Genomic DNA, 288,358 nt, shown 5'->3' on the forward strand with positions numbered 1-288,358 from the left:
GCGTACTCTACATGTACTGCCACCTTGTGGTCATTTATCAGAAGTGATCCATAATAACATAATCCACACACCTCCACTCAGTGTACTCTACATGTACTGCCACCTTGTGGTCATTTCTCAGAAGTGCCCCATAATAACACTTGTTCCGCACACCTCCACTCAGCGTACTCTACATGTACTGCCACCTTGTGGCCATTTATCAGAAGTGCTCCATTAACATAATCCACACACCTCCACTCAGTGTACTCTACATGTACTGCCACCTTGTGGTCATTTATTAAAATTGCACCATAATAACATAATCCGCACACCTCCACTCAGCGTACTCTACATGTACTGCCACCTTGTGGTCATTTATCAGAAGCGCCCCTTCATAACATAATCCACACTCCTCCACTCAGTGTACTTAACATGTACTGCCACCTTGTGGTCATTTATCAGAAGTGCTCCATAATAACATTATCCATACACCTCCACTCAGCGTACTCTACATGTACTGCCACCTTGTGGTCATTTATCAGAAGTGCCACATAATACCACATAATCCACACACCTCCACTCAGTGTACTTTACATGAACTGCCAACTTGTGGTCATTTATCACACGTGCTCCATAATAACACATAATCCACGCACCTATACTCAGTTTACTCTACATGTACTGCCACCTTGTGGTCATTTATCAGAAGTGCCCCATAATAACACTGAATCCACACACCTCGACTCAGCGTACTCTACACCTACTGCCACCTTGTGGTCATTTATCAGAAGTGCCCCATAATACCAGATAATCCACACACCTCCACTCAGCGTACTCTACATGTACTGCCACCTTGTGGTCATTTATCAGAAGTAGGGATGAGCCGAACACCCCCCGGTTCGGTTCGCACCAGAACTTTTGAACGGACCCCAAATTCGAACGAACGTTAGAACCCCATTGAAGTCTATGGGACTCGAACGTTCGAAATGAAAAGTGCTAATTTTAACGGCTAATATGCAAGATACTGTCCTAAAAAAGTTTTGGGGACCTGGCTCCTGCCCCAGGGGACATGGGTCAATGCAAAAAAAGTTTTAAAAACGGCCGTTTTGGCGGAAGCACTGATTTTAATGACGATTAAAGTGGAAAAAAAGTGAAATATTCCTTTAAATATGGTGCCTGGGCGTTGTCTGTAGTATGCCTGTGAAGTGCCACGTGTTTCCCGTGTTTAGAACAGTCCCTGCACAAAATGACATTAAACGGAAATAACACCATTTAAAACTGCTTGCGGTTTTAATGTTATATCTGGTTCCTGCAATATGGTTGAAAATCATTGAGAAAAATGGCATGGGTAGCCCTCCCTGCCCATTACCAGCCCCTTTAGGTCTTGTACGCATATTAAGGGGAACCCCGTACCCATATTAAAAAAAGGAAATGCGTGTGGCCCCCAGGCCCTATATACTCAGAACAGCAGTATACAGGCGGTGCAAACAAGACAGGGACTGTGTAGGTTTGTTGTGTTAAGTTGAATCTGTTTGTAATTTTCAACTGGTACATTTTTAAAGTGTAGCTCCAGTCAAAAAAACTATTTTTAAGCTTTTTGGAAAACATAGGGAAGGGTTATCACCCCTGTATAATTTGGTTTGGCGTCCATCTTTTTTCATCTCACTTGCTGTTATCTCCTGCCGTTTGCAAGTAGGAGATGTTTGTAAATTGGATGTTTGAAAGTAGGGGCCTGCCCTATATGCTCTGCAGAAATGGCGGAACAAGGTGTTGGTTTTGCCACAACATTGTAAGCCCTCAAAGTGACTCTGGAGCGCCCTGCTGTGAATGATTATATCAAGAATTGTAATTACATGCCATTGTTGAACAGTGGTAGAAAAATTGACATTTGGTGGTTGTGGTGCTGGTGCCACAACACTATAAGTCCTCACCGTTACTCTGGGTGGGCACAGGAAGGGGCCCTCCTGTGAAATATTATATCAAGAATTGTAATTACATGTCCCTGTTAAACAGGGGCAGAAAAATTTGGCATTAGGCACTGCTGCTGGTGCCACCACACTGCAACCTCTGCCATATACTCTAGTTTTATTGCAGGAATTAGCCCTGCCGCAAAGCATTGCATCAAAAATTGTAATTAAACGCCCCTGTTAAACAGGGGCAGAAAAATTGGGCCTTAGGCACTGGTGCTGGAGCCACCACACTGCAACCTCTCCCATATACTCTTGTTTGATTGCAGGAATTAGCCCTGCTGCAAAGCATTGCATCAAAAATTGTACTTAAACGCCCCTGTTAAATAGGGGCAGAAAAATTGGGCTGATGGCATCACCCAGAACCAGAAATGTTCTTCCAACATATCAGCGGAGGAGGAAGAGGATAGACAATCAACATAACAGGACAGTCACTCAGCATCAGCATAGGCAGTCTTGAAGGGATGTGATATTTACCAAAAAATTATTCTGTTACATCCGCTTCAAGTGCTTGGTAGCTGTGGGTGACAATCAACATAACAGGACAGTCACTCAGCATCAGCATAGGCAGTTTTGAAGGGATGTGATATTTCCAAAAAAATTATTCTGTTACATCCGCTTCAAGTGCTTAGTAGCTGTGGGTGATCCAAAACTGATTCATCTTGATGAAGGTCAGTCGATCAACTGATTCGGTGGACAGACGCACCCTGTGATCGGTAACAAAGCCACCAGCAGCACTGAAGGTGCGTTCCGAAAGAACGCTGGATGCAGGACAGGCCAGTAGCTCAATTGCATACTGTGCAAGCTCTGGCCAGTGATCCATCCTCAAGACCCAGTAAGCCAGAGGATTTTCGGTGGGAAAGGTGTCCAAGTCTGACCTTGCCCCTAGGTATTCCTGCACCATGTAAATCAGATGCTGGCGATGGGTGCTGGAACCGATCATACCTTGGGGCTGCGGACTAAAAAAATTGTCTGAAAGCATCAGTCAGACGGCCACCTTCTCCACCGCTCCTTCTGACCGATGCCTCAGCAACACGTTGTCCAGGACCAGGAGTTTGTAACCTCCCAGTCTCTGGGAACGCGTTGCACAGATCTTTCTGCAAGGCCTCCCGGAGATGTCTCATCCTCTGCTCCCTCTGCGATGGCAAGATAAGGCAACCTTACCCTTGTACCGTGGATCAAGGAGAGTGGCCAGCCAGTAATGGTCCCTCTCCTTGATCCGAAGAATACGAGGATCCTTCCGCAGGCTTTGCAGGATCAGGGAGGCCATGCAGCGTAGGTTAGCTGAGGCATTCGGTCCGGAGTCCTCTGGGTCACTAAGGACAACATGATCCGCAGCTACCTCCTCCCAGCCACGTACAAGTCCACGTGTTTCTTGGGACTGTAAATCATCCCTACAAGACTGCTGCTGCTGATGCTGAGTGCCAGCCTCCACCTCCATGCTGACACAATCATCCTCCTTCTCCTCTTTCTCCTCCTCATCCTCCTCCTGTGTGATGGGTGGCACAGCAGGAACACTGTCTGGATAAAGGGGGCCTTGAGAGGCAAGGAAGTCCTCCTCTTCCTGACTCTGTTCTGCCTCAAGTGCCCTGTCCATTATTCCAGGCAGCGTATGCTCCAAGAGGTGGACAAGAGGTACAGTGTCACTGATGCATGCACTGTCACTGCTCACCATCCTTGTGGCCTCCTCAAATGGTGACAGGACAGTGCATGCATCCCTGATCATGCCCCACTGGCGTGGTGAGAAAAAACTGAGCTCCCCTGACCCTGTCCTGGTGCCGTAGTCGCACAGGTACTCATTGATGGCCCTCTGCTGCGTGTGCAGCCGCTGCAGCATGGCCAACATTGAGTTCCACCTGGTGGGCATGTCACATATAAGGCGGTTCTTGGGCAGGTTCAACTCCTTTTGGAGCTCAGTCAGCCGAGCACAGGCATTAAATGATCGGTGGAAATGCACACAGACTTTCCTGGCCTGCTTCAGGACATCCTGTAAGCCGGGGTACCTGCCCAAGAACCGCTGCACCACCAGGTTAAGGACGTGAGCTACACGGGACACATGGGTCAGTTGTCCCTGTCGGAGGGCGGAGAGGAGGTTGTTTGCCATTGTCCCAAACCACCATTCCTGGCTTAAGCTGGCGTGGCGTCAACCACCTCTCGGCCTGCCCCTGCAGAGCTGACAAAACATCCGCCCCAGTGTGGCTCCTGTCCCCCAAACAAACCAGCGCAAGCACGGCATGGCATCGTTTTGCCTCCGTACTTGCGTAGCCCCTGGAACGCCTACGAATCACCGTTGGTTCTGAGGACAGAGCACTGGAAGAGGCCATAGAGGAAGAAGAAGAGGAGGGGGTGGAGGAGAGAGATGTGTCACAACCAATAGTAGCATTTTGGAGGCGTGGTGGCGGAACAACCTCCAACACTACTGCACCTTGTCCTGCATCCTTCCCAGCTGCCAGAAGAGTGACCCAATGGGCCGTGAAAGACAGGTAACGTCTCTGTCCATGCCTGCTGGACCATGAGTCAGCGGTAATGTGCACCTTACCGCTGACCGCCCTGTCCAGCGAGGCAAGGACATTGCCTTCCACATGCCGGTAGAGAGCCGGAATCGCCTTCCATGAAAAAAAGTGGCGTTTGGGGATCTGCCACTGAGGAACTGCACATTGTACAAACTCACGGAAGGGGGCCGAGTCTACCAACTGAAAAGGCAGCAGTTGAAGTGCTAGCAATTTAACCAAGCTAGCATTCAACCGCTGGGCATGTGGATGGCTGGGAGTGAACTTCTTTCGCCGGTCCAGCAGCTGGGGCAGGGACATTTGCCTGCTATAATCGGACGTGGGTGTACCGCTAGCAGAGTTCCCAGAAGCACTTGGCTGTGACACACCTAATTCTACACCTTCATTCCTCTCAGAGCAGGTTTCAGAGAGGACTGAAGGTCTAGTGGGGTTGGAGATGCCAGCTGATGAGGAGCAAGGAGAGGTCCGCTTTGTTCTTTGGTGTGGGTCTTTGAGGTACACTTGCCAACGAGCTGCATGGCAAGTCAACATATGTCTGGTCAAGCATGTGGTGCCCAAGCGGCTGATGTTTTGGCCATGCGAGATACGCTTGAGACATATGTTACAAATAGCAGCGGTGCGATCTGATGCACTCATCTCAAAAAAGGCCCACACCAAAGAACTTTTAGAATAACGCGCAGAGGCAGCGCCCTGAATAACGCGCAGAGGCAGGGAGCTCTGTGGTGTAATTCAGTCGGTGTGCTGCCCCTAAGGTGGCCCCCGGAGGGCATCCTGCCTCGTTGGACATGTGCCTCCTCCTCCTCTCTCCTTCCAGGCACCCACGTGGAGTCAGTGCCCTCATCATCCCCTCCCTCTTCATCGCTGTAGCAAACCTGGCAGTATGCTGCAGCTTGTGGAACATGACTGCCAGATTGCTGTCCTTCTTGAGCATCCCCTCTCTCTGCGCTCACTCTACTGCCTTCCTCTAGCTGAGTGTCATCATCAGAGCCCACAAAACACTGGGCATCCTCCTGGAGCATGTACCCAACACTGTGCTCAAAGAGTTCAGGAGACTCCTCAGGAGGACGTGGTGGGTCTAGGGAAGGAGTCACCGATGATGACATTGAGAGGAGGGAAGACGATGCGTTGGCAGCTGCTTTGCTAGTACCCTGAGACTGGGTGAGAGAGGATGAGGAGGATGAAGAGGGCTTGGTCATCCACTCTACCAAGTCGTTGGCATGTTGCGGTTCAACATGTCCAGCTGCCGAAAAGAAGGACAAACGTGTCCCATGGCCACGTGCTGATGACAATGCACCGCGTCCACGACCAGCACTGTTGTCTCTAGACACAGAGCCTGCTTGCCCTCTTTTATCGGCTCGCGCCTGTCTGCCTCTCCTTGCTGGCTTTCCAGACATGGTAATGGCCTGAAGGGAGTAAAACAGCAGTGTAATGGAGTCACACAACACCCACTAAGCCCTGCAGATGGCTCTATTAGGGAACAGCAATAAACGGTAGATACAGGTGTATATTGTGCTGGAGTCACACAACACCCACTAACTCCAGCAGATGCCTTTTTTATAGAACACCAGAGATAAAGGGGTATATACAGATGTATACTGTGCTGTGCTGGAGGCACACACAACTTCCAATAACTCCTGCAGATGGCAAGTGGGCTCAAATAGAGAAGAGCTACAGTGGTGTGAAAAAGTGTTTGCCCCCTTCCTCATTTCCTGTTCCTTTGCATGTTTGTCACACTTAAGTGTTTCGGAACATCAAACCAATTTAAACAATAGTCAAGGACAACACAAGTAAACACAAAATGCAATTTGTAAATGAAGGTGTTTATTATTAAAGGTGAAAAAAAATCCAAACTATCATGGCCCTGTGTGAAAAAGTGATTGCCCCCCTTGTTAAAACATACTATAACTGTGGTTGTCCACACCTGAGTTCAATTTCTCTAGCCACACCCAGGCCTGATTATTGCCACACCTGTTCACAATCAAGGCATCACTTAAATAGGAGCTGCTTGACACAGTAAGGTCCACCAGAAGATCCTTAAAAGCTACACATCATGCCGAGACCCAAAGAAATTCAGGAACAATTGAGAAAGAAAGTAATTGAGATCTATCAGTCTGGAAAGGGTTATAAAGCCATTTCCAAAGCTTTGGGAATCCAGCGAACCACAGTGAGAGCCATTATCCACAAATGGCGAAGACATGGAACAGTGGTGAACCTTCCCAGGAGTGGCCGGCCACCCAAAATTACCCCAAGAGCGCAGCGACGTCTCATCCAAGAGGTCACAAAAGACCCCACAACAACGTCCAAGGAACTGCAGGCCTCACTTGCCTCAGTTAAGGTCAGCGTTCATGCCTCCACCATCAGGAAAAGACTGGGCAAAAATGGCCTGCATGGCAGAGTTCCAAGGAGAAAACCACTGCTGAGCAAAAAGAACATCAAAGCTCGTCTCAATTTCTCCACAACACATCTTGATGATCCCCAAGACTTTTGGGACAACATTCTGTGGACCGATGAGACAAAAGTGGAACTCTTTGGAAGGTGTGTGTCCAAGTATATCTGGCGTAGAAGGAACACTGCATTTCATAAAAAGAACATTATACCAACAGTAAAATATGGTGGTGGTAGTGTGATGGTCTGGGGCTGTTTTGCTGCTTCAGGACCTGGAAGACTTGCCGTGATAAAAGGAACTATGAATTCTGCTGTCTACCAAGAGATCCTGAAGGAGAATGTCCGACCATCTGTTCGTGTACTCAAGCTGAAACGAACTTGGATTCTGCAGCAGGACAATGATCCTAAACACACCAGCAAGTCCACCACCGAATGGCTGAAGAAAAACAAAATGAAGACTTTGGAGTGGCCTAGCCAAAGTCCTGACCTGAATCCTATTGAGATGTTGTGGTATGACCTTAAAAAGGCCGTTCATGCTCGAAAACCCTCTAATGTAACTGAATTAGGACAATTCTGCAAAGATGAGTGGGCCAAAATTCCTCCAGGACGCTGTAAAAGCCTCATTGCACGTTATCGCAAACGCTTGGTTGCAGTTGTTGCTGCTAAGGGTGGCCCAACCAGTTATTAGGTTTAGGGGGCAATCACTTTTTCACACAGGGCCATGATGGTTTGGATTTTTTTTCACCTTTAAAAATAAACACCTTCATTTACAAATTGCATTTTGTGTTTACTTGTGTTGTCCTTGACTATTGTTTAAATTGGTTTGATGTTCCGAAACACTTAAGTGTGACAAACATGCAAAGGAACAGGAAATGAGGAAGGGGGCAAACACCTTTTCACACCACTGTATGTAGGTGGATATAGCGGTGTGTACTGGGTACAGAGCACACAGACAGCACACACAAGCTCCTAACACTACTGACTGCAAGCTCTATTATAAAAGATAGATCACTAGCTATATAGGTGAGGTGAATAAAGCGGTGTATACTGCGGCCAGGGCACAGACAACAACCACTACACAACAGCAAGATCGAAAATCAGCCGAAAACGACCGGTGTGTACTGTGTTGAAGGTACACAGAACACCCACTAACTGCTTCAGACGCCAACACACTACACTAGGCCACCGCGCTGGCGGCCTTATATAGTGTGGGGCGTGTACTACACAGCCTGAGCTATGATTGGCCACAGGCATCCTGCCTGCGGCCAATCATGGCTCTCCTCGCTGCTGGCGCTGTGATTGGCCAAGCATGCGGGGTCACAGTGCATGCTTGGCCAATCATGAGCCAGCAATGCACTGCGATGACGCAGTGCATTGTGGGCCGTGAGCGCCACACGAATTTGGCGCGAACGCCCCATAACGTTCGGAATTCGCCGAAAGGGCGAACAGCCGATGTTCGAGTCGAACGTACGTTCGACTCGAACACAAAGCTCGTCCCTAATACCCAGCTAGAGGAAGGCAGTAGTGTGAGCGCAGAGAGAGGGGATGCCCAAGAAGGACAGCAATCTGGCAGTCATGTTCCACCAGCTGCAGCATACTGCCAGGTTTGCTCCAGTGATGAAGAGGGAGGGGATGATGAGGTCACTGACTCCATGTAGCTGCCTGATAGGAGAGAGGAGGAGGCACATCTCCAATGAGGCAGGATGCCGTCCGGGGCCAGCTTAAGGGCATCACACTGACTAAATTACACCACAGAGCTCCCTGCCTCTGCGCGTTATTCCAAAAGTTCTTTGGTGTGGGCCTTTTTTGAGGCGAGTGCATCAGATCGCACTGCTGCTATTTGCAACATATGTCTCAAGTGTATCTCACGTGGACAATTGGGCACCACATGCTTGACCAGACATATGTTTACCTGCCATGCAGCTCGTTGGCAAGCTTACCTCAAAGACCCACACCAAAGAACAAAGCAGACCTCTCCTTGCTCCTCATCAGCTGGGATCTCCAACTCCACTAGACCTTCAGTCCTCTCTGAAACCTGCACTGAGAGGAATGGATGTGTAAAATTAGGTGTGTCACAGCCAAGTACTTGTGGGCATTCTGCTAGCAGTACACTGACGTCCGATTGTACCAGGCAAATTTCCCTGCCCCAGCTGCTGGACCATCAAAAGAAGTTCACTCCCAGCCATCCACATGCTCAGCAGTTGAATGCTAGCTTGAATAAATTGCTAGCACTTCAGCTGCTGCCTTTTCAGTTGGTAGACTTGGCCCCCTTCCGTGAGTTTGTACAATGTGCGGTTCCTCAGTGGCAGGTCCCCAAACGCCATTCTCATGGAAGGCGATTTCGGCTCTCTACCAGCATGTGAAAGGTAATGTCCATACCTCGCTGGACAGCGGTAAGGTGCATATTACCGCTGACTCATGGTCCAGCAGGCATGCACTTGGACGTTACTTATCTTTCACGGCACATTTGATCACTCTTCTGGCAGTTGGGAAGGATGCAGGACAAGGTGCAGTAGTGTTGGAGGTTGTTCCGCCACCATGCCTCAAAAATGCTACTACTGGTTGTGACACACCTCTCTCCTCTACCCCCTCCTCTTCTTCTTCCTCCATGGCCTCTTCCTGTGCTTTGTCTTTGGAACCAGCGGTGCTCCGTAGGCGTTCAAGGGGCTACGCAAGTAAGCAGGCAAAGAGATGCCATGCCGTGCTTGAGCTGGTGTGTTTGGTGGACATAAGCCACACTGGGGCAGATATTTTGTCAGCTCTGCAGGGGCAGGCCAGGAGGTAGTTGATCCCATGACAGCTTAAGCCAGGAATGGTGGTTTGCGACATTGACACCAACCTCCTCTCTACCCTCCAACAGGGACAACTGACCAATGTGCCCTGTGTGGCTCATGTCCTTAATCTGGTGGTGTAGTGGTTTTTGGGCAGGTACCCATGCTTACAGAATGTCCTGAGGCAGGCCAGGAAATTCTGTGTGCATTTCCACTGATCATATAATGCCAGTGCTCAGCTGGCTGAACTCCAAAAGGAGTTGAACCTGCCCAAGAACCGCCTTATATGTGACATGCCCACCAGGTGGAACTCAACGTTGGCCATGCTGCAGCGGCTGCACATGCAGCAGAGGGCTATCAATGAGTACCTGTGCGATTACGGCACCAGGACAGGGTCAGGGGAGATCGTTTTTTTTTCACCATGCCAGTGGTTCATGATAAGGGATGCATGCACTGTCCTGTCACCATTTGAGGAGGCCACGAGGATGGTGAGCAGTGACCGTGCATGCATCAGTGACACTGTACCCCTTGTCCACCTGTTGGAGCATACGCTGCGTGGAGTAATGGACAGGGCACTTGAGGCAGAACAGAGGCAGGAAGAGGAAGACTTCCTTGCCTCTCAAGACCCCCTTTATCCAGACAATGTCCCTGCTGTCCCACCCATCACACAGGAAGAGGAGGAGGGATAGGAGGAGGATTGTGTCAGCATGGAGTTGGAGCCTGGCACTCAGCATCAGCAGTCTTTTAGGGATGATTTACAGTCCCAAGAAACCCCTGGACTTCTACGTGGCTGGGAGGAGGTGGCTGCGGATCATGTCATCCTTGGTGACCCAGAGGACTCCGGACCAAATGCTTCAGCTAACCTACGCTGCATGGCCTCCCTGATCCTGCAAAGCCTGCAGAAGGATCTTTGTATTCTTCGGATCAAGGAGTGGAATCATTAATGGCTGCCAGCTCTCCTTGATCCACGGTAGGTAAGGGTAAGGGTAAGGTTGTGGACCTTATCTTGCCGTTGCAGAGGATGAGACATCTCTGGGAGGCCTTGCAGAAAGGTCTGTGCAACGCGTTCCCAGACACTGTGAAGTTAAAAACTCCTGGTCCTGAACAACGTGTTGCTGAGGCTTCGGTCAGTCACAGAAAGAGTGGTGGAGAAGGTGGCCATCTGACCGATGCATTCAGACAATTTTTTAGTCCGTAGCCCCAAGGTATGATCGGTTCCAGCAACCATCACCAGCGTCTGATTTACATGGTGCAGTAATACCTAGGTGCAAAGTCAGACTTGGACACCTGTCCCACCGAAAATCCTCTGGCTTACTGGCTCTTGAGAATGGATCACTGGCCAGAGCTTGCACAGTATGCAATTGAGCTACTGGCCTGTCCTGCATCCAGTATTCTTTCGAAACGCACATTCAGTGCTGCTGGAGGCTTTGGAACCAATCACAAGGTGCACCTGTCCAACGACGATTTATCGACTGACCTTCATAAAGATGAATCGGTCTTGGATCATTACCAGCTACCAAGCACCTGAAGCTGATGTAACCAAATAATTGTTTTGAAATGTCACATCCCTTCAAGACTGCCTATTCTGATGCTGAGTGACTATGCTGTTATGTTGACTGACTATCCTCTTCCTCCTCAATTATCCTGCTGATAGCTTGGAAGAACATTTTTGGTTCTGGGGTCGCCACCAGTGGCTAAGGCCCAATTTTTCAGCCCCTGTTTAACAAGGGCATGTAATTACAATTTTTGATGCAATGCTTTGCAGCAGGGCTCGTTCCTGCTCTTCAACTAGAGTTTCTGTGAGGTGTTGCAGTGTTGTGGCACCAGCACCAGTGCCTAAGGCCCAATTTTTCAGCCCCTGTTTAACAGGTGCATGTAATTACAATTTATGATATATTTCACAGCAGGGCCCATTCCTGCGCCCACCAAGAGTAACTGTGAGGACTTGCAGTATTATGGCACAAGCACCACAACCACCATAGGCCCAATTTTTCTACCACTGTTCCACAATGGCATGTAATTACAATTCTTGATATAATAGTTCACAGCAGGGCGCTCCAGCGCCCACTAAGATTCACTTTGAGGGCTTACAGTGTTAACTTGTGGCAACACCAACACCTTAGGGCAGTGTTTCTCAAATCCAGTCCTCAGGCCCCCCCAACAGGTCATGTTTTCAGGTTTTCCATTATTTTTCACAGGTGATTTGATCAGTTTCACTGCCTTAGCAATTACCACAGCCGTTTCATCTGAGGGAAATCCTGAAAACATGACCTGTTGGGGGGGCCTGAGGACTGGATTTGAGAAACACTGCCTTAGGGCCACATTTCTGCAAGCATATAGGGCAGGCCCCTACTTACAAAGGTCTCCTACTTGCAAACAGAAGGAGACAACAGGAAGTGAGATTAAAAAAAGATGGACCGCCCAAAAAATTATAAAGGGGCGATAACCCTTCCCTATGTTTTCAAAAAAGCTAAAAAATGTACCAGTTCAAAATTACAAACAGATTCTACTTAACACAACAAACCTACACAATCCCTGTCTTGTTTGCACCGCCTGTATACTGCTGTTCTGAGTTTCTAGGGCCTCGGGGCCCCACGCCTTTCCTTTTTTTAATTTGGGTACGGGGTTCCCCTTAATATCCGTACAAGACCCAAAGGGGCTGGTAATGGGTGGGGGGGCTACCCATGCCATTTTTCCTCAATGATTTTCATCCGTATTGCCGGAACCAGATATTACATTAAAAACACAAGCAGTTTTAAATTACTTTTTTCCGTTAAATGTCATTTTGTGCAGGGACTGTTCTAAACACGGGAAACACGTGCCACTTCACAGGCATACACTAGACACCCCCCAGACACAATATTTAAGGGAATATTTATTTTTTTTTCACTTTAAGTGTCATTAAAATCAGTGCTCCTAAAAAAATGTCAGTTTAAAAAAAAAATTGCATTCATGTCCCCTGGGGCAGGACTCAGGTCCCCAAACCTTTTTAGGACAATAACTTGCATATTAGCCTTTAAAATTAGCACTTTTGATTTTGAATGTTTGCGTCCCATAGACTTTAATGGGGTTCTAAAGTTTGTACGAATTTTCGGTCCGTTCAAAGCATCTGGTGCGAACCGAACTGGAAGTATTCAGCTCATCCCTAGTTCTGACATTGTGTACAGGTAGAAATCTCAGGAGGACCGGCAATGAGGAATAGAAAAGGGTCTTCAGCAACCACAAGATTGGAGGAGCACAACTGTCTACAGTGTCTTTGCATTATGGCAGATTAGCACTGGGAACACCTGAGCTCATTTGGGGGGGCAGCACATACTTTTGCCTCCAACTGAGGAGATCACACCCCACCCCACCCATTCCTTACATGTGTAAGCCCTTGTACACTCGGTCGGAGAATCCATCGGTCGGATAATCCGACTGTGTGTGGTATGCATCGGACTGATTCCGTCGGAATATCCATCGGACCCAATTTTCCAACTTGTTGGAAATATTTTCCGACCAACTGGTTCGATCGGACATACTCCGATCATGTTTAGAGAATTTTGATCGGACCGAGTGCCACGCATGCTCAGATTAAATTCCTACATCAAAGCTATTGGCTACTAGCCTCAACGTAGTCCCATCGTAACGAAATTACGTCATCACGTTCTGAATGATCGGATTTTTCGACAACTTAGTCCGACCGTGTGTATGCAACAGTTTCGGACAAAATCCGACGGATTTGGTTGTCGAAATCTCCGACCGTGTGTACAGGGGCTTAAAGATCCCACCTCACCTAATATCGCTCCCTCAACCTGAGGAGATTCCCACCTCATCTAAAGCTGTTCCCTCAACCTGATTAGACCCCCTCATCTAATGCCATCCCCCCTGCCTGAGGAGACCTCGCATCACCTGAGGAGAACTCACCTCACCCAATACTGTCCCCTCCACCCGAGAAGACCCCACGTCACCCAATGCCATTCCCTTCACCTGAGGAGACCCCACTTCATCTGAAATACCACCCCCTCCACCTGAGGAGACCCCACCTCACCCGATACTGTCCTTCCTGCATGAGGAGACCTCACCTCACCCAATACCATCCCCTCCACCTGAGGAGACCCCACCTCACCAAATACTATCCCCACCACCTGAGGAGACTCCACCTCACCTAATATCATACACAAGGTGGAGGGGACCACAAGAAAAACAGAAATGGAAGGCACGCACACATAGCTCTGAGGAAGGGAGTGCACCCTCAAAACATGTTAGCTGTACCCCTTGTTCTGTGCATGTCCATGACCATTGAATTTTGTGAGTACCCACTTTTATATAAAACTTTTTTTATTAAATTATCTTTAGTAATGCACTAGGTGTGCGCACCTTCTATTTCTGTTTTTCTTGTAGTTGCTTTCAAATTACGCATCTGAGGAAGGTGTATCCACCCAGTTCTGGATACCATATATACCTTTCACACCACCTCATATTTCCATAGAAGGGGAAGGTGCTTCACCAGAGACCTCAGGAGATTCCTGCTTCTCCTGCCTGCACCTACCTTCTTACTACCAATAGCAAGGTGTGATTGGACTGTAATTTCTTCACCCACCACTAGTTGTCCTCAATGCTCCATCTGCAAACCCTGAATTCTGTGCATCTAACTTAAGGGTAATATATAGGAAACACTAATGTATTTCATGGTACAAATTTCATGTCATATTTACAAACCGTATATGGAAGGAACATATTATGTGGTAAATATAGAGCGAGGGCAGGGAGAATGCAAGGAAAGGACATAATGCAGAGAGGGGGAGGGAGAGGCGAGGGGGAAAGGGAGCGGAAAGAGAGGGGAAAGGGAGAGGTGAGAGGGGGAAAGGGAGAGGTGAGAGGGGGGAAGGGAGAGCTGAGAGGAAGGGGAAGGGAGAGGGGGGAAGTGAGAGGAGAGAGGGGGAAAGGGAGAGGAGAGAGGGGGAAAGGGAGAGGAGAGAGGGGGAAAGGGAGAGGTAAGAGGGGGAAGAGAGTGGTGAGAGGGGGAAGGGAGAGTTGAGAGGGTATCAGCTGTGGAGAACAAGATTAGAATTTGGAAAAAAAATCACAGAATCACAGAATACAATTAATAAAATATACAAAACTTTATTGATGAGTAAAAAACCTCAATGGGGTAAATCTATAGAGAATAACACCTTCCAATAACCAGGTAATAATATTGGTAGCCCAATAATCAATAGGGATAATCGCGTCCCTTTGGGTAATGATCCATGACATGAAATCCTCCGGGAATAATACATGATCCTCATATACAATATATCAGACATGAAATGTAATCAGAACAATCGGTGGATAAATCCATTTAGATGATATAATAAAAATTGCAGAAAGTTGTCAGTGAACGGCGAAGCGACTGAACGGACTCTGTTCTTATACAAGATAATGTCAGCAACACGGAGAAAGCAATTGCAGAGAGACACTGGGAGCCGGGAATGCCGTATATGTTAGATAGAACCGCATCACTTTATTACACCCAAGGAGAGGAGAGAGAGGAGTGTGGAGGACGGAGAGGAGTGTGGAGGACGGAGAGGAGTGTGGAGGAGGGAGAGGAGTGTGGAGAGGAGTGTGGAGAGGAGTGTGGAGAGGAGGATGGAGAGGAGTAGGACAGCAGTAAGAGGAAGATGTGGTCTCTTTCTCTGTATTAGTGATTGCTCCAGTCAGCTTTTATTAATGAGAAACTTTAGAAAATGTCTTTTTCCCGCCATGAACGAGTCCTAATAATGAGTCGAATCCTCATCACCATCATAGTAAGTATTGATAATATTGGAAAGTGCGGAATCCTACAGAAGGGAGAAGAGGGAATTCACAATGGGAGGCGACCATTATATCCATGAAGAGTAGAAGACTTTCCTTTAGAGGGTTGCAGAGAAGTCCGTGGTGTCGGTGAGGAGATCCTCTATACATGGAAGAGGTCCAGCAGACCCAACACCGGGACACAATCACCAGATAAATCTCCGGCCGTCTACAAGAGATAATTGTACAATTACACGGAGATATTACATTGTATACATTCCTTGAAATGTGTCATCAATACATATATATGTGAATGTGATGTGAATATCATTCCATGTTACACAGGGACTCGTCATATCAGTAATTTGGCTACTTTCCATCCACAGAAGAATTGGGATCATGTGACCTGAGGAAGATCTGCAGATCCCAATATCAGCAGCAGAGCCGACTGAGGAGGCGATTGTATTCAGAATATTGAAGGTCGGCCCCATTCCCATCCCTGGAACAGCCAGGACGGGTTTTATTATTTTCTGTTAGGAAGTGATCCAGATTTATAGAGAGGAGAAGCCGGAATCCAGGAACTGGACTGATCAGCACTAGAGATGGGCCAACAGTTCTATCCGAGCAAAAGTTCCCCCCGAACATCACCTGCTCACCCGCTCGGCAAACACCCAAATTAGCGGTTAGCTCGGCGGGATATTCACCCGCTGAGCACCCCACAATGCACTGTGTGCTTCGCAGTGCATTCTAGAGGACCTAATTGGATGAAGCCAGTGGTCAGGTGCAAGGCTTCACCAATTACCTGGACAAGACTGATAAACAGTAAGTGATGCCAGTCTGCCCGTCTGATTATGATTTACACCTGCATTTACACACAGCATGATGAGAGCGCCCAGGTAGTTCAGCATCACTCTTCAGTCTGTAAGAGACCACTGACCAGACCAAAGCACGCTCTCACCATGCCGTGTGTAAGACATTGTGTGAGAGAGGGGCAGTTCTTGGGCCCAAAAGGTGTCTTGAATTTAAAGCAGTGGTGGTGCGTCCATAAAGGAATTTGCCTTGCTAACACTGACCCACCTCTCAGCCAATCAGGTGCACCGGGTCTGTGTTACCTGTCACTTGATTGGCTAAAACAACAGGTGCAGTGATTGGATGCCTAACAGGTGTCCAATCACAGGAGAGGAGGAGTGGACGGGAGAACAGAAGAGATTGAGGAAGGAATGGAGGACACCGCTCACCGCCTGCCACGTCCCCTGCTGCCCACCCAAGACAAGATAAGGGCCGGGCAGACGGTGGGCTGGAGCACAGTGGCAGCACTTGGGGCACAATGGCAGCACTTGGGGCATAGTGGCAGCATTTCATGGGCACAGTGGCAGCATTTGGGGTACAGTGGCAGCGTTTGATGGGCATAGTGAGGCTACAATTAATGGGGGGCTTTCCAGAATTTTTTAGTTCGTTTGCGCCCCCCAAAAATGTTGAGTCACCACTGATTTAACCCCTTCCCGCCGAGCGTTTGCAGATATGTGGCCTTGGCTTTTGGGGGTTATACCAGGATGATGCCCGCAGCCTCAGGCATCATCCCAGTACAGTTTTTTAGAGCGGGTGATCAGTTTTCCAGGGATAACAACTGATGCAGCTAAATGCCGCTCGATTGTTATCCCCCCTCCCGCCGCCTCCCGACACTCTGACTGGTCCTCCCGTCTCCCCGGAAGACCTGATCCTCGATCCGCCACTTGCGGCGGCTAGAGAGAGATGGGCACAAAGCCGTAAATGGCTTAGTTCCAGTCTTCTGAATGTAAACACGGAAGCAACGTCACTTCCTGTTTACTTGGCTGCCAATGGTGCCGGATTTGAAAAAATATACAGTATTCAGAATCACAGTTTTTGGTGATCTGAATACTTTGAAGTGCAAAGGAGGTATTGGAGGTCTTTTAGACCCCCCGATCCCTCCATAAAGAGTACCTGTCACCACCTATCATTGTCACAAGGGATGTTTACATAAACACAATTGAATAATATAAAAATAAACAAAATAAATAAGAAAAACATTTTTAAAAGCCCCGTCGCCGCAAGCTCGCGCAGCAAAAAAAACGCATACGTAAGTCGCTCCCGCATATGTAAACGATGTTCAAATCACACATGTGAGGTATCACCGTGATTGTCAGAACGAGAGCGATAATTCTAGCACTAGACCTCCTCTGTAACTCTAACTTGGTAACCTTAAAAAAAATGAAAGCTTCGCCTATGGAGATTTTTAGGTACCGTAGTTTGTCGCCATTCCACGAGTGTGTGCAATTATAAATTGCGACATGTTTGGTATCTATTTACTCGGCGTAACATCATCTTTCACATTATACAAAAAAATTGGGCTAACTTTACTGTTTAATTTTTTTTAAATTCATGAAAATGTCCCTTTTCCCAAAAAGTTGAAATTAAAACACCGCTGCGCAAATACCGTGTGACATAAAATATTGCAACAATCACCATTTTATTCTCTGCTAATTATATATATATATATATATATATATATATATATATATATATATATTATATAATTTTTGGGGGTTCTAAGTAATTTTCTAGCAAAAAATATGGATTTTAACTTGTAAACACCAAATGTCAGAAATAGGCTTAGTCATGAAAGGGTTAAAGTGTATATATGATTTTCTTTTGTGTTTGTAATTGTGGTATATTTAGTACTGGCTGGCGAGAAGTGCAGTGTTAACAAAAAAAAAAAAAAAAAAAATATATATATATATATATATATATTAAATGCAGGACACCTTTTGGATTATATTATATATAATTGGGGGGAATATATTTTTAATGTGCCCTAAAATGAACTGTTATCTCTTTCCTGGGTTCACACTAGATGTGGTGCAAATTCACAGCAAATTTGCTGCGGTTTCAGCACTGCATCCAAATCGCAACCCGTCCATGTGAACCAATTGCAGAGTGTATGTTAAGGTAACGACTCCCCCCCCCCCCGCAATCAATTTGAAAAATGCAGCACAGTTTGCCAAATCGGATCGCATGGGTAAGATCACCTATGTAATCTGATTCTGGTGTGGACAATAAAGGGTCCTGCACCAGTTTGGTGTGAATACAGTGCGATTTTAGCCATACAAATCCATGGCTCAAATCGCATCCCAGAGACACCACATGTAATTCACACAGGAATGTGCTGCGATTGCTGTGCGTATTACACGTGGTGTCTCATGCTGAGGCATTAAAGCCAGCATTCCCCTTGGCAGAGGGGAGCTCAGGTGTGTTTGGATCCTAGTCTGAACTATCCTGAGCTTTCCCACAGCTGCACATACATACATATAATGTGTGTGTGTGTGTGTGTGTGTATATATGTATGTATATGTATATATATATATATATATATATATATATATATATATATATATATATATACTCCTCTTGTATATGTGCAATGGCAGACCATGAAATGACTCGGCTGATTCTGATTGGCAGCGAACTGTGACAGGAGGGGGCCCGAGGGGGCTTAAATAACAAATATGTCATGCTTCCCTGATCTGTATAAAAAGAAAATGGGCTGCTCAGCCTAAAATGCCCAGGCCTATTTTTTGTCCCAGTCCGGGCCTGAGTGTAAGGCCGCATACACACGGGCGGACTGTTCGCCCAACTTTGTCCGCTGAACAGTGTTTGGGCGGACAGTCCGCTCGTGTGTGGGCTTTCAGCGGACAGTTTCAGCGGACAGTTGGACGGACAAGGTTTTTCGGAATTTCCGAAAAACTGTCCGCTGAAACCTTGTTTCAGCGAACAGCCCGCTCGTGTGTAGGCTTGTTCGTCAAACAAAGTTGCGCGCATGCTCAGAAAGGATTTTCACGCCGAAAGCTATAATGCAGTGTATAGGACGTCATATTTTTCGTCCCGTCGTACGTGCCGTTCACGTCATCGCGCACGGTTTCAGCAAACTGTTCGTCCGTCGTGTGTGGCCATGTCCGTCCATGCTAAGTTTGAGCGGACTGTTTGCCGAAACTGTTGGACGGACAAAGTTGGGCGAACAGTCCGCGCGTGTGTACGCGGCCTGAGTATAGTGTAGTGTGTGTGTAGAGTGTTAGTATACTGTTAGTATAGTGTGTGAGTATAGTGTAGTGTCAGTGTAGAGTGTGAGTATAGTGTAGTGTGTGTGTGTAGAGTTTTAGTATACTGTTAGTATGGTGTGTGAGTATAGTGTAGTGTCTGTGTAGAGTGTGAGTGTAGTGTAGTGTCAGTGTAGAATGTGAGTATAGTGTAGTGTCAGTGTACAGTGTCAGTGTATTGCTAGTATAGTGTGTGAGTATTTTGTGTCAGTATAGTGTAGTGTGATTGTACAGTGTTAGTATACTGTTAGTATAATGTGTGAGTGTAGTGTAGTGTTAGTGTATTATTAGTAGAGTGTGTGAGTATTTTGTGTCAGTATAGTGTAGTATGAGTGTAGAGTGTTAGTATACTGTTAGTATAGTATGTGATTATAGTGTAGTGGGTGTGTGTAGAATATTAGTATACTGTTAGTAGAGTGTAGTGTGTATGTGTGTGTAGAATATTAGTATACTGTTAGTATAGTGTGTGAGTATAGTGTAGTGTGTGTGTGTAGAATATTAGTATACTGTTAGTAGAGTGTAGTGTGTGTGTGTGTGTGTAGAGTGTTAGTATAGTGTAGTGTGTGTAGAATATCAGTATACTGTTAGTATAGTGTGTGAGTATAGTGTAGTGTATGTGTGTAGAGTGTCAGTGTAGAGTGTTAGTGTATTATTAGTAGAGTGTGTGAGTATTTTGTGTAAGTATAGTGTAGTGTGTGTGTAGAATCTTAGTATACTGTTAGTAGAGTGTGTGAGTGTAGTGTGTGTGTGTGTGTGTAGAATATTAGTATACTGTTAGTATAGTGTGTGAGTATAGTGTAGTGTGTGTGTGTGGAATATTCGTATACTGTTAGTAGAGTGTAGTGTGTGTGTAGAGTGTTAGTATAGTGTAGTGTCAGTGTAGAGTGTTAGTGTATTATTAGTATAGTGTGTGAGTATTTTGTGTCAGTATAGTGTAGTGTGAGTGTAGAGTGTTAGCATAGTGTGTGAGTACAATGTAGTATGTGTGTGTGTAGAGTGTTAGTATACTGTTAGTATAGTGTGTGGGTATAGTGTAGTGCCAGTGTAGAGTGTGAGTATAGTGTAGTGTCAGTGTAGTGTGTGAGTATAGTGTAGTGTGTGTGTGTGTAGAATATTAGTATACTGTTAGTATAGTGTGTGAGTATAGTGTAGTGTGTCTGTGTGTAGAATATTAGTATACTGTAAGGCCGCGTACACACGGGCGGATTGTCTGCCCAACTTAGTCCGCTGAACCGTGTTTCAGCGGACAATCCGCTCGTGTGTGGGCTTCAGCGGACTTTTTCAGCGGACAGTCTGACGGACTAAGTCTTTCGGAATTTCCGTAATTTTGTCCGTCCAAACTTGGTTTTGTCCGTCCAAACTTGGTTTCAGTGGACAGTCCGCTCGTGTGTAGGCAAGTTGGATGGACTAAGTATGGCGCATGCTCAGAAAGGATTTACACGGCCGAAGGTTGCATTGCTGTGTATTGGACGTCGTTTTTCTAGTCCCGTCGTACGTGCTGTACACGTCATCGCGCAAGCTTTCAGCGGACTGTCTGTTCATCGTGTGTGGTCAAGTCCGTTCATTCAAATGTTGGACGGACTGTCTGTCGGATTGTCTGACGAACTTAGTTGGGCAGACAATCCATCCGCCCGTGTGTACGCGGCCTTAGTGTAGTGTGTGTGTGTGTGTGTAGAATATTAGTATACTGTTAGTATAGTGTGTGAGTATAGCGTAGTGCCAGTGTAGTGTGTGAGTATAGTGTAGTGTGTGTGTGTGGAATATTAGTATACTGTTAGTATAGTGTGTGTGTGTGTGTGTGTGTGTGTGTGTGTGTGGAATATGAGTATACTGTTAGTATAGTGTAGTGTGTGTGTGTGTGTGTGTGTGTGTGTAGAATATTAGTATACTGTTAGTATAGTGTGTGTGTGTGTGTGTGTGTGTGTGTGTAGAGTGTTAGTATACTGTGTGAGTATAGTGTAGTGTGTGTGTAGAGTGTTAGTATACTGTCAGTGTAGTGTAGTGTGTGTGTAGAGTCCCGTCGTACGTGCTGTACACGTCATCGCGCAAGCTTTCAGCGGACTGTCTGTTCATCGTGTGTGGTCAAGTCCGTTCATTCAAATGTTGGATGGACTGTCTGTCAGATTGTCTGAAGAACTTAGTTGGGCAGACAATCCGCCCGTGTGTACGCGGCCTTAGTGTAGTGTGTGTGCGTGTGTGTGTGTGTAGAATATTAGTATACTGTTAGTATAGTGTGTGAGTATAGCGTAGTGCCAGTGTAGTGTGTGAGTATAGTGTAGTGTGTGTGTGTGTGTGTGGAATATTAGTATACTGTTAGTATAGTGTGTGTGTGTGTAGAATATGAGTATACTGTTAGTATAGTGTAGTGTGTGTGTGTGTGTGTGTGTGTGTGTGTGTAGAATATTAGTATACTGTTAGTATAGTGTGTGTGTATGTAGAGTGTTAGTATACTGTGTGAGTACAGTGTAGTGTGTGTGTAGAGTGTTAGTATACTGTCAGTGTAGTGTGTGTGTAGAGTGTTAGTATACTATTAGTATAGTGTGTCAGTATAATGTAGTGTTAGTATACTATTAGTGTAGTGTGTGTGTAGAGTGTTAGTATACTATTAGTATAGTGTGTGAGCATAGTGTAGTGTGTGTGTGTAGAATATTAGTATACTGTTAGTATAGTGTGTGAGTATAGTGTAGTGTGTGTGTGTAGAATATTAGTATACTGTTAGTATAGTGTGTGTGTGTGTGTGTAGAGTGTTAGTATACTGTGTGAGTATAGTGTAGTGTGTGTGTAGAGTGTTAGTATACTGTCAGTGTAGTGTGTGTGTAGAGTGTTAGTATACTATTAGTATAGTGTGTCAGTATAATGTAGAGTGTTAGTATACTATTAGTGTAGTGTGTGTGTGTAGAGTGTTAGTATACTATTAGTATAGTGTGTGAGCATAGTGTAGTGTGTGTGTGTGTGTAGAATATTAGTATACTGTTAGTATAGTGTGTGAGTATAGTGTAGTGTGTGTGTGTAGAATATTAGTATACTGTTAGTATACTGTGTGAGTATAGTGTAGTGTGTGTGTGTGTGTGTGTGTGTAGAGTGTTAGTATACTGTGTGAGTATAGTGTAGTGTGTGTGTGTGTGTGTGTGTGTGTGTAGAGTGTTAGTATACTGTGTGAGTATAGTGTAGTGTGTGTGTGTAGAGTGTTAGTATACTATTAGTATAGTGTGTGAGCATAGTGTAGTGTGTGTGTAGAATATTAGTATACTGTTAGTATAGTGTGTGAGTGTAGTGTGTGTGTAGAGTGTTAGTATACTATTAGTATAGTGTGTGAGCATAGTGTAGTGTGTGTGTAGAATATTAGTATACTGTTAGTATAGTGTGTGAGTATAGTGTAGTGTGTGTGTAGAGTGTTAGTATACTATTAGTATAGTGTGTGAGCATAGTGTAGTGTGTGTGTAGAATATTAGTATACTGTTAGTATAGTGTGTGAGTAGAATATTAGTATACTGTTAGTATACTGTGTGAGTATAGAGTAGTGTGTGTGTGTGTGTGTGTGTAGAGTGTTAGTATATTGTGTGAGTATAGTGTAGTGTGTGTGTGTAGAGTGTTAGTATACTGTCAGTATAGTGTAGTGTGTGTGTAGAGTGTTGGTATACTATTAGTATAGTGTGTGAGTATAGTGTAGTGTGTGTAGAGTGTTAGTATACTATTAGTATAGTGTGTGTGTGTATAGTGTAGTGTGTGTGTGTAGAGTGTTAGTATAGAGTGTGAGTATAGTGTAGTGTGTGTGTGTAGAATATTAGTATACTGTTAGTATACTGTTAATATACTGTGTGAGTATAGTGTAGTGTGTGTGTAGAGTGTTAGTATACTATTAGTAGAGTGTGTGAGTATTGTGTAGTGTGTGTGTAGAGTGTTAGTATACTGTTAGTATAGTGTAGTGTGTGTGTAGAGTGTTAGTATACTATTAGTATAGTGTGTGAGTATAGTGTGTGTGTAGAGTGTTAGTATACTATTAGTATAGTGTGTGAGTATAGTGTGTGTGTAGAGTGTTAGTATACTATTAGTATAGTGTGTGAGTATAGTGTAGTGTGTGTGTAGAGTATTAGTATAGTGTGTGAGTATAGTGTGTGTGTAGAGTGTTAGTATACTATTAGTATAGTGTGTGAGTATAGTGTAGTGTGTGTGTAGAGTATTAGTATAGTGTGTGAGTATAGTGTAGTGTGTGTAGAGTGTTAGTATACTATTAGTATAGTGTGTGAGTATAGTGTAGTGTGTGTGTGTGTGTGTGTGTGTGTGTGTGTGTGTAGAATATTAGTATACTGTTAGTATAGTGTGTGAGTATAGTGTAGTGTGTGTGTAGAGTGTTAGTATAGTATTAGTATAGTGTAGTGTGTGTGTGTAGAGTGTTAGTATACTATTAGTATAGTGTGTGAGTAGAGTGTAGTGTGTGTAGAGTGTTAGTATACTATTAGTATAGTGTAGTGTGTGTAGAGTGTTAGTATACTATTAGTATAGTGAGTAGAGTGTAGTGTGTAGGTGTAGTGACGTGCTGTATATCCTTTTTCTTGGTTACTGTGTGTTTGGGGTTTTTTTTGTTTTTTTTCTGTCCACTTTTTTTAAATTGTCAGCTGCAGTTTTTTCTGAATGTGACATCGGTGTTCCCCTTTTTTTATTTTGATTTTTTCTTACATTTCTGTGAGCGTCAATCCTCAATTTAACCGCTTGTCACCTGCCCTCCATCAGATGGCGGCGAGGCGGTGCAGCTCTCGTTCTGGGGTGACGTCATATGGCGGCGTCCCACAAGGCCGCTCTCTGGCGCGCAGCAATTACCACCGCAACGTGTCACTAACAGAGAGTGAGGAGAGGAGAGTGCCAAACATCGCCCACCAATGTCAGCTATCAGTGCCCATAACTGCCCACAAGTGCCACCAATTAGTGCCCATTAGCCATGCTATTCAGTGCTGCCAATCAGCGCCACCTATCAGTGCTGCCCATGAATGCCCATCACTGCTGTCGATCAATGCCCATCAATGATGCCCATCCATGCGACCCGTCTGTGCCCACCAGTGCTGCCTATTAGTGCCCATCAGTGCCACATATCAGTGCCCATCAGTGCTGCTTATCAGTGCTCATCTCAGCTGTAAAAGTGTGGGGGCCGTTGTCACTCATAGAGAGGAGGCGGGGCAGAGGCGGGGCTCCAATCAGATGACAATGGAGGCGGAGCTGTATCGGTGATATGATGGGCGGTGCAGCCAGTGTGTCACCGCAGGCTTGTAGTACAATAGATGGGAGCGCGCATGCGCGGGTGCCCCTATCAGATCAGTGGTGTGAAGGGGGCACCGGTCACACAACAACACAGGAAGTGGGCAATACTGAGCAGAAATGACGCCATTTAGAAGAGGAAAAGAAGAGAAAGATTACTATTAGTGGAATTCTATATTTAAGGATCAGAAAGAGAAAATAAAAGCTGAGAGTTGATGTGACTTTACTCTGATATCATCCATTCCGGACATTCTCTTCATATCCGGATCCGTGTATTACCTGAGAGGGGGAGGGGCTCCCACACACCATCTTCTTATCTTCACCTCTTTATAGATACATCCCAGCCTCCTCCTCCATACCTTCATAGAAGAATAAAATGAGAGTGTTAGAGGAGGAAATGTTGCTGTGATGATGGAAGGGGGAGGGGCTCATACTGAGCTCTGTAAGAAATGATAGAAAAGTGAGGGGCCCTCACCATGGCAGGGGCCACACACTCATCTCCATCCAACCATTGGGATAGCAGACTGTGTGCCGGGTGTGCTGGGCTGTCATGTGTACAGGCTGAGAACACACATCTGATTGGCTCAGTTATACTGACACATTGGATGGACCTCGGGGGATGGGGGTATTTTTCTGTAAAGGTAAAACCTTGTGGAAGATTGTAGGACCTGACTAAGATTATTATTGGTGGATCTGATTCTCCCCATCCCCCATCTGTAATGATAAAACTTGGGATGAGCAATAAATTCTCCATCATCTGGGAAATCTGTGACTGGCACAGGAAATCTCAATCATCTCTCTCATTATCTGTATAACTACAGAGACCTCCAATGGGCTCTACAGAAATTGTATAGAATGTTTGTCACCCGTCCTTCCATCTTCATTACAGAGCAGCCCGGGTGTCAGAAGACCTCCCAACAACGTCCCACCTCCATCATCTCATCTCCCCATCATCTCATCTCCATCATCTCACCCCCATCATCTCACCTCCATCATCTCACCTCCATCATCTCATCCCCATCATCTCATCCCCATCATTTCATCTCCATCATCTCACCTCCATCATCTCATCTCCATCATCTCACCTCCATCATCTCATCACCATCATCTCATCACCATCATCTCATCCCCATCATCTCACCTCCGTCATCTCACCCCCGTCATCTCACCCCCGTCATCTCACCCCCGTCATCTCACCCCCGTCATCTCACCTCCGTCATCTCACCCCCGTCATCTCACCTCCATCATCTCACCTCCATCATCTCACCCCCATCATCTCACCCCCATCATCTCACCTCCATCATCTCACCTCCATCATCTCACCCCCATCATCTCACCCCCATCATCTCACCTCATCTCCATCCAATGTTGTCTACATTTTACTATTCACATTCTAAGACTTAGTATGTGTGTTACCTCCAATATAACAGATATTGCCGTCTATCCACAGAGAAGCCGGCATTCCGGAGGACCTCACAACGTCGTCTCACTTCTGACTCCGACATCATGTCATCACCATCATCTCATCCCCATCATCTCATCTCCGTCATCTCACCTCCGTCATCTCACCCCCGTCATCTCACCCCCGTCATCTCACCCCCGTCATCTCACCCCCGTCATCTCACCCCCGCCATCTCACCTTCGTCATCTCACCCCCGTCATCTCACCTCCATCATCTCACCCCCATCATCTCACCCCCATCATCTCACCCCCATCATCTCACCCCCATCATCTCACCTCATCTCCATCCAATGTTGTCTACATTTTACTATTCACATTCTAAGACTTAGTATGTGTGTTACCTCCAATATAACAGATATTGCCGTCTATCCACAGAGAAGCCGGCATTCCGGAGGACCTCACAACGTCGTCTCACTTCTGACTCCGACATCATGTCATCACCATCATCTCATCACCATCATCTCATCCCCATCATCTCATCTCCGTCATCTCACCTCCGTCATCTCACCCCCGTCATCTCACCCCGTCATCTCACCCCCGTCATCTCACCTCCGTCATCTCACCCCCGTCATCTCACCCCCGTCATCTCACCCCCGTCATCTCACCTTCGTCATCTCACCCCCGTCATCTCACCTCCATCATCTCACCTCCATCATCTCACCCCCATCATCTCACCCCCATCATCTCACCTCCATCATCTCACCTCCATCATCTCACCCCCATCATCTCACCCCCATCATCTCACCTCATCTCCATCCAATGTTGTCTACATTTTACTATTCACATTCTAAGACTTAGTATGTGTGTTACCTCCAATATAACAGATATTGCCGTCTATCCACAGAGAAGCCGGCATTCCGGAGGACCTCACAACGTCGTCTCACTTCTGACTCCGACATCATGTCATCACCATCATCTCATCACCATCATCTCATCCCCGTCATCTCATCTCCGTCATCTCACCTCCGTCATCTCACCCCCGTCATCTCACCCCCGTCATCTCACCCCCGTCATCTCACCCCCGTCATCTCACCTTCGTAATCTCAGGCCGCGTACACACGGGCGGACTGTTCGTCCAACTTTGTCCGCTGAACAGTGTTTGGGCGGACAGTCCGCTCGTGTGTGGGCTTTCAGCGGACAGTTTCAGCGGACAGTTGGACGGACAAGGTTTTTCGGAAATTCCGTAAAACTGTCCGCTGAAACCTTGTTTCAGCGAACAGTCCGCTCGTGTGTAGGCTTGTTCGTCAAACAAAGTTGTGTGCATGCTCAGAAAGGATTTTCACGCCGAAAGCTATAATGCAGTGTATAGGACGTCGTATTTTTCGTCCCGTCGTACGTGCCGTTCACGTCATCGCGCACGGTTTCAGCAAACTGTTCGTCCGTTGTGTGTGGCCATGTCCGTCCATGCTAAGTTTGAGCGGACTGTTTGCCGAAACTGTTGGATGGACAAAGTTGGGCGAACAGTCCGCGCGTGTGTACGCGGCCTCACCCCCGTCATCTCACCCCCATCATCTCACCTCCATCATCTCACCCCCATCATCTCACCCCCATCATCTCACCCCCATCATCTCACCCCTATCATCTCACCTCATCTCCATCCAATGTTGTCTACATTTTACTATTCACATTCTAAGACTTAGTATGTGTGTTACCTCCAATATAACAGATATTGCCGTCTATCCACAGAGAAGCCGGCATTCCGGAGGACCTCACAACGTCGTCTCACTTCTGACTCCGACATCATGTCATCACCATCATGTCATCACCATCATCTCATCCCCATCATCTCATCTCCGTCATCTCACCTCCGTCATCTCACCCCCGTCATCTCACCCCCGTCATCTCACCCCCGTCATCTCACCTCCGTCATCTCACCCCCGTCATCTCACCCCCGTCATCTCACCCCCGTCATCTCACCTTCGTCATCTCACCCCCGTCATCTCACCTCCATCATCTCACCTCCATCATCTCACCCCCATCATCTCACCCCCATCATCTCACCTCCATCATCTCACCTCCATCATCTCACCCCCATCATCTCACCCCCATCATCTCACCTCATCTCCATCCAATGTTGTCTACATTTTACTATTCACATTCTAAGACTTAGTATGTGTGTTACCTCCAATATAACAGATATTGCCGTCTATCCACAGAGAAGCCGGCATTCCGGAGGACCTCACAACGTCGTCTCACTTCTGACTCCGACATCTTCTCATCATCATCCAATGTTATAGACAGATCGGTCAGAGTTCGGTTTGTGGAGATAACGGAGCAAAGATCATCACAGCTCCATAATGTCCCTTTACATTTATAGACACTGGAGGGAGAATTAGGAAAGAGGTGAAATGTTCTTCCAGGGAGGGGCAGAAGTAGACACATCCAATGAATAATCAGTGGGCGGGGTCTTAGAGAATGAAATGTTGGGACATTTGGATGGAATATTGGTGGGACCTCCCCTGTGAAATGGAGGTAAGTTGTCACCCACCTGAAAACTCTTAGTGTGGAGTTACACTGTTGTGGGTACATTGTAGTGACGTGGTAACGCACACATTGGAGGTGTGAATGGCTCCATATAGATTCCCTTTCACACTAAACTGCGGCACATCGATGGGAACCGACCACATAGGAAATAATGGGATTTCTACTTCACATGCGTCTCTGTGCAGCAAAATCCATGAGGATCACTAAACACACTGACAAGTGATGATAATATGTCAGTAGATCAACCAATCATTGGACAGTCGGCCCTCGGGTGGAGCCAGGTGATGTCATTTTCTGCCTGGACCTGAAACAGGAAGTGGTGCTGGTGAGTGATATTATCTATTGCCCAATTGGTTGCTGGATATGTTGACATATTATTGGTTGTCAGTGCATTTATTGTAAATAAAGAGACAATTGTTTTGAAGGACGTACTTCACTATTGGTGGTATTTTTATTTTATTTGGAGTTCTATATCCAGCCAATCAGGAGGGACCAGATCACTTAAAGGGATCCCAAACTTGTGAAAGCTGATCTTGTGGGAAGTCCCCTGGGCCCATTGAGCCCCCCAGAGGGGGGACAAGCACATGACACCTATATTGTATATGGGGCCAATACCTGAGGGGGCATTTCATCAGCACGGAGGTGGAGGACTCTGAACACACTTCATTTTGTAGTGACACACTGGAGGGGGTGCCATCATTGAGGAAGATTGATCACAGATATATGGACTTTCCTCTTATATATCCAACTAGATACATTCATTTTACAGCACTGGAGTTGTGGTATCAATTACTTGTAACTAGTTATTGTTTTATTACATTCATCATTTCCATTAGTAATGTATTAGTTTTTAATATGTATTCACAGCACTGGGGTTGTGGTATCACCAGCCAATCACAGCACTGGGGTTGTGGTATCACCAGCCAATCACTGCACTGGGGTTGTGGTATCACCAGCCAATCACAGCACTGGGGTTGTGGTATCACCAGCCAATCACAGCACTGGGGTTGTGGTATCACCAGCCAATCACAGCACTGGGGTTGTGGTATCATCAGCCAATCACAGCATTGGGGTTGTGGTATCACCAGCCAATCACTGCACTGGGGTTGTGGTATCACCAGCCAATCACAGCACTGGGGTTGTGGTATCACCAGCCAATCACAGCACTGGGGTTGTGGTATCACCAGCCAATCACAGCACTGGGGTTGTGGTATCATCAGCCAATCACAGCATTGGGGTTATGGTATTACCAGCCAATCACAGCACTGGGGTTGTGGTATCACCAGCAGATCACAGCACTGGGGTTGTGGTATCACCAGCCAATCACAGCCCTGGGGTTGTGGTATCACCAGACAATCACAGCACTGGGGTTGTGGTATCACCAGCCAATCACAGCACTGGGGTTGTGGTATCACCAGCCAATCACTGCACTGGGGTTGTGGTATCACCAGCCAATCACAGCACTGGGGTTGTGGTATCACCAGCCAATCACAGCACTGGGGTTGTGGTATCATCAGCCAATCACAGCATTGGGGTTATGGTATCACCAGCCAATCATAGCACTGGGGTTGTGGTATCACCAGCCAATCACAGCACTGGTACTTTGGTATCTCTTAGGCCCCTTTCACACGGGACGGATCAGTAATGAGCTGCCCCGTGATGATCCGCTTGCTCAGTAGGGATCGCTCCGTTGTCCCCGCTGAGCAGGCGGTGGACAGGGCGGTCACACTGTGCAGGGACTGCCCTGTCAGCTCTCCGCTCTCCTCTATGGGGATTGGATGAGGACGGACCGTCTGTCCGTGTTCATCCGATCCGCTCTGCAGACGGATAGAAAATAGGATTTTCCTCCGTCTGCAGAATCAAACAATTGCGGGGCAATTTTTATTGAGTCAATTTCATGGGGAAATGTGATGGGGCAATTTTGATGGGGGGAATTTGATTTGGCAGTATAATGGGGCAATTTTGATGGGGGCAATAGGATGGGGCAGTTTTGATGGGAGCAGTACAATGGGGCAATTTAGATGGTGGCAGTATAATGGGGTAGTTTTGATGGTGGCAATAGGAGGGGGCAGTTTTGATGGGGCAATATGATGGGACAATTTTGATAGGGGCAATTTTATGGAGCAATAGGGTGAGGCAGTTTTGATGAGGCAATTTTGGTGGTGGCAGTATAATGGGGCAATTTTGATGGGGACAATAGGGTGGCACAATTTTTATGGGGGCAATTTGATGGGACAGTTTTGATGGGGGTAGTATAATGGGGCAATTGTGATGGGGCAATTGTGATGGGGCAATTGTGATGGGGCAATTTTGGTGGGGACAGTTTTGACTGGGCAATAGGATGTGTCAATTTTGATGGTGGCAGTATGATGGGACAGTTTTGATGGGGGCATTAGGATGGGGCAATTTTGATAGTGACAGTATGATGGGGCAGTTTTGATGGGGCAATATGATGAGGTAGTTTTGATGGGGCAATTTTGATGGGGACAATTTGATGGTGGTGGTATAATGGGGCAATTTTGATGGGGCAATTTCATGGGGAAATTTGATAGGGCAGTTTTGATGGGGCATTTTTGATGGGACAATTTTGATGGTGGCAGTATTATGGGGCAATTAAGATTGGGACAACAGGATGGTGCAGTTTTGATGGATGGTGGCAGTATGATGGGGAAATTTTGATGGGGCAGTATAATGGGGAAATTTTGATGGGGCAATAGGATGAGGAAGTTTTGATGGGGCAATTTTGATTGTGGCAATTTTGGTGGTGCCAGTATGATGGGGCAATACGATGGGGCAGTTTTGATTGTGGCTGTATGATGGGGCAATATTATGGGGTAATTTTGATGGTGGCAGTATGATGGGGCAGTTTTGATGGGGGTAATTTTGATGGGGCAATATGATGGGGCAGTTTTGATGGGGGTAATTTTGATGGGGCAATATGTTGGGGCAATTTTATAAAGGCAATATGATGGGGCAATTTTGATGGTGACAGTATGATGGGGCAATTTTGATGGTGGCATAATAATGGGGGAATTTTGATGGGACAATTTTGATGGTGGCAGCATTATGGGGCAATTTTAAAGGGGCAATAGGATGGGGCAGTTTTCATGGGGTAATGTGAGGCAATTTGGATGGGGGCAGTATAATGGGACAATATTGATGGGGCAGTTTTGATGAGGAAATTTTGATGGCGCCAGTATAAAGGGGCAATTTTGATAGGGGCAATATGATGGGGCAATTTTGATAGGGGCATTTTTGGTGGGGGGAATACGATGGGGCATTTTTGATGGGGGTAATATGATGGGGCAATTTTTATGGGGCAATAGGATGGGGCAATTTTGGTGGTGGCAGTATCATGGGGCAGCATCTGGAAAAGGTAATAACTTTTTTAAACAATGCTAAATGTAAATGATATCCCTCTTTCTGTGTAGATGTTATATATACACACACACATCTGCACATAAACAAGGGATATCATTTACAATTATCATCTTTTATGAAGTAATTTCCTTTTGCAGGAGATTTTTGTATTTCTAGATTTATAATCTTTGTAAATGTAGATAAACTTCCTGCTTCCTGGAGGGGGAGGGGAGGTTTCCATAGCTAAGGGGTGGGAACTTCCTCTAACACTGCTGTTGCTATGGAAACCTGACCTACAACCTATTACACGGCTCGTGCTGCTCTGAGCATGTGCGAGATCTGGAGGTGCATGCTGGGTAACCATGGAATACAGGAAGAGATACAGTCTGGCTTCAGATGCCCACACATGAGATGGCGGTGGCCTGCTGGGACTTCCAGAAGTAAGAAATCAATGCTGCAAAAATAGAAAGCGGCCCTTGGATTACAGCGTAACCTTTACTAGAATACATGAATCATGAGGATTATAGGGGGAGATTTATCTACAAAGTCACATTTCTCCGGAGCACCACTTTATATATACAAGTGCGATAAAAGCCCCCCTTAGGGGTATTTATTTTGCTTTTAACAAGTTTTTGGATGTGGCACTACTGAGAGGAAATCCTCACCGACTCCATTTCTACAATTACCGGGATAAAGTTGTTAGTTTTCTGTATAAAGTGTATTAATAGCAATTCATTATTGTGCAGCACATTGTTCCAGCACTGAGGTTGTGGTAGTAGCAGACATATATTCTATGTAGTATTTGCTTTGTATTATCATTTTTGTTGTGTAATTATTATTTGGAAGTATCAGGATCAGGTGGTTAGGTGGTTTGTTACATAGTTACACAGCCGTATAGTAACACTGGGGTTGTGGTAACACTTACCTCTGTCTGCAGGTAGGTTGTCTGTCTGTGTAATATAGAGCAGAGCTACACTAGTTTGTTATTTAGTATATAAAATATGTAGAAAGATAAAGAATGAGAGAAAATACAACAAAGACAAAAGGACAGACACATTCAGTGCTTGTCTGGTGTGATCAGACCCCATAGAACCATTCTGGGGGTTCTCCTGGATTCTATCCTCACTACACATACAATGTTATATGTACATGTACCCCAACATGTCTACAATCAGGGGCAATTATTTCCATCTCTCTGCAACTAATATTTTATTTTCTATGAGAGATAAAATAGATTCCTCTGATCTCTGATATAAATCAATGTCTGGCAGACAGTTCGGGGTCTTCTCCCTGTATCGGCCTCGTCCCCTGCTGGGCTTGTAGATGAAATGACTAGGACTTCTCTTTGAGGCTCAGTGAGGTGACAATTTTATATCTACAAGGATGGGGGATTTTATTGGCATCTAGGGGTCGCTTCTGGTCTAGAGACTCGCTCTGTCCTTCCAGATTCTAATTGAGGACCATCTGTCTATGATTGGTCACTGAATGAAGAGAATACGGAGTCCTGTGCGTCTTCTGGTCTGTTTCAGCTCCGAATTCTGCCCAAAATTCAGACAGAAATCGGACCTGAAATGGTGAATGGAGACGCACCGGACCCCCTGCTGTGACCCGCTGTGACCTCCAGTGTGACCCCAGCCAAAGTCTGATCTCTGATAGTCAGTGGAGGGGGAGGGGATGAAAGCCAATAATAGAGAGTGACCTGAAGGACTATGATGGAAACTCCCAGTGTAACCGGCCAAAGTCACACCACATTCATACAACCTGCAGAGACAAATCCAGACACATGATATTATATTATAAGATGAATATGAGGAATTATTCCCATTTAGTGAAAAGTAACATAACATCAGTAGAGCGGAATATCAGGATATACAGAATGTTATACAGAGGAAAGATCTTGTTATTAGGGAAGCTGATAAAGGTGAAGCTGTTGTAGTACTTATGTCTACACAGTATAAAGAGGGGGCGCTGTGACAGCTCAGTCACCCCCTTATGTACCCGGTTATTAAGCAGGACCTCACACAGTGTCTCAAAGGGGCTTCTGAAATTGATAGATAAAGGAAAGGATCTGGGGGGTTTATGAAATAAAACAGCAGAATTTCTGATGGTGTATACCCCAGTGACCCCAATATTCCATCACCTTCCTAAAGTCCACCAATCAGAAGTTTCCATTGAAGGTCACCGGATTGTGGCAGGAATAGGATCCCTTATAGAGAATGTAGAGGGGGAGGGGTGGATATACATTTCCAGCCTTTAGTGCTGAGACTTCTGGGATATATTAGAGATACAAGTACTATATTGGTGGATATTCCACATTTACAATGGGATTCTACATTCACATGGGGGACACTTCACATTAAAGCACTTTATTCTTCCATCCCCCATTCTTTAGTGTCTCCACCAATCAGATATCATCTCCATAGATATAGATCATATACTAGGATGTTACAGGAATTATTACAGAGAATGGAAAGGATGAAGGTTTTTTACCTTAACCACTTCAGCCCTGGAAGGTTTTACCCCCTTAATGACCAGATCACTTTTTACAATTTGGCACTGTGCTGCTTTATCTGGTAATTGTGCGGTCATGCAATGCTGTACACAAACAACATTTGTGTCCTTTTTTCCTACAAATAGAGATTTATTTTGGTGGTGTTTTATCAGCTCTGGGAATTACATTTTTTGCAATATAAATGAAAAAAAGACAAAGAAAATTGAAAAAAATATACATTCCAACTTTTTGTTATAAGAAAAATTCAATAAACTCAATTTTAGTCAATGTTGGAAAGTAAAGTAGATCACCTCCAGTCATATATCTGCCAAAATATGCTGATAGTATCACACTGACACTGAATGAGATAACAACTGATGCAGTGTCAGTGTGATACTATCAGCATAGAGACATAGTTGGTCAGGTTGAAAAAAGACACATGTCCATCCAGTTCAACTACAAAAAAATAATTATAATAATATCATACAATCCCATATACCCAATTCTATACCCACAGTTGATCCAGAGTAAGGCAAAAAACCCCAGCAGGGCATGATCCAATTTGCTAAAGCAGGGGAAAAAATTCCTTCCTGATCCCCCGGGAGGCAATCGGATTTTCCCTGGATCAACTTTATCTATAAATGTTAGTACCCCGTTATATTATGTACACTTAGGAAATAATCCAGGCCCTTCTTAAAGCAATCCACTGAGCTGGCCAAAACCACCTCTGCAGGGAGTCTATTCCACATTTTCACAGCTCTTACTGTGAAGAACCCTTTCCGTATTTGGAGATGAAATCTCTTTTCCTCTAGACGTAAAGAGTGTGTCAGGAAAGGTTCCCTCCGCTGGTAATATCAATCATTTGGCATGCAGTACTGTGATCCAGCAGCAGGTGTCTCCTGCTGGAATTATGTAATCTTTGGTCCGCAGTACTGGTGTCCATCAGCGGAGGGATCCTGGCAGTGTGAAGCAGGTATTGCCTTCTACAGTCAGGCGTCACATGACTGGCAGCAGCCATTATAAATACCCGGCAGGTGCACACACACCTCGCCTTGGTATTGTTCCTTGTGCCCTGACCTGCTGCTGGTGATCCTGATTCTGAACCTATTCCTGTGCCCTGAACCTGTGACCCGTGGTTCTGATCCTGTTTCCCTGTCCTGGTCCCTACCCTGTCCCACCTGTTACCATTATCCCTGTCCTGCAGTCTGATCCGTCCATCCTCTCCCTGTCCTGTGTTCCTTACCCCATTTGCTGATCTCCCCATGTATGACCTTGGCCTGGCTTGTGACTCTGATTCTGGACTGCCCTTGTTTATTTGCTGATCCTCTGTGTATGACCCTGGCCTGCCTACCGTTTACGGTCCTTGCATTTCCCATTTATTGTACATATCTGTTTGTTGTTGTTTGGGGGTCTTTGTTGGTTGGTTTATTGCACTGTGTGGTTGTATTTATATTATTCACTTTCTTTAATAAATCATATTTCACTTATACACGTTTGGGTTTCCTCTGTTGCAGTCCACACAGTTCTGGTCTTATCTGATACATGACAGAATACCAAGGCCATCCCTGACCAGAAGTGGCTACACAGAGGAACCATCTTGGTTCAGGTTACTTACTGAAATGAATTTAGAAGTGATTCGTTATTATGCTTTGTTGGCGTCTGAGAGTGGTGACTATCTCCGCCAGACACTGAAAGAATGGACCAGTGATCAGCTGTTGGAAACCATTCGTTTAGCTCACTCCTGGGTTGATCAGGGCTGTATGTTGTTTGGGGATGTTCAGCCGTTAATTCAAATCTGCACAGAGCTGGCCCTGCCCTGCATCCCAGGGGGCCAGGATGATTTTTCTCCCCCTTTCAGTATTAATCAAGTCACATCACTGGTACGGCTTCTGGAAGATGATTCCCCTTACTTTTTTGAGCATTACACAGCCTGTTCCCAACAGATGATAATAGAATGTGTTGATTCCGTACAATCCCTTGTTAGACAGGCAGTATGTAACCCGCAGTTTGTACAACCACAACTTTTAGCATGGTCTGGTATTTTGCAATCAGCCACAGCCAGCCCACAACAAACCATCTCTGCTTCCAGCCAGACGCCTTGCAGCCTGATGTCCCGGCCTTCCAGCCTGACGTCTTGCAGCCTGATGTCCCGGCCTTCCAGCCTGACATCTTGCAGCCTGATGTCCCGGCCTTCCAGTCTGACGTCCTGCAGTCTGATGTCCCGGCCTTCCAGTCTGATGTCTTGCAGTCTGATGTCCCGGCCTTTCAGTCTGATGCTTTCCAGTCTGATGCCCTGGCCTTCCAGTCTGATGCCCCGGCCTTCCAGTCTGATGCCCCAGCCTTCCAGTCTGATGCCTTCCAGTCTGATGTCCCGACCTTCCAGTCTGATGCCTTCCAGCCTGATGTCCCGGCCTTCCAGCCTGACGCCTTGCAGCCTGATGTCCCGGCCTTCCAGCCTGACGTCTTGCAGCCTGATGTCCCGGCCTTCCAGTCTGATGTCTTGCAGTCTGATGTCCCGGCCTTCCAGTCTGATGTCTTGCAGTCTGATGTCCCGGCCTTCCAGTCTGATGTCTTGCAGTCTGATGTCCCGGCCTTCCAGTCTGACGTCCTGCAGCCTGATGTCCCGGCCTTCCAGTCTGACGTCTTACAGTCTGATGTCCCGGCTTTTCAGTCTGACGTCTTGCAGTCTGATGTCCCGGCCTTTCAGTCTGATGCTTTCCAGTCTGATGCCCCGGCCTTCCAGTCTGATGCCCCGGCCTTTCAGTCTGATGCTTTCCAGTCTGATGCCCCGGCCTTCCAGTCTGATGCCCTGGCCTTCCAGTCTGATGCCTTCCAGTCTGATGTCCCGGCCTTCCAGTCTGATTCCTTCCAGTCTGATGCCTTCCAGTCTGATGCCCCAGCCTTCCAGTCTGATGCCTTCCAGTCTGATGCCCCAGCCTTGCAGCCCGATTCCTTCCAGTCTGATGTCCCGGCCTTGCAGTCCAACGCCTTCCAGTCTGATGTCCCGGCCTTGCAGTCCGACGCCTTCCAGTCTGATGTCCCGGCCTTGCAGTCCGACGCCTTCCAGTCTGATGTCCCGGCCTTGCAGTCCGATGCCTTCCAGTCTGATGTGCCTGCTGTCCAGCCTGATGTGCCTGACGTCCCAGTGCCTGCCTTCCAGCCTGACGTCCCAGTGCCTGCCTTCCAGCCTGACGTCCCAGTGCCTGCCTTCCAGCCTGACGTCCCAGTGCCTGCCTTCCAGCCTGACGTGCTGCTGCCCGCCTTCCAGCCTGACGTGCCGCAGCCCGCCTTCCAGGCTGACGTGCCGCTGCCCGCCTTCCAGCCCGTTGTGCCAGCTTCCCGGTCTGATGTGCTTCTGTCTGCTGCCCTGCTTGAAGTGCCCGTTACCCAACCTGATGTGACTTTGCTCATAGCCCAGCTTGACGCAATGGACTTTCCCCAGCAACTGCTAGTTGGAGCGTCCGGAGGTCGCTCCTTTGAGGGGGGGTACTGTCAGGAAAGGTTCCCTCCACTGGTAATATCAATCATTTGGCATGCAGTACTGTGATCCAGCAGCAGCTGTCTCCTGCTGGAATTATGTAATCTTTGGTCCGCAGTACTGGTGTCCACCAGCGGAGGGATCCTGGCAGTGTGGAGCAGGTATTGCCTTCTACAGTCAGGCGTCACATGACTGACAGCAGCCATTATAAATACCCGGCAGGTGCACACACACCTCGCCTTGGTATTGTTCCTTGTGCCCTGACCTGCTGCTGGTGATCCTGATTCTGAACCTATTCCTGTGCCCTGAACCTGTGACCCGTGGTTCTGATCCTGTTTCCCTGTCCTGGTCCCTACCCTGTCCCACCTGTTACCATTATCCCTGTCCTGCAGTCTGATCCGTCCATCCTCTCCCTGTCCTGTGTTCCTTACCCCATTTGCTGATCTCCCCGTGTATGACCTTGGCCTGGCTTGTGACTCTGATTCTGGACTGCCCTTGTTTATTTGCTGATCCTCTGTGTATGACCCTGGCCTGCCTACCGTTTACGGTCCTTGCATTTCCCATTTATTGTACATATCTGTTTGTTGTTGTTTGGGGGTCTTTGTTGGTTGGTTTATTGCACTGTGTGGTTGTATTTATATTATTCACTTTCTTTAATAAATCATATTTCACTTATACATGTTTGGGTTTCCTCTGTTGCAGTCCACACAGTTCTGGTCTTATCTGATATGTGACAGAGTGCCCCCTTGTTCTCTTTGTTGAATGTAAAGTGAATAACTCAACACCAAGTTCCCTATATGGACCCCTTATATATTTGTACATGTTGATCATATCCCCCTTAATCTCCTCTTCTCAAGAGTGAATAAATTCAGTTCCTCTAGTCTTTCCTCATAGCTGAGTTGCTCCATGCCTCATCAGTTTGGTTGTCCTTCTCTGCACTTTCTCCAGTTCCCTGATATCCTTTTTGAGAACTGGTGCCCAAAACTGATCAGCATATTCCAGATGAGGTCTTACTAATGAATTGAACAGGGGCAAAATGATATCTCTCTCTCTGGAGTCCATACCTCTCTTAATACAGGAAAGGACTTTGCTTGCTTTGGAAACCACAGCTTGGCATTGCATGCTATTATTGAGCCTATGATTTACCAAAACCCCCAGATCCTTCTCCACTATGGATTCCCCCAGTTGTACTCCCCCTAGCATGTATGATGCATATTCTTAGCCCCCAAGTGCATAACTTTACATTTCTCAACATTAAACCTCATCTGCCACATAGTCGCCCAATTAGACAGAGCATTGAGGTCGGCTTGTAAATTGGAGACATCCTGTAAGGACGTTATTCCACTGCATAGCTCAGTGTCATCTGCAAAGACGGAAATGTTACTTTTGATCCCAGACCCAATATCACTTATAAAGATATTAAAAAGTAAGGGTCCCAACACTGACCCTTGGGGTACACCACTGATAACCTTAGACCATTCAGAGTAAGAATCATTAACCATGACTCTCTGAATTCTGTCTTTTAGCCAGTTTTCTATCCATTTACAAGCTGATATTTCCAAACCTGTAGACTTTACCTTACACATGAGCCGTGTGTGCGGAACTGTATCCAACGCTTTTGCAAAACCCAAGTATACCACGTCCACCACCACCCCTTCTGTCCGAGTATACCACGTCCACCGCCAACCCTCTGTCCAACTATACCCCGTCCACCGCCACTGCTCTGTCCAAGGTTTTACTTACCTCTTCGTAAAAAGAAATCAGGTTTGTCTGACAACTTCTGTCTTTCATGAATCCATGCTGTCTGTTGCTTAAAATATTTTTTTCCTGCAAGAACTCGTCTATGTGGTCTTTTATTAATCTCTCCAGTATCTTCCCAACTATAGAAGTTAAGCTAACAGGTCTATAGTTACTTGGTAAAGACTTTGTTCCCTTTTTAAATATAGGCACCACATTGGCCTTGCACCAATCCAGTGGTACTATTCCTGTCATTAATGAGTCCCTAAAAATTAGATACAATGGCTTTGAAATTACAGAGCTCAATTCTTTTAGTATCCGTGGGTGGATGTCATCAGGTCCAGGTGCTTTATCCACCTTTATTCTGTCCAAATATTTCTGTACCATATCACTTTTGAGCCATTGTGGATTTGGGGCTGTGTCGCTACCACCCCCATTATGGACATGAGCTCCCCCATGCTCCTTTGTATACACAGAGCTGAAGAAAGTATTTAATAAGTTAGCCTTCTCTTTGTCCCCAGTCACCCACTCCAGATTATTTTGTAAAGGGGCTACATGCTCAGACTTGACCTTTTTACTATTAATATATTTGAAGAATTTTTGGGGGTTTGTCCTACTATCTTTGGCAGATATATGACTGGAGGCGATCTACTTTACTTTCCAACATACGGGATACCAGCTGAAAGGCAGCCAGGTGATTTACAGATGGATACTGCAGTGGATGCCGACACCATGATTCTTGGGTGACTGTGGTGCTGATATACATCTTAAAGCGGAGGCCTTCCGCTCATTGGAACCCCCCCTCTGGTGCCACAATTGGCACCTTTCAGGGTGGAGGGGGGTGCAGGTACCTGTACAGTACAGGTATCTGCACCCACTTCCGGCGTAGATTCTGCAGAAGGTATGCCCCTTTCCCCAGAATCTACGCCCCTTTCCGAAAGTCCCCCGCTGCCTGCTGGGAAACACACGGATCCCAGAGACAGCGGGGACTATCCTTTTTGTGCAGCGCGACTCGCGCAAGCGCAGTAGGGAACCGGAAAATGAAGCTGAAAGGCTCCACTTCCTGATTCCCATACCCAAGATGGCGGCGGCAGCACCCGTGAGACGATCGAGAGATCGGCTTCGGGTGCCAACATCGCGGGCGTGCTGGGCGGGTAAGTGTCACTATTTTAAAAGTCAGCAGCTGCAGTATTTGTAGCTGCTGGCTTTAAAAAAAAAAAAAATGCGGACTCCCGGCGGACTCCCGCTTTAACACTCGCTGACCAGCATCTGACTTGAGTTTCCTTTTGAAATAGCAGCTGATAATCTTATCTGTTTATTCACATCAGAGACTAGTAATGTCATTCTGCCTTGCTACTTTGTCTGCCTAAATAAACAAAAGAGATAACTTGTTGGCAGTTGTTGAAACATTATAAGTCTGCCAGCCGCTTTGGAATGTGCATTGGAATTGTGGTGAAGTGATTAAATAGAAGGCTGTTACAATTAAATGCCACGGATTGGACGGGATTTCCTACTGTGCATTGGCTTTTTCTATCGTTACACTATTGTACATTGTTTAACCTTTCCAGCACCAAGGGATGGAGACATGTGACTATCATAGCAATATTATTAGCACTAACTACAGATAGGATTTGTCTGAATTGAACACATAATTTTTCAGCTATCTACCTCATCCCCTCTCTCCCTTCCCCCACTCAATATTGATTTAGTTCATTGATTAACCGTTTAGTTATTGAAAGAAATAGGGAATTTTGTCCCTGTAATATTCATTAGGTAATCTAATACGTGGGTTGCAATGGACTAAAGCAATTTGTCCGGACCTGAGTAGTGTTTTGTGTTTTATGTATGTCCTGTTTGTCTTATCGTCTGTGGGTACACAATTAATTATATTAGATTGAGAACCATTACTTTTATGAACTGCACACGTTTTTTTCTATTTTTGATACTTTAATAAAATTGGTTGTTATTCAAACTGGAATCAATTCATTTAGATCTATTTATTGTTGCCATTAGGGATGAGCTGTTTGCCCGTTCCGCGAATTCCGAACGTTATGGGCCGTTCACGCCAAATTCCTGTTGCGCTCACGGCCACAATGCACTGCAATGGCGCAGTGCATTGCTGGCTCATGATTGGCCAAGCATGCACTGTGACCCCGCATGCTTGGCCAATCACAGCGCCGGCATCGAGGAGAGCCATGATTGGCCACAGGCAGCATGCCTGTGGCCAATCATAGCTCAGGCTGTGTAGTACACGCCCCACACTATATAAGGCTGCCAACGCGGCGGCCTTGTGTAGTGTGTTGGCGTCTGTAGGAGTTGGTGGGTGTTCTGTGTACCTTCAACACAGTATACACTGATCGTTATCGGCCGATTTTTCATTCTTGCTCTTCTGTAGTGGTTGTTGTCTGCGTGCCCTGACCGCAGTATACACCGCTATATTCACCTATATAGCTAGCGATATATCTATCTTTTATAATAGAGCTTGCAGTCAGTGTTAGGGGCTTGTGCGTGCTGTCTGCGTGCTCTGAACCCAGTATACACCGCTATATCCACCTATATAGCAAACTATCTTGCTTGTTTTAAATAGCTTGCAGTCAGCGGTAGGAGCTTGTGCGTGCTGTCTGCGTGCTCTGAACCCAGTACATACCGCTATATCCACCTATATAGCAAACTATCTTGCTCGTTTTAAATAGAGCTTGCAGTCAGCGGTAGGAGCTTGTGCGTGCTGTCTGCGTGCTCTGAACCCAGTACACACCACTATATCCACCTATATAGTAAACTATCTTGTTCGTTTTTAAATAGAGCTTTCAGTCAGCGGTAGGAGCTTGTGCGTGCTGTCTGCGTGCTCTGAACGCAGTACACACCTGGAGAGGCTTTCCAAGTGAGCAGACGTGCGTGGAGGAGCTCTGTGGAGAACCACGGCTGTCCTGGACATCCGGCCTCATGGCATCGGCCAGCCCAGGCCCGGGGCCTCTTTCCCGGCCTGGGTCTCAGACAACCCCCCCTGGGGTGAGGGACCTCTCCAGGGAGGAAAAGTTGTTCCTGGTCACACAGTCTGAGCTAATGGACTGGACCTGGGCCCAGCCGGGAGAGGGCCCAAGCAAGCTCCAGAAGAGGAGAGAGAGGGTAAAAACCCTAATACAGAAGGCCGCGGCAGCTTATGTACAGCGCTCGGGGCGACTGGCCGACCTACGAAATCGCAGGGACCGCTCAGCCAGCAGCAAGCGTGGTGAATATAGGGAGACCATAGATGGCCTGAAGCATGAATGCAGGGACCTCTGGCGGCTGCTGGGCAGTCTCTGCGAACGTGGAAAGGGAGAGAGAAGGTTTTTGACAGAGGTAAAGAAAGAACTTCTAAAGGCCAGCCAGGAAGGAACCCAGGCGGTGAGACGAGGAAATACCCCCCTGAAGTCCCCCCTGAAACTCTCACCTGATGCAACAGTGCCACAGACCCCAGTGGAAGCAGCGTTTTCCGGTGACAACCAATCCATGGCCTGTCAGGAAAGTATGACCCCCGGAGCTGTCAGTGCGGAGGGTCCCCGGATTCCTGTGTTAACACCTGCTATGCCTATGGCCGCAGTCCAGGAGGATCCGGGTAGGGTACCCGATGAAGCACGTAAAAGCTCTGGTGGAGATGCAAGTCACAGTCAGCGGAACAGGAAACTGTTGGTGGTCCTCACCAGAGAGCCGTCGGAGGGGCCAGTGAAGGCCAATAGTCAGAGGTCCCCAGCGGAGAGTGCAGTCCGACCCCCCTCCGGGGCCCCCCCGGTGACCCCGACGACTCCTGCCAGACCCATAGCGGTGCGGGGAAAACCGGCCATAATGGCGGCCCCCGCCGCGGCCGCATGGAGAGAGGGGGAGGTGCTGATGGGAACGGACACATGTGCAGTTTTGGATAGACATTGTGGACAAGCATCCTCTGCTGACACTGGGAGGAGTGGTGGGATGGGGGCGGGTGCATCACTTCCTGTTCCGGGTGACGAGACAGGAAGTGACCTCATCGACTTCCGGGAACCGGAAGTGATGTCAGTGGTGACCCCGGAAGTCCCAGGAGGGCCTAAAACGGAAGTGGGGACACCGGGAATTCAGCTAGGGGGGCCGTTGGTGTCGCTCGTTGGGGGAGAGGAGGCGTTGGTATCGGAGACCTCCCTGGAAAAAACAGCTTTAGCGTCCTCTGGGGATTTTCTTCCAGCAGGACAAGTATGCTGGGGTGAGTCCCCGATGGGGGATTTGAGGAGCGAGTGCTCGGCCCTGGATTTCATACGGAGTTTGGAGGGGTCACAGGAGCGGGGTCCTGAAGAAATGGAGGTGGCTCCCCCCAGGATCATATGGGTGTAGGGGGTACTGCTCCTTCCCCAGTGGTAAGGAGTGAGATGCCGGTTGGTGGGGATGCGGTGGGTAGAGGTACTGAGCCAGGGAGTCCGGTTCGTCAGGGGTCTGGCCCTTCCCCCACAGACCCAGTTTTCATCTTGGGCACACAGGAGGAGGCAAACCTCTTAGGTGCCCTGAAGGCTGGGCGCTCGTTTGCACAGGTGGCAGGTTCCTCTGTCCCCCTGGGTCCCCTGTACGGCCAGTTTGGCGCCCAGAATTTCCGGGCTCCCCCTGGGGATCAGCCCCAGGGTACGCAGGCCTGGACGAGGGGTACGGGGGGCCCTGAGAGGCGCAGACGGAATGTGGTGCAGCTCAGGTGGGAAGGGACGTCTGCATGTCCCAGCAGGGGTCAGGTCATTGACTATCTGCTGGGGCTGCGCTTTAAAGTTTCGGACTTATTTGCAGTCATACACCCCACAAACTCGAAGGAGTTTGATGTGAGTTTCGTCTCCTTGGTCTCCATGGAGCTTTTCCTGACACTGTACGAGCTCGTCAGGAAGTCAGATCCGTGGAAAAGTTTCCGGGTGATACCTCTTTCGAGGCAGGAGGAGATAAAGAATGTGACTGTACTGGTCAGGAACGAGTCCCTCCCACCTGAGGACATCGTGACCTGGCTGGCGCAGTACGGGCAGCTCCAGACAGGGCTGAGGAAAAGTTTGGATGAGCACGGGGTCTGGACAGGTGCGTGGTTGGTCAGGATCCGGCTCAAGCGCCACAATAATACCGTGGCGCATGTACCTGGCAGCGCCTTTATAGGTCGAGACCGGATCCTGGTCTTCTACCCTGGACAGCCCCGTCGCTGTTTCAAATGCGGCAGTCCCGCGCACCTCAGTGCGGACTGCACAATGCCCCGCTGTGTGAGGTGCAATGGTTTCGGCCATTCACCTGAGGGTTGCAGGCTTATTGTCTGCAACCTCTGTGGGGAAATGGGACACCCCTTTAGTCGGTGCCCCAAGGCGTTCAGGGGTGCCAGGCTGAGGGGGGTGCCCCAGGCCCGGAGGGTGAGGGGGTCCCTAGACGAAGTGGGGATCCCAACCCCTCAGGGTCACAGAGGGAGGGTTCCCCCCTCCCTCAAAGGGTCAGACCCCCCAGGCGCGGATCAAGGACAGGAACTGGCGTAGTGAGGGAGCCGGCGAGTTCTCCGGCCCCGTCTGACCCTGTGTCAGATGGGGCAACGGCAACAAAAACACCTGGGAAGCCGGCCAAGGCGAAAAAGCCCTCGCCCAAAAATCCCCCTCCCCTCCCCCTGTTTCCCCCCCGTCCTCCTCCCTTTCCCCTGCTCCCCCCCTTCCCCTCTCCCCCCCCTGGTCTCCCCCCTCCCAGCTTCCCCTTCTTCTCCTTTGCCCCCTTCCCCCCCCTCCCTTCAGTAATTAAATCTGCGGGTAAACCGCATCCACCCCTGGATCAGGCGGCTATACTAATGCCCCCTCCGGCCTCTTCGGTGGTCGTGAGTGGTCGGCAGGCTAGTGCAGGAGGGGTGACCCCGATGGACATCTCAGGGGCCGGTAAGGGGGTTAATAAGAGGATTAAGGAGATCTCCAGTGGGCGGTCCGATGAAGAGAGTGGGAGGGAACCTCCCAAAGTGGAATGGGAGAAGAAAACTAAAAAGAAGAGGAAGAGGAAGGTTTCGGGGAAGGAGTGTGGTGAGGACCCCCAGCCCAGTACGAGTTCAGGGGCAGGGGGGGGCTCCTCACTGGCCCTATGGAACAGATACGGGATCCTTTCCTCCTCGGACTCCGAGGAGGATTGATTTTTTTTAGAAATGTAAAATAGAGAGGAACGTAAAATTCAATCACTAAGGATGGCGGTACCCGCTCCAATACGCCTTGCGACCATTAATGTCGCAAGTGTGCGTTCTGCGGCGGCTAGATTTTCAGCCTTTGATTTTCTCGGCCGGGTTGAAGCCGACATTTTGTTTTTGCAAGAGACCTGGCTGGCATCTGTGGCAGAGATGCACCTAGCGAAGAGGGAGTGGAGACATGGGCCCTCCCTCTGGTCTCTTGCGGCTGAGCCCTGCAGTGATGTTGCGGTCCTTTTTAAGACTGGTTCGGTGGCTTGTCGACGAGTGATTGAATTGGAAATCGGTAGGTGTTTGATTGTGGACACAGTCGTGAGAGGGGAATCCCTCCGCCTTATCAATTTTTATGGACCTCAGTCCCAGAGGGGGAGGAAGGACCTTCTCACGCTGCTGAAACCATACCTGTTTACATCCCAGCAGGTGGTCTTTGGTGGTGACTTTAACATGGTCAAAGGACCGGGCAGGCACCTCAGGCCCTCTGGGATATGATAGTATCTTTTTGAATAGAATAGTGAGGGAAGCTGGGTTGGTGGATGTGCACGTTCGCCACTTCCCCAACCTCACTGGTTTCACATATTCCAGAGGTAGTTGTAGGAGTAGGTTAGATAGGTTTTTTTTGAAGGGGGACTCGTCCTTTGCAGCTCCTGCGCTGCATGCGGTTGAGTTCTCTGATCACCGTATGGTGTCGGTCACTCTGAATGTGGCGGACACCCCTCAGAAAGGGAGGGGCCTGTGGCGACTAAACGGGTCGTTACTTGAGGACCCTGAAATCAGATCGGCCTATGAGGACTTCTTTTTAGAACAAGCCTCGCTCCTTGAGAGCGGCTGCTCCCGCCAGGAATGGTGGGAAGTGGTGAAGAAGAGGTCGGAGGGCTTCTTCCGGGAAGTCTCAGGCCGTCGGGCGGCATCCCGGTATCAGGCCTACCAGAAGTTACGCAGGCAGCTAGATCGCTTGGTTTCTGATGGTGGCCCTCAGGACCAGATCTCGGATATGAAGCTCCAGATGAAGGAGTGTCAGTATGACCGTCTCGCCTCCCTGGTGCTGGAGAGGGATTACGGGAAGTTCACCAACCCAGATCCCTACAAAAGCTGTGGGGACGCGGTGAGTGGGAAGGTCATACATGGACTGAGAGATCCCTCCGGTTCCCTGGTAAGGTCCAAGCCAGGCATCCTGGGGATCATCAGAGCCCATTTTTCAGACATCCTTCGGAAGAAGCCGTTGGATCTGAGGAGAGCCAAGGAATTTCTTGATGGGACTCCACTTGAGGTGGGGTCTGACCCCCTAGACTCCTTGGTGGAAGAGATCTCAGTGGCCGAAATTGAGCAGGCTATTGACTCGTTGTCTCTAAAGAAGTCGCCGGGGCCTGATGGGTTCACGGCAGAATTTTATAAAGCCTTTAAGAGCCTTTTGGCTCCTCCTCTGAGGGAGGTGTTCAGTGAGTGTTTGGCATCTGGCCTGCTCCCTCCCTCGATGAGAAGGTCGGCCTTGATCCTTCTGTCCAAGGGGAAGGATCCATCCGTGGTTGAGAATTGGCGTCCTATCGCCCTTCTCTCCACGGATAGAAAGATTCTGGCAAAGATTTTGTTTACGCGTATGTCTGCTGTTGCGGGCAAGCTGCTGTCTGCCTCCCAGCACTGCACAGTTCCCGGCCGTAGCACCTTTAGTGCAGTCCTTAACGTCCGGGAGGCTGTGGAGAGGTGCAGGGCAACGGGTGATGGGCGGTATCTGCTGGCATTAGATCAGGCGAAAGCTTTTGATCGGGTAGACCACGAGTACCTCTGGCTTCTCCTGGGTAGATATGGCCTGCCTGATCGATTTATTGATTGGCTCAGGACTTTGTACAGAGGGGCCGAGAGCTTCCCCCTGGTCAATGGTTGGGTGGGTCCTACCTTTCCGGTGGACTCTGGTGTTAGGCAGGGCTGTCCGCTGAGTCCCCTGCTCTATGTCTTTGCAGTCGACCCCTTCGTAAGAAGGCTAGACTGTGGGCAGCTGAGGGGGGTCCTGATGGAGCCCGGCAGTGGCCCGGATAAGGCGGTGAAGGTGGTGGCCTACGCGGACGACGTCTCGGTGGTGGTGGCTAGCCGAGAGGAGGCCCATTTTGTGGAAACACAGATTGGAGGCTACTCCGAGGCGTCTGGTTCGTTGGTCAACTGGGACAAGAGTGAAGCTCTCTGGTTGGGAAGGGAGGGTGAGCAGTTTGCCCTCCCGGACGTTTTTCCCCCCGCCCCGACCAGAAGTTAAGATCTTAGGCATTTATTTCGGCCAGGGTGATTATCCCAAGCTAAATTGGGAGCGCAGGTTGGTAAGTGCCACCCAGAAAGTCAACGCCTGGAAAGGCTGGAAGCTGTCGTTGAGGGAAAGGGTGAGCCTGGTTAAAACCTATTTGCTTCCCGAGTTCCTCTATGTCAGCTACGCATGTCTGTTGCCAGAGTCACTCTATGCGCGGGTCTGCGGTCTGTTTTTTCTGCTTTTGTGGGGAAACAGACTGAACCTGATAAAAAGGGAGGTCACGTATCGACGGAGAGGGGAGGGCGGTTTGGACATGATCAACCCCACGGTTTTCTTTACTGTGGTGTTCCTGAAGTTCAATCTGCAATCCATTTTTGTGGACGAGCCCTCTCTGTGGGAACGTTCATGTAAGAATTGGTTCCTGGTGTTCCTGAGCAGGTGGGAGGGGGGCGGCCGCCCGGGTGACCTTCGGAGGTCCCATGGGTACCTCCCCGCCTATGTTCCAACCGCCCTGAAGGTACTAAGGCGGTGGAGGATAACGGCCTTAGAGGTAGGCTCCCTGGGCCGGCGAGAGCTGTACTAGAGGGTCATGGCCTCTGACGTTTTGAGACCACTGGCCTTAAGGGACTGTCCAGACAGGGTTCTCAGGGAGGGACTAGCCCTCCTGAATTCTAAGAGAATTCCTGCCAAGTTCTGGGATCTCGCATGGAGGGCGTTCCATGGACGACTCTATGTGAGATTGAACTTGAAGTACCGGAGCCCAGAGGACAGAGGCTGTCCTCGCCCTGAGTGTGGTGGGGTACTAGAGACCATGGACCACATTTTGGTCGAGTGCCCTTTCAACTTGGGGGTTCTGGGGGAGGTTGGAGATGCCATTGGCTATCCCCGTCTCCGGGCCCTTGCCTATTCTGAGAGGGTGTACGGTGACTTCAGAGCCCGGAGGGGTTTTGTGTTATCATCACTGTTTTTAGTTAGTGTCATATGCCTTTACTACACTTGGCACGCTCGGTGTTTAGTGTCCACTAGGGGCAAGTTCCTGCCCATGCATGAGGTGGCGGGTGATATCATTCGGGAATTGGGTAAGGTGAGGTTTCTTGAGGGGGAAAGAATGGGTAGGGAAAGGTGTGCTAGGTTGTGGAGAGGGTTCTCTTTCCGGCCACCTTGATGATCTCCCTCTTCTTTTCCTTAGGCGGGGGTGTGTCTGTCCTTTCACCCCTTTTTTTTAGCTTTTGGGCAACTTAATTTTAAAAACATGGTATGCACCGTCAGTTTCGTTACGTTCCTGCCTATAGGGGGGTATGTAATATAAATGTATATAGTTTGAATAATGATTAGGAATTTTTTTTTTTTTTTTTTCTCTTCCCAGATGATCATGGGATTAAGGATCGTCTGATATGGGCAGTTTGAATAGATCCGGTCTGTCCAAAAGCATTTATGCAAGTTGTTCTTTAGTTCTTTTTTTGCTCAAGTATGAGTTTTTCTTAAGTTCTTGATTATGTAAATCAGTAGCAGTTTTATTTTAATAAAAATTTCCACCTATATAGCAAACTATCTTGCTCGTTTTAAATAGAGCTTGCAGTCAGTGGTAGGAGCTTGTGTGTGCTGTCTGCATGCTCTCAACCCAGTATACACCGCTATATCCACCTACATAGCTCTTCTCTTTTTGAGCCATCTGCCATCTGCAGGAGTTAGTGGCAGTTGTGTGTGCCTCCAGCACAATACACTACCCAATTGCTGGTTTTCCCAACTCCCTTCAGGCCATTACCATGTCTGGTAGGCCAGCAAAGAGAGGCAGACAGGCGCGAGCCGATAAAAGAGGGCAAGCAGGCTCTGTGTCTAGACACTGCTGGTCATGGACGCGTTGCATCGTCATCATCAGCACGTAGCCATGGGACACGCTTGTCCTTCTTTTCGGCAGCTGAACATGTTGAGCTGCAACATGCCAACGACTTGGTAGAGTGGATGACCAAGCCCTCTTCATCCTCCTCCATCCACTCTCACCCAGTCTCAGGGTACTAGCAAAGCAGCTGCCAACGCATCGTCTTCCCTTCTCTCAATGTCATCATCAGTGACTCCTCTAGACCCACCATGTCCTCCTGAACTCTTTGAGCACAGTGTTGGGTACATGCCCTAGGAGGATTCCCAGTGTTTTGTGGGCTCTGATGATGATACTCAGCTAGAGGAAGGCAGTAGCGTGAATGCAGAGAGAGGGGATGCTCAAGAAGGACAGCAATCTGGCAGTCATGTTCCATAAGCTGCAGCATACTGCCAGGTTTTGCTCCAGCGATGAAGAGGGAGGGGATGATGAGGGCACTGACTCCACGTGGGTGCCTGGTAGGAGAGAGGAGGAGGAGGAGGCACATGTCCATTGAGGCAGGATGCCCTCCGGGGGCCAGCTTAGGGGCAGCACACCGACTGAATCACAGCGCAGAGCTCCGCCTGTGCAGGGCGCTGCCTCTGCGCATTATTCTAAAAGTTCTTTGGTGTGGGCCTTTTTTGAGATGAGTGCATCAGATCGCACCGCTGCTATTTACAACATATTTCTCAAGCGTATCTCGCGTGGCCAAAACATCAGCCGCTTGGGTACCACATGCTTGACCAGACATATGTTGACCTGCCATGCAGCTCGTTGGCAAGCGTACCTCAAAGACCCACACCAAAGAACAAAGCGGACCTCTCCTTGCTCCTCATCAGCTGGGATCTCCAACCCCACTAGTCCTTCAGTCCTCTCTGAAACCTGCTCTGAGAGGAATGAAGGTGTAGAATTAGGTGTGTCATAGCCAAGTGCTTCCGGGCACTCTGCTAGCAGTACACCCATGTCCGATTATAGCAGGCAAATGTCCCTGCCCCAGCTGCTGGACCAGCGAAAGAAGTTCACTCCCCGCCATCCACATGTCCAGTGGTTGAATGCTAGCTTTGCTAAATTGCTAGCACTTCAACTGCTGCCTTTTCAGCTGGTAGACTCTGCCCCCTTCCGTGAGTTTGTACAATGTGCGGTTCCTCAGTGGCAGGTCCCCAAACGCCACTTTCTCTCACGGAAGGCGATTCCGGCTCTCTACCGGCATGTGGAAGGCAATGTCCTTGCCTCGCTGGACAGGGCGGTCAGAGGTAAGGTGCATATTACCGCTGACTCATGGTCCAGCAGGCATGGACAGGGATGTTACCTGTCTTTCACGGCCCATTGGGTCACTCTTCTGGCAGCTGGGAAGGATGCAGGACAAGGTGCAGTAGTGTTGGAGGTTGTTCCGCCACCACGCCTCCAAAATGCTACTATTGGTTGTGACACACCTCTCTCCTCCACCCCCTCCTTTTCTTCTTCCTCCATGGCCTCTTTCAGTGCTCTGTCCTCAGAACCAGCGGTGCTCTGTAGGCGTTCCAGGGGCTACGCAAGTACGCAGGCAAAACTATGCCATGCCGTGCTTGTGCATGGTTTGTTTGGGGGACAGGAGCCACACTGGGGCGGATGTTTTGTCAGCTCTGCAGGGGCAGGCCGAGAGGTGGTTGACGCCACGCCAGCTTAAGACCAGGAATGGTGGTTTGCGACAATGGCACCAACCTCCTCTCCGCCCTCCAATAGGGACAACTGACCTGTGCCCTGTGCAGCTCACGTCCTTAACCTGGTGGTGCAGCGGTTCTTGGGCAGGTACCCGGGCTAACAGGATGTCCTGAAGCAGGCCAAGAAAGTCTGTGTGCATTTCCGCCGATCATTTAATGCCTGTGCTCGGCTGGCTGAGCTCCAAAAGGAGTTGAACCTGCCCAAGAACCGCCTTATATGTGACATGCCCACCAGGTGGAACTCAACGTTGGCCATGCTGCAGTGGCTGCACACGCAGCAGAGGGCCATCAATGAGTACCTGTGCGACTACGGCACCAGGACAGGGTCAGGGGAGCTGTTTTTTTTTCACCACGCCAGTGGAGCATGATCAGGGATGCATGCACTGTCCTGTCACCGTTTGAGGAGGGCACAAGGATGGTGACAGTGCATGCATCAGTGACACTGTACCTCTTGTCCACCTCTTGGAGCATACGCTGCGTGGAATAATGGACAGGGCACTTGAGGCAGAACAGAGGCAGGAAGAGGAGGACTTCCTTGCCTCTCAAGGTCCCCTTTATCCAGACAGTGTTCCTGCTGTGCCACCCATCACACAGGAAGAGGATGAGGAGGAGGAGGAGGAGGATGATTGTGTCAGCATGGAGGTGGAGACTGGCACTCAGCATCAGCAACAGCAGTCTTGTAGGGATGATTTACAGTCCCAATAAACCCGTGGACTTGTACGTGGCTGGGAGGAGGTAGCTGCGGATCATGATGTCCTTAGTGACCCAGAGGACTCCGGACCGAATGCCTCAGCTGATCCTGCAAAGCCTGCGGAAGGATCCTCGTATTCTTCGGATCAAGGAGAGGGACCATTACTGGCTGGCCACTCTCCTTGATCCACAGTACAAAGGTAAGGTTGCCGACCTTATCTTGCCATCACAGAGGGAGCAAAGGATGAGACATCTCCAGGAGGCCTTGCAGAAAGGTCTGTGCAACGCGTTCCCAGAGACTGGGAGGTTACAAACTCCTGGTCCTGGGCAACGTGTTGCTGAGGCATCGGTCAGAAGGAGCAGTGGAGAAGGTGGCCATCTGACCGATGCTTTCAGACAATTTTTTAGTCCGCAGCCCCAAGGTTTGATCGGTTCCAGCAACCATCGCCAGCGTCTGATTTATATGGTGCAGGAATACCTAGGGGCAAGGTCAGACTTGGACACCTTTCCCACCGAAAATCTTCTGGCTTACTGGGTCTTGAGGATGGATCACTGGCCAGAGCTTGCACAGTATGCAATTGAGCTACTGGCCTGTCCTGCATCCATCGTTCTTTCGGAACGCATCTTCAGTGCTGCTGGTGGCTTTGTTACCAATCACGGGGTGCACCTGTCCACCGAATCAGTTGATCGACTGACCTTCATCAAGATGAATCAGTCTTGGATCACCCACAGCTACCAAGCACCTGAAGCTGATGTAACCGAATAATTTCTTTTTGAAATATCACATCCCTTCAAGACTGCCTATGCTGATGCTGAGTGACTGTCCTGTTATGTTGATTGTTTAACAGGGGCGTTTAATTACAATTTTTGATGCAATGCTTTGCAGCAGGGCTAATTCCTGCACTACGACTAGAGTATATGGGAGAGGTTGCAGTGTGGTGGCACCAGCACCAGTGCCTAAGGCCCAATTTTTCTGCCCCTGTTTAACTGGGACATGTAATTACAATTCTTGATATAATATTTCACAGGAGAGCCCGTTCCTGTGCCCACCCAGAGTAACTGTGAAGACTTATAGTGTTGTGGCACCAGCACCACAGCCACCAAAGGTCAATTTTTCTACCACTGTTCAACAATGGCATGTAATTACAATTCTTGATATAATCGTTCACAGCAGGGTGCTCCAGCGCCCCCCAAGAGTCACTTTGAGGGCTTACAATGTTGTGGCAAAACCAACACCTTGTTCCGCCATTTCTGCAGAGCATATAGGGCAGGCCCCTACTTTCAAACATCCAACTTGCAAACATCTCCTACTTGCAAACGGAAGGAGACAACAGCAAGTGAGATGAAAAAAGATGGACGACAAAGCAAATTATACAGGGGTGATAACCCTTCCCTATGTTTTCCAAAAAGCTTAAAAAATAGTTTTTTTGACTGGAGCTACACTTTAAAAATGTACCAGTTGAAAATTACAAACAGATTCAACTTAACACAACAAACCTACACAGTCCCTGTCTTGTTTGCACCGCCTGTATACTGCTGTTCTGAGTGGCCTGGGGGCCACACGCATTTCCTTTTTTTAATGTGGGTATGGGGTTCCCCTTAATATGCGTATAAGACCCAAAGGGGCTGGTAATGGGCAGGGAGGGCTACCCATGCCATTTTTCTCAATGGTTTTCAACCATATTGCAGGAACCAGATATAACATTAAAACCACAAGCAGTTTTAAATGATGGTATTTCCGTTAAATGTCATTTTGTGCAGGGACTGTTCTAAACACGGGAAACACGTGGCACTTTACAGGCATACTACAGACACCCCCCAGGCATGATATTTAAAGGAATAATTCACTTTTTTCCCTTTAATTGTCATTAAAATCAGTGCTCCCGCCAAAATGGCCATTTTTAAAAACATTTTAGGCATTGACCCATGTCCCCTGGGGCAGGAGCCAGGTCCCCAAACCCTTTTTAGGACAGCATCTTGCATATTAGCTGTTAAAATTAGCACTTTTAATTTCGAACGTTCGAGTCCCATAGACTTCAATAGGGTTCTAAAGTTCGTACGAATTTGGGGTCCGTTCGAAAGTTCTGGTGCAAACCGAACCGGGGGGTGTTCGGCCCATCCCTAGTTGCCATTAGTAACCCCTTGTTAGCCTGCTCTTAGCGGGCTAAAGTTCTCTTTTTTTCTATATCTCCTGTACCATGCCCGCAGCCTCTACATCTCCTGTACCATGCCCGCAGCCTATGACATCTTATGTACCATGCCCACAGTCTCTGCCATATTGACATCTTCTGTACCATGCCCACAGCCTCTGCCATATTGACATCTTCTGTACCATGCCCACAGCCCCTACATCTCCTGTACTATGACCGTAGCCTATGACATCTTCTGTACCATGCCCACAGCCTCTCACATTTCCTGTATCATGCCCGCAGCCTCTGCCATCTTGACATCTCCTGTACCATCCCCACAGCCTATGACATCTCCTATACCATGCCCGCAGCCTATGACATCTCCTGTACCATGCCCACAGCCTCTGACATATGCTGTACCATGCCCACAGCCTCTGACATCTCCTGTACCATGCCCACAGCCACTGAAATCTCCTGTACCATGCCCACAGCCTCTGACATCTCCAGTACTATGCCCAAAGCCTCTCCCATCTTGACATCTTCTGTACTATGCCCACAGCTTCTGACATCTCCTGTACTATGCCCAAAGCCTCTGCTATCTTGACATCTTCTGTACCAGGCCGCTGCCTCTGACATCTCCTGTATCATGCCCACAGCCTCTGCCATACTGACATCTTCTGCACCATGCCCACAGCCTGCAACATCTCCTGTACCATGTCCGCAGCCTCTTACATCTTCTGTACCATGTCCATGGCCTCTGACATTTCCTGTACCATGCCCGCAAGCCTCTGCCATCTTAACATCTCCTGTACCATGCCCACAGCCTCTAACATCTCCTTTACCATGCCCACAGCCTCTGACATCTCATGTACCATACCCACAGCCTCTGACATCTCCACTACCATGCCCGCAGCCTCTGCCATCTTGACATCTTCTGTACCATGCCCACAGCCTTGACATGTCAGCCGACAGCTTTGGAATATGCATTGGAAGTGTGGTGAAGTGATTAAATAGAAGGCTGTTACAATTAAATGCCATGGGTTGGAGGGGATTTCCTACTGTGCATTGGCTTTTTCTATCGTTACACTATTGTACATTGTTTAACCTTTCCAGCACCAAGGGATGGAGACATGTGACTATCATAGCAATATTATTAGCACTAACTACAGATAGGATTTGTCTGAATTGAACACATCATTTTTCAGCTATCTACCTCATCCCCTCTCTCCCTTCCCCCACTCAATATTGATTTAGTTCATTGATTAACTGTTTAGTTATTGGACGAAATAGGGAATTTTGACCCTGTAATATTCAGTAGGTAATCTAATACGTGGGTTGCAATGGACTAAAGCAATTTGTGCGGACCTGAGTAGTGTTTTGTGTTGTTTTATGTATGTCCTGTTTGTCTTATTGTCTGTGGGTACACAATTAATTATATGAGATTGAGAACCATTATTTTTATGAACTGCACAGGTTTTTTCTATTTTTGATACTTTAATAAAATTGGTTAAGTTATTTAAACTGGAATCAATTAATTAAGTAAAGCCTTGTTATCCTGCTCTTAGCGGACTAATGTTCTATTTTTTCTATATCTCCTGTACCATGCCCACAGCCTCTGCCATCTCCTGTACCATGCCCACAGCCTCTGACATCCTGACATCTCCTGTATGATGCCCACAGCCTCTGACATCCTGACATCTCCTGTACCATGCCCACAGCCTCTGACATCTCCTGTACCATGCCCACAGCCTGTGACATCTCCTGTACCATGCCCACAGCTTCTGACATCTCCTGTACCATGCCCGCAGCCTCTTACATCTCCAGTACTATGCCCACAGCCTCTGCCAACTTGACATCTTCTGCACCATGCCCACAGCCTCTGACATCTCCATTACTATGCCCGCAGCCTCTGCCATCTTGACATCTTCTGCACCATGCTCACAGCCTCCGACATTTCCTGTAGCATGCCCACAGCCTCTCACATCTTCTGTACCATGCCCACAGCCTCTGACATTTCCTGTACCATGCCCACAGCCTCTGCCTTCTTGACATCTCCTGTACCATGACCACAGCCTTTGCTATCTTGACATAGTCTGTACCATGCCCACAGCCTCTGACATCTACTTTACCATACCCACAGCCTCTGACATCTTCTGTACCATGCCCACAGCCTCTGACATTTCCTGTACCATGCCCACAGCCTCTGACATCTTCTGTACCATGCCCACAGCCTCTGACATTTCCTGTACCATGCCCACAGCCTCTGACATCTGCTTTACCATGCCCACAGCCTCTGACAACTTCTGTACCATGCCCACAACCTCTGCCATCTTGACATCTTCTGTACCATTCCCACAGCCTTGACATCTCTTGTACAATGCCCACAGCCTCTGACATCTCCTGTACCATGACCACAGCCTCTGACATCTTGACATATTCTGTACCATGCCCAAAGGCCTCTGACATCTCCTTTACCATGCCCACAGCCTCTGACATCTCCTTTACCACGCCCACAGCCTCTGACATCTCATGTACCATGCCCACAGCCTCTGACATCTCCTGTACCATGCCCGCAGCCTCTGACATCTCCAGTACCATGCCCACAGCCTCTGACATCTTGACATCTTCTGCACCATGCCCACAGCCTCTGACATCTCCATTACTATGCCTGCAGCCTCTGCCACCTTGACATCTTCTGCACCATGCTCACAGCCTCCGACATTTCCTATAGCATGCCCACAGCCTCTGACATCTTCTCTACCATGCCCACAGCCTCTGACATCTTCTGTACCATGCCCACAGCCTCTGACATTTCCTGTACCATGCCCACAGCCTCTCACATCTTCTGTACCATGCCCACAGCCTCTGACATTTCCTGTACCATGCCCACAGCCTCTGCCTTCTTGACATCTCCTGTACCATCACCACAGCCTTTGCCATCTTGACATAGTCTGTACCATGCCCACAGCCTCTGACATCTCCTGTACCATGCCCACAGCCTTGACATCTCCTGTACCATGACCACAGCCTCTGACATCTTGACATATTCTGTACCATGCCCAAAGGCCTCTGACATCTCCTTTACCATGCCCACAGCCTCTGACATCTCCTTTACCATGCCCACAGCCTCTGACATCTCCTGTACCATGCCCACAGCCTCTGACGTCTCCAGTACCATGCCCACAGCCTCTGACATCTTGACATCTTCTGCACCATGCCCACAGCCTCTGACATCTCCTGTACCATGCCGACAGCCTCTGACATCTTGACATCTTCTGTACCATGCCCATAGCCTCTGACATTTTCTGTACCATGCCCGCAGCCTCTGCCATCTTGACATATTCTGTACCATGCCCACAGCCTTGACATCTCCTGTACCATGCCCACAGCCTCTGACATCTCCTGTACCATACCCGCATCCTCTGACATCTGTACCATGCCCGCAGCCTCTATCATCTCCTATACGATACCCACAGCCTCTGCCATCTTGACATCTTCTGTAGCATGCCCGCAGCCTCTGCATCTTGACATGTTCTGTACCATGCCCACAGCCTCTGACATCTCCAGTACCATGTCTGGAGGCTCTGCCATCTTGACATCTTTTGCACCATGCCCACAACCCCTACCTCTCCTGTACCATGCCCACAGCCTTTGACATTTCCTGTACCATGCCCGCAGCCTCTGCCATCTTGAAATCTTCTGTACCATGCCCACAGCCTTGACATCTCCTGTACCATGCTTGAAGCCTCAGACATCTCCTGTACAATACCCACAGCCTCTGCCATCTTGACATCTCCTGTACCATGCCCACAGCCTCTGACATCTCCTGTTCCATGTACTTAACCATGCCCACAGCCTCTCACATCTCCTGTACCATGACCACAGCCTCTAACTTCTTGACATCTTTTATTACATGCCCGCAGCCTCTGACATCTCCTGTACCATTCCGAAAAACCTCTGACATCTCATGTACCATGCCTGCAGCCTCTGACATCTCCTGTACCATGCACACAGCCTCTAACTTCTTGACATCTTTTATTACATGCCCGCAGCCTCTGACATCTCCTGTACCATTCCGAAAAACCTCTGACATCTCATGTACCATGCCTGCAGCCTCTGACATCTCCTGTACCATGCCTGAATCTGAATTAATTTGTGCCGTGAGTGCACCCTGCTTACTGGGTATTACAGTAAGTGAATCAGTGACTATATTTAAGAGTGTTGCATCCCCTGAATCAAAATGTGCGTCCCTCCCATCCTTAGAAAGGGTACTTGCAAATACTAGAATTTTTTTTTTTTTTAAGTATGTGAAAATGTAGTAGATAGTGATACGTATCTAAGATCAATATCTAATGACCAATTTGCAACCATAAACATCCATTATACATACATGCATACCTCTAATATACTGTATAATCAATAGATGATAAACAGTTGACTGTACAAGGATGCATACATATGGTAATGTGCATAAATAAAGCAAGTGAGGTGAAAAAAAAAATCTATATAAATAGTCCCAAAAAAGTTTTTTCAAAAAGTGACTTGTGCAGACTTTCTGGAGTTGTTCCAAAGGTGGAAAGAGCTCCTGGTGCGCTTTTCTGTGAAAATAAATGATATTGCGCTCACCAGATACCCTGCCCCTGGGGTAGATTCGCCCCTGTGCCGCTCTCTGGTGTTTCCCTGGGAGTTTAATTTCTCATCCACTGGTATAAATGCCTCATTCATATGTTCAACAAAAGAGAAGAATATCCATGATGTAGTATGTCTTCATAAACAATTTATTTAGAAAATAAAACGACTCACATGTAGCAAAGATTAAAAACCGCAATATAAGAAAATCACGCCGTCTGCTGTAGTTTGTTATGGAGAGGTTACGTCCTATGGCCACTCCCTACGCATTTCGTCATCAGGACGTCATCTGGAGGGGCCATATTGGTGCACCTCTCTGCTTATATAGGGTGCAGTGTTCCGCTCATGCGTGGGATCGATCCACGCCATCTTTGTTGGGGGAGACTGTCAGTTCTATGTACTCATCCGATCTCCTGTACCATGCCTACAGCCTGTGACATCCTGTTGTATATCATGTCTGGAGTCTGGATAGGAATCAACAGTGGAACACCGCCGGGATGGGGGTCATGGGAGAAGTCAGACTTGTGTGTGGACTTCGGAGAGGATAGTATAGGAAACCAGAACTTTGTGTATTCTTTCTGCGGAAGGTCGTCAGAGTCCCCCCACTTTCCCAGAGTCCCAGGTGTCCCCCTTAATGATTGCTCCACTTTTACCACTTATAACTGGAATTTTATATATATATATATATATATATATATATATATATATATATACAGAAAACTGAGTACCTGTGTGAGTATGGCACCAGGACAGGGTCAGGGCAGCTTGGCTTCTTTTCACCATCCAGTGGCTACTGATCAAGGATGCATGCACTGTCCTGTCAACATTTGAGGAGGCCACAAGGATGATGAGCAGCAACCATGCATGCATCAGTGACATTGTCCCTCTAGTCTAGCACACGCTTTCTGGAATCATGGACAGGGCACTTGAGGCAGAACAGCGGGAGGAAGAGGAAAACTTCCTTTCTTCTCAAGGCCCCCTTTTTTCCAGATAGCATTCCTGTGGGTACACCAAACACACAGGAAAAAGAGGAGGAGGATTGTGTCAGCATGGATGTTGAGTAGTGATGGCCGAACGGTTCGCCCGGCGGTCGTTTCGCGGCGAATTTCCGACATTCGCGGTCCGCACGTTCGAACGCCTTTTTCCGTCGTTCGCCGCGGCGGACTTACGTGTTTAATGTATACAAGAACTTTAACCTTTGGTGACACGTTTATCATGTGATACAGGACAGCCAATTGAGACATGACAGCACATGGACACTTGTACATTCCCCCTAACCTATAAATACACCCGATCCGGTGGCCATTTTACATTCTTTCTTCTGTTACGATAGGGACAGGTTCCTGTGTGGAGTAGGGAGAGATAAACCACTAGCTATTTGGTACACAAAAGTTCTTTTCAGGACTGGTATAGGTGTTAGGTGTTGATAGGTTTGCTGTGCTGCTGATTCTTGCAGCAGCCTGAGTGTCTTTTGTTAGTTTAGAGAAAGGGAAAGGACGGTGTATGCTACAGGGACAGCCAGATTAGTCTTTCATCATCATCATCATCATCATCATCATTAGCTGTTACTATCAAGGTCCACAAAAGAGCTGTTCCAGTAACCACTAATCGTTCTCTTTTTTTGCCAATTTGTATAGGGACAGGAAGGAAGCAGTGTTGTCAGGCAGTGAGGGTAATTTTAAAGACTTGCTGTTATTATTAGTTCCACAAAGGTTCTTTTCAGGACTGGTATCAGTGGTACAGTAATAGGCTTGTACATGTATAATATTCTTTCTTCCAAATATAGAAAGGATATTATACTTGACTGCTGCCCTTCTGCTGCAGTCTGCTAAACATTCACAACTCACTTGTTCCACAAAAGTTCTTATAAGGACTGGTAACTTGGTATAGGGTGCTACGGTACATAGGCTTGAGTGCGGTACAGTCTGCTGTTCTGTAAGGACCGCTATCGGTCCACAATAGATAGGGTTGACGTGCACCACTGCTGACCGCTGCCCTATACTGCAGCAGTCCTTCAGCGGTATAGGGACTGACGTACAGTCTGCTAATCACTAACACACAACCTGCTTGTTCCACAAAAGTTCTTATAAGGACTGGTAACTTGGTATAGGGTGCTACGGTACATAGGCTTGAGTGCGGTACAGTCTGCTGTTCTGTAAGGACCGCTATCGGTCCACAATAGATAGGGTTGACGTGCACCACTGCTGACCGCTGCCCTATACTGCAGCAGTCCTTCAGCGGTATAGGGACTGACGTACAGTCTGCTAAACACTAATACACAACCTGCTTGGTCCACAAAAGTTCTTATAAGGACTGGTAACTTGGTATAGGGTGCTACGGTACATAGGCTTGAGTGCGGTACAGTCTGCTGTTCTGTAAGGACCGCTATCGGTCCACAATAGATAGGGTTGACGTGCACCACTGCTGACCGCTGCCCTATACTGCAGCAGTCCTTCAGCGGTATAGGGACTGACGTACAGTCTGCTAAACACTAATACACAACCTGCTTGGTCCACAAAAGTTCTTATAAGGACTGGTAACTTGGTATAGGGTGCTACGGTACATAGGCTTGAGTGCGGTACAGTCTGCTGTTCTGTAAGGACCGCTATCGGTCCACAATAGATAGGGTTGACGTGCACCACTGCTGACCGCTGCCCTATACTGCAGCAGTCCTTCAGCGGTATAGGGACTGACGTACAGTCTGCTAAACACTAATACACAACCTGCTTGGTCCACAAAAGTTCTTATAAGGACTGGTAACTTGGTATAGGGTGCTACGGTACATAGGCTTGAGTGCGGTACAGTCTGCTGTTCTGTAAGGACCGCTATAGGTCCACAATAGATAGGGTTGACGTGCACCACTGCTGACCGCTCACCTATACTGCAGCAGTCCTTCAGCGGTATAGGGACTGACGTACAGTCTGCTAATCACTAACACACAACCTGCTTGTTCCACAAAAGTTCTTATAAGGACTGGTAACTTGGTATAGGGTGCTACGGTACATAGGCTTGAGTGCGGTACAGTCTGCTGTTCTGTAAGGACCGCTATCGGTCCACAATAGATAGGGTTGACGTGCACCACTGCTGACCGCTGCCCTATACTGCAGCAGTCCTTCAGCGGTATAGGGACTGACGTACAGTCTGCTAATCACTAACACACAACCTGCTTGTTCCACAAAAGTTCTTATAAGGACTGGTAACTTGGTATAGGGTGCTACGGTACATAGGCTTGAGTGCGGTACAGTCTGCTGTTCTGTAAGGACCGCTATCGGTCCACAATAGATAGGGTTGACGTGCACCACTGCTGACCGCTGCCCTATACTGCAGCAGTCCTTCAGCGGTATAGGGACTGACGTACAGTCTGCTAAACACTAATACACAACCTGCTTGGTCCACAAAAGTTCTTATAAGGACTGGTAACTTGGTATAGGGTGCTACGGTACATAGGCTTGAGTGCGGTACAGTCTGCTGTTCTGTAAGGACCGCTATAGGTCCACAATAGATAGGGTTGACGTGCACCACTGCTGACCGCTCACCTATACTGCAGCAGTCCTTCAGCGGTATAGGGACTGACGTACAGTCTGCTAATCACTAACACACAACCTGCTTGTTCCACAAAAGTTCTTATAAGGACTGGTAACTTGGTATAGGGTGCTACGGTACATAGGCTTGAGTGCGGTACAGTCTGCTGTTCTGTAAGGACCGCTATCGGTCCACAATAGATAGGGTTGACGTGCACCACTGCTGACCGCTGCCCTATACTGCAGCAGTCCTTCAGCGGTATAGGGACTGACGTACAGTCTGCTAATCACTAACACACAACCTGCTTGTTCCACAAAAGTTCTTATAAGGACTGGTAACTTGGTATAGGGTGCTACGGTACATAGGCTTGAGTGCGGTACAGTCTGCTGTTCTGTAAGGACCGCTATCGGTCCACAATAGATAGGGTTGACGTGCACCACTGCTGACCGCTGCCCTATACTGCAGCAGTCCTTCAGCGGTATAGGGACTGACGTACAGTCTGCTAATCACTAACACACAACCTGCTTGTTCCACAAAAGTTCTTATAAGGACTGGTAACTTGGTATAGGGTGCTACGGTACATAGGCTTGAGTGCGGTACAGTCTGCTGTTCTGTAAGGACCGCTATCGGTCCACAATAGATAGGGTTGACGTGCACCACTGCTGACCGCTGCCCTATACTGCAGCAGTCCTTCAGCGGTATAGGGACTGACGTACAGTCTGCTAAACACTAATACACAACCTGCTTGGTCCACAAAAGTTCTTATAAGGACTGGTAACTTGGTATAGGGTGCTACGGTACATAGGCTTGAGTGCGGTACAGTCTGCTGTTCTGTAAGGACCGCTATAGGTCCACAATAGATAGGGTTGACGTGCACCACTGCTGACCGCTCACCTATACTGCAGCAGTCCTTCAGCGGTATAGGGACTGACGTACAGTCTGCTAATCACTAACACACAACCTGCTTGTTCCACAAAAGTTCTTATAAGGACTGGTAACTTGGTATAGGGTGCTACGGTACATAGGCTTGAGTGCGGTACAGTCTGCTGTTCTGTAAGGACCGCTATCGGTCCACAATAGATAGGGTTGACGTGCACCACTGCTGACCGCTGCCCTATACTGCAGCAGTCCTTCAGCGGTATAGGGACTGACGTACAGTCTGCTAATCACTAACACACAACCTGCTTGTTCCACAAAAGTTCTTATAAGGACTGGTAACTTGGTATAGGGTGCTACGGTACATAGGCTTGAGTGCGGTACAGTCTGCTGTTCTGTAAGGACCGCTATAGGTCCACAATAGATAGGGTTGACGTGCACCACTGCTGACCGCTCACCTATACTGCAGCAGTCCTTCAGCGGTATAGGGACTAAGAGTTTTGTCACAGGGTCATTTAAAAAATGACATGCAGAGGAAGAGGCAGGCCCTTCCGCAGGGGTGGTAGGGGTAGGGCAGGAGCAACAGGCTTGAGCCAAAGTGGGAAGTTGCAGAAGGTGCGTTCAATTACTTTAAAGGATGCACCAGACTTGGTTGAGTGGCTCGCTCAGCCTTACTCTTCTGCACCCTCCTCATCCTCTCGATCTGCACCCTCTTCTTCACTCTCTGCTATGTGCACCCCCAAAGACACTACCACCAACAACACGACCACCACCACCACCACCACATACCTTCCGCTTGAGTCACTGGAATTATTTTCCGATCCATATCAAGAGGACATTTCTGATGCGCAGCCACTCTTGGTATTGGATCAGGAAGAGGAGGTAGCAACAAGCGCTACTCAGCAGTCTGACGCCAGTACCCAGATCAGCCCAAGGAGGAGGTTGGTCCCCGGTGTTGCTGCCTACTCCGAGATCTCTACTTATAGCGGTGGGGAAGGTGACGTTGATGATGACGTGTCTAGTGATGTCACGTGGGTGCCCACAAGAGAGGAAGAGGAGGGGAGTTCAGAGGGAGATATGGACCAGCAGATAGGGAGGAGAAGCAGCAATGACTTACATTGCACAGCAGGGACAAAGCAGACTGCAAATGTATCAGGAGCGAGTCATCGACCATGTACGGTCACATCTGGCGCTCCCAGGACACCGGCACATGGCTCCGCAGTGTGGGCTTTTTTTAACGTGTCCGCTGCTGACAATAGCGTTGCCATCTGCAATCTTTGCAGTCAACGCGTTAGTCGCGGTAAGCCCAATACTCACCTAGGGACGACCGCCTTAAGAAGGCACATGAGCAGCCATCACCGAGCCCAGTGGGAGCAACGGAACACACAAAGCCACACTGCAGGCTCTCACCGTCCAGCCTCGTCTTCTACTTCTCCTTCTCCTCTCTCCTCACAATTGTCCTCCACTCCACCTTCCATCACGCCAAGCTCACATTTTTCTGCAAAAAGGCAGGCTTCCGTGGGCCTAATGTTTGAGCGTAAAAAAATGATGATGCCGGATAACCCTCTTGCCCAACGGTTGGCGGCTGGCTTGTCAGAACTCATAGCCCGCCAACTACTGCCATATAAACTGGTGGACTCGGAGGCCTTTCGCAAATTTGTGGCCATTGGAACACCACAATGGAAGGTCCCAGGAAGGAAGTATTTCTCAGAGAAGGGCATCCCAGAGCTATATGGCCATGTTCAGCGGCAAGTGAATGTATCTCTGGCACACAGTGTCGGTGCCAAGATACATCTGACCACAGACACGTGGTCTAGCAAACACGGGCAGGGAAGGTATATCAGTTTTACTGCCCACTGGGTGAACCTTCTGACGGCCGTCAAGCATGTAACCCGTGGCACCCGTGTAGATTTGGTTTTACCGCCACGGATTGCATGCAGGCCTGACTCTTCTTCTCCTCCTCCTACTCCATCCTCCTCCCTCTCCTCCTCAGCTGCCTCCTCCTTTTCCGCTGCTAGCGTCTCTTCCACTGCACCGCCCAAGCTCCCCAGAACCTATTCCACATGCCAGGTGAGACGTTGCCATGCCGTGCTGCGTCTGTTGTGCCTGGAAGCAAAGAGCCACACTGGCCCGGCACTCCTTTCAGCTTTGCGTTCACAGGCAGATGAGTGGCTAACACCGCTCAATTTGACAGTTGGTAAAGTGGTGTGTGACAACGGTGCCAATCTGCTTAGCGCATTGAAACAGGGCAAAATCACGCACGTGCCGTGCATGGCACACGTCTTAAACTTGGTCGTGCAGCGATTCCTTGTCAAATACCCTGGGGTCCAGGACATCTTGCGGCAGGCAAGGAAAATCTCGGCCCATTTCAGAAGATCTTACACGGCCATGGCTCGCCTTGCTGACATTCAGCGGCGACACCATCTGCCGGTCAGACGTCTTATTTGCGATTGCCCGACGCGATGGAACTCAACCTTCTATATGCTTGATAGGCTGCTCCAGCAGAAACGTGCAGTTAACGTCTACCTGTATGAACTCTGCGAAAGAAACGGTTCTGGGGAGCTGGGTTTTTTTTCACCGCGCCAGTGGCTGCTCATGCGCGACACATGCAGACTTCTGCGGCCATTTGAGGAGATCACCAAACTGGTCAGTCGCAGCCATGGCGCCATCAGTGACATGGTACCTTATGCCTTCTTTCTGGAGCGTGCATTGCGTCGTGTCATTGATCAGGCTGTGGAGGAGCAGGAGCGGGAAGATGAGGAAGTCGCAATGCTGGATGAATTCCCAGGGGGGGCTACTCTATCTGAGACAAGTCAACAACAGGAGTCTGATGAGGAGTCAGAGGAGGATGGTGCCGGGGCGGATGAGCAGGAGCAAGAAGAGCATGCTTTAAACCTTTCTGGGATCCCTGTTGTGCGTGGATGGGGAGAGGAGAATGAAGAGGACGACATTATCCTGGATGATGAGCAGGAGCCAGGCCACCACACCGCTTCCACTTTAGTGCAAATGGGGGCCTTCATGCTCCAGTGTTTTAATAGGGACCCCCGTATAAAAAGCATGAGGGTCAAGGACCAGTACTGGGTGGCAATGTACTTAGACCCCCGGTACAAACACAAAATGGCGGAAATGTTACCGCCGTCGCAGAGGGCTGTCAGAATGCAGCACTTCCAGGCCTTGCTTCGAGAAATGCTGCATTCTGCTTTTGCGTGCGCTGGCAGAGGAGCAATTCCCACTCCCAGAGAAGGATTTGCGGGTACCAATCCAACAGCGCCTGCAAGAAGAGGCCGGTTTGAAGATGTGTTGGTGACTTCGGATATGAGGTCATTCTTTCAGCCGACCCATCGACAGGTGTCATCCGGATCCAGCATCAGGGAACGCCTAGACCGTCAGGTGTCCGACTACATTGGGTTAACGGCCGATGTGGACGCTCTGAGGAGTGATGAACCCCTAGACTACTGGGTGGGCAGGCTTGACCTCTGGCCAGAGCTTGCCCAATTTGCAATCGAACTGTTGGCTTGCCCCTCATCCAGTGTCCTGTCCGAAAGGACGTTCAGCGCAGCAGGGGGGATTGTGACCGATAAGCGTACTCGCCTAGCTCACCACAGTGTTAACTACCTCACATTTCTAAAAATGAATGAGGCATGGATCTCGGAGGAATTCAACACATGTGACCAGTAGACCATGTATATGTCTATAAACTATTTTTTTAATCAAGCACACAGACCTTCTTAATTCATTTGGCTCACTTCCTTGACCCAAAAAAGCACACCGTACTATATGCCCCTACCCTCCTCTTTGAAGAGGTTGAGCGGTGTCATATTTCTACTGGGGCTGCTTATGATATCCCTGTGCTGTGCTGACTTCCTCCTGGGGGTTCTTATTATGAAGGGATCACACTATCCCTGTGCTGTGCTGACTTCCTCCTAGGGGTTCTTATTATGAGGGGATCACACCATCCCTGTGCTGTGCTGACTTCCTCCTGGGGCTGCTTACGGTGCTGCTGTCAGCGCTGTATGTCACGGTGCTGCTGTCAGCGCTGTATGTCACGGTGCTGCTGTCAGCGCTGTATGTCACGGTGCTGCTGTCAGCGCTGTATGTCACGGTGCTGCTGTCAGCGCTGTATGTCACGGTGCTGCTGTCAGCGCTGTATGTCACGGTGCTGCTGTCAGTGCTCTGTATTACGGTGCTGCTGTCAGATGCCTCTATCACGGTGCATGTGTCATTCCGGTATGTCACGCTGCTGGTGATCATCTCCTGCACCCTCTTCTTTGCCTACCCTGGTCCCTGACCTTCCCTCTCCTCCATTGCCTTCATTAGCTCCATAGTCCTGAATTGTTAGAACAATTTCCCAAATAAAATAAAAATGCTTGTAGTTATCGATCCCAAATTCACCTCATACATGTATTATGTCATTGTCCAGATGGTGGGACTACGTTTTACCCCCTAATAATTACCACGTGGCCGCAAATTCGACATGAAGGTTTGCAAAGTTCGCCTCCCATTGAAGTCAATGGGGCCCGCGGCGAACGTTCTGTTTCGCGAACGTTTGGGTCCGTTCGCATTTCGCGTTCGCGAAACGTCCCGTCGGAAGTTCGTCCATCACTAATGTTGAGGATAACATGCAGCAGTCTTCAAGGGATGGTTTTCAGTCCCCAGAAACCCAAGGAGTTGTACATGGCTGGGAGGAGGTAGTTACTGATAATGTGATAATTAATGACCCAGAGGAATCGAATGCCTCTGCAAACTTATGTTGCATGGCCTCCCTGATTCTGCAAAGCTTGTGAAAGGACCCAAGGATTTGTGGTATTAAGGAGTGGGATCATTACTGGCTGGCAACCCTTCTTGATCCATGTTACAAGGGTAAGGTTGCAGAACTCATCCTGGCTTCGCAGAGGGAGCAGAGGATGAAACATCTTCAGGAGGCCTTAAATAAAAGTTTGTGTAACGAATTTCCAGACCCTGGGAGGTTTCCATCCTGGTGCTGGACAATCTGTTTCTGAGTCTTTGTTCGGTCAGAGGAAGAGCGGTGGAGAAGGTGGCCAGCTAACCGATGCCTTTAAACAATTTTTCAGTCCTCAGTGCCAAGTTCTAATAGGTTCCAGCAACTATCATCAGTGTCTGCATTATATGGGGCAGGAATATCTAGGGGCATGAGCAGACTTGGAGACCTTTCCGAGCATCCACTAGGTTAATGGGTCTTGAGGTTGGACCACTGGCCAGAACTTGCTCAATATGCAATCAAGCTACACAGACTCTATTGATAGGCTCACATTTATAAAAAAAAACTCAGTCCTGGATCAGCAGCTATCAAGCACCTGATGCTGATGTAACTGATGGAATTTTTTATTGTCAGGGCTTTGCTCGCGCTTTGCGGGTGAATCTGCGTGCGCGCATGCGCACGCACGTCATTATGAAACCCAAGAATCGGCGCATGTGTGCGCCAGTATGCACCTCAATTGCACTCGCATGCACAACGGATGTGTGTGCACGCTAGTGCGGTTTGGTGCCAGTGGCCCTATTTAAAGTTACAGCTGCATTTGTTCAGTTCTGTTTGTCTGCAGCTTGTACCTGAGACTCCTTTTACCTGTTCATCTGATTGCTATTACTGACCCGGGTTATGTCAGACTCTGCTGATCTCTTCTGCCCCGATCCCCGCCTGCCTGACCCTGTTTATGGACTGCCTATTTCATGCTGAACCTTTGCTAGCCTGTGACCTTGCCTTTGCCTGCCGTTACTGTCCGATTGCCTATCTGCTCTGACCGGCTTGTCTGACCAACCCTCTGCTTGTTCCAAGTGTGCTGAGTCTATCCAGGATCTGCTGCCACTGTTCCTTTGCCTTCTTATACCCGGCTTGCTGTTCATCCTCCTGCTCTGCCAACTTCTGCCAGTTTCTGCAGTTCCAGCCATCCGGAGGACCATCTCCACTGCCTGCATCAGCTGCTGCATCCAGCTCAGACACTCCTACCCCGCTGCACTCAAGGGACCACTGTCTTCACTCCAGTGGGCTCTGAACCAGAGTCGTAAGAGAAGTCTTCTTCCACCAAGTCAGGCTCACCATGGTAACAGTACAAACAGCCATGACTGAGCATGCGGAAGAAGCTTCTGCTATGAAGGAGATCTGTTCACTAGAGATGGACAAACTTCCGACGGGACGTTTTGCGAATGCGAACTGTGAACACGCATGAAAGTTTGCGAATGGCAAAGACACCAGCACTGTGATATAGAGCACTGAAACCAGCACCATGATATAGAGCACTGACACCAGCACCATGATATAGAGCACTGACACCAGCACCATGATATAGAGCACTGACACCAGCACCGAGATATAGAACACTGACACCAGAACCGTGATATAGAACAGTGACACCAGCACCGTGATAGAGAGCACTGACACCAACACGAGATAGAGAGCACTGACAGCAGCACTGATACAAGCAACTCACTGCTGGGCCCCAAAAATATGACACCGCTCAACCTCTTCAAAGAGGAGGGTACGGGCATATAGTATGGTGTGCTTTTTTTGTACAAGGAAGTGAGCCAAATGTAGAAAAAAGGTCTGTGTGCTCAATTAAATAAATCATTTTTAGAGATATACATGGTCTACTGGTCACGTCTGTTGAATTCCTCCGAGATCCATGCCTAGAGTGCACTGACACTAGCACCGTGATATAGAGCACTGACACCACACCAGCACCGAGATAGAGAGTAGGGATGGCCGAACGGTTCGCCCGGCGGTCGTTTCGCGGTGAATTTTGGCTGTTCGCCGTCCGTCCGATCGGCGGACTATTGCCACCGTTTGCCCGTCAGACTTCCGTGTTTACTGTGTAAAAGAAATTTGACCTATCATGACACATCCACCATGGGGTACAGGACAGCCAATTGAGACATTACAGCACATGGACACTTGGACATTCCCCCTAACTTATAAATAGACCCGATCCAGCAGCCATTTTACATTCTTTCTTCTGTCACTATAGGGAGAGATTGCTGTGTGGAGCAGGGAGAGACTGCAGTGACCCAAATCGCTAGCTATTTGGTCCACAAAAGTTCTTTTCAGGACTAGTATAGGTGTTAGGTGTAGTTCAGGATATAGGTTTGAGGCACTGCTGTGCTACTGATTTTTGCAGCAGCCTGTGTTTTGTCAGTGTAGAGAGAGGGACAGGATGCTGTGTGCTACAGGGACAGTCAGTTTAATCATTAGCTGTTACTATTAGGTCCACAAAAGTGCTATTCAAGTTATTGTATAATATTCTTTCTTCCAAATATAGAAAGAATATTATACTTGACTGCTGCCCTTCTGCTGCAGTCTGCTAATCATTCACAACCTACTTGTTCCACAAAGGTCCTTATATGGACTGGTAAGGTCTAGGGTACTACAGTGTGGACCTATACCAGTCCTTAAGGAATAGCAGACTGTACCTCAGTCAACCCTATGTACTGTAGTACCCTAGACCTTACCAGTCCTTATAAGGACCTTTGTGGAACATGTAGGTTGTGACTGATTAGCAGACTGTACCTCAGTCCCTATACTGATAATCAGTCACAACCTACGTGTTCCACAAAGGTCCTTATAAGGACTGGTAAGGTATAGGGTACTACAGTACATAGGGTTGAGTGAGGTACAGTATGCTATTCCTTAAGGACTGGTATAGGTCCACAATACATAGGGCTGAGGTGCACTACTGCTGACTGCTGCCCTACTGCTGCAGTAGTCCTTTATCAGTATAGGGACTGAGGTACAGTCTGCTAATCATTCACAACCTACTTGTTCCACAAAGGTCCTTAAAAGGACTGGTAAGGTCTAGGGTACTACAGTACATAGGGTTGAGTGAGGTACAGTCTGCTATTCCTTAAGGACTGGTATAGGTCCACAATATATAGGGTTGAGGTGCACTACTGCTGACTGCTGCCCTACTGCTGCAGTAGTCCTTTAGCAGACTGTACCTCAGTCCCTATACTGATAAAGGACTACTGCAGCAGTAGGGCAGCAGTAGTGCACCTCAACCCTATATGTTGTGGACCTATACCAGTCCTTAAGGAATAGCAGACTGTACCTCACTCAACCCTATGTACTGTAGTACCCTAGACCTTACCAATCCTTATAAGGACCTTTGTGGAATAAGTAGGTTGTGAATGATTAGCAGACTGTACCTCAGTCCCTATACTGATAAAGGACTACTGCAGCAGAAGGGCAACAGTCAGCAGTAGTGCACCTCAACCCTATGTATTGTGGACCTATACCAGTCCTAAAGGAATAGCAGACTGTACCTCACTCAACCCTATGTACTGTAGTACCCTAGACCTTACCAATCCTTATAAGGACCTTTGTGGAATAAGTAGGTTGTGAATGATTAGCAGACTGTACCTCAGTCCCTATACTGATAATCAGTCACAACCTTGAGTGAGGTACAGTCTGCTATTCCTTAAGGACTGGTATAGGTCCACAATATATAGGGTTGAGGTGCACTACTGCTGACTGCTGCCCTACTGCTGCAGTAGTCCTTTAGCAGACTGTACCTCAGTCCCTATACTGATAAAGGACTACTGCAGCAGTAGGGCAGCAGTAGTGCACCTCAACCCTATATGTTGTGGACCTATACCAGTCCTTAAGGAATAGCAGACTGTACCTCACTCAACCCTATGTACTGTAGTACCCTAGAACTTACCAATCCTTATAAGGACCTTTGTGGAATAAGTAGGTTGTGAATGATTAGCAGACTGTACCTCAGTCCCTATACTGATAAAGGACTACTGCAGCAGAAGGGCAACAGTCAGCAGTAGTGCACCTCAACCCTATGTATTGTGGACCTATACCAGTCCTAAAGGAATAGCAGACTGTACCTCACTCAACCCTATGTACTGTAGTACCCTAGACCTTACCAGTCCTTATAAGGACCTTTTTGGAACACGTAGGTTGTGACTGATTAGCAGACTGTACCTCAGTCCCTATACTGATAATCAGTCACAACCTACGTGTTCCTCAAAGGTCCTTATAAGGACTGGTAAGGTATAGGGTACTACAGTACATAGGGTTGAGTGAGGTACAGTCTGCTATTCCTTAAGGACTGGTATAGGTCCACAATACATAGGGTTGAGGTGCACTACTGCTGACTGCTGCCCTTCTGCTGCAGTAGTCCTTTATCAGTATAGGGACTGAGGTACAGTCTGCTAATCATTCACAACCTACTTGTTCCACAAAGGTCATTATAAGGACTGGTAAGGTATAGGGTACTACAGTACATAGGGTTGAGAGAGGTACAGTCTGCTATTCCTTAAGGACTGGTATAGGTCCACAATACATAGGGTTGAGGTGCACTACTGCTGACTGCTGCCCTTCTGCTGCAGTAGTCCTTTATCAGTATAGGGACTGAGAGTTTTGTCATAGGGTCATTTAAAAATGACAGGCAGAGGAAGAGGCAGGCCCTTCTGCAGGGGTGGTAGGGGTAGGGCAGGAGCAACAGTCTTGAGCCAAAGTGGGAAGTTGCAGAAGGTGTGTTCAATTACTTTAAAGGACGCACCAGACATGGTTGAGTGGCTCACTCAGCCTTACTCTTCTGCACCCTCCTCATCCTCTCGATCTGCACCCTCTTCTTCACTCTCTGCTATGTGCACCCCCAAAGACACTACCACCAACACCACCACCACCACCACATACCTTCCGCTTGAGTCACAGGAATTATTTTCCGATCCATATCAAGACATTTCTGATGCGCAGCCACTCTTGGTATTGGATCAGGAAGAGGAGGTAGCAACAACCGCCACTCAGCAGTCTGACGACAGTACCCAGATCAGCCCAAGGAGGAGGTTGGTCCCCGCTGTTACTGCCTACTCCGAGATCTCTACTTATAGCGGTGGGGAAGGTGACGTCGATGATGATGTGTCTACTGATGTCACGTGGGTGCCCACAAGAGAGGAAGAGGAGGGGAGTTCAGAGGGAGATATGGACCAGCAGATAGGGAGGAGAAGCAGGAATAACTTAAATTGCACAGGAGGGACAAAGCAGACTGTAAATGTATCAGGAGCAAGTCATCGACCATGTACGGTCACATCTGGTGCTTCCAGGACACCGGCACATGGCTCCGCAGTGGGGGCGTTTTTTAACGTGTCCGCTGCTGACAAGAGCGTTGCCATCTGCAATCTTTGCAGTCAACGCATTAGTCACGGTAAGCCCAACACTCACCTAGGGACGCCGGATAACCCTCTTGCCCAACGGTTGAGGGCTGGCTTGTCAGAACTGATAGCCCGCCAACTACTGCCATATAAACTGGTGGACTCGGAGGCCTTTCGAAAAGTTGTGGCCATTGGAACACCACAATGGAAGGTCCCAGGAAGGAAGTATTTCTCACAGAAGGGCATCCCAGAGCTATATGGCCATGTTCAGCGGCAAGTGAATGTATCTCTGGAACACAGTGTTGGTGCCAAGATACATCTGACCACAGACACGTGGTCTAGCAAACACGGGCAGGAAAGGTATATCACTTTTACTGCCCACTGGGTGAACCGTCAGACGGCCGTCAAGCATGTAACCCGTGGCACCCGTGTAGATTTGGTTTTACCGCCACGGATTGCATGCAGGCCTGGCTCTTCTTCTCCTCCTCCTCCATCCTCCTCCCTCTCCTCCTCGGCTGACTCCTCCTTTTCCACTGCTAGCGTCTCTTCCGCTGCGCCGCCCAAGCTCCCCAGAACCTATTCGACATGCCAGGTGAGACATTGCCATGCCGTGCTGCGTCTATTGTGCCTGGAAGCCAAGAGCCACACTGGCCCGGCACTCCTTTCAGCTTTGCGTTCACAGGCAGATCAGTGGCTAACACCGCTCAATTTGACAGTTGGTAAAGTGGTGTGTGACAACGGTGCCAATCTTCTTAGCGCATTGAAACAGGGCAAAATTACGCACGTGCCATGCATGGCACACGTCTTAAACTTGGTCGTGCAGCGATTCGTTGTCAAATACCCTGGGGTCCAGGACATCTTGCGGCAGGCAAGGAAAATCTCGGCCCATTTCAGAAGATCTTACATGGCCATGGCTCGCCTTGCTGACATTCAGCGGCGACACAATCTGCCGGTCAATCGTCTTATTTGCGATTGCCCGATGCAATGGAATTCAACCTTCTATATGCTTGATAGGCTGCTCCAGCAGAAACATGCAGTTAACGTCTACCTGTATGAACTCTGCGGCAGAACAGGTTCTGGGGAGCTGGGTTTTTTTACCGCGCCACTGGCTCATGCGCGACGCATGCAGACTTCTGCGGCCATTTGAGGAGATCACCAAACTGGTCATTCGCAGCCATGGGGCCATCAGTGACATGGTACTTTATGCCTTCTTTATGGAGCATGCATTGCGTCGTGTCATTGATCAAGCTGTGGAGGAGCAGGAGCGGGAAGATGAGGAAGTCGCAATGCTGGATGAATTCCCAGGGGGGCTACTCTATCTGAGACAAGTGAACAACAGGAGTCTGAAGAGGAGTCAGAGGAGGATGGTGCTGGGGCGGATGAGGAGGAGCAAGAAAAGCATGCTTTAAACCTTTCTGGGATCCCTGTTGTTGTGCGTGGATGGGGAGAGGAGAATGAAGAGGACGACATTATCCTGGATGATGAGCAGGAGCCTGGCCACCACACCGCTTCCAGTTTAGTGCAAATGGAGGGCTTTATGCTCCAGAGTTTTAATAGGGACCCCCGTATAAAAAGCATAAGGGTCAAGGACCAGTACTGGGTGGCAACGTACTTAGACCCCCGGTACAAACACAAAATGGCGGAAATGTTACTGCTGTCACAGAGGGCTGTCAGAATGGAGCACTTCCAGGCCTTGCTTCGAGAAATGCTGCATTCTGCTTTTGAGTGCGCTGGCAGAGGAGCAATTCCCACTCCCAGAGAAGGAGTTGCGGGTACCAATCCAACAGCGCCTGCAAGAAGAGGCCGGTTTGAAGATGTGTTGGTGACTTCGGATATGAGGTCATTCTTTCAGCCGACCCATCGACAGGTGTCATCCGGATCCAGCATCAGGGAATGCCTAGACCGACAGATGTCTGACTACATCGGGTTAACGGCCGATGTGGATGCTCTGAGGAGTGATGAACCCCTAGACTACTGGGTGGGCGGGCTTGACCTCTGGCCAGAGCTTGCCTAATTTGCAATGGAACTGTTGGCTTGCCCCTCGTCCAGTGTCCAGTCCAAAAGGATGTTCAGAGCAGCAGGGGGGATTGTGACCGATAAGCGCACTCGCCTAGCTCACGACAGTGTTGACTACCTCACATTTCTAAAAAAGGAATGAGGCATGGATCTCGGAGGAATTCAACACAGGTGACCAGTAGACCATGTACAGTGGTGTGAAAAAGTGTTTGCCCCCTTCCTCATTTCCTGTTCCTTTGCATGTTTGTCACACTTAAGTGTTTCGGAACATCAAACCAATTTAAACAATAGTCAAGGACAACACAAGTAAACACAAAATGCAATTTGTAAATGAAGGTGTTTATTATTAAAGGTGAAAAAAAATCCAAACCATCATGGCCCTGTGTGAAAAAGTGATTGCCCCCTAAACCTAATAACTGGTTGGGCCACCCTTAGCAGCAACAACTGCAACCAAGCGTTTGCGATAACGTGCAATGAGGCTTTTACAGCGTCCTGGAGGAATTTTGGCCCACTCATCTTTGCAGAATTGTCCTAATTCAGTTACATTAGAGGGTTTTCGAGCATGAACGGCCTTTTTAAGGTCATACCACAACATCTCAATAGGATTCAGGTCAGGACTTTGGCTAGGCCACTCCAAAGTCTTCATTTTGTTTTTCTTCAGCCATTCGGTGGTGGACTTGCTGGTGTGTTTAGGATCATTGTCCTGCTGCAGAACCCAAGTTCGTTTCAGCTTGAGTACACGAACAGATGGTCGGACATTCTCCTTCAGGATCTCTTGGTAGACAGCAGAATTCATAGTTCCTTTTATCACGGCAAGTCTTCCAGGTCCTGAAGCAGCAAAACAGCCCCAGACCATCACACTACCACCACCATATTTTACTGTTGGTATAATGTTCTTTTTATGAAATGCAGTGTTCCTTCTACGCCAGATATACTTGGACACACACCTTCCAAAGAGTTCCACTTTTGTCTCATCGGTCCACAGAATGTTGTCCCAAAAGTCTTGGGGATCATCAAGATGTGTTGTGGAGAAATTGAGACAAGCTTTGATGTTCTTTTTGCTCAGCAGTGGTTTTCTCCTTGGAACTCTGCCATGCAGGCCATTTTTGCCCAGTCTTTTCCTGATGGTGGAGGCATGAACGCTGACCTTAACTGAGGCAAGTGAGGCCTGCAGTTCCTTGGACGTTGTTGTGGGGTCTTTTGTGACCTCTTGGATGAGTCGTCGCTGCGCTCTTGGGGTAATTTTGGGCGGCCGGCCACTCCTGGGAAGGTTCACCACTGTTCCATGTCTTCGCCATTTGTGGATAATGGCTCTCACTGTGGTTCGCTGGATTCCCAAAGCTTTGGAAATGGCTTTATAACCCTTTCCAGACTGATAGATCTCAATTACTTTCTTTCTCAATTGTTCCTGAATTTCTTTGGGTCTCGGCATGATGTGTAGCTTTTAAGGATCTTCTGGTGGACCTTACTGTGTCAAGCAGCTCCTATTTAAGTGATGCCTTGATTGTGAACAGGTGTGGCAATAATCAGGCCTGGGTGTGGCTAGAGAAATTGAACTCAGGTGTGGACAACCACAGTTATAGTATGTTTTAACAAGGGGGGCAATCACTTTTTCACACAGGGCCATGATGGTTTGGATTTTTTTTCACCTTTAATAATAAACACCTTCATTTACAAATTGCATTTTGTGTTTACTTGTGTTGTCCTTGACTATTGTTTAAATTGGTTTGATGTTCTGAAACACTTAAGTGTGACAAACATGCAAAGGAACAGGAAATGAGGAAGGGGGCAAACACTTTTTCACACCACTGTATATCTCTATAAACAATTTTTTTTAATTGAGCACACAGACCTTCTTTCTTCATTTGGCTCACTTCCTTGTCCAAAAAAAGCACACCGTACTATATGCCCGTACCCTCCTGTTTGAAGAGGTTGAGCGGTGTCATATTTCTACTGGGGCTGCTTATTATGATGGGCTCCCACCATCCCTGTGCTGTGCTGACTTCCTCCTGGGGCTGCTTATTATGAGGGGCTCCCACCATCCCTGTGCTGTGCTGACTTCCTCCTGGGGCTGTACCTCTGCTGTGCATATTATGAGGGGCTCCCACCATCCCTGTGCTATGCTCATTATGAGGGGCTCCCACCATCCCTGTGCTGTGCTGACTTCGTCCTGGGGCTGCTTATTATGAGGGGCTCCCACCATCCCTGTGCTATGCTGACATCCTCCTGGGGCTGCTTATTATGAGGGGCTCCCATCATCCCTGTGCTGTGCTGACTTCCTCCTGGGGCTGTACCTTTGCTGTGCATATTATGAGGGGCTCCCACCATCCCTGTGCTATGCTCATTATGAGGGGCTCCCACCATCCCTGTGCTATGCTCATTATGAGGGGCTCTCACCATCCCTGTGCTATCCTGACTTCCTCCTGGGACTGCTTACGGTGCAAGTGTCAGTGCTGTATATCACGGTGCTGGTGTGAGTGCTTTATGTCACGCTGCTGATGTCAGTGCTCTTTATCACGGTGCTGGTGTCAGTGCTATATATCACAGTGCTGGTGTCAGTGCTTTATGTCACGTTGCTGATGTCAGTGCTCTCTATCACGGTGCTGGTGTCAGATCACTCTATCATGGTGCTGGTGTCAGATCACTCTATCACGGTGCTGGTGTCATTGCTGTATGTCACGCTGCTGATGTCAGTGCTGTATATCACGATGCTGCTGTCAGTGCTGTATATCACGATGCTGCTGTCAGTGCTGTATATCATGGTGCTGGTGTTAGTGCTTTATGTCATGCTGCTGATGTCAGTGCTCTCTATCACAGTGCTGGTGTCAGATCACTCTATCACGGTGCAGGTGTCATTGCTGTATGTCACGCTGCTGGTGATCATCTCCTGCACCCTCTTCTTTGCCTACCCTGACCTTGCCTCTCCTCCATTGCCTTCATGCGCTCCACAGTCCTGAATTGTCACAACAATTTCACATATAAAAAAAAGAATGCTTGTAGTTGTCGATCCCAGATTCACCTCATACATGTGTTATGTCATTGGCCATGTGGTGGGACTATGTTTGCACAGCTAGTAATTATTTTGTGGCTGCTAATTTGACCTGTAGGTTTGCAAAGTTCGCCTCCCATTGAAGTCAATGGGGCCCGCGGCGAACGTTACGGTTTGCGGTCCGCGTTCGCAAAAAAGTGCCTTCGGAAGTTCGTCCATCACTAATAGAGAGCACTGACACCACACCAGCACCATGATAGAGAGCACTGACACCAGCACCGAGATAGAGAACATTGACACCACACCAGCACCATGATAGAGAGCACTGACACGAGCACTGTGATAGAGAGCACTGAGACCACACCAGCACCAAGATAGAGAGCACCGACACCACACCAGCACAGTGATAGAGAGCACTGACACCACACCAGCAGCGAGATAGAGAGCACTGACAGCAGCACTGTGATAGAGAGCACTGAGACCAGCACCATGATAGAGTGCACTGACACCAGCACTGTGATATAGAGCACTGACAACAGCACCGTGATATAGAGCACTGACAGCAGCACTGATACAAGCAACTCACTGCTTGGCCCCAAAAATATGACACCGCTCAACCTCTTCAAACAGGAGGGTACGGGCATATAATATGGTGTGCTTTTTTTGTACAAGGAAGTGAGCCAAATGTAGAAAAAAGATCTGTGTGCTCAATTAAATAAATTGCTTATAGAGATATACATGGTCTACTGGTCATGTGTGTTGAATTCCTCCGAGATCCATGCCTCATTCATTTTTAGAAATGTGAGGTAGTCAACACTGTCGTGAGCTAGGCAAGTGCGCTTATCGGTCACGATCCCCCTGCTGCTCTGAACGTCCTTTTGGACTGGACACTGGACGAGGGGCAAGCCAACAGTTCCATTGAAAATTAGGCAAGCTCTGGCCAGAGGTCAAGCCCACCCACCCAGTAGTCTAGGGGTTCATCACTCCTCAGAGCGTCCACATCGGCCGGTAACCCAGTGTAGTCAGACACCTGTCGGTCTATGCATTCCCTGATGCTGGATCCGGATGACACCTCTCGATGGGTCGGCTGAAAGAATATCAGAAGTCACCAACACATCTTCAAACCACCCTCTTCTTGCAGGCGCTGTTGGATTGGACCCGCAACTCTTTCTCTGGGAGTGGGAATCGCTCCACTGCCAGCACACCCAAAGCAGAATGCAGCATTTCTCGAAGCAAGGCCTGGAAGTGCTCCATTCTGACAGCCCTCTGTGACGGCGGTAACATTTCCGCCATTTTGTGTTTGTACCGGGGGTCTAAGTACGTTGCCACCCAGTACTGGTCTTTGACCCTTATGATTTTTATATGGGGGTCCCTGTTAAAACACTGGAGCATGAAGGCCCCCATTTGCACTATACTGGAAGCGGTGTGGTGGCCAGGCTCCTGCTCATCATCCAGAATAATGTCGTCCTCCTCTTTCTCCTCTCCCCATCCACGCACAACAACAGGGATCCCAGAAAGGTTTAAAGCTCCTCCTCATCCTCCCCGGCACCATCCTCCTCTGACTCCTCTTCAGACTCCTGTTGTTGACTTGTCTCAGATAGAGTAGCCCCCCCGGAATTCATCCAGCATTGCGACTTCCTCATCTTGCCGCTCCTGCTCCTCCAGGGCTTGATCAATGGCACGACGCAACGCAAGCTCCATAAAGAAGGCATAAGGTACCATGTCACTGATGGGGCCATGGCTGTGACTGACCAGTTTTGGTGATCTCATCAAATGGCTGCAGAAGTCTGCATGCATCGCGCATGAGCAGCCACTGGTGCAGTGAAAAAAAAACCAAGCTCCCCAGAACCTGTTCTGCTGCAGAGTTCATACAGGTAGACATTAACTGCACGTTTCTGCTGGAGCAGCCTATTAAGCATATAGAAGGTTGAGTTCATTCGCATCGGGCAATCGCAAATAAGACGTCTGACTGGCAGATTGTGTCGCCGCTGAATGTCAGCAAGGCGAGCCATGGCCGTGTAAGATCTTCTGAAATGGGTCGAGATGTCCTGGACCCAAGGGCATTTGACAACGAATCGCTGCATGACCAAGTTTAAGACGTGTGCCATGCATGGCACGTGCAAATTTTTCCCTGTTTCAATGCGCTAAGCCGACTGGCACCGTTGTCACACACCACTTTACCAACTGTCAAATTGAGCAGTGTTAGTCACTGATCTGCCTGTGAACGCAAAGCTGAAAAGAGTGCCAGGCCAGTGTGGCTCTTGGCTTCCAGGCGCAACAGACGCAGCACGGCATGGCAACGTCTCACCTGGCATGTCAAATAGGTTCTGGGGAGCTTGGGCGGCGCAGCGGAAGAGACACTAGCAGCAGAAAAGGAGGAGTCAGCTGAGGATGAGAGGGAGGAGGATGGAGAAGGAGGAGGAGGAGAAGAAGAGCCAGGCCTGCATGCAATCCGTGGCAGTAAAACCAAATCTACACAGGTGTCACGGGTTACATGCTTGACGGCCATCAAAAGGTTCACCCAGTGGGCAGTAAAAGTGATATACCTTCCCTGCCCGTTTTTGCTAGACCACATGTCTGTGGTCAGATGTATCTTGGCACAGACACTGTGTGCCAGAGATAGATTCACTTGCCGCTGAACATGGCCATAGTGTTGGGCTTACCGCGACTTATGTGTTGACTGCAAAGATTGCAGATGGCAAAACTATTGTCAGCAGCGGACACGTTAAAAAAAGCCCACATTGTGGAGCCATGTGCCGGCGTCCTGGGAGCGCCAGATGTGACCGTACATGGTTGATGCCTCGCTCCTGATACATTCGCATTCTGCTTTGTCCCTCCTGTGCAACCTAAGTTCTTCCTGCTTCTCCTCCCTATCTGCTGGTCCATATCTTCCTCTGAACTCCCTTCCTCTTCCTCTCATGTTGGCACCCACATCACATGGCATCACTAGACAAGTCATCAAGTCCAGATGACGTCCAATGACGAAACGTGTAGGGCTTGGCCTAAGGTGTACACACTCTCTCATTACGGCGGCAGCGGCGGTGAATTCAAATGCTGTGACTGGTTTATACATTGAGGCACTTTTATCATCCTTCGTTTTGTGAGTAGCATTTCATGCACCTAATAAAATGTTGTTTTAAACTGGATTACACTATGTATGCTTCATTCTGTTTTTAATGAGGGAATCTACTGGATGATAACCGGAGCAGCTCTATATAGCGACACAGGGGCTTACACTGTGGAGGCGTATTAACCTCTAAAGGGGTAGGGGAGCTGGTGAGTGCGCAATATTGTCCTTATGCACGGAAATCGCACCGGTTGCAATCCAGGAAGCCACTAAGCACTGAAGCACACTGTCACTTTTGTTCCAGAAAGGACTTTCTGATATTAACTTTCTGCTGCTAGACTTGTGTATTAACTTATATTTGCATTCTTCTATTTAGCGACTTTTATTTAGCGACTTTACAAAATGTAAAGTACCGTATTTACATATTGCAGCACTTATAGAAGCACGTAACACTTTTTTCAGTATATATTGAAACTGTGGCACTTTCATAAGCACTTAGCACTTTTTATCATGCGATTTGTATAAACGCACATATGCACTTTTTTCTATAGAAAGTATATTGAATTTTGATATAGTAACTTAGTGATAATTTAAAACAGTATTTCTGTAACACTTTCATGCATGATTGGAATTTTTATTTGTATTTTTCATTTTTATATTTTAATTTCATTCATGTGTAGAATTATCAGCAAGTAATTTAACAACAAGGTACAATTATTAGCAGGTGAGTTCCCTGCAGATACTAGGTATAATTAACAGCAGGGGAGTACCATAGCTACCTCTTTAATATTTGTCTACATTTTTCAACCTTTTGGGTTGAATATTTAAGGTAGTGGCAGCCCTCCTCTCATCATCAATCGTTCTTTGTTTATAAGTGTTCACATTTTGTTTTTTTGATCTTAAATTTTTTTTTAGCGTCCATAGAGCACCTTAACCCCACCTTTTCTATTGTTTAAGTCATCATCAACGTCACCTTCCCCACCACTATAATTAGAGATCTTGGAGTAGGCAGCAACAGCGGGGACAAACCTCCTCCTTGGGCTGATCTGGGTACTGTCGTCAGACTGCTGAGTGGCGGTTGTTGCTACCTCCTCTTCCTGATACAGCGCCAAGAGTGGCTGTGCATCGGAAATGTCTTGAAATGGATCAGAAAATAATTCCTGTGACTCAAGCGGAAGGTATATGGTGGTGGTGGTGTTGGTGGTAGTGTCTTTGGGGGTGCACATAGCAGAGAGTGAAGAGGGTGAAGATCGAGAGGATGAGGAGGGTACATAAGAGTAAGGCTGAGTGAGCCACTCAACCAAGTCTGGTGCATCCTTTGACATAATCGCACACACCTTCTGCAATTTGCCACTTTGGCTCAAGTCTGTTGCTCCTGCCCTACCCCTACCACCCCTGCGGAAGGGCCTGCCTCTTCCTCTGCCTGTCATTTTTTAAATGACTCTGTGACAAAAGTCTCTAGAGAAGTGCAGTATGTATGTGGAAGAATGTATATAACACCCCGCTTCAATCTTTCGTTTTTGGGGGCCACTGGTCTATCACACCAGTTATAATACTTTTTTTAATTGCGTTTGTCACTCTTTGTAGTATGGCTGCAGAATCCCTCAGCAGTCACAATGCTGCACAGTGGAAATGCACTATACTATGCTTTCTATATGTGCGAGTATTTTATACGTGTATTACACACCTATATACTGCACACCAAATAGTACACCTATACCAGTCCTTAAAAGGACCTTAGTGGACCTAGTAGCTAGTGATTTTAAGACTGTACCTCAGTCCCTACACTGACAAAGGACTGCTGCAGAATAGGGCAGTAATCTGCAGCACAGCCCTGCACCCTATATATTGTACACCTATACCAGTCCTTACAAGGACCTTTGTGGACCTAGTAGCTAGTGATTTGCAGACTGTACCTCAGTCCCTACACTGATAAAGGATTGCTGCAGAATAGGGCAGCAGTCAAGTATAATATTATTTCTATATTTGGAAGAAAGTATATTATACATGTACAATCCTATATACTGTGCACCTATACCAGTCCTTAAAAGGACCTTTGTGGACCTAATAGTAATAGCTAGTGATTAAACTGACTGTCCCTGCTGCACACAGTGTCCTTTCCCTCCCTGCACTGACAAAAGACAGGCTGCTGCAATCACCAGCACAGCAGTGCATTAAACCCTATATACTGTACATCTATACCAGTTCTTAAAAGGACCTTTTTGGACCTAATAGTAATAGCTAGTGATTAAACTGACTGTCCCAGCTGCACACAGCGTCCTGTCCCTCCCTGCACTGACAAAAGACAGGCTGCTGCAATCCCCAGCGCAGCAGTGCACTCAATCCTATATAGTGTACTACACCTATACCATACCAGTCCTTAAAATGACTTTTATGGACCTAATAGCTAGCGATTTGTGTCACTACAGTCTCTCCCTGCTCCACACAGCAACCTCTCCCTATAATGACATAAGACAGAATGTAAAATGGCTGCCAGATCAGGTCTATTTATAAGGTAGGGGGAATGTCCAATTGTCCATGTGCTGAAATGTCTCAATTGGCTGTCCTGTACCCCATGATGGATGTGTCATCATGGGCCAAAGTTCTTTCACACTGTAAACATATATGTCCACTGGGCGAACAGCAGCAATAGTCCGCCAATCGGGCAAATCGTGAACATGCAAAATTTGCCACGAAACGACCACCGGGGGCGAACAGTTCGGCCATCCCTACTGTTCACATCTTGTGGCTCTCACTTAGGCCATGAAATCTCTCCAGGAAGGATACACCAGATTGGAAGAGCGGGCAGTGATGATGCTCCCACCTGAACCAAGGGTGCCTATCCCAACAGGATTCTCGGGGGCCATTCTAAGTTCCGGGCTTTCCAAAATGCCTGCCAGCTGTATTTTGCTCTCCAACCCAGGACTTTTTCTTAGGAAGATACCAAGGTGGGATTCATGATTTCTCTGCTGCAAGGGGAGGCTCAGAACTGGGCCCATCATCTCCTGGAAGGAGACAGTGCTCTGACTCAATCCCTTCCTTCCTTTTTTGAGGCCATGGCACAGCTGTATGAAGACCCCCAGAGAACTGCTACAGCTGAATGTGCCCTATCTGCGCTCCAGCAGGGCCGCAGAGAGGCCGAGGACTACATTACATTCACCCAGTGGAATGAGTCAGCTCTGAGACACCAGTTCCGCATGGACCTCTCAGAAGGACTTAAAGATGAACTTGCTCATGTTGGTACCCCAGATTCCCTGGAAAGTCTGATCACACTCGCCATCCAAATTGACCACTGGCTCCGGGAACGCTGATCTGAACATTCCTCACAACTCCATCACCCAGCTTGGATGACTGCAAGGGTCCCTACTCCTGCCACCCACTACCCACCTGCTCCACAAGGGGGTTCTGCCAGCCCTGCTCCTGTCACCGGTGAGCCAATGCAGCTTGGACTTATGCGACCCACCTTGTCTCCAGAAGAACGTGCTCGTGAACGTGAACTTGTGCCTCTACTGTGGTGGGTCCGGACATTATGTGAATAACTGCCCTGTTAAGATACGTAAGTGCCTCTCCTCTGTGTCTGCCAGCCCTGTATCCTTGCCAGTCAACACCACCCACATTGCTCTCCAGTGGCGGCCCATCCATAGGGGGCACCCAGGCGCCACCTCCCCCCCTCTGTGTAGTTAAAAAAAAAGCGCCGGACACAGTGCACTATGGGAAGCGCCATGTCAATGCAATCATGAGATTGCAGACGTGGCGCTTCATTTGTGGGAGTTTAGCCCGCCTTGGGGCACTTTCTGAAGCGCTGAGTAGTTTCCGCCCGACGCTGTAGTATGTATTACTACGGCCGGGCGGTTTGATTGATATCTGACTCAGATGTCACTTCCTGTCTTCTCTCTCCCATTGCACCGGAGAGAATACAGGAAGTATGAGGAGTGGAACACACCGCAGGAGAAGAGAGGATTACACAGTCATCAAGGTAAGTGCCGAGGCTGTGCTCCCATGGAGAAGGGGGGAGTATCTGTAACATTTTTTAAAGCTGCTGGATTTTTTGTGGTTTTATTTCTCTCTGAGCGATTGAGCCTGCCCCTGCCTGTCTGGAGAGAACACATAGAGAGAGCTCTGCTGTTCTGATCTGCAGCTTTCCTGGGCAGCTGTAACTTTGCTCTCCCTCCTGCATCAACTTCGGACATAATAGAAAATAGAAGAGCTCTGCCAGGGAGTACACTTGGTATCACATGGCTCCAGCCTGTCCCTGACAAAACTCTAGCCCTGCAGCTGCAAAGCAAATGCCTCTGATCCTTCCCATACACCCCCCTCCTCTCCTTGTGCTTGGTAATGGAGGTGAAGTCCTCTCCAGCCAGCTACTGTCTCTGATGTTCTTCCAACCACTGCATGGTGCCTCTCTGATCCTTCCCATGTGCCCCCCCTCCTCTCCCTGTGCTTGGTAATGGAGGTGAAGTCCTCTCCAGCCAGCTACTATCTCTGATGTTCTTCCATCCACTGCATGGTGCCTCTCTGATCCTTCCCATGCGCCCCCCTCCTCTCCCTGTGCTTGATGATAATGGAGGTGAAGTCCCCTCCATCCAGCTACTGTCTCTGATGTTCTTCCAACCACTGCACGGTGCCTCTCTGATCCTTCCTATGCGCCCCCCTCCTCTCCTTGTGCTTGGTAATGGAGGTGAAGTCCTCTCCAGCCAGCTACTGTCTCTGATGTTCTTCCATCCACTGCATGGTGCCTTTCTGATCCTTCCCATGCGCCCCCCCCCCCTCCTCTCCCTGTGCTTGATGATAATGGAGGTGAAGTCCTCTCCATCCAGCTACTGTCTCTGATGTTCTTCCAACCACTGCACGGTGCCTCTCTGATCCTCCCTTGTGCTCTCCCCTTCCCCTACTTGGGCTTGATAAGAGAGGTCACTATAATGGCTCTTTTCAGCCTCACAGACTGCACACCTCCTGTCCCTCCTTTCTCTGCATACCTGGTTGCTGTGAATCTCCCTGAGATCCCTCAAACACCACAGTAGAAGAGGGGCACATTTAGGGTCATTTCACAGTGCTGTGATGTCAGACATCACATGTGATTCGCACCGTACTGCTGTGCAAATCTCATGTGATGTCTGTGTGATGCAAATGGCTGAAATTGCATTCGGACCAAACTCACACAGGACCCATTTTTTGGTCCACACCAAAATCGCATCAGATGAGTGTTTACACCCATGTGATCCGATTCCTGTCCAAATTCACAGTTCACACTGCGAAATGCAAACTTTACTGGAGTTGTCATTAACATTGTATTGACACCCCCAGCAGTTTGCAAAGGGAAATGTGAACTGTATGTGATGCAGGAACCAATACTGGATTTGCAGGGTTCCCGCATTGCTGTAGTGTGAACCAAGCCTAAGAGTACCTGTCTTGCTCAGCAGCAGCCTGGCCTGTCATCACAAATTCTGGCCCTGCTACCGGCAATTTCTGCGGGGAAGCATGCTCCCTTGGCAGCCTGGCCAACCACAACTCACAAATGGTTGTCAGTAAAACACTTTGGGGAAAAAATGTCTGAAGCCCCAACAGGCCCTCTGGGTCCTGTTCTTTTCTCGATTCTGCTTTCACATCGTGTATCGCCCTGACTCAAAGAATGTGAAACCAGATGCGCTCTTGCGCATGTATGACTGCTCCAAAGACTCTACTGCCCCAGATACTATTCTACCTGTGAGCACCTTTCTACTTGTACAGCCGGACCTGCTGTCCCAGATCAGAGAGGCATCTTTGAACTCACCTTCTCCTCCAAGAATTACTTTGACAACCAGGGAGGGCCTTTTGTGGAAGGAAAGTCAAGTCTTTGTTCCTGAATGTATCCGAGTAAGTCCTTGCCCTTCTTCATGACCACCCATTAGCAGGGCATTTTTGGGGCTCGCAAGACTCTGGAGTTTGTGCAGCGCACTTTCTGGTGGCCTGGTTTAAAAGAATTCTGCAAGAAGTACGTTAATTCTTGTCCTGTATGCATCCGGAGTAAGGCAACTAGGAACTGAGCCTGGGGACTACTGAAACCTCTTCCTGCCCTGATCGGCCTTGGCGAATGATCACCATGGACTTCATAGTTGAGCTTTCACCCTCCGAGGGTTGCACAGCCATTTTTGTAGTCATGGATCGACTTTCCAAGATGGCTCATTTCCTACCATTAAAAGGGACTCCATCGGGATCAGAGACAGCCTGTATCTTCATCAAGGAAATCATTAGACTACATGGGGTACCTTCTAATATAGTGTCAGACGGGGGGGTCCAATTTACATCCCGCTGCTGGAGGGATCTGTGTGAGAGTTTGAAGATCGAGCAGGCCTTGTCATCTGCTTATCACCCCCAGACCAACGGGCAGACTGAACAAACAAACCAGACTCTTGAACAGTATATCAGATGTTTCATGTCCTTTGTACAGTCTGACTGAGTATCCCTACTGCCCCTAGCAGAATTTGCTTACAACAATGCCAGTCATTCAACCACAGGACAGTCTAAATTTTTTGCCAATTATGGGTTTCATTTATCATTTCTCCCTGATTTCCTTCCAGAATCTTCAGTGGCAGCAGTCCAGGACACAGTGACCTTCCTCAGCCATAACAACCAGGTTCTACAAGAAGCAATAACCAAGGCCCAGGCAGACAGTAAGAAAGCCTTCGATCGGAATAGAAGGGGAGAATTGGATATTTAAATCGGGGATCAAGTATTGCTTTCTACTTCTAATCTCAAGGTAGCCTGTCCTTCGAAAAAACTTGCACCCAAGTTTTTGGGCCCTTTCCCAGTGAAGAGAAGGATTAACAAAGTATCTTATGAATTGTCCTTACCTGAGTCAATGAAGGTGCACCCAGTTTTTCATGTGTCCCTATCAATACCAGAACTGGAAGGGCCTGGTATGGACTGGGGGGGGGGGAGCAATTTTAAATGAATTTTTTTCCTTTAGAAATGTTATTTTGCTGTGGTACTGTTATAAACATGGGAAAATGCGCTACTTTACAGGCAGACTAAGGGGACACCCCGGACACGATATTTAAAGGAATATTTAATTTTTATTGTTTCACTTTAAGCATTATAAAACCACTTCAGCCCTGGAAGAATTTACCCCCATCCTGACCAGAGCACTTTTTGCAATAAGGCACTGCGTCGATTTTACTGACAATTGCACGGTCATGAGATGTTGCACCCAAACAAAATTGACGTCCTTTTTTCCCACAAATAGAGCTTTCTTTTGGTGGTATTTGATCACCTCTGCTGTTTTTATTTTTTATAAACAAAAAAAGAGCGACAATTTTGAAAAAAAAATTTTTTTTTACTTTTTGCTATAATAAATATCCCCAAAAAATGTATATATAAATGTTTTTCCTCAGTTTAGGCCGATACGTATTCTTCTACATATTTTTGGTAAAAATAATTGCAATAAGCATATATTGATTGGTTTTCGCAAAAGTTATACAAAAGTTATAGCGTCTACAAAATAGGGGATAGATGGGGCGTGGCTAGCCAGCGGAGCGGATGGCTGCTTTCTAAAATAGCTCCTCTCCACTGAGGGCCAACGGAGGTCGATACAGCGACGTACAGCCTTGTTTCAGCGCACAGACTGCACTACAAGGTCCAACGAACCTAAGAAATGACAACCCGCAAAAGAAAGGGGTAAAACAACCGGGAAAGATGACCGAATTCTTTGCCATGCAGCGCCATTACACAGACTGAGATGGTGGCGACAGGCACTGGGGAGACACACGTGGCTCCTATACACAGCACAGTGCCCCCACAGGATCCCAACTCGGCCACAATCACAACAAGCAGGGATCAGAGAACTTTCCTTCACCCCCATCGGCATCATCCAATCCAGCTAAAAGTAAACAGAAGCTGAATGAAATGCCAGACCCGAATGGCTTGGAGATAAGCTTAGACTCCTCTTTATATGACACAAGAGAACTGCAGGAATCTATATCTGACTTCCCCACAGCAAACAAACCAGTAATGGACACCACACTAAAAGACATGTTAGTGTCCTTAAGATCCACTCTGCATGCTGACATAATGGCACTAACCAGCCAATTTAAATCAGAAATATCAGCAGTCAATAAGCGGGTCTCTCACGCTGAAACAAAAATGGGTGAATTCGCCTCCACTTTCAATGACTTGGCGGATGCCCACAATGATAGGGACGACTAGATATTGCAGATGCAACTGAAATTGGCAAATTTAGAGGATAGGTCCAGGAGGAATAACATGAAAATAAGGGGAATACCTGAAACAATAAAACCTCCTGACCTAAAAGAATACTTTACTACAGTGATGAAATCAGTTCTTCCTGATGCACCTATAGAAGACCTAATTGTGGACCGCATCCACAGGCTTCCCAGGCCTAAACACATTGCATCACACCTGCCCAGAGACACCATAGTCAGGATTCATTTTTTTTTTCATACGAAAGACAGATTCATGACCGCTGTTAGGCACCGCGACAATATACCCCCTGACTTACAAGACCTCTCCTTCTTCACAGACCTGTCGGCATACACTATGCAACAGCATACACAACTGGCAAGCATCACAAAACCTCTGAACAACAAGATAGTGTACAGATGTATATACCCAGCGAAGCTGCTAATAACTAAGGATGGACACAACCATATAATTGCTAGTGTCAAGGAAGGCATGTGCATCATGAGAGACTGGCATATCATTCCCACTGGCACCGCGGAAGGGGACGGGATGATCTAACAAAGAGGATTCAGACGCTGAAACTGTCTGACAATTGGGCTCGTAAGCCACTACCTTCATTAACTCTATTGGCCCAGGGGATGGCGATGTTGATTTATCCCCTTACCTAAACCCCTAAAGTTGAGTGGTTGTTTTACCGCACAGATTCTAACCAGAATCGCAAACCTGTTACTCTGGTGTGTTACAACCGATTAATCCAACTACGTTTTACCTCACTTAATTTTTACTTTTTTGTTCGTTTTTTTTTTCTTTCTTTTCCTTTTCTTTCTTACTAACCATCATCTAAGAAGTAATCCAGGAGACTTCCTAGAACTACCTTCTAGACATGTGCAGAGTAAAATATTTCGTTTCGGAATTTCGTTTTCGTCCGAAAACTTAATTTATTTAGTTACTCCCGAAATTCGTTTTTATTTATTTCGTTTTTCGTTCAAAAATTGAATTCGTCCGAAAATCCACATGAATTACGGTCGAATCTGTCTTTGAAGGCTTATGGTGTCTGTCGAATGTATAAAGAAGATTCGACGGAGCTAGTATATAGCATACTTTAGAACCCTATTAAAGTCTATGGGACTCCAACGTTCAAAATCTAAAGTGCTAATTTTAAAGGCTAATTTGCAAGTTACTATCCTAAAAAGTGTTTGGGGACCCGGGTCCTGCCCCAGGGGACATGTATCAATGCAAAAAAAGTTTTAAAAACGGCCGTTTTTTCAGGAGCAGTTATTTTAATAATGATTAAAGTGAAACAATAAAAGTGTAATATTCCTTTAAATTTCGTAGGGGGGGGGGGGGTTGTCTATAGTATGCCTGTGAAGGGGCGCATGTTTCTGGTGCTTAGAACTGTCCCTGCACAAAGTGTCATTTATGCAGGAAAAAAAGTCCTTTAAAATCACTCGCAGCTATTATGAATTGTCGGCTCCCGTAATACAGAGAACACTCATTGAAAGTCATTGATAAAAAAATAAATAAATAAATTTAAAAAAAAGTGTGGGGGTCCCCCAAATTCAATTACCAGGCCCTTCAGGTCTGGTATGGATATTAAGGGGAACCCTGCCTCAAATTTAAGAAAAAAATTGACGTGGGGTTCCCCCTAAATATCCATAACCAGACCCTTCAGGTCTGGTATGGATATTAAGGGGAACCCCGCGTCAAATTAAAAAAAAAATTGACGTGGGGTTCCACCTAAAAATCCTTACCAGACCCTTTATCCGAGCACGCAACCTGGCAGGCCGCAGGAAAAGAGGGGGGGACGAGAGAGCGCCCCCCCTCCCTCCTGAACCGTACCAGGCCACATGCCCTCAACATTGGGAGGATGCTTTGGGGGTCTGTGACCCCTCAAAGCACCTTGTCCCCATGTTGATGAAGACAAGGGCCTCATCCTCACAACCCTGGCCGTTGGTTGTGAGGGTCTGCGGGTGGGGGGCTTATCAGAATCTGGAAGCCCCCTTTAACAAGGGGACCCCCAGATCCCGCCCCCCCTGTTTGAAATGGTAAGGGGGTACAAAAGGGGAAACCCGGGGTTCCCCGTGACGTATGGGTGACCCCGCCCCCCTCTGATGTAACGGAAACCTGCCTGTGTTACATCAGAGGGGTGCGGGGTCACCCATACGTCACAGGGAACCCCGGGTTTCCCCTTGCGTCAGAGGGGGGCGGGGTCAGGTGACGGGTGGCCCCGCCCTCCGTATATAAGAAACGTCAGCCGCCGGAATGCCTGCAGTGTCTCCTCCACGGAGACAGAAGAAGGATGGATTTGCTGCACTGGATGAGATGAGCCATCGCTGGAGAGATGACCGTCCGTCGCTGGATAGCAAGAGTGGATTACCGCCGCTGGAATCTTTTTTTTATTTTTTTATTTTTAATAAAGGAATTTTTCAAAAGTGTGTTTGTCTTATTTAACCATTTTGACACTTTCTTTGTGAAATGGTAGGGGTACTTTTGTACCCCCTTACCATTTCAAACAGGGGGGGGCCGGGATCTGGGGGTCCCCTTGTTAAAGGGGGCTTCCAGATTCTGATAAGCCCCCCGCCCGCAGACCTCCACAACCACCGGCCAGGGTTGTGGGGATGAGGCCCTTGTCCTCATCAACATGGGGACAAGGTGCTTTGAGGGGTCACAGACCCCCAAAGCATCCTCCCAATGTTGAGGGCATGTGGCCTGGTACGGTTCAGGAGGGAGGGGGGCCGCTCTCTCGTCCCCCCCTCTTTTCCTGCGGCCTGCCAGGTTGCGTGCTCGGATAAAGGGTCTGGTATGGATTTTTAGGGGGAACCCCACGTCAATTTTTTTTAAAATTTGACGCAGGGTTCCCCTTAATATCCATAACAGACCTGAAGGGTCTGGTTATGGATATTTAGGGGGAACCCCACGTCAAATTTTTTCTTAAATTTGAGGCAGGGTTCCCCTTAATATCCATACTAGACCCGAAGGGCCTGGTAATTGAATTTGGGGGACCCCCACGCTTTTTTATTTATTTATTTATTTTTTTTTTTTTTTATCAATGACTTTCAATGAGTGTTCTCTGTATTACGGAGCCGACAATTCATAATAGCTGCGAGTGATTTTAAAGGACTTTTTTTCCTGCATAAATGACACTTTGTGCAGGGACAGTTCTAAGCACCAGAAACATGAGCCCCTTCACAGGCATACTATAGACAACCCCCCCCCTACGAAATTTAAAGGAATATTACACTTTTATTGTTTCACTTTAATCATTATTAAAATCACTGCTCCCGAAAAAACGGCCGTTTTTAAAACTTTTTTTTGCATTGATACATGTCCCCTGGGGCAGGACCCGGGTCCCCAAACACTTTTTAGGACAGTAACTTGCAGAATCTTTTCTCTCTGTCAAATCTTTTTTCTCTGTCGAATATTTTCTCTATATAATCTTGGACTAATAGAGGTAAGGTTAGGCACATTCGACCACAGGTTCTATAGACAGATTGTTATCGTCAGAGTCATGTCGAATCTCCTATTCTATATCGAACTGTTGTAACAATGAAAACTAAAAAAAAGCATTTATTTATGTCGGATCTTTCATTTTTCGGATTTTGTGCTTTCGTTATCGTTTGTCAAAACGAAAATGAAAATAGCTGAAATTCGGACGAAAATGCATTCGGACGAAAACGAATGCACATGTCTACTACCTTCTGGACTCAGCAGTCATTACTCCAACACCTACCAAAACCTTGCTTTCTGGGGAACCCAGCTACACGCCTGTGACGTAATACGCTAATATAAACATAACTGCAGTAAATCAGCCCCACTAATCACCATAGGATGCCTTTCAATATCTCTTCACTCAATGTTAAAGGACTGAATAGCCCTCAAAAAAGACCTATGATATGGAGAGAAGCTATTAAGCTTCACAGTGATATCTTTTGCATACAAGAGACCCATTTCTGTTCTCTCAAATCCCCAGTTTTTCAGCACCGTAAATACCCACATGTTTACACGGCCCCAAAAAAAGGGGGAGTAGACTCAGACTCAGTCCAATTTAAAGAACTTAGGGCAGCACAGTGGTGTAGTGGTTAGCACTCTCACCTAGCAGTAAAAAGGGTTGCTGGTTCAAATCTCAACCACGACACTACCTGCCTAGAGTTTGCATGTGTTTGCCTGCGTGGGTATCCTCCGGGTACTCCGGTTTCCTCCCACACTCCAAAGACATGCAGGCAGGTTAATTGGCTTCTGTCCAAAATTGGCCCTAGTAAAAGAATGGGGACCTTAGATTGTGGGCTCCTTGAGTGTAGGAACCAATGTGAGTGTGCAATGTACAGGGATAGGGGTAGACACTCACTTAGGTTGAACTGGATGGACTGGTGTCTTTATTCAACCTTACTAACTATGAAACTATGAAACTGGATGTTCATATGGATAGCTCGGGCAGATATATAATACTGGTATGTGAGATTGGCAATACTGTATATACTTTGGTTAACATATATCTACCTAACACAAAGCAGTTAAAGTTTTTGAATAAAATATGGAAGAAAGTATCTTCAATGAGACAAGGATCTACTATCCTATGCAGAGATTTCAATACTGTGAAAGCGAGAGAGAGATTGACGTTTCTGACTGATCTAAATCCCGACATAGAAGAGTTTCTTTGGACCGTTTCCTCTCTTTGTCGGATTTTTATGATGTATGGAGATGCCAGCACGCATCAGAGAAAGACTTTTCTTTTTTTTTCAAATGCTCATAATTCATATTCTCGCATAGATCTGTTCTTGGTAGACAAATTTATGTTGCAAAAAATTGACCTATGAGAAATACATTGTATTACGTGGTCTGATCATGCACCAATTTCCATTGGCATGGGGGATCACTGAGCCGAAACCAGAGCAAACAGATGATGTAATAATATTTACGTATTATCGCAACCTGCAAATTTAGAAGCTATACGCTCAGCACTTACGGAGTTTTTTGCCATTAACGCTCCCTCGGTTGGCGATCCCTTCACGCTGTGGAATGCACATAAAGTGAATATTAAAGGTTTGCTCATTCAGATGAGCGCTAAATTTAAAAAAAAAACAGCAATCACAAAAACTGGACGAGCTACTGACTAAGATAAAACACTTAGAAACTATTAATAAGCAAAACCCCTCCCTAAAACTTAGAGATGCACTATTCATCACTAGGCAAGAGTTGAGAACGCACCTGATAGCCCAACATAGCCACCAGCTTTGCTCTTTAAAAGCTCGTACTTACAGATGTGGCAATAAAGCTGGGAAAACATTAGCAAACCAACTAAAGGAAAAAATACCCACACAGAAAATATCTTATATTTGGAACCCTAAAACTAAAAGAAAAGTCACAAACCCAAAAGAAATTCCGAATGCCTTTAGTGATTATTACGAAGCATTGTATAATCGTAAAAATGACCAAGACACTCCCCAACCCAATGACGATATAATTGCGGACTTCCTGACATCAGTGAATCTACCTACTGTATCCCAAGCAGACTTAGATAAATTGAGCCAACAACGACCCAAGAAATATAATAAATGATAAAGACCCTTCCACATAATAAGTCACCAGGCCCAGACGGTTACTCTTCAGAATATTATCAGTTATTTAGTAACATCTTATCACCATACCTACAAATGGTATTTGACACTGCCACGGCTGTAGCTGGTTTTCCCTCAGAAATGCTCATGGCCACAATTATTACACTGCCCAAACCAGGTAAGGAACCTAACATGCAACAAAACTTCAGGCCCATCTAATTGTTAAATGCAGATGTGAAGTTATACGCCAAGCTATTAGCACACAGATTGACAAATATACTGCCGCAATTAATAAATTATGATCAGGTGGGTTTTGTGTTGGGCTGACAAACGACAGACGCTACTAGGAGAATGCTTAATCTTCTACATATAGCGGAAAAAGAAAGAAGGCCTTCTCTGCTCCTCACGTTGGATGCAGAGAAGGCCTTCGGTACAGTACACCGGGGGTACCTTCGAGGAGTATTGATGAAGTTTGGCTTCTCCGGCCTGATACGAGATGCTATACTGGCTCTATATTCCTCCCCGTCAGCATATGTGTATACGGAGGGAATGTTCTCCAAATAATTTCAAATCACGAACGGAACGAGGCAGGGTTGCCCCATGTCCCCATTAATTTTTGCACTAATAATGGAACCCTTGGCTGAGAAAATCAGATCTGACCACTCCGTACAAAGCATAGCATCACAATCGTACCAGCATAAAATGACATTATTTGCTGACGATGTAATATTATCACTCTCTAACCCAATCAAATCTCTACCTGCAGCCCACAGTATTCTCCAACAATTTGGCAGAATATCCTATTACAAAGTAAACATAATGAGATCAAACATACTAGGCATAAGAATAAACAAAAGAGTAGAAAATCATTTACAAGAGATTCTCCCATATCCATGGACCACACCGTCCATTACCTATTTGGGTATCAAACTCACATGTCCACTCTCTAAATTATACCAAGAAAACTACGTACCACTCATTGACAAATGCCAGAAAGAACTCTCAAGAATTCAAAAGTTTTACCTATCCTGGTCCGGACGGTTAGCAGCATATAAAATGCTAAAACTGCCAAAAATACTTTATGTCTTTAGAGCACTGCCAATTCAAATACCCGCTAATTTCTTTACAACAATACAAAAAACAACTGTTGGGTTTTGTGGGGGGTAAGCAGGGCGAGGTGCTCTCCTTTTATACAAAATACACATAAAAATGCAGGGGGTATGGGCCTGCCAATACTGAAGGATTATTGCACAGCACTTGTTATTGGCCAAATTAAAAATTGGTTCGTTAAACCAGTCGTCAAACCATGGTGCCAACTAGAACTTACTAGATTTCAATCACTTTCACCCCTTTCATTTCTCATGGCCTCTGTCATACCTACAGCTAACCAAACCACAGACCACCCCACAATTCAAGCAGCGTGTAGGGCATGACCTGAGATCAGCTTAGAAGGTTCAGCACATTACCCAATAGTCAAAGTCCCCATTCCTCTGGAATCTATCAAATGGTTAATCCCTAACATAGCATTGAATAAATGGCTTGAGAAAAAAATAAGTAATATAGGAGATCTCACCACAGGGGATAAAATAAGGCCTTTCACATACATTCAGCAAAAATTCCAAATACAGAAATCTTTACCTACACACAGAGAGCTTCTTTGGTTCAAAGCATAAAAGTGACACATATCCCCATCAAAGAAAAAATATGGAAATTCCTTCAGTCCTGGAACACCAAAGCTAAAGGTATAACATTAATGTATAATTCTCTTCATTCTAAAGATGTCTTTCAGTAATATAATCCAATAATAAAGTGGGAAACAGAGTTGGGAAAGACTTTCTAGGAAGCTCAATGTGAAAAAGCCATTAACTATAAGTACTCTAGATGCTCAAACTATGAAGAATTCAATCAGAAACTTATGCTGAGATGGTACTTTACTTCATACGTTGTAGCCAAATTCTCAAGGGACAATTCCAATCTGTGCTGGGGGGGGGGGGGGGGGGGGGCAGGTAGGTGTTCTTTTACATTTGGTCTGGGCCTGCCCTCTGCTCTGTAAGTTTTGGTCAGATGTATTTAACCTGATTTCAAAAGTGACAAAAGTAAGTGTTAAATCTAATGTGGAACAAGCCATTCTGAGTTTAAACACAGCGGATCATCCCTGCTCCATTAGATCCATATTTACACATATCCTATTATCCTATTATCCTATCCTAAGCAAATGGAAGTCCAGCGAAATTCCTAAACTGATTGAGGTTTCAATTAAAGTGAAGATGATTGCTGAATATGAAAATATAATAGCTTGCGGAGAGGGGACATACCAAGCATATCAGTCCAATTGGTCTTCTTGGAAGAATTTCTCCAAAGCCCGGGAGAGACTTGTTCAGAAATAGTCTTCACTGAGCGGACGCTACTTTTCATCTTATTTTTTTGTTTTTATCTTGTCTATTCTTTTCCTTATTCATACTTCACCTTGTTGTGTCGGTACTTTCAAGATCCAGTGATCCTGGCTCCATTTTCAGTACGTATTTAGTAGATGAGACTATATAAGTAAAATAGAGGGAGGAGTGTGCCCCCTGAAGACACAGTGTGCCCCCAAAAGGGGTGTCTGGGGGGTGCCCTTATCCCTGTGACCATGGGATAGATCCTGGTAATTCCTAAAGCAGCAGAATATATGTTGGAGCAAAAAAATCATGAAAGTAGATTACCCGCGACAATTAAGACCACCTCATACTGTTCATTGTTATAATTGTTGTACTACTTATTCTGTTAAGATTGTAAATGGAATTCTTCTGTAATCAGTAATTCTTCAATAAAAACCATGGAAATAAAATAGGGGATAGATTTATGACAATTATTATTATTTTATTAGTAATGGCAGCGATCGGCAAATTTTTATTATGACTGTAACATTATGGCACACACATCGGACACTTTTGACACTATTTTGGCACCATTGTCATTTATACAGCAATCAGTGCTCTAAAAATGCACTGATTACTGTATAAATGACACTGGCAGTGAAGAGGTTAAACACTAGGGGACGATCAAGGGGTTAAGTGTGTCCTAGGGAGTTATTCTAACTATGGGGGATGGGCTACCTAGGACAAGACAGCGATCACTGCTCCCAATGACAGGGAGCAGTAGATCTATGACATGTTACTAGGCAAAATGGGGAAATGCCTTATTTACATAGGCATTTACTCATTCTGCTGGTCCGTGACACGATCACTGGACACCATCGAACATCGAGTCCAGGGGTCCCGCGGGCACAGAGCACGTGGCAGATGTGCACACACCCACAATGCCGCATCTTAAAGTGGATGTACCTGTATGCCCATTTGCGCAGCCGTGCCATTGTGCCAATGTATATCATCGTGCACTGGTCGGCAAGTGATTAAAATCACTGCTCCTGAAAAAATGGCCATTTTAAAAATGCTTTTGCATTGATACATGTTCCCTGGGGCAGGACCCGGGTCTCCAAATACTTTTTATGGCAATAACTTGCATATAAGCCTTTAAAATTAGCAGTTTTTATTTTTCAGATTCATGTCCCAATGGTGTTTGCATGTTCACACAAACTTTTTGTGTGTTCGCAAATTCTGGGGAGAACCGAACTGGGGGGGTGTTCGGCTCATCCCTAGTCAAAGGTACTAAAATCTGCTGTTTCCACCTGAATTCTGGGCTGGCCAATGAATGGGGGAGGTACAGGCGCTGCAGAAGTGATGGGCTGCTAATCAGGATTAGCAAACACATCAGGAAGGGCACTCTGGGCTCTATGGGCCTTTCTTTGAATTCTTGGTGGCTGCGAGGCACTTCTTGTGCTAGCCACCTCACCAGTCAGGTACTCCTGACCTTAGCAGGGACCAGTACCCCATCATCAGAGCTATCTGTCAGGGTGATCTCTACCAGTTTGTATACTGAGCCTGAATCTGACAGTGTGGTCTCTTCAATGTTGTACATTTATAGGTACAGCTAGTGTGACTAACAGGTAAAAGAGCACCTGGTTGTCAGCGACTGCTTCAATCGCTACAAAAAATGAACTGTTAGTGCTAGAAGGGATCAGGCGTGACTCTGCTAACACTGCAGTTTTGTGTGCTGTGTTTTGTAAGTGACAGTGATCTAGTGATACTGCACTTGGGTGGGCTGGGCTGGGCAGAGGGGCTAAATGCAGGTGCTGGCAGGTATCTGGGCTGATTCTAATAACGCCACATTTTTGGGAACACTATACTATTGGGAACGCTAATATAGATCTGATCAGATCAAAGATATTGATCCGTTGAGATACTATACTAGTAATGGAGCTATATAGTGTGAGTGTGTGTTAGTGTATCTGGCAATAATCTGATGATGTCTGGGATTGACACTGACCCTAACGGACACTAAGTCTGATGTCACCCAACAAGAGATCTGTACATTATACTAGTGATACTGTGACAGGGAGTGAAAGGGTTAACTTGGGGGGAGGTGATCAGAGGGTTAAACCTTTATTAGGGGGTTAATGGGGAGTACCCTAAACCCACCTGGGCCTACCACTAACTGGCCTAACACTGATTAGGGACACCAATACAGTGACCAGTGAAAAATCTGAAAAATGCACTTGGTGACACTGTGACAGGGAGTGAAAGGGTTAACTGGGGGGTGATCAGGGGATGATCAAGGGGTTAAATGTGTACCTACATGTCCTGTTGTCAGTGTAGTGTTGGTGTACTCACAGTAGATGTCTTCTCATCGCTTGCTGGAAACTAAAAGGGCTTCACGAGGGGAGATGACATCACTTCCTCTGCCTGTGTTTACATTACACATGTAGAGGACAGTCTGCCATTCACCAGAACGGATCAGCAGGTCCAGACCAGAAATCATTGACCTAGGCCTGTAGACTGATCGGCTCTGAAATCAATCCAATCGTTGTGGGGACGGTGGAGAGGGGCGCGCATTCCCCATACCCACACATGTGACCGACATATGATGATGGCGATTCACGCAGGAGAGCCAACATGCCGCAGTACAACTGTGGCGGCTGGACGGGAACCGGTTAATGTATTTCCCCCAATACTTACCTGAGCCTGATCTCCATCCAGCAATGTACACAAGAGCAGAGGATCTCTTGGCTCTCTCCCTTCTCATTGACTCAGACACAGCAGGGGGAGCCATTGGCAGAGGAAAACTTGAGGCTTTTTATGGCAGACAAGGACTCATAAAGGGGATGGGAGTTGGGGATGTTCATCATTTCTTCTAGTGATGGGGGAGGGGTAACTTTCCAGGATTTATAACTCCTATCCTGCAGAAGGGAGACAATGACAGATGATATTTCGGGAGTATGAGTTGTATTGGTTATGATACGGCCTTTTGTACAGAAGTGAGAACTGTCTGAGGTCTTTGTCTTCAGAGGAATGGATCGTGTTTTCTGTCTTTATTATGGTCAGGACAAAACATTCCATTCATAGATTTGTAAATATGAAATATTGTATATAAATAATTAGCATTTTCATTTTCAGCCAGCAGGTGGAGCTGAAATCTCTTTTCCACATGTTTACCTGCCTGTCCTTCCTGGATCACTGTACAATCCATGTTATTTACAGAGCTCAGTAGCTCAAGCTGTAATTTCCCTTCATAACTGAATGACTCAGAGGAGGGGTAGGGGAGGGGGGAGCAGATTCTTGAAACCCACCGGAGGGACCTCACTGGACATTGTGTGAAAATTGAGGATGAATTGATCCGTGGTGTCTGTAGCTACAGAGGTCAGAGAGGTCTCGGTCACACGTGTGTCAGCACCATGTGATTATGTGACATTTATTCAGCATTTCTAAAGCCTGATAAGCGCCTTCCATGCCTGCCATGAATAGTACAATGGCGGCACACAGTGCTGGTCACACAGGAGCGGTAGCGTTGTGTCGTGTTATAAATGAAGCCGCATGTCGCTGTCATGAGACATCCACGATTGTCAGTCGCCTCCATTCATTTCATGGTGATGTCCAATAATCGCTGGGCATTGGAGGACAGACAGCGGAGGCTCCGGTATCCCAGAATGCACTGGGAAATAATAGAGAAGTAGGACAGAGCAGCTCCGGTCACTTCTGGTTGTACAGAACAGCCGTGTGGTAACTCTAATAGCTTCTGTGTGCCGGCAAAATCACCAACCAGCCGGCAATACTGACAGTGCCAGGCAGGGAATGTGTCACTGCACAGCCAAAAACCTCTTCCAATTATATATACTAATCAGCTGAACACAGAAGGATTCATCCACAAAATCCAACACCAAATACATAGAAAGACAACTGTGCAGCACTACAAGTGAGACTCCCCAAACCTAAAAATAGGATTTGTATTCCAAATGTTTAAACAATCCACACGTGTTTCAGCACAATTATACAGGGATATTACAATGTTAGAAAAAACAATATAAGTAAGATATTGTCAAAGTGCTCAATATTGCAGCATGATGAGTGAGACCACCCAAACTTTAGCATACTATGTACATGCAAAAAAACTACTTTGTGGTCCGCCACTTATGATTGGTGATGTGCAGTGACACTTCCCTTACAGGATAGATATAAAGATAGCTGTGCAGCACTAGAAGTGAGACTCCCTAAACCTAAAAGTGTTAATATTTACACATTTTAAACAAACAACACAAATATACATGATGAAGCCCCACCTAGGGCGTAACGTGTAAGGTGGAGACGTCATCACGCCTGTCAGATACACTAGGAGAGCCGCTGCTATACTGTTATGAAGGAGAGGAGGGTCGCCGGGCGCTCTGTGCATTCTTACATGGATATATTGTGATTCTATGTGAGGATATATTACATGTTATTATTAATAAACTATTAATGACCCGAGTATCCCAGCTATTGTGACACATAGAAATAAAACAGATGTGGTAACAAGTCACCAAGCGGGTATTATCCTCAGACCGGGAAATCTGTCCTCCAGGGGGCAGGAGAGTGATAGTGAGTATGATGACATGGCGGCTGGTTTTCATTCTATAGAATTATTGTAATATATCCGAAATCCACATATCAGAGGAGATCATTTTCTCTACATCACTTCCCCTTTAGGCCCCTCCCACTAGAAGAACAACCCCTCCCCCTGACATTTCTCCAGCATTCTTATAGTGTTTTCAGAGCTTCATAAACACAATGAAGACACATGATAAATGTCATAGAAGTGTTACTGAGCATTGTTTCCTTCTACATAATCATCAGACGTGTGAGCGAGTCCTAAGGGGGTCTATTCCATCCTATTTCCTGCTTGTTAGGAATATGGAGGGTCATTCCATATGTACAGAGCCTGGTCACTGTTATACTATAAGGGGAACCCCAAATCCCATGGATGAGATTACAAAGAGAAAGATTCCCTCAGAGAGAGGAGAAGACATGAGAAGAGGACAGGTGATGGAAGATTCTACATGGGTGAGGATGGAGTACACCCAGAGATAGAAGGAGACACTGAGAGACGGGAACAATCACAAGACGTCACATTTCCCCATCACGGCACATCACACATTTCTCTTACTGTAATTTCTGAATTTTACTCTCCGGGTTCATCAGAAAGGAAAGAGAGTCAGACTTCGTATTGTATCCTGAAGAGGAGGAATCTTCTTCTGCTTTGTCCTCTCCCGGACAATCTGTACTGGAAATATTACACCACACAAATCTAAAATCCAATAATGAGATAATAATTATCACCAAGAATGTATGACCTCTGACCCCAAGAATAACAATGTAACCCCCAACATTTCCCTTCCACACGGCTGCCTTCCCTCCGGCTCTACAGCCTCATACTGGACCTGATGAGGACTTCTCATTGGTGGCTATGAGTGGTCTTTGAAGTCACACTCCAGACAAAACTTAAAGGGAGGCCCCTGATATGTATACGGGGTCTCCGGCCTTCCTACACAGGGGTCTCCATTCAGCTTCTGGAAAATCCTGGAACACCACTTTGGTTCCAGATATAAAATGCAGTCCAGACATTCCCATCTCCGCCCACTTCTGCAGACAATTGGCCCCTCCAATGTTGGGATGATGATGTCACACCCCTGACATTATTTCCCTCCCCCACATCACTGAACACGAAGCTTTCCCTCCAAATGTTCTGTGTGATAAATGGTATAATTGGGGGCAGGGAAAGGGTTAATGTGATGTAAATGATGTGATTGTTCCCAGAAGTTGTGTAGAAGGTGATATGTGGGAACCACCATTTAGCTCTGGTTCACACAGCACAACATGAAAGTCGCAGCCACTTCCAGCTTGACTTTGCTCTACAACTTCCCGGCGACCAGGTGCGACTTGAATGTGACTTTACTGAGAAGCATTCCTATGTGACTTTGATGGATCCGTGTTTATAGCGTGTTTTATCACATGACAAAACATGCGTCTGATAACCGTGATTGGGGCGTCATTAACAATCAGGCTGCATTTACATCTGCATGATTCTGAATGCACATCAACCACCAGAAATTGTGTGCTTTGCCGCACGTTTCAGAAATGCGCTGCGACCGTGCGTCACGCTTGTACTGCAAAGATGGCAAGGTGAGCGTGATGCATGTTTCCAAAATGTGTGGCAAAGCATGCATTTTCCTGCAGGTTGCCGGGCATTCAGAAATGTTCAGACGCCAATGAATGGTATCACGAGTACAGCGTGTGTTGTCACACATTTTCAAAATGCACAGCAAAGCATGCGTTTTCTTACGGGTTGGCGTGTGTTCAGAAACATGAAGATGCAGATGAATGGTAACACAAGTGTGATGCACACTGCCACACAAAACACGCAGAAAAACATGTGTTTTCTTGCGGGTTGCCGTCAGTTGTAAATACGTTTCCATTCATTCACATCTGTACATTTCCAACTGCACAGCAACCTGCAAGAAAATCCATGTTTTGCTGCACGTTTCATAAATGTGTGACAATGTGCGTCACACTTGTGTTATTATTGATTTGCTTCTGCACGTTTTTGAATGCATGGCAGACCACAAGAATACATGCGCTTTGCTGTATGTTTCAAAAACACACAGCAGGCAGCATTGCTTTTCTGTTACCATTCATTTGCATCTGCCCATGCGTGGCGTCCGTTGCTGTGCATTTTTCAGACGTATAAAAAAGCGCACATTTTCTGTGTGGGTCGCCTCGTATTCGGAAACATGCAGATATGAATGCCGGCTGATTGTTAATGACACCCCAATCACAGTTATCAGACGCATGTTTTGCTGCCAAGATGCATGACGCTCCATGACTGAGAAGATTCTTGAGCTACTTTGGGGTGTTTGTTGCATGTCGGGCAGAACATTCCAGTGAATGGACTCCCTATACACAATGTGTGATTACACATGAAAAATACACAAATAATGGAAGTGGGAATGTGCGTTTCCGCTACGCTCAGGTGTGACTGGGATGTGATTGGAGGAAGATTTTAGGCAGCAAGGATGACCAGGGAGGAGAGGTGGGGGGTAAAGAAGCCTCAGAAGTCGCAGCAAAGTCTTAAAGATTCAGACAAATGTGCGACTTTCTGGTGATTTTACATTGAAGTCTATGGGAGTCGTGCAGCACAAGAATCACACAAAAGTAGTGCAGGAAGCATTTTCTTTTGTTGCAGTGACTCAAATCACAGGAATTTAAGATAACGCCCAATAAAATCTTTGTGTTTTCACCTGACCTTCGACTTTACATGTCATCAGAATGTCGCTGGAAAATTGCTGTAGTGTGAAGCAGGGCTTAGGGCTGAGGAAAGTGTGAGTTCCCAGGACTTCTAACAAGTGTGGTAGATGGAGAACATGTCTGATAATCACCGTTATACTGTATGCAGGTTCCTGCCCATTCCCTGAATTCAGTTAGGATATCCTCACACTCACTTACCTGACCGTCTGACTCCTGTGTAGGAATGGAGATAGAAGTTTCTGGCACTCTGGGCCCACAGTGAGATCTACAAAATGTAAAGACTGAAAACTTTCTCTCTTCAAAGTCTTCAAGCAATAGATCAGCTGCTTGGAATAATTCCTGTTCATCCACAAGTGATCAGTATATGAGCCGCAAAGATACAAATCTGTACAACCCGACATGACTCTCCTAATGAAGTCCTCATCCTGAGTCTCATACAGACAGAAGATGGTCTGAGTACAGAAAGTCTGATCATTGTCCTTCGTGGCCCATTTTCTCATTGCAGGTTTGGCTCGGAGTGAGATGGAGATTCCTGTGACCTCTGAGAATGTCTTCACCTGATTTTCATTTAAGAGACCAAACAGGAATTGTACAGATAATGATAAATGTGAGTAATGTGAACTGAGGTCATCGAGTGATTTCCCTTTACAGATCTCCGGGAGGAAAATACGTTTCCTAAATCCAAACCAACCATCATCCATCCCATAATAGAGAGCAGCAAGGAACTCCTGTACACTCAGGTGGATGAAGCTGTAGCAGGTCTGGTGACGGACGTCCCAATGAAAGATGTTCTCATTCAGAAATACAGACTCCACCTCATCCAGAGAAAGTCCATGTCTTTCTAGATCTTTCTTCTCAAATAAGATTTGTTGGTTCAGAACCCCCTGATTGGCCAGAGCACACAGCTTCTTCAGACAGGTTTGTTTCCGGTGTACAGACTGCTCCTTCTTGCTGTGATGGGTTAGTAAAACCTCCAGGAAGAGAAGATAAATTGAAGTCTTTGTCTTACACTGAATTACACCCAAATCTTTTCTTATTTCTTGTTTCATTACAGTGCAGACAATCCAGCATGTGATGGGGACGGCACACATGGTGTACACAACTTCATTGTCTTTTATTATACTGAGAACCTTGTCTGCATCTTCTTTATTTCCATAGAATTTATGGACATATTCCTCTCGATCGTCCCTTGTAAATCCCTGGATTTCCACATTGCGAGAATCATCGATGAATGTGTTAAGTTTCTCCATGGCCAGTGACCTTGTGGTGATGATCAGAGAAGATTCTGGGAGAACATGTCCCCTGAGCAAGCTTTGGAGAATTATTTCTTTGTGGGTTTCCATAGAAATGTCAGGACAACCCTCAGATTTCTCCTCCAGAGTCCACCTCAGTTCATCAAACCCATCAACTATGGTGAGAAGTTTTCTCTGACTTCCAGGATCCTTCAGAATAGACACCAGGTCATCTGAACTCAGTCTGCAGGTTCTGGATAAAAGTCCCACAAGACTTATGTTTCCAGGGATGGTGTTGAATTCTCTACAGCTCAGATAAAACACAAAATCAAACTTGTCTCGGTAGAGATCCCCAGAGGCCCAGTCCAGCATGATCTTCCTGGAGGTCATTGTTTTTCCAATCCCAGCAGGTCCTTGTAACACCACAATCTTAGGGATGAACCCACATTCATCAGGGTCAAAGAGGGTCTGGATTGTGGTTGGGGATCTTTTCTCCATGATCTGTAGATGTCTTCTGCCGGTACTCCTTATTTCTTCTTCTTTCCCCTCTTTATTCTGGGGTCCCTTTATCATCAATAAATTGGTGAATCTTTCCTTTAAATGAACACGGGAATTATATTCTAGAATCCTCTGGAACTTCTCTTTCATAGACTCGCTGTGTTCCTTACTGAGGTCTTTATGAGAGAGAAGAGAATATTTTATTCCTCATACACACATGAAATAATATTTATAAGACACAGTTGGAAATATTGTATTATAACCATAAACCCGAATAATGGAACCCTAAAAGGAGATATCCCATGAAATACAGGAGGACTATGGAAGCATTCAAACTATGGACACACCATCAAGACCAGAGGCATAAATAGAACCAACAGGGCTCCAGTGCAAGAAACCATGAAGAGCCAATATGACTGCTGTGGCCCTTTCCATCAGTCCCAGGCCCTTTTCTCCAAGGGTGGGGCTCTTCCCTCTGAAGCAGGGGCTCTTTCTCTAGCCTTTTCCACTTGTTCCTGTCATGGGCCCATTATAAGCCCTGGTTCAGACTGCTGAGACTCATCATGTGACTTGCAACATGAAGTTGCTGGACACGCCAAAACACATTCATTTCAATGGGTGCTGTCCTAATCAAGGTGACTCAAGTCGCAGCAACAAGAAAAAGGATCCTGCAATACCTTTCTGTGACTTTGGTGTGATTTGAGTGCCATAGCCCACAATGTTAAATCACAAAATCACAATCAAGCCACAAGGAAATTGCAAGCAAGTTGCAAAGCTTTGGGTTCACAGCAGTGTGAACTGAGCCCATATTCTGAAGTGGGCCCCTTTCCTGCCATCTTGGCCCCCCTACAGGCCTGGTCTCCAGTGCAATCTTTGTGACCCTGGTAGTACCACCACTGATTCAGACTACAACAGAACAAAATGTTCATCCAGAAGAGATTTCATATGAAACGTGGATGTCCTACTAACCTGAGAATCTGTTGTCATGTGTCGTCTTCTTCAGTTTGACTGGAAATAAGATTAGGGAAGTGATTAGTCCTGACAAACCTCTGAAATGTATAAAATAATAAAATAATAACTAAGAGAGTTATTAGTGTAGCAGATCCTCCCAGACACCATCATCCCACCAACCCTCTGTAGATTGGAGTCTCTCCTCCTCCAGGTGATGGGGAGAGTCTTTGTCTGGTAACATCTCAGCACATTGCAGTGACATGTGACCATGGTGGGGGGGCCAGAAAAGCCCCCAATTCTCTATGCAGGGATTACAGGCACACACCTAGCATCTGGAGCCTTGATGGAGGTTCAGGTGGATGCATGGGACATAAGGCTCAGAACCCCGAGCAACAATCTTGAGGGTCTCCTAGGAATACAGCTATAAATATGGAGGTTCTGTATAATAGACAAGTGGCTGTAATTGTATTGCTCTGCTTGGCATGCTGAGTGATGTCATTGTGTGACTGACTGCTGGTGTTCTGGCATATAGCGTCCGTCCATCGGATAGTGTCCGCCCGATACTGGGCAGGCACAGTGCTTGCGCAGTACGGAGCAGAAGGAGATTCGGAAAATCTCCGAAGATGAATGGTGCCTGCGCCGTGAGTCGAGGTGCTAGCCCCACCATCCAAGTGGACATAGGGCTGCAAATATTAGAGGGCCCCTCGCGGGCTCGTTTCGCTCGTCACGCTTCAGGCATGGCCTCGCTGTGCTTTGCTCTTTTTATTCCAACTCTATGTCCACTTGGATGGTGGGGCTAGGACCTGGACTCACGGCACAGGCACCGTTCATCTTCGGCTATTTTCGGAATGGGTGTGTCCTGTGTACTGCGCATGCGCAGTACACAGCGGACACTATCCAATGGGGGACACAATGTGATAGGACACCGGCATCCTGGAGAATTGTTACTCTGCTTCCCTTTTACATGTTATTTTCTTCTGTAAACTCCCTCAGTAAAGATTGTTTAACCCCTTAGTGTTAAATGTGAAGTACTTGTGCGCTGCTATGGACCTCACAGTCAACCAAAACTAATATACAAAATCTAAGTGCAGTGCTAATTAATGATAAATACAAAATATTTTAGTGAAAAAAATCTAAAGCAGTCACCAAACAATTGGTAAAAATCTGTGAAAAATGTGTATACATTAAACAGCGTGATCACTGAATAATACAAAACAGTGCATTAATAAAATCACATGCTGTTATGTGAACAAAATCCATAAGGGCCGGTTCACACTGCGACGCGAGGCGAGGCGACACGGCTCGCCTCGCCTCGCTCCCGCAAGTCGCCCCCATTCAGTGCTATGGAACCGTTCTGAGAGGAGCGACTCGAGTCGCTCCGACTCAGAAAAAAGGTTCCTGTACTACTTCGGGGCGACTTCGGGGGCGACTTGCATTGACTTCTATGCAGAAGTCCTCTGCAAGTCGCCGCTGAGGTCCGTGCAGGTCGCGGCGAGGCAAGTCAGAGACGCCTCGCCGCGAATCGCTGTGTGAACCGGCCCTTAAGTGCAATTAATGCTCCACACAAATATTAATATAAAACAGTGGCTTCATCAATTACCAAAATAATACATGAAAGAAAAGTCAATAAAGTGCAAATGCTCCAAACAGGTTGGCAGTGAAAAGATCCCAGATCCAAGGTGAATCCCACCAAAGTGAGTATCAAAGCCTCTTAGCAGCTGCAGATGACTACAATAAAGATAGTCTCACCAAGCATTAGGGAAAAGATTCAGGTCTCCCCTGCAACCTATAACGCCTTCCACAACTGAGGAAATAACTATGGTAGCGGGAAAAAGTTAATGACCCCTTAGGAGTTTTTTCAGGATTTCTACATAAATGGATCCAGCTCCGATAACCCCTATAGGGGTATCTGGCATAGCATATAGGAAATGCTGTGATTGGAAAGGTTGGAACCTGGCTGCATGATCTATCTTGGGAAACAGTATCGGTACATCAAGCCTATATGATATGCTAGATACCCCTGTAGGGGTTATTGGAGCTGGATCCATTTAAGTAGAAATTGCGTCATGGTACGTCGTTACCATAGAAGGCCACTAGGGGGCACATCCGTGCCCCCTGCTCGCACAATGTGAAGAGGTGTGTGCCTGGCAGTCGCGGTCACCGCTGGACTCTCGCAATCGCTTGGGGTACACAGAGAACCGGGATCTGTGTGTGTAAACACACATTTTCCGGTTCTCTGAGGGGAGAACGATCTGTCATCTCCCCTACACAGTCCTGTTAGAAAAGTTTTAAATGTTTATTGTGTGACTATTAGAAAAACAATATTCCTGAGACTGATTTTTAAAATGACTTCTGAGCATGTTGTTGTATTAACTTGCTGTATTGTTTTGTCTTAACTAACTCCATAGTAAGTTGTAGGATGATTATGCTTTACTATATATGGTAGCATAAGATTGTACAGGAAACACTGATAGCCAAAGTAAAGTACCATCAGGTACCATGACACGCTATCTATGTTTCCTCAGCCAATAGAAGCATAGAGGTGGTATCAGTAGGTATGAGGAGGGGGGGAGGACACATTCTTCGGAGGGACTCTTACTGCAGCTTTTGTTCTGTAAGCTTGTCTCCCTTTTTTGGGCCACATCAGAAATAAATTGTCTGCTTCTCAATACATCTGGAGTTTGACTGATCACGCGAGAAGATTCCTAACATTTTTGGTCCTTTGAAGCCGTAACCAACATGTTGGTTTTCAGATCAGACGCCCCCGACAAAACTTTGGTGAGTATTGGACTTTGGAGCTCACTGAACAATAACAGTCCCCCCACTCAATGTTGGTGGTAATACAGGGGCGGGGCCTAAGATCTGAATTCCACTGTCTGTTTCTGAACTTAGAGTGATCCAGTCCAGGTGTTTGAGAGGTAAGATAATTTAAATTATTCTCAATTCTTTCTAAGAGTCTTTTCTTCTCTTTCTCTTTGATTCTGGTTTAATGTGTTGTAATTGCCGACAATGGTATTGATCGTATAATATCTAGATGATCCAGTGCTCGTAGACAGAGACACTTGGGGACGTTGTCTAAGGTAAAAAATTCCGTCACACGCTGTCCGGACAGATAACAAAAATATTTGAGGTATACCGAACATCAGAGGTTGATTGCCTGACGCTGTCAGAGGTTGAATGCCCGACTATTTAAGCGCTGTTTAGTTAAGTGATCTAAAAGATCGCAAGGCTAACTTTCTTCTGTGTGTGTTTACTTTAACTTTGCTCATGTTTAACCTTTTTTGATTCTCTCTATATTGTGGGGAGTGCTGATATTTTTACTCTTGTATTCCTATTGTTACCGTGGATCGGGTACAACAGTCTTTGTTCTTTTACATGTTTTGTGCTGCGTATTCCTAATGTGCCATTAGAAGAACATAAGAAATCATTCTTCACGTTCTCATGATCTGTGTGTCTGTAAAAAAAGGAACGCACTGAACTCACTCTCCCACTCTCCCTCCCCTCATGTAAGGAATGAGAAATGCTCTTCAAATTCCTTTGTGAAAGGTTGTATGTGTAAAAGTTAACCATCTATGACAATACAGAAGGGTTATATTGTAAATATTGAAACTTAGCATAAAAGAAAAAAGGTACACTGATAACACCAGGTTTCTTTATTATTTTAGCATGCCATGGTGTTACATGAAGAAAGTGGCAGAAATTGTTTATAGTTTGGGTAGCTGGGAAAATGTGAAGGTGGATTGTACTGTGGAGTGAATAGAATGTTGTAGAATTATTATCAGGTGGCTTGATGAATGTGAGAAAAGAAAAGGCTGAGGATGTTTTCATTACTATGATGGTCAAGAAGCTGTTTCTCGGAAACAAGAAAATGCAGATTGCCTGACAGAGGTTAATTTGTGCATCTGTGAAAATATTAGGACTTTTGGTGGGAAAGAAAGTCTGAATAATAGTCTTAAAGTAAATATTTATATTGGATGAGTTATTTTTAGAATTCACAGACTTTCAACTGTGAAGTGTTAATGATACAATACTGTTTATATTTAGGTACATTTATAAAGTTAAAAGGCTAAGTTCTGAATCAGAATACTAAATATTAATTAAAAGGAAAGAAAGTTCTATTTTGGGACCCTGTGGATTTCACTTGGGACCAGAGAATAAGGGGAACAATACAAAAGGGGGATTCAAGTTTTCTTAAATTCTGCTAAAATATTGGGGTCTGAGGAAAAATATTCAGAGATGTGTGTGTAATATATGTATTTGAATAAATGAAAGAATATTGTTTTTAACAACTCCAAGGTAAGGAAGGCGTTTGTTAGTTTGATCTGTGATCCTGTGCTCATTCATGTTAGATAAAGAGTATCCATTTTCCCAGCCCCAATTCAAGTGCAGATATGACACCCCCAACCCCCCTCCTTCTACACAACTGAAGAATGAGGTGAGTTCCTTTCTATGGGGTGGGTGTGTACTGATTACATGAATGAGTACACAATTTAACCTTTAGAGGTATTTTAGAGTTTAGAGCATTAAATGAAGGTATGAAATAATGTAGACTACACAGTCCTTAGAAACAAAGACAAATGATGTCCTTCCTGGGTATGACAAATTTTTGTAGAGCCTGGATTCCTGGGCATCCCATGTTGACTGCCCCATTGGTACAGGCAATACACGGGAGCCCAATGGCCCCCCAGGATGCCATAAAATGGAGTGAGGAAACAGACGGCTTTTAATTTCAATAGTTTTTTATTGAATGTCACAAAGTCACAATATCATACAAAGTCAGACATTTATACATTCAGAATTTACAAGAACTCAGCGTGGGGTAGCAATCAGGAATGTACAATAACACAGAAATTTTGAAAAGAAAGTCAAGAAAATTTAAATAAAAGTAGAAAGAAAACCGGATGCATAGTAAATTTTGTTTTGTTCCACTTAAGTTGGATTTGTTGCCTCACAAGAAATATATACTATAATTGGAGTATGTATTTAAAGACATAGGATATCAGCAAAAGTATTATCACAAGAGTTATAAGAGAATAGTTCACCTAGAAATATGCAATGGTATTAGTAAGAAGCAGATTTGTGCCAATCTAACCAGGGCTTCCAAACGACTCGTTTGGCTTCTAGGTTGTTCTGAGATGCTGCGAACATTAATTCATATTGTATGTGTATGTCCACCTCTCTAATGATCTCCCCTATCTGAGGTGTGTCTACGGTCTTCCATCGCCTTAGTATCGCTAGTCTAGTGCTCGCCAATATATGAAAAACTATCAGTCTGTACTTTTTCGGAAATTTATCAATCCCTAGTGATAACACCGCCAGTCCAGGATCTCCGCTCGTGAGAGTACCGGTTATTGCGGAGATCAGGTGAAACACCTGACGCCACACCGTAATCAGTTTTGGGCACATCCAAAGTATGTGGCCCAACGACCCCCTACAACAGAGCGGTGAGGCCTGGGGATGGAAACCCGCCAGCCTCACCGGGGTTAGATACCATCTTAACAAGATTTTAATAGAAAGTTCCCACATATTTGCTGATTTAGTCGCCAGATACACGACCTTTATAGATTCCTCCCATTGTTCCTGTGAGTAGGAATGCCCCAACTCTAGTTCCCACGATCTCATAGATGGAGACCTCCGGAACTCCGACTTGCGGTTTAATAGGTTATAAAACAAAGATATGCCTTTAATGTTTGTCTGATCATTTCGGTAATATAAATATACTCTCACCGGGAGGGGGATTTCGGTTATAGGGATTGTATTAAGGAGATGTGCTATCTGCATGTAAGTGTATTGGTCCCTAGTCTCCAACCCAAACTCTAGTTGTAACGCTCTGAACGTTTTAATTGCTGGGCCTAACATAATATCTTGCATTGAAAGAATCCCCCTCTTCTGCCATCTCCCAACGGATAACTGCGGAATAAGGAGTCTTAAGCTTGATAGCGTTAAAGGAAGTGCCTTGGTGGGTTGATCGGAGGTGACATTATCTAGTAGTATTTTCCAGGCCATCAGCGTGGCCTTCATAGAAGGGGACAAGATTCCACCCACCCTCGGGGATAGTGGGCTTGTTAGTAACAAGTCCACTATGGGATGCTGTGGGCATTGAGCTTGTTCAATTTCTAACCATCTAGTACCTCTGCCTTGAACAAACCAGTACCTTGCCTGAGCCAAAATAGCTGCCAGATAGTAATCCCGCAGCAGGACGTGCCCTGCCCCTCCCGCTCTCTTCGTCTGAATCAGTTTCTTGAAGGCGCACCTAGCTTTTTTACCTTGCCATAGAAAGGAGTTAATCTTAGATTGTGCTTTAGCGAAAAAGTCGTTTGGAACCGGAATAGGAAGGGTCCTAAATATATATAATAATTGGGGTAATATCAGCATCTTAAAAGCAGCCAACCTACCTGACCAAGACAATTCCCTTTTGGAAATAGGCAACAGTTTGGAGTCCAGATCCTCCAGGAATGGCACATAGTTATCGTTATACAATTTACCTATTCTCTCAGAGAGCACTATACCTAAGTATTTGATGCCTGTAGAGCTCCAAGTATAAGGGAAGGATCTCTGCAGTCTGGATTTAGTTCCACCATCTATCCCCAGTCCTAGTATCTGAGATTTCCCTTCGTTTACCTTATAATATGAAACCTTATTGAACAGCGTTAAAGATTCATGTGCCTCAGCCAGGGAAGTCTCCACATTAGTTAGCATCAATATCACATCGTCAGCGAACAAGCTGATACTATGACTATCTGCCCCAACTCCGAAACCCGTTATACGTGGATGGGATCTAATATGGATTGCCAGAGGTTCCATCAGTAGATTAAATATCAATGGAGAGAGAGGGCACCCCTGCCGCGTTCCATTTGAAATAGAAAACGGGGAGGACATAACGCCTGATACAAAAACTCTCGCCGATGGTTTAGAGTATAATGCTTTAATAGCCGTGTCAATGCCGCCCACAAATCCAAAGGCCCTCAGAACCTCACCGAGATATTGCCAATGAATTCGGTCAAAGGCCTTCTCCGCGTCTAGAGACAGAAGCAGAGAAGGCCTCCCCTCCGCCTCGGCCAGATGAATTAAGTTAATAAGTCTACGGGTCGCATCTGAGGCCTGTCTATTTTTTGTAAAGCCCGTCTGGTCAGGATGAATGATCGAAGGTAGTATATCCACCATCCGAGCGGCGATTATTTTGGCATATAGCTTCAAATCGCTGTTGAGTAAGGAGATTGGTCTAAAATTTTGCGGAGATATCGGATCCTTCCCCGGCTTAGGCAAGGCTATGATCAAAGCTTCCAGCATCTCTGGCGGGAAAGAAGCAGAGGCAGCAGCTTTATTGAAAATTGTGGTAAGGTGTGGGGTAAGAGCGTTTTTAAACAGTTTATAGTATTCCCCGCTAAAGCCGTCCGGTCCAGGGGATTTATTAGGTGGTAGGGAATTAATTGCTGACTGAATTTCAGCATCAGTAAATGGGACATTGAGCACATCCACTTGCTCCTGGGTAAGACGTGGGATTGGGAGTCGGGCAAGAAAGTCCACAATGTGTTCTTGATTTGGCTGGTAGGTCGAGGGGTCGTCTTTAAGGTTATATAGTGCACTATAATAGGAACTAAAGGCGTCCGCTATTTTCTTAGGGTGAGTTTCTTTTGTGTTAGAGGTAGAGTGGAAGATAAATGGGATTTTAGATTTATACCTGTGGCCCTTGATTTTATGGGCCAGGAGTTTACCACCCTTATTGTCAGAGGTGTAAAATGTCATTGTCCTACGTTTGCTGTATTTCTCAAAGTTTTCGAGTAGCAGTACCCTCAGATCGTGTCTATGCTGAGCTAATTTTTGGGAAATAAGGACTGTCGGTTTAGCTTTATTAAGCGACTCCAGTTTCTCAATGGCTGACAATAAGCTTGTAATTTTGCTTTGCCTCTGCCTCTTTAGCCTCGCTCCCATTTGGATACAAATTCCCCTCATATACGCCTTATGGGCGTTCCATAACACAAAAGGATCTGTAACAGAATCAACATTATCAATGAAAAAATCAGTCAGATGTTTCCGGAGGACCCTCCTGGACTCCTCTCTCTGAAGCACATAGGTGTTGATTCTCCAGAGCGGGCTCGCATTAACTGTTGCCGAGCCCGCCATGGATAGCACCACCGGTGCATGATCAGACCAAGTTATTGGCTTGATGTCCACCGAAGAGGTCTGCAATAGAGACTGCTGATCAACTAAGAACAGGTCTATCCTGGAATACACCTGGTGTGGAGGGGAAAAGTAGGTATAGTCCCGCTCATTTGCGTGCAGGCATCTCCAAGCGTCATATAGGCCGTGTTGATGTATAGCGGGTTGCATAGCCTGACGCAGCCGCGTGGACTGAGATGTAGAATCCGAAGCCGGGTCCGGGGTTAAATTAAAGTCTCCACACATAAGCAGCCTTCCCCTTTGGAGTTTCCGTACTCTTCGCATCAAGCTGTTAAAAAACCTCACCTGGTGGTTGTTAGGGGAGTATACGTTTACAATCGTGTAGGTAGTTAAGTTCACATCACAGATTAGTATCAAGAATCTGCCATGGGGATCACTAATAGCTTTGTGCAATTGAAAAGCCACAGAGTCTCTGATAGCCGTTAGGACCCCTTTTCGTTTGGTATTCGCGTTAGCTGTGAATATGTGCGGAATTTTTTTGTGTAAGCATTTGGGAGCTTTAGCAGTCACGAAGTGAGTCTCCTGGGCACATACAATATCGCATTTGTGCGATTCCGCTTCTCTCCAGAGCGAGTGACGCTTCACGGGGTGGTTGAGCCCCTTAGTGTTGATAGATAATATATTTAGAGCCATAGAGGGGTTGGATGCAAGGGATGCTGAAAAGTGTGCTGAGCAGCCCCCCCGCAAAAGGGCTCTCCTCCCCATGAGGGGCCCAATTCCCCCTCAAGCAAGCCACCAGGGTTGTCAGGTAAACAGTACTCACTTTTGGGAGAAGGGCTGATCCGGTCCTGGAGCTGTGAAGGTTCTGTGATTCTGGCTATGAAGCAACCTAGGATGTCCATTTCGGCCCTCATCCTCCATTTGATAAGTAGGTAACGGTTGGCAATTGGTACAGCATCCAAAAAAAAGAAAAAAAACAACAAGAGAATGTAACAGAAGAAATGAAAAAAGATCATTAGTTAGTGAACGGGTTAGCAACGGCCGCTCTATAGATTCTAGAGCAGGTCAAACAAAAAATAGCCGTGAGCAGCGGGTGCTGAAAAGGTAACTGGGGAAAAAAGTTCAGCCTGAGGCTCCTCAAGAACAGAGAACATGGGGACCCAAATTTAGAGGGATACATCCGTCCCGTCTCACGAGTGCGATTTGGCGTTCTTTGAGGTGACGGTTTTCCAATCCTGAGCAACCATTTTTGGGGCAGAAGACATTGCTGCACTGATTTCCAAGTCTGAAAGTATACCCCACTCTCGTAAGAGGGTGATGCCAGCTTCCAACGAAGTAATGTGGTGTGTGCGATTATCCTTGGTCACAGTCAATTTCGTAGGGAATCCCCATTTGTATACTATCTTATGGTTTCTCAAAGCTTTGGTAATGGTATTTAGGTTCCTTCTCTTCTGAAGAGTGTATTGCGAAAGGTCTGTGAAAAACTGCAAGTGCTGAAGTTGTGGCGGAATACGTTCTTTTTGACGCATGGCTGCCATAAGGTCCTCTTTCACATGGAAGAAGTGTAGCCGTAAAAGTACATCTCTCGGTACCTGATCAGATAAGTGAGTCGGTTTGGGAAGACGATGAATCCGATCGATCGTCACGTCAAGATCCGACGCCTCTGGAAGTATTTGTTTAAACACCGTCACCACGTGCGTGTAAAGGTCGGCCTGTACGATCGTTTCGGGGATACCCCTGATTTTGATATTATTTCTTCGTGACCTATCTTCGAGGTCCGCTAATTTCTCCTTTAGCCTCTCCACCTCCCCTTCCCTCTCCTCATGGGCATCAACCAGATCGTTTATAGTCCCAGCATATTCTCCCATCTTAGTTTCTATGTGATCCACTCTAACTCCAATAGCATTAAGATCTTTATGAAACCCGTGCATACAGGCTGCCATATCCGACTGGATGGTGCTGCGGAGCGATAACAACATGTCTTTCAGGACAGTATCAACCACCGGTTGATTTTGAGTGGGATAGGATTCAATGGGTTCTGGTAGCTCCCGGGTGTCATCCCCTGAGTCTGCGGATGGGCTGCCCTCTTCGCTCAATCCGCTGCCATCCAGCTTGGGTTTTGATTTAACCGGGCTGCTAGTAGAAGGGGAGGAAGGGTAGGATTGCTGGCCATTGGTGGGGGACTGTTTATGTCGCCGATTACCTGCTGCTGTGTCCCTCGTGCGCGGCGATGCTCTCTGCGGAGAGTAGGCCCGGGCGCCATCTTGGGCCTCCCTGTCAGGGAGTCTAGTGTAAAAGTCCGTGAGCCGTTGCGGTTTTCCCGCACCTCGGCGCTTGCCGGGCATGGTCCCAGAGGGTAGGGAAGGTCTTCCGCCGTCGGGATATGCTTCCAAAGGGCACGGATGGAATCGATTTTAGCCGCTTAGATCCCCAGTCTCCGGAGCTCCGGGATTATGCGACCATCCGGAACTCGCGTCAGGCCACGCCCCCGAAACAGACGGCTTTTACTGACATAAAACAAGTCCTTTCTAGTTCATCAGTACTAGCCTTACCAACCAATGACAAACCTTTCCAACAAACAGTAGACTCAAGGGAAGGTCACATGACATCAGTACTTACACAGTCACATGGCGGGCACCAGAGGCCGATTGCTTACTACTCTAAAAAATTGTGGTGTAGTGGGTGGCACAGTGGTGTAGTGGGTAGAACTCTCACCTAGCAGTAAAAAGGGTCGCTGGTTCGAATCCCAACCACAACACTACCTGCCTGGAGTTTGCATGTTCTCCCAGTGCCTGCATGGGTTTCCTCCAGGTACTCTGGTTTCCTCCCACACTCCAAAGACATGCTGGGAGGTTAATTGGCTTCTGTCCAAAATTGGCCCTAGTATATGAATGGGGACCTTGGATTGTGGCTCCCTTAGGGTAGGGACCAATGTGAGTGTGCAATGTACAGGGGTAGGGGGTAGACACTCACTCAGGCTGAACTGGATGGACTGGTGTCTTTATTCAACCTTACTAACTATGAAGGTACCACATGCAGTGTCTGTTATCCTGTTACAACAAAAGATATCACATTTGAACCCAGTACGACACCTTTCCTGTATGACAATACTCTTGACACAACCTCACTTAACAATACAGAGGTGTACTACATTAAACCCATCCACACTACTACCACTTCCTACTGATGGTCATAAAACATGACTGCACTGCTGCCATCACTGAAAAGGTACTGCCACAAAGTGATCTGAAAGATGTACCATTATCTAACCCTGACATGACACTTTTTGTTGATGGTTCTAGTAAGAAAAATCCAGATGGCACAAATGCAGCTGGATATGTAGTAGTGACACAGGATGAGATTTTGGAAGCTGGGCCACTACCAAATATTATTTAACACAAGTTGTAGAACTTGTAGCACTGACAAGAGCATGCATACTATCAGAAGGAAAATCCGGAACCATGTACACTGACAGTCAATATGCCTTTTTAACAGTACATGTTTTTGCACAACAAAGGAAAAACAGGGGGATGGTCACCTCCAGTGGTAAACCAATTTCCCACACGGACTTCATTCTAGAATTCCTAGATGCAATACAGTTACCAAAAGAGCTTGTAATCTGCAAATGTCAAGCACACACAAAATATACAGACCCCATCATAAAGGGAAATAAAAGGGCAGGTGAGGCAGCCAAAATAACGGCACAAGAAACACAAATAATGACAGAACGAGAAATCCATAGAGATAGATCATACAGTCCTTACTGATATGCAGCAGTATTGACACATGGAGTAACTCATGTGTCAAACGGGGGGTGACTGAGATGTTTATTTAAGGTATGTACAGCCTATGGCTTCACTAACTACTAAAAAAAAAACTTTTTGCTCTCAATGCATTATATGTTCAAGATACAATGCTCAGGGAGACATAAGACCACAGAAAAGGAAGGAAATTGGTAGGAAATGGACATTATAGATGGCAACTCACCATGTTGTGCTCTCCTCTCCTGGAGGTCATCTGCAGGTCCCATCAGACTGATCAGTGTAAAGACATGAATGGTGACATCCAGAGCCTCTTCTTCTCCATATGTGTCTATCAGGAGGTTCTTGGTGGTGATCCAGTCTGCATTTTCTAGTCTTCCTCGGGGGATGGGCTGTGTATCCCCATAGGAGAAATCAGACAATTTGTTCCTAAATCTCTTAAAGTCACATTCTATTAGATCCTGAAGAGAATATATGAGAAGATCCCCGGGGGTATGTGGGGACTTTCCTGGGACACCAGGAGCCGACCCTGCAGAGAGAACAATCAGCAACCATAAACATTCATCCTGATTGGATGATTTCCGATAAATGACAGCAGATATAGTGCCTTGAAAATGTATTTATACCCCTTGAAATTTTCCACATTTTGTCATGTTACATCCAAAAATGTAAATGTGTTTTATTGGGATTTTATGTGATAGACCAACACAAAGTGGCACATAATTGTGAAGTGGAAGGAAAATGATAAATGATATAAATATGTGAAAAGTGTGGGGGCATTTGTATTACGCTGAGTCAATACTTTGTATAACCACTTTTCACTGCAATGACAGCTGCAAGTCTTGCCACAAATTTTCAATGTGATTTAGGTCTGGACTGTGACTGAACCATTCTAACACATGGATATGCTTTGATCTAAACCATTCCATTGTAGCCCTGGCTGTATATTTAGGGTCATTGTTCTGCTGGAAGGTGAACCTCCTCCCCGGTCTTAACTCTAAGCCCTTGTACACACGGAAGGAGATTCCGACGGAATGTGTCCGAGCAGACCGTTTTGTCGGATATTCCGACTGTGTGTGGTCTACATCGGGCTGCGATACTCCGACGGACCAAGTTTTCCAACTTGTTGGTAAAATTTTCAGACAAAATGCTCCGATCGGACATACTCCGATCATGTGTAGAGAATTCTGATCGGACAAAGTGCTACGCATGCTCAGATCAAATTCCTACACCAAAGCTATTGGCTACTAGCGTGAACGTAGTCCCGTCATAATGAAATAACGTCATCACGTCGGATTTTCCGACAACTTTGTCCGACCATGTGTATACAACAGTTTCGGACAAAATCCATCGGACAAAATCCGATGGATTTGGTTGTCGGAATCTCCGACCGTGTGTATAAGGGCTAACAGGTTTTCTTCTAAGATTGCCCTGTATTTGTCTCCATCCATCTTTCCATAAACTCTGACCAGTAGGGATGAGCCGAACACCCCCGGTTCGGTTCGCACCAGAACATTCGAACGGACCGAAAATTTGTGCGAACTTTAGAACCCCATTGAAGTCTATGGGACTCAAACATTCGAAATTAAAAGTGCTAATTATAATGGCTAATATGCAAGATATTGTCCTAAAAAGGGTTTGGGACCTGGCTCCTGCCCCAGGGGACATGGGTCAATGCCTAAAATTATTTTAAAAACTGATGTTTTTTCGGGAGCACTGATTTTAATGACGATTAAAGTGAAAAAAAGTGAAATATTCTTTTAAATATCGTGCCTGGGGGGTGTCTATAGTATGCCTGTGAAGTGCCACGTGTTTCCCGTGTTTAGAACAGTCCCTGCACAAAATGACATTTAACAGAAAAAAAGTCATTTAAAACTGCTTGCGGTTTTAATATAATATCTGGTTCCAGCAACATGGATGAAAATCATTGAGAAAAATTGCAGGGGTAGCCCCCCTGCCCATTACCAGCCCATTTGGGTCTTGTACGGATATTAAGGGTAACCCCGTACTCATATTAAAAAAAGGAAAGACGTGTGGCCCCCAGGCCCTATATACTCAGAACAGCAGTATACAGGCGGTGCAAACAAGACAGGGACTGTGTAGGTTTGTTGTGCTAAGTAGAATTTGTTTGTAATTTTGAACTGGTACATTTTTAAAGTGTAGCTCCAGTCAAAAAAACGATTTTTAAGCTTTTTGGAAAACATAGGGAAGGGTTATCACCCCTGTATAATTTGTTTTGCCGTCCGTCTTTTTTCATCTCACTTCCTGTTGTCTCCTTCCGTTTGAAAGTAGGAGATGTTTGTAAGTTGGATGTTTGAAAGTAGGGGCCTGCCCTATATGCTCTGCAGAAATGGCGGAACAAGGTGTTAAGCCCTCAAAGTGACTCTTGGTGGGTGCTGGAGCGCCCTGCTGTGAACAGTTATATCAAGAATTGTAATTACATGCCATTGTTGAACAGTGGTAGAAAAATTGACCTTTGGTGGTTGTGGTGCTGGTGCCACAACACTATAAGTCCTCACCGTTACTCTGGGTGGGCACAGGAAGGGGCCCTCCTGTGAAATATTATATCAAGAATTGTAATTACATGTCCCTGTTAAACAGGTGCTGAAAAATTGGGCTTTAGGCACTGCTTGCTGGTGCCACGACACTGCAACCTCTCCCAGATACTCTAGTTGGAGTGCAGGAGTGAGCCCTGCTGCAAAGCATTGCATCAAAAATTGTATTACATGCAACTGTGTCAGGGCTGGCTTAGCCCTTCCTCCTCTGGGCTGGCCGCTCAGCTGTCGGCTAATTGCCAGATCTCTTCTCTCTCCACTGTTACCAGCTGTTTCCGATGATGCTCGTCTGGCCTGCCTATTTAAAGTCTCCAAGCTCATTTCTCCATTGCCTTCACATTTGGTCACATCACTAGGAACCATCTCCTGCTGTTGTTTCAAGACTGGCTTGCTACATCCCTCCTGGCTTCCTTCCTGCTTGCAGTTGCTCACCTTGGATCCCTGACATCTGGACTGGCTGATTACCCGATCTGGTTAATGAACTTTGGACTGGCTGACTACCCGATCTGGCTACTGGACCCTGGCTTGCTTGACTACGCTTTTTCCTATTTACCTTTTTATTTTTATTAATAAACTAGTGCGATTTGATTTTACTTCTGTCTGTTTCATGGTTCCTGACAGTACGTGAAGGCCATGAATTCAGAAGATACAGTCAATCCACTTGTTGGTAATATTTTTTCCAGATCGGATGAGCAAGATCACTGCATGGATCAGTTTGCCATAGCTTAACAAACGCTCCTGAATCGCACGGCTCACCTGGAATCCCCCACGGTGGCTGCTCCGGTACAACCTGAGTCGCAGGCCGTCCCTGCTGCTGCGCCAGTCTCTGTGCAGGCACCCGCCTCGAGTATTACCTCTATAAGAGGTATGTCTGGTTCTACTCCGCTTCCCCAGGGATTTGGGGGCGATCCAGTTCAATGCAGAGGGTTTCTCAATCAGGTTGAGATATACTTCAAATGCTGCCCCAGGCATTTCCCACGGACAGAAGCAAAGTAGCTTTTGTGATATCTTTGCTTTCTGAGAGAGCCTTGGCCTGGGCTAACCCTCTATGGGAGACGCAAAAACCTGTTGTCTTAAATTACCCTCAGTTTGTGGTCTCCTTTAAAAGGGTTTTTGACGTTGCCGCACGCTCTGCTTCTGCCAAGTGCCTCATGTCCATCAAACAGAGTACGAGAACTGTTGCCGACTACGCTATTGAATTCCGTACTCTGGCAGCAGAGGTTGCTTAGAACAATGAGGCCCTCCTGGCTGCTTTTTCTCATGGTCTCTCGGATTCCATCAAGGATGAGATAGCAGCCCGAGATATACCCACTGAGCTAGAGAGCTTGATCTCGTTTGCCATCCTCATTGACTCCAGACTCAGGCCGCGTACACACGGGCGGACTGTTCGCCCAACCTTGTCCGCTGAACAGTGTTTGGGCGGACAGTCCGCCCGTGTGTGGGCTTTCAGCGGACAGTTTCAGCGGACAGTTGGACGGACAAAGTCTTTCGGAAATTCCGAAAAACTGTCCGCTGAAACTGTGTTTGAGCGAACAGTCCGCCCGTGTGTGGGCCTGTCCGCTGTACTTTCGAAATGAGCGGACTGTTCCCGCTCGGAAAGTCCGCCCATTTCGAGCGCGTGTACAGGTAGGCGGAGCCCGCGAAGGAGACGTCGCGGGCTCCGCCGCCTGGAATGGGCTTAAAGGGGAACCCCAACGCCGAAAAAAATCGGCGTGGGGGTTCCCCCCAAGTCCACACCAGACCCTTGTCCGAGCACGCTACCCGGCCGGCCAGGAAAGGGGGGCGAGCGAGCGCGCCCCCCCTCCTGAGCCGTACCAGGCCGCGTGCCCTCAACATGGGGGGGGTGCCTTGGGGAAGGGGGGGGCCGCGCGGCCCCCCCACCCCAAAGCACCTTGTCCCCATGTTGATGAGGACAAGGGCCTCTTCCCGACAACCCTGGCCGTTGGTTGTCGGGGTCTGCGGGCGGGGGGCTTATCGGAATCCGGGAGCCCCCTTTAAGAAGGGGGCCCCCGGATACCGGCCCCCCACCCTATGTGAATGAGTATGGGGTACAATGTACCCCTACCCATTCACCTGTGAAATAAAGTACAAATAAAAACACAACACAGGGGGAAAAAATATTTTATTGCACAGCCGGGGGTCTTCCGTCTTCGGGGGTCTTCTCGCCGGACTCCTCCGCTATGTGTGTGTAGCTCTTTTGCCAGCGGAGGAGTCCGGCTTTCTTCCTCCCCGCCGCCGGCCTCTTCTCCCGACTTCGGGGGTCTTGTCCCCCTCTTCGGTTCTTCTGCCGGGCCACCGCGCCTGGTCCGGTGGCCCGGTCTTCTGTCGCCGTCTTCCGTTCTTCTGTCGCCGCCTTCGGTTCTTCTGCCGGGCCACCGCGCCTTCTTGTAGCTCTTTTACAGGCGGTGGCCCGGTCTTCTGTCGCCGTCGCCGCCTTCCGTTCGTGTTCTTCTTCTTGTTCTTCTCCAGGCGATGTTGACACGTCGCTCCCTCCGGCCGGAATGCCAGAGCCGCCCTGCGCTGTGACTTATATAGTGACAATGGGGCGGGGTCACATGGTATATGTCACATGGGTTGATGTCACATGGTGACCCCGCCCCCTTACGATGTCATAGTCCCCATGTGACATCAACCCATGTGACCAACCCATGTGACATATACCATGTGACCCCGCCCCATTGTCACTATATAAGTCACAGCGCAGGGCGGCTCTGGCATTCCGGCCGGAGGGAGCGACGTGTCAACATCGCCTGGAGAAGAACAAGAAGAAGAACACGAACGGAAGGCGGCGACGGCGACAGAAGACCGGGCCACCGCCTGTAAAAGAGCTACAAGAAGGCGCGGTGGCCTGGCAGAAGAACCGAAGGCGGCGACAGAAGAACGGAAGACGGCGACAGAAGACCGGGCCACCGGACCAGGCGCGGTGGCCCGGCAGAAGAACCGAAGAGGGGGACAAGACCCCCGAAGTCGGGAGAAGAGGCCGGCGGCGGGGAGGAAGAAAGCCGGACTCCTCCGCTGGCAAAAGAGCTACACACACATAGCGGAGGAGTCCGGCGAGAAGACCCCCGAAGACGGAAGACCCCCGGCTGTGCAATAAAATATTTTTTCCCCCTGTGTTGTGTTTTTATTTGTACTTTATTTCACAGGTGAATGGGTAGGGGTACATTGTACCCCATACTCATTCACATAGGGTGGGGGGCCGGTATCCGGGGGCCCCCTTCTTAAAGGGGGCTCCCGGATTCCGATAAGCCCCCCGCCCGCAGACCCCGACAACCAACGGCCAGGGTTGTCGGGAAGAGGCCCTTGTCCTCATCAACATGGGGACAAGGTGCTTTGGGGTGGGGGGGCCGCGCGGCCCCCCCCTTCCCCAAGGCACCCCCCCATGTTGAGGGCACGCGGCCTGGTACGGCTCAGGAGGGGGGGCGCGCTCGCTCGCCCCCCTTTCCTGGCCGGCCGGGTAGCGTGCTCGGACAAGGGTCTGGTGTGGACTTGGGGGGAACCCCCACGCCGATTTTTTTCGGCGTTGGGGTTCCCCTTTAAGCCCATTCCAGGCGGCGGAGCCCGCGACGTCTCCTTCGCGGGCCCCGCCTACCTGTACACGCGCTCGAAATGGGCGGACTTGCCTCCGCCTTACGTGGGCGAGTCCGTTCATTTCAAAAGTTGAGCGAACTGTTTGCCCAACCTTGTTCGTCAAACAGTCCGCTCGTGTGTGGGCAAGTCCGCTCATGCAAATTTTGAGCGGACTGTTTGACAAACTGTTTGCCGAACAAGGTTGGGCGAACAGTCCGCGCGTGTGTACGCGGCCTCAGAGAAAGACTTTCTCTTAAGGAGCACTTGCGGAAGCCTCCTGTTCATTTGCCTTCGAGCTTTGTAGTCCCACCCATGCCTCCCTCACCTCCCATGCCTCCTGGTACCGAGTTGGTCAATGAAGATGAACCCATGCACCTGGGTTTCACGGGTCTCTCTGTCATGGACAGACCTTAGGTGGCGTTGTTTCGTCCCCAGTTAACCAGAAGGATAAGCCCCTAGTTTTGGTCACCCTTTGTTAGGCTGAGTCGTCCATCGAGATACAGACTCTAATCGACTCTGCGGCTGCAAGCCTGTTCATTGATGCCGCTTTTGTTTCGCAACACTCAATTCCGCTGAAGTTGCGTGACACTCCACTTGCCATTGAGGCTCTTGATGGGAGACCTTTACAGCCTGCCCATGTGACTCATGAGACGGTTCCGTTGTCCATGGCCGTAGGGGCTCTTCACCATGAGATAATCCAATTCCAAGTTATTTCCTCACCCAGATCTCCGCTGGTTATTGGCTATCCTTGGTTACAGAGGCACAACCCCTCTTTTGATTGGCTCCATGCTGAGGTTCTCTCCTGGTCACCACAATGCAGTAAGACATGCTTCCTGAAGGTATCCAAGGTCCTGTGCACTGCTTCACTCCCCTCCCTGCCGGAGGAGTACCGCGATTTTGGCCCTTATGATTGCGCAATTGACCTTCAACCTGGTGCCATACCTCCTCATGGCCGGGTTTACCCTTTGTCGGTCTTGGAGGATAAGGCCATGGAGGAGTATGTTGCTGACACACTTTCTAGAGGTTTCACCCGCAAATCCTCGTCTCCTGCTGGTGCTGGTTTCTTCTTTGTGAAAAAGAAGAGCGGTGAACTGAGACCTTGTATAGATTATAGGGGTCTCAATTGTATCACGATTAAGAATGCCTATCCAATTCCATTGATTGCTGAGTTATTTGACCACCTCAAGGGAGCAACGGTTTTCACGAAGCTTGACCTGAGAGGGGCATACAATCTTGTGCGCATTAAGGAGGGCGACGAGTGGAAGACTGTGTTTAATACCAGAACAGGCCATTATGAATACTTGGTAATGGCCTTTGTAATGCCCCAGCAGTTTTCCAGGAATTTATTAATGATGTCCTCTGAGATTTGTTGCAATTGTGTGTGGTGGTTTCTCTCTATGATATCCTCATATTTTCCAAGTCCCTGGAGAGCCCCCACACAGATGTCTGTTGTGTACTTCAGAAACTAAGAGAGAACAATCTCTATTGTAAACTGGAGAAGTGCGAGTTCCATTGTGAACAGGTTACATTCCTGGGCTATGTCATTTCCACTGCTGGTTTTTCAATGGACCCAGAGAAACTTTCTGCAGTCCTACAGTGGCCTCGACCCATGGGTTTACGTCCTCTGCAGCTTTTCCTGGGCTTTGCCAATTACTATCGGAAGTTTATTCGTAACTTCTCGTCTCTGGTCAAGCCTCTGACTGATATGACCAGAAAGGACGGTAACCCACAGAGTTGGTTTCGGAGTCCATTAAGGCCTTTGAGACTCTCAAGGCTGCCTTTGTTTCTGCTCCTGTGTTGGTACATCCTTTTATCCTAGAAGTTGATGCTTCTGAGACTGGAGTTTGCGCCCTTCTGTCCCAACGTCTTAACTCTGAGAGCTCTATGCATCCGTGTGGCTACTTTTCCAAGAAATTGTCACCCGCTGAGTGCAATTATGAGATTGGTGACAGAGAGCTGTTGGCGATCATTTTAGCCCTGAAAGAATGGAGACATCTCCTTGAAGGTACCACTGTGCCCATTCTTATTCTTACTGACCATAAGAATCTTACATTCTTGTCTGAGGCTAAGCGACTCTCTCCCAGAAGGGCACGATGGGCTCTTTTCTTGTTGAGCTTTAATTACATTGTCTCATTCTTCGGTACTAAGAATGTAAGGGCTGATGCCTTGTCACAACAATTTTCCTCCACTTCCAAGTCGGAGTCGGTTCCGGTTCCTATGATTCCTCCTGATCGTATCTTGGCTACGGTTCGCACCAGTCTTACTTCTCCTTTGGGTGACAAAATTCTTGCTGCTCAGGTCCATGCTCCTCCTGATAAACCTTGTGACCGCTGCTTTGTCCCAGAGAGTCTCCGTACTGCAGTGCTCCAGACTTATCATTCTCCCAAGGCAGCTGGCCATCCTGGGAAGAATCAACTCATTTGGGCCATCTCCCAACAATTCTGGTGGCCTAGTCTACGGGCTGATGTTACTGCTTTCGTAGCTGCCTGTCCCATGTGTGCTCAGAGTAAGACTCCATGACACCTTCCAGTGGGCCTCCTACAACCCATACCCAATGGAGAGAGGCCCTGGACTCACCTGTCTATGGATTTCATTGTGGAATTGCCCAACTCCCAAGGAAACACTGTTATCCTTATGGTGGTTGACCGGTTCTCAAAGATGTGTCATTGTATTCCACTTAAGAAGTTGCCCACCTCTAAGGAACTGGCTTCCATTTTTGCTCAGGAGATCTTTAGCTTAAATGGGCTACCCAAGGTGATTGTCTTGGATAGGGGCAGTCAGTTTGTCTCTTGGTTCTGGCGAGCCTTTTGTGCACAGTTGGGAATCCAGCTTGTGTTCTCTTCTGCGTATCACCCGCAGAATGAGCCATCAGTCCTTGGAGCAATTCCTACATTGCTATATCTCTGACCATCATAACAACTGGTCTGACCTATTACCTTGGGCAGAGTTTGCTCACAACAGTGCCTTGAATTCTGCCTCCCGATTGTCTCCATTTATGGCGAATTATGGTTTCCAACCTTCCATGTTGCCTGACTTGTTTGTTCCACAGAGTATTCCTGCAATAGAGGAGCATCTCTGTGGTCTTCATTCCACTTGGGTACAAGTCCAGGAGGCTTTGCGTCATCCTAATGATAGGTACAGACTCCATGCTGACCGCAGACGCCTGCCAGCGCCTTCCTACCAGGTTGGGGACAGGGTCTGGCTGTCATCTCACAACCTCCGGCTTTGTGTTCCCTCACTGAAGTTTGCACTTCGGTTTATTGGGCCATTCCGTATCCTTCGCAGGATTAACCCAGTAGCTTACGCGTTGGAACTTCCACCTAGTATGCGCATCTCAAATGTGTTTCAGGTCTCCTTATTGAAACCGTTAGTCTGTAACCAATTTACCACCTCGGTGCCACGTCCTCACCCTATTCAGGTTGAGAACCATGAGGAGTATGAGGTACAATCCATTGTTGACTCCCATAGGTTCTGTGGGCGCATACAGTACCTGGTGCATTGGAAGGGGTATGGTCCAGAGGAACGCTCATCCTCGGACATACATGCCCCTGTCCTCCTCCGTGAGTTCCATAGACTTTTTCCCCACAAGCCCAGTGGCCCTCTGAGGGAGAAGGGTCATTGGGGGGGGGGGGTACTGTCAGGGCTGCCTTAGCCCTTCCTCCTCTTGGCTGGCCACTCAGCTGTCGGCTAATTGCCAGATCTCTTCTCTCTCCACTGTTAAAAGCTCTTTCCGATGATGCTCGTCTGGCCTGCCTATTTAAAGTCTCCAAGCTCATTTCTCCATTGCCTTCATGTTTGGTCACATCACTAGGAACCATCTCCTGCTGTTGTTTCAAGACTGGCTTGCTACATCCCTCCTGGCTTCCTTCCTGCTTGCAGTTGCTCACCTTGGATCCCGACATCTGGATTGGCTGATTACCTGATCTGGTTTATGAACTGGCTGACTACCCGATCTGGCTACTGGACTCTGGCTTGCTTGTCTACGCTTTTTCTATTTACCTTTTTATTTTTATTAATAAACAGTGTGATTTGATTGTACTTCTGTCTCTGTCTGTTTCATGGTTCCTGACACCCTGTTAAACAGGGGCTGAAAAATTGGGCCTATACACTGCAACCTCTCTCATATACTCTAGTTGTAGTGCAGGAATGAGCCCTCCTGCGAAGCATTGCATCAAAAATTGTAATTACACGCCCCTGTTAAACAGGGGCTGAAAAATTGGGCTGGTGGCATCACCCAGAACCAAAAATGTTCTTCCAAGATATCAGCGGAGGAGGAAGAGGATAGACAGTCAACATAACAGGACAGTCACTCAGCATAGGCAGTCTTGAAGGGATGTGATATTTATAAAAAAATGATTCGGGGGGGCGTGGCCTGGCACCGTACCAAGATGGACGCGTAGTTCACTAGCTCCCGTCCACACGGCCCTGCAAATTGAACTACCAGCTTGGAAACCGTCCACGGGACCCTAAATTATGGAACGACAGGAGGATAAATCACCGGGGGCACGATCGCGCTCTCCGGCGGAGCTGGACACACACTCAGCCCGGCAAATCCCTGACATTTTCAGAGCGCGGCCCAGAGGCAGCTCGCAGGCCTCCACAGCAGCGCCCTCGCGTACTCACCGCTCGCACAGCAGAAGCCCGCACCGTGACAGAGGAGATCCGATGCCCCGAGAACCGCAGGCAATCAGCATCGAAGACCTCAGGTCAGTTGCAGCGGATATTAAATCCACCCTAGCTGCGGCGATAGCGGATCTCAAAGACGATATCCACTCCATATCTATTAGAGTGGAAGAAGTGGAGATTACACAGGCCCGCCATGATGTCTCTCTCTGCCAGGTCCAGCAGTTAACTGAGTCCCACGCCGTACATCTGCGGGAGATTAACCGCCACATGGAGGACCTGGACAACAGAGGGAGACGTCGGAACTTAAGGGTAAGAGGTATCCCGGAGTCCATAGATCCCAGTACTCTCTCCCAAACTGTGTCTACCATCTTTAATGATATTCTTGACAGACCTGCGGAAACACCAATTGTGTTTGAAAGATTGCACAGAGCTCTGAGACCAAGAAACAGAGAAGCAGACCCCCCACAAGATATTGTGTGCTGCCTTGTAGAGTTCCCGCTTAAAGAGGAGATACTCCGCAAAGCCAGAACCAGGAACCAAATATTATTTGAAGGAGCCAATATCAAAATCTTTCAAGATCTTTCGAGCATCACGCTGCAACGCAGAAGGGAACTCAGACCACTCCTAGACGTTCTGCGAGACAGATCAATACAATACAGATGGAAATTTCCCTTCTGTCTGTCGGTGACTCACCAAGGTCGCACGGCAAATTTACGGGTACCAGAGGATCTAGACCATTTCTGCACCGCCATCGACATACCCCTTGTAAGCTTACCTGATTGGTATAGCGATTTCAAGCTTCACTCATCCATCAGATCCTCATCGATGGAAGGCTTAGAGGAAGCGGGAAATTTCAGCATTGGTAGGCGCCGCCGACAAGTTCCAGCTCCCTCCTTACCACATCCACACCCAAGGGAAAGGGATATGCTGAGGAATGGCAGTCCAACAGCATCTCCGGCCCATCGAAGAGCACGGATCAACTGATTGCTCTGTTCGCATACCTGCCTGATGCCTTGTTACACCGAATCCGTATTGACCTCACAGTCCGAGCTAGTTCCTGTTAACTTAATGTTCCTCAGACTGTGCACCTGACTATGATCTCGCTTTATGTGAACAACACCTACATCCACCTGAGAAGCAAGCCGAAGATTGAGACTCAAATGTCATTTCTGCCTCTCTCCATCTCATACCACAGGTGTGAGACCCCTCTACACGCACTCTCTTGAAACTAGTTGAAAACCCCCAGATCGAGTGTCCCTTTTCTACGAACGCCCACGAGAGAAGAAGCTCAGCTAAACATAGAACATGTGGAGAAGATCGGCGGCGGTTGCATGTCTGACAGAATAGCTACACCTGACTCTTTGTGCGGGCAAGTATGAGAGACATTATGATAGAATCCTCTCCCTCTCAGTGGACTTTCATGTCTTTTTGGGGGGGAGGGAGATGGGAGCATTTATGCAAATTATTATTTATTTTTTTTTTGTTCTTTTTGCACTTTATCTGTTCCCCAATTCAGGAAGCTGATACTCTCCCACAGTACTAATGTTTTACTTCATGATGCATGATATGATGTATTTTACATCTGGTTCTACAATTTGGGCTCATTAGGAGGGAAGCTTCTCGCATTAGGACTAATATCCTCAGATCAAACCTAAGCCCAACTATATTGTGTCTTGGCCCACTACCGAGCAGAGATTAGTACCCCTTATCACAACAGATTTTTCCACAACAATGGGGAGGAATGAGGGGGAGATAGGTTACTTTTGTGCGAGAGACGGTTCCCCCTATGACCGGGGGAATACCGATGAGAAGCTTCCCTCTTCACCCTAACACACACTACATATGGGGAATAATAGGTCAGAGAGGGGGGGAGAGAATTATGTTATATATAATTTTTTTCTGTTGTATTGTTGCTCTCTATGATTTCCCGAGTCGCATACACAGGTGTACTTCGTTGAATTTCTTTTAACCATTTATATATGGTCTGGCATGTTGTTCGGGCCTGTGAGGTCCTAGTTCCTTTGTTTATTATGTACGTCCTTAGGATCTGATGCATAAACTATTGACTTCACCTAATGTTCCTCTTTAAGTCAACTTATTCATTTCTCTTTGCATAATACATGTTGTAATGAGACCTTTTACTGTTTACAACACCCAATGCCCGTTAACATTGACGGACTCTACCGCTCAGGTCTTTCCCAAACCCCTATTTACTTTATTTTATCCTTTGTACTCTCCACACGAGCCCGTGGGAATATGTCCCAATTGAAAATAGGCTCACCCTATCCTCTGTGCGCTAGTTGTCACAAACCTCCTGTCATAAGCCCAACCAATTCCAAGCCAAGCAGCTTTCTGGCCAATATTGGACAAAAGAGCAAGTTCACCTTGTGCTACCTTGCTTACCACCCCCACACGACTGACGCAGGTAGTCGCGGTCGACCGCTCCGGTTACCAAACCTGTGAAATAGAGGGACGACTGGCTCGCCCCTACATCCGGTACATTCCACAACCCCTATCACACCTATTACCCCCGCCTTCGAGACACTTCTCCCCCCTTTTTTCTCTTCCCCCTCTCTCTCTGCTCCCCTACACACTTATCCCTTGTCTGTTCTTTCCTCTACCTCCCGGGGTTTTTTACGGCCTCTAGTATCCCCACTTCTTTTTCTGTTTGTTCACTGGTTAACCATCTCGGCCACCATGCCTTTCCCGTACTCACCGAACAAAAACATCTCCCTGAAAATAATCTCATTGAACGCCAAAGGGCTAAATACCCCTGAAAAGCGATCTCATATATTGACTAATATGAAATCTATGAAAGCAGACGTCATTTTCCTTCAGGAAACTCACTTCCGGCAGAATTCCATTCCTAAATTACATAACCATGATTTCCCACACAGCTTTCATGCAACTTCCCCCATCTCCAAGACTAAAGGTGTTTCCATTCTAGTATCTAAAAAAGTATCTATCCAGATTTCAGACACTCTTGTAGACACAGAAGGAAGATTTCTCTTCCTGAAGGGGACCATCAATGGTAGGCGTGTAACTCTAGCAAATATTTATAGTCCCAATTCCTCTCAAGTGAAGTTCTTTCGGGAAACTATCAATCAATTGTCCTCCTTCCAAGAGGGTCTCCTGATTTTTGGAGGAGACATGAACATCCCTCTGGAACCAATTTTAGATACCTCCTCGGGTACATCTTCTCTCCCCTACAGGGCTATTAAACAGATTAGAAAGTGTCTCCACGAACTCTTGCTCCACGACACTTGGAGAGCACTTTACCCCCAAGACAAGGACTATACCTTTTATTCTATACCACATAAAAAATATTCACGCATCAACTGTATCTTTGTCCAACAACAATCTCTTAACTACCTACACTCGGCCACAATCGAACCTATGACCTGCTCTGACCACCATCCTGTGACAGCAACACTAGTGTTCCCTGACGAACATTTCAACAAACGCATATGGAGATTAGATGCTAGCATTTTATCGGACCAAACCAAAACCTCAGACATTAGGGAATGCCTGACAAATTACTTTCAAGAAAATGACACGCCTGATGTCTCTCATTTAACGCAATGGGAAGCCCACAAAAGCGTAATAAGGGGTAAGATTATCTCTATAGCTTCTGCGATCAGAAAGGAAAAAGCTGCCAGGTTAGCGACCTTATTCGCCAGGCTGAAATCTTTAGAAGCTACCCATAAACGTACACTAGCTCTAAATACACATGTAGAACTTTTAGAGATACGCGCCCTCATTAAGGAAGACTTAGACCTCAAACTGAAAAGGAAATTTATTCTCACGAAGAAACTTTTCTATGAATTTGGCAACAAAACTGGACACTTGTTAGCTCAGGCTCTCCGCACGAAAAAGGCAAAACACACAATCCACATGCTCCACTCCCCAACGGGCAAACCCATCGTGAAAACTCAAGACATTGCACGGGAATTTGAACAATATTACAAATCACTTTATAATCTTGACCTCACCAACCCTAATAACCCCCCCTCTCAATGGAAATCAGACAAACTGCGTTCACTTCTTGAAAACCCATCCCTGAAAAAGATTCGCCCAGATATTGCTGACACCTTAAACGCTCCACTCTCCCCTTCCGAATGGAAACAGGCAGTGCATCAGCTCAAGCCAGCAAAAAGCCCAGGCCCAGATGGCCTCACTGCAGTTTATTATAAAACTTTTGCGGACACTCTACAAAACCCCTTTCTAAAGGCCTTTAATTCAACCGCCACTTCTAGATCACTCCCCACAGGGCTCTTAGAAGCCCACATAGCAGTAATCCCGAAACCAGATAAAGATCCCACTAACCCGGGCAATTACAGACCAATTTCATTACTGAACGTGGACTTAAAGATCTTTTCCAAAATTCTGGCAAATAGACTGTTACCTCTGATTCAAGATCTCATCTCCGTAGACCAAGTAGGTTTTGTCCCTGGGCGCGAAGCCAGGGACAACACAATTAAAGCCCTCAATCTGCACCACCTCATGACTCAGTCAGGCCAAAAGGGATTCTTCTTGTCCCTCGACGCAGAAAAGGCGTTTGACAGAGTGTCATGGGAATATATGGAAGCTGTGCTCTGTACACTAGGCATAGGCCCTAACATGCTTAACTTCATCCTGGCATTGTACTCTAACCCAACGGCCAGAGTTAAAGTCAATGGCACTCTGTCAGACGCCTTTCCCATACGCAACGGCACACGACAAGGGTGCCCTTTATCCCCTATACTTTTTTTCTTAACACTAGAACCCTTCCTTGAACAACTGAAGAATAACCAAAACATCAGAGGAATCCATACACCACACAAAGAATTCAAATACGCCGCCTTCGCGGATGACATCTTACTTTTCTTGTCTGAACCCATAACCACTCTCCCAAACCTCCTAGCTGAATTCCAATCCTTTCAATCAATTTCAAACCTAAAGATTAACTTCTCAAAGTCTTATGCTCTCAACATCTCCCTAACGCAGGACACACTTCAGCAATGTGAGAGTAACTTTCCGTTCCATTGGCGATCCGATCATATAACATATCTCGGTATCCAAATCCCCTCCAAACTATCCGAACTGTATGCTAAGAACCATTTGCGCCTTTTAAGCAAGCTGATCCTGGATCTTCGAACGTGGAGCAAGCCGATATTCTCATGGTTCGGCAGGGCGGCCATCCTTAAAATGAACGCCCTGCCGAGACTTCTCTACATCTTACAAGCTGTCCCTATTCATCTTCCATCAACCTTCTTTAAGACTTATAAATCGGTATGCTCCAGATTTCTTTGGAACGGTCGGAGACCCAGGATTAGCTTCCAGTTTCTCACGCGCCCCAAAACTATGGGTGGAATCGGCCTACCGGACATATCCAACTACTGCTACGCAGTACACCTATCTCGTATCGCCGACTGGAACCTACACTCATCCTCTAAAGACTGGGTCGCCCTAGAATCATCCCTCTCACCCATCCCTCTAGCCTCCATCCCCTGGATTGATCCGAAAAGAATTCCCTTGCCTATAACACGTCATCCAATAATTGGTCCAACTCTACATTATTTTCAACACATTTGCAAACGGTCTCGTATATCGTCTATCCCCAGTCCACTAACAACAATTAAACTAAATCCAGATTTTCCCCCAGGCTTATCCACTTGCTTCTTAGCCCCAGACTGGACACCAGCTCAAACCAGGGCGGGTAACTTCTTCTTGGGAGGTAAATTACAAACTGCCATGGACATTGCAGCAAATCTTGAGAAGCCCCCCCTTCCCCAGTGGCCCTATATTCAAATTTCCCACTTCCTTCATGTGTTGAATAAAAACCAGGATTGCTCCCGGGATCAAACACCCTTTGAAAAACTTTGCTCCCAACAATCCCCACAATGACACTTGATAGCCTACACACATGCACTCCTCTTTGACCAAACGAACCCAAGGGACTATATTGCTTGTAGACGCTGGGAGGAGGACCTGAACCTTACGTTGACAGACGAACAATGGAGTAAAATCTTTCTAACTACCCATAAGGGCACTTTGAATGTTAGTTCTCAGGAGAACAATTATAAATTGCAAACCAGGTGGTACCACACACCAGCGAAACTGAGCAAAATATACCCAAACAAGCAAGATAGATGCTGGAGATGTCTCTCCGACACAGGATCATTCCTGCACATTTGGTGGTCCTGCCCGCTGTTGGTCCCCTTCTGGACAGAGGTCTGTAAAATCACTACTCAGGTTACTACTTACGCTATTGAACCTTCTCCCGCTCAATGCTTATTGCACCTTTCCCCAGGATCACATAGCACATACCACAAATCTTTAGCTATGTTTATGCTAAACGCAGCCAAACAATGTATCCCAACCAAATGGAATTCTAGCCAGGCTCCCACGATCAAAGAATGGTTCTACAGAGTCAATAATGCAGCAGCGATGGAAGAGCTAATACACATCGCTCGCGACACACCCTCGAAATTCAGTTCGAAGTGGGCCTGTTGGATCCACTTCAAATCTACCCCGACATACACTAACATCCTCAATGGACAATCTTGAACCCTGATTTGATAGAAGACACCAAAGATGCTTTGCATTATCTATGATACTAGAACACGTAACCACCCCCTCTAGACAATATGTACTACTTAATACAACCCCGGGAGGCATATTCAAGTCAACCTATCTCCCTTTCCTTTCTTTCCCCTAAATGTCCTCCCCCTCTCTCGCCTTCTCTAGCCCCCCTATCCATACTCTCCCACCCTCATTACTTTTATTTTTCATATTTCCTTTCTTTTTTATTTCTTCCTCTTTCTATTTTTTCTGTAGTTTTTCTGTCGACTGCACTCTTCCAAGCATTTGACACCTGGTTTCTCTACGTCCACCAGTCCCCCTAGTCATTGTCGTACATATGAACCAGGAGTTCCAGATAGGACATACAGTAATCTTGGTCCGGGCCCACACCAACCTTGGTGGAATCACTTTATTCTTTTCCGAAAGCTACAGATAACTTATCCCTCACAATAAGCCATGTTCGGATCAAGGGGTGTCTCGCATTTGTTTGTGAGCATATCTGAATACAAACTCATTGATTCAGCAATACATTGCTAAGTCAACACCATCTACCAAATTTTTCCCCACTACAGTTCCCTAGACCGAGCTTTATCTCTTAATAACTACATTTGCTCTTGGCCCTGGCTAAGCAAAACTCAACAGTTTGGGATGAATATGGCTCTGTGGAAACGGTTTTCTTTTTCTTTCTGTTGTTACATTGTCTTGTTTTCACTTCGTTCTTCTCTAACGATGTCCCATTGAAAACATTTGGAAGAGATAAATCTGTACTCATGTTTGTTCTACTGTACTTGCATAAACTTTAATAAAACTTTCTTTAAAAAAAAAAAAAAAAATGATTCGGTTACATCAGCTTCAGGTGCTTGGTAGCTGTGGGTGATCCAAGACTGATTCATCTTGATGAAGGTCAGTCGATCAACCGAGTCGGTGGACAGGCGCACCCTCTGATCGGTAACAAATCCACCAGCAGCACTGAAGGTGCGTTCCAAAAGAACGCTGGATGCAGGACAGGCCAGTAGCTCAATTGCATACTGTGCAAGCTCAGGCCAGTGATCCATCCTCAAGACCCAGTAAGCCAGAGGATTTTCGGTGAGAAAGGTGTCCAAGTCTGACCTTGCCCCTAGGTATTCCTGCACCGTGTAAATCAGACACTCGCGATGGTTGTTGGAACCGGTCATACCTTGGGGCTGCGGACTAAAAAATTGTCTGAACGCATCTGTCAGACGGCCACCTTCTCCACCGCTCCTTATGACCGATGCCTCAGCAACGTGTTGTCCAGGACCAGGAGTTTGTAACCTTCCAGTCTCTGGGAACGCGTTGCACAGACCTTTCTGCAAGGCCTCCTGGAGATGTCTCATCCTCTGCGATGGCAAGATAAGGTCAGCAACCTTACACATGTACTGTGGATCAAGGAGAATGGCCAGCCAGTAATGGTCCCTCTCCTTGATCCGAAGAATACAAGGATTCTTCCGCAGGCTTTGCAGAATCAGGGAGGCCATGCAGCGTAGGTTAGCTGAGGCATTCGGTCCGGAGTCCTCTGGGTCACTAAGGACAACATGATCCGCAGCTACCTCCTCCCAGCCACGTACAAGTCCACGGGTTTCTTGGGACTGTAAATCATCCCTACAAGACTGCCGCTGCTGATGCTGAGTGCCAGCCTCCACCTTCATGCTGACAGAATCCTCCTCCTCCTCTTCCTGTGTGATGGGTGGGACAACAGGAACACTGTCTGGATAAAGGGGACTTTGAGAGGCAAGGAAGTCCTCCTCTTCCTTCCTCTGTTTTGCCTCGAGTGCCCTGTCCATTATTCCACATTGCGTATGCTCCAACAGGTGGACAAGAGGTACAGTGTCACTGATGCATGCACTCTCATTGCTCACCATCCTTGTGGCCTACTCAAACGGTGACAGGACAGTGCATGCATCCCTGATCATGCCCCACTGGCGTGGTGAGAAAAAAACGAGCTCCACTGACCCTGTCCTGGTGCCGTAGTTGCACAGGTACTCATTGATGACCCTCTGCTGCATGTGCAGCCGCTGCAGCATGGCCAACGTTGAGTTCCACCTGGTGGGCATGTCACATATAAGGCGGTTCTTGGGCAGGTTCAACTCCTTTTGGAGCTCAGCCAGCCGAGCACAGGCATTAAATGATCGGCGGAAATGCACACAGACTTTCCTGGCCTGGTTCAGGACATCCTGTAAGCCCAGGTACCTGCCCAAGAACCGCTGCACCACCAGGTAAAAAACGTGAGCCACACAGGGTACATGGGTCAGTTGTCCCTGTCGGAGGGCCGAGAGGAGGTTGGTGCCATTGTCGCAAACCACCAATCCTGGCTTAAGCTGGCGTGGCGTCAACCACCTCTCGGCCTGCCCCTGCGGAGCTGACAAAATACCTGCCCCAGTGTGGCTCCTGTCCCCCAAACAAACCAGCGCAATCACGGCATGGCACTGTTTTACATGTATACTTGTGTAGCCCCTTGTACGCCTACGGAGCACCACTGGTTCCGAGGACAGAGCACTGGAAGAGGCCATGGAGGAAGAGGAGGGGGTGGAGGAGAAAGGTGTGTGACAACCAGTAGTAGCATTTTGGAGGCGTGGTGGCGGAACAACCTCCAACACTATTGCACCTTGTCCTGCATCCTTCCCAGCTGCCAGAAGAGTGACCCAATGGGCCGTGAAAGACAGGTAATGTCCCTATCCATGCCTGCTGGACCATGAGTCAGTGGTAATATGCACCTTACCACTATCCATCCTGTACAGCGAGGCAAGGACATTGCCTTCCACATGCCGGTAGAGAGCCGGAATCGCCTTCCATGAGAAAAAGTGGTGTTTGGGGACCTGCCACTGAGGAACCTCACATTGCACAAACTCACGGAAGGGGGCTGAGTCTACCAACTGAAAAGGTAGCAGTTGAAGTGCTAGCAATTTAGCCAAGCTAGTATTCAACTGCTGGGCATGTGTATGGCTGGGAGTGAACTTCTTTCTACGGTCCAGCAGCTGGGGCAGGGAAATTTGCCTGCTACAATCAGACGTGGGTGTACTACTAGCAGAGTGCCCGGAAGCACTTGGCTGTGACACACCTAATTCTACACCTTCATTCCTCTCAGCGCAGGTTTCAGAGAGGACTGAAGGTCTAGTGGGGTTGGAGATCCCAGCTGATGAGGAGCAAAGAGAGGTCCGCTTTGTTCTTTGGTGTGGGTCTTTGAGGTACGCTTGCCAACGAGCTGCATGGCAAGTCAACATATGTCTGGTCAAGCATGTGGTGCCCAAGCGGCTGATGTTTTGGCCACGCAAAATACGCTTGAGACATATGTTGCAAATAGCAGCGGTGCGATCTGATGCACTCGTCTCAAAAAAGGCCCACACCAAATAACGTTTAGAATAACGCGCAGAGGCAGCACCCTGCACAGGCGGAGCTCTGCGGTGTGATTTAGTCAGTGTGCTGCCCCTAAGCTGGCCCCCGGAGGGCATCCTGCCTCATTGGAGATGTGCCTCCTCCTCCTCCTCCTCCTCCCTCCTACCAGGCACCCACGTGGAGTCAGTGCCCTCATCATCCTCTACCTCTTCATCGCTGGAGCAAACCTGGCAGTATGCTGCAGCATGTGGAACATGACTGCTAGATTGCTGTCCTTCTTGAGCATCCCCTCTCTCTGCGCTCACGCTACTGCCTTCCTCTAGCTGAGTATCATCATCAGAGCCTACAAAACACTGGGTATCCTCCTGGAGCATGTCCCCAACACTGTTCTCAAAGTTGTGTTGTTGAGATATACTTTCTTATCTATTCTAACCCTTCTAATCTTCATTTTGTTTTCTCTTTGATTGGCCACCCAGCTGGTACTTCTGTGCAGGTGTGTCTCCCTGAGTGCTCAAAAAGATTTTTTTCAAAATACGAGCGTCCCCATTTCTTACAATTATCCAACCTATGTAAGTAATACATTTGAAATTAAAATATATCTTTGTACTACCTTTCTCAATTTCTATACTTTAGAGGGTTTTTCACCCCTAAAAGGCTGTTTTATTTTAGCAACCTTAAAATTAAGTCATGTATTAAAGAACTTTAAATTATCCCAAAATTTCAAATTTCGTTTCTTTTACTACATACCCTTTTTTTATCAGTTTCCTTGGGTTGGCTTTTTAGCCCCCTGCGATTCAGCACTGCTGCGGTTAACCCTCGAGGTGGACAATTCCCCTACTTTACCATCAACGTAGTGGTTGAAGGTGGGTTTGATGTGTGTCTGTGTTTGTTTTTTTTTTTTTTTTTTCCCTATTTCTGCACTTATGAATTTTGTGATATATTCTATTATTATTTTTTGTATTTTTTGGTCTAGATCTTGTTCAAACATTCACACATCCCCTGAAGAAGCAATCCAATGCGAAACATGTCTGGACTATGTGTGCTTGACGAGAACAACCACTGTATTGCATTACTCTGAATCTTTTAAGCATATATTGCTACTGATTTTAACCTCAAACTTAATACATTTTTGTACTACTAATTTTGTACTTTAATTAATTGTACTTTGTTAATTAGCACCGCGAAAATCCCTAATTTCCCTTCCTGTCCTTTGATCACTGTTCTCAAAGAGTTCAGGGGACTCCTCAGGAGGATGTGGTGGGTCTAGGGAAGGAGTGACTGATGATGACATTGAGACGAGGGAAGAGGCTGCGTTGGCAGCTGCTTTGCTAGTACCCTGAGCCTGGGTGAGAGAGGATGAGGAGGATAAAGAGGGCTTGGTCATCCACTCTACCAAGTCTTCGGCATGATGTGGCTCAACGTGTCCAGCTTCCGAAAATAAGGACAAGCATGTCCCACGGCCACGTGCTGATTATGATGCACCGTGTCCACGACCAGCACTGTTGTCTCTAGACACAGAGCCTGTTTGCCCTCTTTTATCAGCTCATGCCTGTCTGCCTCTCCTTGTTGGCCTTCCAGACATGGTAATGGCCTGAAGGGAGATGGGAAAACCAGAAATTGGGTAGTGTATATTGTGCTGGAGGCACACAACACCCACTAACTCCTGCAGATGCCTTTATTATAGAACAACAGGAATTAAAGGGTAGATACCAGTGTATACTGTGCTGGAGGCAAGGTGGATAATGGTGTATACTGCACTCAGGTCACACAGAAAACACCCAGAAATGCCTGCAGATGGCTGATAGCTCAATTACAGAAGAGCAATATAGCTATATAGGTGGATAAAGGTGTATACTGCACTCAGGGCACACAGACAACACCCAGAAACTCCTGCAGATGGCTGATAGCTCAATTAGGGAAGAGCAATAATGTTAAATAGGTAGATACAAGTGTGTACTGCGCTGAAGGTACACAGAGAACACCCACTAACTCCTGCAGACGCCAACACACTACATAAGGCCGCCGTGCTGGTGGCCTTATATAGTGTGGGGCATGTACTACACAGCCTGAGCTATGATTGGCCACAGGCATCCTGCTAATGTCATGAACTTCAGCCACCTGTCTGTTGTGTAAATGAGTCTAGTCTGAGTATTCACACATTGTTGTTTGTGCTAATTAACCCTGTGCTTATGTTTATGGTAATGTTTATTGCATTGTTAGTGAGCTAGGAGCCGAAAAGTCCTATCCCTCAGTCAACTAGTCTGAGTGTTGATTTAGATAATCAGCTCATGCTATTTAGGTTAGGTTTTAGTCTTCTACTGTATTATAAATACTTGGCATTTTGGTTCTAATAAATCAGTCCATGTTAGCACTAATCAAGTCTCGTCTTGTTTTGTGCTTGTGAACGGTTGGAATATCTGATCTCTATATTCAGACTTAGGAAGCGGTATACTGACAGAAGCACTCAATCGGAGTGTGGGATCGGTTCCTTCACAGTTCTCTTTTCACATATTTATTTGTAAAACATTTTGAAAACCATTTATCATTTTCCTTTAACTTTAAAATTAATGTCCACTTTGTGTTGGTCTATCACAGGGATATGCAATTATCAGACCTCCATCTGTTGCAAAATTACAAGTCCCATCATGCCTCTGCCTCTGGGTGTCATTCTTGTGGCTGTCAGAGTCTTTCTATGCTTCATGCGACTTGTAGTTCTGCAACAGCTGGAGGTCCGCTAATTGCAAATCCCTGGTCTATCATAATAAATCCCAATAAAATACATTTATGTTTTTGGTTGTAACATGACAAAATGTGGAAAGTTCAAGGGGTATGAATACTTTTTCAAGGCACTGCAAGTCTGTACTGGCAGCTGGCAATGCTATAAAGAGCATATAGGAGGGAAGGGAAATTAAATTATCCCCCAATATGTCTATATGTACATTATCCTATGGAGAGATTGGTTTCACTGTGGTAATCTAACATGATTGCTTCCATAGTGGTAAGTTACATCTCGGATGAATATTGGGAGCCATTTGTTAAAAAAATATATATATTAGGGGGCTATTTATTAAAATAATTACCTTCATGAATAATTCACATAATGTGTGTAATATGTTTATTTCCTATAATCTTCAGCTCCATCTAGTGGCCATAATGTCATATATTACTGGTTGAGGTATATCAAGAAAATACTGTATTATGGCCACTAGATGGAGCTGAAGATTATAGGAAGTAAACCTGACAAATTACAGGGATTATCAGTGATGGTTGTAGAAATGACACAAGCTCATAATATTTTTATGTATATATAGACCTCCTAATGTATATGTAGGGATTTTAAACATTATTGTTTCATAGTTAACTAAAATAAACTATAAATCCTTTAAGAAACCTCCCCCCCGAATAATGATGTATCTGATCAGTGTGAACTAAGAACTCTGATTACCCCCAAATCTCCCAGCAGTATGTGTCATGTGACACGGGGCTGTTTTCTCCTTAGGGTTATAGACAAAGGATTCCCCCAACCACTACACAAATAACCATAACATTTGGGGTCCTCCAGTCATTATGGATCACTGGACCATCTCAGAAGATCATTTCCATCAATGATAAATAAAATCTGAAGAGACGGGAATGTGATGGTGGAATTGATGAAAAGCTCGTGAACTCTTCTAATGGGTGGACTGACCAGATGTCTACAGGAAATGTCCAGACTATGGAGACATGAGATGTCCTATCATCTAATTCCAATCTCTGGAGATGTGAGATGGAGGAAAACATTGGAAAGGATGGTCAGGATCAGCAGTCATACCTTGTGGGGAGGAGGATGAGGAGGAAGAGGTTGCCATGACATCAAGAGATGACCCGAGATGACATCACCTGGAAAGAGACCAAACAATAATAAAATAATTTGTAGTGCAATGAACAGGAATTTGCTTCCTTATGTGAATAACGATTGGCTGTCTAGTTGTCCAATCTGGGAAGATCTGAAATGGACTTCTGTCATTTACAGCCCATAACTATGATGGTCAATAAATAACTTCATTCCAGCATTCATCTGATTGGTATCTCGGGGGTCACAAAGGAATTTCACCCTGTTTAAAGCCCCAATTTTTACATGCCCATATATTTAGGTGTCACCTCCACAAATCTGTGCCATTCATAGCCAAGACTGGTACTAACCAGCACCAAAGGATCAGCCAGTAAGATGTCTACAGAGAGGTCAGGTGATAAAAATGAGAATACGCCAAAATAGAAGCGATGTGTGATCAGCAGAGACCTCCATTCAATAATAAGATGCTTCCAAGTGGATTCTTCAGGAAGGTCGGTATTTATTGTTCATAAAAAGATTAAACACCATTAATGAATTTTGTGTCTCTTTAGTGGCCACTTTGTCAGGGAAAGGTGTACAGGACACTTTAATGGGTGGGATCTGTGTGCATTTCTTTAGCACAGACTATACTGTACAGTATACTGATATGTAAGTTTTTTTATATATAATTATAATTATTCATGACCTATTAATATTCCTGGCCAGGGACGAAACTAGGGGGCAGGGGGGAGGCTGCCTCGGGTGCGGCATTGAGAGGGGTGCTGCAGCTGGTACTGATTCTCCTGCAACAGCTGAAAGGCCGATTCTCCTCCTTTACCTCCCGCTAGCTTTCAACTGCTCCTGGAGGAAAATTCAGGGATCGGTACATACCCGTCAAAGCTGACCCAGCTGCCACTCCGGTTCCTGCCCCTTCTTCAGAACATGCCCCCCTCCACTCCTCTGTCCCCCTGCTCTGGTACCCCTGAATTGCTCACATCTTCTTCTTCCTGGCTAGTCATGTAGTGCAGGCTGAATAAAAACATGATCCTGATCACAGAGAAGCCCATAATATGATCAGGAAGACAGCCACACAAAGTTATAACACAACCTTCCTCGGCACTCACTTTCCTGGTCTTTCCTTCCCCCACCATCCCTCCCGTCTGCTGCTGTAGGTAATCTAGATGGAGAGCGGGGGAAGGAAAGACCAGGAGAATGGGTGCCAAGGAAGAATATGTTATAACTTTGTGTAGCTGCCTTCCAGATCATATTATGAGCTTCTCCATGATGAGGATCACATTTTTTATTCAGCCTGCACTGCACAACAAGGGGGAGGAGGTGAGCACTGTGGGGGTACCAGTGCAGGGGGGGTAAAGGAGGGGGAACAGAGGAGCACAGGGGAACCAGAGGAGCACGAGGGGAACCAGAGGAACACAGGGGGACCATAGGAGTAAGGAAGCCTGCTGGAAGCCCCCATGGCGTCAGAGTGGTGGGGTTACCTGTTTACATCACCAGGTGGCCCCGTCCTTAGCTATATAAGAAGTGTCACCCAGAAGAAGTGTCGCTTGGCAGGAGCCTACCATGGATGTGAAACGGTTGCAGATTTTTTTCTTCGGTTTGTCAGGCAGCATGGATTTACATTGTGGGACATTTTTTTTTTATTCTTTAACAACTTGACGACCGCCGCACGACGATGTACAACCTATTTTTGAAGAGGGATATCTCGGTAACGGCAGCAGCTGCTGCCACAACCGAGATATCCATCACTTCAGGCGGCGGTCGGCTGTACGATAACGGTGGTCTCCGCGGCGCATTCGCCACGAGATCACCGCTATCGGCGGCGGGAGAGGTGCCACCCCCCCTCCCGCCGCCTTCCCGCACCTTCCGGCGCTTACCGGAGCCGTCGGTAGCGGCGGAGGCGATTGGGTCCTTTCATCTGCTGGGCATAGAGACAAGTGAGGCTAAGATGGCCCCCCACTCGTCTCTATACCATAGGAGGGCGGAAGCGACGTCAAAACGTCACTTCCGCCCATACCTCTTAAAGGTATATTTTTTTTAAATGTCAGATTTTCTTTTATTTATTTATTTATTTATTTTTTTGTTGCATTTTAGCCCAAATATGAGATCTGAGGACTTTTTGACCCCAGATCTCATATTTAAGAGGACCTGTCATGCTTTTTTCTATTACAAGGGATGTTTACATTCCTTGTAATAGGAATAAAAGTGATCCATTTATTTTTTTTAAACAGTGTAAAAATAAATAAAATCAATTAAAATAAATAAGAAAAATAAATAAATTAAAAACACCCCGTCACGACGAGTTTGCGCACAGAAGCGAGCGCATACTTGAGTAGCGCCCGCATATGAAAACGGTGGTCAAACCACACATGTGAGGTATCGCCGCGATCGGTAGAGCGAGAGCAATAATTCTAGCCCTAGACCTCCTCTGTAACACAAAAAATGCAACCTGTAGAATTTTTTAAATGTCGCTTATGGAGATTTTTGAGGCTAAAAGTTTGACGCCATTCCATGAGGGGCACAATTTTGAAGCGTGACATGTTGGGTATCAATTTACTCGGCGTACCATTATCTTTCACAATATAAAAAAAAATTGGGCTAATTTTACTGCTGTCTTATTTTTTTATTTAAAAAAGTGAATTTTTTCCCAAAAAAGTGCGCTTGTAAGACCACTGCGCAAATAAGGTGTGAAAAAAAGTATTTCAATGACCGCCATTTTATTCTCTAGGGTGTTAGAAAAAAAACAATATAAAATGTTTGGGGGTTCTAAGTAATTTTCTAGCAAAAAAAACTGTTTTAAACATGTAAACACCAAGTCTGAAAAAGAGGCCTGGTCCTTAAGTGGTTAATAAAGGACTTGTCTTTTTTACAATTTACATTTTTTACAAATTACAATGTACCCTGTTACCAATTCACATAGGGGGGCTGGGATCTGGGGGTCCACCCGGCAAGGGTTGTGGGGATGAGGCCCTTGTCCGCATCAACATGGGGACAAGGTGCTTTGTGGGGCTACTCCAACGCACCCTCCCCATGTTGAGGGCATGTGGCCTGGTATGGTTCAGGGGGGTGCTCTCTTGTCCTCCCTCTTTTCCTACAGCCTTCCAGGTTGCGTGCTCAGATAAGGATCTGGTATGGATTTTGGGGGGACCCTACGTCATTTCTTTTTAATTTGGTGCAGGGTTCTCCTTAATTTCCATATCAGACCTGAAGAGCCTGGTATGGATTTTATGGGGACCCCACGCCATTTTGTTTTATGTTTTGCTTTGGGGTTCTCCTTAATATACATACCAGACCCAAAGAGCCTGGTAATGGACTGGGGCAACCCATGCCCTTTTTTTTAAATGAATTTTATCTATATTGCCGAGACCCGACAATTCATTACAGCCACGATCAGTTTCAAATGACAATTTTTATTTAGAAATGTAATTTTGCTGTGGGATTGTTCTAAACACGGGAAAACTGTGCTACTTTACAGGAATACTATAGACACCCCCCAGGCACGATATCTGAAGCAATATTTCATTTTTATTGTTTCACTTTAACCACTTCAGCCCCGGAGGATTTTACCCCCTTCCTTACCAGAGCACTTTTTGTGATTTGGCACTGCGCCTCTTTAACTGACAATTGCACGGTCATGTGACGTTGCACCCAAACAATTGATGTCCTTTTTTTCCCCACAAATAGAGCTTTATTTTGGTGGTATTTGATCACCTCTGCGGTTTTTATTTTTTGCGCTATAAACAAAAAAGTGCGACAATTTTGAAAAAAAAAACACAATATTTTCTCCTTTTTGCGATAATAAATATCACATTTTTAAAAATAAAAACATTTTTTTTCCTCAGTTTAGGCCGATATGTATTTTTCTACATATTTTTGGTAAAAAAAAAATCGCAATAAGCGCATATTGATTGGTTTGTGCAAAAGTTATAGCATCTACAAAATAGGGGACAGATTTATGGCATTTTTTTACTAGTAATGGTGGCAATCTGCATTTTTTTTCGTGACTGTGACATTATGGCGGACACATTGGACATCTTTGACAAATTTTTGGGACCATTCACATTTACACAGCGATTTGTGCTATAAAATTGCACTGATTACTGTGTAAATGTGACTGGCAGGGAAGGGGTTATCACCAGAGGGCGCTGCAGGGGTTAATATGTTCCCTATGGGAGTGATTCTAACTGTGGAGGGAGGGGACTCACAAGGGGAGGAGACCGATCAGTGTTCCTCTGTACTGAGAACACACCATTGGTCTCCTCTCCACTGACAGGATGTGGATCTGTGTGTTTACATACACAGATCCATGGTCCTGCTGTGTTCCCGGGCAATCACGGTTGTCCAGCGGACATCGCGGCCGCCGGGCATGCTCTCCGGGTCCCGAGCAATGACACGGGTGCTCGCGCCCGCCCAGGATGGGAGATCCCATCTGCGGGCGTCATATGACTATACGCCAGGGATGAAGTGGTTAAGCATTAATAGAATCACTTCTCCCAAAAAAACTGATGTTTTTAAAAAAAAGTTATATTGATACATGTAACTTGGGGCAGGACCCGGGTCCCCAAACACTTTTTATGACAATAACAGAATTTTTTGCCTGTTCGATATGTTCTGGTGTGAACCAAACCGGGGGGTGTACCGCTCATCCCTAGCTAGGAGGAATAAGGGTTACCAGTGGTTTCCCATATAATCTGACATAGGGGTGTCTGGACTTGAAATGTTACAAATTATCTGAGGAAACTAAATATGTCCATATTATGGCTGTGCTATTATTAATCTGGAAGTTATGAAACATGCTCAAATTTCAGAACTATCCCAACTGTTTAAGATTTATCTGTATTAAAGCGGGAGTCCACCGGGACTCCGCATTTTTTTTTTTTTTTAAAAAGCCAGCAGCTACAAATACTGCAGCTGCTGACTTTTAAAATAGTGACACTTACCTGTCCAGCGCGCCCGCAATGTCGGCACCCGAAGCCGATCTCTAGATTGACACTCGAGTGCTGCCGCCACCATCTTGGGTATGGGAATCAGGAAATGGAGCCTTTCGGCTTCATTTCCCGGTTCCCTACTGCGCATGCGCGAGCCGCGCTGCGCAATGAGGACGGTCCCCACTGCCTCTGGGATCTGTGTGTTTCCCAGCAGGCAGCGGGGCACTTGCGGGAAGGGGCGGGCACTTGCGGAAAGGGGCGTAAGTTACGCCCCTTTCCGCAGAGAGCTATCCCGGAAGTGGGTGCAGTTACCTGGATTATCCAGGTAACTGCACCCCCCTCCCCCCTGAAAGGTGCCGATTGTGGCACCGGAGGGAGGGAGGGTTCCGATGAGTGGAAGGTCCACTTTAGGGTGGACCTCCGCTTTAAGGTATTTATGACTAGACATGTGGACACTGAAATATTTTGTTTCAGAATTTAGTTTTTGTCCAAAAAATACATTTATTTAGTTACGCCCAAAATTTGTTTTTATTTATTTTGTTTCGTAAAAAATGCATTAGTCCGAAAATCCAAAATAATTAACCTCCTCGCGCCCGCCCTATGGCCGAATGACGGCCGTAGAGCAGGCGCATTCGTCCGGGCGGTCGTCCCTGGACGGCCCGATGTTTACTTCCGCAATGCGCGCCCCCGCGGGCGCGCATCGCGGAAGCTCTGTGTTCGCCGTGTCCCCCGGGGACAGGCAAACACAGATCGCTGTAAACGGCCAATCACAGCGGCCGTTTACAGCGTGATCGGCGTGTCCAATGGGAGATGATCTCATATGTAAACATATGAGATCATCTCTCGGCGCCGCTCTCCTTCCTCGCACTGTCTGTGCGAGGAGGGGAGAGGGGAGAGATGAACGGCTGCAGCGGCAGCCGTTCTGCCTGTGGGGGAAAAAAAAAAAGTAAAAAAAATAAAATAAAGTGCCATCCGCCCCCAGCAGTGCCATCCGCCCCAATGCCATCTGCCCCAATGCCATCTGCCCCAATGCCATCTGCCCCAGTTCCATCTGCCCCAATGCCATCTGCCCCAGTGCCATCTGCCCCAGTGCCATCCGCCCCAGTGCCATCCGCCCCAGTGCCATCCACCCCAGTGCTACCTGCCCCCAGTGCCATCCACCCCAGTGCTACCTGCCCCCAGTGCCATCCACCCCAGTGCTACCTGCCCCCAGTGCCATCCACCCCAGTGCTACCTGCCCCCAGTGCTACCTGCCCCCAGTGCCCCCTGCCCCCAGTGCCACCTGCCCCCAGTGCCACCTGCCCCCAGTGCCACGTGTCGTCAGTGCCACGTGTCGTCAGTGCCACATAGTGCCATCCATCATCAGTGCCACGTATCAGTGCCATTTGTCATCAGTGCCACGTATCAGTGCCATTTGTCATCAGTGCCACCTGTCAGTGTCACGTGCCATCTGTTGTCAGTGTCACGTGTCATCAATGCCACTTATCAGTGCCATCTGTCATCAGTGTCACGCGTCATCGGTGCCATGTATTAGTGCCATCTGTCATCGGTGGCACATATTAGTGCCACGTATTAGTGCCATCTGTCATCAGTGCCACGTTTCAGTGCCACGTATTAGTGCCACGTGTCATCAGTGCCACGTATAAGTGCCACCCGTCATCAGTGCCACATATTAGTGCCATCTGTCATCAGTGCCACATATTAGTGCCATCTGTCAGTGCCACCTGTCATCAGTGCCACGTATAAGTGCCATCATTGCCACGTATCAGTGCCATCTGTCATCAGTGTCACGTGTCATTGTCCTGGTGCTTCAAAAGTGTAATAAATAGTCAACAAGTTAGATGTGTAATTTATGTTCCTAGAACACATGATGGCGCTACCTGCATGTTGGGCCTCTCTATGTGGCCAGGCTGTGAAAAAGTCACACACATGTGGTATTGTAATACTCAGGAGGAGTAGCAGAATTTTTTGGGGGTGTCATTTGTGGTATACACATGCCACGTGAGAGAAATAACCTATTACAATGACAATTTTGTGGAGAAAAAAAAAAAAAAGAAAAATCTTAATTTTGCAAAGAATTGTGGGAAAAAAATGACAACATCAAAAAGCTCACTATGCCTCTTACTAAATACCTTGGAATGTCTACTTTCCAAAAAGGGGTCATTTGGGGGGTATTTGTACTTTCCTGACTTGTTCGGGTCACAAGAAGCGAGATAGGCCACCAGTACATCAGATGTGATCAATTTTGTGCGATTCGCACCACAGCTTGTAGACTCTCTAACTTTCACAAAGACCAAATAATATCCACTAATTTGGGTTATTTTTACCAAAGATATGTAGCAGTATAAATTGTGGCCAAAATTTATGAAGAAAAATTAATAATTTGCATAATTCTGTCACAGAAACAAAGAAATATGCGTTTTTTTTCCAAATTTTCGGTCTTTTTTCATTTATAGCGCAAAAAATAAAAACCCCAGAGGTGATAAAATACCACCAAAAGAAAGCTCTATTTGTGGGAAAAAAAGGACAAAAAATTCATTTGGGTACAGTGTTGCATGACTGAGTAATTGTCATTCAAAGTGTGAGAGCACCGAAAGCTGAAAATTGGTCTGGGCAGGAAGGTGTTTAAGTGCCCTGTAAGCAAGTGGTTAAGGTTGAATCTGTCATTGAAGGCTCATGGCGTCTGTTGAATGTTCTAAGATTTGATGGAGCAGCTAAACTGTACGACACCGAAATCGTACATTTCCAGTCAAATGTTCCTCCTACAAGCTATAGTAGAACTCTAATGTTCAATGACACGAGTAATAATTATATTTATTCATTATTAATACTAGTCAACCAACATTAGAATTTTTCTATAGCCTATGGGCAGAGCATTTGACCAAAAATGTCCATTTGCGGCGATTGCTTCGTCGAATCTTCATATCAAATCTTTTCTCTCTATGTAGAATAATCTTGAACTAATAGAGCTAAGGTTAGGCACATTCAATCACAGATTAGATGGACACAGATCGCTATTGTCAGGGTCATGTCGAATCTCCTATCTATATTGAACTGTTGCAACAAAATAATAAAGCATTTGTTTATGTTGGATCTTTTGGTTTTCAGATTCTGCACGTTCGTTATCGTTTTTGTTAAAACAATAACAAAAATACCTGAAATTCGGATGAAAACTAATGCACATGTCTATTTACGACCGGTATCTGTTGGTTCTCTGGATTGAGAGGGTGACAGTTTTATGATAGGCCTAGACATCCTGCCAGGCCAACATTAGTTGTTTTCACAGGCCTAATGATGGTTCTCTAGGGTGAGATAACAACTTCTTTGAAGTATAAAGCTATGAATTCCTGGAAATAAGGGAGGAGGGAGAGGGTTCAGATTTCTACTGCAAAGTTTAACTGTTAGCCAAGCTGTCATGGCTGCCCTCCGAGTTTCTCAAATAACATGGCCACTAGCTAGAGCTTTTCTTGTGTCCAGTATGTGATATTGTTACAATGATCACCATGTATTAATACATAAGGGGGATATGATCTCCATGTATAAATACATAAAGGGGGATATGATCTCCATGTATAAATACATAAGGGGGGATATGATCTCCATGTATAAATACATAAGGGGGATATGATCTCAATGTATAAATACATAAGGGGGATATGATCACCATGTATAAATACATAAGGGGGGGATATGATCTCAATGTATAAATACATAAAGGGGATATGATCTCCATGTATAAATACATAAGGGGGGATATGATCTCCATGTATAAATACATAAGGGGGATATGATCACCATGTATAAATACATAAGGGGGATATGATCTCAATGTGGTACAATATTCTCTGTGAGTTATTCCATTAACCACTTCAATACAGGACACCTTCCTTCCCAGCCCAATTTTCAGCTTTCATCGCTCTATCGCTTTCAGTGACAATTGTGCGGTCATGCTACACTGTACCCAAATGAAATTTTTATCATTTTGTTCGCACAAATAGAGCTTTATTTTGGTGGTATTTATTCACGACTCCGTTTTTTATTTTTTGCGATATAAGCGCAAAAAAGCAGAAATTTGGAAAAAAAAAACAATATTTTCTTTTTTAAAAGAAATCCAATAAAATCAAATGTTGTCATAAATTTAAGCCAAAATGTATTCTGCTACATGTTTTTGGTAAAAAAAATTCCGTTAAGTGTATAATAATTGGTTTGTGTGATCACGGACATATGTACGCAAATGATCATGTACATATGTGTGCAGGTGATCACATACATATGTGTGCAGATAATCATTGGGACATGTGATTTTAGTGGGACATATGTGAGGGACATGTTTTTATTATTAGGGACATGTGTTTTTATTATTTGGGGACATGTATGTTTTGGGGACATGTGTGGGGACATTGTGTTTATACTGTGTGGTGTGTTTACACTGTGTGGTGATTTGTGTTTACACTAGACTGGTGATCAGTGAGTAAAAAGCTGTAAAAAAAACCTAGCCTAGCAACCGGCTGTTTGTTTACATCACATGACGGCCATGATTGGACACGGCCGTCATGTGATCAGGTGGGCCAATCACAGAGCCCTCCTGCCGATATGAGATGCGCCGTGTCCCGGTGACACGGGCGCATCGGGATCGCGCCGCTGCATGGGCACATGCACGCGCGATCCAGCTCCTTCTGATGGACGTTCCTGAACGTCCTATCAGAAGTAGACGGCTCCCACCCGGCCGTATATGTGCATTGGCCGGGTGGGAAGTGGTTAAACGTTAATAGCATATAATACACTGAGTTGTTTGACTTATTACTTTAATGTGGTGCAAAGATGTCTGAACCCAGAGTGTCAGGTGGGTTGGAATGTTCACAAGGTCATGGAGGTGCAGATGAGCAGGTAAATCCAAGCAGTCCCCAAGGGGGTCGTGCTACATATACTTATAGATAGAGTATGAATGTTACAAAAAATGGTCACTGCTCCAATCTATAACTTATCTCTACAGCAAGGATCACTGGAAGGGCAATGCATTTCAAATAAACATATGCCGCACCACTAGATAAATAAATAAAATGCATAGTGCTGAAAACACTGGAGGTGATACCCAAACCTTAAAATAACTAAATATAATATAGTGCTGCGCTGTAAAATAAATACCAAGCACAGGGTGTGGGAGAATGTACACAATGCAATGCTGCATATCATACAGCCATATGTAGGCAAATCACAAATAAAGTGACAATGTGCATAAGTGCAAGTGATACACTAAAATATCATCATCTCCTGATGAAGTCACATTACCATGACAAACATGTGTCGAGACGTACCGGCACCGGAAGTGATGTCGGTGAGCTCGTTGCCCGTGTTTGTTTTGATGTTTTTTTACATAATGCAAATGTGAGTACTCTGATTGTTTTTTGCTGTTTTAAATAAATACTTTATACATACTACACTATCGAGCATCCCCCTGTGCTTCCTTCCATACTTCCTCACGCTAATTCATGAGGCTATGCTGAAGTAAGCCAGGCCTGGCAGAGGGCTTTGGCCATATAGAGGGATGTACATCAGTAGATCATAAAACGCCAGTTCCAGAGGTTGGCGGATGCCTAGATCCATAGTGAACACATCTGACACCCGATATATTTACACACTGTTACCTCACAGCAGTAATGTAAGGGGACATCCATACACCACGTTCTTCACTGAGGATAAGAAGTCACCATTCATCTGCACTCTATATAACAAGTCCCCATCACTCTATTTGCACCTTATATGGAGTTCTGTCTATTGCTCTGTATATAGAGTTTTCCTGGGAAGAGGACACTGCATGGATACAATCCACTTCTTTATTGTGATTATCATAAAGAAGATAAAGACATTATTTGATACTACATGTTTTATGTCACTGAATATCTATGAAGAATGAATGATGTTTGCTGTTGACTAGATCATTCACTCCTGAGCACACAATATTTTACTGTATCACTTGCACTTATGCACATTGTCACTTTATTTGTGATTTGCCTAGGTATGGCGGTATGCAGGCCCGGACTGGCCATAGGGCAGACCGGGCATTTGCCTGGTGGGCTAAGGGCCGCTGGGCTGCCAGGTCACATGTCTTAAAATGAGCTGGCAGGGCCCGCCATGGGACGATATACATGCATATTCCTGGTGATGGTGGGAGGATCAGAAAGCCTCTCCATTCAGTTCACGCATGTGCCCTGCAGCCCCCGGTCACCTGGAAACCAGGACGCAAGTAGAGGAGGAGGGACAGAGAAGCCGAGGCCACCATCTTCCCTTATATGCGGGCGCAGCACCCTGCTGGCTTTCAAGTGCGGGAGGCGGGTATGAGATCCCAATCCCACATATGAAAGCCAGCAGGGTGCTGCGCCCGCATATAGGGGAGGTGGTGGCCTCGGCTTCTCTGTCCCTCCTCCTCTCCTTGTGTCCTGGTTGCCAGGTGACCGGGGGCGGTACATGAAAGCCGATGAGGTGCTGCAGGGGAAGGGAAAGCAGTACACGCCCACTCCTCTTCCCGCCTGTGAAGGGGGTCAATCTGATGCTCCAGGGCAAGAGAGAGCTCCTTTCCCTAATGTTTCCTTTTTCCCTCTTTCTTTTTCTCCTTCCTTTTCCCGCATTGGCGGGGGTGTACTTGTATCCATTTTTTTTATTTAACTGATATCTGAGGTTATTATGGGTACCCGGAATGTTCAGGGCTTTAATAATCCAAAGAAGAGGTCCTAGATTTTGTATAATATACAGCAGCAAAAAATACATGTTCTTTTCTACAATAAACTCATTTAACCGTTTCCCGACCAGCGCACGACGATGTACGTCGACAGAATGGCACGGGCAGGCATATTGGCGTACATGTACGTCCAATATTCAATGGCACCCTGCCATCGGGAGCGCGCCGCCGCCGGCGTGCTCCTGCGCTGGTCGGGACCCCCGTGAGTCCGGTCGCGGGACCCGCGGACTCGATCGCCGCAGGAATCCCCGCGCTTGTCTCACGGGACGGCTGAATGGAGGAAATGCCGTGCTTCTCCATTCTGCCTAGCAACTAGTGACGCTGATCTCTGCTCCATGTGATTGGAGCAGAGATCAGTGTTCACTAAATGAAAGCCCAACCCCCCCACAGTTAGTAACACACCCCTAGGAACACTTAACCCCTACACTGCCACCCACTGGTTAACCCCTTCACTGCCAGTGTCATTTACACAGGAATCACTGCATTTATATAGCACTGATTGCTGTATAAATGACAATGGTCCCAAAAATGTGTCAAAAATGTCCGATGGGTCCCCCACAATGTCGCAGTCACAATAAAAATCGCTAACGCTATCCCTATTTTGTAAACGCTATAACTTTTGCGCAAACCAATCAATCGCTTATTGCGATTTTTTTTACCAAAAATATGTAGAAGAATATGTATTGGCCTAAACTGAGGGAAAAAAATGTTTTTTTATATATTTTTGGGGGATATTTATTATAACAAAAAGTAAAAAATAATGCGTTTTTTCAAAATTGTCGCTCTATTTTTGTTTATAGCGCTAAAAATAAAAACCGCAGAGGTGATCAAATACCACCAAAAGAAAGCTCTATTTGTGGGAAAAAAAGGACGTCAATTTTGTTTGGGAGCCACGTCGCACGACCGCGCAATTGTCAGTTAAAGCGATGCAGTGCCGAATCGTAAAAAGTGGTCTGGTCTTTGACCAGCAAAATGGTCCGGTCTGAAAGTGGTTAGGAGTCCTTTTCCCCCAAATATCCACCTGTTATTATACAGTAAACATTGGTTTACAAGGAATTGCCGGATAGTAAACCCAAAGGGGTCGTTATAGGACTTCATGTCTCTGTACTCTCCACTGTGATAGAAATAATTTCTGATTCTAAGGGCCGCTATCTTTTTCTTATATGTACGCTTTATAATTAACTTTTGTACATTTCTACCTTCCCAATACAGGTCAAACATCTTCTTTTCTCTCCATTGTAAGTAAATCAGAACAGTTTGCCTCGGGATGGATAATATTAGGTGGAAATTTTCATTATATATTTGATCCCCTTTCGGACTCCTCCTCTGGGAAAAGTAGAGCACCCTTTCCAGATCTCCATTCTATTCTCCATAGGCTTCAGATAGATATTTGGCGTATGCCGAATCCAACCATCAAGGACTATACTTATGAATCAGCAGCACATTCTTCCTAGTCGGATTGATTATATTTTTGCATCTCATCACACCTTGAGCTGGTCTCCTACAGCAACCATTGGTTCTCATATATGGTGGGATCATTTCGCAGTCAGCACCTCATTTCACCTTCTAATACTAATAAGCGGACTGCTCTCTGGCCCCTGAATGAGACGCTCTTAGGAGACTCGTTAATACAAACAGATATTGAAGCAGCTATTCAGAAGTTTCATATATGAGACCCAACCTCTAAACCAATTCAATGGGTACTGAGAGGAATATTAATTAAACATGGATCCAGGTTGAAAAGAGCAAAATTGTTTACAATAGAGACATTACTCCGTGAAATCTGTACCCTAGAGGCACTTCACAAATAGGCCCCTGACTCTGCCACCCTACAACCACTTCTATCTAAACATATAGAACTTAGGTGACTACTTAATCAATCATACACTGTATTTTCAAAAGTATTGAGACACCTGTCTTTACACACATAAACTTTAATGCCATCCCAGTCTTAGTCCGTAGGATTCAATATTGAGTTGGCCCACCATTTGCAGCTATAACAGCTTCAACTCTTCTGGGAAGGCCATCCACAAGGTTTAGGAGGGTGTCTATGGGAATGTTTGACTATTCTTCCAGAAGCCCTTCCAGAAGCCCATTTGTGAGGCCAGGCACTGATGTTGGACAAGAAGGCCTGGCTTACAATATTGCTCTAATTCATCCCAAAGGTGTTCTATCGTGTTGCAGGCCAGTCAAGTTCCTCCACCCCAAACATGCTCATCCATCTCTTTATGGACTTTGCTTTGTGCACTATTCCAAATCATTTTGTGGAAGGAGGATTATGGTGTATTGTTGTTTTTCAGGGTTTGGACTTGGCCCCTTAACTCTTAAGGTGTCAGCATACCAAGACATTTTCATGCTCCCAAATGTGTGGCAACAGTTTGGGGATGCCCCCTGTGATGGAACTGTCCAGCAGCCTGCTTTGGGGCTTCCACCAGTATACCACTTCCTCCAGTCTGGACATAGGAACCAGATATTATAGCTGACCATACAAGACTAGCCCACAAATAGCTTGTATGAGAACTGGCACACTTTATTGAACAGAAATGCAAGCTTTTTTATTCACTTGAAAAATAGGTCAGTCACCACATGAACAATAACCCAAATATTTACCCAAAACATCACACAATGGTTTAGATAATGAAGTAGAGCTGACTCCTTGCTAATCCAATCATAGACTATCCTCCAAGAGTTAGTCAAATTAGCCACCAGATAGAAACAATAGGTAACAGGAAATTCCCACCTAGACAATGCTTTGATTATTAAGGATTAAGGATGAGCCGAACACCCCTCTGTTCGGTTCGCACCAAAACCTGCGAACAGACCTAAACTTTGTGTGAACTTTAGAAACCTATTATAGTCTATGGGACTCGAACATTCAAAATCAAAAGTGCTAATTTTAAAGGCTAATATGCAAGCTACTGTCCTAAAAAGTGTTTGGGCACCCGGGTCCTGCCCCAGGGGACATGGATCAATGCAAAAAAAGTTTTAAAAACTTCTGTTTTTTGGGAGCAGTGATTTTAATAATGCTTAAAGTGAAACAATAAAAGTGTAATATTTCTTTAAATTTCGTACCTGGGGGGTGTCTATAGTATGCCTGTGAAGGGGCGCATGTTTCCCGTGCTTAGAACTGTCCCTGCACAAAGTGTAATTTCTGCAGGAAAAAAGTCATTTAAAATCACTTGCGGCTATAATGAATTGGTCGGATCCCCGTAATACAGAGAACACTCATTGAAAGTGATTGATAAAAAAAAAAAAGCATGGGGTTCCCCCATATTCAATTACCAGGCCCTTCATGTCCGGTATGGATATTAAGGGGAACCCCGTGTCAAATAAAAAAAAAAAATGATGTGGGGTTCTCCCCAAATATCCATACCAGACCCTTCAATTCTGGTATGGATTTTAAGGGGAACTCCATGCCAAATAAAAAAATAAAATGTCATGGAGCTCCCCCTAAAAATCCATACCAGACCCTTTATCTGAGCACACAACCTGGCAGACCACAGGAAAAGAGGGGGGGCAAAAGCGCCCCCCCCTCCTTAACCGTACCAGGCCACATGCTCTCAACATTGGGAGGATGCTTTGGGGTCCCCATGTTGATGAGGACAAGGGCCTCATCCCCACAACCCTGGCCGGTGGTTGTGGGGGTCTGCGGGCGGAGGGCTTATCAGCATCTGGAAGCCCCCTTTAACAAGGGGACCCCCAGATCCCACCACCCCTTTGACGTGGTAAGGGGGTACAAAAATACCCCTACAATTTCACAAAAAAAATTACATTTTTTTGAAAAAAAAAAAACACACACCATTGGGAAAAGTCCTTTATTAAAAATAAAAAAAAAGATTCCAGCGGGGGTAATCCACTCTTGCTATCCAGCGATGGATGATCATCTCTCTGGGGTCTAGCGATGGCTGATCTGATCCAGCAATGGGTGATCTCTCCCTCCAGTGCAGCGCATCCATCCTGTCTCCACCGGAGACACTGGGGAATCCTGGCAGCCTGACACTTATGTGAGGAGGGCAGGGGCCACCTGTCATCTGACCCCACCCCCCTCTGATGTAACACAAGTTTCCGTTACATCTGAGGGGGGCGGGGTCGCCCTCATATCTACCCGACCTGATCTCTCCCATCCTGGACCTGTCCCTCTTGTCTCCTGTTACCTGAAGATCCCTGCTCTGCAGCCCATCCATCCATCCTCTCTCTCTCCTGCTGGTTTCCCATCCTTACCCATCTACTGATTCCCCAGTGTATGACCTTGGCCTGGCTTTTGTTTACGACTCTGGTATTTCCCATTCATTGTATATATTAGGGCCGGTTCACACAGCGAGCCGCGGCGAGGCGTCTCCGACTTACCTCGCCGCGACTTGCGGGGAGCTCAGCGGCGACTTGCAGAGGACTTCTGCATAGAAGTCAATGCAAGTCGCCCCCGAAGTCGCCCCGAAGTAGTACAGGAACCTTTTTTCTGAGTCGGAGCGACTCGAGTCGCTCCTCTCAGAACGGTTCCATAGTACTGAATGGGGGCGACTTGCGGGAGCGAGGCGAGGCGAGCCGTGTCGCCTCGCCTCGCGCCGCAGTGTGAACCGGCCCTTACTTGTTGTTTGTGGTTGGTAGTGCACTGTTTGTTTTCACTTTCTTGTCACTTATAATAAACACTATTGTTATTTCACCTAAATGCGTTTTTGGCTTCCTCTGTGCAGTCCACACAGTCTGGTCTTATAATTCCCTGATAATTTGGGGGGAACCCCACATCATTTTTTTTTCATTTGACACAGGGTTCCCCTTAATATCCTGAAGGGCCTGGTAATTGAATTTGGGGGGAACCCCACACTTTTTTTTTTTATCAATGACTTTCAATGAGTGTTCTCTGTATTACGGGAGCCGACAATTCATTATAGCCGCGAGCAATTTTAAAAGACTTTTTTTCCTGCAGAAACTACACTTTGTGCAGGGACAGTTCTAAGTACGGGAAACATGCGCCCCTTCACAGGCATACTATAGACACCCCCCAGGTACGAAATTTAAAGGAATATTACACTTTTTTTGTCAAATAACTTTTTATTATTATAGGATGAAACATTACATATCATTCACTTCAATGCAGCAGTGGTGGAGCCAAAGGAGAGAAGGGAACATACAATAAGAGCTTATCGGCCTGCGGAATATAGCCACTTGGAGTAGGTACAAACCAAGCCAGGCAGAGCTATCCACAGGCAGTATGTTCTTCAACATATGTAAGTCAGGGATAAAGTCCAACCAATAGTAAACAAGTCCTCAAAACTCTACTTCCAGTAAAGAGTGGCATTCCGAGGATACAGGTATCGACTAAATGTGTGAGATACTTGTACTACAAATTAATCTATTCAAACACCCTCCCTTGGGGGAGTTTGGAAGAAAGATGGAAATAAGAGAGGAGAAAAAAGGGAAAAAAGAAGGGGGGAAGAGGGGGCGAAAAGAGGGGGATACCAAAAAGGATAGAAAGAAAGGTAGGGAGTTAAAGGAGGGAATAGAGGTGGGTAGTCATCCGAAATATTCCGCTTGCCTGTCAGGGTCGATCGCCCTTAAGATTCCAGGGGTTCCAAACCACGTCGTGCGCTTCCAGCCAGTCCTGTATCCTGGCGGTCATCCTCTCCATAAGCTCCACGTCCCTAATTCGAGCGTATAGTGCGTCTGGAGTAGGGGGGTGCGTCCTTTTCCAATGAAGTGCAACAAGACACCGCGCTGTGGTCAGGATATGTCGGGATAGTTTCTGTAGGGATCTGGACAGTTTGGGGAAAGGGACTCCCCGTAAAAAGGGCTTGGGGTTCAAGTCCAGGGGTTGGTCCAATATTACACTTTTATTGTTTCACTTTAACCACCTCAATACAGGACACTTAAACCCCCTTCCTTCCCAGACCAATTTTCAGCTTTCAGTGCTCTCTCAATTTGAATGACAATTACTCAGTCATGCTACACTGTAACCAAATGAATTTTTTATCATTTTGTTCACACAAATAGAGCTTTCTTTTGGTGGTATTTATTCACCACTTAATTTATTATTTTTTGTAATATAAGCAAAAAAAGAGCGAATATTTTGAAAAAAAACTAAATTTTCTACTTTCTCTTTTAAAAGAAACCAAAAAAATCTAATTTTGGCAAAAATTTAGGCCAAAATGTATTCTACTACATGTCTTTGGTAAAAAAAAAATCCTGATAAGTGTAAGATCATTGGTTTGTGTGAAAGTTATAGAGCCTACAAGCCATGCTATGCATTATTGAAAATGTATCAATCCTAATGCACTGATGGCCTATCTCAGTTCTTGAGGCCCTAAAATGTCAGGACAGTACAATAACCCTCCAAATGACCCCTTTTTGGAAAGAAGACAGTCTGCGGTATTTAGTAAGAGGCATAGTGAATTTTTTGAAGTTGCAATTTTCCCCCACAATGCTTTAGAAAATTAAGAAATATATATATATTTTTTTTCTTCACTAAATTATCATATTTACAAGTTATTTCTCACACATGGTGCAGGCATAATTGCAATTACACCCCAAAATACATTCTGCTATTCATCCTGAGTATGGAGATACCCCATGTGTCAGACTTTTCCACAGCCTGGCCACATACAGAGGCCCAACATCCATGTAGCACTATCAGGCATTCTAAAGGCATAAATTACACATTTCATTTCCTGAGTACCTATCACATTTTTGAAGGCCCTGGAGCACCAGGACAATGGAATTACCCACAAAGTGACCCCATTTTGGAAAGAAAACAACCCAATGTATATTCTGTGAGGCATAATGAGTCTTTTGAACATATAATTTCTTTCCACAAGTTTTTGGAAAATGTGGAAAGAAAATGAAAACCTATTTTTTTCTCACAAAGTTGTCAATTTAGAAGATCTTTCTAACACATAACATGTACATAGCCAAAATGACACCCCAAAATACATTCTGCTACACGTCCTGAGTATGGCGATACCCCATGTGTCAGACTTTTCCACAGCCTGGCCACATACAGAAGCCCAACATACAAGTACCACCTTCAGGCTTCTAACATATAGGATGTACACACCAAGAATTACACCCCAAAATACATTCTGCCGAGCAAAGGGTAAAAAAAGGCTCACCTGTGGTTTTAGCAGGCAGGGACACCGTTCCAGAGCAGTCAAAGCATTTTCTAGACAGCCAACGGAAATGTCCAGGAATTGTCCAGGCAGCAGACAGATATGGAAAATTATGAACATGGTTCAGTACAGTCCAAGGTTTAGCAGGCAGTTCAGGCATAGGCATGTCCATTTCAGGTGGCAGGCACAGGCATGTCCAGTTCAGGTGGCAGGCACAGGCATGCCCAGTTCAGATGGCAGCAGGCGGCACTTTGTACATTGGGCTTTGGTCAGGTAAGACCCGAGGACAGGGGTAGAGGCTTCTTCCCACCCAAATCTCTACAAAGCCTCCGAGTCTCCAGACCCTAATCCGAGAAAACAAAAAACCTGGAGAAAAATGTTTTCTCCACTCGGAAAACTTTTTCTGGAGCCCCTCACATGTGAGACCCCTGTGCTGTACAGTGGCAGGGCAAATGATCAGTTCAGGAGGCAGGCAAAAAGCATGGTCATTTAACAAGCCGAGGTCAATTCACGTTGAAGGCAGAAACATGTTTGGCAGAGGCATAGTCATTTAACAGTCCGGGTCATACACAGAAATGGCAGAAAGTGGAAACTGGAAAGAAATCATCTTCACTTTACTAATAGTGTAGTAAAGTATGATAGCTTCGATAGCAAGTTCCAATGCAGAGGCCTGGCTGGGAGGGACAGTCTGGACAGTAGTATCGGGTGTCGCGGCGAATTCCTCTACTTGTACACACACGACATTTTTTTGGGGGTTTGCGACCTGTTTGGGTAGGAGGGAGGATTTCGGGAAAGTGCCTTTTATGGAGTCTGGATACTGCATCAGAACGAATTAGTTGAGTGGGTTGGCCATGGGGATAGACAAGGGCTGTGATAACATCTTCTTGGAATCTTAGATAGGTCAGGGAACTTTGGGTGCTCTTAGAAAAAATAATATATGAATTGAAAATGGCCAGTTGCATCAAATAAACGGCAACTTTCTTGTACCAAAACAGTGATCTCCTGGTGGCCAAGTAGGGCTGCATCATCTGGTCATTCATATCCACCCCCCCCCCCCCCCATGTATAAGTTATACTCGTGGATACATTTTGGCTTCTGGATGGGGCCTTTTCTTCTCTGCAGTTCCACCAAGGTGTCATTGTGTATTGTGGAAAGGATGTAGACATCTCTTTTTTTATCTCTCCACTTCACCGCTAGTACCTCGTCAGGTGACCAATATCTGTGGGAAGCCTTTGCGGTTGGTCCGTGCTGTCCCACAGGCCACAGTCTGCTTTAGGTACAGATGGCGGAAAAGTGGGAGACTTGTGTAGAAATTGTCTACATATAGGTTGTAACCTTTCCCAAGCAATGGTTGGATCAGCTGCCAGAGAATTTTGCCACTTGTTCCCATGTAGGTAGAGCATCCAGGGGGGTTTAGCTGTCAGTCTTTTCCCTCATAAATTATAAAGTCATATGTGTAACCTGTGGCCCTGTCACACCCCTTATAAAATTTTACCCCACGTCTGGCTCTTTTACTGGGCATGTATTGTTGTATTCCAAGTCTTCCAGTGAAGTGTAATAGGGATTCATCCACACAAATATTTTTATCAGGGGTAAACATCTGCTTGAAACTGGCGGAAAAAAAATTGATTAGGGGCCCAATTTTGAATAATTTATCATAACTGGGATGATTTCGAGGGAGGCATTGGGCATTGTTATTGAAATGTAAAAATCTCATGATCATCTCATAACGGTTTCTGGGCATAATTGATGAATAGACCGGCATGTGGTGGATAGGTTGGGTAGACCAGTAGGAATGGACTTCATTTTTTTGTTAGCCCCATGTTGAGGGTTAGGCCAAGGAAAATTTTAAATTCTTCCACAGTGAGGGGTTTCCAAAAAAAAGGACGGGCATAGGAAGAACTTGGATTGTTGGCTATATGTTGGCTGGCATATAGATTACATTGCTCCACAATGTCGGTTAGGAGATCATTGGTAAAAAATAAATGAAAATAATAAAGTGGGGTTACATTTTCCATCTGTATCTGAGGGCCTGGCTGGGGTGTAAAAAGTGGAATTACAGGTTCTACTGACATACCGGGCAGCCATGTTGGATACAGTAGAACATCTGGAAGGCTAGTATGGGCACTGCCTCGTTGATGGGATGCTCCGTTGCTAGCATCTGGCCTATCTTCAAGGAAGGTTGCAGAACTGCTGGTGGATGCCTGCCTATCCCGGAGTGCTGCGCTGCTGGTGGATGCCTGCATATCATCCTGGAGTGGTGTGCTGCTGTTGAATGTCTGCGCCTGCTCATTTCTCCTGTTTCTCCTCGTTAGGATTCTATCTTCCATAGTTTCCATCTCGGAGCCACTGCTTTCCACTAGCTCATAATCGCTATCCGAGTCTGACGGAGAGAGTTCCCTGCTACTCTCGTCCGACATACTCTGGAGTATCTGGAAAGCCTCCTCTGCGCTGTACGACCTTTTAGTCATGTTGACGGGCAGATGTCAGATGGCGGGCGGGAGATGTCAGATGGCGGGCGGGAGATGTCAGATGGCGGGCGTCAGTTGTGCCTGATGGCGGGCATCAGATGTGCCTGATGGCGGGCGTCAGATGTGCCTGATGGTGGGCGTCAGATGTGCCTGATGGTGGACGGCAGATGTGCCAGATGTTGGCGGGAGGCAAATGTGTGATGGCAGGTGTCAGATGTGCCTTATGATGGTGGGCAGATGTGCCTGGTGATGGCGGGCAGATGCGTCTGGTGATGGCGGTCAGATGTGCCTGGTGATGGCGGTCAGATGCGGCTGGTGATGGTGGTCAGATGCGGCTGGTGATGGCGGTCAGATGCGGCTGGTGATGGCGGTCAGATGCGCCTGGTGATGGCGGTCAGATGCGCCTGGTGATGGCGGTCAGATGCGCCTGGTGATGGTGGTCAGATGCGGCAGGTGATGGCGGTCAGATGCGGCAGGTGATGGCGGTCAGATACGGCAGGTGAGGGCGGCAGATGCGCCTGGTGATGGCGGTCAGATGCGGCAGATGCGCCTGGTGATGGCGGGCAGATGCGCCTGGTGATGGCGGGCAGATGTGCCTGGTGATGGCGGGCGGCTGATGTGTCAGATGGCGGGCTGATGTGCCCGCTGTTGGTGGACAGATGTGACCGCTGTTCTGTATGACAGGTGTTTTTGGGGACACTATGTTTTTGGGGGACACTAGCTGGGTGATCAGTGGGTAAACAGCAGACAAACAGCTATAAACTCACTGATCTTCCCGGCTGAAGCACAGATCTCTCTTCCTCTCCTCACTGACAGATTCTGTGTGAGGAGAGGAAGAGATGAGAGCAGTTACAACTGCTCTCTATTTACAGTGGTGTGAAAAAGTGTTTGCCCCCTTCCTCATTTCCTGTTCCTTTGCATGTTTGTCACACTTAAGTGTTTCGGAACATCAAACCAATTTAAACAATAGTCAAGGACAACACAAGTAAACACAAAATGCAATTTGTAAATGAAGGTGTTTATTATTAAAGGTGAAAAAAAATCCAAACCATCATGGCCCTGTGTGAAAAAGTGATTGCCCCCCTTGTTAAAACATACTATAACTGTGGTTGTCCACACCTGAGTTCAATTTCTCTAGCCACACCCAGGCCTGATTATTGCCACACCTGTTCACAATCAAGGCATCACTTAAATAGGAGCTGCTTGACACAGTAAGGTCCACCAGAAGATCCTTAAAAGCTACACATCATGCTGAGACCCAAAGAAATTCAGGAACAATTGAGAAAGAAAGTAATTGAGATCTATCGGTCTGGAAAGGGTTATAAAGCCATTTCCAAAGCTTTGGGAATCCAGCGAACCACAGTGAGAGCCATTATCCACAAATGGCGAAGACATGTAACAGTGGTGAACCTTCCCAGGAGTGGCCGGCCGCCCAAAATTACCCCAAGAGCGCAGCGACAACTCATCCAAGAGGTCACAAAAGACCCCACAACAACGTCCAAGGAACTGCAGGCCTCACTTGCCTCAGTTAAGGTCAGCGTTCATGCCTCCACCATCAGGAAAAGACTGGGCAAAAATGGCCTGCATGGCAGAGTACCAAGGAGAAAACCACTGCTGAGCAAAAAGAACATCAAAGCTCGTCTCAATTTCTCCACAACACATCTTGATGATCCCCAAGACTTTTGGGACAACATTCTGTGGACCGATGAGACAAAAGTGGAACTCTTTGGAAGGTGTGTGTCCAAGTATATCTGGCGTAGAAGGAACACTGCATTTCATAAAAAGAACATTATACCAACAGTAAAATATGGTGGTGGTAGTGTGATGGTCTGGGGCTGTTTTGCTGCTTCAGGACCTGGAAGACTTGCCGTGATAAAAGGAACTATGAATTCTGCTGTCTACCAAGAGATCCTGAAGGAGAATGTCCGACCATCTGTTCGTGTACTCAAGCTGAAACGAACTTGGGTTCTGCAGCAGGACAATGATCCTAAACACACCAGCAAGTCCACCACCGAATGGCTGAAGAAAAACAAAATGAAGACTTTGGAGTGGCCTAGCCAAAGTCCTGACCTGAATCCTATTGAGATGTTGTGGTATGACCTTAAAAAGGCCGTTCATGCTCGAAAACCCTCTAATGTAACTGAATTAGGACAATTCTGCAAAGATGAGTGGGCCAAAATTCCTCCAGGACGCTGTAAAAGCCTCATTGCACGTTATCGCAAACGCTTGGTTGCAGTTGTTGCTGCTAAGGGTGGCCCAACCAGTTATTAGGTTTAGGGGGCAATCACTTTTTCACACAGGGCCATGATGGTTTGGATTTTTTTTCACCTTTAATAATAAACACCTTCATTTACAAATTGCATTTTGTGTTTACTTGTGTTGTCCTTGACTATTGTTTAAATTGGTTTGATGTTCCGAAACACTTAAGTGTGACAAACATGCAAAGGAACAGGAAATGAGGAAGGGGGCAAACACTTTTTCACACCACTGTACATTACATGACGACTGTGATTGGACACAGTCGTCATGTGATCAGGAGGGCCAATCACATGGCCCTCCTGATGTATACTGCTCTGCAGTCTCCGGGGGTCTCAGGCAGATCGGGATCGTGGCGCGATCACCTGTTATCTGCCACCCATCCCCCTTTGTTTACCTTACGATGGCTGTGATTAGACACAGCCATCATGCGGATCAGGAAGGCAAATTACATTGCCCTCCTGCCGATCTAAGATGTGGCGTGTGCGGAGGATACGCGCACATCGGGATCACGCAGCTGCGCGGGAGCGCGCCCGCGCAATCCCGCTTCTTTGACAGGACATTCAGGAACGTCCTGTCAGAAATAGAGAGCTCCCACCCGGCCGTTTATATGCAGTGGCCGGGTGGGAAGTGGTTAAGCATTATTAAACTCACTGCTCCTAAAAAAACGTCAGTTTTTAAAACTTTTTTTTGCATTGATCCATGTCCCTTGGGGCAGGATCCGGGTCCCCAAACACTTTTTATTTTTTATTTTTTTTCCAAAGAAATTTTTATTTTTATTTTTTATTTTTTTCTCAATGATACAGTGATAAAGTCATAACGTAATACACTTATGAGAACATACAAAGATTTTCACATAATATATGATCTAATTTAAGTAATATTTGTACTTTGGTAGATATACAAATACATATGACATTAAGTTGAATAGTTATATAACTAAAAGAAAAGGTAGGGGAAACAATACTCAACTACTAATGTGGAAAGGAGGAGGAAGTAGGGTGTGGGAGGGGGATGTTAGGGGGGAGCAATCTGAAGGATATGCTTAATGCAAAACATATGTATATTACTGGTTTGCTGTAATTGGTATGTGTGTGACCAGCACACCATACTTTAGTACGTTAAAACAGTTGTCACACATAGGATATGGAAGTGGGGATTGGGTGCGTGTATCTATTCGATAACAGTTTCAGTTTGTAAACAAGGCTACTAGAGACTTGCTGTGAATGGATGGTTTTTATTTGTGTAGTTAACTTTTGTGTTCATTTAATATTGGGTCGTGTATAAAAGAATTTCCTTAGTGATGAGATAACATATTATAATGTCATTATATGCTTCATCCGGGGGGGTATCTTGTGACTAGAGCGTGATCGTGTATTTTATGGACATTGGTTCGTTTGGGTCGTTGCTTTAGCTGTACATCTTCTGAGTGTATTCTGTAGTGGCTTTGAAATGGTTCCAGCAAGCCCAGCGTGTGGAGAATTTGTGTGGGGTGTTTCGTGAGATAGCTATGAGTTCTTCCATTTCTGCTATTTTGTTTATTCTTTTGAACCAGTCCATGATGGAGGGTGTTTTAGATGTTCCCCATAGAGGGGGTATGCACATTTTGGCTGCATTGACAAGCATCACAGCTAATGATTTGAGGTAGGAATTTTCGCTTGGGTTCTGAAGATGCAAAAGATATTGTGCAGGTGAGTATTCTAGCACATCTGTGGTAATATTCTTGATGTATGTATGGACTTGAGTCCAAAAGGTTTGGATGAGCGGACATGTCCACCAAATGTGTAGAAGGTCACCTGATGTCTCTTGACACCGCCAGCATGTGTTTGAATGAGCAGAATTGAATTTGTGGAGGGTGGCGGGGGTGCGGTACCACCGTGTGGTAATTTTGTAACAAGTTTCTTGGATGGAAACGTTTATGGAGCTTTTATGTGCATTTCTGTATATGTCTTCCCAATTGTTGCTGGTCATTTCTCTTGCGAGGTCTCTTTCCCACACTTTGCACATTGTTCCCTCGTCAGCTTGGGTGTTGTCCCACAACATGTTATAAATTTTAGAAATGGTGTGTCGCTGCTGGGATTGACTTAGGCATAGGTCTTCAAAATCAGATAGTGTGTTAGAGAAGTCTGGTTCATTTAGTATCTTGCTAACGAAGTGTCTGAGCTGCATATATTCCAATGGGTTTAGGTTTGGTGAGGCCCAATGTGTATTTACCAGTTCGTGGGTTTGTAACTTACCGTTCTGTAATATGTGGTGTATGCGTATGCCTATTTCTGGTTGCTTCCGTGTTAGTGAGTGATGTTCCATCCCGGGCGGGAATTGTGGGTTGAGTAGGATCGGTGAGAGGGGGCCTGGTACTTTAGAAAGTTTGAATTTTCGATTGGCTTGTGCGAAACATTCTAATGTGGGACCTATTGTTGGGTGTCTCATGAGGGTGTTTGGTATGGTCTTTTGTTTGAGCCAGGGTGTTCTATTAATGGAGCATGCGGAGAATGAGTTTCCAAGGGAGACCCAGTCTTTCGTCTGTAAATGTGTGTGCCAGTCTATTATTCTTTGGAGGTGACATGTCCAGTAATAGTATGTTATATCTGGTAAGCCTGTTCCCCCTTTGGCTTTGGGTTTTATTAATTGATTGTAATTGATTCTAGGGTGTTTTTGGTTCCAAATGTAGTTTCTACTTATTTTTGTGGCCGATTGGAGGAACGTTTTCGGAAGCTTAATGGGAATGGTTTGGAAGAGGTATAGCATACGTGGTAGAACATTCATCTTCATTATTGCTATTCTTCCAAACCAGGAAAAGTGTGTTTTGTTCCATTTTTTCAAATCCTCCGTAATGTTTTTGAGGAGTGGAAGATAGTTTTTAGCGAACAAGTCTGATAATTTAGCGGGAAGTTGTATTCCTAAATATGTGATTTTTATGACAGGGTGTTTCACGGCTTTTATAATTTGCTGCAAACACCCCAAATTGTTCACTGTTTGTGAACAGGCAATGTTCGATGAGTTCGATGAGGCATGAGTTTGACTCGAACTCGAAGCTCATCCCTATTCCGGATCTCTCTGTAGTAGACTGTACAGCTCCTACAACAGAGGCCAATGTGATCAGCTCTTTCAATTAACATGTATAGTTCAGAATCAAACGAACCAGAAAAAGTCTTCGGGGCAAATTCAAGAAAACAGTCTCTGAAAAATGTAACAGAAAGAGAAATATAGTAATAACAAATGACAGGGTGAATGTGATCAGAAAAAGGTACCTGCAGTGAGTGTCTGTGACAGTGCCTCCTCATCCCATAGTTTGGCAGACCCAGCTAGATCCACCACAGGTCAGCTTGGGGTTGTCAGGAGCATCTTATAGTTTCCTTTGCCAGGAAAGCCCATCGGTGTTCCCATTTGAAGTAATCCAAACCACGCTCTCAGCATCCATTAAGTAGTTGTCCATCATGTTCTCGGTCACCCTGTGCCACTAATAGACACAGTTTTACTTAAACATAAGAGGGACACGGGGAGATGAAAAAAGAGTTTCCAGACCTCTCTAAGGTAAGCTGGATTCCACGGGCCCCCCGCTGAAAGTCACTCTCATGACAGCCCCTTAATGTTCCAAAATGACTGCGCACCAGTGCACAAAGAAAGGTCCACAGAGACATGGATGAGCGAGTTTGGGGTGGAGGAACTTGAGTTCCCTGCACAGAGTCCTGACCTCAACCTGATAGAACACCTTTGGGATCAGTTAGAGTGGAGACTATGAGCCAGGCCTTCTCATCCAACATCAGTGCCTGACCTCACAAATATGCTTCTGGAAGAATTGTCAAACATTCCCATAGGCACACTCCTAAACCTTCTGGACAGCCTTCCCAGAAGAGTTGAAGCTGTTATAGCTAAAAAGGATGGGCCAACTCAGTATTGAACCCTACGGACTAAGATGCCATTAAAGTTCATGTGTGTAAAGGCAGGTGTCCCAATACTTTTGACAATATAGTCTATAGGCAACATAAAGAATTAGCTCTTTGTCACTTGCATAAATTTGGCAATAAGAATGGTCGACTCTTAGCTCAATCAATTAGGGTTCCCGCATGTATATATATATATATATATAAGATATCACGCTCATCTCAGGGCTTGCTGTATTCCTCTGAGGACATAGCCAAATCTTTTCAGTTATATTCCTCCTCCTCATATAACATTTCAGCCACGTCATTGGATACTGGTGATCATTCACCTACTACTTCATTATTACACTAAGGGGTTGATTTACTAAAGGGAAATCCACTCTGTAAGTGCAATCACTGTAGATCTGAGGGGAGGCTCTGAAATGAGGGGAAGCTCTGCTGATTTTATCATCCAATCATGTGCAAGCAAAAATTCAGTTTCTTATTTTCCTTGCATGTCCCCCTCAGATCTACAGCAACTGCACTTGAAAGCGCTCTTGCAGTGCAAAGTGTATTTGCGTTTCGTAAGAAGTAACCCCCCAATAGTCGCCTGATATCCCAACTTGATGATGCAGAGGAACTCTCAAAGCCACGCAAGGCCTCATTGTCTCTGCAATAAATCTTATCCTGTGAGGGAAAAGTCCGGGTCCGGGTGTCTTTACCTCACATTTCTATTCTCATGTATTAGACTATCTGTCTCCAGTTATGGAAGAAGCGTCCAATTCCATCTCACAGACGTGTCCTTTCCACGGCACTCTCAAGACACGCATACAACTCTTATTCCAAAAGCCAACAAAGATCCGACACTATGCTGTGCCTACAGACCCATTTATTTCATTCATTTGGATTAATCATTTTACGATCGTCCAATTGTAGCTTTACTGCTACAGGATGGACATTGTGCACAGGATCATATATATATATATATATACACACACACACACACGTGATCTTGCACTTTCGGGTCACCACTCGTATAATCACAGTGGGAACCAATCAGTGGATACCGCGGACTGGATGTCCTCCAGCACCCATAGATTACACCATTACTAGTAGTTACATGTAGGCTTCAGTCTTATATACCTTCCCTGACACATTTAGATCAGGTTGGGTTTGTCCCTGGTAGAGAGGTCGGGGACAACACCACCTAAACAATCACTCTCATTGATTATGTTAGTAAAAAACGTTTCCTTTCTGTGTCTTCTCACAATTGATGTGGAGAAGGCTTTTGATTGCATCTCGTGGGATTTTATCTCAGCCTCCTATACACAGATTGGTAGACCATCGGACTAAAATATTGTCTCTCTATGAAACCCTCATCGGCTGGAGTTAGGATTAATGGCATCCTCTCCGATTCCCTTCATATACATAATGGCACTCGCCCAGGGTGCCCGCTCTCACCCTTACTTATAGGGCTTCCAATAGGGCGATGTGAGATGAAGCTGAGTTTATATGCAGATTATCTGTTATTACAGATATCAAACCCCTCAGTGACATTTCCAGCACTCAGACATGAATTTACACACTTTGGACATCATAGTCATTGTAAGGTAAAGGTACATAAGACCGAGGTCTTCAATGTCTCTATATCAGATTCTTCCATTGTCAGTTTACCTAAATCCTTTCCTTTTATATGGAAACCAAAAGTCATCAAGTATTTAGGAATACAAATTCCATCCAAGCGAGACGATCTTCATGACCTCAACTATAAATCTCTTTTATCATTTGTAAACTTAAGGAATGGTGACTCTGAGACATTCCTGGGTCAGGCGGACGGCATTATTAAAAATATATATTTTACCACAAATTCTTTATGTTTTCCAAACAGTCCCCACAGACCCTCCACAGACCCCCCACAGACCCTCCATAGACCCCCCCACAGACCCCCCACAGACCCTCCACAGACCCTCCATAGACCCCCCCACAGACCCTCCACAGACCCCCCACAGACCCTCCACAGACCCTCCACAGGACTTTTATAGTCCATTAAGATCTTTATTTTGTGATATACATGGGCTGACTCCTCAGCCGGGCTCAGATACAATATCCTCACTAGGCTTAAATCTTTGGGAGGGGCAAATTTACCCCATTTGGGTTACTATCACAAGGCAATACACCTTACCAGTACTTTGGGTTGGTTTCATAATTCCTCTGGGAAACTATTGGTTCAAATAGAGGAAGAGTTGTCCTCTTCTCCTCTTATATCTCTATTGTGGACTTTGCCTTCTTTACAATCAGGAAGGGACTTTATATCTCTGGGTGTCCCATTAGCTCTTATGCCCCGTACACACGATCAGACTTTCCGACAACAAAACCGTGGAATTTTGTCTGAGGGGTGTTGGCTCAAACTTGTCTTTCATATACACGGTCACACAAATGTTGGCCAACAATTAGGAACATAATGATGTAGTAGACGTACAGGTGTCTTTTCAGCTCTTTAGCGCCATCCTTTGGGCTCCTTCTGCTAATTTCGTGTTGGCAGAAGTTTGGTGAGTGTTGATTTGCGCTTTTCTTTTTGCGTTTTTCATTTATCGCTTTTCAGTTCATTTCTGAACAGCCATTTGACAACCAGACATGTTGCGGAATCGGAGGAGGTAACATATTATTTATTTATTATTTAGTTATTGATTTGACATTCTTTTTTGAGTCAAATAATAATGATTTGATTTGTTATATTTTCCATATTTTTGGATGCATAGAATGCACTTTTTAGTTAGGTTCGCATGTTGTTAGCATGTCTATTTTTTTTTAATGCACAATAAAAAAATTGTGGAAAATAATACTTGGCTGTGTGTTTTATTTCAAATGACAGTTTGGGAGTCGGCAGTTACATTTTATAAAATACAATATAAAATTAACAAGGGACACCAACATAGTTGTATCTTTGATCTTAAAAACCACGGGATAATGGCGTTGTGGTAACTTGCCCAAAAAAATAAAAATAAATCATAATATTATTCTTGATATCACTAGAAAAATAAAAAGCCTTTTAAACTTTGTTTGCAAAAAACTCCATCAGGATCTCCAGCAAAGCAGCTTCATTATTATCCCATTAACCACTTGAGATCCGCGCTATAGTCAAATGACGGCTACAGCGCGGATCTCAAATTCTGGGACTACGTCTATTGACATCGTCCCCTTAAAGAGCTCCCCGCGCGCTCCCGGGAGTGCGCATCGGGGAAAATCTGTGTTGGCCGTATCCCCTGGACACAGCCAATCACAGATCGCTGTAAACGGCCAATCACAGCGGCCGTTTACAGCGCGATCGCCGCCTCCAATGGGTGATGATCTCAAATGTAAACAAATGAGATCATCACCCATTGCCGAATCTGTCTCCTCACACAGCGATAGCGTGTGAGGAGAGAGATACAGTGAGTGACGAAAAAAAAGTATTTTCTGCCATCTGTGCCCATATTTACCCTGCCAGTGCCCAGATCTACCCTGCCAGTGCCCATCTATACCCCACCTGTGCCCACCTGTGCACCTCCAGTGCCCCATCTGTGCACCGCCAGTGCCCATCTGTGCACCGCCAGTGCCCGCCAGTGCCCACCAGTGCCAATCGGTGCCCATCTGTACCAATCGGTGCCCATCTGTGCTGCCTCAGCAGTGCCCATCTGTGCCGCCTCAGCAGTGCCCATCTGTGCCGCCTCAGCTGTGCCCATCTGCTGCCTTATCAGTGCACATCTGCAATAAATCTGCACATCTGTGCAATAAATCAGTGCACATCTGTGCCGACCCATCAGTGCCCATCTGCCGACTCAGCAGTGCCCATCTGTGCCGACTCAGCAGTGCCCATTTGCCGCCTCAGCAGTGCCCATCTGCCGCCTCAGCAGTGCCCATCTGCCGACTCATCAGTGCACATCCGTGCAATAAATCTGCACATCTGTGCAATAAATCAGTGCACATCTGTGCCGACCCATCAGTGCCCATTTGTGCCACCTCAGAAGCACCCATCTGTGCCACCTCAAAAGCGCCCATCTGTGCCACCTCAAAAGCGCCCATCTGTGCCACCTCAAAAGCGCCCATCTGTATAATCAGTGCACATCTGTGCCGACTCATCAATGCACATCTGTGCCGACTCATCAGTGCCCATCTGTGCCACCTCTGTGCTGCTTCAACAGTACACATCTAAGCCACCTCATCAGTGCCCATCAGTGCTACCATGGCTAAACGAGTCTTTTCCGCTGAGGAGGCGTACCAAATCATTTCCACGGCCGACGAGAGCAACGGGGAGCTCTCCTCTTCAGATTCCTTTTCAGATTCGGATTCTGAAGCCGACATAAATTATGAGCCAGTCCTCAGCAGTGAAACACTGACTGAATCCGAGGAGGAAGATATCCGGCCCATCAAACAAAGGCGTTCTAGTGCCGTCCACCAGTACCGCAGTGCCCCGGCAAGAAAGGCCAAGTACCAGTGGGGTGTCATCTCAGCCCCAAAGGGTTAGGAGCCATGCTGGCCTTCCCTATGCCCTTCAGAACCCCTTGTGGCTTCCTCCTAATTCAGGAGAGGCCAATGTTTCCCCTTTCACTGCCCAGCCAGGAGTCCAGGTGGACACGGAGAATTTTACCCCAATAGATTTTTTTAATTTAATTTTTACGGAGGATATGTTGTCGTCAATTGTGGCCCAGTGCAACCTGTATGCACAACAATTTATTTAGCAAAATCCGACCTCTTATTATGCCCGTCCCTACGAATGGAGAGACCTAACGGTGGAGGAGTTCAAGGTTTTTTTAGGCCTCACATTTAATATGGGACTCAACAAAAAAAATCAATTACGTACCTATTGGTCAACCCACCCCCTCCACCACTCACCGCTCTTCTCCGCGGTAATGCCCAGAACCAGGTATCAGATGATCCTGAGGTTCTTAAATTTCAGCGAAAATTCCCAGTGCCTTCCATGAAATGATTCAAATTATGACCGGCTTTACAAAATTCGACCAATACTTAATTATTTTTCAGAAACATTCCCCAAATTGTTTACCCCGGACCAACACATATGTGTGGATGAGTCCCTTATTAAATTTAGCGGCAGGCTTAGAATGAAGCAATTTATGCCCAGCAAAAGGGCCCGCTATGGGGTGAAGGTCTACAAATTATGCGACCGAGCCACACGGTACACATATTCATTCAAGGTGTACGAAGGGAAAGACACCCAGCTGCAGCCCCCTAATTGTCCGGACTACTTGGGATCCAGCGGAAAAATTGTTTGGGACCTCATATACCCCCTATTGGATAAAGGCTACCACCTGTATGTAGATAACTTCTACACATCTCTGCCCCTGTTCCACAACCTTCACCGGAAGAAGACGCCAGCATGTGGCACCGTAAAAAGGAATCGGAAGGGCTTTCCTCAAAGTCTTGTGAATAAGAAGCTGCGAAAAGGAGAAACCGCAAGTCTGAGAAACAAGGAGGTTCTGGCAGTGAAGTGGAGGGACAGAAGGGATGTGTATATGTTGTCTTCTATCCACAACGATACCTTTGTGGAAATCCCCAGAAGGAATGGCCCCGTAAAGAAACCCAAATGCAATTACGAATACAATTTGTTCATGGGGGGGAGTCGACTTCAACGACCAAATGATGGAACCATATCTTGCCACAAGACGGACATACCATTGGTACAAAAAAGTAGCAATTTATTTTTTTCAATTGGCCATTTACAATTCCTATGTCATTAACCGCAACTCCACCCAAAACCCCAAACGTTTCTTTGGCTACCAGGAGGAAGTTTTCACTGCCCTTATTTTCCCAAACGGCCCACCAGAAAATATCCGATCAGACGTTGTTAGTCGACTCTCCGAGCGCCACTTTCCCGATAAAATCCCCCCCAAACAAACAGGCCGAAGACATCGAAAAAGATGTAAGGTGTGTACCAGAGCAGGAGTCAGAAGAGACGCATCTTATTATTGTGCACAATGTCCTTCCCAACCAGGCCTCTGCATAGGCGACTGTTTTCGGCGTTACCCTACTTCAATAAATTTTTAGTGAAGTATGGTAAACATAATCCTCAGTTCCTGCCTTCATACACCTTCACACCCCTTATGCCACTGCCTGCTCTGTAACTGACCCTGGCTTGTTATTTGACCACTCTTATGCCTGCCGATTCTGTACATACCGCTGCCTGATCTGGAACTGACCCTGGACTGTTATTCGACCATGCTTCTGCCTAATGATTCTGTACATACCTCTGCCTGATCTGGAACTGACCCTGGACTGTTATTCCACCATGCTTCTGCCTAACAATTCTGTACATACCTCTGCCTGATCTGGAACTGACCCTGGACTGTTATTCGACCATGCTTCTGCCTAACGATTCTGTACATACCTCTGCCTGATCTGGAACTGACCCTGGACTGTTATTCGACCTTTCTTCTGTCTAACGATTCTGTACATACCTCTGCCTGATCTGGAACTGACCCTGGACTGTTATTCGACCATGCTTCTGCCTAACGATTCTGTACATACCTCTGCCTGATCTGTAACTGACCCTGGACTGTTATTCGACCATGCTTCTGTCTAACGATTCTGTACATATCTCTGCCTGATCTGGAACTGACCTTGGACTGTTTGACCACGATATTTGCCTGCCTCTTGGACTGATCTTGTATTCTGCAACTGGACTAGTGGGATTCAACACGGGGTCTCACATATGTGAGGGGCTCCAGTATAGTTTTTCTGGAAGAAGAAAACAATTTTCTTTGTTTTCTTATTCCTAGATTCGGGTCTGGAGACTCGGAGGCTTCAAAGAGATTTGGGAGGGAGAAGCCTCTACCCCTATCCCCATTCTGTCCTGAACGAGGCTCTACTTCTGTCTGCTGCCTGTAGGACTTACTGCCATCATGCCGCACTGACCACACCACAAGGACCTGCCTACTACCAGGGCCAATATTTTTGGCACTGCTGACATCTCTGCACTGACCCTGGACTGTAATACGGACAGTATCCCTGCCTGAAAAACTGTGTTCGCTGTTGCTGACCAAGTCCCTGCCTGCTGCCTGGACCAGTGATATCCTCCTGTGGACAACTGCGCTTCTAAAACTACAGGTAATCTTTTCTTTACCCTTTGCTCAGCATAATGTATTTGGGGGTGTAATTCTTGATATGTGCAGGCTATGTGTCCCTGGAACGCCGACGGTGTTTCTTGCATGTTGCGCCTCTGTATGTGGCCAGGCTGTGTTAACATCTCACACATGTGGTATTGCCATACTCAGGAGGAGTAGTAGAATGTATTTTGGGGTGTTATTTTTGCTATGTAAATGCTATGCGTTGGAAATATCTTATAAATGGACAACTTTGTGTAAAAAAAAAAAATGCGTTTTAATTTTTTTCCACATTTTCCAAAAACTTCTGGAAAAAAATGAACCATTGAAGAGACTCATTATGCCTCATAGATTATACGTTGGGGTGTTAGCTTTCCAAAATGGGGTCATTTTCTGGACGTTTCCATTGCTCTGGTGTTCCAGGGCCTTCAAAACTGTAATAGGTGGTTGAGAAATGAAATGTGTAATTTATGCTCCTAGAATGCCTGAAGATGCTACTTCAAAATTAGGCCTCTGTATGTGGTCAGGCTGTGTAAAAATCTCACACATGTGGTATCGTTATACTCAGGAGGAGTAGGAGAATGTATTTTGGGGTGCTATTTTTGCTATGTAAATGCTATGTGTTGGAAATATCTTATAAACGGACAACTTTGTGTAAAAAAAAAAATGCGTTTTCATTTTTTTCCACATTTTCCGAAAACTTCTGGAAAAAAATGAACCAGAGGGGTTTTAAGTGCCCAGTAGGCAAGTGGTTAAAGAAGAAGAGAAAAGAGCCCCCCCATCAAATCATCCTCTGCAGCTATTACCTTTTATACCTCCACCCCGTCCCTTTAGAATGTAAGCTCTACGAGCCGGGCCCTCCTGTACCTTTTGTATTGTACTGTAATTGTGTTGCCCCCCCTATACATTGTAAAGTGCTGCGTAAACTGTTGTCGCTATATAAATCATGTATAATAATAATAATAATAATAATAATAATAATAATAAAGAGAATTGTGCGCTGTGAGATTTCATAATTTGCCACGTCACAAATGTTAATTCTCCATTACGAAGGCAAGTTTACAAGACTGACTGCTTCTGCTTCTGAGCATGCCTGGACTTTTGTCTGAAAGACTGATCGTGTGTACGGGGCATTCGAGTTTGGGACCATTTACTTCTAATCTTTCCGCTGTCCTCTTATGTGAGTGCTGAATTCTATTTCATACACTTTTGAGTTCTGCACCAGATTGGTATTGTTATATGATTGGTGGGGGGAGGTATCCCCCCCATACTGCCCCCTATTGATTTAGGATTTTATTTTTGTAGCGGTTCTTTCACTCTGTTTCTTTGTAATTATTGCTATACTCTAATAAAAATATAATGTTAATATATTGTAAAAAAAATAAGAATGTTTGGTGTCTCACCTTGTTAGATCTGTCCATACATCCTCAGATTGTTGGTTCTCTTCTGATAATGAAGAGATCTGAAAATAGTTCTAGTGAGCAAAAGATGTTTTTTGCCTCGGGGGTGGAGAGGTGGGGGAGGGGGATTTCTAGTAACATAACACCCCTCCACCCATATAGATTATTCAGACTTCCTTATTCTCTATCATCATACAACACTAGGTGTGTCCACATTCCTCATTCTGTATAATGAGCTGAACACGTCCCATCCAGAGCCTTGCCATATATTTTACAATTTTCTTATTTAATTTCCTTTAGATTTACCTTCAACTATGTAGTACAAGGGTCAGCCTGATTGCATGCAAATTGAAAGTGTTTAGGTTTGACCTTATATCATATGGTTTTGGTAAATCTAAAGGGAAATTGTACAATGTATGGCCAGCCTAAGCCCTTGTACCTGCGGATTTTGTCTGAAACTGGTGTTGCATACACACAGTCGGACAAAGTTGTCAAAACATCCAATCGTTCAGAACATGATGACGTTAGTTCATAATGACAGGACTACGTTCAGTCTAGTAGCCAATAGCTTTGGTCTCGTAAGTTAAACTGAGTGCATGCGTGGCACTTTGTCCGATCATTTGTAGAGAATTCTGGACAAAGTCCGATCGGATCATGTTGTCGGAACTTTGTTGGTTGGACAGTCCGACGGAAAAGGTCCGATGGAGCCCACACATATCCAACAACACGGTCCGATCTGACATTTTCTGTCGGAACGTCTGACCGCATGTATGAGGGCTAAGGGTTTCTATTCATAAAAGGATCTGCAGAGCTATTCAACCAGCAAACTGCATGTCTATCTGCCATGGATGGGGGACTGAGGGTGGAGGGATGGGAAAGCTTGGCATCTCCATCTGTTGAATGTCCTCAGAAATCAACCAACATTCTTGTAGATTTCTTTATATATTGCTGAACAACTTGGATAGGATACAGGGAGCAGAGGGACACTAAACAGTACTAGGAAGACCCTCTTCACTCTGCAGATACTTCTTGGAAGAGTCCCTTCAATGGTAGCTCAGGGAATGGACAACACTGGGACACCATAAACAATGTTCCAAGACAGGCAAGTCTTAGTATTAGTGCACCGGGATTAACAACAGCAATAGTCAACCAGATCCTGCCCTCAGGTCTGTACTCACAAGTCCTCGGGTACTTGGATGCCTCCTTCCATTGTCACACAGAAATTTCCTTAGTGGACTCCCCAGACCGCATCCTAGGTGAAATCCCCCTTCTTTAGCTTCAGAGGTTCTTACCAAGTAGCCCCCCACCCAGCTTTAGAATAGCCGGGACCTTGATGAGCTCAAGTAAATCTCAGCTGGGCTGCCTGGGTGGGAACTTCTCCTCCTGGGCAAGAACAAGAATTTCTGTAGACCTCAGACTATTTATGTGCTGTGCAGTCACCTACTGGGCACACCTCCCCAGGGATTGGCTGAGACCTCATAAATATTCTGGATACTCATTTGGCCTATTCCACTACTATGAGTTTTCCAGAAGTCTGGGTGGACCAATCAATCCTGCAGCCTGTGAGACCTTGATCAGTCCAAAGCAATCAATCACCGCTCCACTGATTACAGAACAGACCAAAAAAAAAACTAAATATACCTGACATCCCAGCACCTAACTAGGAGGGTGCTACACATAGATGGAGGGGATTTCTGGCCATGTAAACAAAGGGACCCTGATGTAAAAGGGAGGCTCTCTGGGGACCCTGATCTAAGTGGGGGGCTCTCTGGGGACTCTGAAGTAATGATGATATATGTAATTAACAGTAATATATATATATATATATATATATATATATATATATATATATATATATATATATATATATATATTGTATATACACACACACACACACGCGTTATATACATGTGTATGCCCACCCAAGCGTATGACTTCCTTTACTTTACTGCTATGGGCTCTAGCCCCAGATCTTTTGTAGACCCAGCAATGCCCCTGTCCAGTACAATCTTCTCATCCACACATAGAAAAGCATCAACTGTCTTGAAGAATAGCCGAACTGACCTAAGAAAAAAATTCAAAGAAATGGATAAAAACCTCAATGGTCATTTCATCAAACAAATCCTTTTAGTTATATAGTTTTCATGAACAACGTCTTTCCATTGATGAAGACTGGACTAAAAACAAATAAAAGGGAAGCTTTGATGACTAAATCTTCAGTATTGACATTTTCATTAACTGACTAAATCTAGACTTAATTGTTAGGCCGGGAAGAACAAATCTATTTGGACCCAAATCTGTGCATGTATTGCGTGTTTAACCACTTGATGACCGTGGAGGTACAGCTACATTCTAACCTTCAAGGTATCAGTCCAAGACAATGGCGGCATCTGCAGATCTTATCTTAGTACCGCTGTTTAGAGCTGGTGGCCCTACCCATCCCCTCCCTGATTGGCTTAGTATATATTCTCCACCTCCAGGAGGGATGGGTTAGCCTGAAGAAGGGGGCAGGGCCCTGGAAACACATTGTAAACCAACCCCTCCCCCGCTTGTGTGCCCTGTCTTGTTGCAGCTCGTAGTGGTGTGTGAAAGCCTGTGATGCCGCCGTTCTCCTGCGCTCTTATGTGGTGGGTCTGGGCCTGTGTGAGCGGCTGTCCCTCCATCTGCCCGTTTACCTTCAATCACTCAGTGGTGGGAGTCTTGGAGTTTTCTTATGACGTTAGCCCCAGTTGTCATTTCCAACAGGTCCCGACATTCCCAGCAGCCCTCCAGTCTACCATCTTGGATTACCATGCATGATACTACAGCAGCTCTACATGAAGTCTGTAAGATTTCTAGATATAAGTGGATATCAGAACAAAGTGTTGTTTTTATTAACACTGACATGTTTTCTCCTTTCATTTCAGTGCTAAAACAAATGCACTGTCACTGTACTACTGACACTGGCAGGGAAGGGGTTAACATCAGGGGTGATAAAAAGATTAAATTTGCTCTTAGGGAGTGCTTGTTAACTGTGGGGGAGGTGCTTTGACTATAGGAAGACAGAGATCCGTGTTCCTGCTTAGCACAAACACAGGATGTCTGTCTTCCCTTGTCACAGAACAGCGATCTGCCTTGTTTACATAGCCATTCTGTCTCTCACTCCCACTCTGTCCAATCACAGTGGGGATCTGGCTGTTGGCACAAACCCGGAAGAGGCAATGATATACAGGTAGGTGATTTTCCCTGTAGGAGCTCCTCCCCGCAGGAAATGTAAGGGGGGCGGCTGGCAAATGGTTAAAGGGTAACTCCACTTTTGTGGGAAATTACGTAGCAAAAAAAAACAAAAAAAAACATCTAGCGTATACAATTGCTACACAAGTCATATTGTAATTGGATGTTATTAAAAACTCCCTTTCCATTTCAATCTGCAGCCGTTGTCATTCTCTGTAAAATGCAATATGGCCACCTGGAGGCACTATGTACACAGAATGTATACAGAGCGCCCCCCACAATCATCATTTCCTGTGTTCTGTGATTGGCTCACTGATTTCCCAGAAGTCGGTAAGAACTAAGATAAATAAAAGCAGATTTCCTGCGCTCAGAGCGATATACCATCGAGGTTCTTTAGGGAATGCAGCCGGCAAAACTTTGCTGGAGACAAATAATAAAAAATAATAATTTGCAGCAATTTCACACAATGAATAAAAAGTCTATTGCAGTCCCATAATAAAATCCAGGGATTGGTAGAGGCATCACAAGGGCACTATTATCACAAAGGATGATAAGAAGATGTCCTCCATCCATATCCCAGCACTCCAAGCCTCTTACCCTCCATTGTGGCCACCTAAATAAAGTGGTCAGCAGCGCTCCATTACCCATCAACCCCAAACGGGGCATCTAGATTGTCCTCCTAGTCCTCGGGACCCGACCATTCCACCAGAAGCAATGTTATACCATGCAGCCTAGAGGGAGGAGACAGAACCTCATTCCACACTATTTCAAAACAGCTCTGTTTATTGAAATCTGTCAAAATACTCACAAAATACATGTCTGAGTTTCCAACCAACAAAATGGCCGACTTCAGTGCATGGCAATGTCACGTGACCAGGCTCTACACTAAGATAAAAGTCAGATTTTGGGCATCCCCTGCAACTAAAATCTCATTTTTGGTGAGATCCTCTCAATAGGAAATCACTTCTAAAGGGATGCAGACCCTGCCACTTTCCTCATTAGAGCCCTGCAGGTGCAGCACCTGATTGATTATAATCATGAAACCATACAGTTTCACAGATGGACACAGACAAACACACAGGGATTTCTTCAGAAGAACAAAAGGTCAGAATCTGCAACAAGGTTTGTTCCAATTTCTGCAATGCACAGAGATCACCCCGAGGGGAATGTTTTTTCATCAACAAAAGTGGAGTTACACTTTAACATATTTTTACTGTTAAAATTACCAGTTGTGATTGGTTCAGAATTTTTCAATTGTATTTTTAGTATTTACAGAATATTTGTGTAAATGTAACACAATTTTGTTGCATTTCCATTCACAACATTTTGATGCTGATATTTTATTTAATTTTACAGGAAATTTCACAGACATTTGTGACAGTGTAGGGTGAATGTTAGTGTTAGGGGTTATGGTTAGTGTTAAATGTTAGGGTTAGGCCACTTTCACACTGAGGTATCTTACAGGAATTCTTGCGCTAAAAATATCTCCTGAATAGTGCCTGTAAACTGTCTCTTCTGCAGCCCCAGTATGAAGGTCCCGGAGCTTTCACACCGGGGCAGAGCGCTTGCAGGACAGGAAAAAAACTCCTCCAAGCAGCAAGTTTGGGGGCGGTGCCGGAGCGGTGACTACAATCAATGGCCAGCGCTGTCGAAGCAGTTGCAAATCACTTCAGCAGCGGCCCTTTGCAGGCATTTTAAACCTTTTTCCACTGCTAGTGGGGTTAAAAACGGACCTAAAACTAGCAGGGCTTTCCCGTCGATGCCCGCACCACCCCAGTGTGGAAGGAGCCTTATGCCACGTACACATGGTCGGAATTCCGGCCAGAAAAAGACAGATGAGAGCTTTTCATCTGAAAATGTGACCGTGTGTACGCTCCATCAGAATTTAGCTGTCCGAATTTCCGCCAGCCAAAAATTGATAGCATGTTCTCAATTTTCCCAACGGAAAAAATTTCTATTGGAAATTCCGATCATGTGTATGCAATTCCGATATGCCAAAAATCACACATGCTCAGATTGAACTACGAGACCGAAGCTATTGGCTACTGGCTATTGAACTTCCCTTTTCTAGTCCCGCAGTACATGGTGGACGTTTGGAATTTGGTGTGACCGTGTGTAGGCAAGACATCTTGAGTGGAATTCTGTCAGGAAAACCATCAGAGCTTCTTCCGATGAGAATTCCGATCATGTGTACACGGCATTAGAGTTAGTGGGAAATTGTTTGGGTTAGAATTTCAACCCTAACAATTACCACTAACACTAACTATCTCTGCCCTTAACCCTAACTTTATCTCTAATGCTGCATTCACACGATCAAACAATCCGATGGAAAGGTCTGCCCGTGTGTAGGCTCCGGCTGACTTTTTGTACCCAATAGTCCGGCAGACTAAGAAAGTAGTTTTGCACATCAATCTGTCCGCCGGAGTCGCATTTCGGCGGACAGTACGGCCGTGTGTGTGCCAGTCTGCCGTACTTGCGAAATGAACGGACTTTTCCCACCCGGAGAAAAGTCCGCTCATTTTGAGTGCGGCTCCAGGTAGCTGGGACCAGCGTAGGAGGCATCGCTGGCCCCGTCACCTGGTATGGACTTAAAGGGGAATCCCTACGCCGAAAAATAGGCGTGGGGGTCCCCCCTAGGTCCATATCAGACCCTTATCCGAGTACGCTACCCGACTGGCCAGGAAAGGGGGTGGGGACGAGCAAGCGCCCCCCTCCTGATCCGTACCAGGCCGCGTGCCCTCAACATGGGGGGTGCCTTGGGGAAGGGGGGGCCGCGCAGCCCCCCCCCCACCCCAAAGCACCTTGTCCCCATGTTGAACAGGACAAGGGCCTCTTCCTGACAGCCCTGGCCATTGGTTGTCGAGGTCTGCCAGTGGGAGGCTTATCGGAATCCATGAGCCCCCTTTAATAAGGGGGCCCCCAGATCCCGGCCCCCCACCCTATGTGAATGAGTATGGGGTACAATGTACCCCTACCCATTCACTTGTGAAAAAAACAAAAAAAAACACAACACACAAGGGTTAAAATCGTTTATTGCACAGCTCCGGGGGTTTTATTCCGTCTTCGGGGGTCTTCTCAGCGGACTCCTCCGCTATCTTCTGCTCTTTTGCTAGCTCTTTCACTAGCGGAGGAGCCCGGCTTTCTTCTTCACCGCCGCCCTCTTCTTCTGACTTCGGGGGTCTTGTCCCCCTCTTCGGGGGTCTTGTCCCCCTCTTCGGTTCTTCTTGCCGGGCCACCGCGCCTTCTTCTAGCTCTTTTACAGGCAGTGGCCCGGTCTTCTGTCGCCGCTGTCCCATCTTCTGTTCTTCTCTACTTCTCTTCAGATGTTGCCTCGTCGCTGCCTCCGCTCACAATGGCAGGGACGCGGCGCGCGGCGACTTATATAGGGACATCGCCGGATGATGTCCCCGCCCATTATGAGGTCACAGTCCCAGCATCCTCTGGGACTGTGACATCATAATGGGCGGGGACATCATCCAGCGTTGTCCCTATATAAGTCGCCGTGCGTCGTGTCCCTGCCATTGTCAGTGGAGGCAACATCTGAAGAGAAGAAGAGAAGAACAGAAGATGGCGACAGCGGCAACAGAAGACCGGGCCATCGCCTGTAAAAGAGCTACCCCATACTCATTTACATAGGGTGGGGGGCCGGTATCCGGGGGCCCCCTTATTTAAGGGGGCTCCCGGATTCCGATAAGCCCCCCGCCCGCAGACCCCAACAACCAATGGCCAGGGTTGTCAGGAAGAGGCCCTTGTCCTCATCAACATGGGGACAAGGTGCTTTGGGGTGGGGGGGCCGCACGGCACCCCCCATGTTGAGGACACGCTGCCTGGTACGGCTCAGGAGGGGGGGACGCTCGATCATCCCCCCCTTTCCTGGCCGGCCGGGTAGCGCGCTTGCATAAGGGTCTGATATGGACCTAGGGGGGACCCCCACGCTGATTTTTCAGCATAGGGATTCCCCTTTAAGTCCATACCAGGTGACGGGGCCAGCGACACCTCCTTCGCTGGCCCCGGCTACCTGGAGACGTGCTCAAAATTAGCGGACTTTTCTCCAGGCGGGAAAAGTCCGTTCATTTCAAAAGTACGGTGGACTGGCACACACACGGCCGGATTGTCCGCCGAAGTGCGAGTCCGACGGACAGATTGGAGTGCAAAACGACTTTCTAGGTCCGCTGGAGCCTACACACGGGGGATTGACTTGAGTCTGCCGGACTTTTCCACCGGATTGTTTGATCGTGTGTACGAGGCATAACCCTAGTCCTTAACCCCAATCCTAAGATGCAACTTTGGACACATAAATGTTCCTTCACTGCTTTTATGCAACTTTAATACTACTTAAATGCCAGAGAATGTAAATTACATCAAAGCCAAACTAAAATTAACAGACCTGTCATACTTTCCTATTAGGAAAAAAAAACTGCATTCTTTCCAAAAATGCAGCAGCTGAAAAACGCATAAATGTGAACGTGTTCCATAGGAAACCATGTTAAATGGACTGTAGTGCATTTCTGCAAAACACACTAAAAATGCATAGGTGTAAACCAGACCTTATTGTTAAAAAGGGGCTTCCAGATTCTGATAAGCCCTCACCCCCCAAAAACACCAGCCACGGTTGTAGGGAAGAGGCCCTTTTCTTCACCAACACTGGGACAAGGTGTATTGTCCCTGGATAGTTACACTCCATATTGAAGGGATGTGGCCTGGTATGGTCAAGGAGGCGTGTGACATACCACAGTACTCGAGAAGAGTGTGTACATTGTATAAGATTCCCTTGCCCAGTACCAGAACGATCTAAGACCCCTTAGCTCACCCATTCACTTGTCGGGACACAGCGTAGGGTGGCATGAAATATCAACTGTTTATTGGAACACAGGCACTATGGGGACAATTTGTCTTTGTATGATGACACAGGGTGGGGTAAACTGTACATCCAGTAACATGAGACACAGGTACATTCAACCTTTTCAACAAATAATTCAGTCAATAGCTGGGCATGTAGATGGCCTTATCAGCAGGAAGGGCTGTTGGAGAAATCCCCCGTATAGCAACTAATAGCTGACAGTGATATAATTAACTAGCCGTGGAATCCACATCTAAGCAATGCTTTGATTAATCGGGACTCACAGACTACATGGCAATGGTCTACACGAGGCTTAAGAGGCAAATATCATACAATGTCCCAGCAGAAAGGATGAGTCGAACACCCCCTTGTTCGGTTCACACCAGAACCTGTGAACAGACCTAAAATTTGCGTGAACTTTAGAACCCTATTAAAGTCTATGGGACTCGAATGTTCAAAATCTAAAGTGCAAATTTTAAAGGCTAATATGCAAGATATTGTCATAAAAAGTGTTTGGGGGCAGGCGCATGCGCGAGGGATCCAAGATGGCCGCCAGTGCCTGATCCTCTGCGCCACGCCGGACCAGGGGAGCTTACAGGACGGTGAATTCCTCGCCAGGAAGGGGACACTACGAAGCCCTTGTCCCCCGATAACCCAGGGATCCCCACCGTATGTCCGCTGCAGCGACCAGGCGAGATCTCGGGCCGCAATTTGAAGCGGCCTCCAGAGCGGGGTGTACCAAGATGGCCGCCGCGGCCGAAGCACACAGACAACGTGCAGCACACAGCGCGGAACACGGCGCTGAACACAGGCAAGTGCTAGCCCCGGCCATCCTGAATTATACTCCCACAAACCAGGGGAACTTTCCCACGCACGGAGCCCCATCTCCGGCCTCCACAGAGTCCTTGATAGGCATGTCTATGGCAGACCAGGCCTTGTCTCCTGCGGAGGATTGCAGGCCTTCATTTCAAGGCCCCTTCTTAGCAGAACAGTTCCCTCAGGAACAAGACTTGTCCACAACAGACCTTTTTATCAAACTCTCATTGTTACTTGAAAGGGGATTGGCCTCCACGGCAGCGAAAATTACTGGGGAGATTAAATCTGACCTACAAAACATTGGTCAAAGAATAGAAGCTATAGAATCTAAGCTTGATGTTACGGCCGAAGTTGCCAATCAGAACTCTGACTTGATACACTCCATGCAGGACCAGTTGGACACAGCGCTATCGCGAATTGACGACCTTGAGAACAGGTCGAGACGTTATAACTTCAGAATCAGAGGGCTGCCGGAATCCATCACAGACGTGACTGCTGCCACCCAAGACCTGATCAAATCGTTATTGCCCAATATTGATCCTCAGCGACTGGAGCTGGATAGAGCCCACAGGGCCCTGGGCCCTCCCAGGAAAGATGGCCTGCCCAGAGATGTAATAGTTAAGCCGCATCACTATGCAGTAAAGGAGGAAGTAATGAAGCAAGCCCGTATGGCCCCACAGGTGACATGTCAAGGTCATGTGATTCAAGTGTTCGCAGATCTGGCGCCGTCGACCATCCAACGCAGACGTGCTCTGAAACCACTACTGAATGTCCTTATTCAGAAGGACATTAAATATAAATGGGCATTCCCCTTCGCAGTTAAGTTCGCACATATGGGAGCAAACTACTCCTTCGCCAACTTTGCCTCTGGTGAACAAATCCTTCTACGTCTGAAGCTTATCTCCCAAGATGCCGGCATGGACACATCGGCTCCTCCACCTCCGTCGGCAAAAAGACCCCCCCCGATCAGCCCATCAGTTCCGCTCTGGTCCAAATCCAAGTCTCGACGCTCCGGTGACAATGGTCACACCTGAAATTCTTTGATCAAGTTCATTTTCTACTTCTCCCGTGACCAGAGTTGGTCGCGCAACTCGTCTCTCATCTGGTTGACTGTTCCTGGGTATCCGTACCACTGAAACCTCCCATGTTTGGGAAAAAACTTGTTTCTCCTACCATACCACCGGAACTCCTCTGTCTCCCTATTTCCCACCTTTTTGTGGCTTTTGTTTTGAGTTTGTTGGATACTAGTTTTTTTCTTCCTCATGGTACAAGAGGTTTGTCTTCATGGTACATGAACGTAAGCTGAACATGACTGTTCGAATCAGATACGAGGGGAAGGGGAGGGAAAAGGAAAGGAGAAATAGAGGAAAGAAAAAAGTGTGGGAAAAGAGAAGGGAAGAGGAAGGGGGAAAAATTTCTGTTGTGGGTTTTTTCTCTTTTTTTTTTTTTTTTCTGTATTTTTGATATACTATTTGCTCCTTTATGGGACTACTCCCATGAGTGGTCCTCATGTTTGCAACACAAGTTAATGTTTTATCCTTTGTCTCATGTATGTTCCCGGTGGTATTTTCACATTTTATTTCTTCAAGCCGTCTTAGTGTTATGCTATTTACATTTTTCAGAAACCCCCTGGTCCGGGGCGGTACACATGTGCCTCTGCCTACCCCCTGCAACCCTTCGGGATTTCAGGGGCTAGGACTCCCGAGAGCATGCTCTCGGCGATTTTTCTTTTCTCTTTGGAGATTTCTGACTCTGGAGCTTCTCTCTCCCCTCCGGAGTCAGGTGCTTTTCTTGGGAGACTACTTTCTACTCTTTTCCCTCCCCCCCCCCCTCAGGTAGAATGATTTGTGTTTGCTATTCTACCCTCACTGTTTGTTTTTCGATTAGCAGGTTCTTTGTTATCAGAGATGGTGCTAGCATGACTCGCTACGAAAATGGAAATCTCCTCTTAGGTCCCAGAAATTTTCTACTACTGGTAGGTGAAGATGTGTGTGCCCGAGTTCCGATCCTATGCTCCCATGGCTGATACCATTCCTAAGTTGCTGAAGCTAGCTTCTCATAATGTGCAAGGGCTAAATTCTCCCCTTAAACGCAAGAAACTATTCAGCCTATACAAATCCCTTAGACTGGATATTTTATTTCTACAGGAGACGCATTTCCCGAGCCGGTACAGCCCACCTTTCCTGCATGCCAACTATCCCCAATTTTTTCTTGCGAATGCCGAGAACAAGACAAGAGGGGTTGCAGTTCTCCTGGCGAGAAACTGTAACTTCACTCTGACCTCTGTTTTCAAGGACCCAGATGGCAGGTTTATCTTAGTGAAAGGCCTTGTGGAAGGGCAACTATATTCTCTGATTTCATACTATGCCCCTAATAAGGGGCAAGACAAGTTTTTTGTGAAACTCTTCCACACCCTTAACCCTATGCTCGAAGGTAAAGTGATTCTTGGGGGGGACTCTAACGTAACTTTTGAACAGGAACTAGACAGAACTAGACCCTTAGGGCAACAGCTTATTCGTCCACGCAAAGTCAGCCACAGAATAGCAAAATTATTACACTCTCAGGGCTTAACTGATGCATGGAGGGAACTAAATCCGTCCACTAGAGATTACACGCATTACTCTGCTCCCCATAACACATATGCTAGGATTGACCATCTTTTTGTTCAAAGTCATGCGCTCCCCGCTGCTGAGCGCTCTTTGATAATAGACACGGTCCTTTCAGATCACGCGATAGTAGCGCTGTATCAACGCCTCACCTCCCAATCCACGGGCTTTAAAACTTGGAGACTTAACGAATCCCTCCTGACAGACCCTAGCAGAATCCCCGAGTTAGAATTAGCCCTACAAGATTACTTCAAACGCAACACTACTAAAGATACTTCTATGGAGACAGTATGGGCGGCGCATAAGACAGTGATTAGGGGTGAATTCATAAAGCTGGCCACTCACCTAAAAAGGGAAAGAACCTCTGCAATCACCAGATTGGAACTGGAATACGCAAATCTCAGAGCGGAACATAAAAAAAAAACCCCTAAAAGAGAACATCCCACAATTGGACAAAATAAAGCTAGAACTGAACCTTGCCCTCACGACCCGTGCGGAGAAAAGTATCAGATGGAGTGGGAATAAATTTTACACTCAAAAGGATAAAATAGGTTCTATGCTTGCCTCTAAACTATCCCCCAAACAGAGAGCGCACAGTATGCCCCACATCAGATTACCAGGGGAGGGTCTTTCGTCTAATCCAACGAAAGTCCTGAAAGCTTTCCAAATTTTCTACTCCGATCTCTACTCCGCTCCTAAGACTGACCCCTTAGATGACATCAACTCCTTTTTAGACACGTTACCGATTCCTCGTATCTCTAATGCACACCGGGAAGTCCTCGAAGCCCCCTTTACAGAAGAGGAGGTTCTTGCAACTGTGAAAGAACTGAAAAATAACTCAGCCCCTGGACCGGATGGGCTATCTAACGCCTATTACAAAAAGTTAGCAAATATTTTAGCACCACACTTGGCCAAATTTTGTAACCATAAAACCAAAGGAGACCCGCTTGATCCTCTTCTTAACTTAGCTTTTATCTCTGTAATTCCCAAGCCGGACAAGAATCCTGAAATTGTAGACAATTACCGCCCAATCTCACTCATTAATTGCGACCTTAAGATCCTAACTAAAATGTTAGCAAACAGACTAGCTTCCTTCATATCCATATACGTCAATAAAAATCAGGTGGGGTTCATCCCCGGACGACAAGGGCCAGACCAAATCCGAAGGGCTATTGATATCATTTCAATATTACAATCGAACTGGGACGGTGGCCCTAAACAGGAAGGTATGCTCCTTTCGCTAGACCTAAAAAAAGCTTTCGACTCGGTCTCCTGGAACTACCTCCATTTGCTCCTGGACAGATGGGGATTTGGGGATAGGTTCATGGGGCTGATCAAATCCTTATATTCCACTCCTCAAGCCAGAATACGGCTTCAGGGCCACTATTCAGAACCTATTCAGATAGCACGAGGGACCAGGCAGGGGTGTCCTCTCTCCCCGCTGATTTTCGCCTTAGCAATTGAAACTCTGGCTATAGCACTGAGGGAGAATCATAACATAAAAGGAGTAGACTGCGGATCACAAACGCACAAATGTGGCTTATATGCAGATGATATTCTTCTGTTTATTACTTCCCCTATCACCTCCCTTCCAAATCTACTGCAAACCCTGGGAGAGTTCTCTAAAATCTCTGGCCTACAGGTGAATTATAAAAAATCCCTGGCGATGAATATTTCGCTGAAACAACAACTGGTTATTCAACTGCGTCAGTCCTTTCCTTTCGAATGGAATGACACAGCCATCAAATATCTGGGAGTCTACTTAACACCTAAAATCGAATCCTTATATAACGCTAATTATCCCCCGATGATAGCTAAGTTAACCTCAGATCTTAAAACTTGGGTCGGATACAACTTATCACTGTTAGGAAAAATTAATTCTATCAAAATGACCCTCTTGCCTAGACTTTTATATTTATTTCGTTCCCTGCCCATTCCTATCATCAGAAAGCATCTGAAGGTATTCCAGAGTAAGCTACTTAAGTTTGTATGGGGTAAAAAGGGGTATAGGATACCCCAAAGTGTATTGTTTCATCACAGGAAGAAAGGAGGACTCGGTCTTCCCAACCTCCATTTCTACTTTATAGCCGCTAGACTATCACAGATTTCGATTATTTACTCCAAGTTTGAAAAGCCAGATTGGGTTGGGATTGAGAGACATGCTGCCCCACGTCACACTTTAGACTTTTTATTGTGGACCTCTCCTAAGGAGAGACCCCCGATATTAGCACCCACTCTATCACACTCTCTAGCCCTTTGGGATAAGATTCGCAATTGGGACTCCATCTCATCTTCGTCCACTCCGTTAGCACATCTGTTTAATAACCCGGCTTTCCCCCCAGGTCAAAATATAGCTGCATTTAAATGGTGGCTGAACAAAGGGCTGTACCGGATCGGGCACTTCTTTTCTGGGTCTGGACCTCTCCCTCTGAAACACTACATTAAAAAGCTAGAATTGCCACAGTCGGAGCGGTTCAGATTCCATCAAATCTCCCACTTCCTACATTCGATCTGGCCCGAAAAACCTTTTCCTCCTAGTTTCACAGAATATGAGACATGGTGTGGTCAGGGCCCGGAGCAGAGGGGAGGTATCTCTTGCATATACTCTTCACTGACGCAGCCCAAATCTAAGACATCGGTTATGACCAAATGGGAAGAGGATCTCCAGTTTAACTGGGAACTGGAATCATGGCACACGGCGATCTCGGTGGCCTACAAAGGGATACTAAACACGTCTTTAGTAGAAGCTAGTCTAAAAGTTATTCTACGCTGGTACTACACCCCGGCTAGGTTGGCCAGCATATACCCTTCTGCTGATCCGCTGTGCTTCAGGGGTTGTCACCTCAGGGGTACTCTGGTCCACGTGTGGTGGGAATGTCCCCGGTTAAGATCATTTTGGGTGAGAATTTTTAAAATTATAGACGGGATCGCTGGGTGCCGGGTCCCCCGGTCCCCTACCATTGCTCTTCTTAACGCTCCAATCATCAAGATCCCCAAGCATTCCATGAGTCTGATCAGATTTATTCTAATAGGAGCCAAACTCACCATCGCAAAAGCTTGGAAACAACCCTCAGTTTCGGTCAAGGCAGCTAAAAGGAAAGTCTCCTGGATCATGGCTCAAGAGAAAATTGCTAGCATCATATCTGATAAACGTGATAAATTTGACATTGTTTGGGAACCTTGGGCTAGGCTCATGGGCATCCCCCTATTCCACGTCCCATTGGGGCTATGATCATCAACTATTACTCATAAAGCATCAGATCTTGGGTAGATAGCAAAGTCCTCTGGTTTATTTATGACTCATTCTACTGGATCCCCCTCCCCCTTACCTTTCCCCCTCTTTTCCTTTTCTTCTCCCTTCTTTACTTCTCTTTGTGGTTATGTTTGGCTTGTATGGCCGACATTTGAGCTTAAATGTTCTCTTTTTGTTTTTGTTTGGTTTTTTTCACATGTCTTTATTATGATGTCAGATATGATCCGTTGGGTGGGTTTAGGGGTGGGGGGATTGGCCTCCTACTAGGGGGGGCCCTCTGGCTAGGTCCCTCACTTGGTACAGCATGATCCCGCAAGGGGTACCGAGTGGCCCGGGGACCGCTAGGGTGTTCTCCTTACCCCAGGTCATGGAATTTGTAGGGGACTTCTGTAGAATGTTTTTTTTCCCTGAACGGTGCTCTACCTTCAAGAGTGCTGGTATATGTCAGGTTCCAGGACCTTGATAACCCTAAGTTGGTTAGATCAGTCTTGAAAAGACATTGTTTTACTATGTTCAAATATTTGATGGTGCATGGTTCAAATGCTTTGTTAAATAATCTGCTGGCCATGTGGGCCTTTCTTTTGTAACATAAGCTGTTTTCAAAAATAAAATATTTTGAAAGTAAAAAGTGTTTGGGGGCCCGGCTCCTGTCCCAGGGGACATGTATCAATGCAAAAAAAGTTTTAAAAGCAGAGTTTTTTTCAGGAGCAGTGATTTTAATAATGCTTAAAGTGAAACAATAAAAGTATAATATTCCTTAAAATTTCGTACCGGGGGTGTGTATAGTATACCTGTAAAGGGGCGCATGTTTCCCGTGCTTAGAACTGTCCCTGCACAAAGTGTAATTTCTGCATGGAAAAAAGTAATTTAGAAGCACTCACGGATATAATGCATTGTCAGCTCTCCGTAATACAGAGAACACTCATTGAAAGTCATTGATAAAAAAAAAAATGCGTAGGGTTCCCCTCAAATTCAATTACCAGGCCCTTCAGTTCTGATATGGATATTAAAGGGAACCCCATGTCAAATTTAAAAAAAAATGACGTGGGGTTCCCCCCAAATATCCATACCACACCCTTCAGGTATGGTATGGATTTTAAGGGGAACTCCACGCCAAATGTAAAAAAAAAAAAATACATACCAGATCCTTTAATCGACCACACAACCTGGCAGGCCTCAGGAAAATGGGGGAACGAGAGGTCGCCCACCTCCTGAACGGTACCAGGCCAGATGCCCTCAACATTGGGAGAATGCTTTGGGGGTCTGTGACCCCTCAAAGCACCATGTCCCCATGTTGATGGGGACAAGGGCCTCATCCCCACAACCCTGGCCAGTGGTTGTGGGGGTCTGTGGGCGGGGGGCTTGCCACTGGCCAGGGTTGTGGGGATGAGGCCCTTGTCCCCATCAACATGGGTACATGGTGCTTTGGGGGGTCACAGACCCCCACAGCATCCTCCCAATGTTGAGGGCATGTGGTCTGGTATGGTACCTAAAGGATAAATGGTCTGGTATGGATTTTTGGGGGGAACTCCACACCATTTTTTTATTTGACGTGGGGTTCCCCTTAATATCCATACCAGACCTGAAGGGCCTGGTAATTGAATTTGGGGGAACCCCATGCATTTTTTTTATCAATGACTTTCAATGAGTGTTCTCTGTTTTACGGGGAGCTGACAATTCATTATAGCCGCGAGTGATTTTAACCACTACAGATCCGCGCTATTGCCAAATGACGGCAACAGCGCGGACCTACATTTCCGGGACTACGTCTATTGACGTCGTCCCGGATACGAGCGGCCTGCGCGCCCCCTGAGGGGCGCGCGCGGCGCGCTCTGTGATCGGCGAGTCCGTGAGACTCGCCTGATCACCGATCCGTGCAAGGGGTCGATCCCGACCCCTTATCACGTGATCAGCTGTCAGCCAATGACAGCTGATCATGTGATAGAACGGAGCCGGTAATCGGCTATTATTCCTCCTCGCGCTGACAGCGCGAGGAGAGAAAAAAAAAGCCGATCACCGGCGGCCGTGATCGGGACATCAGTCCCGATCACGGCCAGCAATACAGCTGACCACCTGCCCCCTGCCAGTGCCCACCTGCCCACCGCCGTGCCATCCTGAATAAAAGTAAGTGCCCCCCATCAGTGCCCCCCATCAGTGCCCATAGTGCCCACAGTGCCACCTACAGTGCCACCCACAATGCCACCCACAGTGCCATCCAGCAGTGCCACCAACAGTGCCACCCACAGTGCCCACAATCTGCCTCAAAGGTGCTGCGACCCAGTGCCGCCCATCAGTGCCCAGCAGTGCCGCCCATCAGTGCCCAGCAGTGCCGCCCATCAGTGCCCAGCAGTGCCACCTATCAGAGCCACCTATCAGTGCCACCTATCAGTGCCCATCAGTCCCATCTATCAGTGGTACCTATCAGTGCCCATCCGTGCCACCCATCCGTGCCACTTATCCGTGCCACCCATCCATGCCATCTTATCTGTGCCCATCAGTGCCGCCTTATCTGTGCCCATCGGTGCCGCCTTATCTGTGCCTATTAGTGCCGCCTTAACTATGCCTATCAGTGCCCACCAGTGCAGCCCATCAGTGCCCACCAATGCAGCCCATCAGTGCCCACCAATGCAGCCCATCAGTGCCCACCAATGCAGCCATCAGTGCCGCCTAATCAGCGCACTTCAATGAAGGAGAAAAATGACCCGTTTGCAAAATTTTATAACAAACTATTAAAACATGATTTATTTATTTTTATTTTTTTGCATCTTTTTTTGTTTGTTTAGCAAAAAATAAAACTCTGAGCTGTAACTAAATACCACCAAAAGAAAGCTCTATTTGTGGGAAAAAAAATGATAAAAATTTCATTTGGGTACAGTGTTGTATGCCCGCGCAATTGTCATTCAAAGTGCATCAGCGCTGAAAGCTGAAAATTGGTCTGGGACTGAGGGGGGTTTAAGTGCCCAGTAAGCAAGTGGTTAAATGACTTTTTTTCCTGCAGAAATGATACTTTGTGCAGGGACAGTTCTAAGCACGGGAAACATGCGCCCCTTCACAGGCATACTATACACACCCCCCAGGTACGAAATTTAAAGGAATATTACACTTTTATTGTTTCACTTTAAGCATTATTAATATCACTGCTCCCGAAAAAACTGGAGTTTTTAAAACTTTTTTTTGCATTGATACATGTCCACTGGGGCAGGACCCAGGTCCCCAAACACTTTTTAGGACAATAACTTGCATATTAGCATTTAAAATTAGCACTTTAGATTTTGAACGTTGGAGTCCCATAGACTTTAATAGTGTTCTAAAGTTCACATGAAGTATGCTATATACTAGCTCCGTCGAATCTTCTTTATACATTCGACAGACACCATAAGCCTTCAAAGACAGATTCAACCGTAATTCATGTGGATTTTTGGACGAATGCAATCTTTGAACAAAAAACTAAATAAATAGAAAAGAATTTCAGGAGTAACTAAATACATTTCTTTTTTGGACGAAAACAAAATTCTGAAACAAATTATTTCACTCTGCACATGTCTACTCGGCCATGCCTGCACCCGCTGGATCCTTAGCAACCAATGACAGTGGGAAGCCATCATGTGTAATAGTGTAATACTGAGATTATGTATGATGTTCAACCCCCACCAAACCGATAAATGTTCGGGGATTTGGACCCATTTGTGTTCAGACCGAACCTTAAGCTCCTCCCTCCTCTTCTCTTCTACATGAGAGATGGAGGTGTAATGGGCGCTGCTAATATCAGCCTCCCCACAGTATAGGGAGGCATAATGACTGTGCATTTATTTCATAGAAACCAAATCAACTTCACATTCCTGTTACAGAAAACAGTTGTGCCCTTTTCACCGAAAACTATCATTATCTCCCCCTCCCCCTCCACACAACAATCATATTTCCCCAATGAATGTTTCCTCATATTTCTGTACAAACCCCCGAGAGGAAAATCTCTGACACATAAATCTTCACTACAAAATATTTATCAACAAAGATATTTCTACTAAAGACAAGAGAGAACCAGAAATACAACATTTCACAGATTTATATATAGCTTACAGTGTTATATCTCTGACATATACTGTAGTGCTGTACAGAGGTCGAGTATATGTTTACTCCTGCACTACCATGTGTGGGAGGATCAGAAAATAACTGTTGTAAGCAGCTAATAGGGGGTCAGTCCATACCCATGCCAAGAATATGTTAAATGGGGGTTGGTGCTGCGCAGTTCACATCAATGGAAAATGCTGCTAAAGGTAGCAGTACAATGCACATAAGAAAAAATAAATAAATAATACAAACAATAACCACAGTAATGGATAAAGTGACTGGTTTCAAAGTGCAGAGTGCATAAATCAATGCTAATGACACTATAATATTTCTTCTGTGTATCAAATACGTGCAGAAAATATAAATAAACTGTGCAAAAATTGCAAAATCAACTGTGCAAATCCAGCAACAATCTTCCTGTGCAAAGTGATAATGACGTGTGCAAGAATACAATACGAGTGTGCACAGGGGCGGACTGACAACTAATGGGGCCCCCGGGCAACAGAAGCTCATGGGGCCCCTTGGGCGCCACACCTGCACAGGCAGACACGGGGGTGAGCACACAGGGGGAAACTGGAGAGAGAACGCACACACACACACACAGGGGGACACACACACAGGGGGACACATACACACACAGGGGGACACACACACACAGGGGGACACACTTGCACACACACACAGGGGGACACACTCGCGCACACACACAGGGGGACACACTCGCGCACACACACAGGGGGACACACTCGCGCACACACACACGGGGACACACTCACACACACACAGGGACACACACACACAGGGGGACACACACACACACAGGGGGAGACACACACAGGGGGAAACACAGGGGAAGAAACACACACACAGGAGGACACACTCGCACACAGGGGGAGAGACACACACACACACAGGGGGAGAGACACACAGGGGAAGAAACACACACACACAGGGGGAGACACACACAGGGGGATACACACACACAGGGGGAGACACACACATAGGGACACACTCGCACACAGGGGGCACACACACAGGGGGACACACACACAGGGGGAGAGACACACACACAGGGGAAGAAACACACACAGGGGGACACACTCGCACACAGGGGGACACACTCGCACACAGAGGGAGAGACACACACACAGGGACACACACACACACACACAGGGGGACACACACACACAGGGGGACACACAGGGGAAGAAACACACTTGCACACAGGGGGAGAGACACACATACAGGGGGAGACACTCGCGCACACACACAGGGGGACACACTCGCGCACACACACACGGGGACACACTCACACACACACAGGGACACACACACACAGGGGGACACACACACACACAGGGGGAGACACACACAGGGGGAAACACAGGGGAAGAAACACACACACAGGAGGACACACTCGCACACAGGGGGAGAGACACACACACACACAGGGGGAGAGACACACAGGGGAAGAAACACACACACACAGGGGGAGACACACACAGGGGGATACACACACACAGGGGGAGACACACACATAGGGACACACTCGCACACAGGGGGCACACACACAGGGGGACACACACACAGGGGGAGAGACACACACACAGGGGAAGAAACACACACAGGGGGACACACTCGCACACAGGGGGACACACTCGCACACAGAGGGAGAGACACACACACAGGGACACACACACACACACACACACAGGGGGACACACACACACAGGGGGACACACAGGGGAAGAAACACACTTGCACACAGGGGGAGAGACACACATACAGGGGGAGACACACACACACACAGGGACACATACACAGGGACACACACACACACACTCACACAGGGGGACACACACACACCACACACAGGGGGACACACACACTCACACGGGGGGGACACACACAGGGACACACACACAAACCACACAGGGGGACACACTCACACCACACAGGGGGACACACTCATACCACACAGGGGGACACTCTCACTCACACACACACTCACACAGGGGGACTCTCACTCACACACACACAGGGGGAGACTCTCTCTCTCTCACACACACACACACACACAGGGGGACACACTCTCTCAAACAGGGGGGCACACTCACACACAGGGACACACACACACAGGGGGATACACTCTCACACGGGGGGATACACACACACACAGGGGGACACACACTCACACCACACAGGGGGACACTCTCACACACACACATACGGGGACACTCACACAAGGGGAGACACACACAGGGGGACACTCACACACACACACACACGAGGACACACTCACACGGGGGAACTCACACACGGGGGCACAGGGGGACACACACACAGGGGGACACTCACACACGGGGGGCACTCACACACGGGGGCACTCACAGAGGGGGACACTGTGGGTTAGGGTGATCCTGGGCCCATGCATTCTGTACCGCTGCCCCCATCACTTGTGGTAGGCCCAGGCTTCACTTACCGGATGCCGATAATAACAGCGCAGCTCCCCGCCGGCCCCTCCGCTCTTCTGCTGTGCCCGTATCACATGCCGTGATCATGCCAATTACAATACTGCTAATGGCGCGCTGCTCCCCGCCGGCCCCTCCTTCCCTCCCGTCCCAGGTGCTTGTACTGTATGCGTTGCGACATCAAATAGGACAGACGGAAGGGAAGGAGGGGGGCCAGCGGGGAGCAGCGTGCCGTTAGCAGTATTGTAATTGGCATGATCGCGGCATGTGATACAGGCACAGCCGCTTCAAGTGGCCTCTCATGTGGCCAAGACCGGGCCCCTAATGACCTCAGGCCCTCGGGCGGTGCCCAAGTGACCAACTGGTCAGTCCGCCCCTGAGTGTGCAGTAATAGAGTCCAAAAGTGTGCAAAGTGCAATAAATCCCTTTCTTCTTTGTGCGACTGACATTCAATGTGCAGAAGGTGCTGAGGAATGAATGTCTCCTCTTGGTGCCGAGACACACACTGGTGAAAGTGGCCTTTTACCTTGTGGTAATGAGATAACCGCATATATGTATAGATCTGTAGTAAATGCTTCTCCCTTCTAATCCTGGGTCAGTATGGATGAACACTTGTCTTTGTCTCAAGGAAAGTAATAAGAGAAGAAAAGGGGGTTCCGAATAGTCTAGTAGTTTTCAAACCAAATAGCTTTTATTAATAAAAAGTGAGAATACAGCATAGACATTGCTCCACGAGCCACCAGCTTGTTTGCCGACATCGATCTGAGTACTACAGATCTATACATATATGCGGTTATCTCATTACCACAAGGTAAGAGGCCACTTTCACTTTGGGACAATCCCAATTTGTGGACTCTCACCCCGACCTGAGCTTGTCACGAGTGGCAAAGAGTGACGGCTACAAAAAGATGGTTGCTGCCGCAGCGAGGTGTCTTTCCTCGTGTGTTCAATGGAGAGAGGAGGGGCAGCCAATTGGCTTCTCTCTTCAGTGTACAAGTATAAAATTCTCTAGTACGCTGAAGCCGATTGGCTGCATGGATCGGAGGCCCCTGCCCTCTCCACGCAGGGAAAGAAGGAAATGGAGCTGCCGCCAACCCATTTCCCCACGATGAGAGGAGACACTGATGTAAGGAATGACTGGGGCTCCACTGGGGACATAAATGTATGGACTGGGGGTCTGCTGGGGACACTGAAGTATGGACTGGGGACACTGATGTAAGGACTGGGCTCCACTGGGGACACTGATGTAAGGACTGGGATCCACTGGGGACACTGATGTAAGGACTGGGCTCCACTGGGGACACTGATGTAAGGACTGGGCTCTGCTGGGGTTACTGATGTAAGGACTGGGGATCCACTGGGGACACTGATGTAAGGACTGGGCTCCACTGGGAACACTGATGTAAGGACTGGGCTCCACTGGGGATACTGATGTAGCGACTCGGCTCCACTGGGGACACTGATGTAAGGATGGGCTCCACTGGGGATACTGATGTATGGACTGGGCTCCGCTGGGGACACTGATGTATGAACTGGGCTCCGCTGGGGACACTGATGTAAGGACTGAACTCTGCTGGGGACACTGATGTAAGGACTGGGGCTCCGCTGGAGACACTGATGTAAGGTAGGGTGACCAGACATCCCTGGTTTCTGGGGAAAGTCCCCGGATTGAGGACACTGTCCCCGGAGCCAGTCTGTCCCCGGATTGCAGTGGTATGGAGGGGGGCATCTATTACTTTCGCCCTGGGTGAAATATTTGGGGGGTGCACAATCATTACTGTGCCACCAAGTGTGCTGTGTTGCCCCCCCCTGCCCAGGGACTCCTGTAGTCTAGCCTGTCCCCATGATCCTTCTGGTGAGGGCGGCCCGTGTGTGTGTGAGAACAGCGGAGGGGAGGGGCAGTGCAGAGCATATGGCGGCTATTGGAGAAGCTCTTGGCAGGGGATACTGAGGAGCAGCTGGGCGTTGGGAACAGTACCTGGTTCTGGGGATAGCCCTGCGCTGATCGATTATCATGGAGGCCATGGAGAGGTGAGCAAAATCAACCAATCTGTGCTGTTCATGTAGGGGGGGTTTGAGTAGTGCAAGAATCAGGTAGGTCAGTGTAGTGGTCAGTATAGAACTCAGGTAGGTAAGTGTAGTAGTCAGTATAGGAATTGGGTAGGTCAGTGTAGGAATCAGGTAGTTTAGTGTAGTGGTCAGTGTAGGAAACCAGGTAGGTTAGTTCAGTGGGCAGGTAGGTCAGTGTAGGAATCAAGTTGGTCAGTACTACTGTACTAGTGGAATGAAAGGGAGCGCTAAAAGTCTGGCAGGGGTGCACATTTCTTGCCTTGTCCCGGGCGCTTACAACCAATGCTACACTTCTGACTGCATATATAATTTGCGGAAAATATGCATATAAAATAGCTTACCATATGCCAATAAAAAATATATGTCCCCGGATTTCATTTTAAAAATCTGTTCACCTTAATGTAAGGACTGAGCTCTGCTGGAGACACTGATGTAAGGACTGGGCTCCGCTGGGGACACTGATGTAAGGACTGGGCTTCGCTGGGGACACTGATATAAGGACTGGGATCTGCTGGGGACACTGATATAAGGACTGGGCTCTGCTGGGGACACTGATGTAAGGACTGGGCTCTGCTGGGGACACTGATGTAAGATGTAACTACCGTCAACGCCCGCACCACCCCAGTGTGAAAGTAGCCTTATGATTAGTGGGAAAATGTTGGGGTTGGCATTTCAACCCTAACAATTACTGCTAAATCTAACCCTAACAATTACCATTAACCCTAACTATACCTGCCTTTAACTATAACTCTGTCTCTGACCCTAACCCTATCCCTAGCCCCCTAAATTGTAATCCTAACCTTAAAATGTAAGACTTACCCTAGCCCTGAACCCTAATCCTAACATGCAACTTTGGACACATAAAGGTTCCTTCACTGCTTTGATGCAACTTTAATGCTACCTGAGTGCCAGAGAGTGTAAAGTTACATCAAAGCCGCATCAAAATCAAACTAAAATGAACAGAGCTGTCATACTTTCCTATTAGCAAAAAAATGAAAATAACACACTTGCATTTTCTTGGTCTGGGTCTATTGAAGTATATTACACACAAAATACAACCTGTTGTTGGAAAAAAAAAGAGTCCCTGATCCTTTCCAAAAATTCAGCAGCTGAAAAACGCATGAATGTGAACGTGTTCCATAGGAAACCATGTTAAATGGACTGTAGTGCATTTCTGCAAAACACACTAAAAATGCATAGGTGTGAACCAGACCTTATTGTTAAAAGGGGCTTCCAGATTCTGATAAGCCCTCACCCCCCACAAACACCAGCCAGGGTTGTAGGGAAGAGGCCCTTTTCTTCACCAACACTGGGACAAGGTGTATTGCATGGGGGTCTTCCCTGGATAGTTACACTCCATGTTGAAGGGATGTGGCCTGGTATGGTTAAGGAGGGGTGTGACGGACCCCAGTACTCAAGAAGAGTGTGTACATTGTATAAGATTCCCCTTGCCCCGTACCAGAACGATCTAAGACGCCTTAGCTCACCCATTCACTTGTCGGGACACAGAGTAGGGTGGCGAGAAACATCAACTGTTTATTGGAACACAGGCACTATGGGGACAATCCCCCTTTCTCTGTATGATGACACAGGGCGGGGTAAATGTAAAAATATTTGCAAATGTCTTATATATCTCTTATATATATCTGGTGAGATCGATTGAGGTTGTGAGACGAATTTCCTTAATTAGTTCTGAGTCAGCGTAAATCAAAAAGTGTGATTTTATTGTACACACTTAAAATAGAAAAGAATACTTACAAAAATAGTACAATGATAATCATTAGTATCTTTAAAAATGTTTCTTCAAATTAATGTGTGCTCTATTGTACTTATCTAAAATGGTGGAATAACCCTTTGTATGCTGAATGTAGCTGAGATGTGTATGTTTGCTGAGATGTTTCTTCCAGAGCAGTAGGAATTTCAAGAGACTGTCCGATCTTCCGTCTTTTGATTATATCAACCAAAACTTCTAATTTTGCGCCAAAAAGAAAAACCCTTCTTCACAAAAGTATGGGCTAAAGAGTGGTTACTATAGTAATCGAACATATGTTAACACTCATGAGTTGGGGGAAGTGAAACCTTAAACAACATCTCAGTTACATAGAGATAGATTTCTAAAAACATATATATATATATATAATGAGGTGGGGAAGTAAAAACTAAACAATGTATCAATTACATAGAATTAGATCTCTTAAAAGCATATATAAAATATACAATATTCATCAAAATCCTGACAGGTTTTAAATGTTTACTTTTTCAATCATCGCACGTCATAACATAGGATTAACTGATTCAAAGTTTTCTTTCACACAGTATGGAGAGGAGAATTCATATTCTAAATAAAGTATAATAAAGCCAATTCAAATTTAGATATTAAGAATATAACAGTAAACTGTACATCCAGTAACATGAGACACAGGTACATTCAAACTTTTCAACAAATAATTCAGTCAGTAGCTGGGCATGTAGACGGCCCTATCAGCAGGAATGGCTTATGGAGAAATCCCCCGTATAGCAATTAATAGCTGACAGTGATATAATTAACATCAGCTAATTAACTAGTCACTTAAATCAGCCTAGGTGACCAGACTATACGGCACCTACACCCTGGATACAAAGTACTGTACAATACACATTTTCACAAGTATAAACACATAGATGAGATGACAGACAGAAACAATAGGGGATCTAATTAGCTGTGGAACCTACATCTAAGCAATGCTTTGATTAATCAGGTCTCACCGACTGAATGGCAATGGTCTACAACAGGCTACAAGACAAATATCATACAATGTCCCAGCAGTCTGATACAAAAGTCTTCATTTATTTCTTGCAGTATATTGTTGAGTCCGGTGTGGTTGTACGGTGAGTCTGGTTAGGGCAGACACAGGGTGACTTGCACATAAGAGGATCGGGGGAACTGAAAAAATAGTTTCCCAGCCTCTGTAAGCCCTTGTACACACGGTCGGAGATTCAGACAACCAAATCCATCAGAGTAATTCCAACGGATTAATTCCGGAAGAGGTCCGGAAGTGATGTTGCATACACACGGTCGGACTAAGTTGTCGGAAAATCTGATTGTACATAACGTGATGACGTTATTTCGTTACGACGGGACTATGTTCAGGCTAGTAGCCAATAGCTTTGGTCTAGGAATTTGATCTGAGCATGTGTGGCACTTTGTCCGTCGGAGTAGGCTACACATGATCGGAGTATGTCCGATCGGAGCATTTTGTAGGAAAATTTTACCGGCAAGTTGGAAAACTTGGTCCATCAGATATTCCGACGGAAACAGTCCGATGCAGACCACACACAGTCTGAATATCCGACAAAATGGTCCGATAGGAAACATTCCATCGGAATCTCCGACCGTGTGTACAAGGGCTAAGGGAAGCTGCATTCCATGGGCCCCATGCCCAAAGTGAGTGCCGTAACAAGGGGGAAGCTGCATGCTCATCATCTTCCCCATTCCTGGCCAGTGAGGCTTGGAAAAAAGATCTGGTATGATTTTTAGGGGGACATCAAACTTTTCTTTTCTTGATTTTTGTGTGGAGTTTCCCTTGAATACAAATCATATAAGAAAATAAAGGGCCAGGTTTGAGGTCGGGAACCCTTTTGTCATTTCTTTGCCTATCCTGGCTCCTTTGTTTCCATGGCTGGGGGTTCCCACCATGTATGTGAATGGGACCAGTGACATTACTGGTTGGTAGGGACTCGGCAGTGCCTGCACCCGCTGGATCCTTAGCAACCAATGACAGTGGGAAGCCGTCATGTGTAATAGTGGAAGTAATACTGAGATTATGTATGATGTTCAACCCCCACCAAACCGGTAAATGTTCTGGGATTTGGACCCATTTGTGTTCAGACCGAACCTTAAGCTCCTCCCTCCTCTTCTCTTCTACATGAGAGATGGAGGTGTAATGGGCGCTGCTAATATCAGCCTCCCCACAGTATAGGGAGGCATAATGACTGTGCATTTATTTCATAGAAACCAAATCAACTTCACTTTCCTGTTACAGAAAACAGTTGTGCCCTTTTCACCGAAAACTATCATTATCTCCCCCTCCCCCTCCACACACCAATCATATTTCCCCAATGAATGTTTCCTCATATTTCTGTACAAACCCCCGAGAGGAAAATCTCTGACACATAAATCTTCACTACAAAATATTTATCAACAAAGATATTTCTACTAAAGACAGAGAACCAGAAATACAACATTTCACAGATTTATATATAGCTTACAGTGTTATATCTCTGACATATACTGTAGTGCTGTACAGAGGTCGAGTATATGTTTATTCCTGCACTACCATGTGTGGGAGGATCAGAAAAGAACCGTTGCAAGCACCTAATAGGGGGTCAGTCCATACCCATGCCAAGAATACTTTAAATGGGGGTTAGTGCTGCGCTGTTCACATCAATGAAAAATGCTGCTAAAGGTAGCAGTACAATGCACATAAGAAAAAATAAATAAATAATACAAACAATAACCACAGTAATGGATAAAGTGATTGGTTTCAAAGTGCAGAGTGCATAAATCAATGCTAATGACACTATAATATTTCTTCTGTGTATCAAATATGTGCAGAAAATATAAATAAACTGCAAATCCAGCAACAAACTTCCTGTGCAAAGTGATAATGACCTGTGCAAGAATGCATGACCCATGCATCCGGTAATACACCCCTTTCTAGAAACCTTCCTTTTACCCCACCCCTTCACCCTTAACCTTTTCCCTTAACCTTACACCCCCAATAAATGGACCACACCGGAGTTTGGAGTATAAAATGGCCATAGCAGCCTTTATTTTAACAAATCTTCAACCAAAATAAAATAAATAACTTTTATTACTCTAATAGAAAAATACTTATATTGCAACAGCAATTACAACTCCCAGTCGTTTGGTCTTTGACGGTACCTCGGTTTTCCTTTTAACATTACCCTTTCCACCAATACACTGCGGGACCAAATTTTTACCATACCAGGCCTCCGGCAGTTTATCAGCCCGGAGACAACCCACTTTCCTGCAGTGCCACCAAACCTGTATCCCAGCCTACCCTTCCACTGGGATACACCAAAAGGGGGCACATACCACCTATGAGCCCCCCCACATCAGTTTCTTTACCCCGTCAAAGACCAAAGACACTGCCTTTTGCTGCTCTGACGACCCGCATCACCGAAACCTGCAAGAAAAAGGAAACACCGACAACAGCCAGAAATACAATAAAATACAATATAAACCTAGCCTAAGGGCGGGTGGGTGGGCAACTTCCTGCACGTTGTGACCCACGCTTGCCGCTCAACTCCTCCCCTCATTTAAATAATATTCCGCCCCCTTCCCTCCTGACTCTCAGCTCCTCCCTCCTTCTCCTCATCTATCTTTTAATTCAACCCTGCAGGGGTTTACCCTAGCATCAGTCATGCCAGCCCTGCACCTCCATCTTTGCCTGTGTTTCCATGCCTCCCTATACAAGTATGTAGTAATAGAGTCCAAAAGTGTGCAAAATGTAATAAATCCCTTTCTTCTTTGTGTGACTGACATTCAATGTGCAGAAGGTGCTGAGGAATGGATGTCTCCTCATGGTGCCGAGACACACACTGGTGAAAGTGGCCTCTTACCTTGTGGTAATGAGATAACCGCATATATGTATAGATCCAGGGGTCAAGTCCTGGGGAAAAAAAGTGTGGGAACTCTCACCCAAGATCCACTCCCCCACCAAAAAAATTAAAATAAATAAAGGTACGCTCATATGCATATATTTGTCACAGAAAATACAGTACATTATTGTAAAGTGCCAGTTTACAAATACAAAATAAGTTAACTTGTCAAAATAAGTTAACTTGTCAAACAGAATAATCAACACAATGGGTGATGATCTTTCCCTCGCAGGGAATTTCTAACACAAATACACCCTGTTCCAAATTCAAATACAGCAAATTAGAAAATATCACACAAACTGGAATAACGTTGCCCTTGCCGTGCAAGATTATCGGCAACGGATCAAAAAACTCACGGATCGGATCATTCCTTGGATCTGAGTCACAGATCGGATCTTTTTTCGGATCAGCAAATAATAATTGAATTTGCAAAAACCTGTGAAAAATTTCACCACCATATAGTCCCCACTGCAATATACATCTCCCCTACTGTAATATCCATGTCATCTCCCCCAATAATATTTTGGCTGAGCATGGATGGGTATGGCTGGGTATTAGCAGAATATGTATTGGCAGGGTAAGTATTGGCAGGGTATTGCAGAATATTGGCAGGATAAGTATTGGCAGGGTATTGCAGAGTATTGGCAGGGTATGGCAGATTATTGCTGGGTATTGCAGATTATTGGCAGGGCATTGCTGGGTATTGCAGGGTAAGTATTGCAGAGTCTTGGCAGGGTAAGTATTGCAGAGTAAGTATCGGCAGGGTATGTATTGCAGAGTATTGGCAGGGTATTGCAGAGTATCGGCGGGGTATGTATTGCAGAGTATTGGCAGGGTATTGCAGAGTATTGGCAGGGTAAGTATTGCAGAGTAAGTATCGGCAGGGTATGTAATGCAGAGTATTGGCAGGGTATTGCAGAGTATTGGCAGGGTAAGTATTGCAGAGTAAGTATCGGCAGGGTATGTATTGCAGAGTATTGGCAGGGTATGTATTGCAGAGTATTGGCAGGGTATATATTGCAGAGTATTGGCGGGGTATTGCAGAGTATTGGCAGGGTATTGCAGAGTATTGGCAGGGTATGTATTGCAGAGTATTGGCAGGGTATTGCAGAGTAATGGCAGGGTATTGCAGAGTAATGGCAGGGTATGTATTGCAGAGTATTGGCATGGTATTTCAGCGTATTGGGTAATGCAGAGTATTGGGTATTGCGGAGTATTGGCAGGGTGTTGCAGAGTATTGGGTAATGCAGAGTATTGGGTAATGCAGAGTATTGGCAGGGTATTGCAGAGTATTGGCTGAGTATTGCAGAGTATTGGCTGGGTATTGCAGAGTATTGGGTAATGCAGAGTATTGGCAGGGTATTGCAGAGTATTGGGTAATGCAGAGTATTGGCAGGGTACTGCAGAGTATTGGCAGGGTATTGCAGAGTATTGGGTAATGCAGAGTATTGGTGGGGTATTGCAGAGTATTGGGTAATGCAGAGTATTGGCGGGGTATTGCAGAGTATTGGTGGAGTAATTCAGAGTATTGGCAGGGTATAGCAGAGTATTGGTGGAGTAATGCAGAGTATTGCTGGAGTAATGCAGAGTATTGGCTGGGTATTGCAGAGTATTGGGTAATGCAGAGTATTGGTGGAGTAATGCAGAGTATTGGCGGAGTATTGGTGGAGTAATGCAGAGTATTGGTGGAGTATTGGTGGAGTAATGCAGAGTATTGGCGGAGTATTGGTGGAGTAATGCAGAGTATTGGTGGAGTAATGCAGAGTATTGGTGGAGTATTGGTGGAGTAATGCAGAGTATTGGTGGAGTATTGGTGGAGTAATGCAGAGTATTGACGGAGTAATGCAGAGTATTGGCGGAGTAATGCAGAGTATTGGCAGAGTAATGCAGAGTATTAGCGGGGTATTGCAGAGTATTGGGGGAGTAATTCAGAGTATTGGCGGGGTATTGCAGAGTATTGAGTAATGCAGAGTATTGGTGGGGTAATGCAGAGTATTGGCGGGGTATTGCAGAGTATTGAGTAATGCAGAGTATTGGTGGGGTATTGCAGAGTATTGGGTAATGCAGAGTATTGGCGGAGTAATGCAGAGTGCTAGTGACTAACCTGGTTTACTTCTCAGGAGAGCACTGGGTAGAGGGGAGGGAGGAGACAGTCCGTATCCCAGCGGCGTGTGTCTGTTGCAGGCTGTGCTGGAGGCCGTATGCGCACTGCCCACTGATTCCAGTGCGTGCCCACGTGTATGGCCGACGTCATGTGACCGGTTGCTAGATGCGGAGCGGCCCTAGCCTAGCAACCAGTCACTCGGGCGGCAGAGGAGCGGCGGGCTACTCAGGCGGCTAATGGGAACGGCGTTCCCGTTGTGGAAATAGTACGGGAACGTCATTCCCATGCGTTCCCGCAGGACTCGAGCCCTGTATAGATCTGTAGTAAATGCTTCTCCCTTCTAATCCTGGATCAGTACGGATGAACACTTGTCTGTGTCTCTCGGTGGATACAAGGAAAGTAATAAGAGAATAAAAGGGGGTTCCGGATAGTCTAGTAGTTTTCAAACCAAATAGCTTTTATTAATAAAAAGTGAGAATACAGCATAGACATGAGCCACCAGCTTGTTTGCCGGCATCGATCTGAGTACTACAGATCTATACATATATGCGGTTATCTCATTACTACAAGGTAAGAGGCCACTTTCACTTTGGGACAATCCCAATTTGTGGACTCTCACCCCGACCTGAGCTTGTCACGAGTGGCAAAGAGTGACGGCTACAAAAAGATGGTTGCTGCCGCGGCGAGGTGTCTTTCCTCGTGTGTTCACTGGAGAGAGGAGGGGCAGCCAATTGGCTTCTCTCTTCAGTGTACAAGTATAAAATTCTCTTGTACGCTGAAGCCGATTGGCTGCATGGATCCGAGGCCCCTGCCCTCTCCACGCAGGGAAAGAAGGAAATGGAGCTGCCGCCAACCCTTTTCCCCATGATGAGAGGGGACACTGATGCAAGGAATGACTGGGGCTCCACTGGGGACACAAATGTATGGACTGGGGGTCTGCTGGGGACACTGAAGTATGGACTGGGGATCCACTGGGGACACTGATGTAAGGACTGGGCTCCACTGGGGACACTGATGTAGGGACTGGGCTCCACTGGGAACACTGATGTAAGAACTGGGGCTCTGCTGGTGTTACTGATGTATGGACTGGGCTCCACTGGGGACACTGATGTAAGGACTAGGCTCCACTGGGGATACTGATGTAAGGACTGGGCTCCACTGGGGACACTGATGTAAGGACTGAGCTCTGCTGGGGACACTGATGTAAGGACTGGGCTCCGCTGGGGATACTGATGTAAGGACTGGGCTCCGCTGGTAACACTGATGTAAGGACTGAACTCTGCTGGGGACACTGATGTAATGACTGGGGCTCCGCTGGAGACACTGATGTAAGGTAGGGTGACAAGACATCCCTGGTTTCTGGGGAAAGTCCCCGGATTGAGGACACTGTCTCCGGAGACAGTCTGTCCCTGGATTGCAGTGGTATGGAGGGGGGCATCTATTACTCTCGCCCTGGGTGAAATATTTGGGGGGTGCACAATCATTACTGTGCCACCAAGTGTGCTGCGTTTCCCCCCCTGCCCAGGGACTCCTGTAGTCTAGCCTGTCCCCCATGATCCTTCTGGTGAGGGCGGCCCGTGTGTGTGTGAGAACAGCAGAGGGGAGGGGCAGTGCAGAGCATATGGCGGCTATTGGAGAAGCTGGGCGTTGGGAACAGTACCTGGTGCTGGGGAGAGCCCTGCGCTGATCGATTATCATGGAGGCCATGGAGAAGTGAGCAAAATCAACCAATCTGTGCTGTTCATGTAGGGGGGTTTGAGTAGTGCAAGAATCAGGTAGGTCAGTGTAGTGGTCAGTATAGAACTCAGGTAGGTAAGTGTAGATGTCAGTATAGGAATTGGTTAGGTCAGTGTAGGAATCAGGTAGTTTAGTGTAGTGGTCAGTGTAGGAAACCAGGTAGGTTAGTTCAGTGGGCAGGTAGGTCAAGTTGGTCAGTACTACTGTACTAGTGGAAGGGACTCAGGGAGCGCTAAAAGTCTGGCAGGGGTGCACATTTCTTGCCTTGTCCCGGGCGCTTACAACCAATGCTACACTTCTGACTGCATATATAATTTGAGGAAAATATGCATATAAAATTGTTTACCATTTGCCAATAAAAAAAAATATGTCCCCGGATTTCATTTTAAAAATATGTTCACCTTAATGTAAGGACTGAGCTCTGCTGGGGACACTGATAAGGACTGGGCTCCGCTGGGAACACTGATGTAAGGACTGGGCTCTGCTGGGGACACTGATATAAGGACTGGGCTCTGCTGGGGACATTGATAAGAACTGGGCTCTGCTGGGGACACTGATATAAGGACTGGGCTCTGCTGGGGACACTGATATAAGGACTGGGCTCTGCTGGGGACACTGATATAAGGACTGGGCTCTGCTGGGGACACTGATGTAAGGACTGGGCTCTGCTGGGGACACTGATATAAGGACTGGGCTCTGCTGGGGACACTGATATAAGGACTGGGCTCTGCTGGGGACACTGATATAAGGACTGGGCTCTGCTGGGGACACTGATAAGGACTGGGCTCTGCTGGGGACACTGATATAAGGACTGGGCTCTGCTGGGGACACTGATAAGGACTGGGCTCTGCTGGGGACACTGATATAAGGACTGGGCTCTGCTGGGGACACTGATATAAGGACTGGGCTCGGCTGGGGAAACTGATATAAGGACTGGGCTCTGCTGGGGACACTGATGTAAGATGTAACTAGCGGCGCTTTACCGTCAACGCCCGCACCACCCCAGTGTGAAAGTAGCCTTAGGATTAGTGGGAAAATGTTGGGGTTGGCATTTCAACCTTAACAATTACTACTAAATCTAACCCTAACAATTACCATTAACCCTAACTATACCTGCCCTTAACTCTAACTCTGTCTCTGACCCTAACCCTAACTCTATCCATAGCCCTTAACCCTAAATTGTAATCCTAACCTTAAAATGTAACATTTACTCTAGCCCTGAACCCTAATCCTAACATGCAACTTTGGACACATAAAGGTTCCTTCACTGCTTTGATGTAACTTTAATGCTACCTGAGTGCCAGAGAGTGTAAATTTACATCAAAGCCGCATCAAAGTCAAAATAAATGAACAGAGCTGTCACACTTTCCTATTAGCAAAAAAAATGAAAATAACACACTTGCATTTTGTTGGTGCGGGTCTATTGAAGTATATTACACACAAAATGCAACCTGCTGCTGGAAAAAAGTGTCCTTGATCCTTTCCAAAAATGCAGCAGCTGAAAAATGCATAAATGTGAACGTGTTCCATAGGAAACCATGTTAAATAGACTGTAGTGCGTTTCTGCAAAACACACTAAAAAATACACAGGTGTGAACTAGACCTTGTTGTTAAAAAGGGGCTTCCAGATTCTGATAAGCCCTCACCCCCCAAAAACACCAGCCAGGGTTGTAGGGAAGAGGCCCTTTTCTTAACCAACACTGGGACAAGGTGTATTGTATTGGGGTCTTCCCTGGATAGTTACACTCCATGTTGAAGGGATGTACCAGAACGATCTAAGACCCCTTAGCTCACCCATTCACTTGTCGGGACACAGCGCAGGGTGGTGAGAAACATCCACTGTTTATTGGAACACAGGCACTATGGGGACAATCCCCCCTACTTTGTATGATGATACAGGGTGGGGTAAACTGTACATCCAGTAACATGAGACACAGGTACATTCAACCTTTTCAACAAATAATTCAGTCAGTAGCTGGGCAAGTAGACGGCCTTATCAGCAGGAATCACTGTTGGAGAAATCCCCCGTATAGCAACTAATAGCTGGCAGTGATATAATTAACATCAGCTAATTAACTAGTCACTTAAACCAGCCTAGGTGACCAGACTATACGGCACCTACACCCTGTATACAAAGTACTGTACAATACACATTTTCACAAGTATAAACACATAGATGAGAAGACAGACAGAAACAATAGGGGATCTAATTAGCTGTGGAATCCACATCCTGTCCACTTTTTTCCAGACCTTTCCAAATATGGCTGTTCTCTCTATTCATAGGTTACCATCATGGTCTTGCTCCTGATGAGTGATAAAAAGGTCTCGGAACGCGTAGAGCTGTCAACCTCCGTGTTGTGTACACATTTTTTAACAAAGAATGAACGTTCCGTTTTTGATTTATCCCCTTTTTTTGTTTTTATTTATTCTTATGTGACACTTCAGTGTATCACATACCCATAGATAACTGGTGCTTATTGAATGTGAAGATTCTCATGTATTTACTATTAAGTCCTCGCTGGAATGTATATTTTGATGAAATTGAAAATATTAATGTATGGTTATGTGCAATAATATGTGAATATATCACTATTCGAACTTATTAAAACCTGTTTTTTATCTAAATGGATTTTCTTGCTTCTGTGTGCCTCATACAAAGTCCCGCCCGTTGCTCCCCCCTTTTTCAAATATTGAACCCGGGATGGAGGACAAGTGAGGCCTGCAGTTCCTTGGACGTTGTTGTGGGGTCTTTTGTGACCTCTTGGATGAGTCGACGCTGCGCTCTTGGGGTAATTTTGGGCGGCCGGCCACTCCTGGGAAGGTTCACCACTGTTCCATGTCTTCGCCATTTGTGGATAATGGCTCTCACTGTGGTTCGCTGGATTCCCAAAGCTTTGGAAATAGCTTTATAACCCTTTCCAGACTGATAGATCTCAATTACTTTCTTTCTCAATTGTTCCTGAATTTCTTTGGGTCTCGGAATGATGTGTAGCTTTTAAGGATCTTCTGGTGGACCTTACTGTGTCAAGCAGCTCCTATTTAAGTGATGCCTTGATTGTGAACAGGTGTGGCAATAATCAGGCCTGGGTGTGGCTAGAGAAATTGAACTCAGGTGTGGACAACCACAGTTATAGTATGTTTTAACAAGGGGGGCAATCACTTTTTCACACAGGGCCATGATGGTTTGGATTTTTTTTCACCTTTAATAATAAACACCTTCATTTACAAATTGCATTTTGTGTTTACTTGTGTTGTCCTTGACTATTGTTTAAATTGGTTTGATGTTCCGAAACACTTAAGTGTGACAAACATGCAAAGGAACAGGAAATGAGGAAGGGGGCAAACACTTTTTCACACCACTGTATCATGGGGAGAGATCACCCATCACTGGACCCCGGAGAAGAGATCACCAATCGCTGGACTCGAGAAGATCACCCATCGCTGGATACCATGAATGGATTACCACCTCTGGAATCTTTTTTTTATATTTAAATTTTTTTAATAAAGGACTTATCCCAACGGTGTGTGTGTTTTTTTTTCTTTCAAAAGATTTTTATTTTTACGATAAAGGCACTTACATACATATACCAGAATATAAACAATCTGCAGCAGGGAGGGCCCGCTGACACAATGTAAGTAATGAAAACAGGAGACATTAGTGAAGGACAGACAATATCAAAAGGGTACAGTCGGCATGCCCCTCCTCAGCGAGGGGCTAAACAAAAGAGAGGTAAACAAAGGGTGACCCCCCGGGGAGAGCCCACCCAATAGAACCGTTAGGGGTAGCACCCAGGAGCCCCCATCCCGACACCCCTAATAGGGAACTTGCTGTGCCAGGATGGGGGAGTATCCTCCCAGGCCCCCCCCCTCTCAGAGGGATAAAGAAGTTGATGGACCGTCCGCAGTGGGCCCCGTAACATTAAATTGGACTGTACGGTGAACCTGTCAATTGCAGCTCTGTTGAGCAAACCAAAAACTTAGAACGTCTAGAAGGACAGAGGAAAGAAGAGAGGAGGAGAAGAGGAGGACAGAGGGGTAAGGGGATGTAAGCTAAGTCCTTAATGGGTGGAAGGTTATAGCGGGAGAATGTTTAGCATTCAATGTGAGAGGGGGCGCTTTAGGGGTGAGGTCTGGTCACTAGAGGAGAGCCTGGGGGTACCCCAGGCAGCAGAGAGATTCCCATGTAACGGGCCCAAGGGTCCCACACCTTTCGGAATTTAGGTGTGGTATCTGACAGAATACCTGACAGTTTTTCTTGGGAAATTATCCACGATATCTTCCTCTTAACTGCGAGGAAGGAGGGTCTGGGTTGCTTCCATGCGGAGGCAATCGCAATTTTGGCTCCTAATAGGATAAAATAAGTTCGTTTCTGAGTGATACCAGACAGCAAAGGAACAGGGGCATTGAGTAACGCAACCTCTGGAGTTCTCGGAACCCGGCAGCCTGTGACTAAGTAAATCAAGTTAAAGATTTTAGTCCAGAACGATCGAAGCCTAGGGCATTCCCACCAGATGTGGATCATGGAGCCACGAAGTTGGCACCCCCTAAAACATAAGGGGTTAGCCGTGGGGTATATTTTGGCTAGCCTGACTGGAGTGAGGTACCACCTGGTTATCAATTTGATGCTAGCCTCCATTAGTGAGGTGTTTTGGATCCCACGAAAGGATCTGGCTAGGGCCAGCTGCCAGGTTTTGAGACTGCCAGAGGTCTGGAGATCAGATTCCCATGCCGTCATATAGGGGGATTTGCCCGTTGGGGAAGTGAGAGCCGCATAGATCACTGAAATACCACCCCTCTGCGCCCCGATCCTACCACACCAGGCTTCATATTCAGTAAAGGGAGGAGGAAGGGGTTTGTTTTTCCAAAGTGAGTTCAAGAAGTGAGATATTTGTTGGAAGCGGAACCTCTCTGAGTCTGGTAGCTCTAAGTGTTCAATACAATAAGCCAGAGAAATCGGACCCCTTGAATTGAAAAAGTGACCTATCCGGTATAGTCCCTTGTCCAACCACCATCTGAAGGCCTCAATGTCCAGACCAGGGGGGAAGTCGTGATTACGGAACATGTGAGCAAGGGGTCTTAAAGTGGAGACTAGGGAAGGCTCTTTGCGAAGACCGTCCCATAGGGCGCAGGAGTGAGATAGGGATGGGGACATGATGGGCGGCCTGGCTTTGGGCGGGCACCACAATAGAAAATTTAGTGTAAAAGAGGGTACGGAACAGCGTTCTATGGACTGCCAATCCGGTTTCTCGTATTTGGAGTAGATCGAGGAGAGTTGGGCTAGGCGAGCTGCAAGGTAGTATTTGTGAAGGTTAGGTAAGCCCATCCCCCCCCTGCGTCTGTGCAGGAAGAGCGTGTTTTGCGGTAGACGGTACCCCTTATTACCCCAAATATATTTCAGTATTTTGCTTTGCAGAGAGCAAAGGTGGTCCTTCCGAACTGGTGTTGGAAGGGCTCGAAAATAGTAGAGGATTTTGGGGAGAAGGGTCATTTTTATGGAGTTAATCCGGCCAAGCCAGGATAGTTCATGTTTAGACCATGAGGAGAGATCAGTTTCCAGCTGTCTGTATAATTTGGGGTAATTGTGGGCATACAACATCTCTATTTTAGGTGTAAGGGAGATACCCAAGTATTGGATGGCAGTGTCACTCCATTGGAACGGAAAGGATTGTTTGAGTGAGAGGACTTGGTGGGTGGGGAGAGAAACATTCAAAGCCACAGACTTGGAGTAATTAACCCGCAAGCCTGAGACCTTGGCAAAGTCGTCTAGTACCCGGGATAAGTTGGGCAGGGTTGTGAGGGGGGAAGTGAGGAATAACAGTATGTCGTCCGCGAAGAGTCCGCATTTGTGCGTTTGACTACCGCACTGGACACCTCCAATGTCCATGTTGTGGCGGATTGCGATCGCCAGTGTTTCAATGGCTATTGCAAATATGAGGGGGGATAGGGGGCACCCCTGTCTGGTCCCCCTGGTGATGGGAATTGGAGCGGAGAGGTATCCCTGCATTCGAATTTGGGCCCTCGGCTGGGAGTATAAGGCCCGTAATAAGCCCAGGAAACGAGACCCAAATCCCCACCTGTCAAAGAGCTGGAAGATGTACTGCCATGAGACCGAGTCGAAAGCCTTCTGAATATCTAAGGAAAGGAGGAAGCCAGATTGTTTGGGTCCCCCTTCCCAATTAGACTGTAAAATAGAGATAATATCGATCGCCCTCCGAATTTGATCAGGTCCCTGTCTGCCGGGGATAAAACCAACTTGGTCCTTGTGGACGTAGCGTCCGATGAAGGAGGCTAGCCTATTAGCCATAATTTTCGTGAGAATTTTGAGATCATTATTAATAAGGGAAATCGGTCTGTAGTTGCTGACATCTTCCAAGTTCTTGCCAGGTTTGGGGATGACCGTGATATATGCCGTGTTAAGGTGGGGATCCAGGGGGCCTCCATTAGCTTTATGATTACCGAGATTGGCCAGGTGAGGGGCTAGCGTGTTGGCAAAGGCTTTATAGTAAGGGATCGAAAGACCGTCGGGTCCAGGGGCGGAGCTTTTTTTAAGATCCTTTATGACTCCCAGTATCTCCTCTACCTGGAAGGGGGCTTCCATGACTTGTTTGTGAACGTCCGATAAGGCAGGGATGGGGAGTCCCTCCAAAAACTTTGGAAGGAGGTTATCTTTGGGAGATGGGGGGCTACTGTAGAGAGAGGTGTAAAAGTTCTGAAAGGCATTCAGAACTGTGACCGGATTAGACGTGGGCGGGTGTCCTGCGCTTCTGATCCGAGGGAGGGTGCTTAGCTTGGTTCTAGGGGAGAGTCTATTAGCCAGGAGTGTGCCTATTTTGTCCGCCTGTGAGTAAAACTTGTGGCCAGACCACCTAACCGATTTTTCTGCTTTCGTGGTGAGGGCGAGATTAAGTTCTAAGCGAGTCTTGTCTAGTATGGAGGTGGGGGTGCGGAGGGGGGTCCTTTTTGTGAAGAGCTCTGAGTTTAGAGTATTCCTCTTCTAGCTTCAGGATGGTTGATTGCCTTTCCCGTTTTATTTGAGAACCTAATTGCATGAGTTTTCCCCTAATAAACGCTTTGTGCGCCGCCCACAGGGTTTCGGGGAGACATCAGGAGTCGCATTAATAGAGAAATATTCCTGCAGTGCTTTGTCGAGATCCATAACTCGTGATGGCTCCGAAAGGAGAGATTCATTTAACCTCCAATGCCTGGGGTGTCTCCCACTCGAACCCCCCAGGGCCATCACAATTACCAGCGAGTGATCCGAGATCACTGTGTCAGTGATGGAGGCTTTGAGCATCCTGGGAAGGAGCGAGGAGGGGACAAGTATGTGGTCTATCCGTGCATATGATTGGTGTGGCGCTGAGAAGTGAGTGTAGTCTCTCTTTGTGGGGTTTAATTCCCGCCAGACATCGGATAACCCATGAGCGTGAAGCAATTTGGCGATCCGTAGGCTTGCCTTCGTGGGCCTGGTTAAGCGGGAATGTGAGGGGGAGGATTTATCAAGTCCTTGATCAAAGGCGACGTTAGAGTCCCCTCCGACAATAACCGTTCCCTCTAACAGAGGTGCTAAGGTGCGCAGCAGGGATTCGAAGAATTTGGCCTGACCCGTGTTCGGGGCGTAGTAGGAGACCAAGGAGTAAAGTTGGTCCCCCACAGTGCCCTTTACCAGTAAATACCTGCCCTCCGGATCCGCTTTTTCAAAACTTTTATTGAATTTGCATGTTTTGGCAATCAAAATGGCCACCCCCCTGGTCTTGGATTCCGCGTTGGCTAAGTAGAACTGAGGAAAGTGGGCATGTAGGAACTTGGGACTATACCGGATAGGAAGGTGCGTTTCCTGAAGTAGAATTATATCTAGTTTCAGGGATTTGTAGTAATCAAGGGCTTTTCTCCGTTTGATGGGGGAATTAAGACCCTGAATGTTATGGGTGGCTATCTTAAGCCTAGCAGTCTGTGGATCAGCCATGGAGCAGAGGGGGAGCCCAGCTTCTGAAAGCGACCTCACTTACCCAATCCATAGCGGGGTTCTCGGTAAGAGCATTGGGATCGGTGGCCCGTGGTTGTCTCCCAGGATACCATGCCGACTGGGTTGGCTCAGACAGACCTGAGGAGAAAAAAAGTAGTGTCATGTAAACATTCAACGGGGGTAGCTTACCATCAAGGGGGGAGAGAGGAGGAGAAAGGGCAAGGAAAGAAAGCGTTCCTGAGAAGAGAAAGAGGAGATCAGGGCAGGAGACACCCCCCGAAATCCCAAGAAAGAACAATGTAGACAACCGACCCATAAGGTCAGAAGTCCCGACCCTCAGACGCCTGGGAAAGGCCGAGGGAGGGAGAGTTACACATGTGGTCCCTCGCGGAACTGGGGACCCCTAGTCGGGTAACTACCCGAACTGTGAAATCAACATTAAATAACAATAGAAGATAAGCAGCAATAAGAAAAAAAAAACTTAAGGCACGGCTAAACATAATGATTAGAAGACACTGGGGCTAAACAATGAATGCTGGTCTTTAGGCAAAAGGTAGGATGGTATATCCAGGGAGGGTGCTGGGGAATGCAGCCCCCTGAAGAGTCCTCAAAGCAGCCTTAGGGCCCATTTCGAGGGGACGCAAATAATATGAGGGGTTACGGGCAGTCCAGTAGATGGACGAAGTACTGCATAGCGTCCCGGGATATTGAAGGCAATGGGGAAAAGGGTAGCACAAGTCCTAGGCAAGGGGAGGGCAAAAAGGGTGGAGGGCCAAACTTTCAATGTTTGGGGAGCAGTCCTCCGGCCCTCTCCAGGACCTCGGACGGTCAGTCACAGAATGGAGAGTCTGAAAAGGGGTCTGAATGTTGCTCAGGTGGGTGCATTATCCTTGACCTTCTTGGCTCTTCCGGAGGTCCACAACGGGGATTGTGGGCTGTTAGGAGTGGGCCGTTTGTTGGAGCCTTGGCTAGGGTTAGAAGTGTCCATATCAGCTTCTTGAGAAATGATTTTCAGCCTGGTGAGGAGCTTTTCCCCCTCGGGGAAAGTGGAGAAAGCAAAAGACTTCCTTTTGTCCGTGAACCTGACCGCAAATGGGAATGCCCATTTGTATTTTATGTCTTTTTGCGACATTGCAAGCAAGAGGGGTTTCAGAGCTCTCCGTCTCTGTATAGTGGAGGGGGAGAGGTCCGCAAAGATCTGAACCTGGTGGCCCTGGTATGTGACGTGTTGCAGGGATCTGGCTCTCTTCATAACTTCTTCTTTCACCGAAAAGTGATGTGGCTTGGCCAGAACATTGCGCGGGGTGCCATCCTTCCTAGGGGGGCCGAGGGTTCTATGGACCCGGTCAAGTTCAAGCTTAGTAGCTGGGATGTCAGGGATTAGCTGTTGAATGAGGTCTTGCACCGCCCTGGACACATCAGTTATTGATTCTGGAAGCCCGCGAATTCTGATGTTATATCTGCGTGACCTATTTTCGAGGTCATCGATACGGGCCATGGCTATGTCTAATTGCTCCTGTACTGAATAAATGTGCCTGGAGTTTTGGATGGATCTGGCTATGGTATCCTCCATTTTATGTTCGATCGTTTCAATCCGGGAGCCTAGGTTAATAAAGTCAGCTTTCAATTCCCCCGTGATTTGCAAGGCAGTTTGGGAGAGGCCCCTTTCTAATAGTTCAGAAAATTTGCCAAACAGGGCATCCATGTGGGAGACCGGGTCTGCATGAGCAGCCTCATGGGAGGCCATGGCGGCCTGGGTAGCCCTGTAAGTCCCCGCTGGGGAGGGGGAGAACTCCTGGATGGTGCGTTCCAGCAGAGAGACCGTGGAGGCCGGGGACGGTGTGGCTTCCTTGGGGAGACCCCTGGGGTTGCCTGGGGTGGCGTGGAGAGGAGGAAAGTCTGTATCTGACCTGAAATCCACTGTGCCTGCGGATCTGTGATCCTGAGATAGGAGCTGTGCTGCGGTGGCCATCTTGGAATTCTCCCACACGTCCAATGAAGCAAACAGCGGGCCCAGATTGCGTTTAGCCAGTCCACCGGTCATTCGGTAATGTGCCCCAACACTTCGGGAGTCCGTCCCTATAGCTCGGGAAGCGGAAGGGTAGCCTTGTCGTGCGGTAGGGGTTCCGTCGTTCCGCGAGGCAGCGGAGCTTTAGATGATCGCGGCCATCTTGGAAGCCTCGCGCATGCGCACTCTCGGTGTGTGTGTTTTTTTAAACATTTTTTTACACTTTCTTTGTGAAATGGTAGGGATAAAATGTATCTGTTACCATTTCAAATGGGGGGGGGCAGGATCTGGCGGTCCTCTTGTTAAAGGGGGCTTCCAGATTCTGATAAGCCCCCCACCCGCAGACCCCCACAACCACTGGCCAGGGTTGTGGGGATGAGGCCCTTGTCCCCATCAACATGGGACATGGTGCTTTGGGGGGTCACAGACCCCCAAAGCATCCTCCCAATGTTGAGGGCATGTGGCCTAGTATGGTTCAGGAGGGGGGTGCTCTCTTGTCCCCTCTTTTCCTGCGGCCTAAAGGTTAAAGTATAAAGGGTCTGGTATGGATTTTTGGGGGGAACTCCACGCCATTTTTTTAAAATTTGCCGTGGAGTTCCCCTTAAAACCCATACCAGACACTGGTCTGGTATGGGTATTTGGGGGGAACCCTGCATCATTTTTTTTTTAATTTGATGTGGGGTTCCCCTTAATATCCATACCAGACCTGAAGGGCATGGTTATTGAATTTGTAGGAACCCCACACATTTTTTTATCAATTACTTTCAATGACTGTTCTCTGTATTCAATTCATACAATTGATTATAGCCGCGAGTGCTTTTAAATGACTTTTTTCCTGCAGAAATTACACTTTGTGCAGGGACAGTTCTAAGCACGGGAAACATGCGCCCCTTTACAGGCATACTATAGACACTCCACAGGTATGAAATTTAAAGGAATATTACACTTTTATTGTTTCACTTTAAGCATTATTAAAATCACTGTTCCCCAAAAAACAGGAGTTTTAAAACTTTTTTTTGCATTGATACATGTCCCCTGGGGCAGGACCCGGGTCCCCAAACACTTTTTATGACAATAACTTGCATATAAGACTTTAAAATTAGCACTTTAGATTTCTCCCATAGACTTTTACAGGCTGTTCAGTGGCTTTTCAAATTTGCTGCATACACCCTAAATTGTTCACTGTTCAGTGAAGGGGCGAACAGGCAATGTTCGAGTCGAACTTGAGGTCGACTCAAACTCGAAGCTCATCCCTACCCAGCAGTCTGATACAGTGGAATTAGTTTATCTTCATATATTTCTTGCAGAATATTGTTGAGTCTGGTGTGGTTGTACGGTGAGTCTGGTTACGGCAGACCCAACTGGGGTTCTCCATCACCCTGGGCCCCTAATAAACACAGGGTAACTTGCACATAAGATAAGGGGTCAGTTAACTGAAAAAAGGAGTTTCCCGACCTCTCTAAGGGAAGCTGGATTCCGTGGGCCCCCCAGCCTAAGTGAGTTCATCACAAGGGGGAAGCAGTATGCTCATCATCTTCCCCCATTCCTGGCCAGCGAGGCTTGAAAAAGGTCTGGTATGATTTTTAGGGGGACTTCAAACTTCTTTTCTTGATTTTTTTATTGTGGAGTTTCCCTTGCATACAAATCAGACTAGGAAGGTCTGGTACAAAATATGGTGAGACCTCATAAAATTATTTACTTATTTTTTATGGGGTTTCCCTTAAAGTTAATATCAGAACTAAAGGGCCAGGTATGAGGTCAGGGAACCCTTTTGGCATTTCTTTACCTATCCTGGCTCCTTTGTTTCCATGGCTGGGGGTTCCCACCAGGTATGTGAATAGGGCCAGTGACATTACTGGTTGTTAAGGACTCTGCAGTGCCTGCACCTGCTGGATCCTTAGCAACCAGTGACAGTGGGAAGCCGTTATGTGTAATAGTGGAAGAAATGCCAAGATTATGTATGACGTTCAACCCCCACCAAACCGGTAAATGTTCGGGGATTTGGACCAATTTGTGTTCAGACCGAACCTTAAGCCCTTCCCTCTTCTTCTCTTCTACATGAGAGATGGAGGTGTAATAGACGCTGCTTATATCAGCCTCTCCACAGTATAGGGAGGCATAATGGCTGTGCATTTATTTAATCAAAACCAAATCAACTTCACTTTCCTGTTACAGAAAACAGCCGAGCCCTTTTCACCGAGAACAATCATTATCTATACCGTGACCCCCTCCCCTCCACAGAAAAAATCCTATTTCCCGAATGGATGTTTCCTCATGTTTCTGTACAAAAATAGGGAAAGGGAAATATTTGGCACAGAATTCTGATGGAAGTAAATCTCAAAAGGTTTTTTAGCCTGGATTGTGTTGAAATTGAGGTTCAGGGTTTTGTAGCCTTTGTTTTGTTGTTTTTATTAATGAGCTGTATGTTTGTATGATTTTTTTAATTAAAAAAAATACATTCTAATGTCGCCTCACCCACAGTCACACACTATTATTATTGTACATTTATATAGCTCTGACATATACCGCAGTGCTGTACATACCTTGTAGATCACTGAGCCAGTCCCATCAGTCTTTGCACCAGAGGAGCTTCTCCACCAGGTGGTGCTTTTCTGCTCTCATAAAGGCTTTTCCCAGGCAAGCATGGGAAAGGCAAGCATGGACTATATTGAGGAAGACAAAAGTGGAGGCTCTCCAGAGGCATTGAGGCCTACTCCATGTGCTCAAGCTGCAATGGATCCTGGGCCTGTTCCTATGCAAGATGAGTCCTTACCAGTCTTCCAGGATAAAGTGGTGAACAAACTATGCCGCATTGCTTAGGAGGAACAGAAACTGTCTGTCATGAAAGAAGATCTCAGGCAAAAGAAATAACTGCATAGTAAGTCTGGAAACAATAAAAAGGAAATCTCCAAGCTGAAGTCTCTGGAAGAGGCATTGAAAAAATTAAGGCGAAGTTGGTCATCTCACTGAAGGAGAGCAGCGGTGTGTTCAGAGAAAAATGTGCTAGATTCCAACAGATGAAGGAGAATGCCTGTGCCAGTCCAGCCAGAGGGTGGATGCTATAGCAACGGCAACAGTATGGATGGGGGTAAGAAAGATGCTTCACGTGGTGGCCCCAGTACTACCCCTGTCTCAGGTGATGTTGCACCTGAGTCAGCATATGACCCCCTCCCTCCCCAGCGTCCTGGGTCATCTCAGGATGAGGTTAAGGAAAATGGTGAATTGCTGCAGGCCATTACAAAAATGGAATCTCCCTTGAGTGGCACTGACTCATCAGATGAAGATCATGGAAATGCAGGAAGAGATGGCATGTATCCAGACAGATTAGTTTCTGCTGGCTGTGAGGACTCCCACATGGACACTAACAGTGCAGAGCAGGAATGTCACATGAACATTGAAACTGCAGAGCAGGAGGGCCGTATGAACGCTGAAACAGCTGGTGTTTTTTCTAAACAGAAGACTTTACTTGATGATGGGACTGCTGGTAACTGTGGTACTTCTGGGACTATGAAGAGCGGGACTGTTGTGCTGGAGGGAAGGAGGGAGGAAAGTGGTGGGTAGTTTACAAAAACAGATTTCAGAGGTTCCTATGCAACCAGTTAATGTGTCATCTGTCTCAGTTAGGAGTAATGCTAAGGCTGTGTTGGGACAAAGTCATGCTACTGGTGGTGGAAGTTGTGCTACTTTCACCTAACGCACCTTCTTTCATTAAACTCAGGAATGTGGTACAGCTCAGGTGGGAAGGAGGAGGTATTCCACATATCAGGAGGATGTTGTGGATAAGATTCTAACCATGGGTTTTAAGGGGGAGGATATTTATGCTCTCATCAGTCCGACTGGTTCCTATAAATATGATTTATCAATTTATCATTTGTGCATCCAGAATCGCTGGATCTGTTTTGGAAGTGGTATGAGTGTGTATATGGGGGCCAGCTGGACTAGAAGGGGATTGACCCTAAATTTGTCTCAAAAAATGTGACTATTCTGACAAGGAATGAGTCTATACCCCCTGAGGATTTATGTGTCTGGTTTAGAAGGTTTGGTTAAACATTGTGTCCCCTAAAAAAAGATTGTGGATGATAGAAGAATCCGGACTGGTGGGTGGTCAGTATCAATGAGGTTGAGTGTTTGTGGGAATCAGGTCCAGCATTTGCCCTCCTCTGCCTTTTTTCGGTAGAGATAGAATTACCATCTTCTACCCTGGTCAACCTAAGCTGTGCCATAAATGTGGAGTCAAGGGACATTTCTCCTCTAAATGTCCAGAACAGAAGTGTTCTTTGTATCAGGAACTGGGGCATCTGGCAAGGGACTGTAACATCATTAAATGTAACTTGTGTTATAAGGTTGGTCACTTTTATAGCCGGGGCCCTGAGGCTGCACCTATTGTATCTCCTGGTATAGTGAAGGCAGCGGAGGGTGCTGGACCAGAATTTATGGTGGTGCCAACCCCTCCACCTCAGCATGGCAGAAGTGCAGCTGGAGGTCGGCAGACACCGAGGGGTGGAGTGAGGGATGGATTGGATGAAGGGGGAGGTGGGAAGGGAATGAGAGTGGCTGGTGCAGAATTCAAGGTGAATGATATGGAAGTCAGGGTGAATGATGTGGGGGAGGGGTTAAGGGGGGTTTGCAATTGTATCCTGATGGCAATTAAATCTCAAAAGGTTTCTTAGCCTGGATTGTGTTAAAACTGAAAATTTATATCAAATACTTACCGTAATTTTCCTTTCCTGATGACTCCATGGCAGTCTATGTATGGGTTAATCCCGCCTCTCATACCTCATAGGACCCCACTCCCATAAATCTTTGCTTCTGAACAGAGACTATGTTCCGTAACTTAGCCTACTCCAGCAAATGGGAGGGAACTCCTGCTGCCATGGAGTCCATCAGGAAAGGAAAATTACGGTAAGTATGTGATATAAATTTTCTGTTTTCCTGACAGACGCCATGGCAGCCTACGTATGGGAAATAACTAGCCATACACACCTGGGTGGGAAAATTGCTGGTTAACAGAAAAAAAGGTTTAATTGGCATCGTCAACAGATAAGACATGTTAACCAAAATTAACTGAAGATAAAGAAGGCGGCTCAACACAATAATGTGTCATAAAGATATTAATTGATGACCATGAGGCCGCTTTACAGATCACTTCTGGAGAAACATGACGAGCAGCCGCCCATGATGCTGAAACGCTCCTGGTAAAATGAGCTGTCACCGCCTCTTGAGGAGCCGAATCCTTAGCTTTATAAGCCCCTTGAATAGCCTGAACAGTCCAAGCTGCAATGGTTCTTGAAGAAGCACGCAATCCCTTATTCTTTCCATGGAAGTAAACAAAAAGATGGTCAGAAGTCCGAAAGGGAGCTGTGGTTTCTAAGTACTGTTTTAGAACTTCTCCAACATCTAAAGGATGAATGTTAGAATCTCCGGAAGTCCGAAAAGTAGGAAGAACAATCTCCTGGTTCTCGTGAAATACAGATGTGACCTTAGGATTTGACCCTAACATGGGAACCAAGACCACACGATCCGGAAAGAATGCAGAAAGGGTTCTTTGCAACCCAGAGAGCTGATCTCGGAGACCCTCTTGGCCAATGTTATGGCCACCAGGAAGACAGCTTTGAGAGAAAGAGCCTTGATAGATGATTGAACCATATGCTCAGGCCTTTCCTCTGAAAAGAAATCCAGGACAAAAGGAAGATCCCATTTGGAGAATCTTGTTTTTTTCTGGGGTCTGAGTCTTATTGCTCCCCTGAAAAACTGTCTGACAAGACGGTGTTTGGCCCAGGAAACGCCAGTAAATGCAGAAATTGCTAAAATTTGAACTCGTAAGGAACTCACTGATAGTGACAGGTCTAGTCCTGTCTGTAGGAAACCCAAAATGTCTTGAATCTTTGGATCACTACAGGAACTGCCAACGGAAGAAATATAGTCAGCAAACTTCGCCCAGATTCCTTGATAGACTTTATTAGTACCTGGCCTTCTAGCATTCAGTAGAGTAGCAATAGCAGTACTTGGACATCCTAATGCTTCCAACCTTCCCCTTTCAAGAACCAGACCATCAGATGAAGATGGGCCGGGCATGGGTGAAGAGATGTTCCCTGTAGCAGGAGATCTGCCCTGGAAGGGAGAGGAACTGGATCCCGAAAACTCAGCTGCATTAGGAGCGGAAACCACTGCCTGTTGGGCCAAAATGGAGCAACTGTCACCACCTTGACTTTCTCCCACCTGAGTCTTGAAAAGAATCGCAGGATGACCGGAACTGGGGGAAAGGCATAAGCCGTGCGAAACCTCCACTGATCCGTCAGTGCATCCATACCGAAGGCCTGGGGACAATGACACCTCGTATAATATTTCTCCAGCTTGAAATTGCATGGGGAGGCAAACAGGTCCACTTCTGGCAGGATCCCCAGAGACAGAATCCATGTGAATATCTCGGGATGGAGAGATCACTCGTTGTTGTCCAGGGGGAACCTTGATAGGAAGTCCGCCTGGACATTCTGAATTCCGGGGAGATAAACCGCCGTCAGATTTGACAAGTTCATCTGAGCCCAAGACATGATCGAGCTTACTTCCTTCAGCAGAAAGAGACTGCGGGTGCCTCCTTGTCTCTTGAAATAAGATACTGCTGTCGTGTTGTCCATCCTTAGGAGAACCGAGGTCCCCGAAATCAGGTGAGAAAAGGCTTGAAGAGCACGGAGAACATTGGATACTACATCTTGGGCTGGAAATTCCCATACGCCCTGGGCTATTTCTGACAGACAAAGCGCGCCCCAGGCACTGTTGCTGGCATCCGTCATTACTGTGATCCAAGAGACGGGAGCTATGGAATGGCAATTGAGGAGGTTCTTTCGTTGGAGCCACCAGAAGAGACTCTCCCGCATGGAGGGGGTTATCCTGACCAGATGGTCTCAAGACCCCTGGTCCCATTGTAGAAGAAAACCCTTCTGAAAAGGACACATCCTCCATTGTGCCCACTTTATCATGGGGGCTGTGGATACCATAGTGCCAATTATCTTGAGGCACTGCAAGGCTCTGAGAAGAGGAGAATGCAATGCAGGCTGAATCCTGTCTCGGATCACTGGAATTTTCTCCACCGGAAGGGAAATAGTACTTTCGACCGTGTTGAACTGGGCTCCGAGAAAAATCAAAGACTGAGTTGGTCCAGATGACTTTTTTCCCGGTTCAACAACCAACCGAATTCCGTGAGTGTCGAGATGACTTGAGTTCAATGTAACAGTAGCTGTTCTCTGTCTTGGGAAAGCAACAGTAGATCGTCTAGGTAATGGTGTAATCGTTAGACATGTGCAGAGTAAAATATTTCGTTTCGGAATTTCGTTTTCGTCTGAAAACTTAATTTATTTAGTTACTCCCGAAATTCGTTTTTATTTATTTCATTTTTCGTTCAAAAATTGCATTCGTCCGAAAATCCACATGAATCACGGTCGAATCTGTCTTTGAAGGCTTATGGTGTCTGTCGAATGTATAAAGAAGATTAGACGGAGCTAGTATATAGCATACTTTAGAACCCTATTAAAGTCTATGGGACTCCAACGTTCAAAATCTAAAGTGCTCATTTTAAAGGCTAATTTGCAAGTTACTGTCCTAAAAAGTGTTTGGGGACCTGGGTCCTGCCCCAGGGGACATGAATCAATGCAAAAAAAAGTTTTAAAAACGGCCGTTTTTTCGGGAGCAGTGATTTTAATAATGATTAAAGTGAAACAATAAAAGTGTAATATTCCTTTAAATTTCGTAGGGGGGGGGGTTGTCTATAGTATGCCTGTGAAGGGGCGCATGTTTCCCGTGCTTAGAATTGTCCCTGCACAAAGTGTCATTTATGCAGGAAAAAAAGTCCTTTAAAATCACTCGCAGCTATAATGAATTGTCGGCTCCCGTAATACAGAGAACACTCATTGAAAGTCATTGATAAAAAAATAAATAAATAAATAAATAAAAAAGCGTGGGGGTCCCCCAAATTCAATTACCAGGCCCTTCAGGTCTGGTATGGATATTAAGGGGAACCCTGCCTCAAATTTAAGAAAAAATTTGACGTGGGGTTCCCCCTAAATATCCATAACCAGACCCTTCAGGTCTGGTATGGATATTAAGGGGAACCCCGCGTCAAATTTAAAAAAAAATTTACGTGGGGTTCCCCCTAAAAATCCATACCAGACCCTTTATCCGAGCACGCAACCTGGCAGGCCGCAGGAAAAGAGGGGGGGACGAGAGAGCGGCCCCCCCTCCCTCCTGAACCGTACCAGGCCACATGCCCTCAACATTGGGAGGATGCTTTGGGGGTCTGTGACCCCTCAAAGCACCTTGTCCCCATGTTGATGAGGACAAGGGCCTCATCCCCACAACCCTGGCCGGTGGTTGTGGAGGTCTGCGGGCGGGGGGCTTATCAGAATCTGGAAGCCCCCTTTAACAAGGGGACCCCCAGATCCCGGCCCCCCCCCTGTTTGAAATGGTAAGGGGGTACAAAAGTACCCCTACCATTTCACAAAGAAAGTGTAAAAAATGTTTAAATAAAACAAACACACTTTTGAAAAATTCCTTTATTAAAAATAAAAAAATAAAAAAAAGATTCCAGCGGCGGTAATCCACTCTTGCTATCCATCGACGGACGGTCATATCTCCAGCGATGTCTAATATCATCCAGCGCAGCGCAGCATCCTTCTTCTGTCTCCGTGGAGGAGACACTACAGGCATTCCGGCGGCTGACGTTTGTTATATACGGAGGGCGGGGCCACCCGTCACCTGACCCCGCCCCCCTCTGACGCAAGGGGAAACCCGGGGTTCCCCGTGACGTAGGGGTGACCCCGCCCCCCTCTGATGTAACGGAAACCTGCCTGTGTTACATCAGAGGGGTGCGGGTCACCCCTACGTCACGGGGAACCCCGGGTTTCCCCTTGCGTCAGAGGGGGGCGGGGTCAGGTGACGGGTGGCCCCGCCCTCCGTATATAACAAACGTCAGCCGCCGGAATGCCTGTAGTGTCTCCTCCACGGAGACAGAAGAAGGATGCTGCGCTGCGCTGGATGACATTAGACATCGCTGGAGATATGACCGTCCGTCGATGGATAGCAAGAGTGGATTACCGCCGCTGGAATCTTTTTTTTATTTTTAATAAAGGAATTTTTCAAAAGTGTGTTTGTTTTATTTAAACATTTTTTACACTTTCTTTGTGAAATGGTAGGGGTACTTTTGTACCCCCTTACCATTTCAAACAGGGGGGGGGCCGGGATCTGGGGGTCCCCTTGTTAAAGGGGGCTTCCAGATTCTGATAAGCCCCCCGCCCGCAGACCTCCACAACCACCGGCCAGGGTTGTGGGGATGAGGCCCTTGTCTTCATCAACATGGGGACAAGGTGCTTTGAGGGGTCACAGACCCCCAAAGCATCCTCCCAATGTTGAGGGCATGTGGCCTGGTACGGTTCAGGAGGGAGGGGGGGCCGCTCTCTCGTCCCCCCCTCTTTTCCTGCGGCCTGCCAGGTTGCGTGCTCGGATAAAGGGTCTGGTATGGATTTTTAGGGGGAACCCCACGTCAATTTTTTTTTAAATTTGACGTGGGGTTCCCCTTAATATCCATACCAGACCTGAAGGGTCTGGTTATGGATATTTAGGGGGAACCCCACGTCAAATTTTTTCTTAAATTTGAGGCAGGGTTCCCCTTAATATCCATACCAGACCTGAAGGGCCTGGTAATTGAATTTGGGGGACCCCCACGCTTTTTTTTTTATTTATTTATTTATTTTTTTATCAATGACTTTCAATGAGTGTTCTCTGTATTACGGGAGCCGACAATTCATTATAGCTGCGAGTGATTTTAAAGGACTTTTTTTCCTGCATAAATGACACTTTGTGCAGGGACAATTCTAAGCACGGGAAACATGCGCCCCTTCACAGGCATACTATAGACAACCCCCCCTACGAAATTTAAAGGAATATTACACTTTTATTGTTTCACTTTAATCATTATTAAAATCACTGCTCCCGAAAAAACGGCCGTTTTTAAAACTTTTTTTTGCATTGATACATGTCCCCTGGGGCAGGACCCGGGTCCCCAAACACTTTTTAGGACAGTATCTTGCAGAATCTTTTCTCTCTGTCAAATCTTTTTTCTCTGTCGAATATTTTCTCTATATAATCTTGGACTAATAGAGGTAAGGTTAGGCACATTCGACCACAGGTTCTATAGACACGTTGTCAGAGTCACGTCGAATCTCCTATTCTATATCGAACTGTTGTAACAATGAAAACGAAAATAAAGCATTTATTTATGTCGGATCTTTCGTTTTTCGGATTTTGTGCTTTCGTTATCGTTTGGCAAAACGAAAACGAAAATAGCTGAAATTCGGACGAAAATGCATTCGGACGAAAACGAATGCACATGTCTAGTAATCGTATACCTTTGATCCTGATTAGTGCTACCACAGCCAGTAAGAGCTTCGAAAACACTTGAGGCGATGTTGTAAGCCCGAACGGGAGACATACAAATTGAAGATGTAATTGGCCCACTGCGAACCGAAGGTACCTCTGAAACTCTTTTGTGATCAGAACATGGAAATAAGCATCCTTCAAGTCTATGGAAATCAACCAGTCGCCTGGTTGTATTGACTGACGTATTGTTAGTAATGTCTCCATCTTGAATTTTTCCTTCTTGATGAAGGAGTTCAGATGCGTTAGGTTGATGACTGGTCTCCAGGAGCCATTCTTTTTGAGGACCATAAAAAGAGGGGAGTAGACCCCTTGAAATCTCTCCTTGGTTGGGACCGGAATGGCAGCGCCTTGGGCCAACAGGGAGACAGGAGTACTTTTCTTTTTTCTTCCACAAGTGGTAGGATTGTAGGAACAAACTGATAAATGGGCGGACTGTTGAACACCCAGGAATGACCTGAGGAGACAGTCTTGACAGTCCAATAGTCTTGAATCGAGGCTGCCCAGACGTGCCGGAAATGGAGTAGCTGAGCCCCTACTTGCTCCGTCTGGACAGGCCCCACATCAAAAGGACTTAGAAGCCTCTCTACCCCCTGATGTAGTTGACTTAGAGGATTTTTGGCCTGCAGACTGAGTTCTTCTCCAGTTCTTCCTAAATTCCCGACCAGGCCTGTAACGGCGAGCATCTCTAGCACGCTCTTGTTCTTGTCTGGGCTGAACTTTCCTCTGACTCAAGAGGCGATGATCCTGGGTAAGAACCCTGATTTACCCCCAGTAGCACGGGGAATGGCAGAATCAAGCTTATTCCCAAAGAGGGAGGGCCCCTCAAAGGGAATCTTACACCATGCCTGTTTAGAGGCAGGATCTGCAACCCACGGACGAAGCCACAAAGCGCGCTTCGCAGTAACTGAGGAGAGCATGACACGTGCCACTAGGCGGATAATATCAAGGGATGCTTCTCCTAAAAAGACTGATGCTAACTTCAGTTCATGTACTGGTGAACTCCGGATAAGTTATTCCGAAACGCTTCCCAAAGCCGCACCAACATCATCCGTCCAAGACTCCATGGCTTTAGATAATGCTGCAAGAGCCAGAGCTGGCTTACAGGCCATGCCTGCAGTGATATAAATGCGCTTTAGGTCGGTGTCAATCTTCCTCTCTAAACCATCCTTGAACGAAACAGTATCTTCAAGAGGGAGTGTAACATGCCTGACCAGACGCATTAGTGCCGCATCAATAAGAGGGGCTGAATCCAGATATTTAATGTCTTCACTTTTAAACAGGTACATTTTGGCAATCTTAGAAATCAAGGAGTTCTTCCTCTCCACTTTTCCCCATTCGTCTGAAATAATCTCACCGAGCTCACCCAAGAAGCGGAAATTCGGGCGATCCTTCTTAAGGTGTTTAAAGTACTTCCTCTGTTTAGAGGATGCTTCAACTGGCTCTTCCCATTTTAGAGCATCCTTGACTGCTCTGACCAGCTGCGGAACAAGAGAAAAATCAAAACCTGCAGTTGATTCATCAATTTCACTGTCCGAAGACTCACTTGGAGAGACACTGTGTCTGGAGGGACCCGGAATTACAGGGTCTGCGTCTACATCAACTGGAGCTGTAACAGAAGGAGGATTAAACATCCAATCAGACTCTGCTTTGTTCAGAGATTCTTGAACCACCTTCCTGACCAATGCTTCCACTTACTGGTCTCCAGCTCCTCTTTCCTTCATAGCTCTGGAATAACAAGACTCACAGAGAGATTTACCCTCTGGAACGTGAGATTTACAACCCCAGCCGGCTTTATCTGAGCGGCTGGAACGGTGGGTTGAATGACGACCAGATGCAGATCTTGACCGATCTCTATGGTGTCTGGAGGGTGATCTAGAGCGTCTAGAACTTGACGTAGAATGACGATGTTGTAACCTAGACTGGTCAGTATCTTTGCGTGCCGACAAATGACGTTCAGACCTAGAAGGGCTAAATAGAGAAGAAAAACACTACAGCAAGTGAAAACAAAAGTAATTACCCAAAATAAAACCAGCAGAAGGAAATAATATTCCTACCTGCAGCATAAGGGTTGGCCACTGGGGGGCGATGATACGTCCATAATGAAAAAGTCTTTATGCTGGAGAGATTCGAAACACCATAAGCATCCAACAGGAATCAAATAGTAAAGCTTACTGGCGAACAGAACATACCTCCAAGCAAGACACACAGCACACCGGGAAGCCGCCTTTCTCCCGCAGAGCAATCCCAACCATAGCTGTATCTGACAGCTATTTAAATGTTGGCGCCGGTGGTGACGTCACCACGCCCCCCGGCGTCGATCAGCGGAGTTCGCGCGCATGCACGATCACCGCCGTCTTCCCAAAAACTGCGCACGTTCGGACCAAGCCTCGATCGAAACGAGGCACGCGCCTGCGCAGAACGAACGGAAGAGGCGGCGGACTGGAACGCAGATGCGCTCCAGCCGCCATACGTACCAGGAAATGGAAAAAAAGGAGATGACAAACAACACACAAAAACAGGCTGCCATAATGATAAATGAATAAATCAATACGATACCGCCACGGCACGATCCCGATCCATCCTGACTGGGGGTACTCCACCCACTGCACAAACGGGACATCAAAACAGAGGCCTCCTGCTAATAGCAAAGGATGTATGGCCAAATTGCCGCTTGTGTGCCAATGGCAGATTAGTAAGCTCTTCATGGCATCGCATATATCGCCCGTCTCCACCTGGCTAATAGCTGGGACTGCTGGAATCCATAATCACCCTCAGGATCTTCGTGCAAACAGGACTGGACTGGAACTCTTCATAAGGTAAGCAAACACCTTGGTCCTAGGAGGAGGACAAAAAAGGAACACAGTCTCTGTTCAGAAGCAAAGATTTATGGGAGTGGGGTCCTATGAGGTATGAGAGGCGGGATTAACCCATACGTAGGCTGCCATGGAGTCTGTCAGGAAAGTTGAGGTTCAGGGTTTGTAGTCTTTTTTGTTGTCATTAAAATATGTTTCTTAATATGTTATCTTGTCAGGAAATGGTTTTCTTTACTTGCTGATGTAAGCATTAGGGATGAGCCAACACCCCCCGGTTCGGTTTGCACCAGAACTTTCAAATGAACCAAAAATTTGTGTGAACTTTAGAACCCCATTGAAGTCTATGGGACTCGAACATTCAAAAGAAAAAGTGCTATTTTTAATGGCTAATATGCAAGATAGTGTCCTAAAAAGGGTTTGAGGACCCGGCTCCTGCCCCAGGAGACATGGGTCAATGGCAAACATGTATTTCAAATCTGCCACTTTGTCGGGAGCACTGATTTTAATGATGATTAAAGTGAAAAAAAGTGAAATATTCCTTTAAATATCGTGCCTGGGGGGTGTCTATAGTATGCCTGTGAAGTGGCACGTGTTTCCAGTGTTTATAACAGTCCCTGCACAAAATGACATTTAACAGAAAAAAAATCATTTAAAACTGCTTCCGGTTTTAATGTAATATCTGGTTCTGGTGATATGGATGAAAATCATTGAGAAAAATTACATGGGTAGCCCCCCTGCCCATTACCAGCCCCTTTGGGTCATGTACGGATATAAAGGAGAACCCCGTAGCCAAATTAAAAAAAGGAAAGGCATGGGGCCCCTGTTAGGTGCTCGTCTTCCGTGTATATACCCTGGTAGCCTAGGCTAGGACGGAGGAGCGGAGGTCCCGGTCACCGGTGGACAATCACCACACATACACACAATTGTACGTGAACAATGATTGTAAGTTTATTGGAGCATTCATAGTAGTTTTATGCAGTTTGAGCTAAAGCGCAACCCTGTGGTTGAGCCAATCAGGGATCGCCACATAAAATATGCAAGATTGTATATTTTACTACGTCATCATGGTTCTTTGCACAAGCAATATCTCTGCCTAGCAGCAAAAGCTAAATATATATATATATAGTTTAGAATGTTCTTAGGCGTGATGCAAGATAGGCCTGTGGTCTAACGCCATAAAGTTACTTCTGCTCTTGGAAAGGGAAGTAGCTTAACCGCATCCATCTGTTCTGTACAAACAACTGACCTTGTGATCATTCTAAGCAAAAACACATATGACCTTAAGCAATAGGTTTCCATGGGGTCACGCTATCAGTAATTTTCCATTACTCAAAATGGATGTCTCTAACAAAATGGTTCCTCCATTACCTTATAATCCTCCCTTTGATCATCCTGTTGAAAACAGGAAGATCACATATCATCTATCCCATATGTCACGCATTCTTCCTGGTACCATACCTTAGGATCATGGGAAAATGCGTCTAATTTAATAGTTTCATTTCTGGTATGTGATGCTTTAACAATTATACACATTATAAACCTATAACAGACATATAGGAACAAAATAAAAAGGAGTATCATTATTATAGTCATGGCGGTGTTTTTTAACCATGCAAGTATTCCCTGGCCAAAGCTTAGGCTGGCAAAGGGGTCCCATGTTTTGGCAACGTTTCTAGCCTCATCCTGTAGTTTACTTACTTCTTCCCGGTGCTGTGCAATTATGTCATAGTAATCGGGTACCTCAATACTTGTATTATGAAACCAGGTACAACACTCATTTTAGCGGAAAAGGTTTTTTGGGGCCTTGCTCCTTTTATGTCTAACATGTGTATTATTTGGTTGTGGGATATCGGGGGTCCCACAAATACCCTGTATGGGTCCCAAATCTTCAGGGTGATAGATACAGTTAGATATCAACCAGGTGGGTAAGAACACAATTAAAGCTGTACAAGATAGGAGGCACAAGGCCTTCATGGACATTGACAGGGGAATCATTGTGTCCGGCTATCTAAGGTCTTGTCCTTCTTCGTCGTTTCCTGTCGGGGTGTCCAGCTCCGTTTTGTCTTTTTGGAAGGGATCAGAGTCTGTCAGAGATATTTGTTCTATCCCTTTTTGGGCTTCTCGCAACTTCTGATCCAAGGTAAGTTGGAGCTGTTCTTGGGTTTGAGGGAGTAAGGATGCACTTTCTTCGAACAAGCTGTCTTCCTCCCGGGCTGATGAGATAGGGACAAGGCGGTTGGATGTTGACGTCTCGGTTGGAGGGTCCAGGTGTTCCCCATATCCGTCAGTACTGCTGTTCTCGATACCTTTTCCACCTTCCATGGTCCTGAGAAAGCCGGTCCGATACTCTTTCTTTGTGCTAATTGTTTGATCAGCACTTTATCCCCAGGGATGAAGGGATGCGTTGGTTCTGTGGGAAGAGGAGAAAAGGTGACAGAAACTTGTTCGTTTATTTAGCATACTTACCAGATTTTTCACGTACATTTCCTGTTGGGAATAAATGTTAATGTCAGAGTTAGGGTCTAATGGGGGTAATTCTATATTTGCGGGGATACCCATTAGGATTTCGAAGGGTGAAAGTTTTGTCCGGGCATGAGGCGTAGTCCTGATTTGGAAAAGGACTGAAGGGAGATGTTCGAGCCATCCCTTCAAAGTCCCTCCTGTGGCTTTCTTTAGCTTGTCTTTAATGTTCCTATTCATTCTTTCCACTACTCCAGCACTTTGTGGGTGATATGGGATATGCAATTTCCATTGCATTCCCAGGAACTTGGCCACGGCTTGAGTTACTGAGGAACTGAATGCTGGTCCTCTGTCCGACCAGATAGTCATGGGGATTCCAAACCTACAAATCCAATGACTCAACAGGCATTTTGCTGCTATGTTAGCAGTTTCACCTACGCAGGGGATCGCCTCGCACCATCCTGACCATTTATCTACTATAACACAGAGACACTTCAAGTTGCCCTTTTGTTTGGGCATGTGGGTGAAGTCTATTTGTAAGTCTGTTAAGGGTCCTAAGGGTGGAGGTAGGTGACCGTGTAGGCCGTGTCTTTTTCCTTGGACATTGTTCTGTGCACAGGTCAGGCAGCTTTTAGTCAGAAGTTGGATTTGTTTATTCAAATTGTTTGTACAAAAAGATTTGTTATACAGGTTGGTTAAAAGGGCAGCTCCTATGTGTCCTGGGCCATGGAGGTATGAGAGTATGAGAATGCAACTTGCTTCAGGTATTCCCAGTACCTTCCCCTCTTTTGTCCAAAGACCCTCGGGGTCTTTGGTCAATCCTGCAGCGACCCAGAAATGAACGTCCTGGTCTGTGGCCATTGTTTGTATTTGTGCTACAATTGTTTTGAAGTTGGATGAAGTGAAATGTTCTTTAAAGAAAACTGTTGTGGGGGCAGGGGGGTTAGGGGAGGAGGCGGCAGCTTGCTTTGCAGTTCTATCGGCTAGGGCGTTACCCTTGGATATTTTGCTGTCGTCCGAGGAATGGGCTTTTACCTTGATAATAGCCACTTCCTTTGGAAGGAGGATGGCCTGGAGAAGAACCATAATATGTGTGGAATTAGCAATTAGTCTATTGTCTGCGGTTTTGAAACCTCTATTAGCCCATATCACACCAAAGTCATGCACCACTCCGAAAGCATATCTACTGTCGGTGTAAATGTTCACCTTTTTATCAGTGAATAGAATGCAGGCTCTAGTGAGAGCTTCTAATTCTGCTACTTGGGCCGAAGAGGGAGGCAGCGGCTTGGCTTCTAGCACCATGTCTGGTAATTGGACTATCGCGTAACCTGTTAGGAAAGTGGAATCAGAGAGGCGGGAGCAACTACCGTCAACGAAAACATCTTCCGCATCTATAATAGGTGTATCCGTGAGATAAGGTCTAGGGGATGTGATGGATTCCACTTTTTCCACACAGTCATGAAGCTGGTCTGGGTCTTGTGGTAGACGCAGCATGGAGTGCAGGAGGCGGACAGCAGGGTTGCTAGCGGGAACATATTTAAGAGATAGATTGTCAGTGTTCATAAGGGTAATCTCATAACCGCTGAGCCTTTGTGAGGTCATGTGTTGGGTGTTCATGTTCTGTATGAGGTGGATGACAGAATGGGTGGTGAAAAGTGTCATTGGGTGGCCCAAGACCAGTTTGTTAGCGTCCTGTACTGCCATAGCACAGGCTGCTAAATTCTGGAGACATGACGGCATGCCTTGAACCTGGACAGGGAGTTTCTTGGATAGGTAAGAAACCGGGCGGTATCCTGTTCCATGTTGTTGTGTGAGAACCGCGGCAAAAGAGTTCCCTGAAACTACACAGTACAGCTGAAAAGCTTTACCATAGTCTACCAATCCCAGGGCGGGTGCACATGACAGACTGTTTAATAGAGCTTGAAAAGCTTGTAGTCTGTCTTCAGTCCAATCTATTAATTTAGGGGCTGTCGAGCCAGTAGCCTCTCTTAGGATACTATCATAATGAGAACAGTCAGGAATCCATTGGCGGCAATATACCATTGCACCCAAGAACGAGAGCAGGGCAGCTTTGTCTTTTGGGGGACTGAGAGCTCGAAGGGCTGCGGCACGTTTGGGGGACACTAGCCTTGTCCCTTCCTTTAGAATGCACCCTAGGTATTCTACCTGTGGCTGGCACCATTGTATTTTCTTCCTTGATGCTAGATGCCCGGCGTGAGCTAGGTGTTGTAACAGTGATGTTGAATCGACCGCACAATTTTCAGCAGTTCGACTGCACAGGAGCAAGTCGTCCACATACTGTATTAGTACCGACCCACGCTCAGAAGTCCAAGACTTGACAGTCTCGTTGAGTACCATAGAGAAGGTGGCTGGACTGTCTACATACCCTTGCGGTAGGCGTGTCCAGGTTAGTTGGCCCCCGGCCCAGGAGAAAGCAAACATAGGTTGGGCTTCCTCTGCAATGGGAATGCTAAAGAAAGCATTCGCTAAATCAATTACTGTGTAGCATAGAGAGTCTGCCGGTATGCATGAGAAAATAAAAGTGATGTCGGAGACTAGGGGTGGGAGGGGAATCACTTGTTTGTTTACTGCTCTGAGGTCTTGGACGAGTCTCCACTCGCCACTGGCCTTCTTTACAGGGTAAATGGGTGTGTTCCAGGGGCTAATGATTGGTTTTAGGATACCTTTAGATATGTAGTCATTGATCTGGGGGGCAATGCCTTGGGTCTTTTCGGGGGGCAGGGGGTATTGTTTGTGATATTGTGCTTCTGCGTCAGGGCGCATCTGAGGCGAGTAAGGCGTACAGTTAATGAAACCTACGCTACCTACGCTACCTTTGTTTTCCGCCCAGATGGCATGTGTTTGGAGAGAGGCGGGGAGTAGCATAAAGAAGCCTCTGTGTGCAGGGCCATGTAAGTCACATAATGGTGAACTAGCGGTAAGGGAACCTTCTCTATTAAACTTAATGGTAATACACAGTTGTGCCAAGAGGTCCCGTCCCATAAGGGGCACAGGGCATGAGGACAAGACGGCAAAAGTTTGGGTACATAATTTCTGTCCTTCTGGAGTGGCTACAGTCAGTGGTGGAGTGATGGGATGGGTGACAGGTGTCCCATTAATACCAATAGAGTTTCCCTCGGTGCATTGTGGTGTGATAAAAATCTCATTGTTCACTGAACTAGAGGTGGCGCCAGTGTCTATCAAGAAGCAGACACGTTGTCCATCTACATGTAATACAACTTGGGGAAGACTTCTCCATGAGGGATTGTAACACACTAGGCTGAGGGAAGGGACATACTCTAGGCATCCCTATTGGGGTGGTGGCTGCCGATTGGATGGCCACTGCATAGGAATTCTGGGTGGTGGTCTATTGGGGGCCTGAGGGTGCATTATTTGTGGCTGCAGAATTCCCCATCTAGTAATTTGGGTAAAGTATGCCTGGTATGTGGGCAGAGGTGATAACAGCCTGTTTGGTCAATAATTTGTTCCCTAATGCGGGGGTAAGTTCCCTGATCTTCCAGGTCAGAAGGACTAATAAAAAACTGTGAAGATTTACCCTTAATATACGATGAAGGGTACCTTTCCTGGTGGCGGGATATACCCCTCTTACACCAAGTCTGCAAGAGAAGCCTGTAGGTCTAGTGGTCAAAAGAATCCACCTTTCGTCAATGCTAAGAAAAAGTAAACCTAGCGTGCAGCGTGAACAGGCGGTGCTACCTCACTACAATCCGGTTCTTCATACTCTGTATTCATTTAACAACAGTTGGGTTTATTCAAACAGATATCCACTCTATATAATTATATCTTATACAACGTTAATACTCTATATACTTACGCTTGCACCTAAAGAGAAACAGACATATTTTTATGGTTCAGGATTTCAGCTTTAAAACTTTACATGTACATTATCAAGTAATCACATCATGATGCATTTCATTATTTATAGTGCACTTTAAAGGTTCTCAAGTGGGCGTCCGCTCGACCAATCCCTTTGTCACGGGCGTATTCTTTTACTTCCCGTGTTAATAAAACTATCACCAATAGTTTATAGTCAGACCCACCTAGTCGGACTTTTTCCTAAACCTATAAATTCCTTGCGAGCCCTTTTAACCTTCCGAGGGACCAGCCTAGTCCGCCGCGAAGGCACAGTAGCTTTTTAAACTAATCAATTTGTATGGTGGTCATCTGGACAGAGTAAGCATCTACACCATTCACTATTAAGGTAAGAAGGAGCAAAATGACTTACCTATCACAAGATGACCCCACTTCTGGTACCAGCTCTGTTAGGTGCTCGTCTTCCGTGTATATACCCTGGTAGCCTAGGCTAGGACGGAGGAGCGGAGGTCCCGGTCACCGGTGGACAATCACCACACATACACACAATTGTACGTGAACAATGATTGTAAGTTTATTGGAGCATTCACAGTAGTTTTATGCAGTTTGAGCTAAAGCGCAACCCTGTGGTTGAGCCAATCAGGGATCGCCACATAAAATATGCAAGATTGTATATTTTACTACGTCATCATGGTTCTTTGCACAAGCAATATCTCTGCCTAGCAGCAAAAGCTAAATATATATATATATATAGTTTAGAATGTTCTTAGGCGTGATGCAAGATAGGCCTGTGGTCTAACGCCATAAAGTTACTTCTGCTCTTGGAAAGGGAAGTAGCTTAACCGCATCCATCTGTTCTGTACAAAAAACTGACCTTGTGATCATTCTAAGCAAAAACACATATGACCTTAAGCAATAGGTTTCCATGGGGTCACGCTATCAGTAATTTTCCATTACTCAAAATGGATGTCTCTAACAAAATGGTTCCTCCATTACCTTATAGCCCCCAGGCACTATATACTCATAACAGCAGTATACAAGCGGTGCAAACAAGATAGGGACTGTGTAGGTTTGTTGTGTTAAGTAGAATCTGTTTGTAATGTTGAACTGGTACATTTTAGAAGTGTAGCTCCAATCAAAAAATCTATTTTTTAAGATTTTTGGAAAACATAGAGAAGGGTTATCACCCCTGTATAATTTTTTTGGGGCGTCCGTCTTTTTCCATCTCACTTCCTGTTGTCTCTTTCCATTTGCAAGTAGGAGACATTTGTTAGTCGGATGTTTGAAAGTAGGGGCCTGCCCTATATGCTCTGCAGAAATGGGGGCCTAAGATGTTGGTGTTACCACAACACTATAAGCCCTCAAAGTGACTCTTGCTGTAGTGCCCTGCTGTGAACGATTATATCAAGAATTGGAATTACATGCCATTGTTGAACAGTGATAGAAAAATTGGGCCTTTGGTGGTTGTGGTGTTGGTGCTGGTGCCACAACACTTTAAGTCCTCGCAGTTACTCTCGGTGGGCGCAGGAACGGGCTCTGCTGTGAAATATTATATAAAGAATTGTAATTACATGCCCCTGTTAAACAGGGGCTGAAAAATGTGGCCTTAGGCAGTGGTGCTGGTGCCACGACACTGCAACCTCTCCCATATACTCTAGTTGGAGTGCAGGAATGAGCCCTGCTGCAAAACATTCCATCAAATATTGTATTACATGCCCCTGTTAAACAGGGGCTGAAAAGTTGGGCCTTAGGCACTGGTGCCAAGACACTACAACCTCTCCCATATACTCTATTTGGAGTGCAGGAATGAGCCCTGCTGCAAATTATTGCACTCTAATTACATGCCCCTGTAAAACAGGGGCTGAAAATTAGGCTGGTGGCATCACCCAGAACCAAAAATGTTTTTCCAAGATATCAGAAGGATCATTGAGGAGCAAGAGGATAGTCAGTCAACATAACAAGACAGTCACTCAGTGTCAGCAGCATAAGCAGTCTTGAAGGGATGTGACATTTAAAAAATATATATATATATTTGATTACATCAGCTTCAGATGCTTGGTAGCTGGTGGTAATCCAAGACTGATTCATCTTTATGAAGGTCAGTGGATCAACCGAGTCGGTGGACAGGCGCACCCTGTGATCGGTTACAAAGCCTCTAGCAGCACTGAAGGTGCATTCCGAAAGAACACTGGATGCAGGACAAGCCAGTAGCTCAATTGCATACTGTGCAAGCTCTGGCCAGTGATCCATCCTCAAGACCCAGTAAGCCAGAGGATTTTCAGTGGGAAAGGTGTCCAAGTCTGACCTTGCCCCTAGGTATTCCTTCACCATGTAAATCAGATGCTGGCGATGGTTGCTGGAACCGATCATACCTTGGGGCTGTGGACTAAAAAACTGTCTGAACGCATCAGTCAGATGGCCACCTTCTCCACCGCTCCTTCTGTGACTGACCAAAGCCTCAGCAAAACATTGTCCAGGACCAGGAGTTTGTAACCTCCTAGTCTCTGGGAATGCGTTGCACAGACCTTTCTGCAAGGCCTCCCATAGATGTTTCATCCTCTGCTCCCTCTGCAATGGCAAGATAAGGTCTGCAACCTTACTCTTGTACCGTGGATCAAGGAGAGTGGCCAGCCAGTAATGGTCCCTCTCCTTGGTCTGAAGAAAACGAGGATCCTTCCGCAGGCTTTGCAGGATCAGGGAGGCCATGCAGCGTAGATTAGCTGAGGCATTTGGTCCGGAGTCTTCTGGGTCACTAAGGACAACATGATCTGCAGTCACCTCCTCCCAGTCACGTACAAGTCTACGTGTTTCTTGGGAATGTAAATCATCCCTAAAAGACTGCTGCTGCTGTGTATGCTCCAACAGGTGGACAAGAGGTACAGTGTCACTGATGCATGCACTGTCACTGCTCACCATCCTTGTGGCCTCCTCAAATGGTGACAGGACAATGCATGCATCCCTGATCATGCCCCACTGGCGTGGCGAGAAAAAACAGAGCTCCCCTGACCCTGTCCAGGTGCCGTAGTCGCACAGGTACTCATTGATGGCCCTCTGCCGAGTGTGCAGCCACTGCAGCATGGTCAACGTTGAGTTCCACCTGGTGGGCATGTCACATATAAGGCAGTTCTTGGGCAGGTTCAACTCCTTTTGGAGCTCAGCCAGCCGAGCACTGGCATTAAATGATTGGCGGAAATGCACACAGACTTTCCTGGCCTGCCTCAGGACATCCTGTAAGCCCGGGAACCTGCCCAAGAAACCCTGCCCCACCAGGTTAAGGATGTGAGCCACACAGGGCACATGGGTGAGTTGTCCCTGTCGGAGGGCGGAGAGGAGGTTGGTGCCATTGTCACAAACCACCATTGCTGGCGTGGCGTCAACCACCTCTTGGCCTGCCCCTGTAGAGCTGACAAAGTATCTGCCCTAGTGTGGCTCCTGTCCCCCAAACAAACTAGAGCAAGCACGGCATGGCATTTTTTTGCCTGCATACTTGCGTAGCCCCTTGAATGCCTACGGAGCACCGCTAGTTCCAAGGACAGAGCACTGGAAGAGGCCATGGAGGAAGAAGAAGAGGAGGGGGTGGAGGAGAGAGGTGTGTAACAACCAGTAGTAGCATTTTGGAGGCGTGGTGGCGGAAAAAACTTCAAACACTACTGCACCTTGTCCTGCATCCTTCCCAGCTGCCAGAAGAGTGACCCAATGGGCTGTGAAAGATAGGCAACATCCCTGTCCATGCCTGCTGGACTATAAGTCAGCGGTAATATGCACCTTACCATTGGCTGCCCTGTCCAACGAGGCAAGGACATTGCCTTCCACATGCTGGTACAGAGCTGGAATCGCCTTCCGTGAGAAAAAGTGGCTTTTGGGGACCTGCCACTGAAGAACCACACATTGCACAAACTCACAGAAGGGGGCCGAGTCTACCTACTGAAAAGGCAGCAATTGAAGTGCTAGCAATTTAGCCAAGCTAGCATTCAACTGCTGGGCATGTGGATGGCTGGGAGTGAACTTCTTTCGATGGCCCAGCAACTGGGGCAGGGAAATTTGGCTGCTACAATCGGACATGGGTGTACTGCTAGGAGAGTGCCCGCAAGTACTTGGCTGTGACACACCTAATTCTACACCTTCATTCCTCTCAGTGTAGATTTCTGAGAGGACTGAAGGTCTAGTGGGGTTGGAGATCCCAGCTGATGAGGAGCAAGGAGAGGTCAGCTTTGTTCTTTAGTGTGGGTCTTTAAGGCACGCTTGCCAACGAGCTGCATGGCAGGTCAACATATGTCTGGTCAAGCATGTGGTGCACAAGTGGCTAATGTTTTGGCCACGCGAGATATGCTTGAGACATATGTTGCAAATAGCAGCGGTGCGATCTGATGCACTCGTCTCAAAAAAGACCCACACCAAAGTACTTTTGGAATAACATGCAGAGGCAGCGCCCTGCACAGGCAGAGCTCTGCGGTGTTATTCAGTCTGTGTGCTGCCCGTAAGCTGGCCCCCGGAGGGCATCCTGCCTCATTGGAGATGTGCCTCCTCCTCCTCCTCCTCTCTCCTATCAGGCACCCACGTGGAGTCAGTGACCTCATCCTCCATCTTAATCACTGGAACAAACCTGGCAGTATGCTGCAGCTTGTGGAACATGACTGCCAGATTGTGGTCCTTCTTGAGAATCCCCTCCCTCTGCGCTCACGCTGCTGCCTTGCTCTAGCTGGGTATCATCATCAGAGTCTTCAAAATGCTGGGCATCCTCCTGGAGCATGTACCCAACACTGTGCTCAAACAGTTCGGGGGACTCCTCAGGAGGACATGGTGGGTCTAGGGAAGGAGTGACTGATGACATTGAGATGAGGGAAGAGGACACGTTGGCAGCTGCTTTGCTAGTACCCTGAGCCTGGGTGAGAGAGGATGAAGAGGATGAAGAGGGCTTCGGCATGATGCGGTTCAAAACGTCCAGCTGCCGAAAATAAGGATAAGCGTGTCCCATGGCCACGTGCTGATGACGATGCACCGCGTTCACGACCAGCACTGTTGTCTCCAGACATAGTAATGGCCTGCAGGGAGATGGGAAAACCAGCAATTGGGTAGTATATATTGTGCTGGAGGCACACAACACCCACTAACTCCTGCAGATGCCTGTATAAGAGAACACCAACAATAAAGGGTAGATACAGGTGTATACTGTGCTGGAGGCACACAACACCCACTAACTCCTGCAGATGCCTGTATGAGAGAACACCAGCAATAAAGGGTAAATACAGGAGTATACTGTGCTGTGCTGTAGGCACACAACACCCACTAACTCCTGCAGATGCCTGTATTAGAGAACACCAAGAATAAAGGGTAGATACAGGTGTATACTGTGCTGTGCTGTAGGCACACAACACCCACTAACTCCTGCAGATGCCTGTATGAGAGAACACCAGCAATAAAGGGTAGATACAGGAGTATACTGTGCTGTGCTGTAGGCACACAACACCCACTAACTCCTGCAGATGCCTGTGTTAGAGAACACCAGCAATAAAGGGTAGATACAGGTGTATACTGTGCTGTACTGTAGGCACACAACACCCACTAACTCCTGCAGATGCCTGTATAAGAGAACACCAGCAATAAAGGGTAGATACAGGAGTATACTGTGCTGTGCTGTAGGCACACAACACCCACTAACTCCTGCAGATGCCTGTGTTAGAGAACACCAGCAATAAAGGGTAGATACAGGTGTATACTGTGCTGTACTGTAGGCACACAACACCCACTAACTCCTGCAGATGCCTGTATTAGAGAACACTAGCAATAAAGGGTAGATACAGGTGTATACTGTGCTGTACTGTAGGCACACAGCAACCACTAAGGATGAACCAAACACCACCTGGTTTGGTTCGCACCAGAACCTGTGAACAGACTTAAACTTTGTGTGAACTTTAGAACTCTATTAAAGTCTATGGGACTCGAACGTTCAAAATCTAAAGTGCTAATTTTAACTGGCTAATATGCAAGTAACTGTCCTAAAAAGTGTTTGGGGACCTGGGTCCTGCCCCAGGGGACATGTATCAATGCAAAAAAAAGTTTTAAAAATGGCTGTTTTTTCGGGAGCAGTGATTTTAATAATGATTAAAGTGAAACAATAAAAGTGTAATATTCCTTTAAATTTCGTACCTGGGGGGTGTGTATAGTATGCCTGTGAAGGGGCGCATGTTTCCCGTGCTTAGAATTGTCCCTGCACAGAGTGTCATTTCTGCAGGAAAAAAAAGTCATTTAAAATCACTCAATGCTATAATGAATTGTCGGCTCCCCGTAATACAGTGAACACTCATTGAAAGCCATTGATTAAAAAAAAGCGTGGTGTTCCCCCAAATTCAATTACCAGGCCCTTCAGGTCTGGTATGGATATTAAGGGTAACCCTGGGTCAAATTTAAAAAAACAAATTGACTTGGGGGTCCCCCTAAAAATCCATAGCAGACCCTTTATCTGAGCACGCAACCTGGCAGGCCGCAGGAAAAGAGTGAGTGCCCCCTTCCTGAATCATACCAGGCCACATGCCCTCAACATTGGGAGGATGCTTTGGGGTCCCCCCAAAGCACCATGTCCCCATGTTGATGGGGGACAAGGGCCTTATCCCCACAACCCTGTCCGGTGGTTGTGGGGGTCTGCTAGTGGGAGCTTTTCAGAATCTGGAAGCCCCCTTTAACAAGGGGACCCCCAGATCCTGGTCCCCCCATATGATATGTTAAGGGGGTACAAAAGTACCCCTACCATTTCACAAAGAAAGTGTAAAAAATAGTTAAATAAGACAAACACACTTTTGAAAATGTCCTTTATTAAAAAAAAAAAAACTCTTGCTATCCAGCGACGGATGATCATCTCTCCGGGGTCCAGCGATGGGTGATCTGATCCAGTGACGGGTGATCTCTCAGTCCAGCGCAGCGCAGTCCATCTAGCCTTCCTCTGTCTCCACTGGCAGAGACACTGTGGGATCCCGGTAGACTGACTTTTCATATATGAGGGCGGGGCCATCCGTCACCTGACCCCGCCCTCTCTGATGCACGGGAAAGCCTGGCTTCCCCAATGATGTGTGGGTGACCCCGCCCCCCTCTGATGTAACAGAAACCTGAAAACCTACATCATTAAAGGAATATTACACTTTTATTGTTTCACTTTAATCATTATTAACCACTTGCCTACCAGCGCACGCCGATGTACGTCGACAGAATGGCACGGGCAGGCAAATGGGCGTACATGTACGTCCCTTTAAATTTGCTGCCCTGCCATCGGGAGCGCGCCGCCGGCGGCGCGCTCCCGCGCTGGTCGGGACCCCCGTGAGTCTGGTCGCGGGACCCGCGGACTCAATCGCCGCGGGCATACCCGCGATCGTCTCACGGAGCGGCCAAATGAAGAAATGCTGTTGTAAACAGCATTTCTCCATTCTGCCTAGCAACTAGTGACACTGATCTCTGCTCCATGTGATTGGAGCAGAGATCAGTGTTCACTAAATGAAAGCCCAACCCCCCCACAGTTAGTAACACACCCCTAGGAACACTTAACCCCTACACTACCACCCACTGGTTAACCCCTTTACTGCCAGTGTCATTTACACAGGAATCACTGCATTTATATAGCAGTGATTAGTGTATAAATGACAATGGCCCCAAAAATGTGTCAAAAATGTCCGATGGGTCCCCCAAAATGTCGCAGTCACAATAAAAATCGCTGATCGCTACTAGTAAAAAAAAAAATTATAAAAAATTATTAATAAAAATGCTATAAAACTATCCCTATTTTGTAAACGCTATAACTTTTGCGCAAACCAATCAATAATCGCTTATTGTGATTTTTTTTACCAAAAATATGTAGAAGAATACGTATCGGCCTAAACTGAGGGAAAAAAATGTTTTTTTTATATATTTTTGAGGGATATTTATTATAACAAAAAGTAAAAAATAATGCGTTTTTTTCAAAATTGTCGCTCTATTTTTGTTTATAGCGCAAAAAATAAAAACTGCAGGGGTGATAAAATACCACCAAAAGAAAGCTCTATTTGTGGGAAAAAAGGACGTCAATTTTTTTTGGGAGCCACGTTGCATGACTGCGCAATTGTCAGTTAAAGCGACGCAGTGCCGAATCGCAAAAAGTGGTCTGGTCTTTGACCAGCAAATTGGTCCGGTCTGAAAGTGGTTAAAATCACTGCTCCCGAAAAAATGGCCGTTTTTTAAATTTATTTTTGCATTGATCCATGTCCTCTGGGGCAGGACCCGGGTTGTCAAACACTTTTTATGACAATAACTCTAATATTAGCCTTTAAAATTAGCACTTTTGATTTTGAACATTCGAATCCCATAGACTTTAATAGGGTTCTAAAGTTCACTCAAATTTTAGGTCTATTCGCAGGTTCTGGTGTGAACCGAACTGGGGGGTGTTCGACTCATCCTTATTCCTGGAACATTGTATGATATTTGCCTCTTAGCCTCTTGTAGACCATTGCCATGTAGTCTGTGAGTCCCAATTAACTTTTTAGGACAGTAACTGGCATATTAGCCTTTGAAATCAGCACTTTAGATTTCTCCCATAGACTTGTACAGGGTGTTCCACGACTTTTCGAATTTGCCACGAACACCCCAAATTGTTCACTGTTCAGTGAACAGACGAACAGTCAATGTTCGAGTCGAACATGAGTTCAACACAAACTCGAAGCTCATCCCTAACAACCACTAACGCCTGCAGATGCCTGTATGAGAGAACACCAGCAACTAGAAAAGCTACAATTTCTGGGGAAATTGTGTGAAGTGTTCTTGCCTCCACCTACATTTTAGAAAAAAAAAATTAAATTTTTTTTTTCTAAAATGATTTTTATAAATGTTTTTTTAAATGATTATTTAAAAAAAAAATTTATATGTTTTTTCAAATTTTCATTTTTTTTTTCATAATTATTTTTTTTCTAAAAATATTTTTTTCTTTCAATTTTTTCTAAACTGATTTTTTTTCTAAATTGATTTTTTTTCCTAAAATGATTTTTTTTCTTTCAAACTTCCTAAACTTCCAGAGCTGTGTGGGAGGGGCTATAATTCTGCTCAGAGCTGTGTGGGAGGAGCTAGAATTCTCCTCAGAGCTGTGTGGGAGTAGCTATAATTATCCTCAGAGCTGTGTGGGAGGAGCTATAATTCCCCCCAGAGCTTTTGTCCCCTCCCATTCTAGTTTTAAACATTTCTCCATTCATTTTGACGCAAAAATTATGATATTTTGTGAACCATTGCATGCGAAACGTTCCACAAAGTAATAGCGCACCAATCGTGACCAATCCGCACGTTTCGGTATATATTTGGTATATTTAGTGTAAAAGCTGTGGGAGGAGTTAGGGTGGTAAATTTGGCTATAATATATATGTGAGGTAACAATAAGTGATCTTGCTATGCAAGAACACTCAAAGTGTAGATACAGGTGTATACTGTGCTGGAGGCACACAACACCCACTAACTCCTGCAGATGGCTCAGAAAATAAAACACTGTCCCTGCCTATGCTGCTCTCTCCCTGCACGCCGGAACACACTACACAAGGCCGCTGCCCTGGCAGCCTTATATAGTGTGGGGCATGTACTAAACCCCCCTGAGCTATAATTGGCCGCAGGCATCTTGCCTGTGGCCAATTATTGCTCTCTTCACTGCCGGCGCTGTGATTGGCCAAGCATGTGGGGTCAAAGTGTATGCTTGGCCAATTATGAGCCAGCAATGCACTGTGATGGCGCAGCGCATTGTGGCCATGAGCGCCACACAAATTTGGCGCAAAAGGCCCATAATGTTCTGTATTCGCTGAACGTGCGAACAGCCGATGTTCGAGTCGAACACCAAGGTCATGCCTAGTAAGCACGCTTGTTTTTGTTTAGTTGTTGATTTTTGTGTAAATATGTTTTTATTAATGAGCTGTATGTTTGTGTGATTTTTTAATAAACAAATTTACACGCTAATGCCCCCTCCCCCACAGACAAACTATTATTATTATACCATATTTATCCCCAAGTTTAGGAGGGAATATTAAAGGAAAAAAACTTTTAGGAGGGAAGTTTAAGGAAAAAAAAAACTTACATTTAAATGTTCATCAATGCAGCCTTATCAGTGTCCATCTGCAGCCTTGTCCAGTGTCCATCTGCAGCCTTGCCCAGTGCCTTTGCAGCCTTGTCCAGTGTCCATCTGCAGCCTTGCCCAGTGCCTTTGCAGCCTTGTCCAGTGTCCATCTGCAGCCTTGCCCAGTGCCTTTGCAGCCTTGTCCAGTGTCCATCTTCAGCTTTGCCCAGTGCCTTTGCAGCCTTGCCCCCTTTGCAACATTGCTAGTCTAGTTGCAGCACTGCCCTGATTTAAAATTGGTGCCATCTGAGCAGAGAGGAGCGAGCGTTGACAACATACAGAAAGGAAATGGACGAGACTGTGATAGGAGCCGAGACTAGCCGAAGTACACTCGGATTTCTGTATAATGTTGGCGCTCTCTCCTCTCGCAATCAGCGGGGAACAGCGTATAACATGCACCCACGTTCCCCCCCCCCCCCCCCCCGATTTTAAGGGGAAAAAAGTGTGTGTTGTACGCGATAAATATGGTACATTTATATAGCTCTGACATATACAGCAGTGCTGTACAGAGAACACTACACTACAGTAGGTGTGTAGGTGCCTGGGCAAGTGTGCCCATGTTAGAAGGGTAAGTAGAGCCAAGAGCCAAAACAGGGCTCTGGGATTTAGCCCAGATTTAGTAGCCCAGTTGATAAATCTGGAAACACTTCAACTTCCTAAACTATCAAATACACAGTTGGATATGTTAAATGCACCTATAACTAAAGAGGAATTTGTTGCCACTATAATATATCTAGAAAATAAGACACCAGAATTATTTAAGCTATCACAAGATTTTATTCCTAATACTTTAATGAGAGTATACAATACAATGTGGAAAGGAGCTCCCTACACTCCCACTGGCTTCCAGTCCTCTAGTAAACTAATAGCCAAGAATGGAAAGGACCCAACCGGGATAAGATTATATATAAAATAGTTGCCTCCCGGCTAGCCACATTGTTGCCATCTTTTATACATCGGGCACAGGCTGGTTTTGTAAGAGGGAGATCAGCCACTCTAAATATATGAAAGGTAATCATGGCCCTGGGATTTACTAAAGCTCACTCAGATACAGATACTGCTATTATTACATTAGATGCTGAAAAGGCTTTCCAATTGGTCTACAATGGTTATTTTTGGTGATGAAGAATATTGGCTTTTCGAGTGTCATATCTGACTTCATACTCTTCCCCAACTGCACATTTGATTACTTTGGGATATATTTCAGACACTATTCACTTAGCTAAAGGAACTTGCCAGGGATGCCCTCTATCACCCTTTTCCTGGTCCACCTCACGTCAGCACACAATGGGTTAATCTTCCACTAGTAACTTCTGAGACTACCTCCAATTACAGAGATAAAAGAGACTCCCCTTAGCCCCCCAGTGTTCCTTTTTTGGTTGCTCCAGGCCACCTTACTTGGGAAAGGCTAAAGGTTAAGCAGTGGAGACCAGATCTCCCCTACCGCATCTCCCCCCAGGTTCTGGGCCCCTCTTGGGTTGAAACACCCATAAAATTTGTGGTAAATCCCCTGGAAAGTGGCTACCCTGGTTCCGGGGTTGGGGTGCAATATGTGCTTAAAGAGCACGAGTTCTTGCTCAGTATTGCGGTATAACATCTGCCTCCTGGCTATATTTCTATTCTTTCCCCTGGGCAGCGCTGCTGTGCCAAGATTTCCTCTGTTAGTCTGCTTGTGTCTCCAAAGCCTCATACACACGATCGGACTTTGTACAAACTTTCATGTGGACTTTTGTACAAAGGGCGTTGGCCGTAATTTTGTATTGCATACACACGATCAGACTTTTTAGGCAACAAACACGAACGTAGTGACGTTTCAACTTACTGATGACACTTCAAAAGAGGACTTCAATTACTCCAGCACCACCTTTGGTCAACTTCTGTATTCAACTTCTGTATCGTTGTCTGATCTTTTGCATTGGTTCTAAACATGCGTGTTTGTAAAGTCCGATGGTTTTCTGTACACACGATCAGACTTTGCTCCATCGGACTTATGTTGTCAAAAAGTTTGTCCGTTCGCACAGCCAACAAAAGTCCAAATAAAATCTAAAAGGTTTTTCCGATGGAGCATACACACCGTCGGATGTTGCCCCAAAACAGCTAATTTGTATGTTTGTTGTCAAAAAGTCCGATCGTGTGTACGGGTCTTTAGGCAGAGCGCCGTGCTGCATGATATTTCTTAGGGCCCTTTCACACCTAAGGCAGTGGCCTACAGTGGGACGTATTTTGGACTGTACTCAAACTGTATAAACAGTCCAAAATCAATGCAACCTATGGGTGTAGTTCACATTATTGCAGTGCAGTCAGCAAAAGTAGATCATGCTGCTTTTTTCTGCACCGCAAATGCGCAAAAATGCAACCACAACTATTGGTGTGTGGATAATCTTTCTACAAAAATGCATGCAAATGCACTAAAAACGCACTACAATGCATATATATGCCCATGGAAAAAAGAAGTAAGGGATCTCACAGGACAAATGCAGATAGAAAAGCGTGCGTCACCTGTATGTAAAACGCACATCAAGTGTATGTATATGGAAAAAACGTGCAGTAGATGTGCAGTTTCTTTTATGAATGGGTCCTTATGGAACTTGACAGGCAGTGACCACGGGAGGGATGGGAAGCCCTGTGGCTGTTCCGGGGCCCCCACCCATTGCTTAGCAATGGAGGAAATGTTTTTTTCCTGAGAGTGAGCTGGCCGGGCATGGCTGAGCTGCCTCGCCCTCCGAGCTCATGTGCTGGGTATGTGACGGCCTCCAGACTTGATTACAAGCAAACTGGTTTCTCCACTATGTTTATTTATCTTCTCCTTTCCCAGTGCCGCTAGCTTGTGCGCTTTCATTTCTATCCATTCAGCTGTCAGTCCTACTGCAGTCTTGCTGCCTTCCCTCATTGTAAGTCCTTATCTCTTAAAGAGGACATGACCAAAGAAAATTACTACTTTTTTTTGGTTCTTTTGTTATTGTCGATCCTTTTTACTTGCAGTAGATGACTCCTAAGTAGGGATGAGCCCGATGTTCGAGTCAAGTCGCTCATTTGCCGAACAAGAAAAACCTTCTTCGCGAATCTATGATAGATCAAGCGATACAGCATAGTTTCTATTCAGTATCAGACCTTTACTCACCTCTCAAATTTCCTTAAACTCACTTTCGAAAAAGTGGCTGGAGGATTTCTCGGAAGACACTTTCATTTAAGGTTATTAAAGACCACCACAAAACTTGTGAATTGGAAAGGAACACAATTTAGGCCTCATGCACAAAGCTTCCATTCCATTTTTGATAAACAATTCTGACTCATTTATATCTGCTTGTTCCTGGTGTGGTTCATCTCGCCCCACATTGCTTTATCGGGACTGTCAAATATGTCACTATTCTGGGACAAAGAGGTTACTTTCACTTTTGGAATTACATCTGTATATATTGCCAAGACCCCTATGCTTTGCTTCTTTGGTTATGTGGATAAACTTGACTCAACTCCAGCAGCAGACCAACATATCATCTCTGAGTGGTCTCTACCATGTCTGCTTACAGCCCGTAAAGTGATACTTACATTTTAGTAGACATGTGCATTCGTTTTCGTCTGAATGCATTTTTTTCCGAATTTCAGGTATTTTTGTTATCGTTTTGAGAAACGATAACGAAAGCACAGAGTCCGAAAAACGAAAAAAACAACATAAAAAAATGCTTTATTTTCATTTTTGTTTTGACACGGTTTGATACAAATAGGAGATTTGACGTGACTCTGACAATAACAATCTGTGTCTATTGAACTTGTATCATAACAGTCCATTCATTCACAAAGGGGCAACACAACTTCCAGCACAACTTTGGGAGGCAACTTGGACACGACTTGAGTGTGACTTACAACATGACTTTCATGTAAAAAAAAAAAACGATATGAAAAATGGCGTGGGGGTCCCCCTCAAAATCCATAAAAGACCCTTATCCGGGCACGCAACCTGGCAGGCCACAGGAAAAGAGGGGTGATATGAGAGCGCCCCCCTCCTGAACTGTACCAGGCCACATGCTCTCAACATTGGGAGGGAGCTTTGAGGTAGCCCCTCATCTTCTTCCTTCATCCTTCGGTTTCTTCCTCCTCCGATCCTCTTCTTCCTCCGATCTGCTTGTTCTTGCTTCGGTGTTCTCATCTGGCATCTTCCTCCATGGAGTCTCTTCTTGGTTCTCGGGCCACTCCGTGCAATGGAAGGCTACCGCTGTGTGACGCTCCTCTTCTTCTGACAGTTCTTTTATAAACGGAGGGCGGGGCCACCCGGTGACTCCACCCCCTCTGACACACGGTCCCATGCATCAGAGGGGGTGGAGTCACCAGGTGGTCCCACCCTCCATTATAAAAGAACTGTCAGAAGAAGAGAACAGTCACACAGCGGGAGCCCCCCATTGAGCGGCCCGAGAACCAAGAAGAGATGCCGCAGAGGAAAATGCCAGACAAGAAACACTGGACCAAGAAAAAGAGGATTGGAGGAAGAAGAAAATCGGAAGAAGAAGAAGATGGAGGAAGAAACTGAAGGATGAATAAAGGAAGAAGGAAGAAGACCAGAAGAAAGAAGATGAAAGAAGACTTTAATAAAGGAATTGTCATAGACCGCCTCCTGTCATTTTTAACACTTTTTTGTCACTTTTTTGGTGAAATGGTAGGGGTACTTTTGTACCCCCTTACCATTTCACACAGGGGGAAGGCTGGGAACTGGGGGTCCTCTTGTTAAAGGGCGCTTTCAGATTCTGATAAGCCCCCTGCCCGCAGACCCCCACAACCACCGGCCAGGGTTGTGGGGATGAGGCCCTTGTCCTCATCAACATGGGGACATGGTGCTTTGAGGGGCACCCTCCCAATGTTGAGGGCATGTGGCCTGGTATGGTTCAGGAGGGGGGGCTCTCTCTCATCCCCCTCTTTTCCTGCAACCTGCCAGGTTGCATGCTCGGATGAGGGTCTGGAATGGATTTTTAGGGGGACCTCCACGCCATTTTATTTTTGGCGCGGGGTTCCCCTTAAAATCCATGCCAGACCCGAAGGGCCCGTTATGGATTTTGGGGGGACCCCACGCCATTTTTTTGTTGGCATGGGGTTTCCCTTAATATCCATTCCAGACTCTAAGTGCCTGGTATGGAATTTTGGGGGACCCCCACATATTTTTTTTCTTAATTTTTTTTTTCTTAATGCTAATGACCTGTGTGCAATGCAAATAGCCTTAAAAAAAACACATAGAAGATGTACAAAATTAGAATCCTACTATAGCTTGCAGTCAAAATATTCTACTGGGAATGTATGATTGCAGCATCATAAGTGAGTTTTGCTGCTCCGTCAAATATAATTTAAACATCCGACAGACACCATAAGCCATTAATGACAGATTCAACCTTAATTCATTTGGGTTTTCAGATGCATGCAATTTTTTAATGAAAAACAAAATAAATAAAACAAATTTCAGGAGTAACTAAATAAATGTATTTTTCAGACAAAAATGAAATTCCGAAACAAAATATTTCAGTCTGCACATGTCTACATTTTAGACGACACACCTCCACAGCATACAATATCAGTGGCAGATCCAAAGTCTAGCCTTCGGAGGGGCACAGCCAGAAAATGCTTACAGAACACATTTGTATTAAAATATATGTATTTAACATATCATACAGTCATAACCTTGTTTAAAATAGTGACACTGTTTTAAAGTGTTATGACGCATACACACAATCAAACTATCCGGCGGACCAGAGTCTTTTTTCCCTAAAAGTCCAGCGGACTTAGAAAGTAGTTTTGACTCAAAAATTGTCCTCCTGACTGTGAGCCCATGGAAAATCCGGCTGAGGGTATGCTAGTTCGCCGGACTTTTGAAATGAATGGACTTTCCCGCACACGGAGGAAAGTCTGTTCAGTTTAAACGCGGCTCCAGGTAGCCGGGGCTAGCGAAGGAAGTCAATGTTGCCACCTTCGGCGGTGAGATTGACACGTCGCTGGCCCCATCACCTGGTATGGACTTTTTTTTATGCCAAAAAAAAAACCGGCGTGGGAGTCCCCCCAACGTCCATATAAGACTCTTATCCGAGCATGCAGCCCGGCCGGTCAGGAAAGGGGGTGGGGATGAGCGAGTGCCCCCCCCGAGCCATACCAGGCCATGTGCCCTCAATATGGGGGTGCTTTGGGGAAGGGGGGCCTTGCGCCTCCCACCCCCAAAGCACCTTGTCCCCATGTTGATGAGGACAAGGGCCTCTTCCCGACAACCCTGGCCATTGGTTGTCCGCATCTGTGGGCGGGGCGCTTATCAGAATCCGGGAGCCTCTTTAATAAGGGGGCCCCCAGATACTGGCCCCCCCACCCTATGTGAATGAGTATGGGGTACAATGTAGCCCTACCCAGTCACCTGTGAAAAAAATGTAAATAAAACACAACACACAAGGGTTTAAAATAATTTATTGCACAGCTCCGGGGTCTTCTTCCGTCTAGGGGGGTCTTCTCGCCGGACTCCTCCACTATCTTCTGCTAGCTCTTTTACTAGCGGAGGAGCCAGGCTTTCTCCTTCATTGGCACCCGGGGGTCTTCTTCCGACTTCGGGGTCTTGTCCCCCTCTTCGGTTCTTTTTGCCGGGCCTCCACTTTCTTCCTTTAGCTCTTTTACTAGCGGTGGCCTGGTCTTCTGTCGCCGCCTCTTCTTCCGACTTCAGGGGTCTTGTCCTCCTCTTCGGTTCTTTTTGCCGGGCCTCCGCTTCTACTTCCTGCTTTTTTACTGGCGGCGGCCCGGTCTTCTGTCGCCGCTGTCTTTGCCGCCTTCTGTTCTTCTTCCTTGAGATGTTGACTCAACGCTGTCTCTGGCGTAATGACAGGGACGTGTTGTGCGGCGACTTATATAGGGGAAATGGGCGGGGTCACCAGGTGAGGTCACATGGTGACCACGCCCCCTTATGCTGTCACAGTCCCAGCATCCTCCGGGACTGTATCATCATAAGGGGTGGGGACATCACCCGGTGTCCCCGCCCATTGTCCCTATATAAGTCGCCGCACAACGTGTCCCTGCCATTGCGACCAGAGAGAGCGTTGAGTCAACATCTCAAGGAATAAGAGGAGAAGAAGAAGAAGAGAAGGCGGGGCGGCGGCGACGACAGAAGACCGGGCCACCACTAGTAACAGAGCTGGGAGAAGAAAGCGGAGGCCCGGCAAGAAGAACCGAAGAGGGGGACAAGACCCCCGAAGTCAGAAGAAGACCCCGGGCGGCGACGAAGAAGAAATTTGGGCTCTTCTGCTAGCAAAAGAGCTAGCAGAAGATAGCGGAGGAGTCTGGGGAGAAGACCCCCAAGACGGAACACCACCAGAGCTGTGCAATAAATTATTTATTTTTCTTTGCACTTTTTTTTACCAGGTGAATTGGTAGGGGTACATGGTACCCCATACTCATTCACATAGGTTGGGGGGCCGGTATCTGGGGGCCCCCTTATTAAAGGGGGTTCCCAGATTACCATAAACCCCAACCAACAGACCCCGACAACCAACGGCCAGGGTTGTCGGGAAGAGGCCCTTGTCCTCATCAACATGGGGGCAAGGTGCTTTGGGGTGGGGGCGCCGCAGGATGCCCCCTTCCCCTAAAGCACCCACCCCCCCATGTTGAGGGCACATGCTCGGATAGGGGTCTGGTATGGATTTTGGGGGGACCTCCACGCCGTTTTTTTCAGAGTAGGGGCTTCCCCTTCAAATCCCTACCAGACCTAAGGGCCTGGTATGCCCCCGAAGGCAAGCAGGTCTCATTAGTGAGGCGACATTGTCGCCGATCTCGCTCGCTCGCTACTATAGGAAAATGACAACGGGATCGCGCTGGTTAGAGACGCCTGTCACCGGTAACCAGTGTGACAGGATCACACTGGAAACACAATATCGGTGGCACCTACTGTACATGGTTGTGAATGGAGCCTCTAACCTCACACATGGCTGTGAATGGGTCCTCTAACCTCACACATGGCTGTGAATGGGTCCTCTAACCTCACACATGGCTGTAAATGGGTCCTCTAACCTCACACATGGCTGTGAATGGGTCCTCTCACCTCACACATAGCTGTGAATGGGTCCTCCCACCTCACACATAGCTATGAATGGGTCCTCTAACCTCACACATAGCTGTGAATTGGGCCTCTAACCTGCTTAGCTTTGTATTATCAGAACACTGAGATTGAACTATTTATACCAACTGCTATATTATTTATATATAAATTAAACAGAATTGGTTCCAGGACAGATCCTTGGGGGACCCCACTTACCATACCAGACCATTCTGAGTGCTCACTATTTATCACCATTCTTTGGACATGCTGTGACAGACCTAGCTGGGACCGAGGCTCTTGGAGGGGACTGAATGTGAGCCTCTTGCCTTGCGATTATGGGCCCTCGCATTTGGGGGAATGGTGCTCTTTGTGAGCTGTATGCCTGAGGACCCCTGAGGTGGTGTTACTTGGATTCAGGTCCGTGCCCCCCCCCAAGACACACAAACTCTGGATATGTAAATGCCATGTTAGCAATAGACTGAATCACACTATTGGGACACAAACACAAACACCTCCAGCCACCTGTCTGTATCTTGTATAATGTAAATGAGTCTAGTCTGGATTGACACAGATTCTAAAGAGTATTTCACCTATTGTTGTTTTGTTGTTTGTGCTAATTAACCTACAATTGAATGGTTAGTGAGCTAGGAGCCGAAAAGTTTTATCCCTCAGTCAACTAGTCTGAGTGTTGATTTAGCTAATTAGCTCATGCTAATTAGGTTAGGTTTTAGTCTTTTACTGTATTATAAATACCTGGCATTTTGGTTTGTAATAAATTAATCCATTTTGAGCAGCTAAGCCTTGTTTTGTGCTTGGGAGCGGTTGGAATATCTGATATCTATATTCAGACTTAGGAAGCGGTATACTGACGGAAGCACTCAATCGGAGTGTGGGATCGGTTCCGTCACATTGTTGGCAAGCAGTGGGATACTTCCTGCCGTCTGGAACATCCAAACCTCCACCTGGATCCAAGGTTCGGATAGCAGGAGAGGTACAGATACCAGCCGCTATGGAAAAAGAATTCAGAAGGAGGTTGCGAGAGATGCAGCTACAGCACAGAGGACCAGTATCAGAGCAGGTCCTGCTGGGATGGTTTGATTCTATTCGCTGCGGACTCTGGAAAGAAGCGCTAGCCCATGAGCAGCGGCACCAGGGAAAAGTTCTCCTCTCCAACCAGGAAAGGTACTGGTTGCAGTATGGATTGCGGGTGCCGTTTATATTAGAAAAAACGCACAAGGAGCAGACAGCTGAATTAAGCAGGCTGGTCTGGGCAGAGATGAAGCTGGATGAGAGTTACAGAGTCCTCCGGTGGCATGTATCTCAAGCATATCCCTTGATAGCGGATGACAGCCCAATGGAAGGCTTAATCTACGGCGGCCTGGGACTGTTGTATGTGAAGCTGACAGGGGACTCTAACTTTGGGAGTGATTTGGAGTGGCGGTTGGATGAAATCATGGATTACAGAAAAGAGATATTTAACGTCTCGAAAGTGCACTGGGCACTGGAAGATTTGGAGTTTCTGGCCATTCAGGAATGGGAGCTGGAGATCGCCTACAGATGGCTGCTAGACTCTGCTCAGTGCCAGGGCTGGGCTCCCTTTGCCTGGGACTATCAGGAAATACCAGTGGACAACTCTGAAATCCTGGCTGAAGAGTCGGCAATGTGGCAGAGTAACAGTGTGCTTCTCCAACCTGCCCCCGCAGCTATGTATGTGGAGGTCTTATGGCGGATGCAGCAAGTGCTGACTGACCTTGATGATCCTGTTTCTGCATGGGATGATCTTGGATGGACGAATGTGCCTGTCCAGCAGCATGCCGGAGAACCAGCAGTGGACAATCTGGAGATTGCCATTCCCAAAGCTGAAGTTCTGACAACAGGGCAAAGCTCTGCTAACCTCTGCTCAGCACCGATAACATCTTCTGGGTTCCATGGACAGGAGATGGTGAAACTCTATCCCCTGACATCAGTTGCAGAGACAGGGCATTTGATAGACTTTTCTGCTGAGGAAGAAGAACCGGATGAGCCTCCAGCAGAAAAGCTGGTATTAGGGCCAAACTTTACTGTGCTCTGCCCAGCACCAACAGCAGTATCTCTGGAATTACAAGGAACTTCCCCAGCTGAAGCGCTGGTCACCAGACAGAGGGTCCAAGGCCTCTGCCCCATGTCTGTGGCAGTTCCGGAGGTTCAGGGTGACAAGGTGGTGGTCACTTCCCAGCAGCAGATCAGGCTACAGGGGGAGAAGGGAGAGGATGTGTTCATCGTCCCCCCCAACAGTTGGCCAGGGTGGAGGAAGCAGTCTTTCCTCTCCAGCAAAGATCTGTGTACCTGGAAGACAGGGATAGAGAAATGTCATCCCAGCAGCCAGATGAGGGAACTGAAAAGGAATCAGCCGCCTCACCTTCCCCATGGCAGTTACACCATTTTGGAGTGGAGGAAGCCAGCCTCCTGCCACAAAAGTTTACCGGAGTGGTGGATGTGGAGTCCCCAGCAGAAGTTCTGGCAACAGGTCAGAGTGCTACCAACCTCTGCGCAGCACCGGCAACTGTGGAGTTACAAGGGACTGCTCCAGGTAAAGCGCTGGCCACCGGACAGAGGGTTCAAGACCTCTGCCCCACACCTGCAGTAGTTCTAGGGGCCCATGGTGAGAAGATGACGGTCACTCCCCAACTCTTAGCCAGAGTGGATTATGTGTGGCCCTCAGCTGAGCTGCTAACAGGGCAGAATGCTACTGGTCCCTACATACAACTGCAGCTTGAGTTGATATCAGGGTATGGAACTTTGGTTTCCACTGACACAACACCAGAAAATGGTGCGGCACTAAGACAGGAGGATGTCAGCCTTGCTTTGCAAGAACTGGGGGATTTTCACCTACCAAAAGTGGATGGGACTTCAGTCCCCACTTGTATACCCCAGGGATGCTGGGCGGTCGGCCCAGATCCCCAACAGCATTACGGAGTGAGCCCAGTCACCCTATCTTCTCTTCAGCATCTGAAAGGACTCCAGGGAGAAGGGCCAGTCCAGGCCTCTCCCCAGCGGCAGGCGTGTTCTCCGAGAGAGGCAGAGGTTGGCTGGGTAAGTAATGCTCTGTTTGGGACACTTTATCTGGGGTACTGTGTGGATACCAGCATTAGAGGACTGGAACCCCTGACTAACTTCGGAGTCAACCCGTCTGGGGTCTCCTCCTGTGTTAGTCTCCTGCCGAAAGGGGAGAAATGTGACAGACCTAGCTGGGACCGAGGCTCTTGGAGGGGACTGAATGTGAGCCTCTTGCCTTGCGATTATGGGCCCTCGCCTTTGGGGGAACGGAGCTCTTTGTGAGCTGTATGCCTGGGGACCCCTGATGTGGTGTTACTTGGATTCAGGTCCGTGTCCCCCCAAGACACACAAACTCTGGATATGTAAATGCCATGTTAGCAATAGACTGAATCACACTATTGGGACACAAACTCTTAGATGCTAATATCATCACCCCCAGCCACCTGTCTGTATCTTGTATAATGTAAATTAGTCTAGTCTGGCTTGACACAGATTCTAAAGAGTATTTCACCTATTGTTGTTTTGTTGTTTATGCTAATTAACCTGCAATTGAATTGTTAGTGAGCTAGGAGCCAAAAAGTCTCGTCCCTCAGTCAACTAGTCTGAGTGTTAATTTAGAAAATTAGCTCATGCTAATTCGGTTAGGTTTTAGTCTTCTACTGTATTATAAATACTTGGCATTTTGGTTCTAATAAATCAGTCCATTTTGAGCAGCTAAGCAAGTGTCACCTTGTTTTGTGTTAGGGAGCGGTTGGAATATCTGATATCTATATTCAGACTTAGGAAGCCGTATACTGATGAAAGCACTCAATCAGAGTGTGGGATTGGTTCCGTCACACATGCCCCTGTAGCTAGATTTATATCCAGGTACATATCCTCTGGTCCATGCCAACAGACCTCAGCATGTAAATGTTTATGGGGGACTGTCACAAATGCCTTTGCAAAATCCAGGTATACCACATCCACAGGCCTTCCTTTATCTAGATGGCAGCTCACCTCCTCATAGAATGTTAACAAATTGGTCTGGCAAGAACAATCCTTCATAAAGCAATGCTGATTAATGCTAATGATTAGAGATGGACGAACTTCCGACAGAATGTTTCGCAAACCAAACCGCAAACGCGGCCAAAAGTTTGCGAACCGCAAAGTTTGCAGCGGGCCCCATTCAATGGCAGGTGAATCTTAAAAACCTACAGGTCATATTTTCAGCCACAAAATAATTACTAGCTGTGCACACATAGTCCCACCACATGGCCACTGACATAACACATGTATGAAGTGAATCTGGGATCGACAACTACAAGCATTCTTTTTTATCTGTGAAATTTTGACAATTCAGGACTCAGGAGCGCATGAAGGCAGTGGAGGAGAGGAAAGGTCAGGTTAGGCTATAAACAGGGTTCAGGGGATATTCACCAGCACCGTGATAGAGAGCACTGACACCAGCACCGTGATATAGAGCACTGACACCAGCACCGTGATATAGAGCACTGACACCAGCACCGTGATACAGAGCACTGACACCAGCACCATGATACAGAGCACTGACACCAGCACCGTGATAGAGAGCACTGACACCAGCACCGAGATCGAGAACACGGACACCACACCAGCACCGAGATCGAGAGCACTGACACCACACCAGCACAGAGATAGAGAGAGAGCACTGACACCACACCAGCACCGAGATCGAGAGAGAGCACTGACACCAGCACCGAGATAGAGAGCACTGACAGCAGCACTGATACCAGCAACTCGCTGCTGGGCACCAAAAATATGACACTGCTCAACCTCTTGAAACAGGAGGGTACGGGCATATAGTATGGTGTGCTTTTTTTGTACAAGGAAGTGAGCCAAATGTAGAAAAAAGGTCTGTGTGCTTGATTAAATAAATCATTTATAGAGATATACATGGTCTATTGGTCACATGTGTTGAATTCCTCCGAGATCCAAGTCTCATTCATTTTTATAAATGTGAAGTAGTCAACACTGTCGTGAGCTAGGTAAGTGCGCTTATCGGTCACGATCCCCGCTGCTGCACTGAACGTCCTTTTGGACAGGACACTGGATGAGGGGCAAGACAACAGTTCCATTGCAAATTGGGCAAGCTCTGGCCAATTTGCAAAGGACCTTTTTGGACCTAGTAGCTAGTGATTTGCAGACTGTCCCTCAGTCCCTACACTGATAAAAAACTGCTTCAGAATAGGGCAGCAGTCAGCAGCAGTGCACCACAACCCTATATATTGTACACATATACAAGTCCTTACAAGGACCTTTTATGGACCTAGTAGCTAGTGATTTGCAGACTGTCCCTCAGTCCCTACACTGATAAAGACAGCTGCAGAAACAAGCAGTAATCTGCAGCACAGCAATGCACCAGCACCCTATATATTGTACACCTATACCAGTCCTTAAAAGGACCTTTGTGGACCTAATAGTAATAGCTAGCTAGTGATTAAACTGACTGTCCCTGCGGCACACAGTGTCCTGTCCCTACACTGACAAAAGACAGGCTGCTGCAATCACCAGCACAGCAGTGCACTGAACCCTATATACTGTATTACACCTATACATTAAAAGGACTTTTGTGGACCTAATAGCTAGCGATTTGTGTCACTACAGTCTGTCCCCGCTCCACGCAGCGTCCTCTCCCTACACTGACATAAGACAGAATGTAAAATGGCCTCCAGATCAGGTCTATTTATAAGGTAGGGGGAATGTCCAATTGTCCATGTGCTGAAATGTCTCAATTGGCTGTCCCCTACCCCATGATGGATGTGTCATGTGTCAATACACCTGAGTACTACAGATCTATACACATATGTGGTTATCTCATTACTACAAGGTAAGAGGCCACTTTCACCAGTGTGCGTCTCGGCACCAAGAGGAGACATCCATTCCTCAGCACCTTCTGCACATTGAATGTCAGTTACACAAAGAAGAAAAGGAACTTATTGCATTTTGCACACTTTTGGACTATATTACTGCACACTCGTATTGTATTTTTGCACAGGTCATTAGCACTTTGCACAGGAAGATTGTTGCTGGATTTGCACAGTTGATTTTGCAATTTTTGCACAGTCTATTTATATTTTCTGCACATATTTGATACACAGAAGAAATATTATAGTGTCATTAGCATTGATTTATGCACTCTGCACTTTGAAACCAGTCACTTTATCCATTACTGTGGTTATTGTTTGTATTATTTATTTATTTTTACTTATGTGCATTGTACTGCTACCTTTAGCAGCATTTTTTTTCCATTGATGTGAACAGCGCAACACCAACCCCCATTTAGCTGTACACTGAGTCATTCATATCAGTCTCTGTACCAGGAGGAGCTTACACTCTAATGTCCCCTCCCCCAAAATCACACACTATTATTACAGACAGTACTTGCCAACAGTCCAGATTTTCCCGGGACAATCCGAATTTTTGGACTCTCATCCCAACCTGAGCTTGTAATGAGTGACAGCAGGCTACAAAAAGATTGTTGCTGTTGTGGCGAGGTGTCTTTCCTCGTGCGTTCACTGGAGAAGGGAGGGGCAGTCAATCGACTTCTCTCTTCAATGTACAAGTAGACTCCTTGATCACTCCTGCCCCATATGTGTGAAAGGTTTCTGCAGTACCACAGCTGATCACTATCTGGATTAGATACAATCGGTCAGGTGACCACCATATATTATTGTGTGTATAAAAGATTGTGATAGGTAGTCCTACAGCTATGATTAAGCGCCTTTAATGGTGTGAAACACATCAGTTATCATCTGGACCTGTGTCTCTGATTGATGTATAGATTAAGATTTATTCAATAAAGGAATTATTTTGGAGTGCCGCCATCCTTTTCCATTTTCTGCCATTTGACTTTGCCGAGCCGGCACCCTTCATCTCCTATATACTAAGATGGTGTGAACACAAGTGATACCACCTGAAGTAGTAATTACCTTGATTTGATGTTTCTGGACTATGGAGAGCAGCATGGAGAAAATACTTGCCAACACTCCTGATTTTCTCGGGACAATTGTGATTTTGGGACCTCGTCCCGATTGGAAGCTGTCCCAAATAAAATCCCCGGATTTCGCTTTTGTCCTGGGAAGTCAGAACGGTTTTTGGCACCGAAGTTGCTTCTGGCTCCAAAAATATGGCCGCTGCTGCGAGATCTCTTTCCTGCTTCCCATGGCTCTCGGCTCAGATCTGAACTCCACCCGTCTAGCCCCCTGTACTGCAGCTCCTCCAACTCTCCCTTGTAATGTTATTCAGCCATCCCCCATTTTCAAGGTGTTGTACTGAGACAATTTTTCATCCATGAAAACCAGAGGCATGCATGGGGCGGGGGGCGGTAGACAGCCAAATAACATTATGACAGAGAGTGGGAGGAGCTGCAGTGGAGAGGGATAGAGGGGTGAAGATTAGGAGGAGCTGGACTGGAGGCTGGAGGGGCGGAGTTGCGATCTCAACCGAGAGCCAGAGGAAGCAGGGAAACTGATTTCATCACACTGGGACTCTGCTGGGGACACCTGATCTAAGGAGGGACTCCACTGGGGACACCTGATCTACGGAGGGACTCCGCTGGGGACACCTGATCCCCACTGGGGATTTTGCCTCCTCCTGTCCAGAGATGAAGTGCTCACTGTGTCAGGACCTGGGGCATCTAAGCCTAAGGATTGCAATAAGATCAAATGCAATCTTTGTGATAAGCTTGGGCATGTGTACAGTCAGTGCTCTGAGGCCTTACATAATCAGTCACTTTGGTGGAAGAGTTTTTTTGCCTGGACATGGAGGAGGCAGAGGAGATTGGGGCTGTGGCAGGGGTCCCCAATGTCGCTGTCGCTGTTGTCTCAGTGCAATCAGTGTCTGATGGTCCATCCAATGTTAAGTCATCCTCTTGTGTTGTGCCCCAGGAGTCGGTGTCTATGGATGTTGTGTCTGATCCCCCCGTCAGTCTCCTCAGAGGTAAGGGGGCTGTGGTGTCAGCTGGACCAGTGTGTATGGTTGCACTGACCCATGCTCCCCAGCATCTATGGACCAAAGGGCGTGAGGTACTGGGGGATGGATTGAATGTTGGTGGGGTGCTGGGGTGAAGGGAGGGGGATTTTTGTGGTGAGTGAAGTGGATGATGTTGTGGGTGATAGTAGAATGGAAGGTGAGGGGGCTTTGCTGTCAGGATTGTCTCATGATAATATGGAGTGGTTGGAGGCAAAAAGAAAGTCTGGGAAGAAGAAGCACAAGAAGGATGTGTCTGTACCTGAACCTGGGGGTGTGGAGGTGTCCAACACCTTTGAAATGTTTTCTGAGGTGGAGGGTGAGGGTTCTTTGTGTGATGTATCTGTGATTTCAATGGAGAAGGAATCACAGAGGACATTGAAGTGTGTAGGATCGCTGAGGAGGGAGGGGGTAAGCAGGCTAAGAAACGTTACCTTAATCGTCCTGATGGCTGCTCCCACTCCTTTGAAGGTGGTGACTATTAATGTTGCCAGCATAAAATCAGTAAGTACTCATAACATGGCCTTATTTTTTCTCAGTATGTTTGATCCCGATATTTTTGTAGCACCCTGATGTTTAGGCAGGGTTGATCCTAAATATACCTGCCAGGTGTAGTTACCTTGGATCATCATTGGGGATCAATTGATTTCACACTAAGTCTATAATTGCTGTACTTTTCTCTTCTTCCGCTAGGCGGCTGGGTACCTAGCAACATTAGATAAGACAAGGGCAAAGCAAGGACAGAGTAGGAGTATATGGGGTACCACAGCCAATGCACAAAAAATAAATAATTTCTCCTGTGCTCTGGTGTCAAGGTCCTCAGTATGTGGCGTAACCAGCTTTGCATAGTAATGTCTAGGATCTTGCAGCCCTCCTCAGAATAATGGGTATTCAGATACTAAAGGAAACAAAAAAGAAAAGGAGGGCGCACCAACCTAGTGCATTACCACTACTAGAGCTTTATTCAATAAAACACAGCAAAATATATACTCACAAACGAGTATTGATAGAAATGTAAACTTTGGGGATAATAGCTCCACGGGACTAAGTGCATAAACCGTTCAAAGGTGAAACCAAACTACTTTTATTTATAATTAAATCAAAATAAGGCTTTCTTCAGCACACAAATCAAAACATAAACCAAAGTCCGCTTATCTTCAGCACAAAAACAAGAATTAAAGTAAAGAAAACACATACAGGTCTTTGCCCCAAAGTTTTGAGAGTCCTTATAGAAATCTTTTGCAGCCTCCAAAACAGCAACACAGCTCATCAAACAGGTGTAAATCTCCTACGAGAATCTCCTATGAGCTGTTCTCCTGGGGGCCTTTAACCCCCTGTGTGCAGAATCCCTGTAGTCAGGGAGGGAGGCTCTTTCCCACCCAAATGTCACTTCAGAGCCCCCCAAATTCTGGGTCCCATCTATCTCTCTCTTAATATAATGAGGACTGTGAGTCAGTCATCTCCTGATGACTATACCCGGAATTCCTCACCCATTTTGGGTGACCCCCTGACATATACCGTGACTCCCTTAAAGGGATCACAATCCAAATAGGACCCAACCTTGACGTCCTGTACAAAACCCCCCTCTGCCTCAATGCAGAGGTGTTGGAGGCACCACTTGACGCCATACAATGGACCCAGAAGAGGGCATCTGCGTTCTGATGTTGTCTCCCTGATCTGTGCTCTACCACGAAATTTAACTCCTGGAGAGAAAGGGACCACCTTGTCACCCTGGCATTAGTGTGCTTATTTTGCCTCTTCCAGGTCAGTGGGGTGTGGTTGGATACCAGGCAAAACCTTCTGCCTAGGAGAAAATACCGTAAAAAGACTCCAAAGCCCACTTAATGGCAAGACACTCCCGCTCCACCACCGCATAGTTTTTCTCCGCTGCCGTCAGCTTCCTACTTAGAAAAACTACGGGGTGCTCTTCCCCATTGATCACTTGAGACAGGACTGCTCCTAACCCTTCTTTTGAAGCATCTATCTGTACTACAAAATCCTTAGTAAAATCTGGAGCTGCCATCGCCGGAACCTGGCACAATGCAGTCTTAAGCTTCTGAAAAGCTTTTTCGGCATCGTCATTCCACTTTACCATCACAGACTTTCTGCCTTTGGTCAGGTCAGTCAATGGTGCAGCAATGGTGGCAAAGTTGGGGATAAACCTCCGGTAGTAGCCAACTATGCTCAAAAACGCTCTGACCTGCTTCTTGGTTAGGGGATAGGGCCATTCCTGTATGGCTTTTACTTTACTCATTTGGGGCTTCACAAGCCCTCTACCCACAATGTAACCTAGGTACTTGGCTTCCTCCACCCCAATTGTACATTTCTCTGGATTGATGGTGAATCCTGCTCTTCTCAAGGAGTCTACGACTGCCTGAACTGGGGGAAGATGGGACTCCCAATCAGTGCTGAAGATGAATATGTAATCTAAATAAACAGAAACGTACCGTTGATGTGGATGCAAAGTTTTGTCCATGGCCGTTTGGAACGTAGTGGGGCAGAGTGTAGACCAAATGGCATTCATTTGTATTGGAAGTGGTCTTCCGGGGTAGAAAAGGCTGTTTTCTACCTAGCTTCCTTGGTCAGGGGAATCTGCCAGTACCCTTTTGTGAGGTCCAGCGTGGTAATATACCTGGCAGGACCCAACCTCTCAATTAGCTCATCTACCCGTGGCATGGGATAAGCATCAAACTTGGAGATTTCATTAAGTTTTCTAAAATTGTTGCAGAAGTTGAGAGTGCCGTTGGGTTTGGGTACCAACAAGTTTGGACTCGACCACACGCTCTGCGACTCCTCAATAGGGATGAGCCGAACACTCCCCGGTTCGGTTCGCACCAGAACTTTCGAACGGACCGGAAATTCGTGCGAACTTTAGAATCCCATTGAAGTCTATGGGACTCGAACATTCTAAATAAAAAGTGCTAATTGTAATGGATAATATGCTAGATATTGTCCTAAAAAAAGGGTTTGGGGACCTGGCTCCTGCCCCAGGGGACATGGGTCAATGCCTAAAATGTTTTTAAAAATGGCCGTTTTGACGGGAGCACTGATTTTAATGACGATTAAAGTGAAAAAAAAGTGAAATATTCCTTTAAATATGGTGCCTGGGGGGTGTCTGTAGTATGCCTGTGAAGTGCCACATGTTTCCCATGTTTAGAACAGTCCCTGCACAAAATAACATTAAACGGAAATAACATCATTTAAAACTGCTTGCGGTTTTAATGTTATATCTGGTTCCTGCAATATGGTTGAAAATCATTGAGAAAAATGGCATGGGTAGCCCTCCCTGCCCATTACCAGCCCCTTTGGGTCTTGTACGCATATTAAGGGGAACCCAGTACCCATATTAAAAAAAGGAAATGCGTGTGGCCTCCAGGCCCTATATACTCAGAACAGCAATATACAGGCAGTGCAAACAAGACAGGGACTGTGTAGGTTGGTTGTGTTAAGTAGAATCGGTTTGTAATTTTCAACTGGTAAATTTTTAAAGTGTAGCTCCAGTCAAAAAAACTATTTTTAAGCTTTTTGGAAAACATAGGGAAGGGTTATCTCCCCTGTATAATTTGTTTTGTCGTACATCTTTTTTCATCTCACTTGCTGTTGTCTCTTCCGTTTGCAAGTAGGAGATGTTTGAAAGTTGGATGTTTGAAAGTAGGGGCCTGCCCTATATGCTCTGCAGAAATGGCAGAACAAGGTGTTGCCACAACATTGTAAGCCCTCAAAGCGACTCTTGGGGGGCGCTGGAGCGCCCTGCTGTGAACGATTATATCAAGAATTGTAATTACATGCCATTGTTGAACAGTGGTGGAAAAATTGGGCCTTTGGTGGTTGTGGTGCTGGTGCCACAACACTATAAGTCCTCACAGTTACTCCCGGTGGGCACAGGAACGAGCCCTGCTGTGAACTATTATATTAAGAATTGTAATCCCCTGTTAAACAGGGGCTGAAAAATTGGGCTGGTGGCACTGGTGCTGGTGCCACGACACTGCAACCTCTCACATATACTCTAGTTGTAGTGCAGGAATGAGCCCTGCTGCAAAGCATTGCATCAAAAATTTTAATTAAACGCCCCTGTTAAACAGTTGCAGAAAAATTACGCTGGTGGCATCACCCAGAACCAAAAATCTTCTTCCAAGATATCAGCGGAGGAGGAAGAGGGTAGACAGACAATCAACATAACAGGACAGTCACTCAGCATCAGCATAGGCAGTCTTGAAGGGATGTGATATTTAAAAAAAAAAAATATTCGGTTACATCAGCTTCAGGTGCTTGGTAGCTGTGGGTGATCCAAGACTGATTCATCTTTATGAAGGTCAGTCGATCAACCGGTGGACAGGTGCACCCTGTGATCGGTAACAAAGCCACCACCAGCACTGAAGGTGCATTCCAAAAGAACGCTGGATGCAGGACAGGCCAGTAGATCAATTGCATACTGTGCAAGCTCTAGCCAGTGATCCATCCTTAAGACCCAGTAAGCCAGAGGTTTTTCAGTGGGAAAGGTGTCCAAGTCTGACCTTGCCCCTAGGTATTCCTGCACCATGTAAATCAGATGCTGGTGATGGTTGCTGGAACCGATCATACCTTGGGGCTGCAAACTAAAAAAGGGTCTGAATGCATCGGTCAGACGGCCACCTTCTCCACTGCTCTTTCTGACCGATACCTCAGCAACACGTTGTCCAGGACCAGGACTTTGTAACCTCCCAGTCTCTGGGAATGCATTGCACAGACCTTTCTGCAAGGCCTCCCAAAGATGTCTCATCCTCTGCTCCCTCTGCGATGGCAAGATAAGGTCGGCAACCTTACCCTTGTACCGTGGATCAAGGAGAGTGGCCAGCCAGTAATGGTCCCTCTCCTTGATCCGAAGAATACGAGGATCCTTCTGCAGGCTTTGCAGGATCAGGGAGGCCATGCAGCGTAGGTTAGCTGAGGCATTCGGTCCGGAGTCCTCTGGGTCACTAAGGACGACATGATCCACAGCTACCTCCTCCCAGCCACGTACAAGTCCACAGATTTCTTGGGACTGTAAATCATCCCTACAAGACTGCTGCTGCTAATGCTGAGTGCCAGCCTCCACCTCCATGCTGACATAATTATCCTTCTCCTCATCCTCTTCCTGTGTGATGGGTGCGACAGCAGGAACACTGTCTGGATAAAGGGGGCCTTGAGAGGCAAGGAAGTCCTCCTCTTCCTGCCTCTGTTCTGCCTGAAGTGCCCTGTCCATTATTCCACGCAGTGTATGCTCCAACAGGTGGACAAGAGGTACAGTGTCACTGATGCATGCACTGTCACTGCTCACCATCCTTGTGGCCTCCTCAAACGGTGACAGGACAGTGCATGCATCCCTGATCATGCCCCACTGGCGTGGTGAGATAAAACTGAGCTCCCCTGACCCTGTCCTGGTGCCGTAGTCCCACAGGTACTCATTGATGGCCCTCTGCTGCGCGTGCAGTCGCTGCAGCATGGCCAATGTTGAGTTCCACCTGGTGGGCATGTCACATATAAGGCGGTTCAACTCCTTTTGGAGCTCAGCCAGCCGAGCACAGGCATTAAATGATCGGCGGAAATGCACACAGACTTTCCTGGCCTGCTTCAGGACATCCTGTAAGCCCGGGTACCTGCCCAAGAACCACTGCACCACCAGGTTAAGGACGTGAGCCACACAGGGCACATGGGTCAGTTGTCCCTGTCGGAGGGTGGAGAGGAGGTTGATGCATTGTCGCAAACCACCAATCCTGGCTTAAGCTGGCATGGCTTCAACCACGTCTCAGCCTGCCCCTGCAGAGCTGACAATATATCTGCCCCAGTGTGGCTCCTGTCCCCCAAACAAACCAGCGCAAGCACGGCATGGCATCGTTTTGCCTGCGTACTAGCCCCTTGAAGTCCTACGGAGCACCGCTGGTTCTGAGGACAGAGCACTGGAAGAGGCCATGGAGGAAGAAGAAGAGGAGGTGGTGGAGGAGAGAGGTGTGTAGCATTTTGGAGGCGTGGTGGCACAATAACCTCCAACACTACTGCACCTTGTCCTGCATCCTTCCCAGCTGCTAGAAGAGTGACCCAATAGGCCGTGAAAGACAGGTAATGTCCCTGTCCATGCCTTCTGGACCATGAGTGAGTGGTAATATGCACTTTACCGCTGACCGCCCTGTCCAGCAAGGCATGGACATTGTCTTCCAAATGCCGGTAGAGAGCCAGAATTGCCTTCCGTGAGAAAAAGTGGCGTTTAGGGACCTGCCACTGAGGAACCGCACATTGTACGACTCGAACACCAAGCTCATCCCTACTCCTCAATGACATCAAGCTCGAGCATTCTTTTGACCTCTTCAGACACTGCCACTCTGAGCTTCTGGGATACGGTAAGGCTTTAACCAAATTTTTACATTGGGCTCAGTTACAATGTCATGCTTGATGACATTGGTGAGACCCGGCAACCCTGAAAACATCTCCCCATTTCTTTGAAGGAACTCTTTTGCTTGCTGGGTTTGGGGCCTAGTTAAGGTAGCAGCCACCTGCACCAGGTCGATCCCTGCATGGTCTCCTGACTGTATCGCTACCACCGTGGATACCTGTTCTCTGTCTCTCCAGGGTTTCAACAAATTTACGTGATAGATCTGGTATGGTTTTCTTTTCCCTGGCTTGTGTCCTTGTAGTTTACCTCCCTTATACACCCTTCTTTGGGCATCCTGAGCCTTCTGCATGTGCTCCCTCACCAGTGACATCACCTTAGTCACCCTCTCTCGCATTTGAGAGATATGCTCTACCACGGTTGTGCGGTGAGGTTTTACTTTCCCACGTTTTCTTTACCAGATTGAGCAACCCCTGGGCCTTCGCCTATACACTAGCTCAAATGGTGAGAAGCCCATGGATGCTTGTGGAACCTCCCAGATGGCAAACAAGAGGGCAGGGTGTAACATATCCCAATCCTTCCCGTCTTTCTGGACCATTCTTTTTAGTATGGACTTTAGAGTTTGATTAAACCTCTCAACTAGGCCATCGGTCTGCGGGTGATAGACGGACGTCCACAACTGTTTAATCTGAAATAGTTTGCAAAGTCTGCCATCACCTTTGACATAAAAGGGGTGCCCCGGTCCATTAGTATCTCTTTGGGAAATCCAATTTGTGAAAACATTTGAAATAATTCCTGAGCAATGGCCTTAGAGGAAGTTTTCCTCAAAGGAACTTCTTCTGGATATCTGATTGCGTAGTCTAGGATGACTAATATATATTGGTGCCCCCTTGCCAACTTTACCAGGGGTCCCACAAGGTCCATAGCAATCCGCTCGAATGGAACCTCAATAATTGGCAAGTGTACCAGAGGACTTCTATAGTGGGGCACTGGGGCAGTTAACTGGCAAATTGGACAAGATGCACAATATCTGTTAACCTCTGCTTTCACCCCTGGCCAGTAAAACTGGTCAGTTATCCTGGCCTCTGTTTTCTCTGCCCCTAAGTGTCCTCCCAGTGCTTTGTTGTGGGCTAGATCAAGTAGCATCCACCTATACGGTTTGGGAACCAGCAACCGCTCTACAGTTTCCCATCGGCTTTCAGCCACTCGATAAAGCAAGTCCCCCTTCAACGCAAAATGAGGAAACCTCTGATCTGCCCCTGGCATTTGTGAGACCCCATCCACAGCAGAAACCTGCTCTCGAGCATTAACAAAGGTAGGATCCTGCAACTGGGCGGTGCCAAACGCACCCCTGGGTACATCCAGGTCTGGGTGCACTGGCCTTGAGGATGTTTCCCCTTCACCCTCCTCAACCGGGAACTGCAACGGGGAGAGCTCCTCGTCATCCTCCCCCAGCATAACCTGTAACGCTAAGACTTCCCCCCAGAGGTCAACTCGGTTTTGAAACCTGAAATGGAAACATAATTGTGACAGACCTAGCTGGGACCGAGGCTCCTGGAACGGACTGAATGCCAGCCTCTTGCCTTGTGATTATGGGCCCTCGCATTTGGGGGAATGGTGCTCTTTGTGAGCTGTATGCTTGGGGACCCCTGAGGTGGTGTTAAGCCCCGTACACACGAGAGGACTTATGTCATACAGACTTCCGAAGGAGTCTTGCCGGAGTTCTGCTGGAGTTCCGACAGAGTTCTGATGGACTTTTCGACTGAGCGGACTTGGCCACACACAATCACACCAAACTCCGACGGATTCGAACGTGATGACGTATGACTGGACTCGAATAAGGAAGTTCATAGCCAGTAGCCAATAGCTGCCCTAGCGTCGGTTTTAGTCAGTCGGAATAGCATAGACACAAGCAAATTTTTCGAAGGGACCGGGTCCGGCGGAGTTCCGTCGGAAAAATTTGAAGCATGTTCCATTTTCTAAAGTCCGTCTGTGTACGCGGCATTACTTGGATTCAGGTCCGTGCCCCCCCAAGACACACAGACTCTGGATATGTAAATGCCATGTTAGCAATAGACTAAATTACACTATTGGGACACAAACTCTTAGATGCTAATATCATCACCTCCAGCCACCTGTCTGTATCTTGTATAATGTAAATGAGTCTAGTCTGGCTTGACACAGATTCTAAAGAGTATTTCACCTATTGTTGTTTTGTTGTTTGTGCTAATTAACCTGAAATTGAATTGTTAGTGAGCTAGGATTTGAAAAGTCTTATCCCTTAGTCAACTAGCCTGAGTGTTGATTTAGAAAATTAGCTCATGCAAATTGGGTTAGGTTTTAGTCGCCCCGCTGTATATATTTTGTTTGAGATCTCAAATAAAGGTAATTCCTGATGTCCTCTAAGACTGGTGTCGTCTAGTTCTTGGGGGTTCCTATAGCCAGATCCATTGGACTTGTGTTCCAGGACTTAGGAAGCGGTATATAGACGGAAGTACTCAATCAGAGTATGGGATCAGTTCCGTCACATTGGTGGCAAGCAGTGGGTTGCTTCCTGCAGTCTGGGACATCCAAACCTATACTGGGATCCAAGATCAGGATAGCAGACTTAAGTCACCCCAGCGGAGATATGGACCTGACATCAGAGTTCCCGGGGCTGCTGCGGATCGTCCTTTCAGCATACACCAGGACTGTGTCTGAGGATGAATACCTGGAGCTCAGGCAGCGGATTCGGGTGGAGCTCTGGATTGGACCCCTCCAGCTCGCTGGTATAAAACAGGGCAAGTGCTTTCCAACCCAAGAGTAACGGGCCAGTGACCAACAGGCATTGCTGATGGCATTCCTGGGAGAGCGGCCCCAGGAGCAATGGGTGACTGAGTTGGACAGGCTGATCCAGCAGGAGATAGAGCTGGACAATCATTATCGGGCTCTGCAATGGCACACAGAGCAAGGATATTTAGGGGAGACAACAGAATGCTCTCTGGAGGGATATGACTTTGGAGGCCCTGGATTGCTGTGGGAAAGCCTTACAGATCGTTTTGTGTTTGGTGATGAAGGGGAACCTACCCTTGAGAACCTGCGAGAATATAGAGAGGCTATGCTCGGTCTTGCAGGGGTCTCAGAGCTTAAACCTGATCTAGACCATTTGTTAAGGAAGGAACAGCATCTGGAAAGGGCATACAGGAAACCGCTAGAACACATTCAGCAGCATACCAGAGAATCAGCAGTGGAAACTCCGGAGATTGTCATCCCCAAACCTGAAGTTCTGACAACAGGGCAGAGTTCTGCTAACTTCTGCCCAGCACCAACAGTGGCTTCAGCCTTCTTGAGAGAAGAGGTAAACACTGACAGGGACATGTGATTTTCTGCCAGCAGCATCTATGGAGTTACAACAAACTTCTCCAGCTGAGGATCTGGTAACTGAACAGAGGGTCCAAGACCTCTGTCCCACACTTTTAGCAATTCCAGAGACTGGGGATTTAATAGAAGTTTCTGTAGAGGAAGAACCACCTTGCAAACCCCCAGCAGAAGTGCTGGCAACCAGAAGGTCCAAGACCTCTGCCCCACATCTGCTGCAATTCGGGAGGCCCAGGGTGAGTAGGTGGCAGTCTATCATGAGCTGCAGATCAGGTTCCAAGGAGAGGATGCAGTCGTCACCTCACAACTGCAGCTTGATCTGGTGTCTGTGGATGGGCCTGTGGTCTCCACTAACAGAACACCAGCAGTAGTACTGGCAACCGGGCAGAGTGCTACCAACCTCTGCCCAGCACCGGCAACAACTGCAGAGTTCCAGGGAGCTGGGGCAGTCAGGCTCTGTCCCCAACAGTTAGCTGGAGCAGATGATATAGGGAAGCTCCTATGCCCAGCTGAACTGCTGGCAATGAAAGAAAGTGCTGCTGGCCTCTGCCCACAACAAACAGTGGACAGATTTCCTGTAAAGGTGGATGGGACTTCAGTCTCCACCTGTATAACCCAGGGATTCTGGGCAGTAGGATCAGATGCCCAACAGTATGACGGACTGAGCCCAACCGCCCTGTCTTCTCTCCTGTGGCTAAAGGGACTCCAGGGGGAAGGACCGGTCCACTCCTCTCCCCAGCGTCAGGCATGTTCTCTGAGAGAGGCAGAGGTTGGCTGGGTGAGGAATACTCTGTTTGGGACACTTTATTTGGTGTACTGTGTGGATACCAGCTTTAGAGGACTGGAACCATTGACTAACTTCGGAATCAACCTGTCTGGGGTCTCCTCCTGTGTTAGTCTCCTGTCGAAAGGGGAGAAATGTGACAGACCTAGCTGGGACCAAGGCTCTAGGAGGGGACTGAATGTGAGCCTCTTGCCTTGTGATTATGGGCCCTCACATTTGAAGGAACTGTGCTCTTTGTGAGCTGTATGCCTGGGGACCCCTGATGTGGTGTTACTTGGATTCAGGTCCGTGCCCCCCCAAGACACACAGACTCTGGATATGTAAATGCCATGTTAGCAATAGACTGAATCACACTATTGGGACACAAACTATTGGGACACAAACACAAACACCTCCAGCCACCTGTCTGTATCTTGTATAATGTAAATGAGTCTAGTCTGGCTTGACACAGATTCTAAAGAGTATTTCACCTATTGTTGTTTTGTTGTTTGTGCTAATTAACCTGCAATTGAATTGTTAGTGAGCTAGGAGCCGAAAAGTCTTATCCCTCAGTCAACTAGCCTGAGTGTTGATTTAGAAAATTAGCTCATGCTAATTAGGTTAGGTTTTAGCCACCCCGCTGTATATATTTTGTGTGAGATCTCAAATAAAGGTAATTCCTGATGTCCTCTAAGACTGGTGTCGTCTAGTTCTTGGGGGTTCCTATAGCCAGATCCATTGGACTTGTGTTCCAGGACTTAGGAAGTGGTATATAGACGGAAGCACTATATCGGAGTGTGGGATCGGTTCCGTCACAATCATCCTTCAACTTAACATTCTCTGCAACATCATTATCAGTGACCAATGTCCCTGTATCAGAAGGGTGTGTTGTGGGGGTTTCAGGCCCAGGCCGCTCAGACTCTGTCTCTTCCAGGCCCAGTGTCTCCAGTTCTCCTGGCAGCCCCCTCTGTACCTGGTTCCATAGTTTGAGAGGTATGGCCTAGAGGCGATTCAGTTCGCATTGTGCGCTATACAAGTATTTCATTCATTCATTCATAGGACACAGTCACAGAAACCAAGGGGTACTCCTTATGTCCGCATGGATGCACACTATGCATAGGGTTTTTCTTACAGGGCCAAGTCTCCCAATCACCCTGGCACGTACAAGTGTTACCATGCTACTGGAGTTCAGTAGCGCTCTGGCAGGAAGGTGGTTCACCCACAGTTAACACTCGAACTGTCCTGCGATTGGATCCAGATGAGTGGCACACACTCTTCGCACATAGAAGGAGCTTCTCCGACCACTCCCGCAATCCATAGGTTTTTCCTGAAGTGGGCATTGTGCCCGGGTATGTCCCCAGGACCGACATCACTAACACTGTAGGTCTCCCATTCTTGGGACAGGAACTACCCTTTGAGGTTCTGTAGCAGACGATGCAGGTTTGCAGGTTCCAATGTCTGGCAGGGCTTCTCTCCTAGGTGCTGTGGCTGGTCTGGTTGCCCTTGATGTGGGTTCCCGATGCTTGGCGGGCCCAAGCATGTCCTCCACCACAATGTACCTTTCAACCAACTCAACCAACTGGTCAGCAGTTGCAGGGTCTCCATGGCTTACCCAGCGCTTTAGGTCATCTGTCAGGGACCGCAGGTACCAGTCCATCACTACTCATTCCACCATCTGTGGGCCGGACAGTTTTTCTGGCTGCAACAATTTTTTAACCAGTTGTACCTGTTCATGCATCATCACTGGGTGTCAGTTTTTGTAAAAAATGGCTGGCCCTCACAGACACCTGGTTGCCAGCAGTGACAGCTGCTTGTTCTCATCCCTGAGCCAGCCCCTGTACTGCTTCCTGCAAGGCAGCCACCTGTGCTTGAGTGGACTCCTGCTGAGCAGTAAACTGGGCAGCTAGCAACCGTGTGCTTTCCTGCTGTGCAGTTATTGCCTGTGCCAGGGCCTGCTGTTGCTGAGCCATCGCTCATGGCGATGGTTTGCGTCTACTGAAGTTGTTGCTGGGTCACGGTGGCTTGTGCCAAAGCCCTGATGACCTCCTCCATGTCTTTATCTGCTGCTTGCAGCGTCTGAGCCGACTTCACCCAAGACATGCCATTTGTACACAGTCTCTTTTAAATGTCAGTTTTTAAACTTTTTTTGTGGCTGCAAATGCACTTTTGCCCGGATTTTCCACCAGTTGTAAACTTTGGGCATAATAGCTCCGCGGGACCAAGTGCATAAACCGTTCAAAGGTAAAACCAAAAAGACTTTTATTTATAAGTAAGTCAAAATGTAAACCAAAGTCCGCTTATCTTCAGCACAAAAACAAGAATTAAAGAAAACACCTACAGTTCTGTAGCCGGGTCTTCGCCCCAAAGTTTTGAGAGTTCTTATCAAATCTTTTGCAGCCTCCAAAACAGCAACACAGCTCATCAGACAGGTGTAAATCTCCTACTCCTCTTCACCACCACTAAGGATGAGCCGAACACCCCCTGTTTGGTTCTCACCAGAACCTGCGGACAGACCTAAACTTTGTGTGAACTTTAGAACCCTATTAAAGTCTATGGGACTCGAACGTTCAAAATCTAAAGTGCTCATTTTAAAGGCTAATATGCAAGTTACTGTCCTAAAAAGTGTTTGGGGACCTGGGTCCTGCCGCAGGGGACATGGATCAATGCAAAAAAAGTTTTAAAAATGTTTTAAACTTTCTCCCCTTTGGTGTCGTTCATTACTTCCGATCGCGGCCGAGACCGGAAGCACCGCTGTTTACATTCCTGAATTGTTTTGCTGTAATGCAAGTGTGGATATTTTTATATAAATAAAGTGTATTTGCGTTACTACTCATTGGAGGCCCCCCCTTACTCTCTTATATATTACCCGGATTATGGATATTGGAGGAACTAGCTGAGGTTCTGGAGGTTATATTGGTAAATGGTGGAAGATTGTTTACTAACCAGCCCTCAAGCGTGACCCGGTCCTTAGGGACCTTGATTAGAGGTGAGAGGCTGGGGGAAACAAGGGGTGCACGCAAAGCACTGAAGGTTGAAGGAAGAGTGAATATTACACTGATTGCTCACATTGCATGATTACCATCAATTGCTGAACGGATTGCACAATTTTTGAGTGGACTGTTTACACATTTTCTCACTTTGCACTGGATATTTATTTATTTTTTTAACTTTTTGGAGTTTTGGCAGAAATACGTTATGTGATTTTGCACTATTTGCACTGCTGCATGGACTTTGTGATTGATTTATTATTTATTTTTATTATATCGTCATTTTTGATGCATTTCATTATTTATGTCATATTGATATCTTATGCACTTTATTGCTGGTTATCAGTTTTGCTACTTTTTTGCACATTTGTATGCACTGTATGAATTTACATTTACATAATTTTTATTTGTATATTTATTATCTTGGTAAGAACCTATTTTAGTAATAATTTAGTTAGTGCCACATAAAACACCCCCTGTATTTCTATTTTGAGTGGAGAGAACACTTTTATATACGAGCAGCTTTCTATAGTTTATACCCAGTTCTCCTAGCGAGGTGTTGCGCAATAGGATGTTCCTATTTTTACATAGTGATTTTAATAATGATTAAAGTGAAACAATAAAAGTGTAATATTCCTTTAAATTTCATACCTGGGGGGTGTCTATAGTATGCCTGTAAAGGGGCGCATGTTTCCCTTGCTTAGAACTGTCCATGCACAAAGTGTCATTTTGCAAGGTGCGTTACATCAGAGGGGGGCGGCGTCACCCATACGTCACTGGGGAACCCCATGGCTTCCCTCATCAGCATCAGAGGTGGCGGGGTCAGGTGACGGGTGGCCCTGCCCTCCTAATATAAGAAACGTCAGTGCTGGGATCCCCGCAGTGTCTCCGCAGTGGAGACAGAAGACGGATTTATGGACAGTGCTGGACTGAGAGATCCCCCATCGCTGGATCAGATGAGCAATCGCTGGACCCCGGAGAGATGATCATCCGTCGCTGGATAGCAAGAGTGGATTACCACCGCTGGAATATTTTTTTTATTTTTTTTATTTTAAATAAAGGAATTTTTCAAAGGTGTGTTTGTCTTATTTAACCATTTTTATACTTTCTTTGTGAAATGGTAGGGGTACTTTTGTACCCCCTTACCATTTCAAACAGGGGGGGGCTGGGATCTGGGTGTCCCCTTGTTAAAGGGGGCTTCCAGATTCTGATAAGCCCCCCCGCCCGCAGACCCCCACAACCACCGGCCAGGGTTGTGGGGATGAGGCCCTTCTTCACATCAACATGGGGACATGGTGCTTTGAGGGGTCACAGACCCCCAAAGTATGTTGAGGGCATGTGGCCTGGTATGGTTCAGGAGGGGGTGGCGCTCTGTCGTCCCCCCTCTTTTCCTGCGGCCTGCCAGGTTGCGTGCTCGGATAAAGGGTCTGGTATGGATTTTTAGGGGGACCCCCACGTCAGATTTTTTTTTAAATTTGATGCGGGGTTCCCCTTAATATCCATACCAGACCTGAAGGGCCTGGTAATTGAATTTAGGGGAACCCCACGCTTTTTATTTTTTATTTTTTTATCAGTGAATGAATTGTGCTCCGTAATACAGAGAACACTCATTGAGTGTTCTCTGTATTACGGGAGCCGACAATGGAAAGTGATTTTTAAAGACTTTTTTTCCTTGCGAAATTACACTTTGCGCAGGGACAGTTCTAAGCACGGGAAACACGTGCCCCTTCACAGGCATACTATAGACACCCCCAAGGTACGAATTTTAAAGGAATATTACACTTTTATTGTTTCACTTTAATCATTATTAAAATCACTGCTCCTGAAAAAACGTCAGTTTTTAAAACTTATTTTTGCATTGATCCATGTCCCCTGGGGCAGGACCCGGGTCCCTAAACACTTTTTTAGGACAGTAACTTGTATATTAGCCTTTAAATTTCTCCCATAGACTTGTACAGGGTGTTCCGGCTTTTTGAATTTGCCGCAAACAGGCCAAATTGTTCACTGTTCGCTGAACAGGCGAACAGGCAATGTTCGAGTCGAACATGAGTTTGACTCGAACTCGAAGCTCATCCCTATCCACCACCTCTTCACTACTTCCTGCCTTATGAGCTGTTCTCCTGGAGGCCTTTAACCCCCTGTGTGCAGAATCCCTGTGGACAGGGAAGGAGGCTCTTTCCCACCCAAATGTCACTTAAGAGCCCCCAAAATTCCGGGTCCCAACTATCTCTCTCTTAATATAGAGAGAACCGCGAGTCAGTCCTCTCCTGATGACTACACCCGGAATTCCTCAACCATTTTGGGTGACCCCCTGACGTATACCGTGACTCCCTTAAAGGGACCACAATCCAAATACTGGTGCTACATAGCACCCGTCCAGGACCCAACCTTGGCATCCTGCACAGAAGGCATAATCAAAAAAGCAGAATCCCCTATTCCGAACATTGACAAGCCAGGACTTGATGTCAAGTGGATCAAACGATACCTCAAAATGACTGATGCGTTTTGGGGGAGAATCCCTTTCTTCAGAGCCTAAATGGGCAATGGTTTCTCACATACAGACAACCCCATATATATGTGTGTCTGTGTGTGTGCGGCTGCACAACCCAGGCCCCACCCGAACCATCCCCACAAACAACACCCACTCATACTACAGAAAAAATAAATGAATTAATAAATTGAATAATTAGGAAATTGATATTATATGGCAGTAGAAAATGATATGTATAATAATAGCGAATGGATGAATCAGATCTCCATAGTAGTAATCAAAAATGTACCTCCATCTCACACTTACCCCTACTGGTAACCAGAATAGAGGGGAGGGGAGGTGTAGACCAGCCAAAGTGTCCCAGCCACACAATGCAAGGGGTGGAATGCACGCCACACTATCGAACAGGAAGTGCGAGTGAAACTGCGTTCCACCCACGGCTTCCGGACGCTCCAGACGTCACTTCCGCTCATGCGCACACAAGTGGTAAGCCTGTGTGAACAACAACACTAGTGTCACAATGAATGCATATGGACTGAATGCATGCGCCGGTAGCGCGGTCCGGAAGTGTAGGTGTATGTGCGTTCCACCCACTACTTCTGACCGGCGCATATATACAAATTGCGTGCACACTGACACTGTCCAGAAGTACGGACTGTGTCAACCAAATGGACCTACAAAATGGGTGGATGAATATAAGAAATTTGTTAAAATTTTGTTAAAAATTCACTGCAAAAATATTCACTGCAAAAAAAAAAGAGAGAGACATATTCAACATCATTTTTAATGAATTATTATTCTTTAAATTATTTTAATTACTATTTATTATTTGTGTACATGCTTTGGTGTACAGCATGTAATCGGTGTGTGTGTGTGGGGCCGGGCTCCTCTATTGCCCCCTCCGAGGGATCCCCCCCTTTTTTTTCTTCTTGCAGTGATTTTTTTTATTTTTTGTAGTGAATTTTTAACAACATTTTAAATTTTTTCTTACACACGATCAAACAATCGAGTGGAAAAGTCCAGCAAACTCAAGTCCGCCGGACAATCCCCCCGTGTGTAGCCTCCGGTGGACTTTTTTTACCCAAAAGTATGGCGGACTTAGAAAGTAGTTTTGCACTCCAATCTTCCCGCCGGACTTGCATTTCGGCGGACAATGCAGGCGTGCGTATGCCAGTCTGCCATACTTTTGAAATGAACTGACTTTTCCCGCCCGGAGAAAAGTCCGCTCATTTTGAGCACGTCTGCAGGTAGGCGGGGGCCGCGAAGGATGCGTCGCTGGCCTCCCCATCTGGTATGGACTTAAAGGGGAACCCCAACGCCGAAAAAAATTGGCGTGGGGTTCCCCCCAGGTCCACATCAGACCCTTGTCTGAGCACGCTACCCGGCCGGCCAGGAAAGGGGGGGGGGAACGAGCGAGCGCCCCCCCTCATGAGCCGTACCAGGCAGAGTGCCCTCAACATGGGGGTGCCACCCAAAGCACCTTGTCCCCATGTTGATGAGGACAAGGGCCTATTCCCGACAACCCTGGCCGTTGGTTGTCGGGGTCTGCGGGCGGAGGGCTTATCAGAATCCAGGAGCCCCCTTTAATAAGGGGGCCCCCGGATACCAGCCCCCAACCTATGTAAATGAGTATGGGGTACAATGTACCCCTACCCATTCACCTGTGAAAAAAAGTAAAAAAAAAAAAAAACAACACAAAGTTAAAATAGTTTATTGCACAGCTCCGGGGGTCTTCTCGCCAGACTCCTACGCTATCATCCAGTGATGTCCCTATATAAGTCGCCGCACGCCTTGTCCCCATCATTGTGAGCGGAGGGAGCGACGATGTAACATCTGAAAAGAAGAAAAGAAGACGGCGACAGAAGACCGGCAAGAAGAACCGAAGAGGGGGACAAGACCTCCGAAGTCGGAAGAGGCCGGTGGCAAGGAAGAAAGCCGGACTCCTCCACTAGCAAAAGAGCTAGCAAAAGATAGCGGAGGAGTCCGGCGAGAAGACCCCCGAAGACGGAAGCCCCCCGGAGCTGTGCAATAAACTATTTTAACCCTGTGGTGTGTTTTTTTTTGTACTTTTTTTCACAGGTGAATTGGTAGGGGTACATTGTACCCCATACTCATTCACATAGCGTGGGGGGACGGTATTTGGGGGCCCCCTTATTAAAGGGGGCTCCTAGATTCCGATAAGCCCCCTGCCCACAGACCCCGACAACCAACGGCCAGGGTTGTTAGGAAGAGGCCCTTATCCTCATCAACATGGGAACAAGGTGCTTTGGGGTGGGAGGGGCATAGCCCCCCTTCCCCAAAGCCCCCCCATGTTGAGGGCACATGGCCTGGTACGGCTCAGGGGGGCACTCACTCATCCTCACCCCCTTTCCTGACTGGCCGGGCTGCATGCTCGGATAAGAGTCTTATATGGACCTTGGGGGGGACTCCCACGCCGTTTTTTTTGGTGTAGGGCTTCCCCTTTAAGTCCATACCAGGTGATGGGGCCAGCGACGTGTCAATCTCGCCGCCGAAGGTGGCGACATTGACTTCCTTCGCTAGCCTCGGCTACCTGGAGCCGCGTTTAAAATGAACGGACTTTCCTCCGTGTGCAGGAAAGTCCATTCATTTCAAAAGTCCGGCCGACTAGCACACACTCGGCCGGATTTTCCGCGGACTCGCAGTCAGGAGGACAATTTTTGAGTCAAAAGGACTTTCTAAGTTCACCAGACTTTTAGGGGGAAAAAAAAGACTCTGGTCCGCCGGATAGTTTGATTGTGTGTATATAAGGCACCCCCCCTGTTGAGGGCACGTGGCCTGGTACGGCTCAGGAGGGAGGGGCCGCATGCTCGTCCCCCCCTTTCCTGGCCGGCCGGGTAGCGTGCTCGGACAAGGGTCTGATGTGGACCTGGGGGGACCTCCACTCCGATTTTGGCGTTGGGGTTCCCAAGTCCATACCAGGTAGCGGGGCCAGCGACGTCTCCTTCGCGGGCCCCGCCTACCTGGAGACACGTTCAAAATGAGTGGACTTTTCTCCGCGTGTGTGGGCGAGTCCGTTCATTTCAAAAGTACGGCGGATAGTTCGGCGGACTTAGTACGCTGTATTAGTCCGCTGAAAAAGTGCCGTGTGTGGGCAAGTAGCCCATTCGGAAAGTCCGGCGGGAAGTCCGCCGGATAGTCCGCTACGTGTGTACCCGGCTTTATATTCATCCATTCATTTTGTGGGTCCGTTTGGTTGACCCAGTCCGTACTTCCGGACCCTGTCAGTGTTCACGCAATTTGTATATATGTGATGGCTGGAAGTAGCGGGTGGACTGCACACACACCCGCACTTCTGGACCGTGCAGCCGGTGCACGCCTTGAGTCCATATGAGTGCGCTGTAATGCTGTTGATGTTGTTCGCGCACACAGGCTTACCGCGGAAGTGACGTCTGGGGTGGCAGTTTCACTCGTACTTCCTGATCGATAGTGCGGCGTGTGTTCCACCCCTTGCATTGTGTGGCTGGGAAAACCTTGGCTGGTCTACGCCTCCCCTCCCCTCTATTCTGGTTACCAGTAGGGGTAAGTGTGAGATGGAGGTGCATTTATGATTACTACTATGGAGATCTGATTCATCCATTCACTATTATTATACATATATTTTTTTACTGCCATATAATAACAATTTCCTAATTATTCAATTTATTTATTTATTAATTTTTAACTTTTTAAATTGACATAATTTTTTTTTCTGTAGTATGAGTGAGTGTGGCCTGTGGGGGTGGTTCGGGTGGGGCTTGGGTTGTGCAGCCGCACACACACAGACACACATATATATGGGGTTGTCTGTATGTGAGAAACCATTTCCGTTTAGGCTCTGAAGAAAGGGGTTCTCCCCGAAACGCGTCAGCCATTTGAGGTATCGTTTGAACC

General features: G+C 46.7%; 1 protein-coding gene across 4 annotated transcripts; it reads right to left on the reverse strand.

Moving 5' to 3' along the window:
* Nucleotides 1-14,702: 14,702 nt before the first annotated feature.
* On the reverse strand, nt 14,703-180,112 carry LOC143981460 (NACHT, LRR and PYD domains-containing protein 3-like). 4 transcript variants are annotated; one of them, XM_077479340.1, is made up of 8 exons: nt 180,014-180,112; nt 144,145-144,212; nt 119,894-120,196; nt 107,804-107,842; nt 105,303-107,010; nt 102,967-103,107; nt 25,008-25,087; nt 14,703-15,595 (listed from the first exon to the last, which is right to left on the reverse strand). In XM_077479340.1, exons 2-7 carry the CDS (start codon nt 144,179-144,181, stop codon nt 25,048-25,050), a joined length of 2,268 nt encoding a protein of 755 aa, XP_077335466.1. In that variant the 5' UTR covers nt 144,182-144,212; nt 180,014-180,112; the 3' UTR covers nt 14,703-15,595; nt 25,008-25,047. The 4 variants fall into 4 exon arrangements, with proteins under 4 accessions (XP_077335466.1, XP_077335467.1, XP_077335464.1 ...); XM_077479341.1 differs by lacking the exon at nt 14,703-15,595 and adding an exon at nt 24,612-24,838; XM_077479339.1 differs by lacking the exons at nt 14,703-15,595; nt 25,008-25,087 and adding exons at nt 28,362-28,509; nt 94,863-94,908.
* Between the last annotated feature and the right edge of the window lie 108,246 nt (nt 180,113-288,358).

The sequence above is a fragment of the Lithobates pipiens genome, unplaced genomic scaffold, assembly GCF_037356315.1.
Source record: "Lithobates pipiens isolate NorthernLeopardFrog02 unplaced genomic scaffold, aLitPip1_a1.2 Scaffold_157, whole genome shotgun sequence".
In the NCBI taxonomy this organism is placed as follows: domain Eukaryota; kingdom Metazoa; phylum Chordata; class Amphibia; order Anura; family Ranidae; genus Lithobates; species Lithobates pipiens.

Coding starts and splice junctions, on each gene's coding strand:
- LOC143981460 (XM_077479338.1), bottom strand. CDS start 144,181: ATGGCAACCTCTTCCTCCTCATCCTCCTCCCCACAAG. Junction 120,197..144,144: donor CTCATCCTCCTCCCCACAAG/GTATGACTGCTG, acceptor TTCTCTCTGCAG/GGTCGGCTCCTGGTGTCCCA. Junction 107,843..119,893: donor GGAGAGGAGAGCACAACATG/GTGAGTTGCCAT, acceptor TCTTATTTCCAG/TCAAACTGAAGAAGACGACA.